The sequence below is a fragment of the Plasmodium gonderi genome (genome assembly GCF_002157705.1).
Source record: "Plasmodium gonderi DNA, contig: Chr06, whole genome shotgun sequence".
NCBI lineage: Eukaryota > Apicomplexa > Aconoidasida > Haemosporida > Plasmodiidae > Plasmodium > Plasmodium gonderi.
Genome location: NW_021628931.1, coordinates 752479 through 1040836, shown reverse-complemented (window position 1 = coordinate 1040836; position 288358 = coordinate 752479). Strand labels below are relative to the sequence as shown.

The following is a 288358-nucleotide window of genomic DNA, read 5'->3' as shown; positions in this document are numbered from 1 at the left end:
AATAAAAGTATATTTGCTTGTAATATAAATATATAAAATGGATTTACAAATGACCATTAATAAGACATGAATAGGAGGAGGGACGGTTGAGTAGATTTATTCTCATATGAGCACAATAATTTAAACACACATGTATATATTAAAAAAGTAACGGGGTATATACATTCGGCTAGAGCAAAGAAACAAGCATATAGAAAAGCCTCTACACGGATGATAGGAACTATACTCAAATAACAAACACACATTCGTGAACATATGTATATTGAAAAATATTCGTAGGAAAGATAAATTGAAAAAGTGGCAAAACCACACGAATGAGGTTAAAGAACAAAAAAAAAAAAAAAAAAAGGAATAATTAAGAAATTAAATAAGTAGAAAAATAAGAATAGAGAAATATGAAACAAAAGGAGATAAAACTCTTAGGCATATACGCACGACCAGAAAATAAAATACAAAATATGTATCAAAAATTGGCATCTAAATGTGTATGGTGTATTTTCTGGAAAGTCTTCGAAAATTAATACAGATTACACACATATATGTATGTATCCATGTGGTAAAAAGAGAAAACTTTAAATTCCCTTTCTTTTGTTAATTTTGAATATTAAGCAATAAAAATAAACCATCCTTTAATAGTTTTATCTCTATAATACTAAAAAAAAAAAAAATCCCTCTGCTATTTTACAAGATATGGAGAATATCTATTTTCGCTAATTGTAATATACACAACTAATGTCAGAAGAAGCAAAATATATATATATATATAAATATATGTACGTATGTACGTGTGTGGTGTCACCAATTCAGTCGAAATGAAAGTGGAAAATACTCATATGCAGCGCCACTGTATATGCCAAATGTGCTTTTCATTGGTGACATTTTTTCTCCTTTTTCCTCCTACAACTCACAAACAGGTACATGAACAAATATGTAAACGCATATGTGTGTATATATATTTATGCATATGTATATTCCTATACGTATACACTTTTACCGATTTATTTCTTGCACATAATTGGAGTGGTGTACACTGTTCGACTTTTTAAAGTTTACGTGAAATTCTCTCAAATCGTGCTTTTCCAATTTATGAAAAAAAAAACGAAAAAACAAAACACTTCTTCCATCATATAAAATGGCAAAGAATTCTGGAAAATAGAAGGTGTTAAAAACAAAATGGAAATGTCTTAAACATTTATATTCTGACTTGTATTATGCATGTGTAACTCGTGAATAACAGTAATTTATGTTTAATGCCTATTTATGCATATCTATGAATATTTTTCCTTACACATTCATAAATACATGTTAGAATACTTAATTAAAGTCAATCAGCGTTTACAAATAAAAAAAATTTACTCCTTTATGTTTTACTCTTCATTTTTAACAATGAAGAAATGAAGGTGTAAAAAAAAAAAAAAAAAAAAAAAAAAAAAAAATAAAAAAAAAAAAAAAAAAAAAAAAAAAAAAAAAAAAAAAAAAAAAAAAAAAAAAAAAAAAAAAAAGAAAGAAAAAAAAAAAAATTCATTACACTATACTATAATGTGAAACACTTTTCCAGATATTAATTTAAACTTTTCACATATTAAGAAAACCAAAAAAAAAAAAAAAAAAAAAAAAGAGGAAATTATTGTCAACCTTTACTACATAAACATAATTTTTTGTATGTATTAAAAATTGGGAAAATAAAATGTGATGTTTATTTTATCTGCACAAATTCACATAATAGCCTGTGACAACACTGCAATTTTTTTTTTTTTTTTCAAACATGTTCGCTCGATGCCTATGTATGCATAGATAACATAACGATTGTGTGATACCATAAAAAACAAAAATAAAATAAAATGTAACATTTAAAGAAAGTTAAAAAAATTGAATATTCAAAATAGGTAGCAAAGGAACAACATTCCTAGTCAAAAAAAAAAAAGTGCATTGCTTTAGCTTTTTTCAAAAAGAAAAAACATACTTGATATAAAAGCAAAAAGCTAAAAGAAACTTTTTGTTCACGATTTTATACATTTCTGTATATTTCTAACTGCAATGCTAAAAAAATGTAAAGAAGGAAATCAGTAATTACAAAAGAAAATACTTCAAAGAAACACGTCCTTCCTAGGTTACAAAAAGGGTTAGGAAGGAGGGAAGAGCTTTTCTAGGATGGAAGAAAGAAAACAAAAAGTCACAACAAAAGGAAATAAAAATGGTATGTATCCCAAATAGGTTTAGCATAAAATGGTCACATGTACAGACAGAAGTATATGAGATTGCAGCACGTTTTCAATTTGATTACATAATTCTTCATTGAAGTCAACTTTACCCTTTTTTTACACAAAAAAAAAAAAGACCAAAAAATGGTCTATATTTCTCGAACGGTTCTAATGCCCATAACAGATCCATTAGATGAAGAATTTACAAAAATGCAAAATTGTATGTCTAACAAAGCAGTTATTAAACCAGAGAAGCGTAAAAGTAAGGCTTTATGGAACAGCAGTATGGAGTAAATTGACGAATATAGAAAATGCCATTGTAAAATGCGAACAAATCAGTGGGAAAGCATTTTGGGAAAGCCAGGATATAATCAAAAAAGGAACTGCAATGACTTTAACCACAAATGTAAAAAGCAAAGATACAACTGCCAAAGCTGTGAACGTAGAAAATTCGTGTGGACAATCCGAACTAGTCAAGCAGATAAGAAAATTTTGCAAAAAAGATGATTTGTGTAGCATGTACAAATTCAACGAGAACTTTTTACATCTGCTGAAAATGAAACAACTTAATGAAAAAGATTTTTCCATAATAGTTCACCTGTTAAGTAAAAAAAAAGTACACAGTAACAGCTTTTGGAAACGCATAGCTAATACGGAAAATATAAATTTCATTTTCCAGATGAACTTGAAACAGATAATTCTCACCTTTTATAGTATTTCCAATTCGTACAAATACATCAATTTGACATTTTTAAACGAATATACAGATAACCTAATATTCATATTAAATTGTCAGAAATATTTTATTTCTCTTACGAGAAGAAAAAAGGGAATACAGAAAAAAACGAGTGAACACTTCGAAGGACATAATTGCCTCGCATACAATGAATCGGAGCTCTTAAATCTTAGTCAGGATAACAATTTGACATATCAAGAGTCACTATGTAATTTTCAAACTGATGATTATGCTATTAATAAGAGTAGTAATATGAGTAAGGAAAAAGAGAAAATAACATGGAAAAACCTAATTGATAAACAAAATTATAAAAATATTAGTTCTCTTTTTAGAAACAAGAAAAATCATTTGAACTTCCTAGACCTAACGTTAATATGTAATACATATTCTAAGTTAAACAATCTGGAGCACTTACAAAATGTGGAAGAATTAAAAAAAGTTATGTATAAACTTTTTCTGTATTTCCTATTCTTCTACAAAATAAATTTTGATCACTTAATTTTGTTCATGCATAGTTACACAAGGGTGAGAGGAAATATAGATAAATGTGTATTGCGAAAAGTGCAAAAAGTATTGCTGAACCCAGAAAATGGGTTATGCCAAAATTTATATAAGCTGCGAAATATACATATTCTAGACATTTGCTCCCTAAACATGCTAATGCATGTATTCCAGAGGACCAATTTTAAGGATGAAAAAATGTTCAAGGAAGTTATTCTTTCTGTGGTCTTAAATTTAAATTTGAAATATGAAAAAAGAATCAAAACAAAAGGATCAGTGTTAAGTGGAGATGATTATTGTTGGACGGACTGCTATGCTCTTTGTGATGATATAATTGGATATTCACCTGTTTATTTTCAAGAGAGTAAAAACAGTACCACGAACCAAGGGACAAATATAGGCATAACAAATAGCTCATCACATTACAGTTATCATATGGATATGGTAAAAAAAAAAAAAATTCTCATCGAACATTTTTCAAAAAAGGATAATACATACATATTGGAGAAGGAACATCTCGTTAAGTTAAAAAAAAAAGATTTTTGTTTTCTTGTGTATAACATAAATAAATTAAGAATAAAAAATTACTACAACATATATGAATATATAAAATACGAATCAGAGAATAATATAAAATTATTGAATGTGTATAATTGTTGTATCATTCTAGATTGTTTAGTAAATTTAAATTTACTTGATGAGAAATTATTTAAAAAAATACTAACCAATTTAAAAATATTATTTGATAAAAATCATTATAACGAAAAAGATGTTACGGACATTTTTGTATGTTTATGTAAATATGGTCAAACAAATTCAGCACAACATACTGAAATACATAACTTCTTAAAATCGCTATATTTAAAAATACAGACGAGATTAAAAAAATATAGTTATATAAGCTTAATTTCAATTTTTTGTTCTTCCTCTTATTTTAACATATTGCTTGATAATAATGTAGTCCAAGATATATGCATAGACATACTGAATAATTTTAATACGGTGGATATAAAATCATTACTTTCCATTTTATACTTTTTAAAAAGTAAAAATTATGAAATAAGTACTTTTTTTTTTAACACTATCATAGAGAAAGTCCTATCAAAAATAAAAGATCCGCATTTCTTTTTTTGCAGTTTTCACATTTTATCAATTTACGCATCTAAAACATTACAAAAAAAAGATCATATTTTGGACAAGTTGGTTCAAGTAATGAAGCAGAATGAACATCTGCTAGGTGTAAAGGAGAAACTGATCATATCATTACAAATATTTGTAACTCCAGAGTTAATCCTGAATGAGGCATTTTTCCAGTTTTGTCAAAAAACCTTTGAGGATATTTTGTGCAGTTCCGATAAACAGAAATATACAGTGCTAAACCATATGGATCAAATTAACACCATAACACCCAAAGTGGTGAACCACAAAAATAAGAACGACAATTTTATTCCTTTTTTCACCAATTGTAATCATAACAATTTAGATTTCAGTACAGACATAAATATTGCGGAATTGAAAATTTTTCTTTTATTGTTATTGTCAGATATGTACGAGAAAAAGCCTTTGGTTTTTAAAAAGAGGAACTTTCTGATAAAGGAGGAGAAAAAAAACAAAAACTTAAAATATCAAAACAACCAATTAAGCAAATGCAAATTGGAAATAATTTTTAGTAATATATACATCAGATTACAGAATGATTGTCTAAGTTACTTTCTAAAAACCAACATTTCATTGTTTGACCATCAAAAATATGCAAAGCAGCTGAACATAAAGAAAATTAAAAATTACACAATGAATTTAGGATCAATCATGCATTCAAACGAAGTAGAAAAAAAATTAAAAATAGACCATGCTGCAGCTCTCAAAATTTACAACAATGACATGAGCAAATATTTCCCTGAGTTTGAAGAAATACTTTTTAATGTAATCAAAATATGTTACGAAGATTTTTTTATTTACACATTTTTCGCAAAAAAAAAGGATGAATTTTTAGTTAATTATAAGAGCCAAAATATATGCCACAATTATGCTGATTCATTTCTCCTGCACAATAATGATAATTTAATTATAAAATTGAAAAAAAATATGTTTATTAATTCATTTCACATTGCTTATGTGTTTAAACCGTTTCAGTAGAAATGCAAAAATAGGCAGCACATTGGGGTTGAAAAAAAAAAAAAAAAAAAAAAAAAAAAAGGTCGATATCCTTATTTGAAGATTAATTAAGAGAATTTTCAGCATTAATTATGAGTTATTGTTTTTTATGTAAAAATTACAGTTTGAAATTTGTGCTGGGCATCATATTTATGTTGAAAGTACTTTTCTTTATTTTGTAAATACACACATTATATGGGTGATTCGATTAATTCGAAAATCAAGCTGTTTATTTTTGCATTCTCTGTTTAGTTATGAACATGCATACGTATGTTCATTAATTCATTCTTTCCATTGTTTTATTAGCACTTTGTTTGTTAATTTTTTGCCTGATTAGCTCTATGTTTGATTGATCCACTGCCTTCTTGCTGAACTTGATACATACGCAACATATCCCCACCTCACCTCAACGGTTCAGTTATTTATTCTATTTTTTAAAGAAAATTTCCTTTTATATTATATGTCTCCTCGTCATATTTGTTTCTTTACCACCTTAATTACTTTGTGTTTGCGGGAAATGAACCCAGTGTAGTTTTATCCCTTATTTTATAGAACTAAATATATGCATCCATGTGTATACACATAACTGCGTTTGCGTGTGTGGTGTATATTCTCTCATACGCAAGTGATGCCATACTTTCCTGTAAACTTTACGCAAAGTATTACATTTTTTTTTTTTTTTTCCTACCTCTTTTAAAAAAAGGGTTTATCCAAGAAAAATTCCGCAACAAATACAAATTTTCCAAAACTTTCGAAGTGGAAATAAATGGAATAAGAGATTAACAGGTGGAGTATCAGGGAATTTCTTTAACGAAATTGAATTTTGTCACAAATATAAAAATAAGGAAAAAAATAAAATGAAAAAAAGTTCCAAAGAAGCTAAAAGTGCATTCAATTTTGAATTATACAGATATGGGTTGTTATTCATTCAAATTAAAAATTCTAATTTGCGCTTAGCATTTTTATGCAACGCAATTTTTTTTTTTTCCATTTATTTTGTATTCCCTCAGAATTAAACATGTGTTTAAATGGTTTGTGGTGTAATTTCCTAATATTTAAGTCTGCTAGTGTATATATATAGATATGCCTAATAGGCAAAGCGTACACAGAACTTTTTACGTTATGTATGTATACATTTATATGTATTCATGCACACTACCAGCGAGGCTGAAGAAGTACCCTTATACCAATATGGAATTAACAAAGGTATACCCCCACGTTACAAATTCGCAACAAATGTGAGAAAATAAAAGTAAATTTATGAATTCATAAATTGTGAAATAATAAAGCGCCTTAATGTAGGTAACATTAATAAGGTCGTTGAGCCAAAAAAAAATTCTCAAAATGTATGGGATAATGTCAGTGGGTTTAGTATTTTTCGTTATTCACATAGCGTTAATATATACATATATAATATTATGCTTTTATAGATTATCATATTTAACGTATATAAATGTTGTTAACGGACGTGTACACATATTTGAGGGTGGTGCATATAATATTTTCTTTGTATCTACAAAGATGAATTAATAAAATAAAGCAAAATAATCAACAAATAATAAAAATAAGTAAGCGTAGAATTGTAGAAAGATACCAAAATAATGTGACGTTAAAAAAAAAAAAAAAAAAAAAAACTTATTTTTAGGGAATATATTAAATTTCTCAGGGAAAAGGTTAATAATGAAGGAATATTAAATATTTGAAAAATTAAAAGTACATAACTCAATTTTAAAAGGCTAAAAAAAATAAAATAAAATAAAATAAAAAAGAATAAAACAAAATAAAATAAAATAAAATAGAGTAATAAAAAAATATAGTCACAATAAAAATTAAACAATTGTAAAGGAGGGGGAAAAAATAAAGAAAATTAAAAAAAGATTGAGAGAAAAAAAAAAAATATATATATATAAATAAAAAAAAAAGTATTATGAATATATTTCCTTATGGCAAAGCAATTAAACCATGAAAGGCAAATCCACAAAAATAAAAACTAAAAAATAAGTTAACCAAAGTGTATTCAGAACTCCTTAAGTACGAATACATATAAAAATAGGGAAGAAACAACATAAGAATTATCCACATGCATCGACATATTTAAACAAATAATAACACGTATCTATATATAAACACATTTATCAATATACAATATATACAATGTCACACATACATAATTACCGGGGGAAAAATATTTGGTAAGTAAAATAAATGAACTAACATATAATATACATTTTTAAGCACAAAAAATTGTTCCACTAATTTACAACATTTCTAATAAGCAACTGAGCAATAAGAACTTTTTTTTCCTTTTTTTCTTTTTTCTTTTTACACAATATTTATAAAATGTTTAATCGTTTAATTCACTTATTTTCATCAAGCTTTTCTGTGTAGTTTTGAAGAGCACATATATATACACTACTACATATTAATTCATCTTTTATTATTTGGATTTTTTTTTTTTTTTTTAACACCACCTTCAAAAACAATGTGCATTTTTCCGACCTTGTAGAAAAAACCAGTACCAACATTGAAGTCTATAAATAAAATGTCATAATTTTTTTTGAAATAACATGAAGATAAAAGGGAAAACTTAAAGCAATGCTTTATTAAGAAATTGTGCCAAAGATATGTTTTGTTAAAATATACACTTTATTTGCTATTTTACTCTCTTGACATTTCATTAATAATTGTTCAAACATTTATACATTTCTTTCGATTTCCATCGCTCATTTTATGGATGTATAGTTGTGCTATCCCCACAAAATTACTTGTGCTTGTTCTTGTGCGTGTGTGTATGTGTAAATAAAAAATATCCTATATATGCAAACATATCAGCATACGTAAAAAGAAATTGATCAATTGAGTGTATATAGAAGTAGCACTTAATTAGTACAACTTGTGCGTGTAATAGAGTTGTACCATAGCTCACTGCCATACTCCCAACAATTTTCTTCGACACAAGCACATACATAATATATCCTGTTTTTCAAAATGAGTGGAGATATAAAAACCAACTTTGCGGCTGACTTCCTTATGGGAGGTGTTTCTGCGGCCATATCAAAAACAGTAGTTGCTCCAATAGAGAGAGTTAAAATGCTTATTCAAACACAAGATTCAATACCAGAAATAAAATCGGGTCAAGTTGAAAGATATTCAGGATTAATAAACTGCTTTAAAAGAGTATCACAAGAACAAGGAGTTATGTCATTCTGGAGAGGAAATACAGCTAACATTATTCGTTATTTCCCAACTCAAGCTTTTAATTTTGCCTTTAAAGATTATTTTAAAAATATTTTTCCCAGATATGATCAGAATACAGAGTTCACCAAGTTTTTTTGTGTTAATATTTTATCAGGTGCAACAGCAGGTGCTATATCGCTCTTAATTGTATACCCATTAGATTTCGCAAGAACAAGATTAGCATCAGATATAGGAAAAGGAAAAGACAGACAATTTACTGGATTATTTGATTGTTTAACAAAAATATATAAACAAACCGGTTTATTGTCACTGTATAGTGGTTTTGGTGTTTCTGTCACAGGTATAATTGTGTATAGAGGTTCATATTTTGGATTATATGATAGTGCCAAGGCCCTTTTATTTAATAATGATAAAAATACACATATAGTTTTGAAATGGGCTGTTGCCCAATCAGTTACTATATTAGCTGGCCTCATTTCATATCCGTTTGATACGGTTAGAAGAAGAATGATGATGATGTCAGGAAGAAAAGCAAAAGAAGAAATTCAATATAAAAACACTATTGACTGTTGGTTTAAAATATTGAAAAATGAAGGACTTGCGGGATTTTTTAAGGGAGCTTGGGCCAATGTCATTAGAGGGGCTGGAGGAGCTCTTGTCCTTGTTTTTTACGATGAATTGCAAAAGTTATTATAACAATGAATGTTTACATGCAAACTTATAACATGAAAATGACAGATATGCTAAAAGAAATAAAAACGTCTGATTCATATGCTACCTCTGTGTTCAGTTTTTTTTTTTTTTTTTTTTTCCCACGCATGAACGCATTTTTATATATAAGCATTATCGCAAATGTGAAGAGAAGGAAGACTCTTTCAGTCTCCTTTTTTGTCCAAACATATGTACATATATATTTATGTATATACACATTTTGAGGGAATTTTCCAAAATTATGGGGTGCTAATTTTCATATTGACCTAATGCTTACTTAACGTTTTACATATTCACTCCATGAACTTACAAGATATAAGTAACATGCACAAGCAAAGTTCTATTTATTTTTTTTTATTTTTATTACTTTTTTTTTTTTTTACACAGTTCCTCCATGTATCCAAATTCTATACATAATACATACTTATGTGTACTGTTTGCGTATGCACCCATATATCTCTATATATATATGGAATGTTTTTTATACTCAACACACCCCATTATGTTTTTACACATTTTGAGGATCATTTATCACAAGTTAGCAAATCTTACCTTCCTTGTGGATGAGTGCTACATATCATTCCATTTCCTTTTTTCTTCATAATTTTTTTTTAAATAATTTATAAAAAAGAGGAAAAAAAGAAAAAAAAAAAAATGCAAGGTTGCACAAAAAACTATGTAAAAAATAAAAGACTTTGTTTCGTTAAGAAAACCCCATGCACATAATATAAATTAGTGCGTAAATTATTGCTCAATTTAAAGCATAAATTGAAAAAAAAAAAAAATAAAGTAGAGAATAAATAATATCGTAAAACACACATAACTTTAAGGGAAGTTGTATTAAATGTAACGATTAGGTATTCGAACATAGCATACGCAATAGGTATTATTTATTTTTATTATTATTTTTTTTTTTATTTTCACAATATTAATGGTAGAATCACATTAAAGAAACACAAAAGGGATATGCTACATACGTGAATTAATTCAGATTTATGGTTTTTCTTAATGTAATATATTGTCCATACATTACATAACTTGCAAATCGGCTTATTTTTTTAAGATGGGTAACAACATGTTCTTGGTAAATAGGTTTAAATATATGTAGTATATAAATATAGTATTACTATCATGTCCCATTACACATTTACTCCTCTGTCTATGGATGGAAATTCCCCCAAATTATATATCCAGCACGCAGCGTCACTATATATTCATCGTTGCATTTATATATGATGAAAAGTAAGTCATTAGCTTCTGAAAAGAATTACTGTTCTTATCTTGAGAATTCATTACACTGTTTAAAATGTTTTTATTAAATTGTGTTAGCTTATTTTTTGTGGAAGACACAAATTTGTCATATAAAAAGAGACCCAAAACAGTATGCTCAATTAGACATTCCTTTTTCTTTAACAATATAGATGCACTGATGCATAGCAATTCACATATTCCTATGTGATGTCTGTATGTGAGATGATAAAGAAATGAAAGGATACACGACACATGTGTCAACTGGTGCTTCTAAATTAGGAGCACACAAAAATCAGTATACTCTTAACTTTGTACAAATTAATCACACTCTCTAAAAAAAATAAACTAAAAATAATAATAAAATAAAAAGGAAAAAGTAAGCGGTATCATGTATAGTTACACAGTCAAAGTAGATAAGTCCGCAGCCATACTAAAATATTTTTGGATAATAGATTTCGCCACATTGCACATTCCCTTGAATTCAAAATAAGTTAAATGGCTTCTTTTTAAATAAGAATAGTTTTTATTCAGTTCAAAGTAAAAATCAAAATTTTCCTTTTCAACTTCATCAGTTTTCCTTAGTATTTCATCGATTATATCATCCTCTTCATCAAAGCTTAGTTCGAATAAGAAATCGAACCGTGCCAACAGGTTTCCCTTGATATAAGTGTTGAATTCCTGAAAAGGTTTTTCGATATCACGGGTAGTGTTTTTTAACGCACAAGGAAGGTCAAGTCGGAGGGATTCCCGTGTATGTGTTTTCTTGTGTATGCTACTACGTATGTAATTAGAACCCCTCGACGCGACCATTCACACAGATACAGGGCGAAGCGTTTTGCAAAACTTTACATGTTCGTTTCTTATGTAAGACTTCACGGCATATATCCAAAAGGTTGTCGACACAGGAAAGGATACCTTCTTACATTTGTACACTCCATTCTTCATTAATTCCACTAATATGTTAATTTGACAACTGTTCAAATTGTTTATATTGATTACTAGTACATCATACTTTTGAGTATATAAAATGTCAAAAGAATCTGCTTTTACATGTAGTATTTTTATTTTGCAGAAATAACTGCAAAACTTAACTAATTCCATCATTATTACTTCATCTAGACATAAGAAGAAACAATGCGGCGCTCTTATTCCTACGTGACAGGGAAACAATCAAGGATGTGGAAAAGTGTAATCACATGTATTTGTCTATACAGATGAACATATAGCACTTGGATGCCTTAAGCCCACTCAACAACGTGTGCATCCGTTAGTTATGTACCTTTCTTATGGTAATCTTATTTTATTTCTCCATTTACTTATTTATGTTATTTTTATTATTATTATTATTATTATTTATTATTTTTTTTATTTTTTTTTGCCTTCTTATTATCTTTCCTTCATGTTCAAATGGTCAACTTACTCGTTAAGGCATGTCGCGTAACATTCCCACTGATCCACTGGTTCTCATTCAATTTGCTATATAAGTCATGAGCAAATGTATCTAACTTTGCATACTTTAACACATTACTACATATACTAATCAAAATAAGGGCTAGCTTTGTGGTTTTGCAAATTTTATTCAAACAAGAATTATTGGATGGGAGCTTTAATATACCACTTATAATTTTATTAATAGCTGATTCGTACGAAAGGAGAAGCCAAAAAAAAAAAAAAAAAAAAAAAAAGACCATGGAAAAGATTTTCTAGGAACATGCTTTGCATTTTCTTACACGTGTGCGAGTACTCAAAAAGGCTTTTAGAAACTGCTGTTCACAAAAGTTAAATTAAAATAAAAAGCACCTTCTAAATTTTCAGTTTGCAGTAAAAAATTAAACTTCTCAGTAGATAATGACATGTTTTCGTCTTCTACCAACGACAATGAACTGCATTCAAATTTTCTCGTTTTCTTAAAAAAAGGACAAAAAAAATAAAATAAAAGTGAAATAAATAATTATGAAATTGTAAAGTTGTAAAATATTCTATATTGCACAAATTCTGGAGCTGAAATGAAAAAAAAAAAAAAAATGAGTGCGTCTTTTATTTTTTTTTTTTTAGAAAAATTACATTCATCCTATAATTTAGTAGCCAAATATTTCCAACTCGCTCCCCTTTAATGCTGTTCTTATTTGGCTGCAACGAAAGAGCATAACAAAAAAAAAAAAAAAAAAAAAAATGATAAGTAGGCATTACATGCATATGCAAAAATGATAGAATATATATGTCATGTTCTTATAAACATCAATAGCCTCTCACAGAGTAGTATAATCATCTACAAATCTTATTCTTAACTTGATTAGGAATAGATACAACTATCAAATTATATTTCATCCCAATTTCAAAAGTCTCGTTCTTTTCGGTGACATCTTGGTATAAGACTTCAAACGTTGAGCATTCGTCTTGATAAAAGAGAAAAAAAAAATAATAATAAAATAAATATATAAAATAAAATAAACATGCATACATATTTTTACAATGTGCGTAGAGTGATAAGAAATGAACTTAGAAAAAAAATCAAAATGACATTTCAAAACGGCATAACCTCTACTGCTATACTCATCTATCGTCTTGCTAAAAGAAAATTTCAAAACGTAAAAATTTTTGAACTGTCTTTTATGGGCAACTTCTTCATATTCCTTTGTGAAGCACAACATGCACATTTTCTTATCTTCATTGTTTCTACGAAAAAATAAAATACCTTCTTTGTGCACACACAACTGCAACTGTTGTAATGTTTGCATACTAATGTCCACCATGATCGCTTTTCATTCTTAGCAGATCAAAATGGTTAAAAAAAAAACAACAAAAAAAGAGCTTCATTTTTCGATTTTTATATTAATCCCTCCAAACACATATATATATATATGTATATTTTTTACACTGTATTCGTTTATCTATCTCTAGTTCTCGTTTTTCCTCTCATTTTGACGTAATTTTTTTTGAAAAATCTCTTACTCATTCATATTCCCAAATTTATTTATTCTTATAATTATATTTTGGTGCGGTAAATACTTTTTGGAGCATTCACATATTCTCATATAAAGCTTTCTATATAAAAAACTCTTTTTGTCCTTGCACATTAATGTTGCATTAATTAGTTCAATCACTTGATAAAAATTACATCCTGGGTGGTTCAAATTCATTAAATTCAGAATACAATCAGTCTGTTTGTTTTTAATTATGGTAAAAGTCATCATATATTTGTATGTGTACATTCATATGCATTTATGGACATTACATAATTGTAATAAAAACTTCGTTTCTTAATTCTGTTAAACTCATTAATTACTTTTATTGGAGTATTAATAGGAATAAGTGTAACAGTGAGAAATTTACAGCTTATAATAATATTTAGGTAATCCACCATATCATCACCCAGTTGTTCTTTCTGTGAACGGATGTTTGGGCAAGGGAATGTAACATATATATTCCCATGGATGTGTAGATATATATATACATACATGCATTAATGGGGATGTCTAAAAGGGTAACGCATCCGATTACACACTGAAATAAACGAAGATAAACGCATGTTTAATTCCACACGAATACTTGCAGAATGCTCCTTGTATTAGCACCTTAAATTGTTGCTCAAATTTGGATAACAATGAGTATGAAATTTCATTAAAAAAGTTATTAAACGAGACGAAGTTTTTCGTTATATAACACCCCTCGTAATGCATGGAATCAATTCTACATTTTAAAAAAAAAAAAGAAAAAAAATGAAATTGGACAATCTAAAGGGAAAAAAAAAAAAAAAAAAAAATGTGACATTCGAATACTCTACATTGATAAGCAGCCATATTTATAATTCCTGCTTTTTTGGGATTATTTATGCATATATCACAATTTTAATATGTCCACATGGATAAATACTTCAAAGAAATAATTTTTTTTCTGAAAATTTATAAAAACATTTTTTAAAATTATTTTAAAGTAATCTCTTAATATGAGATTTTTTAACGAATCCTCGTCTGCAAAAATGTCTAATGGTTTTCCACATTTTTTATAATCAATATTTTGTACATCACAATACCTCCTTTTGGTGTTTGTAAATTTTTTTCTATATTTATTAAAAAACATTGTGTATTCTTGGTTAATATAAGATAGTTAGACAGTGTTATGTAAAAAAAAAAAAAAAAAAAAAAAAAAGGTATCATTTAATCTACTTGTAAAGATAAAAACATTGTGACGGACGGGGAAAATCTTAATACTTATCAGCACTTGTATATTTCTAAGGAACTCAGACAATACTTGTGTTCATATGAAAGAAAATAGAAAAGCCGTTTTCGTTCTTTTGTAACATATACAATTACAGTCGGTTATTTTAAAATTATCACATTGACCTTTACACCTTTAATAATGTACAGAAAAATCGTGGAAAAAAAAAAAATAAAATAAAAATACTTGCATACATTCATCCATCCTTTCATATTTATGTAGATACCCTGAGGATGCCATAAAAATACTGTACATCCATATGCATTGAGACATCTATAGCATACATGCATAGATACATATATCTATTATCATGTGTATGTACAATTTCACCTTTACACACAAATTATATGTTATGCCGATCACGAACAAATGTTTCCACAGTTTTTTAACTTCGAAAGTGCAAAAAACGAGGGGAAAACCTTAATTTATCGTAAACTCGTGAATTGTCATCTTTGAAAAGAAGAAACAGAAGAGAATAGTAGGATGAAAATAAAAAAAAAAAAAAAAAAAAAATGTTACAACTATTGATTTGGAAAACATGTATCATTTTACCCCTTCATTTTGTGAAAATTTTGACACTTTAACAAGAATTTTGTAATTGGTATAGTTTATACATGTATATATTTTAATTTTTCAGTGTGTATAAACACAACACACTATAGACTAGTTATTTTCTTCTTGAGCATACAACCATAAATAAAATGAAATATTTCCTTTCTGAATTATTAAGTAAATCCATAGTAATATTTGCGACGTTGACATGCACTTATTTAGAAATCACCTAAAATGTTTCCACACTTTGTCAACTTAAATTTAATGCGAAACGTAAAAATAAAAAGGAAAAAAAAAATTGAAAAAAGGAGAATTTTCTCTTCTTTTTTTACTACAAATTGTGGATTTAAGAATTTATCAATTTTTTTATTTCAATAGGTTACTAAGTTTTAGAGTTTAAAATGCCTTCCAATCAAATGCAACCTACATATTAAATTCATTTGGGAACGAATCGATAAAGTAATGACGTTATAAAATTACAAACGTGCGAAAGATAAAAATTGGGAAACTTCAAAATTGGCGAATCTCCAAATCTGCGAAAAAAAATCTGAATCCTTTGCTACACTCAAAAATCTGGGGAAAAAAGATGCTGACATGCGGAAAGTAGAAAAGAGCCATATTAAAGCGAAACAAACGGGAAAAAAAAAAAAAAAAAAAAGTCACATATTTTGCGAAATTCTACATTTGATAGAGGAAGCACATGACACATACATGTACTACATGGTAGTAGAAAAACAACTAGATTCCCATATATGAACGGTTATACACATCTTCAGAACACACATTTAAGAATACACATTCCCCCGTCTCAGAGAAGCACGTCAAGAAATACGTTGTTATGATATATTTAATAACACCTGAAATGAGAAGAAAAGAACAGAATGAACTTAATTCACCTTTTTTTTATCATTGAATTGATAATATTGCTAGTGGAAGGAATGATAAAATATGAAAAGGACAGTATTGATTTTAACAAAGTGTGCACTAAAAACAGGGGAAGTAGTGGTGGGGGATTACTTTTTCTTACCAGTACTTACATAAATAAACAATTAAATAGAAGAAAAAATATATTATCTCATAACGATAGATCCATTTTGAAGAATACAGAAAAAGGAGATATTAATTTATTAAGCAAAAAGAATAAAATATCATTCACAAAAAGCAAACAAATTGCCACAATCGGACCAGCAACGGAGAAATTCGAGGAACTAGAAAAACTTTATCTAAGTGGTATTGATGTTTTTAGATTAAATTTTTCTCATGGTTTGAAAAGTATTAAAAAATATATAATTAATTCGATCAGAATTTTAGAAAAGAAATATGATACATCTATTGGCATTTTAGGAGATATCCAAGGACCAAAAATACGAATAGGTGAATTTGAAAGGAATGAAAAAAATTCTATGGAAAAAAATACATTCATAGAATTGAAAGAAGGAGATTTATTTTCATTCGATTTGATGAATACTCCAGGAAATGAAAATAGGGTACAATTGAATTATCCTGACTTGTTAAAAAATGTAAAAAATGGACAAATGATATTACTAGATGATGGAAACTTAAAAATGAAAGTTATCGAAAATAATTTTGATGAATTAGTAAAAGAAAATAGTTTCATAAAAGTACAAGTAGTAACTGGTGGGAAATTATACAGCAAAAAGGGATTTTGTATTCCAAATATGATTATGCCTATTGAAGTATTAAACGAAAAAGATATTAAAGACATTTTATTTTGCATAAATGAAGGAGTAGATTTTTTAGGCTATTCTTTTGTACAAACGAAATATGATTTAATTTTTTTAAAAAGTATTATAAAAGATTATTATGACAGCGATTTTTATCGAAACAAAATAAAAAAAGATAGAATCAGTTACGACGTGAATATGTTACAAATGAAGGATTACGATGATGCCAATGATTTTTACATAAAAGAAATAGATGATTATTATCAAAATTATTATTTAAAAAATTATGAAAAATATAAAAAAATATATGACGTGTACAAAAATCAGGATTTACAAATAGATGATAACAGAATGGGTCAAGTGGACCCCCATACCACGCATCATAGCAATGGTTGCGATGTCAGTCTGACATCCCGAGTCACTTCTGACACTTCAGACATATCTGATTCCACGTGGAATAATGAAAAAATGGAAGATAATAACGTAAACACCATATTTATTGTATCAAAAATTGAAAAGCCCGCTGCTGTAAAAAATATAGAAAGCATTATTAAACTCTCAGATGGCATTATGATAGCAAGAGGGGACCTTGGAATTGAAACAAATTTGTCCAATTTGCCAATATTACAAAAAAAAATTATAAACTTATGTAGAATTAAATATAACAAACCGGTTATTGTAGCAACTCAAATGATGGAGAGTATGAGATTCTTACCCTCCCCCACAAGAGCAGAAGTAGCGGATGTCGCAACGGCTTTATATGATGGATCTGACTGTGTTATGTTATCAGCTGAAACTGCAACTGGACAGTATCCAATTCTTACTGCTTCAACACAAAATAGCATAATTAAAGATGTAGAAAATGATTATTATTATTACCATTATACACAAAAGAAAAATGACAATATAGTAAAGTATATGAATATATCAAATCAGGTAATTCCAAATGGAAATTCCCATTTTGAAAAATTAATTTACAGCATAAGAGATCTAAGCAATAACATCAACTTGAAATCGATTATTTTATTTTCAAATGAATTTCAAAAAATACAAAAACTGAGTAACTTACGAACAAAAGCACCAATTATTGTCATTACAGAAAATGTCGCTTTAGCTAGAAAGCTCCAACTTACATGGGGAATTTATCCATACCTTTCCAAATTAACTAATTTCCACAGTAATGATTTATTACCCTTAATTAATTATGGTTGTAAAATATCACAAGAAGAAGGATTTGTCAATTCTCCTGATGAATATTCCCTTGTCACCTTTACAAAAAATATTAACAACTCTGCTAATTTGCTTTATCTCTGTCAGCCATGTTTAGCTACCTAGTACAAAATCGTAAACTTATCAAAAATTGATGAACTACAAAAGGATAATTACATTTATGGCCATTCCCATTTAGGCGCACCACTTAAACACGTATCATTGTCTTTTTTGCCCTCTATTATGGAGGGGAGATAAGCAAATGTATACTAAAATGTAAAAAAAAACATATATATATATATATATATATATCCATTGCAGAGCAAAATTGGAGTACGTTCAGAAAATGTGTCAAAAGAGTGTATTTATACAGACAATAAAAAAGCATGAAAAGGAAAAATAATAAACCCTCTTATGAAATTGCATTTTTTAAAATTAAATTAAAAATGGGTTTATTCATTTCGGCTAAGTGAGGGAAAAAAAAAAAAAAAAAAAAACTAAGATATTCACAACACATTAGTAGACGAGCTGGACACAATTGATACCCACCGCACTCCGCATGTGTCGATTCAGTTGTCATTAATACACATGCAAAAATATATATTTCATAGATTCACTTAAAATTATAAAGATGATGAACCAATAATCCCAACTAAAATATGATAGAACATCCATTTGTAGGATTTAATTTGTGTATCATTAGGAAATCCCATTTCATTCCTCAGAAACGCCTCATGAAAAATAATTACATGTTGGGCGGAAATCATTCCCCAATAAAACTCCTTATAGTATCTTTATTTTTTGAAATTCGTTCTTGCAAAATAGTTTTTTTAAAATATACATTGCAGTGAACTGCGTATTGACACATGGCTGCTTCCATTTCAGTGCTGGCACATTGGACGCAAATTTTATTTAAACGCTTAACCATATTCTGGGATCTGTTTATATCTGTAAATGATTGAACTATCTGTTTTCTTATTCTCTCATTTTCTTCTTCATCCATTTTTATGTTAAAGTTTGCACTTTCCTTATACCATGATTCGTTGTGGTTCATTTTTTCTTTTACCCTCGGGGGTCTCCAGGCAACACCACTGTGAACACTAGCGCTTAAAACTTTTTTATTACCTTCCTTTGAATCATGTAGTGTTGAATCATGTTTGCCCAATGTAGACATGTCAACGATTTGCTTTTTTTCATCCCTTGACAACAAAATACCCTTTAAAGGGGTTTTCTCCAAAAGGTTTAAATTTTTTGAGAACAAATCAATTTGGGTCCTTCCCCAGTTGTGTGTCCTTCTGGTTCTGTGAAAAATTTCTTCCAAATTTGGAGAATCATAGGGAAGTAAATCTAGCATTCTTTTTAGAGGTGGTATAACTAAGTTTTGTATATAATAATCAAAGTTTATTTCCTTCAGTTTTATCTTGTTATTTTTTGTAATTTTTCCCCTGTGTACTAGTTTATTGCTGTTCTGAAAGATATCCCTCTCATTATGTATCTCTTCTATTTGTATTAGATTTTCTGCATGTCTATCCGATGATGTTCCATTGTACTCTACTCCTCCTATCTTCGTAAACGTCTCCCCCTCATGTGGAGAGTGATAAAGACTTTGAAGCACCTCTTCTGCAAGAGAATTGTAAATCCCTCGAATACATGATGGATGAGAAACAGAGTCATATATTTTATCTTCCTTCAACTTTTTAGTAATAACAAAAGGAATTTTTTCCTTGTAAGTAATGACTAAATGTGGATTTGTCTTTAAAAGCTTCTTTGCAACAATAGCTTGAGGTGGAAGTGGAACTTTTCTTTTGCTGTTTTCCAGTTCTCCTTTGTAAGTTCCCAATTTCACTTTCTTGTATAAAATAAAATTGTCATATGAAATTTCATTACCATAAATTTTGTTAAAGAAGTGACTTAGCACTTTTTTTATATTCATTGAGAGATGGGAATAAAAAATTTTCGTATTAAAAACGCAACTTGTTCGGTTTTCACATGTTGGATTGGGATCGAAAAACAAAAAAGCTTGTTTGATATTACAAAAACATTTTTCCATGTCACATTTTTTAATGTCAAACTTTCTATTTTCATTTATTTCTCCCACACACAAGCAAATTTTTACTATATTATGAGGGTTCCTGATGCAACAATCATTAGACTGGCTAACAATTTTTTCATAATCCTTTTCGATAATTTTTTCGATCTCCATTTTGAAATATGATACACCGAAACGGATAAATATATACAACAAGAATGCGTACTTTTCTTTATATAAATAGTTCAGCAATTTTAAGATGACATTATGTTTTTCACAGTTTATTATGCGCACAAGTAGATCGTACAGTTTCGTTTTATACTCCTCCGTGTCTTCCTCAAAAATATTTGTGGTTCCTAAGTTTATTACTTTGTCATCTGCAAAATTTGTCACTTTTCTGTACACATGCAAAACTGCTTCTATCATTTTTGATAACAAGCATGGGGATGTTTGATGATTATTAGATTCTTTACATGTGCAAATAAAATTCGAGAAAAAGTTGTTACACATAGAACAACAACAACAACAATAAGATAAATAACAGAAATTCCTAAAATAATAAAACATAAAATAAATCTGTATTAGTACATTTTTTACTAAATTACATTGGTCTGACCTTATGCTTTCTACCCCTTTTAGGTCTAGTGTAGGATTCTCATCACTTTCTTTTTTATAAGCAAAACCACAGTATCGTTTTTTTGTCATTAAAACAGATGGACAATATACTTTTTCAAAATTTAAATACACAGGGGATGGTAATGTACTATTTACATTACGCAAAATGTCATAAGCAATTTTAAAACTGTAATTGATATCATTCATTTCATTTAATAAAAATAAAGAATCTGTATCTCCATATAGCACTTTTATATATTGATAATTTTCTTTTATATACTCAATGATGTACAGAAGAAAGTTCTTCCCAGTATTTATGATACTCTCTGAAATGTCAACACACGGCATCCTTCCTGAAAAATTGGCCCCTATATAACCAGTAGCTACATTTAATATCATTTTTAATTTCCCCATTTTCTCAACTAACCTCATTCCTCTTCTTTCATCATAAATTTTAATACATCTCTTTAGCATTATTCTTGTTTTTAACATATCCTCGAGAAAAAGTGTACAAATTCCTTTTCTTTTTTTTTTATTCACATATACAGTATTGTTGCTTGTTATCAGGACATCATCTCTTTTTAAATTTTTAATCATTTTCATTACATTTTGTGGCTTCTTCTTTACCCCTAATCTTATGAATTCCCAATTCCGCACCTTTTCTCCATCCTCAAATTTATTCTTGTCGCTCTGGTTACTTTCCTCCTTTGTGCTAATGGCAGGGGATGAAATAATACCCCCTCGTTTTCCATCCCCATTTCGATTACCATTTCCATCCCCTTTTGATCTATTCGATTGATCATTCGGAAAAAGTTCATAATTGGGAACTTCCCATGGCATGAATTCATCAGCTCTAACGATCTTATCCTTATCCAAATTGTCTTCCAAATTATTAGACATGCCATTTGACTCGTCTGAATTACCATTTGAGTCGCTCGGACTAGTGTTAGAATTACCTGCCTTTCTGTTATAACCTATGGAAGCAAATTCGGCTTCCCTTTTAACATTCAACATGTCCAATGAATAACCAGATGAACTTCCACTACTAAATTCTCGAATTTTATTCTCTTCTAGGATATCTTCCTCATATTTACTTTCCTCAGAGGGGTGATCCCCATGTGCACTAGACCTTCCCTTGTAGGACAATGTTCCCAAACATGTCGAGTAGCAGATATTGAAAGCTATTACAATGGAAGGATATAAGGACTGAAAATCGAAAACCAGTAATGGGAAAAAGTTAATTGAGCTTTTGGGTTGTAACACTAAAGGTGTGTGTAAAATAGGTCTCTGATTCATTATTTCTTTATTGGAGGGTGAATATAGAAGGAAACCATTTTTCATACATAATTTTACAAGAAATGATTCGATAATAAATTGTGATCCTCTATTGATTAGAGACAACAAATCTACGTGAATATATTTACAGAAATCCATTTTCTTTTTTAAAAACCCAATTTTGTCATATATGAATAGTAAAAAGTGAACTTTCATTAAAAAATACTTTATAGTTATGTATCTATATGGATAAAATGAGTATTCATCAGTACTCCCACTTCCATCTTTGCAACAGTTTTGTAATTTTGTCTTCTCATAACTGTACCAGAAATATAATATGTATTTACTTATAGACGGTATATTAATATTTAAGTAATACTTACATAAATTCTCGAAAGACGTATTTGAAATATTCGATAATTTATACAAACTCTCAATTAGTATACCTTTTATATTTTTATTATATGTATTATTTAATTCTATAAATTCCTTCTGGTCATTTAGCTTACTAATATGTTGGTAAAAATTACCCATGTCCAAAGCCAGACACCTTTGATTTATGTAACTAACGTTGTATTTATCGTTTTCATAGGACACTATGCTTAAAGGAGAGTAAAAATTAATTTTGTCGATCAATTTTTTTATAACATCTCTTTCATTCTCAGCAATGTATATATTTACATTGCTGTAATTTACGTCCAAAGGGGTTCCTTTTTTTATCCATTCCACTTTTTCTTCTTCTCCTCCAGCTTCATCCTCAACTTCCGCTTCTCCTCCTTCAGCTTCATCTTCAACTTCCGTTTCTCCTCCTTCAGTATTTTTCATCCTTGCAAATTTATATTCTTTTCTGAATGTTTCTTCATCAGATGGCTCCCCGAACATGTCCCTACAAATATAATCACCATTGTTACACACCTCAACGCGTGGGCGTCGTTTCATGTTTAATTTCGTTTCTATTTTTTTGTTAAATAAATATGGAAACATGTCAGGAAATGGCTGACTAGCTATAACACCAACACAATTAGTATAGTCGTCATAATAATTCATAAGTCTTTCATCTCTAACTATATAAAAGATGGCTTTTATTTCATCTTCCTTGTAATTTGATGAATTGTAATTTTCTCTCTTCACTTCTGTAAGAATTTCAAGAAAAAATATGTTTCCGTATTTTGTGTTCATTTTTTTCCTCTCCGTTTTGTTCTTAGATGTCTCTTTCTTGCTATTTAATGTGGCATCGAGGTCCTTCCCAAATAGTCCCTTTTCACAAAAATTCTTCTCTCTATTTTTGTCTTCTCCCTCATTAGCCCCATTCTCATTTTTCCTTTTCCCTTTTTTGCTACTCAAATTGCTCAAAATTGCATAATACTCTCTTATCTTTGGAGGCTTTTTCTTATAAATATATCTGATAATGTCTTTTCTTTTGTTATTAATTTCGAATGAAGCTATGTATTTTCTCTTATTATCATCTGAATTTTTTGGGGGTGCCATTTTAGTTGTCCCATTCTTTGTGCACTTTTCTAAATTTAAGTTCAGCCGAGATTCTCTTTCCATACCTCGGTTTCCTTTCACGATAACGTCGTTACCTACATCTCTTGCTTCTTCCTTCTTCCCATTCGTTGCGCTGATAAGTCCTTCTCTAGTATTTCCACATATTTCTTTCACTTCTCCGTTTATTGCTTTCACTTCCCCGCTTACTTCTTCTACTTCATCGGATCCTCTCATAAACTTCATAAAATCAGAGAACAATTTCTTCGTTCTGTCGGTAAGCACGTCAAAAGAAGCAAAGTCTAACTCCTTTTCAAAATCGTCAAAGTTAAAAATTTCCCTTACCCAATCAGGGTTCACATGTTCACATCTTTTTTTTTCTTTCATCCATAATTTAGCAAAGGAGTCCAAATGACAGATAGGTAAATCAAAATTCAATTCTTCTTTCCATTTTCGCTTGTATTTTTCAAACTTCCAGGAATATATTTGATGATTTAATATGTCTTCATGTTTTATATCACACTCAATATCATAAGAAGTTTCTCTTTTTAAATTGGAAAAATTAACATTTGTCGTTTTGTCTGTAAAAAAATATGGGGCATCGGGATATAAATATTTGTTCCTCTTTATGGTTTCAATGCTACATTTGCTTTTTAAATTCCATTTTTCTTCTTCCATAAAACATTCAAAATTTATTTTGCTAAAAAATTCTTTTCGAAAAAGTATGTTTTTATTTATGTAAATTTCGGAACAGCCATAAATATTTTTCGAACATAAAAAGTGTAGCATATAACTGATGTGCACTTCATACAACTCCCAAATTCTATTTTTAAATAATTTCTTTTTTAGTAAACTAGCAAAATAATTAATTGTATTCGGATATAAAAAATATATTTTTAAAAACTCTTCTGGCTCTTCATTGTATCCATAAATACACTTTTTTTTTACTCGTTCGATGTTGTATATACATGCATTTTGTGCTTTGTCTTGTTTTGCTTTGCCATATTCTTCTTCTAAAAATTCGCATATTTCGAATTCTAGATTTGTGTCTACCAAGATAAAGCAGTTTTTATTATATGTACGTGTGTTAGCAGGTACACTTTCATGTGTACATTTTAATTGTGTAGATATGTATATGGCATGCACACAAAAAAGGGATATATTAGCAATCCATAACCCTTTTTAACCTTTCCAATCTTGACATTAAGAATTTTTTTTTTTTTTTTTTCAAATTTTATTACTTGATTTTTCTTCGGGTGGTATCAAAACGTAAAAAAAGGGAAAAAACTATAAAAAAAGTTACATAAAGCATATAAAATAATAATAAAAAAGATTCATTACACAGTTATACTTGAACATTAGTAGTTCCTTTTTTTTTTTTTTTTCTTTTCGTTTTCTCTCATAAAAACTCACATCATGTACGTACAAGCAGACACTTTGCCCGTAATGACTTAGACCTAATATTTGAATGATACATGCATGGGGGATTTTCTTATTATTTATTTTGCACACCTATCACGAAAGAGCAGTGGAAAAAAAAAAAAAAAAAAAAAAAAAGACGAGATAGGTGTATCTAACATGTTCAAAAAATGAAACATTAAAAATTTTATAATAAAGTTGCAACACATGTGACAAATGGGAAAATGAAACATAAAAAACTTGTTTGAGTGTTTGATGATGTATTCCTTCTGAATACATGTGTGCACATACACACACATACTCATGTGTGTTCTTTTAGTTTTTTTTTTTTTTTTTGGTGGGGTGGGTGAGCACAGGAATTCCCTCTACAATACCAATGAATCAAACAGGCGGGACGGCTTTCTATAAATATAGTAAAAGAACAAAAACTTGAAGATGAAGAAAGCTGATATTTTTTCTGCTGTATTCATTCTTTGGATTATAATTTTAAAAAGTTTTAAATGATCTGAAAGGTTTTGTTCACCATACGGTTTTTATGCTTATATGTATTACATACTCTTTTGTTCATCAAAAAATACACTATGTTAATTTTAATTCAACAATTATGGGGGAAAAAAAGAAAAAAAAAAAGTTAATTTAAACGTTTTAACATATATATTTATTTCACGATGAAAGAAAGAAAAAAATAAAAATAAAATAACTTATTTTGCAAATGGCATACGACACATGCAGAACACAAGGTTTATTCAACAGAAAAAATGTTATTACAATTAGTATATATTTTTCTCTTCTCAAATGTATGGGTCAACATATCAGACCTTTTCGAATCCAGTGCCAAAAGGTGTGCATGCATAGATGTACCATTACAGAGTGCAATTTTTCCTGCCCCACCTTAAATTTATTATCACTAATTTTTTTTTTTTTATGCCAAAATGGCACTTAAAATCAATAGTGCTGATTTTCTTTACTAAGAACCCTTAAAAATCTGGAAACGCAAAATGGTACATAAAACTTCTATTTTGTTCTTTTCTATTGTCCTCATTGTCTTTGCGCATTCACTAATTTCAAGAAATGAAAACAATTTTGATCCTTTCTTTTTTTAGCAAACAAAAAGGAAAAGTTTTGTGTTTTATGAAAATTCAATTATATGAATCTTCTTAATTTTAAAAATTTGGATTTCATATAAAAAAAAAAATTGGGATACAGTGGATACGCGTGGAACAATTTACTTGACCTACAAGCTAATATGTCTATTACGTGTTGATTTGTCTTATTGGTAAATTTACAAATGTGTTCATTCATGCATATGAACATTCGGATTTAATTTAATACCTGTGCACATAAAACTGTACTGCTAGTAAATAATCCCTTTCCCTTGTATATAAACCCCTTGTGGCATTATCATCTTTGATAAAACAAAACAAAAAAAAGGAGACATTTACAAATTATTATACGAAAACCAAAAAAATGTTGCGCTTCATGTGAAATACGTCGTAGAATTTTTCCGCCAATAAATATTTTTTTTAATATGTCATAAGTTCTAATATTGCATCAAAAAAAAAAAAATAAAATAAAATAATAAAAATCTCTTTCTTGAGATATTTTTCATTACGCCGCCGTAAAGAAACACCTTTGTCCAATTGGGGACAATAATTTACAATTTTTTGAATAGGCCAAAAAAATTAATCAAATTTTTTATATTGTGTATATTTTTTTATTTTTTGTTTTTTACATCAATAAGTAATTACTTTTTTTTATTACATTTTGTAGCATTAAAAATTCACCTTGCCGTTTCACATCTAAAGTTGTACATACACTTTACAACGTTACTTAAAAATAGGGGGAAAAAAAAAAAAAGGTAATTACATTTTTAGCAGGTCACACAAGGTATTTATACGTACATGCATAAGTGACACGCACAATAATATAGTGGCATATTCACGCTTAAAGCAAATACTATCGTTTTAAAAAAAAGTGTATTGCTGAATAGCAGTGCGGAAAAGTAACACAATTAGATGTCTATCGTATACAAGCCAATTTTAAGAAATAGAACGTGTATATAATGTTTATATTCACATAAAATTTTGTTCTTACATTTGGTTTTTACATTTACTTTTGTTTTTTTTCCCGCACTATAAAATAAAAGAATGTATGTTAAAATAAAACGGAATGTTGAACTATTACGTTCCAAAAAAAAAAGTGTCATATGGCATGTATTTCGAAAGACTTTTTTTTTTTTTTTTTTTTATTATAAAATGCATACACTATAAATTTGGTTATGATGTGTTAAAAAAAACGAAAAATATATCCGTGCCTGGAGAAAAGAAATAAAAATCCTTATAAATAAAAACATTAACTCTTATTTCTTATTATTTTAAAATAGCTATTAAAAAAAGAATTAACAGAAAAGAATCAGATAAAATGATTAAAACCAAATAAAAAGTGTTAGCAGTATTAAATAAACAAGTAAAACCAAATAAAACGCATAAATAGTGTTAAAAAAGGGAAACCATGTAAAAACAAGTAAACCCTATAAAATAAATACAGTCAAATAAAAACGAATTAAGAATAAACGAAAAACCCTTCAAAACCTTCCAAAAAAAAATACAGTTTTTTAAATGTCAAAAACCTTTCGTGGGGAAAAATGATAAATTCATATACTGATATATAATCTTTATCATTGTTCTTATTATTAATGCAATATTAAAAAAAAAAAAAGAAAAAAAAAAAGAATACCTTACGTAGAATATTTACTTTTTCGTTTTTGTAAAATTCTACGAATAAAAAATATATCATGCATTTTTTTTTTATATGAACTAAAAAAATTAGAAATATGAGTCGTCGTGCTAAGTAAAAATTTTAAGTATATAGTACCATGTTTTAGCAATTGGCACATATAATGGGCACGAATTAAATGAAATATATAAGTATATATATGCAAACTACTTTGTATATTTTTTACATACGTATAAATTATACCTTATTGTATTCGATATAAATTTTCAATTTGTAAGAGCTTGTATATGTATTTTTAAATATGCAATATACACATACAAAACCTGTATTATTATATATTATATATTTTATATACGTACAAAAATGATACGTGACGTAATGAACAATTTATATATTTTGTACGTGATACTGCCCTTACCCCACGTATATATACTTAAGTATGGATTTTGTATAGCAAAAAAAACCTCTGGGGTATTATATTAAAATAAATTTTTCTGTATAAATAATTCTGCGCAAATTTTAATTGCAAAACTTGAAAGAAAAATACAAGAACATGAAGTAGGAATATGAAAAAAAATGTACTTCATGTGGATATATGTTTAAAAAGAAAAAAACATCAATATTAAAAAAACCAAATAGAGAAATGCGTATTTATTAAATAACCCATGCATGTTAAAATAATGCATAATTGTTTAATATATATACATACATACATACATACCATTTTTATAACTATTATTTCGTAGCTACGTAAACATGACATAGCATTTTTACAACATTTGTAAAATTTCAGATGTTATAACATAATAAAAAAATATGTTATATAATTTCATACATTTTATATACGTATATATATGTATTCAAAATATGCACTATATACGTGAGCATTATTTTACAAAAAAAAAGTAAAATAAAAGTACATAATCCATTTCTGCTTACAAGGAAGAATTGCGGTGAAAAATCATTCATAAAATTGAGCCTTCACATTTTCCTGACGTATAATTGCGTTATGTTTAAATATATTTAAACTTTAAATATAAGCATTATATTTGTAAATATATATAACATGTAATACAACATAATGTACAATTAAATATGTGTACGCATCGCATACTCATTATGTACATATGTTCATATACCTACCCCCTTCCCCGTTTATTTTGTAATTAAGTTGTGTCATTTTGAAGCTGTTTATGAAATAGTGAATTTGTGTACACAATATAATTACTCTTTTTCCCCTTTTTTTTTTTTTTTTAAGCACTAGCATATACGCTAAAAAATTGGATTATATTTTAATTCAATTTCACAAGAACTTAATTGATAGTTTTTACCACAATGTAATACAACTTCATGCATTAAAGTCATATATCACAAAAAAAAACACATCATATATGTGTTCATTTATATATGAGCACAAATATGTATAACATGTATTGAATGTGTTTTAGCTTCATCTTTTCCTGTACAATTTTTTTTTTTAAATTGAAAATTAAGAGGACTGTAAAATCAAATGATTGGTACTAGTCACCTGTGAAAAAATTTAAATCTTTTCATTTTTATGCTATGTATATTGTTCCCTGTTTTTATTTCATTTCATGGAATAATTAATAGGAGAATGAAAATTATAGTGGATGCATATATGCATATATGTATGTATATATGTATACAAGCATTTATATAATAATTCATGTAAATAATACATTAACGTGAATTCTTAAAAAGGATAAATAGGAAGAAAACATCAGCATACTACACATACATATATTAAGATTTAACAATAACAAGTGAAAGAGACTAACCAAGTTTGTGATTCGCGGAGGTTATATATAACGCCCACATATCATTATACGTAGGCAATTTTTTTTTTCTTCTTTACTGTATACTGTTCATTTCCCCCCTTCTTGTTATAATTACATCCTTATTACTTTTGACCCCCCGTTCACTTAATGCTGTGAATAAAATTTATCCAATTTTACATTTACATTTTGAATGTTTGTCAAAGAGAATAGAAACATATACAAAGAATTATAATTAGAGTATCGAAGTAAAAGGGAAGTTACCAGGAAGTTTACATGTAAATGTTTAGTACACCTCGCAGAGTATATATATATATATATATATACAAGTGAATCAATTTAAAGAAAATATTGCTCTCACAGTCATATATATTATATATTCAGAGTGGGATAAATAATCGCTAATAGAAGCATATGTGTGTTTATGCATATATATATACGTAAGTACATTTCCAATCGTATGCGATTACTTTTACACACACACGTTGTTATATTTTATTTAATACTTACACAAAATATTAAAAATTGCATAGATAAAAAAAGAAGGGGAAGAAAAAAAAAAAAAAAAAATATGCAATATATTAATAAATTTAAATAATGGAAAAGTCAACTACAAACGAAACAATGGTACTAACCTTAAAAAATTTAAGCAATAGCAAATGGAGTTCACTCTCCAAAAAAAAGATAGAAGATAAATCTTGTTACTCACCAAGAACAGAAAAATTAATTGACATAATATCCCCAATATTGGATTACTATGGATATAATAAGGATGATGTATATAACTTTATAAGTTTATACAAATTTGATATCGAAAAAATTCAACTAGAATTATGTAATATCATGGAATCTAGGGAAGAAAATGAAGAAAATTTGTGGGAAACAGTTAAAAGTAAAAAAAACAAGAAACCAATCGAAAAAAATGGTAAAAAAGATAATTTACCTCAAAATAATACTGGAAGAAAAGGTAATAAACAAATTGGCAAAATTTTGCCCAAAGGTTTTAGATTTAAAGAAAAGGACTTATGGAAAAATAAAAGTAATACAGGTTCATCTTTTGCAGTTGATCAGCATAATAAGTCCTCTATTTCGAATAATAATAAAGTAATGCATTTTGTAAAAAATAGTGCAAAATATGAGGACTCGTCAACGTTACATGAAATTAATAAACACACACATGAAGAAAATGGTTTAAAAGAGAAACAACACGTGGGAAAAAATGCAAGAAAACTTTTGAACATAAAATCTTTATCATCTATAGCAGCAGCTTCCTTTGCAGAAGGAGATGGAGAAGAAGAAGAAGAAGGAGAAGGAGAAAATCACGACACTGTGAATAATGCTAAAGGTATTAAAAGTAAGAAAGGAGCTATAAAATCCGAAGGTGAAAAAAAAAAAAAGGGCATAAATGAAAACTATCATGACGAATTTTTGAATGATTCCTTAGAAGAAAGGGATGTAAATAAAAAAAAAAAAAAAGGTTTTAAAGAATCAAATGATGCGGAAAACGACGATAATTATGTAAAAAGCAGAGAGAATGACACAAAAAGAAAAGCTAACAAAAGCAGTTATAATAACCATGTTAGTAATAACAGCGGTGGTGGCATTGGTAACAATAATAATAATAACAATAATAGCCATTTTAACAATTTTGATAAAAAAAAATACACAAAATTGGAAAATGGCAAAGGAGCAGCAGAAGGGGGAGGAAACAAATCCAGTGATGAAAATAATATTAAAAAGGATTCCAAGAGTAAAGGAACACCAATAACAAATATCAATGCTACAAACAGTAGTAGTAGTTATCATGCATCCTATGTTGGCGCAAGTGGCCATGGAACAACCTCGATGTCCAACAGTGCCAATAGGTATAGTAACTTTAGCTATCATGATAAATTTTTTAATAAAAATTATAACAGGTATAATAATAAAACTGTAGATGATTCTACAACCTCTCGAAATGGTAAACAGAGATTTCCACCTTTTAATAATAAATCAACAAATGCATATAACAATTCTGGAAATAGTAGCTATTATAATTCCTATGGAAAAGGAGGTCAAAAGCAACCAAATTATTTGAGTAAAAATAACTTTAAATCTAAAAGAAATAGTAGTAAGAATAATAACACGGATTACGATCCTCATACAGGGGAAAAGTTATCGTACGATGCTAATAATAATAACCAATCCAATAATATTAACAACGATAACGAGAATAATGATAAGAAGAAAATGACGATAGAAACCAAAAAAGCGACTAACGAAAAGGCGAATGCCAACACATCATACGCATCTGTGGTTAATAGAAAAATAAAAAAGTCATTATCACCATCCATAGATGAAATGAAAAATATGGAAGTTAACCAAAACGGAATAATGAACACACAAATTGAATCGAATAATAAATTATTAATAGATGAAGAAAAAAAAGAAAAAAAAAAAAAGAAAGGCCATTTATTACCAACTAAAAATAATGATACTGAAAAGTTGTGGGTATCAGTTATAACGAAAGGTACTGCTACGAGCGCCAATAATAATAATGCACAGAATACAAATGAAAAGATAGAAAATCATTCTGGTTTAAAAAAAAATGCTCCAAAAAACTCAAAAGAATTGAAAGCAGAGTCATGTGCTCAAGGGGTTAGTAAGAAGAGTGCAGATCAGAGTAGTAAATCCGAAAAGCCAAAAAAAAAAGGTAAGGGAAAAGAAAAGGCGAAAGAAATGGAAAATATCACGGATAAGCACCACCCCATCAATCAGAATTTATCCAATGAAAAGAACATTGACATAAATAATGACAGCAACTTAAATAGCAGAAATGATATTGGCCACATAAACCATGAAAATATAAGTAGAGTTCATTTGAAAAACTTAGAAAAACAGGATGGAGAAGAAATGCACAATAATAAGGTATCTCACTTAAGTTATAACCATGCAAGTAAAAATGAAGGAATTAATGGCTTAAGAAACATTAACAAATTACTTGTTGAAATGGATTCGAAAAAGACACAATCGTTCGTAGATCATAAAAATAAAATGGAGAAGGAAACATATGTAAAGGATAGCATTGAATCGAACAAGAAAGAAACAAGTAGTGTTAAAAAAATGAGTGAATTAAAATTTGATGCGAATGAAAAGAAAAGTAAGAAAAGTATTGATCTAGAAGAAGTTTCTTATAATGATAATAATGTATCCTTAAAAGTGAGAACAAGACCAGCAGATGTACCAACATCTTACGATCAACAATCGAAAAAAGTCAAGAGTAGTAAAATGAGTAGCAACAATTATAGTAGCCTAAACTTAACATTTAGTACGGAGAGATTGGTATCAGATGACTTAGCCCTATCAGAAAGCTATGATGGAAAAGAACAAAATGTTATTCCAATATACATGCCCAATTTATCTCATATGAGTGATAACAATATGAATAAGAAAATATTCTTCGGTAATATAAATATTACTGGAAACCAAATTGAAAACATTGATACTCTTGCAGATAGAAAAATTGACCCATTTCAAAACAAAAGCACTACGAACAATAATAGTAAAAATCATAGCAGCGTTTATGAAAGTTTAGACATTTCCCTCAGTGGCAAGTACAAGGCTCATGAAAGCACGAACTACAGCAATCATAACATAGGCAACAGCAGCAGCAGTGGCAACAACAAGGAAATTAACAATAACAGCGTCAGCAACAAGGGCATCAACATGAATAACATCAATATGAATAACATTAACATGAATAACGTTAACATGAATGACGTCAACATGAATAGCCTCAACATGAACAACAACTATACCAAACAAAGCAACAGCAATCAGAATTGCATTAGCAATAATTACAGCATTCACAATAACAGTAGCAACAACAACAGCAATGGTAACGGTAACAACTACAACATTCATAATAACAGCAGCAACAATTACTACAACAGTTACAACAACAACTATAGCAACAACAAAATGTTGCATTTTGAAAGCAGAAAAAGAAATAGCTTAAGAAAAAATTACAGTATTGATTCCTCGGCCATGAGTACGAACAACGATCACCTAAGTAACATTAACTACATCCGTTCCCTCGAAATGCATCAGAAGGAAAGTGATAACAACAGAGATTATGATCATAACAATAATGATTTCAGAAGTTCAAAAGAAAGAGAATTTAGACACTTTGATTTTAAAAATAGAAATCAGAAAAGAGAAGACAACGGTGATATGCTAAATGAGAATAGGAATAAATACTTATTTTCATCTTCAAACAATAAAAATTCACACGTTAATACAAAATCACATAATTTGTATATACCCAAAATTATAACATCAGCATCATCGGCCTCATCAACAGTAGCGGCAGTTACAGGAGTCACAGCAGGCACACCAGCAGCATCGACTAATAATTATCATCATCTCATGCATAATAATAATAGCAGTAATACTGCACTTAACAAGAGTAATCAAAATGACAAACAGTTATTAACCAGTTCATCATCTGTGTTTATGAATCCATCTCCTAGAACAAGTAACGTGCAGGATAATTCCGCATCACTCTTGCTAAGTGCAAAGAATAGTAAATATATCCAGAATGCACTAAAGAATAAAAATTACGACCGTGATGATGACACTAGTTCTATACAACTAAGTCAGATTTCACAGAAATTTTTTCAAGGCCATCAAATCTCTGCGAATAATACCATTTCAGCAACTGGTGCTTGCAATCTAAATGGAAACAACTATAACGGAGGCACCAACAATGAAAACGGAAACAACGAAAACAGCAACAACGAAAACAACAACAATGGAAACAGCAACAATGGAAACAGTAACAATGGAAGCAGCAACCATGGAATCAATCGTAAGAGAAATAACAGCATTTTGGATAGTCCCATTACTAGTGCAAATATAGGGGCAACCATCAGTGCAAAAAATACAGGAACGAATACTAGTGTATCGAATAAAAACACCAACACTGATACAAGTAACATAAATTTAATGAACACAAGCATGAACAACTTGAGTAACAATAATATGTACAGTTCGTATAATTCTCCTCCAGGATTAGCTAACCAGTATAATTATTCGTTCACAAATTTGTCGTACCCATACAACAATATGCATTACAATGGATACTCGACCCAAACGTTAGCACCTCAGTATGGATTGATAAATAATAACTACAGTAAAAATAATAGTGCTCATAATAATAATTATAGCTATAATATGAATTATGATAGTTTCGATGATAATAATATATACGGACAGAATAACAATGTGAACATGAATAATTACATAAATTTTATGAATGCTAATGTAAAAAAGAGGCAATTAAATAATACAGACGATGATGATTTAAGTAATTCAGGTGATGTATGCATATCTGGATCCTTACAACAATCTACCAATTTAACACATGAAAATCAAAATAGTTCAAATAAAAATTCGATAAATATGAACAATAATAATAATAATAGTTCTTGTTTAGAAGGAACAACAAATAAAGGAATTAACAACTTATCATTAAGTAGTATAAACATGAACGGCAGCGTGAACCCAAACTTAACAATTTCGCGCACAACTAGCGCTACCAGCGAGTTAAAAAATAAACAACAGATAAGTAAAACCATTAGCGATATGCAGTTGCAAACACCACCATCTATTTCATCTATGAAGCAAAATCAAGGTATACAAAATAAAGGCATCAACCTGAATGCGACACAACAACAACATTCGACGAATCACCACAACCAAAACAAACACACAGGACAACAGCAGCATCAACAGAATTTGTTGAATAATAACAATAATTCAATAAGTCATTACACGCAGAGCCAGATTAATCCAAATAATTCACAAAATACAGCATCATCCACTTCTTCATCCATAACAGGAAAAGCAGAAACAAATAATCTTAACATTGTATCTCAGAACAATCAAAGCAGTTTTATAAGTAAACAGTTATATCACAATGGTAACTATTATAACCCAAACTCCAATAATTACAGAATCCCACCAGGATTCAATATATCCCAAGACAAGGAACAGAACAACACGTACTTGAATAATAGTGTGTCATCCACCAATGCCAACACGAGTGCAAATTCGTACAGAAACAGTTGGAATAGTATTAATGAGAAAAACTTAAATCATTACAGTTTGAACTACAATTATAATAGGAGTACCAAGAACAATTACAACTATACAAATAACTTGTAAGTACAGAGTGAGGGATTATGTCGAAAATGGATAGTTATCTTGAAAAAATATTTATATATATATATATATATATATAAAACTATTTGAAATGTGAATCAAATTAATAATTATCTTTGTTGGGCAAAGTTAAACACCCCATCCATAGAATTGAGAGATTGTAGAATGAAAGTTCTTTAAATATGTACATTTAAAAGGAAAAGTACACATTTTTTTTTTTTTTTTTTTTTTTTTTGCGCAGGAACTACAGCAGCAGCAACGGATATAACGGAACGCGAGACAGCACAAGTAACTTCTTTAATTACAATAATTACAACTACACACTTCAGACACCACCTGGGCTGCAAAACTACTATCAAAGTACTCAGTATCAGCAGCAAAATAACTACAACAATAGAAATTACAATTATTCAGGATATAACAATAATCTATCCATGTGGAGTAAGTAGAGAAAATACAATATTTGCACCCCTGTATGTCGCACAGCATTTGTGCATTTGTTCGATTATGCACCTTTACCTTTTCTCCCTTCCTTTGAGTAACCAATATTTTTATTTTATTTTATTTTTTTTGCTCTTCCTTCAGATAGAGAAGATTGATAATTAAATGTCAGAGGTTTCAACCTGCGGGAATTTTTATATCAGTTAACTGTTTATTTAACCCTTTTTTTTTTTTTTCTTTTTTTTTTCACCCCATCTATCCATTATATAATTTTATTACACAATCCTTTTTTTTACATTTCGATGAGTGAACTTAAATTTCCATGTGTTTTTTCGCATCGATTTTACCATTTAATAACGCGTACAATTTATTAAAAAGTGCGTTTTGGATTGTCCCTTAATACAAGCTATTTATACTGTTTATATAAACACACAAAAATTCATGCAACGTTTATATACATATATATGTAGTAACTGTATAGTGTAGAGAACGGATGTAAAAGTGTGCCACACACTTGTGTGTATTTACCTATACGCATTTTTAAATCACAATTTTGCATTGTCTACGAGAAAAAATAGAGGCCCCCCACCGTATTGTGTATGTGTGCATGTATGCATGTGTGTATGTGTGTATGTGTGTATGTGTGTATGGATATGTATATGTATATGTCATAGATTAAGGACATGCATAAATTAACGTTTTTGAAGTTTATCATGTTATAACACAGTCCCTCAGGCAGGGGACATAACTATATTTAGAAAGAGACTTTAAAGAATCAAAATTATTCTTTGCAGAAAGATTATATATAAAAATATTGGTGTAATAAAACTGATTCATTCATTAATTTATTCCTTTTTTTTTTTTTATTTCTTTATTCTTTGTTTTTAAATGTAACTACAAAAGGTCTGTTTTTATTGGGTATCCTATTTTTTTTTTCTTTTTTTCGTTCTCCTTTTCTCAATTTGTTCCTTTCCAATTGATTTTCCCTTTGAGGAAAAAAAAAAAAAAAAAAAAAAAAAAAAAAAAACGAGTGCATACGTAAATAGTAAGGTGTAAAATTTTTTTTTTAAAAATAAAACTAAATGAGGGAGAGAAAAAATAAAACAAAATTGCTAAAGATTTTTTTTCGAAGGAGGAAAAAAAAAAAAAAAAAGAAAGAAACAAATAAAACAAAAAACAAAAGGAAGAAGAAAAAAAGAAAGTTGACCTAAAGGAAAAACAGTTTAAAGATTTCCCATGTAAGCTTATATAAAATAAGCCAAGTGCAAAAATTAAGGCAGAAATAGAAACACATGATATATTCGTAAAATCGCAAGCAAATAGCATAATTTCCATTATGAGCAAATTTGTTTATGATAAAACTGACACGAATGTATCGAAAGAAAAGAAACAAAAACATGACACAATAAAAGATGGAGATTATTGTAAAGAAGAAGAAAAGGTATCCCCCAAGGGTAACGATTTTTATAACGTAATTTTCTTATTACTGTTATATACAATACAAGGTAATATTTGTTTAACTGTTCAGAGAAATACGATGCTTGTTGTATTGCACCAGAAAACCTATACATTCACATATATCCAGTCTTGGGATAATTGAAAAAGGAAAATGAAAAGTATATTCTATTGGTATATAGTGGATGAATTGGTGCGGACAACTTACAACTGTGAGTTATATTATCACATTGATGTTTGTATATGCAGATAAAAATACACTTATAAATATGAATAAAATTACTTGTACAAACGAACACATGTATAAGAGGAGAAAGTATATGTTTCCCTCCTTTTTCTACCACCAGCACAATTTTATCACTGCTTTATATCACTCTCGATTTAAATAATAATTGAAATGCGACCAATACGCTACTAACATAAACACACATATGTGTGTTTGAAGCAATTTGTTTAGATACAGACACGATTATATACCCATACCGATGCACATATACATACTTCACGCACACACACACACACACACACACACATACATACATACCTACTTATGAGTGTGCCCATTTTTCCCCTTTCAAGGCGTTCCTATCGGGGTCTCTTCTGTGGTACCCTTAGTTATTCAAGACAAAGTAAGCTACTCCCAGTTAAGCATTTTGTCTTTAGTTAGTATACCTTTTAGGTTAGCACAGAAAACGTAAAACATTACAAACAAGTATATGACCAAAAAAAAGAAATGCTTTTTTTTTTTTTTTTTTTTTTTTTTCCTTAAATAATTTTTCTTTTTTTTTTAATATCCTTCTCCTTAGCTTAAAATTATTATGGGCACCAATTGTCGATTCTGTATATCATAAGAAAATTGGGAGGAGGAAAAGTTGGATAATTCCACTTCAGGTATTTAAAAAAAAGAAAAGAAAAAAAAAAAAAAAAAAAAATTTTTAACCTATACAATGACGCAATATAATTTACTTTTGAAAATAACTCACCAATTTGCAGCTAATATGTAGTTTGTCAATGATATGTTATAGTAACAATGTGAGCGTGTGGTTAGGGGAAAAGAATAACAGCACAAATCTATACTTCTTAACGGGCTTCTTTTTTGTGCTTTTTTTTTTGATGGCTACCCAAGATATTGCAGTCGACGGATGGGCACTAACCATGTTATCAGAAGAAAACAAGGGGTAATCGAAAACTACAGAAAAAAAATTAGTCACTAGATATGGCAGACAAAAATATAGAGAGCGAGTATGATCATAGTCTATACGAAATAGTTACGAGATTTGTTCAATTCCCCATATTCTGTGCAAATTATGTAACGTTGCTGCATATGGTAAAAAGCTGACGTTATTAGAACCTGCATAAAGGAGTTGATCCCTTTTTCATTTTGTTCCTCTTCTTCTTGTTCTTCTTCACATCTACCCTTCTACTTCTGCAGGCTAGCCTCCACCTGCAACATCCTAGGACAGAACATCGGGTACTGCGTCTCACAGTTATCATTTTTAACACTAAACAACAAGAACATATGCTTCTACATTTTTAAGAAATATATAAAATACATGCATAGTATGTTTAAGGAATCCAGTCACTACAGAAATTTGCATGAAAACATGGACATAATATACCCATCATTTCAACCATTTGTTGATATGAATATTTTTTTGAAATTTTGGGGAACATTTATTTTGGCTCTAACAATATTAACATGCTTTAAAAAAGAAATAATGAATGATAATGGAAAAGAAAAAACAGTCGTGGTACCAAATGTTGGTAGCAAAAAGGAAGAAAGAGGATACCAAAACGAGTTTGCCAATTCAAAGGACACATATAAAAATTTGTACGAATTACTATTTTTACCTCCCATGAAAATATTCATTTTTATATTTTTATTAAATCGTTTTCCATTTGCATCCGTGGAGGTTGGAACGAATTTCAAAATGCTGAAAAAAGGAATAACAAAAGAAGAGTTTGCAATTTTTAACCCATTCTTTATTCCCATATCAATTATATCATCAGCAATTATAGGGAAAATTGCACAAAATATAAACCCTCTAAATATTTATTATTATGGATATGTATTAAGATATTTTTCAAATATTATTTTGTCTACTCTTTTACCTTTAACTGAGTATATATACTCGAACAAGTCAGAACTTCCTCAGATCTATTTTTACTCCTACTATTTATACATATTCGCTGCTCAAGTGTTTAATCATTTCTGCATCGATTTGATGACAGTATCATCGGTAAGAAATTTCTATTTCCTGTTTCTATAATTTTTTATATGTACTTTTATGTATACTTAGTTCATGATCATTCAAATAAATAAAACTATTAATCTTTAACCCTCATCATCAAAAATAATAATATGTTCAATTTTCCTTCATTATGATGGAGAGTTTCATATATTTGCAATTGTGTATTAGTGGTAAAAAATATATATACAACATGGATTATTGCATGTTTAGATATATCCATTTGTTTCTCTCCATCTATTATTGCACCTAGTACCTTTTTTTTTTTTTTTTTTTTTTTTTGTCTTCTCACTCATTCTATGTTCCACCCTACTTTACACAGATGAGCTTCCAAAACATAATTTCAGATCCCGAAATAGGTGGGACATACATGACCTTTCTAAATACCGTTAATAACATGGGATCACACGTAATACATAAATATAATAATATACACATAAAACACAGACATACGTTTTTTTAAACTTTACAATTGATAAAGCTATAAACCACTTTCGACACATCACAAGAACGAAACAAAATGATAATTTTTTCCATCCCTCCCATACATACACACACACTAATTTTTATTTTTTCTATTTTCTCATCTTCCCTCTTTTTTGTAGTGGTCAACCATATTTTTATGGCTCCTGGATTATACCGACAGAACAGTGTGCTACAGAGGTATATAGATCTTTTCATTTTTAGCATGAATATACATATAACATTTTTTAAAAAAGTCCAAATGTAAAATTACATTCCGTTAGAACACACCATACACACCCTCAAATACTTATTTAATTATAAACTCTCGGAGTATGCATGTTTAGCAAAATAAATTGGCCCTTTTTTTTTCGTTTTCAGGAAAATGTGTACATATTGATGGGTACTATACGCAAATGGTATTTTCTTTTATAATTGGGATTCTAATTAATAAGAGTATTACAAGGTGCATAACGAAACTTCAGGTAAGTTCAATAAAATAAGAAATTGGAGATAGATGAAATGCTGAGGGGAAAATGAGCACATGCAATGTTCTTTTATGAGAAAAGACTTCCCATATGTTTTTGCTTAGTCAAGAAGAAAAAAAATAGTTACCATTTACCCTATTTTGTAATTTATACTATATATATATATATATATTTCTTTTTATTCTGTCACACACCCACACATTTAGGCCTTTCCCATTGAAGAGTGGAGAACAAAAAACGGTAATACTGAAAAGAAAAAAAAGAGTTGATCAAAGGAAAAAAACAGCATAAACATAATATCCAGTTTTTGTCCCATACTAGATTTTTTTATCATATATGTTGCCTATCATTTATAATTCTGATTATATTTTTTATGTTTGAAAAAATTGACTTCTATAAAAAAGGAGGTCAAATAAGAAAGGGAAAGGTCTTTTATTCGACCTTGGGATTTTTACGGTGCAATTTTATCTGTCAAAAGCGTCAAAAAAAAAAAAAAAAAAAAAAAAGGATTAATATACATGAATGAATGTGTATATCTATGAAAACATATATAAGGATGGTACACGTGTCGTCCACCAAGCCATACAATTCCCATGGGACAATATAAGCAAGTGCATAAAGAGAAATTTAAAATTTATATTTAACCTCCACTATCATGGAAGAAATGGAAAACAATATAATAGTGAAATGATAGTTTTACCCTATAAGAAGTCACTAATATACGCAAATAATACATAAAGAGCAAATAAAAAGTCGATATATGAAAATTTTTTATGCAGCTGCATAAATTTTCATTTCAGAAATATAAATATATATATGAACATGCACGAGCTTATATAATCTCACGATTATTTATCTGTACATTTTCCCTAAACGGAATTAACTTTTTTTTTTTTTTTTTTTTTTTTTTCGAATTTGAATACCCATTCAGAATTCACACCATATGAACATAGAATTTGTTGCATAAAAAAAATTTATGCATATATTTATTAAGAGAATATTGTAGATCCTACTTTTTTTTTTAATAAATTCAACTCAGTAACGTTGGGCTTACAGATTTGACATGCCCCATTTTGTGTCCTCTATTCTGCGTATAACTTTTTTTTATTTTCCATTTTTTTTTTTTTTTTTTTTTTTTTTTTACGTTACACACTTTCCCTACCGGACCGATTTCACACTCCTACCTCCTTTTTTTTTCTTTTTTTTTTTTTATTCTCAATTCCTTCTTTTTTATTTCCATTTTGTGTGTATATAAGCTATTTTCTTGCATATGTGCAACCATCATTCTACGATAACCCTTCACTTTCTCCTTCATTTAACAACGTAAAACTACTCTTATACAAACTTTTTTTAGACATATAAACATTTAAAATAACTAAGACATAATTAAAAAAGTTAAAAAAAAAACATATTCATTTAAGATATTGTTTTTTTTTTTAAACAACGTATTTCCTTTTTATAAGGATAAGGAAAATAATAAAATAAAGCAAACTGAGAGAAACAATTTACACTCCAATTATTGTGACAAATCTCAATAATTTATCGAAGTAAAGGCAGTGCTAACATGATTCCGAAAAACAAATTGACTGATATATGCACGGCCATTACACTGGTAAAAATACATACCTATATTATTCGCACATAAAAGAATAAAGGAGAGTGTGTATATGTTTGTTAGTGTGCATGTATGTACTCATACTTATAAAAACATGACTGCACATAACAAATGCATTCGTAGAACTAGAATTCAAATAAAATGTGACGTTGTTAAATATTATGAAAAGGACCTTATAAAAAAGCACTCCATAACACTGTACCCCACGTTTTTCTTTTTTTTTTTTTTTTTTTTTTTTGCATGTTAATCTAAACATTACAGGAAAAAGCGAAAGAGAACTTATCGAAAGAGTTCAAATTGGAAAATGAAAAAAATCAAAAAAATGAGCAGAGTAAACAGTGGCTCGATGGAGAAAAGGTAGAAGATAATTCACCACGAGGTATAAACAATATAAAGACTGAAAATTAGTACTAAGGGCTTATGCGTTAAGGGGCCTATGAATTTACATATGTCTGATTTGATATGTAGACCCATAAATACATGCGTATTCATATTTAATCTTATCTTACATGTAACCAACTACTTGTTACAATGTACTTACTCTTTTTCTGTATTAGAAAAGTAAACAGATATTCAACTAAGTAAATACAAAAGTAGTTGGGAAAAAAAAAAAAACAACAACATGAAATTTTTTAGCAGATGAAAACAGCGACGAGGAGGAAATCCGAAAATGGAGGGAAAAAAGACTGACACAACTTAAAGTAAAGAATGAAAATTTTTTGACAAAAATCGGATGAAAAAAGATGAACAAAATTATTTTTTTCATAAGGTACCTATTCACCAATCCCAAACCTATGTGCCATCTTACAATTCTATTTCCCCTTCTTTTAATGTTAATAGAAGAAGCAGGAATTAAAGAAAGACGGTGTTTATATCGAAATAAGTGAGAAAGATTTTATTCCAACGGTTCTAAAAAACAGCAATGTGGTAAAATATTCATATATATACATACATATATATGTGAATGTATATACACTGATGTGCACATTTCCATGTACATGCATTTATAATTTTATTTATTTAATTTTAAAAAAACAAATATATATATATATATGTTGTAACTTTTCCTCTCCTTTTTTCCGCATAAGGTATGCCACTTTTATGATAACACATTCAAGCGATGCAACATTTTACATGCCCATTTGATTAAATTGGCTAATATACATTTGGCTACTAAATTTATTAAGTAATAAAAAGAGAAAATGCATCAATAGTCGCAATAAGAGTGACAAAATAAAAACAACAGGACCCTGATATGCCGAAAATATTGGTACTCATTGCGACGTACACACATTCCATAAACACACAACATACACACCCCATCCATTATGATACCCTTTTGCAGAGTAGAAGCTAAGAATTGCTTATTTTTTATGAACAAGTTGAATTTAAGAATTTTACCAAGCTTATGTTTATTTATCGATGGAGTCCTCATTAAAACCTGTGTTGGATTTGAAGACTTTGGAAGTGCTCAAGAAAAAAAAGGAAAAACGCATGCATAATAGTTTTTCCCTCCCTCAAATAAAATCATAAACACACACACACACACAACATCATTAAAATTAATTTTCATTACATTTAACAGATAATGACGCCTTTAAAACGAAGGACTTGGAAAAATTCTTATATAAGAAGAAGCTTATTAGCAACATGGTAATGGGATAGAATAAACCCACATACACAAAAAAAAAAAAAAAAAAAAAAAAAAAAAAAAGAATACATATATGTATATATGTAAGAATGCATTAATGTGCGTATACACACATACCATCGTAGAAGTTTTTCAAAAGCACTAATTGAAAAAGCATAAAAGAATAGTAAGCATTTTCTTATTCAAAATGTGTTATGCTCTAAAAAAAAATTTCATTTTTATTCTTTCTTCTCACTTTTAATTTTAAAAGGAATACAGTGACAGCGATGAAGAAGCTTAAAATGGTTATTTAAATTCCCATGAAAGGTTAGCCAGTGTTCCGTTTTCCGATGATATGACGTAATACTTTAATGAGATTTTTATTTAAACCTCACTCAGACGAAAAAGTATAAATAGGCACTTTTTTTTTTTTTTTTTTTTTTTTTTGTGTGTGTTTGTGTGTTGTGAAAGCACAATGACTGCGTTTTAGTGACAAATAGACAATATTTCCACCTCATTTGGTGATTTATTTTTTTTTTAATTTTTTCCTTTGTGCATTAATTTGCTTCTGTCGACTTATAGCTTTACTTTCACTTATATAAAAAAGCATGGGGTTCTTTTTTTTAATTAAGTAAAATGGGAACCGTAGGTAAAGCAGGATCTTATACACATGGAGTAATTTTTGTCTGTAATTATTCAAACTGTTCACTAAATCATTTTCATATTTTAAACCAAACTGAATTTCCTTATGATCAAATAATTCGCCACTTTTAATACTTTCATCATATAACTCTTCTGGTAGGTTTTCAATTGACTTGAAAATTTTTTCTTTCATTTTTTCTAAATGTCTTTCGTATTTTTCTTCTTCTTTCTGTAAATTTTTTTTTTTTTTTTATTTTGGGAAGTTTAATAATATAGGGAATGAAAAAAGTGATAACATTAAGTATCATGGAAAAAGGGTAGGGGACCATGGGAGGAAAAAGCTGTTGAATTATACACATTATAATTTATTCAAAAGTATAATATATGATAGATGTTTTTTTTTTTTTTTTTTTTTTTTTTTTTTGGCCTATGCCATAACCATCATATCGACATGTCTATTTTTACTCCTCATAAAGAATACAAAGCATTAGAATATTCATTGAGATCATATAATTTGTTAATATAGAATGTATAAATAAGAAAAAATTGTAAATATGATATGCATATTGGGATGGGAATAAAATATGCATTCATGAAGAGGAAATATATTTGGTTTTCATTTTTTTTTTTTTTTTTTTTTAGTACTTGCTTCAAAATTTGATACATTTCAAACTTCTTCTGATATTCAACTCGGTCTTCATAAGTGTCCGTTGAATTTTGGGGGCTAAAAATTAGTGACAGCAAATTATCTACCTTATTTTTGTCCTTAAAAAAGGAGACAGTATCAGAAATGTAAGCTGGCGGAATATATGGCAAGTACCTAGTTTCCGCCAATTTATCTTTATCTTCAGCTCTTAAGAGGTGTGGGAAAAAGTAGTAAAGAAAAAATGAATAATTGGTCCAATAAATAAGGGGAACAAAATATCCCATAACCGATATGCATATGTGTATATACATATACATATATATATATGTACATATATTGAGGGAGAGATACTTTTCTGTTATCTCGTCTCCGAACATAACTCAATTCTACACCAAGATGTGTGTCCCAGGCCCCTCTCCTTTAGAAACGACAATGCATTTCTGTTCTATTTGAAAGGACTTACGATTCCTTTTTCTTTTTCTCCTGTATGTTCTTCTTTTTTGCGGGTGCTCTCATTGGGACAAAAAGCAGAGGACAATAATTTCGGTTCAACTGAAGAATTCTCGATAACATTTTTTCCCAGCAGTTTCAATTCTTATGTTTTTTTTTTTTTTTTTTTTTTTTTCACATTTATGTAGAATATGCAGGCAGCCATGTTAACATAAAGTACTGCTGTTTACAACTGTTTTGCACAAGTGGGTGAAATTCTCCCAAAAATGAGCTGCTCATAAGAAAATTTCTCTCAAAAAAATGTTAATGTGAAGTAAGCTCCTCATCCAGGAGTTAATTAAAAAATAAAATGTATTGATACTTAATGAAGCGACAAAGATGTAAATATATAAAACAGGTGAAATAGTACTATGTGCATGTACAAATTGGGATTTAAGCAAATTGATCATTTCATCCGATTAGATGCACATAAAAAAATAGTTACAAAAAAAATGAAAAAAAAAGTAACATTTCTTTACTTTTATTTGTGATAGATAATTTCCATGTATATAATTATGTGAAATGGATCCCCCCAATTGCAAAATCATATATTTTAAACATGTTATGTCAAGTGTGTGTTACATGCACACTGGTTAGAAAGTATAAAACGTTTCGAAAAATGCACATTCAAATGAATTCACAAAAAGCATAGGGATCTTCTATTAAACTTCGGGAGAAATAGTCAAAAAAAAAAAAAAAAATGTTACAATTACTAACAGTGTACCTTTTTTTGCCACGTTATATCAGGTGGAAATGACTTGCAAAGGGAATTTATTTTTGTACTTTTTTAATCGGCACTGTCCATGCTGTATAATATCCCTTAGATATGACACATTTTAACCAAAACATAAAATAAGAAATAATATTCTCAAAATATTTATTCCCCAAAACGGGATTCAGTGCTTATGTAGCGAATAATCATCCTGCCTCATTGTAACAAACCGGAGCGATAAACAAAAAAAGTATACACTGTTGTTTTTTCTAAACTGTAGAATTTTTATCTATATTAACTAAAGAAAAATAAAAGCACAATAAAATTTTCCATTACAATTAAACGCTCGAGTACACAAATGAAATAACATGATAAGCATGACTTTACATGTCATCCAGCACAAAAAAAAGTTTAAGACTGTACCATTTCTCTACTTCTATATATAAACACGTGTTCAAACGATTCGCAATTATGCTTTTTCCCCCTTGTTTTCGACCCATTTGAGATATCCGCTAATTAAAGAAACGCTTTAGTTTTGCTATTTTTTAAGAAGTTTGCCCACTAGTGTGTTACAGTACAATGAATACAAGTGATAAGAAATACTTACCAAATTACTTGGGGTAGCGAAACTGTCTACCTGATGAAATAATAGCAACACTTAAATTAACATACCTGTGTTGTATTTTTTATATTTTTATTCCTTTTTTTAATTTTCATTGTTACTAAACTGAATTTATTTATTTTTTAAAAAAGAAACATATGAAATGTATCTCTTAATAAAATTCATTGGGATGGGGAAGAAACAAAAAAAAAAAAAAAAAAAAAAAAAAAAAGTGTTAACATTAGCATACACACGAATTAGAACATATGCTGATATTTACATAGAAGTATCCACGATTTTAATAACAAAAAAAAGAAAAAAAAAAAAGGAAAGATTAGGCATATTTAAAAATATTAACTAACACATTTAAACATGGTAGACAAAACTGATAATATGTATAACATAAACGTACTTGTTCCTATTCTCATCTTACATTTATTTCCTCATCTATTTATTAATTGACTTCACATTTTTTTTTTTTTTTTTTCTTTTCACCTGTTTCCCTTTCAAAAAAAATAAAGTGCATTAATTAATCCCGAATTCAAACCCTCAAAGAAGTCCATAGCCACATAGTCATAGTTTAATGAATTTATTATATTTCTTATTACAAGCATTGACATTATATCCATTTTGTTCAAATGTTTTTGTTTATCACTCACTGTGGAGTCACCTTCGTGTTCATTTATTTTATGCATTACGTTGTCATAGTCATCTTCATATTTTTCATCTCCCATTTCGCTATCCTCTTCCGCGTCTCCATCACCATCATTATTACCATCACCATTACTATCATTATCATCATCGCCATCATCATCGCCATCATCATCGCCATCATCATCGTCATCATCATCGTCATCATCATCATCGTCACCATCACCAGAATCACCTTCTTCCTCTAAATCACAAGTATTTTCTTTTCCATTTGTTTCTTCTGTTGTATCAACAGCCTCGTCATTTCTTCCATTTGGTACCTGATTCAAGTCATCATTTACATTTTCCTCAGGTACATCACTTTCATTCTCAGCAGCAGCAGGGGGTTCCATCTCTTCCTCATTTATAATTTGTTCACTGGATGTAGTTAACTCTTCTTGATTTGCATCTATAGAACCATCATTGGTTTGTCCTTGTTCTGGCATCGTTTGCAACTCCTCTTTCACCTCTGCATTTTCATTATTTACTGCATCTGTTTTTTCAGTTATTTCTTCAGTCACGGGTTCAGATGTTAATTCATCATGTTTGTGGTTTGCTAGCTCACCTGCATTATTCTCTGTCAATGTAACAAAATTTTGTTCATCACCAGGTGAGAGAATCTCTTCATCAGTTGAATTTTTTGTTTGTTCACTGTGGGGTAAAGAGGAATCTTCTTTCAATTCTGTGTCTTCAGAGGAGTCATCTGCTCCTTCCAATAATTGAAGTTTATATTGAAAAGAGTCATTGTTAGTTACATCCAATCCTTCTAAATCATTCATATTTATCATATCTTCATTCTCATTCTTTGACACATTTGCAGATTTTCTAAATGTTGTTTTTTCTGGAAGTTCAACCAATAATTCAGTTGGCATTGTTCCACGTTTTGGAGGTGCATAATAAGGAACCCATCCACTCATAAATTCATTTTTGTTGTTTTCCATTTTATTATCTCTACTATCACCAATTCGCAAATTTCCATTTTTGGCATCTATATATTTGCTTAATAAAAAAAAGTAAAAAAATACACCTAACAGTTTTTTCATTTTTTCTTCAAAAAAAAAAAAAAAAAAAAAAAAAAAAAAAGGGACAATGTGGTGAAGTATGCTAAAAGGGTAAATTACCGTCCAAATTGAATTAGCTATGAGAAAAATTAAAAGGCTTAAAAAAAAAAAAAAAAAAAAAACTTATAATTTTATGACGTTGAAGAGTGTTGTCTTTATTATTAATAACCTGAATTTGTTCCTTAATTCCACTCTGTTTGAGAAGAAAAGTGCAAAAGTTGGAACAGAAAAAGTTATAAAAATTTGAATAATTAGAAAATTCACAAAATTCAAAAAATTTATTTTTTTCTCCCCTTTTTTTGAAGAAACGAATGGATAAATAGCTTTTCACCTTAGAGAATTAACAAATTTGAAGACGCTTATGGTTAAATACCAAAATTGGTTGTAAAAGATGGATTAAAAAACTATGCTGGAATAGGGTATGTATAAACGTATGGACATTTACACACATGTTTTGCACCTAAACACATTTTATATGATGTTGTTCGTTCAGTGGAAATTTTGCTCTTTGAGAAATTTATTTTGTTTCCATGTTTTCTAAAAGTGTTGTTTTTGAAAGAAAAACAAAATAAAAAATAGAAAAGAGAAAATATGACGGAAAACTTGGTTAGAAATAGCAAAGATAAAACATGACAGGAACTAGGTTAAAAACAGGAAAGAAAAAACATTACTGAATCTGGGTTAGAAATAAGAAAAGGAAAAAGTGACATAAACAGGGGTTAAAAATTTGAAAATGTGGCGAAAAGGAGACTATAAAATCGAGAAAACCGAAAAAATGAAAAAAGTCTTTTTAAAGCACGAACACGAGATTTTCTACTTCAAAACGGAGCTAAAGTTTACACTTTCCTAAAAATTTCCAATGTTAACAGAAAATTTGCAGTTGGGTGATTTTTTTTTTTTTTTTTTTTTCCTCGAAGTGTTCTTAGACATTTTCCAATGTTGCAAAAAAAAGAAAAAAAAAATTACGAATGTTCTAAGTGCCCGAATCCAGTGGGAAATTCAAGAGAACCGAAGGAAACAAAAAATAAAATATAACAAAATTGAGAAAAATAAAACAAAATAGAGAAAAATAAAACAAAATTGAGAAAAATATAACAAAATAGAGGCAAATATAACAAGATTGAAAAAAATATAACAAAATTGAGAAAGATATAGCAAAATTGAGAAAAACAGAGTAAAACAAAGTAAGGCAAAATGAAATGACTTCGTGTTTGCCACAAGGTTCGAGTAAAACTAAATGAGTTGAAAAGTCTTCACCATGTTGCTTGCTCATTTGGAATCAAGTGGGTCGTAGATTTAAGGTGTCCCCAAGTGTGTGAATTAAAATTTTACCTACGAAGGAAAGTAAAATAATTTTTTTTCCCCCTCTGTTTTAATTACGCGGTTAAGTTGTTTTTTTTATTAAATCAAAATTTTATCCTTCATTTTTTATAATGTACGCTGAGAATTTGTGACCCCGACGACTTCGATCGATTTTGTTTTATCTGTTTCGTCTATTTTTTTTTCCCCCTTTGATGGTCCATTCATTGGTTCCTTCCTTTAAAATGTAAAATAATGAGATGACTTGTGTGTGTGTGTGTGATTACACACTTTTTACAGCCGATGGAAACGTTATTTTCCAATGGACCTATTAATTATTCCTTAGTGCGAAATAAAAAGCAAGCAATTGTACGAGCAAACGCACCAACCAACATGTGAACAGACGAACAAGCGAATACAAACATACGCATTTGTGCGTCTACATAATTACTAATTCACAAATTTTAAAATATTTAGCGGAAAAATGGCAAAAAAAAAAAAAAAAAAAAAAAAAAAAAAAAACATCCCATCCTGTGGGCACTTTTAATAATACACCACAAAGTGGTTAAGAAATAAAACAATTTTTTTTTTTTTTTGCTGAGAATTTTTATTAGCTAGATAAAAATATAATAATTTTTTGCTTTATTAACAACTCATTAAGTGTTCACTTGCTGAATAAATTGAAGTCTTTTTATCTTGGCACCATTTTTAGCGTTGCATAGATCATACACACGGGTTAAAAAGAAAAAAGAAAACATTAAAATAATAATAAACATCATTATAGTGCAAAAATAAAAGTAGAGAAAAAGTGAAATGTATGTAATATGCGAACAAAGCGAGTTCTACTAATATAGGACTCTGAAACTTCACTGTACAATGTATAGCATCCTTCTATTGTGAAATTCATGTTGGAAGTATTTTTTTTTTTAAAAAAAAAAAAGAAAAAAAAAAAAAAGTGTCTTCCATTTTTATGAAAATGTGAATTTTGAAAAATGTAAGGGTTCGTACTATTGCATACTATATATACTATTAAATTGTTTCATTTTCATCTTTTTCTTCAACTTCTTTACTTTCCTCAACTTCTTTACTTTCCTCAACTTCTTTACTTTCCCCAACTTCTTTACTTTCCTCAGCATCGTTACTTTCTTCAACTTCTTTACTTTCCTCAACTTCTTTACTTTCCCCAACTTCTTTGCTTTCCTCAGCATCGTTACTTTCTTCAACTTCTTTACTTTCCTCAACTTCTTTACTTTCCTCAGCTTCGTTACTTTCCTCAACATCTTTACTTTCCTCAGTTTCGTTACTTTCTTCAACTACATTGTTCTCTTCACTTTCAACGATTTCTTCATGTTCGCTGTTTCCATGGCATTCACCTTCTGTGTTCGTTTCCCTTCTTGTTAAATTTTCCGCAAAGACCTTTATCATATTCACAATTCCATTCTCTCCAGTAAAAAAGTTATAGACATTTTGCCCCACATTCATGGCATTGTTTTTAATGTTATCAACATCTATATACTCTCGAATATTTACACCACGAAGAAAATTTCCCATTAATGCATTGATGCTTACTCTACCCTCTACTTCCTCAGATTTTTGCATCTCATCTTCTTCTTCTACATGTTCCTGTCCTTGTACTACCTTTTCTTGTTCTTCCTGTTCTTGTCCTTCAGGTTCTATGTTCTCTTCATTTTTTTGCTCTACCTCGCTACTTTCTTCTTCCTTTTCTGCTGATTCGCTCAACAATTCTTTCTCTATCTCATAAGCGTTTTCATCAGCATTATTCGTGTTTTCTACTTCTCCCTTTTGTTCATTTAGGATTATATCCTCATCAGGTATATTAATTTTGTCCAATAAATCTGGATTTACTTTCAATGATTCGTGTACATTCATGTTCGTTGGTTTCTCATCGTACGACCATTTTATTTCTTCATCCCCTTCTTCATCGTTATTATTATGATTCCACATTCCTTGCATATTTTCTTTCATCTGTTCATCTTCCTCTTCCATTGATTGAATTTCATCTACTATTTCTGACAACACCGATTGCAATTCCTCATTAGTGTTTTCATTATCCATTGAAAAGGTATCCGATTGCTCAGTATCCCAAATCAAATTCATGTCTTGTTGCATCCAATTATTTTCATCCTGTACTTTGGTTTCATCGTCCGAGTACAAAGTGGTTTTTATTGTATTTTCATTTATTTCATATTCTCCTATTTGGCCTTCATTAATATCACCCGTACTAAAATGATCTCCCAAGTTACTAGAATATTCATCATTATCATTCGAACTTATATTGTGCCCTTCTGAAAATGAAGTATTGCTTGCATACCCATTTCTCAAATTAGGGGTACTGCTCGATTCAACTTCACTACATAAAAATTTATTCCCATGAGAATACAAAATATTAAGAGTTATGTAGAAGGTAACACGCGAAAAGGTTTTCATTTTTAGAGCTTAAAAAAAAAAAAAAAAAAATAATAATAATGGTGAAACACAATTCTAAAAGTTTTAGGGCGAAGGGAGTAAAAAATATATATATACATACAAATATACATAAATTAAAGCAATTTATCTATTTTAAAAAAAAAAAAAAAAATGCATCTTTTAGTACCTGTGTAGTCAACTAGAAAAAAAGATTTTTATAATTTATACCATTTTTTGCACGGCGGTGTTCTTACACGTTTTTAAAAATACACATGTATATTTTATATATATATACATATATAGTATATATATTTTTTTTTTTTTTTCGTAGCCAGAAAAAAGGTATTCTTTCGTTCGCCATCTACGCCTAACGGATCAGCATTTTTAGGTGCACAAAAATAAGGAAAAAAAAAAAAAAAAAAAGTAATACTAAAACGATGCAGGAAAAGAAAAAAAATCAATAAAATAAAATAAGTAAAAAGTATGTCAAATAAGAAATAAAAGATTATGACAATAAATTGGAGCAAAAATAAAACGATAAAAAAATAGCAATAGAATGCAGAATTAAAAAAAAGGAGTAATAATATTCGTGCTAGTAATATAATAGTAATCTAATAGTATTCATAATAGTAAGCGTAATAATAGTGATAATATCAACTGCAGTAATATAAAGCACAATAGTAAAAAGTAAAAGCCTCAAACGGATAAGTGACGCTGCAATTTTGCAATAAAAAAACCCAAAGCACAAACAAGGCAATAACTGAAAAAGAACATTAGAAAAATAAACCTATCACCTAAACCGACAATGAACTGCTACTCCATGCACATATGAAAATGTAATTCTTAAAGACAATGAAAACGATTTATTCTATTGTTAATTACTTTTCGTTTTTATGCTTGAAACATGAGAAAAGTGCCCTTAACAATTTTTCAGATGAGAAAAAACCTTCTTTTTGTGTTCGAACGGGATTGGCAATTTTATTTGTCCATTTTCCTTACCCTTTTTTTCCATCCCCTGGTTACTTTTTTCATTTTTTCAAATACAGTCATAGTGGCCAAATTAGTCACACTGGCCAAACTACATATAGGTTATAGGTGAAAATCCGAATTGCCCCTTTCGATGTTAAATCTGTGGGCAAAATATTATGCTCTTTCCACTAACTTCTACCACCCTTGAACCAACCCGTTTTCAAGTAGATATTCTACATTTTTTACCACAAACAGACACACCTATTTCAGTGTTCAAATGTACATGTACACATATGTCCCCACTTAACCACATTTAATTAATTGTGTAAACAAAACACACTGTGTTAATATATCTTCAAACGTAAGAAATCGAACTGTCGCACAGTTAAAAGTGAAAAAGAAAATTCCGAAAATACACCTTCCGTTATTTTGTACATGGTTTATTCTTTTTTTATTTTTTACCCTTTTTTTTATCACATATACATGTGTATATATATTCAAAATGGTTTTTGAAAGAAGAGTTCGTAGCACGTTGTAGAGGAATCGTGTGAAGGTAATGAACTTTTGTAATCTAATTTTTTTTTTTTTATTTCTTTTTTTTTTTTTTTTTTTTTTTACATTGTTTTGACTAAATCCGCAATTAAAATATTCCAACGAATAAGCACACAGTTATAATGATACTTATTAGAAAACCTAAAACGAATGGATACACCCTACCTTACCATTGAGTAAAATTGTAAAAAAAAAACGGCGTACTTCAAAAATAGATTTTGCGATCACAGTATGAACGTTTATGTGAATAAATCTCATACGTCAACAAAAAGAAAAATAAAATAATAAAATAAAAAAGAAAAATGACAAAATAAAATAATCAAATAAAATAACAAAAAAAAATAATAAAAAAAAATAATAAAAAAAAATAATAAAAAAAAATAATAAAAAAAAATAATAAAACAAAATAATAAAACAAAATAATAAAACAAAATAATAAAACAAAATAATAAAAAAAAATAATAAAACAAAATAATAAAATAAAAATATGTTAGAACTCCATGAAGTTTTATACCCTTATCTAAAAAGTATTCTTCTCATTAAAACATTTTCTATTATATTCGTGAACGAAGAAATTTTATTATGGTCTTTGGGCCATGTGTATGTTTGGAATGGGGAACAGAGGGGTACTTTTTAGGTTAGGGGATATGTATATTACTCGACTTTAACAGGTGAACTAATATTTTGAAGCTTTGGGCCAAAAAAAAAAAAAAAAATCAGAAATATTACGCATATTGTACATATGCGAATTATAAAATTAATCAAATTAATCAATCTATGAAAGCTAATTAAATACGAAAGTTAATCAAATTATGAAAATTAATCAAACTAAAAAAATTATCATATTATGAAAAAAATTAACCAAGTTCCGCAAAAACGGAAAAAATCACCATTAAAAAAGAGGGGTGGTTGAGCAAATTAGAGAGAGTCAAGAATGCACAAACACGACTTACATCATACACCCCCCAAGTGCAAAATATGTTCTCCTAGTGACACAAAAAAAAAAAAAAAAAAATTGGCTTCACATTTTCAAAATGCAGTATTTTAAAATGGGTTAAGAAGATTTTTTTTTTTTTTCTTGTGCACTATCAGCTTTGTGAGGACAAACTAATTGCTTTTTCACATTTCTTTTTAGTCCATCCCCCTTTTAGTGTTCATGTGTCTAAGCAGTGGGATATATATATATATATATATATTTAATATTTGTGCATGCATGCATAAATACATGTGTGAGGTGCATATGAATTGCATCTTAGCGTGTGACCTAAATTAACAATTGAAAATTTAAGCCGGAGGAATGCGCACAAGCGCAATTAATTTTTTTTTTTTTTTTTTACCGTTCAATGTATTATATTTGAAGAATTCAATTTTTATTCCTTTTGTTTAGTACAGGAATTAATACTTACATGTTAGTGAATTATCTTTTTATTTATTTATTTATTTTATTTATTATTTATTTTTTTTTTTTTTGCTATTTTGTTTTCCTTCTTAATTATGTGTGCAGGAGGGATATTTTTAGAAATTTCTGATGTTGATAAAGACAATTTATTTTAAGGGCCGCGATGTGAAAAAAAAATAGGATTGTAATCAATGAGTCATTTTGAGCAGAATTTTTTTTTTATATGTGTACATTTTTGTGTCAATATTTTTCCCATATTTGTCGAACCCCCTTAATTAATCCGTTAGCGTCAAATAGATCAAAGGGTTAACTTTTTTTTTTCCTTCTATATATATCTTTTTTCAGCAACAAGTATAAAATTTTAGGAGAAATGAGAATTCCCAAATGATCATTCTTGTAGATACATAGTCATGTCATCTGAAATATTATTAAGTATATGAACAAATTCTTCATTTTCGTCCAACGAATCTTTCATATATTGCACGAAATCTTCAATTTTTTCTTTTTTTTCGTCAACATCTGTATACTCATGTACATGCGTCATATGTATTATTTCATCATTTAATAAAGGATTCAAACCTTCTTTGGAAATATAATTTATTGCACCTCCTTCACCATTGTATGGAGTTTCCTCATCACTATCTTCATGAAGTTCTTCGTCATCGTCATCACTTTCGCTTTCACTTTCATCATCACTTTCTTCATCATCATCTTCAGATTCACTATCATATTGTTCTTCATGAACTTCTTCCGTTACGTCATGCATGGAGGTTTGGGACTGGCTATCAAGTTCTATCCTGAATCGTCTATTGTTAGTAACTGTGGTTTGTGCTTCTGCGCTAACCGGCGCAGGAGCAGCTGGTGTCGATTGTGCGGCTGAAGGAGGTGGAAATACTGCTTCTCCTCCAATGACAAAATTTACTGCTGGTTTTACTATTGTATTTAAAAATAATCGCGCAAACATGCCAGTTAAACTGGGTGTTGCGCTTTGACTTGTAGAATCATTACTTTGTCCTTGTATCGCATTATTTTGAGCTGCTTGATTTGAACTTCCTAAGCTCTGTGTGCCTGTGGAACCGAGTACCATTTCTTGATTAGACCTAGTGGAAGTACGAACATTCTTATGTTTTTCATTTCGTTTCTTTAATTTCTTCCTACTATGTTCACTACTTTTATTATTTGAGTTGCCATTCCTAAAACTGGGAGATGCCTCATGGGTCACAATGTTGCCTTGAGCAACATTTTTGTAAAAAAATAAATTTAAAAGTAAAATGGAAAAAATGGAAAAGCCAGAAATTCTCATTTTTGATGTTTACAAAAAGTTTAGATTAAATGAAATGTAATGAGCAAATGGATCAGCTTACAAGCGGATTAGTGAGCAAATTTGTGAAAGAAAAATTGAAGAGTACAAATTTTAGGTGTTAGTTTTGTCGTAGTTTTAATCATATTTTTTTTTTATCGCAATTCTTGTCACAATTTTTATCGAAATTTTTATCATACTTTTAGTTCTAATTTCTACACACACTCTTTTTTATTATCCTTAAAGGACACTGAACAAGTGTTGTTGTACTCCATTCATGCACTCAATTTCGTAATTAAAAAATTTTTTGTAAAAAACGTAAAATAACTAATTTTTTTTCCCGTTTTTTATAAAAAAAAAAGTCAAGGGAAAAATGAATGCGCAAATTTAAAATTGGATTTGTAATAGAATCATGTAACACAGGAAATGTACAAAATGTAAAATATAAAACAGTGTCATTAGACCGTAAAACGTTGTTTAAATGTGGAAAAAAACAATTTCCGTTTTCACTAATTTGTCAAAATTTTACAAGATAAGAGAAAAAAAAAAAAAAAAAAAAAAAAAAGCATAAAAAATGTAAAAAAAGGTTTATAAATTTGAATGTGTATAACTCACAGTTGCTTAATCGTCTTATCAACAACAGTTAAAAAGAAAAAAAAAAAAATTGTTTCTTTTTTTTTTTTTTTTTTTAATGCACTATTTTTATTAACATGAGGAAAAACACACCCGATTTGAAAATTACACAAATTGACAAAACTTTTAATAAATGAGAAATTTATTTTTTTTTGTGGAAAATTTTTGTACATAATATACGCACACGTTTATACGAATGTACACATATAAAGAAAGGACAACCAAAATTGCCCCGATGTGAGTTATTTTCCAACAGTATAGAAAAATTCTCTCCCCCCAAAGTGTAAGAACACGAACAATTACTTCAAATTTTCACTTTGTAACAATAAAGGATTGGAACACTAACTAGATAATGTGTAAACCATGTATATACATATATATATTATATATAGTTTTTTCTTTCTTTTTAAAGTAAAAAATTGCAGCGCTTTTTGCTTTTCTGCTTTCGCACCCAATATAACACTTTAAAGAAATAGGTAAAAAAGAAGAAGAGTTCGCGAACAATTCTAAAAATTTTATTAAATAATAAACAAAAACAAAAAATAACAATAAATAAATATTCAGAATGTGTAAATAAGGTTACAAAGCAAAACTGTAGTTTACACATATACAGACGAATATATAAATGCACAAATCCTGCTGAAATTAACAAATCTGTGTCACAGATTTTTCTGTAGAAAACAACATATTATGATAGAACCTTTATACAGAAAAACTACCAACCAAATATAATCGTGTGTAACATCTTTGCTTGATATGTAAAAGCCAAAAAAAAAAAAAATAACAAATCTCTATTTCTGCAACTTCTCAATGAATTATGCAATATTGTGTGTACTGAATAAATTGATGACCTCCTTTTTTATGATTACACTTTTGAATAAACTGTACTGATCACTTCATTGAATTAATGACGCACAATAGGTTAATATGTGTGTTATAATTAGTGAAAAAAGAATAAGGGAATGTAAATCATCCTCAATTTATTTTAATATAACAACGTTTCGACACTGATCCGTCTTATTTTTATTTATACCAATATTTCTTTTTTTTACAACTTCACTGCTTATCCTTTTCCACTTTTTTTTTTTTTTTTTTTTATACCCAATATATCACTATAATGAACTAAAATAAGGGTATTACTCCAATTTGATAAATTTGAAAGTTTTAAAAGTGTTCTCATGGGATATACCTCCATTTAATTCCTCATTCTTATTCGCATACTTTGTTTTTGTCATGTATAAAATTTTAAAAAAAGGAATATTTCGGTTTGATTATCATTGGTTAAGGTGTTGCATATATTATTAAATAAAAATAAAATAAATAATAAAAGGATTAATGTTAGAGATACTAACAATGCTAACACGAACTATGATAACCACACGAACTATTCTAATCATACAAGAAATTATAATCATACAAGAAATTATAATCATACAAGAAATTATAATCATACAAGAAATTACAATCATACGTGAAAGTACAATAATACGAGAAAGTACAATCATACGAAAAATTACAATCATATTAACAATATGGATCATGATGCCTATGGCACTCGTAAAGTTCGCTATTCAGAAACACAAAAAGGCAATTGCGATGCCTACTTGTGCATTGTGAAAAAATGCTAAAAATGCAAAATTAAAAATATCAACTCCTAGGAGAGGTGGGTGTGCTAGTATAACACTAGCGAAAAATGACATGACATTCACTAAGGTGAAATTATTAATTATTGTTTTGTCTTGCCAAGCGCACGTGTATATACACACATCACACACACTTCAACAAATGTGGGCAGATATATCTACACTTTCAACATGACGAATAATCATACTCTACTAATTGTATGCTAAACACTTGCACATTCACTTTCGAATTCCTCCATGGACTATTTCCCATGTACTCATTTTAATTATACAAATTGGGAACGCATAAACAGATCTTCGAAGAAATATTATCCTAAAACTTCTTACAATATAGTATAAAATAAAAAGGATTATATTTCTATTTTATGATATAGCGAATTCATCTGTACACACACTACAATCTGTTGCAGTTCCTTTTTTAGCCCTTTTGTGTGTAATAATTTTTCTTTTTAATATATCCTTCTAAATAACAAGTGTATTATTTATTTGAATTCACTTAAGCCATTTTGTTATGTTTATAAAATTAGTTATTCGAATTTATTTAGTATAATTTTTTTTTTTTTTTTTTTTTTTCCACTTCGTCTATAAAACGAATTGTCATTCCATTTTATTTCCCTTTCCTCTTTTCATGGATCTAATATTCATAAGTTCTGAAGGATCTCAACAACATCATTCGTGAAAAACACAACTTTATCAACAAACACAAGAAAGTCATCATATGTATTGAGTAAAAACGTTACCAAATTTTTTTGCATATTTTGTATATTTTCATTATTTTTGACGTTTTCTACGAAGCATTCAAAATCTATTTTCTTACGCCATGGCTTTAATTCATTTTTTTTTGCTTGTGTATCATTTTTATTTTCATCTTCATTTTTTCTCGATTCTTCTTTTCCATTTGGAAAGTGTTTTTCCTCCTTTAATGTTTTATTTCCCGCGTTTCCAATATCGTACCTTTCTGCATTTTCATATTTTGGAGCAGCTTCTGATCCGTGTAAAACATTTGATTTGTGTGAATTCTCATGCACGATTTGTTGTTCAGCTCCATCTATGGGTTCTACATCTTTCGAGTAATCTGACACCTCTACATCACGTGACGCATTTTTTTCTCCTGCACCTGTTAATTTGGCACTCAACTGAATTATTGCTCCATCTCGTTGAATTGTTTTCTCCTTCTCTGATACATCTGGATTAATTACTTGTGAATTCACAGTTTCTGATTTATCTGCAGAATGATTGTTCGTTTTATCCAAAGGTATCATTTTCTTTGGATGATTCAAATTGATATTTTCATCCCCCTGATTTGCATTCTGTAGATTTATTTCTCCTTCCTTATTATATGGATGATGTCCTATGGGGATATTTGTACCTTTTTCAAGTGATGTCACTACTTGTTCTACTTTTTTTACTTCTTCATTTTTCACAGTTTTATCTTTCTCTCCTTCTCCTGCATTGTTATCCTTTATGTCTATCTCATTTGGAGAATTCGTTTGGACATCATTACCCTTTTGAACTATCTTTTTTTCTTCATTGTTTCCTTTATCAATTTGGGTTATGGATTCTAATTTTGCATTTTCTTGTGATAGAGTCTCTTTATTTTCTTGACCATCACTTGCAGCATTTTGTGCTACAAGGGTCTCAATGGCAGTACTATTTTCCTTATTATTCAAATCATTGTTGCTACTTTCACCTTTGTTAACACTCTCTGTTTCGTCCATGCTCATTGAACCCTTATTCGAATCATTTTTTTGGTTAGTCAAAATTTCTGCTTGTTTATTTTCTAAATTGTCGGTATTTTCATTGTTATGTCTTAAATTTGTTTTTTTAGTTGCTACATCGGGTGTGTTTGGATTATTGTTTTCTGCTTTCGCACTTATTAGGAAGATGCACAAATTAAAAACTAGTAAATAAAAGGAAATATTCACTAGGTTCTTCATTTTTTTTTTTTTCTTATTTTGCTTATAAGGAACGAAAAATCAAAGTGCAAAAAAATGCCTAAAATGAAACATAAATTACTTAACAATTTAATGACAAAAATGAATTATAAAAAACATTAAGACAAGTATGAACATAAGATATACCAATAGAACAAAATGGCCAGCTAAGTTCTAACTAGCTGATTGCACACACATACAACAAAAAAAAAAAAAAAAAAACTAATATCAATTTTAAAAAGTTTTTTTTTTTTTCATCCCATTGAATATAATATATATTATGAAGGAGAAAAAAAAAATTTACTAAAGAATAAAAAATAAGTTTACAGAAGGTTGAAGAATGTCATACAATTTTACATTCCATTAATCATACTCAAAGTCGAAACAATCACAAAGACTAGAGGAATATCTATGAATTCCAACAGACTTATAAGCACCAATTGGGGGGCTTTTCTGGTCAAATATTTTCAAAAAAACAAAAAAAAACGTAAAGCTAACTATAACGGTAGAGATGATAACCATTACAACTATCAATATTTGTCGTTATCCAAAAGCTACCGATGTCTACTCACTGAAGTTTTCAACTCCTCAGGGGAACTAAACATTTTCCCTTTCCATGTAAACTCCACTGAATTTACAAAAAATTAGAGAAGAGAATGTTTTGTTCATTTCCTGACGTATATACACAAAGTTCTCTGTTTTATGAACATAATTGTATATGTTCAGATTTGTGAATACATCCAAAAATAAACAGCTCATCCGGCATATGCCATTTGTGCATATTTTCACATGAATAGGAAGAGGAGGGAAAGTATTTTTTTCGAATTTTTCTTAAACTAGTGAACAGATTTTGACATGATATTTTTTGTCTAAATTTTAAAACACAAAATGCTAATTATGAGACAAATTGTTGGCAGAGGGATGCGCGAATGAGGGACGATAATGAATAAAAAGAAAAAATTAAGAAGCAAAAAAAAAAAAAAAAGTGAAAAACGGAAAAATGGAAATAGGAAAAACGGAAATAAGGAAATGCAGAAAAATGGAAATAAGGAAATGCGGAAAAATGGAAATAAGGAAATACGGAAAAATGGAAAAAGCTAAAATATAATATGAGAAAAAATTATGCGCAAAATTGCCACCTTGTTTTATTTATTTTTTTCATCATACATGGTTGCTATTTTATTATTATTTTATTTTTTTTTTTCTCCGAAGAGGCTTGAGGAATTATAATTATTCCTCGCATACTGTATGTTGACAAATAACCACACCTCAACTGTGACATGCATTCTGTGGATAAAATTGTGTGCATTCGGGGGTTATGCACGCCTGGATGTACGCATATATTTACATGGACTATATATATTTGTTTTGGTTTTTTTTTTTTTTTTAATCATGTTGAAAATTGTCCTTTAATTATTTTTATAATGCATTTGACATTATGACAACCAAAATGTTGCTTGTCCCCAAGGTTGCATTGTCGACCCATTGTGCTACACTATTGTTCTGATAGTTGTAATTTAAGCGAGGTAAAAAAAAAAAAAAAAAAAAAAAAAAAAAGGTCTATCAAATATTCAAAAAAATCGTTAAAGGTGTCGTAAAAAAATATAAAAAAAAAAAAAGAAAAAAAAAAAAAAAAAAAAAAAAAAACGATCATTTGTTTTGTTCTTTAAACGTATCAATCTCGAAAGAGCAAAAATGTAATTAAAATAAAAAGATCCTCTTTTTATTTTATTTTTTCTTTCCATGTGTGCTACCATGTAATATTTCGTTCAACCAAGGAGTAACCGAAAAAAATGGAAAAGTGGGAAAGTAAAAATTGGGATATATGTAAAAATGAATGCACACACAGGTAGCACACGTGGAATAAACAATGCTTTTACCTGTTGGGACAGAAAAAGTAAAAAAAAAAAAAAAATTAGGGAAATAAATAAGTATGTGAATAACCAAGTGAAAGGGGCAAAACGTTGTGTTCTTATTTATGCCACTATAGTTTAGTCCGAGTTAAGGAAATTTAACTTTTTCAATTCGCCCACACTTCAAAATGATTTCGCAATCATGTATAATTTGTTTTCTTAAAAAGTGTCCAATGTAATGCATATGATTTTTCATCACAAGACTATTTCGTGAGAAAAAACTAAGACAACTACAAATTCCCGTGCATAACATTGCTTCATATTGCTTCATCTTGCTCTTCTTTGTTGCTTCTCCCTTTTTGAAACGACATGATGTGCATTTTTACTAATTAGAGAATTCGGGGGCTCAAAAGAGGAATGAATATACATACGAAGTCGGTAAAAAAAAAAAAAAAAAAAAAAACATGCACAGATGTAAGTGGCTAAACATATGCATAGACATATTTAGCCCCACACATGCACATGCACAATTTTGTTTCCCTTTCTTTCAAATGTCTACTGATTCATGATCAAATCAGCGGCGTCTGTCGTCAAATACACGAGGATTCCATAATAATCAGGATCATACATAAATGCATTTATCATTTTTTTCCATATTTTGGTTATTTTATTCTTAATTCTATTAATATTTTTGTAACGTTTAATGTTAAATATTGAAATTGGTGCTTCAAATAACTTGGATTTTTTCTCCCTTGTTTTTCTTTTCTTATTTTTAATTGTTTTTCGATTGCTATTTTTGCTGATTTCGTCTTCCTCTTCCACCTCAATTGGGTAAAAATACAAATTTCCATTTTCGAAATAGCCCACATTGCAATAATCATTCTCATCTGGATTACTTTTATCATAATCTAGCACATGTTCATCCCCTTCGTCGTCCTCATCTTCTTCACTTATTTCGTTTTTACTTTTTTCATTTATTAAATTGTTCAAAATATTTTCATTTGACTCCTCAAGGATATGGTCAATATTATTCCTATCTGTCTTGTCTTTTTTTTTATATTTTCCAATTAGAGGATGTAAGAAATTGTTAGCTTTTGTCGAGTATCTACAGTTATTATTTCTACCTTTCTTTGGGCATTTTCTCGTGGGTTGAGAAATCATAAGTTGGCATAAAGGTACAGGGATACTAGCACTAATTGATGACACTTTTGAAACTATCGGCATCTGATTTTTTTCTCTGTATCCACTATAAGATTGAACTAAGCAGTTGACATAAATATATGCACATAGTTTATTTCCACGCCAATCGTTGCGTGAATGGGTTTTTCTTCCAAACATATCATCTATGTTAGGTTTGTACTGTTTTGTTTTTAAATTTTTTATCTCTTTTATTTGGTCACGCTTCTTATCACCATATTTATCATAATTCTGGTTATTCCACATTTCAATCATATCCAAAAGGAATTCCTTGTGTATGTTTCCAAGATGGTCAATGGAATCTACATCTTGTTTTTCATCACCGTTTGCATCTTCGTCTCCTACATCAGCAAAAATTTCTACTGGTATACCTGTCCCTTCTCTTCGCGTCTTAGAATTTACGTTTACATCTGTGTCTAAAATGAAATTCCCTTCATCTGCAAGGAAATAATGCATTAAATTACCTCTTCTTAGACAGGATTTCTCTTTAATTGCATCATTCAAACCCTTTTTATTTTCTATGCCAAATGTTTCACTTGGGTTATAAAAGTAGAAAAGAAGAATAAATAAATAAAAGGAGGCACCTAATATTTTATGCATTTTGCCATTATATTCAAAACGATAAAGGAAAATACCAATAGAGGAACATTTATTTTTTTTTTTTTTCCCGCCTCACCCTAGTTATGTGGTATCTGCAATAAAGGTGTAATAACGAATTTTTTAATAGCAACACCTATTTACATTCACTAAAAAAAGAAAAAAAAAATGTATATCATCAACACACGCTTCTGATAAATGAACTGGTACATGAGTCATCCAACTTAAAAAAAAAAAAAAAAATACAAAAAATCTACAAAGAAATAAAAATTTAATTACCACAATGTGACACTAAACGGTGATGAATCATTTTTCATGAAAACTTTTTCCCTTTTTTCACTTTTAGATTTTCAGATCAAAACAATTGTCTTCAAGCCTAACGCAGATCTCATTATAGATCGAGTCGAATTAACATTTGAAGGTAACAAGGTAGGACTGATGATTAGTTTTTCATAAGCAAGTTCCTCACTAAGAGCAACTATTTTGCCGCATACAAAATTAACACATCATACACACGACACGTTTGTGCCATGCATACTTCACAAATACACAGTTTCCCATTTTAACCCCATAAAGACAATTTAAATCTTATCGATCACATCCATTTTTTAATTTTTGTCAATATGAGAAAAGTTTCGATTTAACAAAAGATAAGAATGAATAGATAAATGTGTAATTAATTTTAATTGGAAAAAAATGGATTCCCCAACAAGTTTTTCTTTATTCTGCATTTTTCGACACCGTAAAGGATACTTGTTGTAAAATTATGCAGTGGAATTGTTTTTTCATTTTCACATTTTCCACAGTAGACACAATTGAACAGATTGTGTGCACGCATTTTTTTTTTTTTTTTTTCTCATAAGAAGAATGATTTAACACTTGTTTTTCGATTTTTCGTTGCACGGTGTTATTTTGGATCATTAAGTCTGATGCTAAAAATATGTGTATATATAAAGAGCGAAATTTCATGCTCGTGTAGCTCATAAAATACACTAAGACAAAGAAACAAAACTCCATGTTGTATTCATGCTCGATTGAGAAAAATTAGGAAAAATTCAAACGGAACTTACATTTCTTTTTAATATAAGGGGAAAGTTTTCCTTGGCCTCCCCTTAAAGATTTTTTCCAATGCCTGAGAAAGTAACCCTTATTTCATACATCATGCAAAACTGCATGTTCGATTATTTCTAAGTGGACCCGATTCGCATATTCCACAAGACACATGCACAAATGAAATTTCGAACTTCCATGTAGCACAAATAGTCGCTCTCCTGAGGGAGTTACAAAAATGGAAATTAAAAAAAAAAGAAAAAATATATTACTTTGTTTTAAATGGTACACATTCGTTTGATTAGCTTTTTTGAGGATTTTCCTTTTTTATTTTATTTTCCCGCATTTTTCACAACTCCTTTGCGCGGCCCCTAATCCCAAAAGGTTCTTTTTTTATGTAATATTATATAAATTTTATTCACCTGTGCGAATTTTGTTTTTACTTTAAAAAAATTCATTTAAATAATTGTTCATAATTTAATAATATGAAGATATTCACTTTTTTGAACAGTGAGATAAAAAAAAATTTACCCCTTTTTTTGAAAGCATTTTTTTTTTTTTTTTCCATTAGGCATGTTTCACAGAGTGACTAATTCAAAAATCTATTATCTCAAGTACGATATATTATACATGGATTGGAAAAAAAAAAAAAAAAGAAACTAGATCTTTTAATCTAAGTTGAATTTAATTATATTAACAGATTTCGTAGATATATGTGCACATGTACACTTATATGTGTATCCATACACAGGCACTCACGCACATATATATATGCTAATATGACACTGTTTAATTATTCACCTTAGCAAAAATTGAGAAATATCATTGGCCAATTGCTTGATTGAATCATCAATTGTGCTATCACCACCTTCTAGCAAATTAAGCAATGTATGCATAAACATATCAGCTGCTTTTTTATTTTCCTTGGAACCTTTATATTTTTCAGCAACTACACCATCAACCATCGCACCGCTTGATGGAGTTTCATTTCCTTTAGGACTAATACCCTGTGTTTCCTCCATTTTTTTTATTGGTTGTAAAATTTCTTGGTCTTCCGTTTCTACTTCTATTTCCTCCTCTTCTTCCTCCTCATCTTCATCTTCCAAATCAACATCATCATTATCGTTGGTTACATGTTCAACCTCTTCCTCTGTGTCTTCCCCATCTTCCTTCGTCTCATCTTCTTCTATTTCCATTTCAATTTCCATTGCTTCTTCATCTTCTCTCCTACTGATTTCTTTATCTTTATCGTCCACTCGTATTTCTTGTAGGGTGCTAGTTTCTTCAGTAGGTTTTGCTTCTACAGAACCAGCGCCTTCAGAACCAGCGACTGTAGAACCAACGACTTCAGAATTAGCGCCTTCAGAACCAGTGTCTGTAGAACCAACGACTTCAGAATTAGCGCCTTCAGAACCAGTGTCTGTAGAACCAGTGCCTTCAGAACCAGCTCTTGTAGAACCTGTTTCTGTGCAATCTTCTCTTGTACATAGAGTATCTGCACAAGCAGCTTCTGAGCATTGAGGCTTTTGACATTCAGATTCTGGGCATTGAGGTGTTTGACATTTTGATTCTGAGCATTCATTTCCTGGGCAATTATCTATTGTACATACAGTGCCTGCACAACCAGCTTCTGGGCATTGAGTTCTTTTACATTGAGGGCATGTCGTTCCATCTGTACATATTGTTCCTGAATACTCAGTACAGCACTGTTCTTCACAATCTTCACATTCATTACATTCTTCAACACATTTTTCACATTCTTCACATTTTTTACATTCTTCACATTTTTTACAATCTTCACATTTTTCACATTCTTCACATTTTTCACATTTTTCACATTTTGTGCATTCTGTACATTCTTTTCCACATGTTACGCATTCATCTTTACACTTATCACATGCGTCATTTTCTCCTGGACACACATCGCATCCTGGACAAACATTGCATCCTGGACACACACTGCTTTCACTTTGTGCCTGTCCACTTCCTAAAGTACAATCATTTGAATTTCCTTGACAATTATCTCCTGTACATGTACTGCTACCCCCAGCGGATCCCCTTGTTTGTTGATTACCTGCCTCTTTACCATCACATTCACTTACATTAGATGGACAAGTTCCACCATTTGTTAATGAAACATCTGAATCACCTGAAACTGTGTTTACAGTGGAGGTCAGAGAAGGCTCAGTTTCGTTATTTTTTCCCGTAGTCCCTAAATCCTGATTATCAGTTCCATTGAGTGCGGCACTATCGTTGTGCTCCTGCTGCAAATTCTGAATTTCATCACCTTCAGCATTACCAGTTAATTTACTTGCATACTGAGAACCATTTCTTAAATTATTTTTTTTATCATTTGCATTGGCATATTTTGAGCAATTTAAGTATATTAAAAAGTAAAAAAAAAAGAAAAAATAAAAAGTGCTCTTCCACGTTTCCTTCATTTTTCAATTAATTCTTATATACTATATATAATGAATATAGAAAAAAAAAAAAAAAAAAATTCGTGGTACAAATATGTATATAATTCATTATACAGATATATATGAAAATCCTTTTTATCAATTATATATAACTTCTTTAATTTTACTGATTAATCGTACTTTGATACGCCATGAAAGTTGCGCAAAATGAATAGACAGTGTTCCGTGAAATTCACCAAATTAGACACCCATTAGATTAATTTTGGCATCACACCAGAAAAAAAAAAAAAAAAAAAAAAAATTAGATAGAATTTGTTAAAAAATTTTAAAATAGAATTAAAATTTAAAGTACAATTTTGTTGTCATGTCATCCTTTTAAAGGATCGCATCTGAATAAGATAGTAACAGGTGCATTTAAAATTCATATAAAAATAAGATAAGGTGTGTGCCGTTGTTAGGTAGAAAAAAGCTGTCATCTATTTAATTTTACTAAAAATATAATTTCCTTTTGGAAATGGGTTACATTGAGGTATTTTCCACTTCTGTTTGTTGATTTAGTTTTTTTTTTTTTTTTTTTTTAATTTTATTACTTTATTTTTTTTTTTCTGTTTTATCATTTTAACTTGCATTTTGCACCATATTATTGTCGTTGCTCATATTGAAGTCAGAAATTAGGAATATGATGATAGAAAAAAAATAAAAATAACAAAATAAACAAAAAAACATCACATTAACAGATTACCAGATAAGCGGAGTTGACAAATGAACAGAACCAAGAAAAACAATCGATTTGTACTTTGCACAGTTCATTGTTAAGAAGCCATTCCCTTGAAATACATAAAGCAGTTCAAAACATTTACAATCAGTTGTGAAACATTGTCCTTTTTTTATATACCCACCTTTTCAACCTTTTAAATGAATGTATTATTTAAGTGTTCCATAAGTTTCGCATATGCTGAAATATTCAAAAGATTTTATACAGTATGGTGAAAGAAGTTGTTTCGTTTTACATTTTTAGAAAACTGAAATATTGAACAAGTTAATCTTAATAATAAACTTTTTGCTACATAAAAAAGGATTGACCTAAGTTGGAAATAAGTCCAAAGGAGAACTCACTTTATAAGAAAAGGAAATTGGATAATCAGCTCTTTGAGCATTTTCTCACATTTTTTTGTTTTAAAAAAATTTGTCTACTCTTTTGCACACTTTTTAGATTTAAGAATTTTTGTCTACCTTTTTTATTCTCCTTTTCCCCTATTCCATCATCGTTTCTCCCTTTTTATTATTCTAACGAGTCAATAAAAAAAAAAAAAAATTTTTATTTTCCCCAAAGTGCATAAATTGTTAGCGAATGAGAAATAAAGCACTCATTACGGAACACTTCTAAAACAATTCGTTGCACTTTTTGACATTTTACAGAACTCTGAAAAAAATTGATATTCATCTGAAACTTCATTTTCTCTGCATACTGTATTGTTCTCATTCAAAGGTAGAAACAACTGCAAAAGTTGTGTGGCAGCCGCTGGATCAATAGATAACACAAAAGTCAACACGTATATGATATGGAGGAATGAGCTAGAACTCTTCCCATCTGTCCTAAAGTATATATCCTTTCCTATTTCCTCTAATTGCATTTTTAGTCAAGTTATATTTCTAAAAAAATTTTTTTGGCGTACTATTGCACATGTGTAGTTTTGCACATTCAAGTTTAATGGATAATTTAAAAAATTGCCAAGTTGTGGATTATTTGCCGAATTACTGATTGAAGCAAAATTACAATTCCATCATTAGAAACAGTTTCATAAAATGAGGAATTTAAGCACTCAAAAAAGTATTCATTGAATATGTACGCATGTGCATATACAGATACACACATAGGTACTTAAAAATCATTGAAAAGGCTCCTAAATTTTGCATATACTTGTATACATATGCATATGTATATTTTGCCCTTTACATGTGGTTGGCCTATTTTTAAAGTAAAATCAGTTCAAATTTTTAGAAATTCAATGAAAGGATTTAATAAAAATTATTGACAGTAAGTTGATTAAGCAAAAAAAGAAGAAAATAAGAAAATAATGTAATAATAAAACGGTAAAATGATAAAATGATATCAAATAAAACGGTCGAAGTAACAATAGCGCACCACATGCGTAAGGTACCCGTTTCTATCTGTATTCTCCTAACTTTACTAAACCTTATAACACAAGTAAGAAATGGACATTTTTTTTAAAATCTGCTATGTAATGGTTTAGTAAAGTACAGCATTTTCATATATTCTTCCAATCATACACACATGTGCTTGCATACTAGTATATAAGCACATGTACCTGTCTCTCTAACCCTAATTCATTAAAATTTTTGTAAACAAATGAGTCATATCATGCTTTAACCCATTGAAAAGATCTTCAACTTGTGGATCGCTATTAAAAGAATTTATTACATTTTTTATTAAATCATTTGCATTTTTTTTTTGTTGTTCTGCTTCCCTGTATTTGTTATTTTGAGCTGGTGGTCCGAGATTATTACCAGCTGGTGTGTCTTCTTCTGTCACCGTTGTTTCTTCTGTTGTTACATTTTTTGTAGCTTCTGCGTTCACTCCATCCAAGACGTCTACAATATCTTCTACTTCTTCCTCATCTTCCTCTAACTCTGACTCATCTTCTTCGTCTTCCAATTCTTCTTCAAATTCAATTCCTTCATCTAATTCCTGCGCATCATCCTCTTCCTGTTCTTCCGGCACATCGGCCTCTTCAATTTCCAATTCCACCTCCTCCTCACGATCGTTTTCAGTCAAATTTTCATTTACTCGTTCTAAGAATTTATTGCCATTTGTTCCATTGTCAGCAGCGGTGCCTTGTCCATTTTGTGCCGAGGTGCTCGTACTCTCTCCACTAGTACCAGATACATTACGTGGTTGAGAATCTCTAGATGCCGTAGTACTATCGCATGAGTCATCACAATCGAAAAATTCGTCAATGCAATGACAGCATGGTTCTTCATCCTCGTTGGAGTTTTCCTCCTCTACAGCTTCTTCTTGCCCCTGGGCTGGTGTAATCACATTATGGCTACTTCCTTCATCACCTGCACTATGCGAACTTAACATTTGGGTTGCAATTTCACCGACACTAGGCTGAAGGGAAGAATTCTGAGATTGTCCGCCATCATTAATACTGTCCACAGAAGGCTTACTTTCCTCGGGATTTTCTTGCCCCTTTGTTACAACTTCTAAACTTTTAGTCTCAACATTGAGAGAACTTTCCTTTTGCTGTAATTCCTGTTCACCGTTTTCATCCTCACCAATTAATGTACTCTCATACATAAAACTATTTCTTAAATGACCTTTTGGCTGATTGAAATTTGTCAATTTTGCATTGTGTAAGTTTATTAACAAATTCGCAAAGAAAAATAAAAAAGTGGTACTGAAAATTGTCTTCATTTTGAAATTATATTTATTCTTATCTTAAGAAAAAAAAAAAAAAAAAAAATTAATTTATAAATCAGGCGTCATAAACATGAGTTGACTTATTTTAGCATTATTCCAATTAAGGAAAAAAAATATAAACATATTTAAAACTTCAGGAAAGTACATCTAAGCTTAATTATTCCTTCTTTTTCTATGTGTGACAAAAAGGGGGGAATTTATATATATAAAAGTGTAAAAAAAAAAAAAAAAAAAAAATTTTAACATATGACGTCTTAATCTGCGAAAGTGAATTAACTTGGAAGCTTGTTTATTTTCCCACACAGGTAAATAATTATAAAGTGTGAAAATGGGTACCCAAATGTCTACATTAGTTGCCACCCGTTACATCTAATTATGGTAGCGGAACGGTGAAAGCAACGGAGTGCTATAAAAGTAAATGCACCAAATTTTAGAAACGAAGTAGGAAATATCCGAAAACGAAGCAAAAATGTTTTTAAAAAGAGGGGAAAAAAGTACATATATATTATGTGTGTGCGCATTTAATTAAATCTGTTATGGATGTACCCCCCTTTTGACAAAAGTAAAAACGTAGACTTACATTTTTAGAATATTATTTGTGATATAACTTACATTTTATTCTGTTTTTACCACGTCTTTTTTTTTTTTTTTTCATCTTCGAGGTGAAGAATAAAATTAAAATGGTCTAACGCGGTGTCATTTTTTTGCATGTTGCACACATCTCAACTGGTGCATGAATCGCTTAAATTGCTGAATTTAAGTAAAATTGACATCCATTTTTTATTATTCACTTTGTAAAAAAAAAAAAAAAAAAAAAAAAAAAATTAAAATTTACACACTGATGCGCATGTGTAAAAAAAAAAAAAAAAAAAAAAAGACCGTAATTATATAGGTAAAAGTAAGAAATTCCTCTTTTTTTAAGAATCCCATTGATATTTCCATTTTTTCCTTTCAGTATCTTTAAAGAATTAATATACGATGAAAAGATAAATACAATAATTAATGGATAATTACTAAAAGTGCATACTTACTACATGCTTGCAACACATGTCCCCCTCTTTCCACTTAATTGCAATTATATAAATATGTAACAATTTTGATGTCTTACTAGGTACAAAAATTCATTTTCACTAACTAGGAAAAAAAGTACACTTTTTTTTTTCACCTTTTAAACAGCTAGAAAAGGGGATATTATTTTATGAGCATGAAGTATTTTCAAAAAAGCAATAATAGGAGGTCATTTCATGAACACGCAATATTATCATTTCTCCAATTGGACATTTACACATGTCAAAGAAAAACATTTAAAGTAAATTTTTTATCATTTTAATTTTAATTGAAAAAATGGACTTAATAATATAACACTTTTCAGTCAATTCATGGCATAAAGAAACCCTTTAAGCAATGCCAGTAAAACATGGTTATAAAAAGGGGTAAAGCACAATTTGTGTGTCCTACAAATTTTACGCATCTTTCACCCCACTTTACTATATCGAGGCTTTTTAAAATGGTTAAATGGTAAAATGCTTAACTGAACAAATATTTACTTAACATATGCCCAGTTAAAACTCCTTTTTTATTAATTATCGATTTTACAAGTTTTGTAAGAAAGGAGTGAACAGTGAGGTGTTTACCATATCTCATGTTCTACGTCCTATTTTCCATTTGTCTAATATGATAGTGACAAAAAAAAAAAGAAATAATTGTTCTATTTTAAAAAAAAATGTATATTAATTATTATCACACCTAGAGGTGCAAAATAAATGTCACCTGCTTTACTTAGCTCAAAGTGTTTAAAAAATATTGAGCCACGTTTTTTGCTAAAACTTTAAGTGACTCTTCCACCTCGTTATTTTCATTGAGAAGAGTTAATAAGTCATCCACAATATTTGCAGTTTCTTTTTTAATATCAGTTTTTCCATTGTTGTCTCCTCCAAGTGCCTTGTATGCTTCTGTATCATTGGAAGGAACCGTTGCAACAGGTGCTTCTTCACCTTCTTTTTCATCTCCTGCAGGTTTTGCTTCTTCTTTTTGTTCTCCTTCATCAGTGTTTTCTTCCTCATCTCCATCCTCTTCATCATTTTTATCATCATCCTCCTCCAAATCTACTTCAACATTTTCTGTTTCGTTCCCCTCTTCCTCTTGTTCATCTTGTTCATCCTCTATATCATTATCTACGTCTTCATCTGTTTCTTCCAAAACTGTTTCTTCCTTATTAGTTACCTCGTTTAGTCCACTAAATATTTCTTTTATCTCTTTTACGTTTTCTTCCTCTTGGGGGGAAGTGACGCTTTGTGCTGTTTGACTCACTTCACCTTGTGGGGATTCAACTGGTGAGGCTGGACTCCCCGGTGCTGAGGGTGTTGGAGTTGGAGTTTCTGAAGTTGGGGTTTGTGATACAGAGCTCTCTTCTGTATTCCCATTGGAATTTTCACGTGTGCCACATGGGGGTTCAGCACAACACGTGGTATCTGGACATTCTTGAGTACAGCTTTCTTCAGTGCAACATTCATCTGGACATGGGCTACAGCAATGGCAGTCTTCTTCAGTGCAACATCCATCTGGACATTGGCTGCAGCAATGACAGTCTTCTTGGCATCCTTCATCACTTGTAAGCGGGCAAGAGGAAGAACATTCATCACATTCTTGAGTACAAGAGGGACAACATTCGCAACATTCTTGATTACAAGAGGGACAACTTTCACTATCACAAGGTGGATTGCATGTTTGCGTACAGCATTGCTGTTGCTCTTGCTGTTGTTCTTGTTCTTGTCCTTCTACAGTATGTTCACTACTAGTAACTTCGTTATGAGTGTCCTTCCCTCCTGTCGAAGTGATTCCACTAACGGCTTCACTCACTTTATCTTCGTCTCCCTTAGATTCCTGAGTTTGCTGTCCTCCAATTGTCGCTTTATCATCAAGTATTTCGGCATATCCCTTAAACGTTTCTGTCGAAATTTCCTTTTCATTATCTTGTTGTCCCGTATTATTGTCACCAGAAGCATCTTTATATTTTTCCCAGCATTCAAACTTGTTTACCAAAAATAAATAAAAAATTATGTACAGAATGTTTTTCATTTTTAATTTTATTTAGGACAGGGAGTTTAAATAATTTTGAAAAATCTGAAAAATTTGCAAAAAATTTAGACCAGTTTTAATTAAGCAAAATTTTTGGACTATTCAAAAGTGATAAGTCATAGAGAGGCTATTTCTACATTTATTGATTTGCCCATGTCGTTTAGCAAAACATTTTATGTAGAAAAAATAAAGTAATAAATAAATAAAATAAATAATAAAATATATGATAAAATAAATTTTTAAATAAATGAACTATCAAACGGACTCAATGAGTAGGTCATTCTGGCCTGCTTGCTTCACATAATTTTAGCAAATTTTGTGGAAATTATGGAAAAAAATGATTTTTTAATTTAAACAATTGTCCCAATAGACAGCCGTTAGGTAAAGTTCTGCAACACATGCAGAGGTTTGAGCGGGTCCGAAAAAAGATGCGAAAACTTGCCCGTAAATGTGTGCACGGATAAAAGAATTTCTCTAAAAATAGCAAAAACGTGACGACACCACTGTAATATCCTATGTCTGACTTGAGGAAAATTCGAAAAATTAAAGAGTGAAAAAAAAGAAAAAGAAAGATAATTTCATAAAAAAATTAAAATATGTTTGAGAGCGCGTGAGGAGTAAAGATGCTGAAAAAAGAAATTAATTTAACGACGAAATCATTACCCTTTACTAACTTCTCTTTTTTTTTAAAATAGTGCAATTTAAATCGCTGCTTATGTCTCCAACAGGAAACTATAAAATTATCACGGTTGTTGTTTTTCTTACAATTTTTAACAAAGATAATTAAAAGGATTAAATTATATTTTGCAAAAATAAGCGTCTTTGTTGTGTGCGTTTTTTTTTTTTTTTTTTTTTTTTTTGTCAGTTGGGGTAAAGCAAAAACAACTTGTTGAAAAAATTTTAAAATAATTACAACTTTTTAAACAACTATTTTAACATGCACACAACCGATCTCCATATTTTAATTTTCCTAAAATGAACCCAATTTCCAACGGACATTTTTAAGAATATTGAAGTGTTTCAAGGGTTCACTAATTTCGACTTTTTTATGGACAATTTCTTGAAAAAAAAAAAAAAATAATAATAAATATAGTTTCTCACTTTTTACATCAAACGCAAAATTTATTCCCCATTTGCATGATATAAGAAATTTCTAAAAAGAGAGAGAAACTTATGCAGGAGGCCAAATGTGCACGAATGTGTTTAAGCAACATTTTTATGTAATAGCGGGAAATTCATTTTTCTGATCATGACAATTTTATAAAGTAAAAGGAGAAGTTTTTTTTTTTTTTTTTTTTTTGCTAAACAATTTTTACCTATTTTAAATAATCTTCAGAGATAAATTTCCCTCATGGGGTAGTGGTAACTTTATAATCCTTTCTCTCAAAATCCTTACACTGATATGTAATAAAATGGTATAGTTGTATAAACATATTGCATGTAATTGTATGCACATATATGCGATATTTTCCTCACATTGAACAGTTTGTCAATATGAAAGATAAAAATGAGACATTTTTTTTTTTTACATTGGACAAGGTAATCAATTTAGTTGATCTTTTTTTTTTTTTTACGTACTTTTGAATACAATTACAGAGGTAGAGAATTTTTTTTGTTCACTATTCCAGTGGTTATATTTTAAAATCAGGTTTTAGGAATGTGTAGAAATTTTGAGGACACTATTATGAACAGAATTTTTTTTACAATACACCCTCTTTGTGTGCAGTTGGGAAAGTATAAAACCTTCACAACATTCACAATAATCACTTTTTTGAATTATTTAGCTTAAATTGGAGTAGTACTCAAAAAAGAAATATTTACACTTTCACTGCATTATTGCAAATGTTGTGCATAAACTTAAAATATAAGTTAAAATGCTTTTCCATAAGCTACTGCATATCATGTAAAGTTTTATTAAAAAATGTATAATCATAAAGAGGTGGAAAAAAAAAAAGAAGTTTCACGCATAATGTCCATTTTTACTACTTAAATCATTTGAAAAAAATTTAATCAAGTCTTTTGCATAATTTTTTACCGCGTCATGAGAACCCTTTTCATCTAGTAACTTAATCATACTTTCAACTAAAAAATCTGCTGTTTTTTGAATATCTTTTTCATCTGTATAATCTTCCATAAGTAAATCTTCAGCCTTGGAATCAATTGTTGGAATTGTATACCACCCTTCTGATCTCTCTTCGTCTTCTTTGGTTTCTTCAATATCGTCTTCAATGCTTACTTTTTTTTCTCCGAAGGAGGTATTTCCTTCTCTTTCTTTTATTATATCGCAAAAGGTATTACCATCATCATGATAATTTTCTTTTTCGTTTTCATATTTAAATTTCTTAGACTGATTTATTTCCATGGAAAAAATATCATTTCGTTCGTCTGGGTCGTCCCTACTGCTTTGTCTATCATTTACTCTTTTTATCCTATGCACTTGGGTATTTTCTTTTGCCTCTTCGTTTATTTCATTTTTACTCTTGCCGTTCGATTGTATTGGACTTATGTGCTCTTCATCGGTTGACATTGAATTGCTCGATTTGTCATAATTTACTTCGTCCTCTATCAATTCATCATCCACCACTTCATCATCTAACAAGTCATCATTTTCCGCTTCATCATCTTCCACTTCATCATCTGCCTCTTCATCATCTACCATTTCATCTTCTACCATTTCATCATCTACCACTTCATCATCTACCACTTCATCATCTACCACTTCATCATCTACCACTTCATCATCTACCACTTCATCATCTACCACTTCATCATTGTCTGCATCGATATCACCACTTGGGTCTCGCACATCCCTAGAAAACTTAACATCATTCGTAGTTCGGTTCTTATCCTGTAGATCTTTTTCCCTTCGTCCTATGTCATCCATATATCTGGAATCCTCTTCATCCACCTGTTGTTGCGTAACGTCAGTACTATTACTCAAATTAACAGGATCCATCTTCACAATATTTTCTCGTAATGAAGCATTCATATTATCCTTTAAGGAACCTTTTTCTTCCTCATTAATATCAAGGTTGCATATTTTTTGACCATTGTTACCTTTGTTACAATTTGGTAAATCATTCTTATTTAAACCATTCTTCTCATTGGAAATTGTGTAATTTGTAACATTGCCACTTATCATGTTGTATCCATGGGCAAGTATGAGCAAAACAAATAAGAACGAAATGTACAACTTGTTTTTCATTTTTTTTCTTTTTTTCTTTTGTTTCTTTTATTAGATTATAAAATGAAGGAACAGAAATGATGCAGAAAATGATCATAGAAAAAAAAAAAATAATAATAAGAAACTGATTGGATAAGGTTTAATCTGTAGTCGTAACAATTACGACGCTTTTTTTTTTTTTTTTTTTTATATCTTATGTAGTGAAAAAAAAAAAAGCAAAACTTTTCGTATCCTTTAAAATGAATTTCTCAATTGATTGGTTGTACATGTGTCCTTTTGTACGGCACTTGAATAACAAAAAAAAAAAAAAAAAAAAAATTACACCTCAATTGTAATGTTAAAAAATATGTGAAGGTTGATAAGTGGTTGTATTTCACAAACTTGACTATATATTCTCATGACATACTAATATGTTTTTTTATAAAATATACACATAAGAAAAAAAAAAAAAAAAAAACTAATTTACAACATAAAAGTTTTCATAATATGTAATTCCAAGTAGTATCATTTTTGTTTGTTTTCATTTCTTCATGCGTTATCAATATTAGCACCTCCAGTTGATTCCACTCACACATTTCGTCCTTTTTTTTTTTTTTTTTTAAACTGTATAGATAATGTAGAAGTGTGATAAGGCCAAAACATATGTAAAAATGAAGACAATTTCTTGTTCATAAAAAAGGAATTTTTTAAACTAGATCTTATCAACATCGTGACAACACATTGGTAAGCATTCATCTATGCGCTCTAAATTTGTAGGAGTATAGGATAATTCGAAAGAGAGAAATGCATAAATAACAAAACTGTACTTAAAAATATATGTATATATTTTCTTTTCTTTTTCGTCTTTTGCAAAGTTGACAGAAAATAATACCGAATAAATTGCCTTTAAGGTAGAAACAACAATCAATAAAGAACAAAAAAAACAAAAAAATGGTAGAGAAAAAAACAATAAAATGGTAATGCCAGTTGGATAAGAACTAACTTTTAACAAGTTCATCACCTTCCAGATAAATACATTTTCTAATCTTGCCACTTTTATGAAATAAAACCAAGTCGATCAGAGAAAGCAAAAAATGTAGTACACTCTCCTTCCTACCCAATGCATAACATTCACTCTGTGGTCGTTCATGTGTTTATATAATGGACAAGGAAAAATTCCATCAAATAGTAGAATTACTCATGAAAGGAGATAAACATGTAACCCATCTGATATAACTACTAAAAATGTACACGTGTGGGATAAGACTTTTCTTTTTTTTTTTTTTTCACAAAGTCTAATTCGTTCGTACACTTTTTTATCGCCCCAATTTTGTCTTAATGTTTTCCCATCCACCCTCGAGCTTCTTTTTTAATATTGTTACGTTTGGCATAATATGTAACACATGACCTGAGAAAAAATGCATTTGCTCAAAACTGATGATACATTTGCATCTCCTCCGGGATATGGTATACTCAACAATATTGGGGATGAATTCATTTGAATACTCAGTACAAAAAATCTAGGCAATAAAACTGTTGCTGATTTGTTCTTTCTTATTTTAGAGTCTCAATTTTTTGCACCGTTATTTTTTTTTTTATTATTATTTTTTTTTTTTTAAACCAATTTCTTTTTTCATTCGAATTATATAATTCTTCGAATCAAATGATGAACCCATTTTTCAAAATATAATTTTGAGGAAAATGCTTGTTCGCTATGTATAAGTAAGAATATGCAAATATGTACATGCATGCAAATATATTGTATATACGATTATAGCTCTTTTTTTTTTTTTTTTTTTTTTTTTTATTCCTCTATTTGGGAAGGCATGCCTTAAAACAACTACAAACATTGCAACATTTTTTATTTCTGGTAATCATAAAAATGTAAAAAAATTGAGGAAAAACAATATATTATAAATTAAGGAGATCCCATACAAATGTATATATTTGTACGTATGTATATATAGATTTTTTTTTTTTTTTTTTTTTTCCTGTGAACCTTGCAAAGCAACCACATTAGGTGACATATTCCAAAAGGATAGTTTCGTATAAAGAGGAAAATAATTAGGATCCCTAATCTCCACCCCTAAAAAAAAAAAAAAAAATTATTATTCTTTTTCCAAAACTTTCCATAAGTATACACACCCTTGTGAAAATGGCAACTCAAAAGTTATAACTTTGAATATTATGCATTGTCACTTTTTTTTAATTCCATCTTTTCACAAATTTCAAAATTGGATATAGCTGCATATTGGACATTTACCTGTGTTCAATTGTAGTAGGCCTTTTACATGGCAATACCAGAGAAATCCCCCTTCTCTATCCATTCCAACTCCTAGCATTAGATACATATAAAAAAAAAAATTTACATATTGGTATAGCTGCCTTTGAGCATAGATAGAAAATAGGAGTTTATTTATACAGTCTCCCAATCAGATATATGATTGAAGCGAAAATAGAACCCACGATCTATGGAAGAAACCATGGCATCGATTATCTATTTAGAAAAGACCTTCACAATAATGACGGAATTGAAGGCAAAATAAAAACCATTTATGAAGATTTCCATGTGCACGAAATAACGAAAGATAATGAAATATTGAGGTTGGAACAATTAATACATAAAAAAAAAATTAATGAAATTATTGAGCAGAATGAAAAGAATGAAAAAGATAAATTGCTCCTAAGTATTACTAATAAAGAACTACATCTTCATGTACTAGCCAAATATGTAAACGAATATAATATAAGAACATTTAAACAATTTATGAGCATTCTGTATGACATTTATCAATTAAAAGAGAATGATCAAACAGATGAGATGCAGATAGGGAAAACAGTTGAACGGTTGAAAAACGTTTCCGTTCCTTATTGCCTTTTTATAAATTTGGACGATCTACCAATTCAGGATAAGTCCCATTTTGATGAAAATGGAGATGCTATCTGTAATGAAGAATCTATGGGTAGCGATTCCCATTGTGGAGAATCTGCTTTTAGTGAACCTAACTCCCCAGAGGATCCAAAAGACAGAAATAAAAACGCTCGAAAAAACATTCACAAGATAATACATCAGTATTACCCGTTTCTCCTGACAGAGACAATAAATGTTCCGAAAAATCAAAGTGTGTTATCGCATGGAAATATACTACAAAACAATTCTTCCAATAATTATAATTGTGAAAACATAGTAGAAGAAAACAAAACAGATGACAAAATAAGTGTTCTACAAATATACCCATCTTTTAATTGTTTAAAATCTATTTTACCACGTGGAATATTTAACAAATTAAAAGGAAAGACCAAAAAATCTCGGTTCAGTGAAAACGACCTATTAGAAAATATTATCTGTCAAAAATTGGACAAAATCGATAAGAAAAAAGAAATTACAATGTTTCCTAAACGGTTGAAGCTGTCTGATGGTGAAGAAGTCGTTGCTCCTGACATTTTTGATGCAAAAGAAGACGACCTATTCGAAAATAAAAAAAGAAAGTTTGAAAGCGAGACATTGTCAAAGATTTGTTGTGAAAAATCACTAAAAATGTTTAACATTCATGGAGAGAATAAAAGAGCACGAACAGAAGTAAGAGAAATATCTAATGATAAAAATATTTATGAAGTGCACTCATACATCAATATAAATAGTAAGTTGGAGGAGGAAAAAAATCCAAAAGAAACCATACAAAGGACATGTAATGAAAAAAATGCTTCAAGCAGCATATGTGTTGCCAAAACAGATGGTAGAAATAATAATGATCAGGAAGGTATCGGCTGTCACAAAGGTGGTCTAAACGAATTACCCAATAAAGTACAAATTCATAGCAGAGTAGAAGGCATTTTCTTGGATAAACTAAATAATTTTCGAAAGAATAAAAAAGAACAAAAAAAAGAAAAAAAATACCTCCATTTCAATCTTTACAAAGAAAATAAAGATATATACGAAATATTAAGTAAAATAAAATTTAATTTAAAAAAAAAAAACGCAGACATATCTTACTGTGGAATTAAAGACAAAAGAGGAATAACAGTACAGAAATTCTGTATTCATAAGATAAAGAAATATGACTTGTTTAGGATAATAAAAAATGACAGTGATACAGGTGGCTCGAGCTGGTGTAATAATGTATATATATCAAATTTATGCTATGAAAAAAATAAATTGTCATTAGGAGATTTAAAGGGAAACTTTTTTAAAATTCTAATTAGGGGCGTAGATAACAGTGCAGAAAAAAAATTTCAAGTATTATCAGATAGTTTTAGCAAATTAGGGTTTGTAAATTATTACGGATATCAACGATTTGGCAGTAAAAATATAAAAAATTACGATATTGGTATTTGTATATTAAAAAAGAATTACAAAGAAGCCCTTTTTTATGTCATCGAAAATTCAGGACTGGATAGAAACAAGAAGGATCGACTTATTGCATACTTGAACGAAATAGATGAAAAAAAAGATGCAATAAATGGGAATGAAGATGACGAAAATCATCTTCTGAATTCTTTTGATGATGAGACAGGAACACAGAATAAAGGGATAGACAAGAAAAATGATCAACAATTATCAGAAAAAATATATACATCCAATAAAAATGGAAACCAAGTCGAAAGCAATAATAACATCCCACTACACCTACCATACGAAGCAGTGAATACATTTTCTAAGAAAAATAATAAAAAAAAAAAAAAATTTATGCACTGCAGTAATAAAAAAGTAGTACACAACGTTCTTCCAAGTGAAATAAACGAAATTATAAACTCCATTTCAAATCAATCACATGTAGAAAAAACAATATTGTGTTCTTTAAAAAACGATAAAAGTTTTAAAAATGCATTTATGAATATACCAAAAAATATTTTTTCTCTTTTTATACATTCAACCCAAAGTTTAATTTTTAACATCCTTACGAGTATTCGAATGAAGAAATACGGATTGAATGTAGTAGTAGGAGATTTAATCGAATCGAATTGCAATAATGAAATTACCCTTACTAATGAAAGTTCGAATGATGAACATCAATCCGATCTATCATCAGGTAATGAAAATTTATGGGAAAAAAATATAATTAAGGTGACTAATGAAAATATATCTTTATATAATATTTATGACGTCGTTTTGCCACTACCAGGTGATAAAAATTTTATTTTTCCTCCAAACCTAATGGATGAATATAAAAACGTGCTCAATAGCATGCAGTTAACATTAGATGACTTTAAATCTGAAAAAAATTTCTTCAATGCTTCCGGGGGATATCGAAAGATTGTGGTTAAACCATATGATTTCAAGTCCTTTTTTATAAAAAGCGATGATGTGTATGTAAACAGGATTCCACTAATTAGGAGTGATTTGTGCAGACTCATGGACGGAGAGAAAGGTGCGACAGAATGTGATCCGCAAAACGGGGAAGAGAAAATAGGTGATGAGAAAGTGGATGATAAAAAAATGGATGGTGAGAAAATAAACGAGACTGAGGAAATGAAGGAACACATAATTTTCGTGCCAAATGATGACTACCATGAGTATTTAATTAAGGAAATCCCCAAGTATCAAACGAAAGCATCCATTTTTTTGATTTGCTCTTTGCCGAAATCGTCCTATATCACAGTGGCACTTATGGAGGTCCTGAAAAGTTAGATGGTACCGCTGTTGATTGTCTAATTTTTAGAAATCGATTCGAATGACACTATTCTGTGAGAATGGTCCTAGGAAATCGCCTTGTTTCCCCCAATTTTTCCACTCCCCAATTTCCTCTGTTTTCCCAAAATTCCGAATTTTCTTCTTTATGCTGGATAGTAGCACCCGTGCAAAATACACAACACACCTTACTATATCATATTTGAATCCCATTTTGACGTGGCAACGATGTCAGAAAATTTCAAATGGGGATTATTCCCCAATGCACATATGTGTGCAGCTACTGCAAAAAAGCAATATTAGCCATTTACAAATTAAAAGTTTCTTTATTTTGAATAACGTTTGAATATCGCGAAAGAGAGATAGAAAGACAAACTGGAGGGATAATACAACAAGTTTGTGGTTTACTTTTTTTTAATTGAGTTTTTTTCTTTTTCTTTCTTTTTTTTTTTTTTTTTACTTCTCCAAATACTTAAAAGATTATATGACAAAGAATCAAATAAATTTTGAAAAAAAAAAAAAAAAAAAAAAAAAAAAAAGAGAAAAATCATACATATGTATGACACAAACATATATGGGATTTTTCACATGTAATAATATCCATGCGCATTGTTTCATGCATTAGAGCATAACATTTTGCAACATGGCGAATGGGACCTGCTTTCGAATTTTAAAGTTTACACATAATGCAAGAGACTAACTGCAATTGACGAATAAACGAAGGGAATAATTAAAAGGATATTGTAAACACAATGGGTATATGTAAATATTATATACATATATATATATATATATATATTTGTAAGTGCATTCTCAGGAAACATACTCAAAACTCCATTGAGCAGGGGCAGGCAAATGTATATTGTGCAACTTCGCCCTGCAAACAATGGGTCAAATGGGAATGTTATTCATTTCAGTTCGCCATATGGAGATGTGCATAACATCCCAGTGTGTCAAACTGACTTCTACTCATCCAAGTGGGCCAAACTAACTTTTGTTATTCACCCCTGTGGGATGCTTAGTCCCCAACCCCTTATGCATGGAGCTGGTTACCCAGAAGAAATCCGCAAAAATGCAACCAGTGGATCAAAAAAATTTGATGGGCCCAGATTTCTCTACAGTATGGTATAAGGGCTTATCAGATGCAGCAAAAACCAAGGGTACACTTTTCTCAAAAAAGCATATTCCATTAATGAGGGAAAGTTCCAATGAATTAATCTCCTTCTTGGTCAAATTATCTCGTTGCTTAACAAGTGTTTTGTAATTTTTTGCCTTTATCAAAGTACCCATTTGCAAATCCATTTCATCGTTAAGGATGAATGTTTCCCTATTGACATGAGGGATAATAGCATTAACTGTGATATTATTAATTATAATTGGTTTAATGTTCAAAATTGCAATTGTTAACATATTGACATAGCCTGGTTTAAAGGGGAGATAAATAACAGCGAGATGTTTCTCATGATCATCTAGTTCTATTTCACAGATGGTGGCTCTTTTTTTACTTTCTTCATTTTTTATAATACTTGTAATTTTACAAACACGCATAACTACTCTTTGTATTTTTGATTTAACACTTTCCACTTGAAATTTCTTAAACAAAATTTTATCATTATAAATTTGAACCCCTTCTTGGAGATTATTTAACCATGGATCCAGTTCAACAATAGATTTTTTTGGAGTATTTAATTTTTCAAATATTTGGTTAGCAATGTCTGGTGTTATAACATCGATATAATGCGCAATAATATAAATAACCTCCATCATAATTCTTATAATATGTAACTTTTTATTATTATATTCATTTTTATATTTCCATGGCGCTAATTCTGTGAGGAATTTATTTAAATCTTTGCAAACATTCACAGTTTTTTCACAACATAGTTGTACACAATATGTTCTCATATGAAATTCTATCCTGTTAATAAAGTGTAAAAGACTAAATGGTAAATCTAAAGTATATTCTTCAAACATGGGTGGTATTTTTGAATTATTGGCTAATTGACATAGAGATAAAGTCCTTTGCACTAAATTTCCAATAGTATCTGCCAAATCTGAATTACACATATCAACGAGATTGTCAATGTCAAATCTCATATCAAATCCCCTTTTCGTTTCTTTAATTATATGAAAACGGAAAGCATCAGATCCATAGCAATCTATTATTTCGAATGGATTTATCACATTACCCAATGATTTCGACATTTTTTTTCCATCTCCAGCTAATACAAAACCATGACAAAACACACTTTTTGGCAATTCTAAATTTGCTGACATGAGAATAGTTGGTAATATAACAGTATGAAACCAAACTATATCTTTCCCAATTAGATGTAAATCAGCTGGCCAATATTTAGCTTTATCCTTAACAATTAAACAATTTGAATAATAATTTAACAATGCATCCATCCATACATACATAACATGTTTGTTATCACTTGGAACTGGAACTCCCCAAGTAAATTTCGTTCTACTACATGACAAATCAGCTAATGGTTCCTTCAATCTTTGTAAAATTTCATTTCTTTTCTGTTCTGGTTGTATAAAATCTGGATTCTTATGTATATATTCAATTAGTCTATCCTGATATTTTGACATTTTAAAAAAATAAGAAGGCTCTTTCATTTTTTCTAGTTTTGTTTTACTTAAAGGATCCATATAATTCGTTAATTTCGCTTCATTCTCTGGGATATAGGTCTCTTCACGAACATTATACCATCCTTCATATTCCCCCAAGTATATATCCCCATTTTTTTCACAAGTAGTCCAAATATCTTGTGTTATTTTTTTATGATCATCGTTCGTTGTCCTTACGTAATAATCTTCATTTATATTTAATAGTTTGTTTAATTCTTTAAATTTTAACACATTTTTATCACATAGTTCCTTCGGACTCATGTTATTTCTAGCTGCTTGGTTAGCTATCTTCAATCCATGCTCATCTGCACCTGTTGTGAAAAAAGTATCCCTACCTATATTCTTATGATACCTTGCAATTGCATCTGCTATTACTACTTCATATGCATGACCAATGTGTGGTTCTCCATTTACATAATTAATTGCAGTGGTAATGTAAAACTTTTCATTCTTTAAATGTATATTGATATTCTTTTCGTATATTTTTGAAATATATAAATTGTATATATGCTTATATCTATAAATGTTTTCGACATTTTTTATTACTTTTTGTACGTAATCCAATTTATTTATTTTTTCAATATATTCATTTATATAGACCCAGCTTTCTCTACATACTTCAATGTTGCAATGGATTAGAGATGTGTAAACAAATATGTCTGCTAATGTCATCTGATCCTTATCATCTTCCGATGGATCCTTAGCATTTCCTAAATTTTCTCCATTTGCAACATTTTCCTTACTGCATATAAATTTTTTACTCCTATGATCCTTTAGGTAATTATCCAATTCATCGAGACTACCAATTATACGTTTCTTATTCAGTGCTTCGACATTCCTTTCAAGAATCTCACTCCATTCTATCCATGTCATATACAACCTAAGTTTATCATCCATGCATTTCTTACTTCCCTCATTTCTCAATCGATGCAAAAAAAAACAAATAGCCTTCGTTGAACTTATGTAATTATTTCCAAACACCAACAATGGTTTCTTACTCACAAAAAAGGCCTTCTCCACGTCGAAATTTCTCGTAAACAAAAAGTCATCACATAGCTCTACTTGGATACTGTATATATATGCTGCCAGCATGCATTTTACAGTGTTAGGAAAATACTTGTGTGGGTATAATTTCATATTTTGTTTGTCGACTGTTCTAAGCTGGTTAGGCAATTCACGATTGGGGTGGGGTGGCAAGAGGAGGAATAGTTTAATGATGATTCAATGTTATGCTTGTGATTCTTCTTGGAAGTTATTTTTTCTACTGATATTTTTCGTCCGCTTTTCGATTTTTTTCTCTTCTTTGGGCGCGGACGATGCGAAATTTTTCTTACTTCTGCACGTTCACGTGTTCATATATATGTAAATATGTATATATATATATATATATTCCTGTAAAACTTTTTTTTTTTTTTTGTTTTTTTTTCCAAAATTTATCAATTTTGCTGTATTATTGGCTTCAGAAAAAGGAACGTTTTTACACGATAAGAGTAAAAAGGAAAAGGAATTTTTTCTAACATTGCAAACATTGGGGCGTAAGGGAGAGTTATATGTAGTTTGTTAATTAGGTTGGTGGTAATGCAGTATTGATATGTTTGATAGCACAAACGGACGAAAAGCGAAAGCAGGGTAAAGGACGAAGAGAATTGTAAATAATAATTTTATGTGAATTGATTCATAAGTTTTTAGTAATTTAATGCCTAAGGTGACGTTGCGTTGATACAAAAAGTTGGGGTTAAAATTTGGTGTTACTTTTTGGTGTTCAAATAATACTTTAAAATTAGAACGTTTTTGCAGGAAAAAAAAAAAATAATAAAAAAGAGAAAAAAAAAAAAAAAGCATGATGCATGCAGTTATAGGTAGTATTTTTTTTTTTTTTTTTTTTTTTTTTTTTTTTGAACTAAATGGAAAGAACGAAAAAGGTGCTTAAAGTGCTTGTAATGATGAATAATGGAAATAAATACTTGGCGGAAATATTTGCAAAAAAATGAATAAAAAAAATTAATTTTAAGCTCTAAGCGATTAATAAAATACTTTTACTCGCATAAATAAATAATGGGTATGCACTTTTTTTTTTTTTTTTTTTATTTGAAAATACACTTAATTCAAAAGGACCCAGGGGGTTGATGGTAAAAGGTGCCGGGAAAATGTTTTAGGTTTGAGTATGATTTTGCTTTTGCGTACACTCAAGCGTGTGTTATTCTTTTTTTGCATACAATTACTCATGCACTTGTTCAGATATATATATGTATAAATTGTTCATGTGGTTTATTTTATAGCACATTTTCTGAGTTCACCGCATAAAAAAGGTAATAACCTGGTGTGCAAATATATATGTATGCATCCACTTCTGTAAAACTCAATGCCATATACACGACAAATACACAAATAACTTACATATTTTTATGTGATATTCATGTGTATATATATATATATTTTTTTTTTGTTAGTATTTTTGGGTTGTGTTGAAGTAGAAAGAGGTTGTGTAGTGCAGGATGGTGCTTTTTTTTATACTGCAAAATGGAAATTTACTTTTCTTTTTTCTGGCATTCATTGAAAAAAAAATGCTTTACCTCAACAATTTTGACTCGTGCTTTTAAATGAAGAAATGTGAAATAGTATCTTAGGGGAGGGAGAGGGGGATGATGCAAGATAATCTTTGGAACAGTGCGCCCATTTTGACCAAAATTTCAATGATTGAAAAAATAAATAGGAGACATTATCAATATTCTTTTTCTTACACGAATTTTTTTACCTGTATGCAAAAACTTTCCTTGTGTGGGCTTACAATAAAATCTACACATTTTCGTTTTGGTTATTCTTTTAAAACACACTGGCTTTGCGCCAGACGGGAGTAACAGAATAAAAAATTCAAATTAAAAAAAAAAAAAAGGAAACAGTGAAAAAGCTATTAAAAAAAAAAAACAAATAGAAGTTACAAACTATTGTTATTTTATTCTATTCATTTATTTATTCTATTTTTTTTTTTTTTTTTCTTCTTCCCCTTTTTTTCTCCCATTTGCAAAAACGAAATGAATAAACTAGTTCACTACACATGAATTAATCAGTTGACACATTTCGTTTTTCCACAATACTTTGAAAAAGGGAACTAAATCAAGACGTATATATATATTTATTAAAAATTCAGAAAAAGCAGTAGCAAATAAAAAATAAAAAAAATATATATATGCGCCTTTTATTACTCCTCGTGAAAGTATATATCAATGTATTCCAGTGCCTACAAAATGGAAATGAAATATTTTATCTCTTCTCAGGTGTGCAAACCAAATGTGTGTGTGTATACTTAGCTCTGCCCAACGTGCACATAATGACACTCATTACATGTACACACGTATGAGAACAACATTCTTACCATGGTTGCATCTTTATCATTCTTCATACTTTTTAGTACACCTTTAAACGGTTGTGAAAAGGGACTACAATGACTTTAAAGTGAGAATAAAAAAAAAAAAAAAAAAAAAAATTAAGACAAAGAAAAACAACATGTGTCATCTTCCCCTTCTCAAACATATTTACGAAAGTGAAATGAATTTTTTTTTTTTTTTTTTTTTTTTTTCTTTGACGCACCACTCGGGAATTTGGTTATATAAACAGGATAATTTTAAAATGTTCAACCATGTGTCACAATCCTGAACATCCACTAAAGTATGGTTACTTTTTCTGCAAAATAAATTACACATAAGATACATATATATATATATGTGTTATCCTACGAGTTATGATAAAATGGAGTAATAAGCTGCTTATGATTTTAATTTTTCATTTTTTGAAATACACTTTACTTGATAATTTCTTTTACATCAAAGTTCATGTGTGCCCATGCAAAGAGACTCAAACTCTTTGAGGATAGCTTTATCGATGTCCTATTTTTAATTAATTCATTTATTAGTCGTATCTATGGAAATGTAAAAGAGGAAGAGGGATAAGGTAAAATTAAAAAGGGTCCCTACTAAGGCACACAACAAATATTGCCTATACCATGATATATAATTTAGACCTATTTTCCCCACTACCATTTGTAATTATAAAATAGACGCATATGCGTGTGAATATATATGTATATTTCATATAGTTATTATTCGAAAAAGATATTACTATTATTTTTTCTATGTTTCCTTCATAATACTTCAGTAACTGTAAATCCTGTGTTGATGAGAAATAAAAAAAAAAAAAATAAATAAATTCCATTTAGCCATTAGCAATAATGGAATTAAGAGTCCGTACATCATTCATGCTATAGAACTTGTTTTGTACCTCAGATTTTTCTTCTTTCGATTTATGGTAAAAATACAAGTTATTCTCTGCGAGATGAAGGAAAGCGAGTTCATGTATATATGTCTATGCATGCGTCTTGTCTTATAGACCTGTATTATTTATTGAGGGTATGTAATATCGATAAGGAGTCTGCTGTGTGTTTCTCCTACCTAATACCAAATTGTGAATTTCGTTCGTTAAGTAGATAGACATATCATAAGAATCATCGTATATCTGAGAATAATAAATGGGAAGAAAAAAAAAAAAAAAACAACCACACTCATAAGTATTTGTGTATGTATGTTCGCAAAGATGTCATCTGATTCTGCTTCTGGTGATGTTGCTAATACTTCTGATGATGATATTACTAATGATTCTGCTTTCGATTTATGTGAAAGCATATGTTTTATTTTTCCCTAACTATCATGGCTTCCTGAACAGAATCTCGTTCCAACATAAGCATGGATTTTATGGTCACCGTGTAAAAGGAGCTTTCCAATTTTATTTGGCTAAGTAGAAGGGATAAAAAAGAAAAAAAAAATAAAATAAAAAAATAGGAAAATAAAAATAATGAATAAACAAATGAACAATGTGTAAGCAAGCTATGAACAACCAGGAAGTGAAAAGAACGTCCTCGAATATATATTGAGGCACACTTCCTATGAACATATTGTTATTAGGAGAATTCCTCCATATGTTATAACTTATTCTGTCTAATAAAGGAAAATATTTCTCGAACATCATAATACTTTTGTTTTAAAAAAAATTCTTCCATGCATAATACAATGTATTTATTCGAGGGGGGGCATAATAACCATCCATTAAAATATTTTAGTAGCTTCGAAAGGGGAGAGGAAGGGGTAAACATGTATATACGCACGTATGTATATATTCAAATGTATGCTTATGCGAAGCATCTAACTGTCAAAGAGATGGATATATATACATAATACAATGCAACTTAAAGGTGTGCATATGTTCATATACTTATAGAACCATCTTGGTTATGCTTTTTTTTTTTTTTTTTTTTTTTTTTTCCCCATTTCTTTCTTTTTTTAACAATTCGGTTACCTCTTTGGCCTCACTTAGTTGCTTAGTTCTAAGAATGAAAATAAAAAACAAATTAACATCTTGTTGAGTATTTAGGTTTCGTCCAAAATTGTAATACAGGTTTAGTAGATGCAAAGATAACTTGTAGTCTTCTTCCGTTTTGGACCTGAAAAGTTTATGAAACAGTTATAGCTTTATTGTCTTTGCCACTTCTTTGGGGCATGGTTTTTTGATTGGTTCCACGTCTTTCCACTCAAATGTGATTATAGTTCCCTTTCTCGTTGGATCTTATTTCATTATTATGTGTGTAAATATATATATATGTATATATGTTTCCCATTTGAAATGTCAAAATTTTGCTCACAGTTTCAAAACGTCGAAAAAGTCATCCATTCGCAATTTATGCAACTGATTCTTCTTTGCATAGTTTTCAAGTACATCAATTTTAGACTTGATCATTGCAGTGTTAAAGCTGGAAGAAACAAACGGGGAAAGAGCACAACTTGCCATGTTATAAGACAAAGGAATGATATTGTTGTAATGTACATATACATACATATATATACATGTACACCTGTGTGTGCAACGTCCAGCCTAGGTGCACTAAAACAAATTTTTATGTTTTCGAAAAATGGAGAATTACAAAACAGTTCTACAATTTTTTCTAAATTATAGGGTATTACTATCTCGCTTTGAACGAATAAGAAATGGGTCTCAATTTGATTCCTTTCATTTTATCATTTTTTTTTTGTACTCGATGAGAATTATGAAATATATATAAATACGTCTAGGGTGCTGGCGTGTTTAACAACTGGAAGAAAACAAGGGTAAACTTTCCAGCGGTATGAAAGAGCACAAAAATGTGGAGAAGTAAAAAGAAAATAAATACACAATGAAGTGTTATTACATATTTGCTAAAACGGAATTATTTACAAATATGGAGGATATCAGTGTATGCAGTACGCACACTCGTCTTATTTATTTAAAAAAGTGTGGATCGTTGAACTGCCTAAAAATTATTAGAGAGCAATATGTTAATTACACATATTCCCTAATTTCATTTAAAGGTTTCTAAATTCTAAAATGGAAACATCATTTTAAAAAGTAGAAAAGCAAAAACAAGTGAAATTTTCTATAATGAGCACGCCATAGCTGCATACTAAAACAATGGAGTCAGCGAAAACGACTACAACAACAATAACAACAACAACAACAAAAAAAAGTGGAAACAAAAAAGGGAAAACAAAAAGGAGAAAACAAAAAAGGGAAAACAAAAAAGAGAAAACAAAAAGGGGAAAACAAAAAGGGGAAAACAAAAAAGAGAAAACAAAAAAGATAAAACAAAAATGTTTAAAGGTGTAAAAATAAAAGTATACATCGTACTACATTTCGTTGGTTCATGTATGCCGAAATGTATATCCAGCATTATGTATGTCCATAGGTGTAGTACATTTGAATAGTGAAAAAAAAAAAAAAAAAAGGAAGAAAAAGAGATTGAAAACTTCTGTCAATATAAAAAAGTGAAGCAAAAAAAAAAAAAAAAAAAAAAAAAAAAAAAAAAAAAGCTTGCAAAAGGGATACAAAATTATCCACATCCAATGAAAAGTAAATTAGGATGTGAAACAGGTCAAAAGTAGGCATGCATATATATGCGTGATAAAGATCAAAAATTGGGTTAATAAAGAAAAATTCAAATTTGACTAAATGTGATGCTGCAATTACATGCACATGTACATATATGCACCTATGTGTACGTAGGGATAAATATGTTTACGCCTTGTAACGCATATATATATATATATATATATATATTGGGTAGTGATTACACCTCCATCACTTGGGCCTAACAACAGTCGAACAAATTTCGGTAAAAATTGTAATTTTTCCTTACAATATTCAGAATTAGCATTTAACCTATTCACAATATTTGTTAAAATACTTTTATACGTGCTCATAAAACCAACAGTTGTAATCTGGAGAAAAATTATTTTATGTTATTCACGAGCCAATCCAAAGCATCAGTAATTCCAATATTTTTAGTAGCACTGGTGCTAAAAATGGCCCACTGTCTGTCTCGTATTGACGTTAAGCTTAAATCTTTGGATATTTGAGATATGGAAAGACAATTCTGAATATCCTGTTTATTGGCAAAAACTACAAGCAGCACTCCTTCCAAGTCTGGCTCCTTGAGGATCATATTAATTTCATATTTCGTACTTATCAATCTTTCACTATCTGAACTATCAATAACATAAATAATGGCATTTGTGTTTTTATAGTAACATCTCCAATAGGGCCTAATGGATGATTGACCCCCTAAATCCCATACCTGTAATTTTAAGTTCCTGTAATTTACAGTTTCCACATTAAATCCAATTGTGGGAATAGTTTGAACAATCTCCCCCAATTGTAATCTGTTCAGTATGGTTGTTTTTCCAGCATTATCCAGCCCTAAAATTAGTATCCTTATTTCTCTATTTGAAAATAAACGGGAGAATATGGAAGAAAAAAGTATGCCCATTTTGGGTTTATTATGTATATCCTCTGCGTCTCTTTATAAAGATATTTACTATTTTTCGTTCATATGCATTCACACACATATGTACATATATGCATATGTCCATACACACGCAAACGTACATAATCTTCCTTTTTGTTTCTATGTCATTATAATGTTTTGTAATGCTTTGTAATGTTTCGTAATGCTTTGTAATGTTTCGTAATGCTTTGTAATGTTTCGTAATGCTTTGTAATGTTTCGTAATGCTTTGTAATGTTTCGTAATGCTTTGTAATGTTTCGTAATACTTTGTAATGTTTCGTAATACTTTGTAATGTTTCGTAATACTTTGTAATGCTTTGTAATGCTTTGTAATGCTTTGTAATGCTTTGTAATGCTTTGTAATGATTTGTAATGCTTTGTAATGATTTGTAATGCTTTAAAATTTTTTTTTTTTTTTCTCAAAAAATAAAACTCATTTTATGCGTACAGCATATTTGTTCCTTCACTGGGATAAAATTGCAGTAGTCCCTGTAAATGTGCGTCTTACCAACGTTTGTGCATCCTTTGTTCACTTAACCGATTGTTTATGTGATGGTTATTTGCAACAGGGCTTACGTATATACTGTGGGTGTGTTATTGCTATATTGTTATTTCTCTCTGGGTACATCCAGTACTATATTATTTCTCCAGGCCCTAAGTACTGCAATGTCTAGACTAGCAATAAGCAAAATTATTTTCTGTATGCTTTTCCGTTCTGCCGTTTCCTGTTTTTGTGTATGTTTCCCCCTTTTTTTCCAGGTCTCAAAATGTTATCTTTTCACAATTTTGTAAAATATATAATTTTACATCCTAAACAATGTATCGTAATGTATAAAATGAAGCATATATTACGAGCTTTATCTTGATTTTTTATTCTTTATTTTATTTTTTCTCCGGTTAACATTTAAACGTGCATACATCTTAGCATTATTCGCTAAATGTTTGTCAAGTTTTACTTTATTATACATTTTTTTTTTTTTTTTTTTTTTTTTCACTTTTAATTTCAGGTTTTCACCTTTTCACATTTTCAGGAATTATTTTATTTTGCTTTTTTCCCACCTATTTTGCGCACCATAAAATGTATACGATTTATAAAATTTTTTCTTCTGTTCTTATAAACACGTAAAGGGCTTAGAAAAAGGGTACTGAAAAAGTGAAGAACAAGAAATGAAAAAATCAAATTATGGCTAAATAATGTGCTTCGTTTTTCTTGTTCTGATATCCGAACTCATTGTACGCACTTTCCCATTTCCCATCCTATTTTCCTTTCCGAATATGTGTGTATGATAATAAAAGAGTAACATGAATATACTAACTACAAAGGATAAAATAAGTTTGCACCCGCATCAAATTTTAAATGCTGCAAATTATTTCTTTAAACAATTTTATGTAACTTATTTAAATAGGGATATTCTTTTTATCAACTCCTTCTCCGTCAAAAATAAATTCAACTGCTTTGAAAAGTCTCACCATGAGAAGAAATACTTGAATTATCGTATCATAATAAATTTGATAAATTTTTTAATAAAAACAAATCCCCGAAATGTGAGTGCTACCAGAAATCATGTGAAATGTACCTCATATGTGGAGGGAAATATTCCTACTTACATTACCACTAATCATATAAGCAGGAAAAATTCAACAATGGAAAGAAAAGAAAGTGTAGAAAAAAAATCGAACAAAGAAAAAAATGAAAAAGTGGTAGATGGTGAGAAGACAAAGTTAGACCAAGATCATGACCAAGTTACACAAGATTATAATATAGGTGATACGTCAACAGATATACAATGTTATTTTCCCGAAAAGGAACCCGCTTTTCATTTATGGCATAAACAAAAGAATATACATCACTATAATATAGATCCATCTGCAAGAACAAAAAAAATACAAATATATTACAACTGTGAAATGATCGATATGGAAAGAAAAATATATAAAATTAAAAAAGTTTTACGAAATGGTAACCCAGTGGATATTCTTCTAATTTGTAGCAATGATAATAGAGCTAAGAAAAGGGCCAAAAGAGAAAAGAAAAAAAATATAATAAATAAACAGGATTATGAAAGTACAAGTGAAGACGAACATATTACGAAATTCCCTGTTAAAAATAAATCTGCACATTTTGCAGAATTGAAGAAATTAAATGAATCTAAATATTCAACCCACATAAACGTCAAAATAAATTTCCTCCTAAATCACTTGGAAAAAATTTCAACCGTAGATGAAATATTTAGACATGTCAAAAATGGAAAATACGTCATCCTAATGAAGGTCTATCCAAGATGAATCAGTTTTTGTGATGCCAAATATATTACCGCATATCCAGAAGATATTAACGAGTTATCACAATATATATGTTTTTATATATACACGGGGCTTGATCGATCGCTCTTTTTTTTTTTTTTTCTTTTTAAAAATAGCTTAATTCCCTCTAATAAATTAGTTCTTAATAATTTTTTGACGAAAAATTTCGTAATGAACAGAGTCTGCATTTTTGTCGAATGAAAAAGTAAAAGTTAAGGGAACAAAACTGAGAAAAACTAGACAAAACTGAACAAAACAAACGATTAAATGGTTGGAACCTGGCTAGACAATAATAACCTCACCAATATATGCGGAAAAACTAAAATTTCCCACAAAATGAAAACTAAAAATTAGGGACTAAAGAAATTCACAAATAAAGCCGCATAGTTCATATACGCACATTTTCCTAAATGTGTGAAGGGAAAATAATAAAATACACACCTTGCATAAGCGCTCGTACACATGTACAAATTAGGGTTGATGTGCCTCTACATTTTGTTCGATTTCGTTTTTCTTCATAACAAATCAGGACGATGAATTGATTTTCCCCCCGCTTGCTTAATAAGAAGCACGTAATTCTACGTTGTGCATGGGGAAAAGTATTCGATGTATCTAAGCCAAAATAATTAACAACTGTTGATATAATTGAAAAAACAATGAAAATATCTTCTTTTGAGAGTGTATTTATATCCCATCGAATAGCAAAATTAGAACATATTTATGTATTATGGAAAGTTACATCGTTCCATGTAGGCTTCAAATTAACCACTTTAATCATTTAAGTCATGAAGATCAAAAGATTTATTCAGCTCATCACTATCAATTGGATTTAATGTAATAAAATATTCCTTATCAACTGTTTTCGCTCCGTTCTGTGCATAAATCTCGTTTCGTTTTCCCCAAATCTGCAAATAAAGTTAATCAGAATGTGTATAATTAAATATATGTATTTATGGGAGATATTAAAAAGGAGAGAAAAATTTACACAGAAAATGTCATTTAGGGCTAAAAATCAACTAATTTAAGCGTACATATATATATATATTTTTACATTTATTGAGTTCAGAAAATGTCCTTTTTTTCTAAGTTGAGAAAATACACATTTGTCCCATGTTGTCCTAACAACTTTAATCTTGTCAATTGATAAATTTACAAAGGGTTTTAAAAAGTACAGCAAAAATAGATTCATTGGGCACATACTAAGAAAGGAGGGAAGGGGAGACAAAGAAAGAATATGTTTTTTTTTTTTTTTTTTTGTATGTGAAATGTAGACCTTCTAAAAAGTGTGGAAAAGTGTATGTGAGGTTAATTTCTTTGGAACATATTTAGTCATCTACGGGTAGCATATATGTATCGTTATACGTCACTATATCCGCACTTGAACTACTTTACCCGCATGATAACATGAATTAGGTACACAATTTGAAATCCTTTTTTTTTTTATTTTTTATTTAATTTTGCTTACTTAATAATCCCATCGCACATCTTAATAAAAATCTGTCTGCTGTAAAAATGACAACTCCTGAGATGGGAAAAAAAAAAAGGATAAAGTATAAATGGATTTATATATTTTTAAAAAAAATTCAGCATAATTTTGTGCGTCAGCTTTGACTTACGAGAGGGTGTATACAGGGATGAAAAATATATATACATATATATATATATGTATATATGTTATTCGCATCCCCTCCCAATCTTCACACTAACGTGAACAAATAAACACATATGTGAATGTATGATGTATTTCTATTTTCATTGTTCCTTACTTGGCAAAAGTGATCAATACTGTTTTAATTATGGATATTTCATCCCCACTTGTGAAGTATCGACTCCTTAATTTGTAGTTCTCTCCGTTTATGAGTATGCTGTCTGAGTGTTAGTAAAAATAGAGGAAGAATTGGGTGAGGCGAAACTTTATGGGAAAACAGTTATTGGATAGTCAAATAAATATTTATATGTTAAAAAATGTACACATTTTTCTCTTTCAAAATTTTTCTTTTTTTTTTTTTTTTTTTGAAACGTACCTTTCTTATATTCTTCTATGGGTAATATTTCTCCACCCCCTTTGAAAAAGTTACTGTAAAAAAAAAAAAAAAAAAAAAAGTCCAGAGATGTTACATATAATTGTTTCTAAATTAATCCTAATTATGGCAAATCAGATTTTGTGAGGGAGTGTGAAATTCGCTGTGCGACTCAACTTGGGAAAAATAAGGATACAACTTTTTATGGTTCATTAACTGGCGACTTATTTTTCCGCCTCTCTTTTTTTGCAGCTCCTTTTTTCGCCTTGTTTTTCCTCGTACTATATTTGAGGGCAACCCTTTTCGAGGAAGAGATAAAAATAGCTAGCTGTGTAAACACGAATGCTAGAGACATCATCCTTGCACAATCTGCAAATGTGAGCATGGAAATGAAAATGGACATGAACAAGTAGGAGAAAATGATGAATCGATAGTCTTTAGACAAACATTTACACTAAATCATGACAATACACGGCTCTGCTTCAGACAAAGCACAACCCTTACCTGAGAAACAGAGGAAACAGAACCTTGCGAACAACTGGTGTATTGTCTGTGCTTGAGAGAAGTCTAAAGACGATCTTGGATACCCTTTTTCGAAGAGAATAGTTTAAAGTTTTAAAGTCCAGAACGTCTGACAAATATGATATCAGTATTCTTTGTACTGGAGAGGGGAAAAATAAAATGATTTTATCATAATTCTTCAGAATTGCTTTTTTAACCAACACATTTGAATCTTTTAAAAAATATGAAATAAAAAAATGAAAAAAAAATAATGGAGAATCTTCTCTATAATATTTTTTAAATTTGTCAATACATCTGATATACACAATTTCATATTTTTGAAGAAATTTCTTATAAAAAAAAAAATTTTCATTTTCTTCATTTATAAAAAAATCATTTTCGAGAAGGTTTGCGTTAATTTCGTTTTGCATTCTTTTCATTATTTCTGCACGATCCATTTTTACTTCATCTTGGCACAGTCGTTCTTCCAATTGTTCGTCTGATCTCTGGTTTGATGTTTTGTCTATATGTGGATCCAATTCTTCATTCAATTCATAAACGCCTGAACCACATTCCTTTTGCTTCTCCTCATCATGATCTGAATAATGACCCTTCATTTGTTCCTCTTTGGTTAGCTTGTTCGGTGAGGAGAAAGTATTATTCTTATTTATATCACATCCTGCAGAACTTTTTCCTACTGCATCTATTATATTACCATTATTTATCTCATCCTTTTTTTCCTTGCTGTGATTCCTTACCATGTGCTTGCTTTGTATACGTTTCATATCACAATGATCGTAAGAGTCTATGTGTGAATTTTGTGTAACCTCAAATAATTCTGTCCTATGTGTGTCATTCCTATGAACACGTTTTGATTTTTCTATATTCACAAAGTGGGAAGTCGATAAATGATTAGGTTTATTTTCTTCCAATTTATTTTTTTCATTTCTCTTAAATTTTGTCATAATAAGGTCTCTATCCTCATTTAACTCCTCTAAATTAATTTTTAAAAATTGGGGTGATCCCAAAAAATTCCGCAAAATTGCATAAAATAATGATGCTATAGTTTTCCTTATAACATAATATGGATAGGTACATATAAAAAAAAAAACGTGAGAAAAAAATCGAAAAAAATATTTTTTTAGCACTAAAATGAGGGTAGGCAAATGGAGGGCCGTGATATACACTGCATTTATGTTATGTGAAACAATAATGTTATTCGGCGTATCAAATAAAAACCTCTTCTTGATTGTCTCAATATTAACTGCCTCAATGTTATATATATCATCTTCTTTTTGATTACAATGAATGTTAATTGGACTCTTTTCCTTATTTTGTCCATTTTGACAAAATTTGTCGACATTTTTATTACTACAACCATTTGTTGTAATTTTAATTCCACTACCCTTATATTTATTCCCTTTTTTCATAAACACTTCTCCATATATCATACTCCCTTTGATAAGCTCTACGTCACTGTAATGCCATCCTTTAATTTGATTTATATTTATAGTATTGTCATGATTATATATGTTATCTATAAAGGTGATGTCATTTTCGGTTATCTGAACAAATTTATAATTCTTATTATGACCTTTGTGTAGAGATTCGTACCACATTACTTCTTCTCCATTTTTGTCTTCTACCATGGGATCATTATTTACCTTACAATTCATACCCTTTATTAGATTTTTTTCCTTTTGAACCCTATCCTGATGATTGCATCTGTGTTCATCGAGTTTTTCATTTTTGGTTGTTTCTTCACCAGAAGCTTCATCCCCTTCTGTGGTTGATTCTCCATCGTGTACTTGGAAAAATTGTCGCACGCTCAAAGAAAAATGATTATTACTAATGATGAGGTCGTTAATCAAACTATTGTTCACAAAAATGGATATAGATCCAGAGGAGATGAATGAAGATGTGGGTTGTGATGTCGGAATTGACGAATGAAGTGAAATGCCATCTGATGATTCTAACAGGGCTGAGGAAGCGACGCAGGAAGAGGAGGGGGAAAACAACCATCCAATGTCCTGCAGCATCGAGGGCTGCTCCTGTAACGATGAATGTTCACATTGAAGCATGGTATCATCATTTCCCCCATTTTTCACTTCTTCCATTTTGTGAATCCCGTTAACACGTGCATCATTTTCTTCACACTCTTCTTTCATATAATCACCTTCCCTTTTGTAATTTTTACATTCATTGACTTGCACTGATTTAAGAGTCGGTTGATATGCAAGCCGTCTTATATTTACAGAATCCTCCAGTTCAAATGTTTTCTCGTCCTGCAATTCTAGCTTCATTTTATGCTTGTCTGTACATCCATCTGTTATGCTCATATCAATGTTGTATGTCAATCCGTTTTTTTCATCCTTTACTAAAAATCTTGTCAGAGCATTTTTTTTCTCTTTCTCTTGGCTTGATTGTTCGTGTAAAACTTTGCATATATCATCACTTGCTTTTTCTTCTTTGGAAGAAAGGAAGTCTTTTTTCACATCCACTTCTTGATTATTCAAGATATCTGCTTTTTCCTGCAATTTTCTATTTCCTTCGTGTGCACTTTGTTCCTCCTGATTATTTTGACATTTCTGATTACTCTGATTAATGTCGATTACTACTACTCCTTCCATTGATATATTATTCATTGAGGGAAATTCATGTGGTTTTTCAGAGATTTCTTTGACGCTTGTATTCATACATTGTCTGTTTGTAAAATGGCATGATGGCATGAGGTTCATCTCATTTGTGTTGTCTATTGTATGTGCTTCTCCTACTGGTTGCTTTTGGCCAATTGTGTGAAGTGAATCCCGAGGGGAGGCATCCATTCGGGGGTTATTCAACAAAAAGTAGTTGCTCTGACGCTTGGCAGTGTCGTTCAGATAGTTCAACGTAAAAAGGTGAGAAGAAAAAATGTTGTTAAAAAAAAATATCATTTTATGAATGTAGAATGGATGAATTATGTCGATGTCCTCAAAAAGACAAACAAAAAAAAATAGGTTTATCAAGGCATAGTAAAATATGTACAAATTTGAATTTTTTAAAAAAGAGTTAAAAAGAGGGACGAAAAAATGCAAAAATAAATTTTTAGAATAAAGACTAGATATATGTACACAATTGTACATGCTAATAATTTTAATGATGTCATTAGAATCATTACATAATAATTTGAAAATAAAAAATATCGTTGGCAAATCTTCTTCATTAGCAATTTTACATATACTGTAAAAATAAGAAGAGACGAATATTTTGCTTTCTTCATCTTTGTTTCTAACAAAAGATTCAATACATGGGAGTAAATATCTGAATGCTATATCTCTTTCGAATATGTACGATATTTTAATTAATAAAATAAACCCCAAGTTCTTAAATTTATCGCTCGATATTAGTGAAAGAATAAATGGAAAAATTACCTTTTTTCTGTATTTCATTTTGATATGCGTAGCTAGGATTAGCAGAGCCTTAATTGCATTTGCAAGCATTTCTCCACTTTCACTTGAGCTCCCAACACTTTCACTATTATCACCTAATCCATTTCTGATGAATTTCTCGATGATTGGAAAGAGAAGATTAATAATATCTGAACAGCCTTCAAGACCGCTATTGTTCTGCAAAAGATAAGCACACAAATCTCCCATTTGGTTACACAGTTCATTTTTTATTTCTTCCTTATCATTGCTTAATTTTACAATTAGTGGATAAATAACCTTTTTGAAATTGTCACAATCTATGTTATTTAACGAATTTATTAAATTCTTTACAAATATTATCTTTCGGCATTTTTTTTGGCTGTTTCCGTATAATACAGCTCTTTCGAGCGCACTTAAATTTTCATCAACTTCATCATGAATATTTTCTAGGTTCAAATTAAACACAATGGATGTTAGGCCTGTAAAAGGGGATACAATGTTGCATGTGTGTGTTTGCACGCCTACGTGTTTGCCAATTTGTTTGTTTGTATTTGTGTATGTGCGTGTGTATGTGTGTATGTGCGTGTGTATGTGTGTATGTGCGTGTGTATGTGTGTATGTGCGTGTGTATGTGCTTGTGTATATGTGCATGTATGTACTTATGTATGTTGCACTTGAAAGAAAGCCTCTGTTTGCTAGTGCAACTTCGTAATAGAATTTGTATATATGTTCACATTTTTATTTCCCCCCCCCCCCTTATTTTTCCACCCTGAAATGCCTACCTGTTAGCTTTGAGAAAAATCCATTTTTCTGATTTACCATTTTAGCGTTATTACTGTACGCCTTTGAAGGGGAAAAATGATAGAAAACTACGCAGGGAGATAACTAAGACTTGTATTTATTATCATGGTTTTTAATGATTTTGCCAGGAGAAATGCATTAACATTTAAATCATGATGATAAATGTCACGAACGGTTGACACTCATATCCTCTTCTAAACTATGGGCTCCCCCTTCAATTGTTAAATTGTGCAAATGTGTCTATCAAAGAAATGTGAATATGTATGCATGTGTGTATTCATATGTGTACCTATGAATGTACGTATGTATGTTTCTATGTTTGTATGTATGAATGTGCATTTTTATTTTTTTTATATTATCAATTATTCACTCTCGTGCGGTCTTCACAACGGTGAATCTGTGTCTGTGTCGTAATTTTCGTTGTACCTACACATTTACTTTGCTTATGCTTAACCCCTTTTTGAAGTTCTATTTCTTTTTCTGTCATTCGCACTAGTGAGAAAAAAATAAAATATAATAATAATAAATAAATAAAATAAAGAGTGTTAAAATGGCTCTATTCTAATTGATACTTAACTGAAGAATAAAATTCATACACTTTTCCGCGTCCCTTTATGATTGTACTTATTTTATTGGCAAAATAAGTAGTAGCTCTTTTTTTTTTTTTTTTTTTTTTTTTTTTTTTGCAATTCGGTCAGTTAATTTGTGTGTATACAAACAAATGCATGGTCCTGCCAATACAAAGTGCGATAACTATTTTTGTATAACAAAACTGTGGATGGGTGTGATGAAACAAAAAAATTACATAAAAAAAAAAAAAAAAATAATAAATAAATAATCATTTATATGTGCGTGTTTTACGTATACATGGAATAACAAGAAACTTTCAGAACAGTGGTGCAGAGGCAGTTATATTCTTGCATAGGTTATACACTAACCTTTATTTCTTCTTATGTAAGGTCTCATATATAAACAAGCATGTGCCGCATTTGTATAAATCTAAGCTCTTACGCTTGTCCGCTGTCAAGGATCGTCATGCTTTGTCAACTTTTGAGGAGATTTTTTATGAGAATACTTAATGTTCTATACTCACCATGATTCTTTTTATTTATTTATTTTTTTTTTTTATTTCTCTTTTCTTAATATGCCATAAATCATAATATAGATTAAATTGTGCATTTTTGTAATTTCGTAAATTTTTTTTTTTTTTTTTTCTTAATTTTGGATTTAATGCCTTTCAATTTAAAGAGAATTCACTAGGGTTTGATCATGGTGCAAAAAGGGGGAAAATTCACATGTGCAATAAAAAAAAATAAAGTAAATAAATTAAACATGCTAATTAAGAACTAATGCATTTTATTACATTGTGCATGTGTAGTTAACCATGTTTAACTGCTTCAAGTAGATTGCACCTCTTCAAAGGTTGAAATATATGTTCACTTTGGCCTAAGTTAGGATAGATTATCTATTCTATATAATAAATTATGCACTAATGAGAGGATATGGGAATGTGTATATGATGTATCTCATCTTTTTTATGGAATATCTAAGTTATAAGGAGTGCATACTTTCTCATAATGAGCACTCAACTACAAAAAATTTGCAAGGTCTGTTAGATGTACAGTGTTAAAAATTTACATGTGGTGGAGAATATATGGTTGCACATATTTGTAATTTCTCTTTATTTTACGTATTATTTATTTATATTTTTTACTATATATATATTTTTTTTTTCAATTGTTTGTTATGGATGTTTTGTGAGAAGAATTGTTTATCCTTATATGTAGCTTCAGGTTGACAAATGTCTTTAATGACATTTTTTAATTTTGTTCTCCTTTTACATGTACAAGAAACAACAGTTCTGTTCCTCGTAAAGTGGGGAGACTCCATCTCCAAATATATGCACTGAACAAATACATATAAAGAATTTATTATTGTTTCTTTTTATTTTACATCATTTTTTTTTTTTTTTTATTGACAACCATGAACCGTTTTATTTTCAACTTGTACAGATACACAAAAACGATTTCAGTAAGACTAATGCCACCTGAAGGAAAAAAGTACCTATTTTTATTTCTGTGAATGTGAAAATATTGTAAGCACTGTATTGTGAACTTTCCTTACACTCTTCAATGCTTTCTATAAATTTCATGAGAAAATCGAAGTAATTGAAGCATTTTTTCTCGTATGAAAATGGGACCATATTGCTAGAGATAAAAAAAAAAAAAAAAAAAAAAAAAACACATCCCCTGTTTAGTGATCATACTATGTGTTATGTACTTTTATTTAGGTAGTAGCCAAGTTCAATCACTGTGTATGTGTGAAGAGAACTAACGTTAATTTTATAGATAATGATTTATTTTCGTGGTTTATTTGATTATTTGTTCAGCCGTTTTTTTTTTTTTTTTTTTAACTTAATTTTTTTTTTTTTCTTGTTTTATATTATTTTTTTATTCTACCACACTCCCCCTTTTTTTTTTTTTTTTTTTTTTTTTTTTCAGTCACTTTTCCAACTTTCCAAGTAATCATTTTCACCCCAATAAACTAGTCCCAAATATGGAAAAAAAAAAAAAAAAAAAATAAATAAATAAAATAAAAAATGAAATACTGTTAACTATGACGTGATTTTGAAAACCCTACTATGAAAAAGCAATTTTGTATTTTTAATTAAAAAATTTCGCCCAACCATGTGTAATTCATATTGTAGCTGTTTTTACCACAAGTCATAAATCTGAAAACGTTTGTATCACACTGCTGAATGATTGGGTTTGTTCATCCCATAGATTTGCCTTTTACCTTTTTTTTTTTTTTTTTTTTCCTCAACTCATTTGAGTTGATCATCTCACCTTTCACATGTGTGAAGCTTTTACACGTATCATATTTTTCACAAAATTTCATAGCAATACAATATTTGGTACAACTGAACAATGAAAAAAAAGGCACATATTTTGAATCATAATGTAACCCCAATGAAACATGGGTATACATTTCCATGTGTAGAAATCTGATAGAAGGAGAATAGTGCACCACACACCTAACAAGTTTGCACATGCACAGTGGCACAGCCATCCATTCACACACACACACACACATACACAGATGACCTTCTCACCATTGGGCTTATGTATATATTTTTATTCTTTTTTTTAAATACCGTACCCATTACCAGAAATAAGAAATACACAGAAAAATGCTCAGAAAAATTCCTAAACATTACTTGCCATTTATGTATTCGAATTGCTTCAATTTTTCAAATGTGAAAAAAAAAGCATACGACATTGTTGATCATCACTATGACGCGGTAATAGTTGGTGCAGGTGGAGCAGGATTACGGTCTGCTTTAGAATTGTCTAAGAATAATTACAAGGTAGCATGCATAAGCAAATTATTTCCAACAAGGTCCCATACTGTAGCAGCACAAGGTGGCATAAATGCTGCCTTAGGGAATATGACGGAAGATGATTGGAGATGGCATGCATATGATACTATTAAAGGTTCTGATTGGTTAGGGGATCAAAATGCTATTCAGTACATGTGTAGAGAAGCTCCTGCATCTGTTTTAGAATTAGAAGAATTTGGATTACCATTTTCAAGAACAAAACATGGGAAAATTTATCAAAGAGCATTTGGAGGACAAAGTTTAAAATTTGGAAAAGGAGGACAAGCATATAGATGTGCAGCGGCTGCAGACAGAACAGGGCATGCAATGTTGCATACCTTGTATGGTCAATCATTAGCATACAATTGTGTTTTTTTTGTTGAATATTTTGTATTAGATTTGTTAATGGCTAGTCCACATCATTGTATTGGTGTCATTTGTATAAATATAGCTGATGGGAAAATTCATAGATTTTTCTCACCCCATACTGTAATTGCTACTGGTGGTTATGGTAGAGCATATTTATCCTGTACCTCAGCACATGCATGTACAGGAGATGGAAATGCAATTGTTGCAAGGAGTAAACTTCCCTTACAAGACTTAGAATTTGTGCAATTTCATCCTACTGGTATATATCCTGCAGGATGTCTAATTACTGAAGGTTGTAGAGGAGAAGGAGGTATATTAAGAAACAGAGAAGGAGAAGCATTTATGATGAGATATGCACCAAAAGCAAAAGATTTGGCAAGTCGGGATGTAGTCAGCCGAGCTATGACTATAGAAATAAATGAAGGCAGAGGATGTGGTCCAAATGCAGATCATATTTACCTAGACTTAACACATCTACCATATGAAACATTAAAAGAAAGATTACCAGGTATAATGGAAACGGCCAAAATATTTGCTGGAGTCAATGTCACCAATCAATATATTCCGGTTCTCCCAACTGTGCATTATAACATGGGAGGTATACCAACAAATTACAAAACTCAAGTACTAACACAAAAGGTCAATTTATCAAAAGGTATAAATATTTCAAAAGATGACATTATTGTTCAAGGTCTGTATGCAGCAGGAGAAGCAGCTTCTGCATCTGTTCATGGTGCGAATCGGTTGGGAGCAAATTCACTTCTAGATATTGTCGTCTTTGGAAAAAGAGCAGCTTTAACCATCATGGAAATTGACAAACCTAATATTCCATCCATAAACACACATGCAGATATAGGGGATGAAACTTTACAACGATTAGATAAAATAAGGTTTAATAAAGGAAACATTTCAACTGCACAAATACGTAAAAAAATGCAAGTTTGCATGCAAAGGCACGCAGCTGTTTTTAGAATCGGACCTCTTTTAGAAGAAGGATACAAACAAATACTTCATATATGTTCACAGTTTAACGATGTGTATGTTAATGATAAAACATTAACATGGAACACAGACTTGTTGGAAACATTGGAATTGGAAAATTTATTAACATTAGCCTCTCAAACTATATTAGCTGCCATAGAGCGAAAAGAGTCAAGGGGTGCACATGCAAGGGATGATTTTCCTGAACGAGATGACAAAAATTTTTTAAAACATTCTTTAACATGGATGACTGAGAGGGATGTTGAAAAATCTAAATTTTTTACAACTTACAGGGATGTTTTTATGAACCCCTTGGATGAAGAAATGGAGCACATTCCCCCTGTAAAGAGAGTTTACTGAAATGTCTTTTTGACTGCAACGTTTTTTGCACTTCAATTTATACTCACACATATAAATATTATAATTTGTATACCTATATGGGATGGTGTGTATATTTTCTAGACATCATTTCTTATTTTACTCAAAAATTTATATCTGGAAAATAATACACTTTTCCCCATAGGTCAACTTCAAAACATTATTTATTTTGTCCACGTCAACCACCCCATCATTTTATTTGTAATTACTGTAAAATACTTGTAATGATTTTTCAAATGTTTTAACTCATAAATTTTGCTTTGTTTACATATTTGGCAATGTAAAAACCACTTCCCAGCTTTTATTTTATTTTTTTTTTCATACACTAGTATGCATTCATGCACACCTCATAATACGTGTATATAGCTAGGTAAAAGGGAAAAAATAGAACATACGAATTAATCACTGGGACATAATGGATTAACGATTTGTTCCAATTTCTTAACTCATCGATTTACTTTATTTTTAAACGAACACAACGAATTATAAAACTGAAATGGAAAAAGTTTAATTGTTCTACAGATTCAGATTATACATTTTTTTTTTTTTTTTTTCATTTTACCACTGGCCGACAGAGACAAACTTATTTAATTATTAGAATCAAGTTTTCATTATGTATCTTAACTGTAAATTGTGTAAATTCCAGGGGAAAATTATATACATATAACAAAGAACACAGTCACATGCACATACGGTTATAATGTTAAAGGGCGTATACAATACAGTGGAATATTTATGAAAACTGGAATGAAGTAGTAGTCCCAGATAGGCCTTCATGCGTTTCATATGCATGACAATAAAAAAAATAATAAAAAGAGGAAATTATGAACCATTTGTCCAATTTTCCTACTTTTAAGGGGGGGAGGGGGGGAAGGAAAAAAAAAAAAAAACCTAATTATTCGCGCCTTTCACAGAGTACACTTCATCAACGCATAGACATGGCTACTGCTTTTTCCCTTGGATATTCATCTTTCCCCGTGATGATATTATATTACTGCTTGCATATTTTCTTGAACCCTACAGAAATCAACTGATCTAAAGAGACATACCCAAAGTTCATCCAGTTCCCACGAGAATAGGTTAACAATGCCCCTGAAGTTGAAATAACCCAGATATGTCCATTATTATCAAAATCTAAGGAACAAAGTTTTAAATCATCTTTTACAATTTTTTCATTCCAACAATTGTCTTTTTCACACCATATTGCTAGATTCCTCTTTGTATTGATTGCCCATAAATCCCCTGTCCTATCAAAGGCTAAACTTATTAATTTATGAAACCCGGTGTATTTTATTTTATTCCATTTTGTTCTATTCCACTTGAGCAATTCTCCTTTACGATTAACACACCATAATACATTTTTTTTATCAAAACTTATATCCATAATTTCCTCATTAGCTAAATTTCCAAAGTTTTTAAATTTATTTTTCATTCTTTTAAGTATTTCATATGAATGGTTAATGCACCATATATGCCCCTCATTGTCATATCTAGCTTTAATTACAAATTGAAAATAATTTTCTACTTTTTTCCATTCATATCCATTCCATATTTTTAGTACACTGTTTTTATCAACAACTATCATATGTTGAAAAATCCTTAACCCTTTGCTTAAGTTTAATGAATCATTTTTTAAATCGATTGAAAGGTTGCAAGGCAAGGTTTCTCTGTTGCTTTTATATGTTACTAGCTTTTTATGAAATTGATTTTTTTGCACATTTTTATTATTATGAGGTGAAGACAAATATATTTTTTTTTCATCTCTAAACAGTTTCCCCTTCTTCATGTTATCCTTACCTGCCTTGTAGTCATTGTTCTTCTTTGTGAAATTTCTCAGTTTATCGTTTTTTATTTCTTCATCAGTTTTGTTACTTTTCTTCTCTCCCTTTTGTTCTATTACTTTTTCTATATTCTTATGAGCTTCTCCTTTATTAAACTTCTCGTCATCATTCCGCTGGAATTCTGTAGATCCCCAAATTTTACTTTTATTTTTAATATTTTCCGATAATGTACAATTTCCAAATGTACTACTTATCATAGAATCATTTTTTTTCATCTGACTTGGCACGGTCATATTTTCTTTCTTTCGTGTCATCACATAGTTGTTACTTTTACTTATCATATGGTGCATATTTTTGTATTCTTCTCCCTTGTTTAATATATCTATATTATTGCTGGTTTCTCTTTGAATACGAATAGGTACTGGATTATTTTCTACTTGAGGAAAATGAATTCTGTTTTTATCCATTTTTAATGGAGGTGCTTCCCTAGCAAATTCAATCGCGCGTATGTCAAATGCTTTTGTCCTAGTGCTATTGCTGGAACTGTAGTTAGTCGGTACTCGAATAGAATTTTCATAATTTCTTACAATTTTCTTTACTTCTTCCTGCTTTGCATGCATCGAGTTAATCTCCGTCTGTTTTTGATCTCTCTGTTTGGTTAAGTTAAACACACTTATCGTTTTCTGCCTTTCATCTGTTCTCCACGGTATATTCTGCGAAGTGTTATATTTCAGAGGAGTCCTTTCAGGATCATTTCCATTTAGGTAATATTGCACATGGTTTTTCAAGTGTTCGCCTGATTTTAAATTACTTTGACTGTAAATTGGACTTACATTCATATTCCTCGATGTGTATCTATTGTAATTTATGGGTGGAAGGTTCACTTGTTTACTGTTTACGTTAATCACCATGGGACTAGCGTATTCATGATTTGTCCTGTGGTTCCTATACATTATTGTGGCTATTGTTGCTTTGGTGTTGTTCCTGCTTTGCTGCTATTTTGTCTCTTTTCCTTGTTGCTACTATTTCTTTTTCTTCTTTTTTTTGGAGGAAGGAAAAAATGAATCAGTTCAATTTGTTTCCTGTTTGTGAAAGAATTGTGGTTGTCACCTCGACCGGATGTTTCGCCCTTGTATCGCAGTAAATTGTTTGATAATATATTCACATACACACGATTAAGAATTCTACTCCTACAAAATGATATATATATATTTTCCCACCTTATTGCTGCCAAATTGGTCAAACTTTTACAAAGTGATAAAATGAAGAAACTTGCACACTCGAAGGATACAGCAAGAGAATTATGTCTATGTAAAGCTTATTATTATTATTATTATTATTATTATTGTTGTTGTTGTTGTTGTTGTTTTTTTTTTTTTTTTTTTTTTTGATAAAACTATATTTTTAATTATTCAAAAATAGACAAAAACTCGTTGTTGATAAAAAAAAAAAAATAAAATAAAATAATTCTTATACAATCTTTGTAATGATACATATTTTCAATCGCATGCAGTTACATAAGTATATATACGGCCCAATGTCCTATTATATTTATCCAGCTGCAAAGTAGCTAGCTTTTTTTTTTTTTTTTTTTTTTTTTTTTTTTTTTTTTTTTTTTGCCAATTTTAAACGAATGAATAGCCACAATATAGTAAGCACAGATTTTTTCTCTAACTCATGTAGGTAACACTAACCGTGTTCTTCAAACAGTATGAGTGTATTTGTTTCCATACTATAGAGAATGCAATTATGCCACTTTATTATGCGTTCTTCTTTAAATTGATAATTTCACAACTTGTATGAAAAAATCAGTTATAAACTGTCTATACATTTTAAAACAAACAAGTCATTCTGCATACACACACACCCCCAAAAAAAAAAAAAAAAAAATTAAAATTATTCATATTGTTCACATTTTTTTAAAACAAGCTACTTTGTACACAAAATAAATTACGAGTTGTTTATATTTTTCGAAATGTGTACACCTCATGTTGCCAAATAGAAAATGCGACACTTTTAATCAATTCGTTAGGTATCCTAAAGTTTTCCTTCACTCTCCTTTCTGCATAAAGAAATAATTCCAACACATGTACATTTTTAAAGCAACAAATGAATTCCTTAATAAGACAAGGCACAATTTATGTTTTAAAAAATGTTTAAAAAAATACACTGTCTTGATTACAAATAAGTCACAAAAAGGACTCGATTGTATCGATGTAAAAAACATTTGTGTGCGTTTTTGCTTTACAAAAAGTGCAAAGGTAAATTCGAATTTTGATCTATTCACAAAAAAAAAAAAAATTTTTAAAGGTCGAATAAAATACATATATGTACTTCTCCATGTATATAAAAATGTGTTGATATTAATGGATCAGGATGTTTTGGACTTTTGTGAACTCTATTTCTACTTCTTTGTGATCTTCTTTGTAATGTCTAAAAGGTTTTCTCACTTAGGTGAAGTCCACACCCTTGACAAAGTTAAGATAGTTGGGTCTTCTTGGTAAACATCCTTATATGTCATTGGCTTCGGGTTACTAACATCTATAATACTTACAACACGGTTAAAAAAATGGACCTTCCCTGGTTTAGTAGCAACTAGTGTAAAATCTCTTCCTTGCTTGACCCCATAACCAGGTTTAAAGGTTCTTCCTCTTTGCCTAACTATAATGTTACCAGCATGAGCAAAATTATTTCCTAATACTTTTACCCCTAAATTTTTGGGGTTACTATCTCTTCCATTTTTTGTACTCCCCACTCCTTTTTTTTTCGCCCATAATTTATTGAAATATCTGAAATTTAGTATACGCACTTTTTTTTCATAATTCCTAATAAAGCATTCTTTGAGGTAATTTTTATTCATAATAATATTATTCCTAAAACTACTACATGTTATCACATTATTGTTTCCTTTTCTCGATAAATTTATATCATTCATACACATATAACTTTTCTGTGCTATTCTAATCATGTTCTTGCTTCTTCGGTGTCTTAAATATATTCCTGAATTATTTGCAACGTTTGGGATTTTTTTACCACATATAACACATTTGATTAGGGAAAAAAAAATGAAGAAAACAATAATTCTCATTTATGAAAAAAGTTGTATAAAAATTTGGCGGGGAGGCATGATTTTCTATTTTATAAGCCAATTTGTATAATCAAAAAAAAAAAAAATAAAATAATAAATGTGTGTGATACTGATGCACGTTTGCCTCAAAAAATTATGAACAAGCAAAGGTGCAAATGGGTATACGTAAAATTATATATACTTATGCTGATGCCTGTGGATACATGGAAAGCATGTTTGCTTTTCCATTCAAGAAAAAAAAAAAAAAAATAGCCACTGTGGTGTGCTAAAAACGTGAACTATATATATGTACGCACATATATACATATATATACTTATGCAAAAAAAAAAAAAAAATACTTTATGCTGTACAGAGATAAAATCTGACATATCACACTGAAGCAAATGTCAAGAGCACATTCAATATTTATAAAACATGCTTTAATCTAAAACATAAAATTTCATGTAGCATGGTCCTAAAAAAAAAAAAATAATAAAATAATAACATTACGTATGTAGACTGTGCACAACTAAGAATATACATGTGCATATGTGTACTTCTGTTTACCCTACCACACTTGTGTGCACATACAGGCGTATATATATTACACAAGAAAAGATGAAGCTTTTATTCTTTTGTTTTTTCGTTTTCTACATTTTGTCTGTCGCAAAATCGGATGATGAATTGCACATAGATCTGGATGAATACGAAATAAAAAACAAATTCAGCATTCGTATCTTGAAAGGGTCTAAATTGAGGTGTGGTTTAGAAATTCGGGATACAGCCGAAATAGAAATGAGAACATTCTGTAAGCACCCTCGTTGATCATCGGATTTGTTAACTTCTTCATTCGATTATTCCTATACTCCCTTTTTTTTTTCCTTTTTTTTTTTTTTTTTTTTTTTTATCTTATTACTGTGATGGAAACGGTTATACCTAGCCCCAGGGGTTAATATAATGCCTCACATACTATCGGTAGTACATATAAAAGTGCACACTTTAACCATTTGCATGTGCAGTATAAACACGCAAAAACGTTCACTTTTGTGTCGTTGCTAAAACCTGCTCATGCAACTATTTCACTTGTTTCAACTTTCGCAGGATTATCAATTTGGTTATGCCCAGCAGACATTTATAGTAAGTTAATATGAATGTATTTATGCAAAAGTTTAAATCCTATATTTCTTCTACTGAATTGGATGCTTACTTGAGTGTCTTTATATTTATCGATGCACATCATTTAATAATATTTCGCTCCTTCATTCATCCGTCTGTTCACTCATCCGTTTGTTCATTCGCCCGTCTGTTCATTCGCCCTTCCGTTCGTTCGTTCTTTTGTGAGTTTGTTTTTTATTTTATTTTTTTCAATATTTATGTTCATTTGTCGAATCATACAAAACAACTCTTGAAAGGTCGGCGAGCACAACATTTCTCCCTTAAATGAGGGTTTACGCGGAATGTGCGTTGGAGAGTTACGGTATAGCAAGATTACACCTTTTCCTTAAAAAGAAGTCAGTGCGTACATTACAATTTAGTTTCATATAGAGAATATACATACGCTCTTACATCGTGCATATACCCTTTTCTACTACTGTAGACGAGTTGGTATCCCTGTAGGTGGCATTGGAAAGATGTATTATGAAATCACCCTGAAGGACTACACAAAAGGTGTCGAAAAAAAAGACGAACTGTAGGTTATCTAGAGATACATTCTTCTTTGCAAAGAAGGGGTAATGTCTAGTACTCATAAGGCACACAAATGTTCTCATGTGCCTGCAATACATGATTTAGGGCTCCATGGGTGGGAAATCCCCTATATTCTCTATTTGTGAGTAAGTTAAGCTTTTATATATATTTACGTGTATGTATATTTATGTGAGTTCACTTATATTTATTTTTTCTCATTCATGTTTATCCATCTTCATGCATATGTTTATGTGCTGGATCCACACACGCTGCTAAACGTATATGAACTTGTTTTTTTCATGCGCATGCTTTAAAACCCATAAAAAATTATAAAAAAAAAAAAAAAAAAATTATATATGCAAGTACGATTAAGTATAAGAAATATTGCAACATAATCAAAAAATTGTAACCGAGGAGAAACGAAAATTGGTGGGACAAATAAAAAAATCCATCTTAACTAAAAGGCACGAAAAAGAGAACCGGCAAAATCACAAAATATGGGCTCATAAAAATAAAACCCATAGGAAAGGTGTAAAAAAAAAAAAAAAAAAAAAAAAAAAGGAGCTCTTGTGCAAATTAGAATAGTATGAAAACCTAAAACATTGGGCAAACCTGAAAAAAGGGCGAAATAGTTTGCAATCCACTTGCAAATTGTTCGCACAATTTTGCAAGCTTGAAAGGTAGCATAAAACGAAAGGAATAGTAAAATAAGAAATATAAAAAAAAAAAAAAATAAAATAAATAAATAACAATAACAGAATTAGGAGTTATTATAAATAGGGGAGTTACTACCCCCTTTATGTAAAGCAAAACGAAGGCTTAATAATTGGAAATAATTTAAGAAAAAAAAAAAAAAAAAAAAAAAAAAGCAGAAATCAACAATAATGTATCTCCAAACCCAGATAAACCAACTTTCCAAATTGTATAAATTTTGAAACTGGCGTATCGTGAAAAGGGATTGGTTAAGAAGGATGCAAGTTTATGCTTACGTGGTTACTCGTCTGCTGGACATTTAATCAATTCTTCAGTGGGTCTCTTTATGTACTAACTTCTTCGCGTATTTACTATTTTATCTTAAGGGTTCCTTCAAACTTCCATACCACTGCATGGTCCTAAGTATGAAGCTCAAACTTCTTCAGGTTCACATGCCACTATCTTTGTCAACTCCAACGTGTGCAGGTTTCATTTTACGGCACCTGTGCGACGTACACAACCACATCTTATGGCATAGAGAGTAGGGACTGTCTCAAATGCAGGAGAAGTAAGGTCCTCCTACAAACGGGAAAAATTGTTCATCCCCCCCCCCCCCCCTTCCTCCCCCCAAAACACGACTTGTAGTACCTGTACCCAGACGAGACAAAATGACTCTGAATATTCAAGAACAACAAAAAAACAGCGCTATCAATATGTTAAATTTGAACGAGTACAATGATAATCTGAACAGCAGTGGCAATATCTTGTACTATTCTCATGACAAAATATGGAAAATACTAATATATGATACGGAAGGTCAGAATATATTGGCTCCATTACTTAAGGTTGGAAATTTAAGGCATCATGGAGTTACATTAAATTTGAATTTACATAGGCAGAGAAGTACCATTCCAGAAGTGAATGCAGTATACCTAATTGATAATAATAAAGAAAATATTGATAAAGTTGTAAAAGATATGGCAAGCAACATGTATGGAAGTTATTATATCAATTTTTTATCGTATGTGTGCGAAGAAAATTTAACATATTTTGCAAATGAATGTGTAAAAAATAATATAGCTTCTTATGTTTCTAAAATTACGGATAGATATATAAAATTTGTTAGTTTATCAAGTAATACGTTTTCTTTAAACATTCCCAACTGCTTTAGTATTTTACATGCAACTAGCGATAAAATAATCCAAGATGCTATGGACAGAATAACCGAAGGTCTTATTTCATTTTTAGTTACCTTAGGGATTATTCCTATCATTAGAGTTTCTTCAAATTCTTCTAATCCATCAAAAACTATTGCTGAAAAGTTACATAAAAAAATTTACGAACTAATAAATTTAAGGTCTACTAATAACTATGTTTTTAATTCCAAAACGGTGCAGAGACCCGTGTTAATTTTGGCAGACAGGGAAGTTGATTTGAGTGTCATGGTGCAGCATGCATGGACCTATCAGGCCCTAATCCATGACGTCTTCGATATAAAGCTTAACAAGATAAATATGCATCAGACTGTAGAAAGTAGCTTAAATAGTTCAAGTAAAGTAAATGGAACACAACATTCGAATGTCAAATACTACGATATTGATAATAACGATTCGTTCTTCTTAACCAATTGCAATAAGCCATTCCCTGAAGTTGCAAATAACATCAGTGAGTGCCTAAATGAGTACAACGAGAAGATGAAAAATTTGAATAAAAACGAGAAAGGTGCGAATGGTGTTATAGGGGGAAATAATAATCCCAGTGGAGATAACATCACTGGAGGACTTATGTCAGCCATGAACATATTACCCGAAATGACAGAACATAAGAGACTTTTGGATATGCACACAAACATACTGACAGAACTGATAAAAGAAATAAAGGAGAGAGAATTAGATAAGTTTTACGAAAACGAATTCGATTTTGAAAGTTGTAATGAAAAAATATGTATACAACATATGAAGAATATTCTGAGCTCATCAAAAGGAAATCTCATGGATAAATATAGAGCATTTTTATGTTTATATTTAGCCAAAAAAAATATGAACAAACAAACAATGGATACATTTATGCAGGAGTTAAAAAATATGAACATAGATATATCATCTCTTTATTTTATAAATCAGCTAGAAAAATTCAAAACAATGAACATACATATCCATGTGAATAATCCATTAACGCCTTCGAACAGCGCTACGACAACAACATTTAAAGACCAATTAAATACATACAGCAACATTTTTATCGATAAGGGTATAAATATATTACAGGGTGCTAAAAATTTATTGCCTAAAAGAAGAGAGATTAAAATAACCAAGCTTGTTGAAACATTGATCGAAAACAAACCTTCCTCTTTGAATGACCAGTTTGTATATATTGACCCCAAATTTCCACCCAGCGATAATAACAGTATCAATAGTAATAACCATACTAATAACTTTACAGAAAAAAGTTACATTAGGCAGGAGCATGTAAAAGATTATATCATTTTTGTCATAGGAGGTGGGAACTATATTGAAGTTTCTGCTTTGAAAGATTTGGAGGAAAGAATGAACAAAAAAATTATATATGGCACTACTGACTTTGTTCGTCCAGAGAATTTTGTTCAGGAACTCAACGATATAGGTCGTTCCTTCTCGACGTGAAGTTCTATTGTGAATTGGGATATTCTATACACATGTGAGGTCGCTTCAAACCTCGCATAATATATCTGACTATTATCTTTTTTGTTATGATTATTGCCTCCCATTGAACAATTTTTTTTTTTTTTTTTTTTCTTTTTTTTGGGTCTACTTAGGGATGTAGGATAATAGTGATGATTATGGTTTACACTCCCATAAACAAGTGCTTTTTATTCACACCATAAAAATGATTGTCCACATCGAAAGAATATGCTAATCATGGTAACGTTTAGTTTGACATGTCATCATTTGATACTTTGAGGCCTATCGCGAAATGTTACCCCTTTCATTTCTCTTATCATATGCTAGTCAAAAAGGATCAAAACAAAATAAATCAAAATATGGTCCATCTTGTCTTAATAATCGTACATATAGGATAGCATACCTTAGTCTATTTTCTAAAATGAAGACAAAATGGATTATCAATTTATTACCAATTGTTTCTTCCTTGTTTGGATATTCGTCCATTTTTATCAGTCAAAAAAAAAAAAAAAAAAAAAAAAAAAAAAAAAAAAAAAAGGGAAACATACCAACTGGTTGGAATCGATAGAAGTGGGAAATATACAGTAGAAAGGATAACCATGGAATTAAGCACTTAACATATCTTCATATCCAATCCAGTTGGTAATTATAAAAACAGAATAGAATAATTAAAAGAAGACACCCTTGTGAAAAACACGCTGGTGTTAATTTCTCCTCCAAATCGAAGGTTCATCATAATATTTTGTGATTCACACATGCTGGTTCACACTTTGTATTTTTATTTTAGTTTTTTTTTGTTATACATTTTTACAATGGGTATAAAGAAAATGTAGTTTAATATATAATATTTTTACCTTTGTTCGGGCTATTATCTGTTCATTTTTCTTCTTCTTCTTCGTCTTTTTTTTTTTTTTTTTTTTTTTATGGGGTGGGGATTCTATTAACTTTGTGTGTATCCACTATTAATACCAATGGGGAAAAAAAAAAAAAATTAACCAGGATTGCCTATTAAAACTTCAAGAACAGAAACCTTTAAAAGAACAGTGCTAAATGTTTTCTTTTTCTTTTTTTTGAAATCGTAATAACGTGAGTTGCAAAAATTATATGAAAGAAATGCTTACCCTTTGAAATGGGGATAATTATATACATGAAAGCCCAATTAAAATGTGTGAATGAATAGGAAAAAGCATTATTTTAATTTCACTGCACTACACTTAATTTTTTACATTTTATTTCACTTATTTTATTTTATCACTTACCTATTTTATCATTTATCTAATTTATCACTTACCTGTTTTATAACTTATCTATTTTTTCACTTACCTATTTTATCATTTATCTAATTTATCACTTACCTGTTTTATAACTTATCTATTTTTTCACTTACCTATTTTATCACTTATCTATTTTATTATTTACTTTTTTTACATACCAAATATGCCAACGTTTTAATTCTCACACATCGATACCATTGAAAAGGAGGAGTATGGATCAGTGAACTGATTACAGACAAAGCACGAATGATATTTGTGATGGTTTAGTCTTATATATATTACATGTATGATAGCTCTGATCCATTTTCGTGTAAGCGAGCATTTTTTAGTGCATCCCTGTCCAAATTGTTTATTGCGCCAATGTTACAGATTGGGTGAATCACATGATTCTTGCGTGGTTACATTGATAACTCGCATTCCACTTTTGTCAAATTAAATAATTTTTATTTTCAAGCTGCGAGAAATGCTCTGTGCTATGAGCTCTTTTTTTATTTGTCAAAAAAAAAAAAAAAAAAAAAAAGACTTGTGCAAATGTTCGCGTAAACATATGTACATAAATACATATAAATTTCGCACAAAAATATACGAATTGGGACATATAATATCACCTCGTAATTAATGTATATGATTGTGCTACTAAATGTAGCTTAATGAGTCCACGATATTTTTTTTTTTTTTTTATGTAGCATTTTTACTTCAAATTATGTGTGTCTGCCCATTGCATGTTCATCACATAGAGCTTATCAGTGCACCTGCTTAAATTTTATTTTATTTTCTTCTTTTTTGAATAATGCATTGTCTACTGTGGTTAATCCTTCTCGAAAGTTCTAATTATTTTTTTCAAAGTCGAATGTGGACATCGCATATTTCCTTGTATATATGTGTCATACAAATACCATATCTCTCACGAAGAGCTTATATAAATCCACCATCAGCAATTTTACACATGAATATTTCGTAAAAGATTACTTTTCATTTGTATTACTCTGTGGATTTTTTTTTTTTTTTTTTTTTTGGAAAAAATATTTAATAAAATAGCTCATTGGGAGGGGCACGCCTACTTTAGGGCTTTTTTTTTTTTTTTTTTTTTTTCTTCCTTAACCATTACTATATACATACGACGATTACATATGTGCACATATTAATACATACATTGAAACGAATATATACATATGTGTATACATATCGTGTGTACACACGTGCATACACTTTCATATGCACACACTGTATGTCCAAATTGCATTTCCATATCGACAATTTGAAGCTGTAATATTACCCCATGCTCTCATTAACCCTCACTCAAGACTTTAATACTTATGTAAACTCAGAGTTCTTAGTTTAAAATAATTTTTGTAAAAAAAGCTGTATTTTTATTTATTTGTGAAGTACATTTAAATAATATATGTTTCTTTATATTTACTGCTTTGCTTTTATTTTGCTCAATTTTTTTTTTCTTTTTTTTTTTTTGAGGGGGCATGCATAAAATGTATGCGTTAAGTACACATGTAGTTTGCATATCTATGCATTACGCATGTATATAATATTACATGCATGAAAAACATTATGTGCATTTATATCGTATATGAATATACTATCTCATGCAAATGTGATCAGTTGGAAAGTTTGCCAAGTTGTCCTTATAACAATGTTTAACTAATTTGGCACAACTTCATATCCCCCTTTTGCTCAATTTAAGAGGAGAAAAAGTACGCCTATAGAAGTTGTTCAGATGGCATAAGAAATGTATATATTTGCTTAGCCTGTTATTTATTTATTCATTTATTTTTACTTTATTTATTTTTACCTTACTTATTTTTACCTTATTTATTTTATTTATTTTTATTTTAGTTTATTTTTTTTGTTCTTCTATGCCTCTCCACATAACGTCGCATACACAACTTTACCAGATTTTACAAAGGAAAAAGGTGGTACATCGAAAAGGTCCAATTGGAACACTGTCAGTACAACATATATAAGAGACCTTGAGATCAGTTTCTCAAAACTTCAGAACAATTAAACATGAGAAAAGAAGCCCATATGAAGCTATGCTAATATACCCTAATGCATGCAAACCCATTTTCTTTTCAACCTATATATAAAGCCTTTATTAAAAGACAATACTTGAAACATAGCCCCATCCGTCCATATCGGTTTCTACTCCCTCTTCAGTTATCAAGCATACCTATGGAAATAGTCACATATGTTTGTTTCCACATTAGTTGAATGAAAACATTGAATAAATAATTTTATTTAGTTAGTTATTTCTTATTTCTTTTTTTTTCCTTTTTTTTTTTTTGTGCACAAGCGCAACCAGTGTCATGACACCTGAGTTTCTCAATTAAGCTTTTTCACGCCTGTAGCAAATTTTCTCTAAAAGAGTACAACAATAATAAAAAAAGAACAATCAGTCAGGTCAAGTGGAAAAGGGAGGTATATAGGGGAGAGCCATAAAAGGCTCATAAAGGAACCAATAAAAGAGGCACATAAATAGAACCAAAAAGAAAAAAAAAAAAAAAGGAACATTTGAAGAACTAATATATGTACATAAAAAGAACCAAAAAAAAAAAAAAAAAAAAAAAAAAAAAAAAAAAAAAAAAAAAAAAAAAAAAAAAAAAAAAAAAAAAAAAAAAAAAGAAAAAAAAAAAAAAAAAAAAAAAAAAAAAAAAAAGGTACATTTGAAGAACTAATATATGTACATAAAAAGAACCAAAAAAAAAAAAAAAAAAAAAGCTACACAAAAAAGGTAACACAAAAAAGGTAACACAAAAAAGGTGACACAAAAAAGGTGACACAAAAAAGGTAACACAAAAAAGGTGGCACAAAAAAGGTGACACAAAAAAGGTGAGAAATAGGAAAGTAATTTAATATTGTCAATATTATTTCACTGTAGTTAATCATAAAAAAGTGGTACATGTGATTTTTTAACACGCAGCATGCACACATATATGTATACACGCGCTGTAATACATATGTATATAAATCAATACACGCATGCTTATGCACCATTCCCACATAATCACAAAATGATAGTGTAGCAGCATCATTTAAATTCCTACATAATATTGCCTACTCACTCCCAACATAATATCTCCTTAATGACGCTTTTTTTCACACCTTTTTGTAGTCCTCTGATAATTTTGACTTTTCCCCTTTTGAAGATTTCAAATCAGATAAATATAGGTTAATAACTGAGAGGAAAAAAGGAAAAAAAAAAAAAAAAAAAAGGAATATTTCCATTATCATTGATAAAGGGTGTAATTTCATTATTTCAACCCAAGGAAACACAAAAAACACTGATAGGAAAAATAGAAACATCTAATTAATAGCATTTTTTAAACATTAAATATTTATGCAGAATAGCATAAATAGGAAGACCTACCTAGTTACAAGTGCTTACTCTACATATCTTAAGTCCACATTGTGGCAAGGATAAAGACATCAGAAGGGAAAAGGAACAATTGAAAAGGGAAACTTGGAAAAAAAAAAAATAAAATAAAAATAACATACAAAAGTACACAATGAATCAACAAGCATCTCTGACAAGAAAGCAATGTGATTTCACCAAGCTGTAAGTTGCAAAAAGGATAATATAGTGCCTACATATGTGTGTGAAAATTTGTATATACATATGTTTATATTTAGGTGTGCATTGCTATAACGATTCATCTGATGTTCTTCTTTTTGTTTTCTTTTTCATCCTAGTATTATGGCTGGGTACGACTTGGAGCTGAACAATGGAAGTACACAGGACTTCGATGTGATGTTCCATGGGCCGAATGGAAGTAAGGAATGATAATATGAAATTGTTCGCAACGCTGCATCGCATATATGCATTCTTTTGTGTATGTATACACACATACATATCTGTGTGTAAGTTCATGTCGAACCAACCTAGTCAACATATGGCAGAATCTATATTCGTTTTTATTAGCATATTATATGAAAAATATCGATATCATTTTTTTCCAAATTAGCTGCCTACGAAGGAGGGATATGGAAAGTACATGTGACATTACCCGATGATTATCCGTTTGCCTCCCCCTCGATTGGGTTTATCAACAAACTCCTACATCCAAATGTGGACGAAGCTTCAGGATCCGTGTGCCTTGATGTGATTAACCAAACATGGACTCCATTATACAGTAAAAAAAAAAAAAAAAAAAAGAAAGGAATGAATGAATAAATGAAGAAAGGAAATAAAACACATAGACGAGACGAAATTGGCGTGTGCATACGTTAGCATACTTACAACACCCCATTCATCAAATTATTTGTGCTTGATAGGACTAAGAACTTATACATGAATCCACCATCATCACTACCACTACTATTATTATCATTACCTCTGCACGTGCCCCCAGGTCTTGTGAACGTTTTCGAAGTTTTCCTACCACAGCTGCTGACATATCCAAATCCGTCCGACCCCCTGAATAGTGACGCAGCATCTCTGCTTATGAAAGACAAAAACATATACGAAGAGAAAGTGAAAGGTATGTCATTATGCATATTTTAAGGTTTACTTTGTTTCATACTATATGTTAAAAGTGCCCAGTTTGTCCAAATGACAATGATTTGACACACCCCTTTATTTAAATAAAAAGAAATAGAATTATATTTAATCGCAAAAATCCACCAGCAGTTGGAAACGAGAAGACAATTTTTTTTTTTGCGAATTCAAAAAATTTGCATTTGAGAGTAGTAGTTATTTGAGAGGATCCAATTTAGGTGTGGCAATTTATAACTCTCCACATGAACCTTCCACTTTTTTTTCATTTCAAAGAATATGTCAAGTTGTACGCAAGCAAAGATCTATGGGAAAGACAAAAGAAAGAAAAAAATTCGTCTAATATGAATGGAAATGTATCACCGATCAGTGAACTTTCATATGTCGACCAAGAAGATCAAGACATTGACTTGGATAACTTATGATGGAGCATGTATATATATATATATTTGCTCTTATTACTTTATAACTTTTTTATTTCAATTTCTGCATTTCTTTTTTTTTCTTCCTTTTTTTTCTTCCTTTTTTTTTCTTCCTTTTTTTTTCTTCCTTTTTTTTCTTCCTTTTTTTTCTTCCTTTTTTTTTTTTTTTTTTTTTTTTTGTGTGTGTATACTTTATTTGTAAAATATAAACCTTTCAAAGAAAGAGGGGAAGGCAGGAACATCTGATACAACTGTGTGCATATTGTACATACTATGTGTAGATGCATATATGTAGGTATACTCATATGCACAGATACTATACTTCGTTTGCTTTACATGTGTGCATGCACAGCCATCATCACTATCCACCACCTGTCATATGTCTATATACATATGTACAACCCCCCACACACTCACATTCACCCATGTTTATCCCATTTTGATGAATGCAGAAAGAAATGTGGAATTATATAAGGAGGAAATTTTTTATACATTTATAATCAATTATAAATAGCATTAAATTTATTTTTATTAACCCCAATGCATTTCCCCCCAATCCCCCTATACTATACACCTACTCTTTCTCCACTCCCCTACCCCAATAATCCCCTTTGATCTAGCTGCCAATTTTATAAATCCTGAATGCGTTCATAATTCACAAGTATGAAAATTTTTTTATTTGTAAACTCCTGTTTATGAGAACATAAAGGGTGCGTGTGTCTTTGGATTGGGGATGGTGAGGATAATATTACAATGAAAAAAGAAAAAAAAAATTATTTTCCCTTTTTTTTTTTTTTTTTTTTTTTTTTTTTTTAAATAATATATTCCATTGTTAAGATATTTAGACTTTATATATAAATAATGCACTGTACAATAAATTTAACTTTAGTAGCCTTTGCATAATTTTTTATTTACACATTGATGCAATATATTTGTGATTACATAGAAATGCTCGTGTATGTTGACAGGTACACATTTAAGCATACACGTACGTTTTAATCCTATGTATATACAGCATGAACTTTTCCGTGAATTAAAAAATTTTTTTTTTCAAACTTTTTCTATTGATACTGTTTTGCTAATGGTAAACTTAGAAAATTAACAATAGTGCTTCCCTTTTTATATTTCTTGTTGTTGCAAACATATGAATGCAGGAGCGAATAGATATACACATGTGGGGTTACGTGTGTAAAATGTCTATGTGATAGAATTTTTTTAGTGCATTTTTTTTTTTTTTTTTCAAAAAAATGACAAATCATTACACTGCTTTTTTATTTTTTATGAAATATTTGTAAAATAGTTACAGGATATTGTTGAGGAGAGTAAGACGAAGAAGAGGAGAAAAAGCAAAACAAAAAGACTTTAGCATTCTATAATGGCAGTTATCCGTGCACATACACACCTCCTTTACTCTTTTCGTTGCTAAAATATGAAAAAAAAAAAAAAAAAAAATACCTGTATATATATATACAATAAGAAGACATTTTTATGAAGAAAATTTCTCATTCACAAGCATGGCAAGAGAACATATACTTCTGTTTTGTATAGATTAATGTTCATATTTCTGTTTTCACATAATTTGCAAATCGAAACATGATTACGCGTTTAGGAAATTCCACCAGTTCAAGGGTAAAAAACTACATTATCTGAGCTCTCTCCTCCATCCCTCCCCCCAAATATTGAACATACCTCCTTGTTCTCATAGAGGTCCGTTGTAAGAATCCCTTCTATTCTTATTATTTCCTTTTTTTGACCTTAACGTGAGAAAAGACCTTTTCAAATGATCATTCATTTTAGTACTTTTTTTTTCCTCTTGCTTACTTCTGACAAAACCTATTTGCAAATTATCTTTATCAAAAATGGTATAATAAGATTTGATAAATATTTGTCCTAATGTCCATCCATCAATATGACTTTCGTCATTTTGTTCATCTGATTGAATGCCTATGATACATTCTCTTGTCCAGTTTTTTTCGTCTACATATTCAATAACGTAATCATTTGGTGATAATACCAATTCTATTATGGCCAAACCTTTTACTCTTTCCATTTCTTTCGATTTTATTTGAAATATTATATGAGGGAGTTTATCTTTGTCTTCACATGAATTTATCACCAAATCGCTTAAATAATTTTGCATAGTTTTTTTCGGGGCATATATTAGAAATGTCCCTGTATCAACAATGGACTTTTTCCCTCCATCATGAAAACCTTCGTACTTTACTACGATATCTTTTTCATAGTCTCTCTCTGTACTAGGGTATGGCATATGTTCTTTCCTGATTCCAATAATGTCAACTAGAAGTGATAAGGAAAAGGATCGTAATAAACCAATCATCGTTATAAAGCAGTTATAAATAAATGTGAATCTATATATCCATATGCCCATGTATAGATATTCATGTCTATCCCTTTTACGTATGGACACTTGTTATGGGACTGAGAAAAAAATTCATTCAAGAGTTTTTCCATCATGCTTTTGCTTATTCTCACTTGTCCAAAAACCCATCTCGGTTGAAACGGGGCTCCATCTAAATCGGTCAAAAAAAATGAGAAAAACAAATTAAAAAAAAAAAAAAAAAAAAAAAAAAAAGCAAAAAAACAAGTACCTCAAGTGCTGAATGCGCTCCTACACAACAATTTCCAAACTAGAAAAGAGGAAATAATTTAAATAGACATCCATTACATGATTTCTTCATCCAGTGATCTCTTTAGCCGGTTATCCACACCTCCAAAGGTGACAAATCCCCCTGAAAAAAAGTGGGTATCAATTGATAAGAAGTTATTCCACACACCAATAATAATAGACGTGACATGAAGGGGCCACGTGATTTAACTCCATAAAGAATGGGGAATCACATCCACTTATCGAGTTAATTAATAGCTCAACAACACAAATATGCACACAATGGTTCAGGAAATAAGATAGTAGATCATACCTTGATCGGATAGGTAATAACCAAACTGATTTTTATAACCCATATGTGTTAAAATATTTTCATCTTTCAAATGGTCCAAACTGGAAATGTGTTAAGTAGATGGCTTTTCATTTATATATTCACATAATCAGTTATTCGTAAGATATCATACATTCGCTCTTTTTCTCGTGCAATGAACTCTACGCCATCCATACTCGTAATCCTCACTCCCTAAATTTAAAAAAAAATATAACTAACAATGTCTTCATTCCACGCTGTCTCGAATCCGCATTCTCAAATCCAAGACCTAAAATGCCATCCTGATTGGCACAATCAAGTGAGAAAACAAGAAATAGTAAAAGAAACAATTAAATAAGTGCAACGTGGCGATGATAAATGTGCAAATTTTCTAGGATTGCCTATGTATGTACGTATGCATGTATGAAAAAGTTGGTTTCCCTTTTCCATGTAATGTTACCCACTTAAATTCTTGTAAAACGGGTATTTCTATATTTGTCTGTGAAATTCATGGATGCAAAAAAGTTTTTCTATAGCAAATTTATTTTTTTCTTCATAATATATGATCATTGTTCAAGTGCTTAGTAGATAATTATGATGAATAGATAACGTAGAAGCAACATTTTTTTTTTTTTTTCCCCCCCACATACAGCGAAGGCAATATTTGTATTTGGAACAATCAGGTTCCTTCCTAGATTTACTGTGTCATAACCTAAATAGTTGGGATAGCAGAATAAGGCATAAAAAAAAAAAAAAAAATGCATATATATATATATATATATATATATATATACATTTTATGTCGTAATAATGGATAGAACATTACGAAATTAGAATCAACAGAACATCGTTATGAGAGTAACATTATTTTCTTACCATCAAATGCGGTAATTTTCCCACTCAGATAATTAACCTCCAGCAATGTTGGAAGACCCTTTTTGTTGAATTTATTTTTAAAAGATTTGGTTCGTTTGTATTTATTGTGAGAAGTAGTAAAATTAGTACCTTTACAATTTTCGAACGGGATCCAAAATTCTGTAGAACCTGTATCAAATAAGACATTTATTACATTTTCGGAATCTTCTCCCACTTTTATTTGACCATAGTATGTTGATATTTTTTTAGACAAAATCTCTTGTTTGTTCAATTTGATTAAAATTGGGTTTCTCTGTTGAACGGGGTGCACGGCCTGTGTATTATGTGTTTGTATGTGATAGTGTTAGTGTGTGATAGTGTTAGTGTGTGATAGTGTTAGTGTGTGATAGTGTTAGTGTGTGATAGTGTTAGTGTGTGATAGTGTTAGTGTGTGTGAGTATTAATATATGAGTGTTAATGTGTGAGTGCGTTAGTGTGTGGGATAGTGTTGGTGGAGCGACGTAGTAATACATGAGAAGATCACAAGGAGAGGTAATATATTTATTTGCATAATGTAGAGAGGAATTCTACACCTTGTCTACTACTTGTGACGAGACGTAGAATCCAATACCATCTCCATTTTTTAATAGAGGCAATGAACATGTGCTTAACCACGTGTACAAAAGGCACAAGAGGCTAATTAATGCAACAAAATTTGTCATTTTATGAAGTAGATTACAAATTCGAGAGAATAAAATATATATATATATATATATATATATATACACATATGTGTAATACCCACACAGCGAACAAGCGAAATGGGCTAAAGATGTGTCAGTATACAGGACAAATACAAAAATGACAATTTCAAATATTTCGCATTTATACACCAATAAAAAAAAATAAAAAAATGAAAAAACGTTTATTACATTTTATGCATCATTTGAAACTATTTTTTGCATACCCTTTTGACTATCGATGGTACCTCACACGTTTATCAAGCATTTTCCACCACCTCTTGCCACGACTGTATTTCAATTTTGCACATTTTATTTGCGTTGAATAATTTTTAATGTCTTTACACTTCAAAAAATGTGCATTTTTTCCCTGAACATTAAATGTAAAAAATAGGGAACACACAAAATTACCGTGAAGATCAACGTAAAATTAAGTTTGCATAAATAAACTCGAAAAAAAACTTTATGAAATTACTTTTTATCATATATGTAGTTGATATGCAAGTCTGGGTTTTTTTTTATTTCTCATATAAGACAAATAATTATACTTTCAAAATTAAGTGTTGTAACCAACTGAACAGGAAAAAAGGAGTCCTCATTTAGATGGGTAGATATATAAATGCTGGGTTGGGGAGTAGCGAAATGAAAAATGGAAAAAATGCTTAAGAAAAAAAATTAACTCATCATCTATTTCCCCCTTCTATCTCAATCAGCTATTTGCAGACTCTACAACGTTATCCTTTTGCATATAATATTCATGTTTTATAAAAAAGGAGAGAAAAAAAAAACTTGTTAAAAAAAAATATCGTTAAAAAAAAAAAAAAATACTGTTAAAAGGAATGTCGTAAAAAGTATAATAAAATAAAATAGTAATGAAAATGGATAAAAATTGATTATTATACTTAAGTAAAATGAGAAACATATATAAGCATAGTGATATGAAAACAATTAGACTGTTTTATGCTCATATATCTTCATATCTACATATGTAACATGTATGTGTTGAATTAAATAAAAAAAAAAAAAACATTGGGAATATATGTTTACACAAACATATTTTATTAAAATTTTTCATAACATAGTACATTAATGAAACATTTTAATTTACTTTGATTTTGAGAACTACACAAATGAGTTAAAGAATTGGATTTTTTCTTTTTTTTTTCTTTTTTTATTCGTGAAGTAAAAACTTGAAAAATTTACAAATTCTCAAATAAATGTAGAAAACTTATTAAAAGTAAAGAAACGTGCACATGGCCTCCAAGCAAGGCGAAGTCATAAAGACATGAAAAAAAGAACGAATATTGTAGGATATGCTATTGTATAGCTATAGAATACACAATGTGTATGGCGTTATAACAAGTGACATAATAACCGAATGAATTGGTTATGAGCGGAGTAGGGACGCACAATAGATGATAAATATGTTTCGAACGAAAATATGAATTGACACTGTTCATTTTGCATCGTTTGTACGAAAAAGTGCTGAGATTTTTTTTTTTTTTTTTATTTATTTTGTTACTATTTTGTTACTATTTTGTTACTATTCGGTTATTATTTTTTTATTGTTTTTTTATTATTTTATTAATATTTTATATTTTTTTTATTTTTTTATTAATATTTTACTTTTTTTTTATTTTATTTTTTTATGTCTCCCACTTCTCTTCATTAAACGTCCACACGACAATATCTCCTTGTAAAGGTAGATCCTTTCAACAAATACGTACATACACGTATATCATACAAAAATCTCATGCGTTTGTTTCATCTACCTGCTGATCAGTGTTCTCTTCACCTAATGATTCTTCCTTAACCTTTTGTTCATGTTCCTCAATCCACTTAATATTTTCTTCTTCAACTTTTTGCAAACGTTCATTTATTGTCTTTGCTTTTGAAATAAAGTTATTATACCCTGTCACTATTAGTTGATTGTTGAAATAAGCTTCAATGTTCTTTCCCGTAATAGCAACAAGTGTTCCTGCTGTATTGTACAAACTACAATTATTAAAAATTAATTGCACATCTTTAACAAATTCAGTTGGACACATATATTGACCTTTCTTTAATTTCGCTTTTACACAACTAAAGGACATTGGGCTCTTAATAACATCATAATAATCTGGACAATTCTGTTTTTTTGCATCTACTAATTTTTCAAATATATGTCCTCCTTCGTATTTACTTAAGCTTTGAATTACTTGGTTAGCCACTGTATACCACTGCTTATTGAAAGGATCATTTGCATGATTTACTTCTTGGTTAGCTATGCTTGTCACATTTTTTGGCCATAAAGCGATATCCGGGAACTTTCTCTCAAACTCTTTTAGTTTTATTAATGGTGCATCTACCCACAAGTCTGGATCTTCTTCTTCCAGTGGCTTATATTGTAGTTTGTATTTCTTCCTCTGAGCATTCACTGATTGGAGAAAAGGAGAAGAAGTAACAGAAATTAAAAAAAAAAAATTGTTTTAAATGGATGGGGGTATCATCTCTGCGAGAGACAACAACTTAGAAAAAGGTTAAGAACAAAATAAAAGATGGCAATTTTATCACTCAGAATGAAAGGATTATTCTCCTAATGCACGTGCCCAAATTTCAATTAAATCTTTGTATGTTGTAATATATATGCATATGAATAAATATATATATGTACAGAGTTTGCGTTCATTTTTTTTTTTTTTTTTTGTTATGCATATTTTACTATTATTATTAGGATCCCCTTGATCATTCAGAGTTTCGTTACTTTCGCTTTTCACCTTCCCACCTTGAGTTCCTGCAGGGTTTTCTTTGAACAGAAAATGAAGATAGAAATGAAAAGTACCATATTTTTGAAATATATGAAAGGAAGTAGGGGTCAGTGCAGATGACGAAGTAGAAGAAACGGACATGGGCGAAAAAAAAAAAAAAAAAATTGTAATAAGTGGACATCTTAATTCGCAATCATGTCATGCATGACGCGTTATCCCCCTTTAATACAAATGAACTATTCGATCAATTTTTCTAAAAAGTCATGGCATAATAAGTACAAAATCAAAAGACAAAAAAGAAAACAAGAACATAAAAATAATTTCACTTGCAACTGTCTCCATTTTAGGACTTACTGGATGATCCCGCATTTTTGAGTAAGTTGATAATATTGTTGTGTCCATTTCCTTTGGCAAATGTTAAGGCTGTTCGTCTTTGCGCGTCCTTAATAGAAGGATTAACCCCGTTTTCTAACAAACATTTGACAGTGTCAAATCTACCATCCCTACATGCATAAAAGAGGCAGGTTTGTTTATTTAAATCTAACAAATTTGGGTTTGCACCTTTTTTTATTAAGGCCTCAACACATTCCGTTTTCCCTTCTCTTGAAGCATAAAATAAACATGTTTGTCCAAAATTATCTGCATCATTTGGGTTACAACCCTTATCAATTAAATATGTACATAAGCTTGTATGTCCTTCTCTAGCAGCATAAAATAAACATGTTTGTTTCATTAAATCTTTGGTGACTGGATTACAAATTGCAAATCTTTCAATAAGTAATTTACATATTTCTACTGATTCATTATCATTTTTCCTTGCTGTTACATAAAACAAAGGAGTTGATTGTGTCTGTTTATCAATGATTTCAATTTTATTATTGTGTTCTCCATTAGCATTAACTTCATATTCTTTGTAGTTCGTTTCAAGAAACTTCAGAACATTTTCAAAGTTATCTTCTCTTATGGATTTTATTAGGGGTAGTGTATTAAAATCCTCCAGTACCATTTGTGATTATTCTGGAATTGGAGTGTAATCGGTTTGATCGATTAGATCAGAATGGTCTGAGATGACTATGTCGGATATAACGATGAAATTACCCGAGCATATTCTTCTCCCGTTTCTTTAAATACCTCGTGGCATATAATTGAAATATGGGGGAATGGGTGTTTACTTTGTTACCCTGTTACTCTATTTAGTTACTTTGTTACTTTATTTTATCACCCTATTTTTTTACTTTATTTTATTTTTTTTTTTTTTTGAACCCATATGTGATGCATTTATATATGCCAATACATACACATATAAGAATCCGCTAGTCTCATTCCATCAATGTACTCACATGCTTTGCCATCACCCATAGTATGGAAATTTATTCCTGCAAACGGGTTTTCACAAGCACCCAGCTAGTTATTTCCGAATCACTTTTCCCTTCTTTTTCTTTTTTTCTTTTTTTTTTTTCCTTCTTCTTCTTTTTCTTCTACCCTTTTTGTCTGTGTTACATGTGAAGAAACTTCGTAAGAATAACTAAGCACTGTAATTGGTATAACACTTTACGTTTTTCTTTTATTCTCTAATTCTCAAATTGTAAAATGTTCTCCGTCTATAGTTATCTGATATTACCCACGGCGGTGTCCTTTTGAGTTAGCTAATTGCTTTTATACAGGGGATATGATTTCTACCCTCTTACGTTTCTCTCTGTAATTTCCTTTGATTACATAAAATTTGCATGGAAAAGAGTGCCGGGACTTTTTCCACTTCTAGCCAAATAAAAGGAATAATAGATTGTACAGGTGGGGGATTTTATCGATTCGTGGTGTTGAGCTCGGTAAATGTGAATGGAACATAAAAAATGAAAATGGAAAAAAAAAAAAACAAGCTTCGTTAGAAGGGCGCAGAGAAAATAACAGGCGTAAAAAACAGCAGGAATTAAAAAACAACAGGCATAAAAAACAACAGGAATAAAAAAAAACAGGCATAAAAAAAAACAAGCATAAAAAACAGCAAGCATAAAAAAAAACAAGCATAAAAAACAACAAGCATAAAAAACAACAAGTATAAAAAACAAACAGAAGGCGGAAGAAAATGTAAAATCAATAGGTTCCTCTTCCTCGCATTTATATGTTTAATATTTTAAAAAATTGAAAAGGATTATTTTTATTTTTTTATTTTTTTTTTTTTTTAACGTAAAATTTGGATATTAAGTGAAAGCTAAAAAATTAAAAAAAAAAACAAAATAAAAATGAAAAGAGAAAAAAAACTCGCCTCAGTTTTCAATGGGATTAAAAAGGGAATAAATAAAAATAATTCATACGGCATGATAAATTGTAAATATATATAATTCTTTATCCACTGTGCTACTCGTACATGAAAGGTTAAATGAGAAGCACTTACTTAATAAGTAGGAGGAACCAAAGTAAACAATTGTGTAGTGCGAACACAATTTTTGGCTCACATCCTCCATCGTTATGATATGTCCGTTTCTATTCATGAATAATTATTTTTGTAATTATGTTGCTCTGAAAAAGCATTCCCATATGTTACAATTCCCCTGCTCTATTTCTCCATTTTTTAAGGAAATTGCTTTTTATTTTGTTTTATTCTATTTTTTTTTTTTTTTTTTTTTTTTGGGGGAGGTTTGTAAATATACATAGGCATATAAAGTATGTGTATATATATATATATATATATATATATATAATATGAAACATGAATAGGTTACATGCCGTCACTTCCATTTTGCGGAGTTACGCCTCTTTTCCACTTCCTCTCAAGAAGGAAAAAAGAGGAGAACATTCTCAGTATGTAATAAGGCGAAAGAAAAAGAGGCATATTTTATCTTTGTATTATTTATTTACCCTGATGAATTTATAGCATGGACTGTATTTAATACTGAATATAATACATTTATAAATGCTATACCAAAAGTTTAAAACGTGAAACAAATATACTTGTCACAGTATAGTAAACCTTGTTTCATAAGATAAAGGAAAATTTCTTCCATCCAAATCCGACCTTTTTTCATTACAACGAAAATAAACTTTCCGTCCCTCAATTTTATGGAAGTAATAAGGGAGAGAATAAAACTTATATTAAAAAAATATTTTAATAAAGGCTATTTTTTTTTTATTTTTTTTTTTTTAGTTTTACCACATTACTACATACACACACATAAATCTCCATTTTGAGAATTAATCATTGTTGTTTTGTATACCTTAGAATAACCGTCCAAATATTTCCCTGTTATCCATAATAACTTTGAGTATCTGATAAGGGAAGAGCCATATAATTTCCTGGACTGAGGAGAAGGGTTTTTCTCTGTCTCTCTCTCTCTATATATATATATATATATATGTATATATATTTTTCAATGAAGCAGAAACAAAAGGACTAAATAATATGAGAGAGTGAATATATCATCGCAGCATGTGCTATTCTTAAATTTGACATATTTCTAGTATTCCGTTTTTATATGATTTCTTCTTCATTAAGCTCAGAAATATCGAAGTAGCGACGTGTCAAAGTAGCTAAGACGTGCCTCCAAATTGGAGACGAAAATCTTCGGCCAGCAACACAAAAGAAGACGCATATGCGCAGTATCCTAAAGGCAACACTAGTGGGGAAACAAATAAACTCGTTTTGGCCACGTTATAAAAACTGTGGGTGTATTTTTAGCAACTGTGAGATGCCAGTACTATTATAACCCTAATGCAATATGAGAATTCAAATAAAAGGAGGTATATGGAAGAACTGCGAAGATGAAGTTCTGAAGGCTGCCGTGATGAAATACGGCCTGAACAACTGGTCAAGAGTTGCGTCCTTGCTAGTGAGAAAGTCAGCGAAACAATGCAAGGCAAGGTGGTATGAATGGCTAGACCCATCAGTGAAAAAAACAGAATGGAGTAAAGAAGAAGAAGAGAAACTTTTACATTTAGCGAAGTTGTTCCCAACCCAATGGAGAACTATTGCACCCGTAGTTGGAAGAACGGCACAGCAATGCTTGGATCATTATGAATATTTACTTGATGAAGCAGAAGGAAAAGTATATGATAAAAACAAAAATCCAAGATATTTGAGACCAGGAGAAATTGATCCAGCTCCAGAAACAAAACCTGCGAAAGCAGATCCTGTAGATATGGATGAAGATGAAAAGGAAATGTTAGCAGAAGCAAAAGCTAGACTTGCAAATACAAAAGGGAAAAAGGCTAAAAGAAAAGCAAGAGAAAAACAATTAGAACAAGCTAGACGATTAGCCCTATTACAAAAAAAAAGAGAATTAAAAGCTGCTGGCATTACCACCAACAAAATGAAATATAAAAAGAATGATAAAAATCGAATTGATCATGTTAAGGAAATTTTATTTGAAAGAAAACCAGCCAAAGGATTTTTCGATGTCAGTGAAGAACAAACAATTTCTCATTTTGATGAAAAAAAAAGTAACCAATTTAAGAGTATCAAATCGATGGATGTAGAAAGTATAAAGGAGACAGAAATAGGTGGTCCTTATGATGATCTTCAAGATTCTGAAGATGGTTCTCGAAAAAAAATTCATTTTAAAGGGAAACGAAATAATGAAGAAAAAAATCTCCTATTGGCTATTGAAAATTATGACAAACAGTTTAATGAATTAAGTCATTTGAGAAAAAGGGTTCGATTGAATTTACCGGAACCAATTTTAAATGAAAATGAATTGGAAGAAATTATCCAAATAAATAAAGAAGCTAATTCATTCAATCAAATTATTAAAGAGCAAAATGAAAAAAATAACAGCAATGCAGTAGTAATTAATAATATACTACCAAGTGTAACAAGTTCCCCATTTATTTTGAATGATAAAGATAAATATTCATCTATTGCAACAAATTTTTATAATAAATCGATTGCATTTTCAAGCAAGCTAGATTTAAGTATACAGCAAGCTGCACAAAATATAATTTCGAGAAATATGAACGAACCCATTATTGGAATGAATGAACCCGTTCAATTGAATAATTATCAGCAGGGAAATCACCACAAGGATGATAACAATGAAATGAATAAAAATCATATGAATGACTATTCTCCAATTTTGCACGATGAACCCATAACTATTGCCCAAAATGTCAAAGAAGTAAAAGAAGAAATAGAAAATTATAAAAAAATGACGGATGAACAGCAAACTACCAGTAGAGAAAAAAATTCCATAAAAAATAAAATCATAAGTGATATTAAAAGTTATCAAAAAAATGTCAGTCTTTATGCACATTCAGTTTTATCTTATAAAAATGGAAGAAATGAAAATTCAATAATTGGTAATGACACATTAGTTAGCGAATTTTATGATGAAGATTATGAAGAAAAAATAGATAGAGCTAAATTACTTATAAAATCTTCCCTTGCACATTTACCAAAAGAAACTAATGTAATTGAATTGCAAATTCCTGATGATTTAAATAATGAAGATAATGAGGAAACACAAATTAATTCTGAATATGATCAGATAGAAAAAGACATACAAGATATTGAAAGAGATAAAAAAATGCAAGAATATAAAAAAGAAAAAGAAAAATTCAATAATCAAAATAAAATTATTAGGTGGAATTTACCTAGACCATATTTTCTTCAAAAAATGAATATCACACATCCATTTCCTCGAACAGACATGTCTGATACGGGGAATTCTGAACAAGTAGAAAACCTTGTACATAATGAAATGATACTTTTAATAAAAAATGATATGTTTAATTACCCCATGAAAAGTAGCACACCCATTCAGAATAAGATTACACTTGATGATGTTGGTAAGACATACATGAAGATGGCTCTTGATTCTGTGCAAGCCGAATTGCAGAAAACCACACACAACGGGTCTAACAGCGCGTCACAGGACGCAACATCCATTATCAATGGTGAACAAATAATGAAATTGGATTCGAATATGTATTTAAGTGAATCCACAAAAAATGGTGAAATGGAAAACGTTGGCGAAGCGACAACCCACTTGGATGAAATGAATAAAGATATTCGTAAAGACAATCAACAGAAGGAACATGGCTCGACAATCCACCCAAATGGAGAGAACCCATCGAAAGAATTGAACCCACAATGCTATGGAACGGAACAGGACCTAGAAATGTGGAATAAAATAAATAACCAAATCCTTTTTTGTCCCATTAAGAATGTGTACATGTTCGTTGAAAATATGAATGAACGAGACATAAAAGAAAATTACAAATACAGGTGTCAGAAGTTGGATAGTTTAATTCAAAAAAATATGAACCTTTATAAAAAAATAGAAAACAAATATGATATATACACAAAGGGTTATCAGTTAAAAATTAAGGGGTACAAAAAAACTTTTGATTCCCAATTTAATTTGTATATTAATTACATGAGTGAAAAGGACGCACTAAACGCTTTGCACGAGCGGGAGAAAAAATATGCCCTTGAACGGATTCAAGAGGAACGCGAAGAAAACAAAAAAGAAATAGAATACCACAAGTCCCTCCAACAACTCTACGTTGAATTACTTGAAAATAACAATCTCTTGAAGCAGGGAGATAAACGAATGTGCTTGAAGCACGCAGGTGAAGGAGAAGCAGAGGTGGGTGGTTAGCTGCTTCCAAAAGCATGAAAAAAATTCTGCTGGATGAACAGATAAGTTCGTGAACAGATGTATATCAGGCAACCTCACTTCGCCACATCCCTGTTTCTATTTTTTTTGTACATTTTGATCTTTTTTTTTTTTTTTTTTTAATACATTCCATGAGCAGATCACCCAGACTGGTAGTGCATAGATGAGAACCTATGGCAATATATATATATATATATATATATATATATATATATATATATATATATATATATATATATTTGTAATTATATACCTAATCAAATTGGCATGCTGTCAATTTTGTTCTACATAATGTTAATAACGTTCTGTTCCTATATGGGAACTTCACTGCTCATCGATCTGTTTGTTAATCCGGATTAGTCCTCATATTTTATGAGCCACCACGCTTCCCCTCCGGGTGCATGAACCCACAGACACAATTCTTAACACCGCATTGTGGACACTTTGGCTTTTTCAAAATCTGAGAATATTCAGGTCCCTCTTCAGACGAATAGTCAATTATGGCATTCGGTTGAGTACATTTGTAAGCATTCATGAAGTAGTCATCTCCTGTTTTATTTTTTTCTCTATTTCTTAAAATTTCCACGATGTTTTCATCTTCATATTCGTTGTACTTGTTTACTGGATTTTTGGATTCGTTCCTTTCACAAGCATCTATAATAAACTTTGAATACATGCCAATTTGTCTTTTTTTATCATATGCATTTAATGTGAGAGAACTAAGAGTAGGATTCATTTTTGCCTTTTTGTTGTTCAAGTCTTTTCTTATTACTACATTTCCTGCTTCTGTTATTTTGATTTCCTGAGGTAAATTATCCAAGTTGTAAATATGTTGTGCATTCATGTAAAAGGAATTATTTTCTTGTTTTCTTTTTACACCTTTGTATAGATATTCAAGCACGCCTCCCTTTTTCCGTGCCTTGTTAACATCCCCATTGTGATTAGCACTGTGAATATGATCACTATGAAAATCGCTATCGTCATCAAAATATATGAAGCAATTTCCATCTGTTGTCCCTAGAAAAAGATGATTTATTTGATTATTAAAATGCGTACATATAATACCTGACTGTTCATAACACTTTTCGTACACCAAGTTAAAATTATCCATATATGTATCATAAATTTTTAGCATTCCTTTTATATTTTTTTCTGTTTTTTTAGTATTAGCTACTTCATTAAGGAATTGATTCATGTCTTCATCGCCCTTGTAGACCTTGACAAAATTATTAGCACCCATGTTGGTACTCTTCATTTGTAATTTCATCATTTTATATTTTTCGACATCGGATAGAATGTTCCCTACACTTCTTACTGTACGCTCATTTTCCGCTATATGTTGATCTACTGTTTTTTTTCTTTCTTGTGTTCCTGCTATTAGGTACCTTTCATCATTCCCACAAAATGATATATTGCTGTTTCTAAAAATTGTGGGAATGCTGTCAATGGTTTTAATGCACCTTTGTAAATATCTCCTATCCCAATATTTAATAGTATTGTCTAAACTTCTAGTAAAAAAAAAATGGTCCCTTTTTTTTGAAGTAACTATGTCGACTACAGAATTGGTATGTGAAACGCTTTTACTAATGCTGTACTTTGATTTATAGCTATACATATAATCATTGGATATTTTATTTCTCACTTCAATATGGCCATTTTCACAACCTAAAATAATAGAATTTCCATCTCTAACAAATTGACAACACAGTATATTGTTGTTCATAATATTTTTTTCATTAACTACTTTTAAACATTGATGATGAACTAATTCATTGTCGATACCATAGCAAACATTTTTTTGTAAATTCCAAATCCTAACAGTGCTATCTAAACTTCCACTTATAAAAATATTTTCATTGCATGGATGGAATTGGCAGCAATTCACGTTCCTCGTGTGTCCCCTTGTTTTATTAACATCTGTGATGTACATATCTCCTCTAATTGTGTTTTTAACTAGCTTACATGTACGATCATATACGTAGCACTTATTTCCATTGGCAACCAAAATGAGATTATTTGTCGCATCTAATGATTGAATAATAGATCCTTCTGCTAACGTTATCAATTTTGTATATCCTTTTTCCTCTCTATTCATACACTGAAATTCGTATATTCGTATGCAGTTGTCGTTCCCTGTTACTATTAAACTACTACCCTTCCGTACTGACTTTAACCCGCTGATATTTTTCTTATGTACATGAAGAATTTCTTCTTTCATTTTTCCAAATTTGAATTCTTCCATTTTGGATTCAACATTAGTGTAGTAAGAATCTGCGGACTCGTTGTATTGAACACCTTCTACTTTCGACTCTCCTTTGTTCTCTCCATCATCCGATAAAAATTCATTGGAATCATTTGTTTCGGAAAATTCGTCTGGATATTCATCATCCCCAACGACGTTATCGTCATGGTCTTCTTGGTTATCATTTTTAGCTTCTTTCTTAGCCTCGTTTTTAGCCTCATTTTTAGCCTCGTTTTTAGCCCCGTTTTTCCTTTCTTTGTCTTTTTCTTTCATGCTTTTCCGTTTGATGTGTGAAAGTTTGGACATCCCCTTCGAAAAGAGCACGAGTGTCACTCCTTCTTTCTGATTTTCCCCTCGTTCCTAACGACCCTTCAGCTTCTCACGCTACTTTTGTTTGACTCGTGAACTGCCGAAAAGGAACGCCCTTTATAGGGTTCTCTTCGTGTTTGAAATAACAATTCGAAATAACAGCGATTCATATTTTAACTCTTTCGTGAGTTGTTTATTTTTTTATTACTTTTATTTTTATTTTGTTTTCATTTTGTATATATTTTATTTTTATTTTGCCTTTATTTTGCCTTTATTTTGCTTTTATTTTGCTTTTATTTTGCTTTTATTTTATTTTTATTTTTATTTTATTTTATTTTATCTTTTTTGCATCCTTTCATTGGGTTTGAAAATGGTTCACCAGGAGAGTGCAATCGGCATGTGAATAGTTTTCCTCTGGGTAATTCGAGCACCCTTCCAATTTTATCATTTTGTCATTTTGTCATTTTGCCATTATGCTAATTTACCACTCGTTATTTCCACTTTTTTTTTTTTTTTTTTTAGCTTAACCAGAAATTCTCCTTCTGTGGAAAAAGCCTGGAGCTGTTATCGTCGCTTGCCCCTTTTTTTATCTAAACTTGGCTACGCGCACAAGCACTTTTTTTTTTTCCCCACATTTTTCACAATTTCATTTTTACTTCCATTTCGGAGTCTCGATACTTCCGCTGTTGCGTTCGAACAGGAAAGTGAATAAAAGGTCAATCCTCTTATGGGCTGGATAAAATTATTACAAGTGTCCTTCAGTATGCATACATATGTATATATGTACATATATACATGTTACGCACCACTGTGTACTTGTGTGCCAGTGTTAACCTGAATTGCAATAAAAATTGTATAATTCCACTTTTCGTTGAACAGAAATTAATTTGCAATTAATGCTTAATGCTGATCCCGTTCTTTTTAAGCCATGAGGAATGAACAGGTTTTTAAAGAAATGTCTTTTTTTTTTTTTTTTTATTTCCGATTGCACATACTGACACAGGCATAATGTTACTCATTAATATGGCACTTTCTACAGCAATAAGGTGTACAACTGAACAAAAAAAATGTTTGTATATTGATGCTCCTTTCATAATATAAACTGAAACATTGACTATTAAAAGAAAGGTACATACAAATGGATTGAAATAAAAAAAAAAAAAAAAAAAAATTTCATCATTTCAAAGAATTGAAGGAATTCTCATTGTATAACCAACCCTATCTATAACTTTGCACGGGGTGAGATCAAGCAAAAGTATGCTTTTGTTAACGTTCAGTAATGTTGTGGATTTAAAAATTGAATATAATACGATTCCACTTTCATATCTGATCGAGGGAAAACATTAACAAAATGCTAAACTCAGTTATCTGTATGCATAAAACGTATAAAGAATCAATGAATGATTAATAAAACCAATAAACAATTTGTTAAAGAACAGTTCGTTCGCGAGTACTTAATAAAAGGGACAATAAAACAAGGCGACAACATACACATGAGCACTGTCAAAAAAAAAAAAAAAAAGAAATTTCACGTGTTTGGAGGTAGGTGGTATATAATGGTATTAAGTATCTTAAAACAATATAACATAAAGAGCCATAATCGTCAATGAATAAATTTTCAAAAATTGAAAACACCGTTACAGACATCAGTTGACACATGGTTTCATACATTTGTGTTCTACGTGAGACGTGTCCGGTTATACATTTCCACTTCCACCCATTTAGTCTTTCATTCTATCCAATTTTTCCATGTGTTTCGAAAAGGAATTATGTGCACCTGCACCTGAACCTGCATCTGAACCTGCATCTGAACCTGCATCTGAACCTGCACCTCTATACATATATACACACATGCACACACGCCGCATTTCGCATGCTCAAGGGCAGACCCCGCAAAATCTCTGCAGCACAAGACTCACCACATTGTCGTTATTGGATGGGCCTATATACTTAGCACATCCCTTAACATTATCAGAAGCATTAACTGGAGCAACTGAAGTGGGAACCCCTTGGAGCATTTCCATGTCATTTTCCCCATCCCCTATAACTACGGCGTTATTTAAACTAATGTTGTAACTTTGGCAAATTTTTTTTACGCCTTCAAATTTATTGGTGCTCTGATGAAACATTTCAATGTAACTCATAAAAGTATTGGCTACATTAATTTTATGTGCAAAGAGGTCTTTGCAGGACTGAAAAATGGAGCTAATATTTTGTTCATTTAAACACAATAGAACTTTATAAACTTTTAATGTTTTAAATACATGTTCATTTATAATTTCTGGTGCTATAGTTTCTATATTCATATAATTTCTAATTTCATCATTTATCGTAAAACAAAAAGTTTTATCCAAAGTATACCAAATACAATATTGATCAAATTGATTTTGTTTTGTAAAGTTATATATATCCATTTTTAAATCATCATTTATCACATGGTCAATTATTCGTTCTCCATTTTCATCATATGTGATGCATCCATTTAAGTATATTCCTGGTAGCAATTTTAAGTTATGTTTTTTTAATTCTTCTCCTATCACTCCTTCCACTGAAAAAATTGGTCTTCCCGTTGCAAGAACAATTTTAATTCCTTTTTCTTTTGCTTTTATTAAACTTTGCAAATTTAGTGATGATAATTTATGTTCGCTATTTAATAGTGTTCCATCTATATCTGTAAAAACTATTTTTATTTCATCCTTAATATTTTCTCGGTTCACACTTTTTCCTGATTTATCTATTATGTCCAGCATTTTCAAACTTATCTTAGCTCTTGAAATATGTGCCTTTAGACGTAATGCAGTCGACACATCCGATGCGGTGGAAGCAATCAATGTAATCAAAGCAATTGTTAAAATATGCGAACGAGGGAACGGGTATTAGGTGGGGATATACCCCAAAGAGAAAAAACATGTATATGAATGTATTGGGGGTATTTCCAGAACAATCCTCTTGTGGCAAACTTTATATATATGCGTGGGAATAATCATGTTCACACATGTCAAAAGTGTATTTGTACAGTACATGTATATTAAATATGTGCACTTGGATAGGTTTCAAATATGAGATACAAAAAGGTTTCAAACTATGTTTCTATCTTCCAAAATTTAATGAAAAAAAAAAAAAAAAAAAAAAAAAAAAAAAACTGATCCGTACGCACATGTAGAGTGTAGTAAGCACATATCAGTTTATGTGCCCTGTATTACATATCAAAATTCTTTATTATTGTTATGTCCTTTACCCTTCCAAAAAGTTCCAAACCTTTTTGAAAACGAAAACATTATTTTTTTTTTTTCAGCTCTTTTTTCTTTCAAATGATTAGCCAAATTTTTTTTTTTTTTTTTTTTTTATGTGGCAATTTTGTAGAGGGGGCTATCATATGAAATGCATCTTTGAAAGTGTTTCTTAAAAGACATTATTGCAATTTTCGCTTTGTGCGTTATGTGAATGTGGACGACTCAACATGCTTATTAGCAAATTCAACAAATGTATGGGGATTTTTTTTTTTTTTTTTTTTTTTTTTTTTCTTTTTCTTATATTTGCACATGGTGCATTTGCTTTTTATTTAACATACATGGTCGTCAGTATATGTGAATGTAATATTAATGCTGTATATATAATACATGCCTGGGACACTTAAAAGTGCCCTTTTGTATTTTTTTGTGCTATGTTGTTAGAGATTTGACATTTGTCTCCATAAATGACGCAGTTAATTTTGTTACTCTTTGTGAATTTGGAAGAACAGTCTATTGGTTTCTGTGCAGCGCATTTCTTATTTCGACGAGTTTACGGCTTCTTAATTTTTTCGCCATTTTGCAGTATCCTTTTTTAACTATTTCCTTTTTTGTAGTGTTTCATTTTATCTGCTTTAATTTTCCTTTTTTGTAGTGTTTCATTTTATCTGCTTTAATTTTCCTTTTTTTTAGTGTTTCATTTTATCTGCTTGAGTTTTCCTTTTTTTTTTTTTTTTTTTTTTTTTTCCCCTTCCCTCCCGTTTCCTTCGATTTCATTTTACCTTTTCGTCCCTCACCGTTCTAGTCTCGTCGTTTCACTTGCACCCATTTCTCTTCACCTCTTTACACGTGCTCAACACACAAACATGGTAAAAAACAAGGACTATAAAAAAAGTGACTTAGTTCGAATTCTGTCATCAAATGTCAGCAAGGAGAGAAACAAAGCCGTAAAGCTTCTAAAAAAGTTTGAGCCCCTGCCAAGGAAACATTTAGATAGCAAATTTGATTCCAGAAGTGCAGTTGTTCATAAGTATAGTTCTTTGAAGGCCTTCATGTAAGATCGAGAAACTCAAAGTGCAAATATACCTTTTATTGTCACGTCTTCATTATTTACACGTATCATCCTTTCGATTTCTCCCCCCTCCCCCATTACCCCACATTGTAGGTGCTGGAGATGCGATAAGGTCAAACAAACAAATGTCAAAGTTCACTGGGATACATCAGAAGGTATAAATAAAAACGGGGGAAATAAAGTTCTACGAAAATGATATACATAAGAGTGTATACTTATGTGTATTCCTACTTGATAAATATTTACATATGCATCCTCTAGGAATATATCATCCACTTACGTTCACGAATCAAATTTGCAGGATTGAAGGTTATATGCACATCGTGTCATGGAAACTTGCTTGCAATGAAAGAGGTTGAGAGAGTAAGAAAAGAAAACAACACCAATAAGGAAATTGTAAAAAATTTAAGCAAAATGTAAATAACGGGATATTTTCTTTACTCATTTGTTTTCCATTGTAATGTAATATCTCAAACAGCTAAACACTGTTTTTCTGGAGGCCAAAAAATGAATATATTTACTATGCTATGATTCCATGCACATGTAATGAAAACGTGCAAAAAAATATCTTTAAATATTTTTGAAGTAGAGTAAGAAAACAAAAAAAAATGTTAGTAGTAGGAAAATTTGTTGTACATGCTAATTTGTTAAGAATTGTAACTTTTTTTCTTTTCCTTATTAGAAACACGTATGTTTAAGTGTTGATATTTGTTTCGATTCCCCTTTTTCTCATTTACTTATTCATTTATTCATTCATTTATTTATTCATTTATATATTCATTTATGTATTTACTTTTTTTTTTTTTGGTAAACTTAATAATATTAACACGCTGATATCATATTTTTCTTCTAAAATTGTTTTAATATAATTCAAACTGACAAAAAAACATATAAAGTTTTTCGAACTTTATTATTTCTAGGTGTAAATGCACATTCTTCCAATATTATATAGGATTTAAATTTCTATGAACATGTAGAAGAGGGGAAATTATCATTTCCCATGTGAAATATGATAATTATGATTTATAAAAAATTTAACAAGGTTGAGATATCGTTCATGTAAGGAGAAAACTCATTTATTCTTAAAGAATATGTTTTTTCAAAGCTGTTCAGAAGTTTGTCTTTTTTTTTCTTTTTTTTTTTTCCCCCATCCATCGTTTATCCATTGGATAAAAGATTATAGAAGCATTGTAGCATTACTACCTCTTATTAAAATTTCCATTTTGCTCAGACTCGAAAAAAAAAAAATATATAATAAAATAAATGGTCAAAAACACCAAATTAGAAAAAGGCAAAATTACTGTATTACATTTTTAAGACTTAGCAACTTTTGCTTCTCTTTAGTATATTTAGCGTCAAGTTTTTCTCTGTACCTCTCGTTTCACACATTCAGGATTTAATGTGATTTATATTATGTATCAGAATAGGGGAAAAAAAAAAAAAAAATGTTATGCTCAGAGTTTTTTTATTTTTTTATTTTATTTTATTTTTTTTCTTTATGTAACCTATTTCGGTTAGTTAAAAATCGTGCTATTAAATTTAAAGATGATGATGTAGCTAAAGGGACTATATCCTAAAGTTATAACAAAAAAGTTTGTTGAAGGAAAATAAAAATGAAAACGGTGGAAAAAAAAAAATAAAAAAAATAAATACCCATGCACAATATCATATGTAAGGATAATGCAAAACGGACGAAAAGTTGTTTGTAAATACGTAGACGCATGCATAATCATGTATGCACGTGTCTATGCTTGTATTTAAATGTACCTCTACGGGCTTATTTCTGAATCCTCGTAGACGGCCAAACAATTATGTTCGCTCACATATCTGCATTCTGATATAAGTATGCATAAGGTTAAGACACTCAACAAAAATAAATGATCCTGTGCTAAGAGGCTATCATTAATTACTCTTAATTGAATATATATTAAAAGAAAGGAAACTTATTTTTTCTTTCTTTTTTTTTTTTTTTTTTTTTTTTTTTTTTTTTGGGGGGGTGTGTATGAGATGGGATTATGCATAAAATATTAAAGAGAAATAGGAAAAAAAAAAAAAAAAAAAAAAAAAAAAACCTATATAACATGAACACATAAAAACATGAATACAATAATATTCTCTAGTCTGCACCCATTTAACACGATGTAAGTTTAGTAAACCACAGGTACATGTATGTAAATTAATTAGGTGTAAACTTAAAAGGTTTGTTCTTTCATTTCAAAATAAATAATGTTTTATCACCAAATGAGTAAGAAACACCTATTTATCATCCCCTCTTTTTGCATTTAAAAAAATGTTTTTTTAATGTTTAATGGAGGTCACTCCTGCAGTTTGTGAGTCACAAAAATGGGACAAGGAATACCTGAATGGCTATGCGAATAGTTTTACGCGAAACCAAATAGACGAAGTATTCACCATTGAGCTCGATACAGGTATATTATCTGGTCAACTTTATAACATACCATATACCTGGATTCTTTGGTAGACGTTATACGATCGCGCATATGTCTTTTCTCTATTTATGATAATAAATAAATGGTTAAGTAGATCCTCAGTAGAACCTGGACACACATCAAAGCTCAAAAACAAGTATATATACTTAAGCGTTTTTAACTTGGGATGTGTGCATTCTGAATTCCTTGTATATACAAATCTTTTTATTAGGCAACTCGCTTTCTAAACCTAATAGTTGGGTTATTTGAACGTCCCTTTTTATCATTTGAATTGGACGAATCCGTAAATAATCTAAGTCCAAATCCTTTACTTCCGTTCAAAAAAGAGCCGAAAATTCTTGGTTCATTGGATTTTTTAGGAGTACCAGAATGTTTCGATGAACTTTGGCTTTTTGATGAATTTGGGTTTCTTGATGGATTTGAACTTTTTGATGAACTTGGATTTCTTGATGGATTTGGATTTCTTGATGAATTTGAATTTCTTGATAGATTTGAATTTCCTGATGAACTTATATTTTTAGATGACGAAGGGGTGTCATTCTTAAGTGGTAGATCCTTAGAAATCACTTTGGCCATATCATCGATTCCATCTTTTGGTAATTTTTCTTGGGAGTTACGTGATTCTATTACATCTGAATCGTTAATTTGGGATGGTTTATCGTTGTCTGAAACTTTAGAATCTGTACTGTCACTGTCATTGTCTCCTTTGTGCACTTTGCTGATACCGTCACTAATACCACTTGGGCCTGGTATGGCATCATTACTTCCACTGCTTTCAGTAGTATTGAATGAGGAAACGGATTCAATCGTTTCATTTCTTGATTCGTCATTCATTGTGTTATCAAGAGCTTCACCTTCGATTTTTGTAGAGGAATTAGCATTATCAAGGTTTTCTTCAAATTTGGAATCCGAGAAATGATCAGTTTTTGAAGTCGTCACATTGCTTTCCTTATCTTCTACGTTAACAGTTGTTGAAAGATCTTCAGCAACATATTGTTCAGCATTTACTTCTGTGTTACCCATTTCCCCACTGGATTTTTCGATTTCACTGGATTTGACGTTCAATGATTCGTCTACGGCTTGTTCCACGTTCGCAGTTTCGGTTATCGAGGGTTCAGAATTCGATGATTCAGCTGAAAAAGTTTCAACATCTGCAATTTCCGTTGTTGCTTGTTCAGAATTCAATGATTCATCTGAGGATGCTTCAACATCTGCAATTTCCGTTGTTGCTTGTTCAGAATTCAATGATTCATCTGAGGATGCTTCAACATCTGCAATTTCCGTTGTTGCTTGTTCAGAATTCAATGATTCATCTGAGGATGCTTCAACATCTGCAATTTCCGTTGTTGCTTGTTCAGAATTCAATGATTCATCTGAGGATGTTTCAACATCTGCAGTTTCGATTGTTATTGGTTCAGAATTCAATGATTCGGCTGCGAATGTTTCAAGGTCTGTGGTTTCAGTTGTTATTGGTTCAGAATTCAGTGACTCATCTGAGAATGTTTCAACGTCTGTAGTTTCGGCTGCTACGTGTTCAGAATTCAATGATTCAGTTTCGGATGTCCCAAAGTTCATACTTTCAGCTGTTGTGGATTCCATGCTACCTGTTTTGCTTATAGCTGGTTCTGCGTCCACAGTTTCGGTTAATGCTGGATCGATACTCTCCGTTTCGGTTGCAGCGGGTTCCGTATTCAATGATTCAACTGATGTTCGTTCAAGGTTCACGTTTCCTTCTACACTTTCTTCACATTTTACAGTTTCGCTTAAGGTGGGTTCAATGTTTACCGATTCGGTTAATGTGGGTTCCACATTTAACGTATCATTTATGGAGGGTTCAGTGTTTAATGATTCAACTGAGGATATTTCAACATTCATAGGTTCGCTTACGATTGTCTCAAGGTTTACCTTTTCGTTTGTGGCAGATTCCATATTTGCAAATTCGGTCTTGATAGGTTCCATATTAACACCTTCATTTATCACAGGTTCACTGTTCATAAGATCAGTTAGGTTAGTCCCTCCATTAAACAATTCTGCACCCTTGGCATCGATTTTAAAACCTTTCACGAGTTGATCATCCGCTTCATTATTCCCCTTTACCTCAACATTTTCCGATTTAGACTTGGTTAACAGAAAATCAGGTTTATCTATTTTTTTATCGGGCTGTTCAGATTCAATTTTTTGTAACCCTTCTGCGTAATTTTTTTTTTTCTTTTTAAAATACATACCAATCCCTACCCCTGTTGCTATAACTGCAGCTAATCCTAAAATCGAACCTATGGAATACATAATAATTTTTTTTCTCTTGTTTTTCTTCCTTTCCAGTTCACGTTCTATCGATTTTAAACAATGCAATGCCCCCCTAGTGGCATGTTGATTGTTTGATAAACATGGTGTGAAAAAATACGATAACAGAATAAAATGAAATAAAAAAAAAACTTTAGATATTCTCATTAGAAATAAGAAACTGGAGAAATTTAAGCTTGTATATAATCTTCTGAATTATGGGAGATATATGTATCTAATAATGTGTTTAGATTCCGCATACATATGCTAGTTTATAAGTGTGCGTGCGATTAGTAGTTTGTTTGTTTGATTATGAAAAGGTTTTTGTCACTTTTTGCTTGTAAATTTATTCGTACGAAAGAAATCCTAGGGAGAATTACACCTAGCGATCAAAACTTAGAATTAGGGAATTTTTTTTTTTTTTTTTCTCGACTCTCTCGATTAAAGCAATATTTTACCGTTCTTTTATTTTGCTATTTGTTATTTTGCTATTTATCATTAGTCATTTGTTATTTTCTATTTGTTATTTGCTATTTTCTATTTGTTATTTGTTTTTTTTTATTTGCTATTTGTTATTTGTAATTTAGTAATTTACTATTTGCTGTTTTCTAATTTTTTTTTTTTTTTTTTTTTATTATTTTACTTTTTTCCTGTTTTGCTATTTAGTTATTTCTTTATTTTTCCGATTCTCTTCTTTACTATTTTCTGTTTTATTTTTTTTTTTTTTTTTAATTTTTTTGCTTTATTATTTTGCTTTTTTTCTATTTTACTATTATGTTACTTTGCTATTTCGCTATTTTTCTGTTTCCCTGTTTGTTATTTTATTTATTATTCTTACTGTTATCGCTTTTGTCCAATTTCCTGCGCACAAGTGTGTGTGTTCCTTATTATCTTTTAAGTTGCACATACAACGTTAGAAAACTTTAAACATGCCTTTGCATTAATAAAACCTAGGGGAAACATAATATAAAAAAAAAGAAATAGAAAATACACAAGTAGGGGGCGTCCTGTTTTTTTTTTTTATTTTTTATTTTATTTTTTTTTTTTCTTTAAAAAAATAAATAATTCGATTTTGAATTCTAGTGTGTGCTAGATTGTGCATGAATTTTTTTTTTTTTTTTTTCATTAGGTGTCGAAATGTTAATTTAATGAGTAAATTTTTTTGCCTATTTATGAGTTTTATATTACTTAATTTTTTTTATGCTAATTTATGGGAACATGCACATGAAAATACACATGCAAACACACATGCACATACAGACGAACACATACATGTAATTCCGTTTATCATATTTTTATGAATAAACTCATTGCGAAATTTTTTTGTATTTTCATTTTTGTTCATAAGTGAATTACGATTTTGATACTTATCCCCACATTCTAAGAATGTTATAACCCTGCCCTTGTACTAGCTACAATTACAAATATATCCCTGCGTAAGGATAATCAAATGTGACTTTATGAGTGTGTATTAAATATCTTTTCATTACACAGTTGAGTATATGACCTAAGCACATGTCAGTTGAGGAGGCTAAAGTACCTAACGGGGTTAATGTACTTCACCCTTGAATAAAATAAGTTTCGGAGCTCAGCTCAGAGAGGTTTGCCTGGAGGGTTTCACATGTACCCCTAAATCAAATGAATGCACATTTATTTCAATGCATACATGCTAATGAAAATGTATACTTATGGGTGTATACATTTAAGCATCCCCTTGATCTGTAACACGCGTTGTACACATAAGTCCACAAGAAAGAACACCAATTGAGGGAAAAGAGAAAAAAAAAAAAAAAAAAAAAAAATGAAATCAAGCTTCTTAACACAGTTGTCATCTCCCGTCTTTGTTGAATTTACCTTATCGCACATAGCAAATGTTTTTAATTTTATTCCTTAACGACATGGTTTTTTGGAGGTGAGCTAACCATTTCCATATGTGTGCGTGTTCTTATAATCTACGGCATGTGTAAAAAAAAAAAAAAAAAAAAACCTCATTACCATTTTATTATTACCCTCATTCTCGTGGTATCTTCACTAAAAAATAAGTTTATTTAAAAAAGCATGAAACAAATGTTATTTTCTCATGCATATAAGAACTTGAACATGGTAGTTTTTTTTTAGCTTTTATATCGTCTAATATAAAGAAGAATGTGGCAATATCTCTTGTTCGTAAGAATTTCCATTGCAAATCATTTAGGTAATTTATTTTTATCTATTTATTACTTTTTTTTTTTTTTTTTTATTATTTACTACTTATTTATTTATCTATTAGTTAATTAATTATTATTTTTTTATAATTTATTTACTATTTATTTTTTTATTATTTATCTGCTATTTATTTTATTTTTTTTATCATTTATTTCTCCAGTCATCATGTTATGCCTACTACATTTCTCAGCTAAGAAATGATCCACGACATCTTACTACATATGAAAAAGCTGTTCTTAAAAATGTCATTCGATTTGTAAACTATAAAATGTCAAAATGACTTATCAAGTATCCCTGTTCTCTATCAAACGACAATGCAAACGTCCGATCTGTTGAGTTTATTTTCAAAATTAAATACAGCATATATTTTTGCAGTATTAATTTGTGCAATTCAATTAGTTCTGTAAGTTTGTTTTATTTGTGTGACACAATAGCAAAATTCTCACCATAAAATGAAGTTATAGCATATGCACAAAAAAAAAAAAAAAAAAAATGAGGAACAGATTTTCTATGAGGAATATGAAATGAAACCCTTACATGCTTACATTTGTGCATGTCCTACGCATCCACTCATATGCCAATAGATTGTAGCACAACGGAACTGGTTTATGGAATATTTTGGAGAGTCATTTACCTCATTTTCCAAATGTAGAAAATTGTTACTTATTTTGTAGCATATGGGATATTTTGAATATTTTATCTTTTTCATTAATATTTTCAAAATTGTGCATGTACATTTTTCGAATTTATCATCACATAATCATTAACCTACAATAGAAGAAATATTACACACTCCGTTGTTCCCCTTCTCTCATTTTTATGGGTGTACATGATAGGACTTAGTGAGATTCTATCTCCTGCTTAGTAGAAAAAACGTAGAGAGATTGTGAAGACAAAGGGATTACAAAATATCACTATATGTACAACATGTTACGCTTGTGAATGAATGTACATATATAATCGAATCATAAAGGTATGATCAAATGTGAATGATGCAAAATGGAATTTACATGAATACTATTTTTTTTTTTTTTCCAGTAGCCCGTTCTGATATTTATTAAAATGAATCTTAGATATAGTCCTGTTTCGTGAACAGCTCGTAACAAACGCAGTCTTTGTCGTATTTTGAAACGGCATAAATATAGGAAAAAAAGAAATATATACATATGATTCGAATTCGGATTATGCTATCTTAATGAGACATATTTTAGAGGGTGAGATGGGGATTATATTACGTCAGTTATGGATAAATAAATATTTACTTAAGTATTTGGCGTTATTCCATTTGAAACAAACAAACTAAAAAATTGATCTCAGCGATGCGTATTTATTCCTTTGTTAACCTTCGTGATATGTACATACGTCATACGCAAAAAGTGTAAAACAACATAACTTCACACTTTAGCTATTATATTCATACATATATATATATATATATATACACGTTTGTATATATGCGCCCCTGAATGCTTAACTATAATTTATGTATTCTTAAATAACAAAAGTGGGAAGGTGAAGAAAATAAAAAAAATTGTTCTATCAACACTCTGTGCTGTTATTTTTAGCACTTTTTTTATATCCACCTTTGTAGAGATATGTCAATATCGAGGAAAAAGGTAGAAATAATAGTTCTGTTAATCTTTACACCAGCGTGAGTTCATTGAAATTTCATATTGCTTATTCACTTTGGGGCATTCATATATTAACAGTTTATCCATTGTCAGGTGTCTCAAGCGTTATAAAAAAAAAAAAAAAAAAAAAAAAAAAAACCACGTACAGTACCATTTGCGATACATGCAAGACTTTTCTCATGATATATGTACCCCTGCATATATTTTTACATATGTACATGTTTAGGCAAGCATATTCATTTCTCGGGAGCTTATTCAAGCAACTCTAGATAAGAAGTTTCAATATTTTTTCTTTCATCTTTTTTTTTTTTTTTTTTTTTTCTTTTTCTTGTAACTTCAATAAAAGGGAAGATAAAATGTATGCATAAATTGAATAAGTGTGGGGGAAAAGATGATAATGTGTCAAATAAATTCCTTAGACGATAAAACATAAAAGTATAGCAAAGTGGAAACAATAATGGGGAAGAAAAAAAAAAAAAAAAAGAAAAAAAAGAAAGAGAAATAAAAAGAAAAAGGGAGAAGAAGAGGAAGAAAAAGAAAAAGAAGAAGAAAAAAAAAAAAAAAAAGAAGAAAAAGAAGAAAAAAAGAAGAAAAAGAAGAAAAAGAAGAAAAAGAAGAAAAAAATGTTTAACCGTTGCTTCCTAAATTGCTTTGTTTTCATTAGTCTTAGCTAGCTTGTTATAGCTGCAAAAAAAAAAAAAAAAAAAATGGCTATTTTGCACTGTCAATGATTGTATTATGTATATATATATTTTTAGCATTTTTCGAACAGTCTCCCCTTTTTTTAATCTTTCTTTGTAGCTGGCGTAATATGGTGCATGTGACGGATGCATGTAGAAGGTCACACTATGTATATGTACATACATATATATATATAATATATGTATACACATATACACACGACAATAATACTCGTGTGCGCGCCACTCATGTTATTCCCCTTATCGCTATTGAATCGGCATACATAAAATATAAAAGGTCTATTTAAAACGCTCTGCGTCATCCCTCATTTCTTACTACCATGGGGGGAGGTAATGTCTCCCCCCCTATTCTCTTACATCAATATACATATCATATAATATATATGTCATAACTGCAAACCCCCATATACCCAAATTGCAATTTGCGTAATTTCAAGTTTAGTACATAAATAAAATAGTTCTTCAATGGGTACATTGGGCCATGTACCGATTCAACACCCTTGGAATTATGAGAGTGCATATAAAGCAAACATCAATTTATCACTATGTAGAAAAAATTAAGTTCACAAAATTTAAGCTGCATAAACCCTTTATTTAATTAACTCAAAAAGTTTCTCTATGATAGCGCGGAAAAGAAATGACTAAATTCATTTTACACTGTTATTTTGCAAATATATTATACGGATATGTAAAAATATATAGTACGGCACTACATATGCAAGAGGATGTTATAAATATATATATATATATGTATACATGCTATACATATGTGGAATATATAATACATTATATTTATTTATATATGCGACATGTATGGGAGTCGGGTGGATTAAAAAAAAAAAAAAAAAAAAAATTAAACAAGGTAAAAAATACGTTACTGTAATCTGTAATAATAATAAAATGAGGCAAAATTAAAAGTATAATTAAAACTTTAACGGCAAAAGTTAAAAAAGAAACAATTAAAATTTGAATCGGTTCAACCAACTTCGAGTTAACTTCATCCAATTTAAATATATTAAGCCTTTAGAGTAAATTAAAATCGCATCACAAACAAAGAAAAAAAATTAATATAAACGAAACCCAAAGCAATAAAAAAAACGTTCAATCGAAACAAACCAATCATATGAAAAAAAAAAGTCATCAAACGAAAAAAACCATTAAACGAAAATAACACTATCAAACGAAAAAAAAACTATCAAACGAAAAAAAAACTGTCAAACGAAAAAAAAACTATCAAACGAAAAAAAACTACCAAACGGAAAAAACTATAAAACGAAAAAAAACTAACGAATGAGAAAAACCAACAATCCAATCTTATAAAACAAAGGATTTCCACGTTTAAACGAAAACCCACAAAATCCAGTTTTACTCAAAATATTAATATCATCAAAAATTATTTTAAAAAATTCCTAGTAGGCAAAAATATATTTATGCTATTATATCAAGTTTTGAACATTTGTTGTTCCCGTTATGTTATTCTCATTTACTACATTTTATAACATATTTAAATAATGTCAATCGTGTTATAGGAATTTATAAAAATTTAAGTATACATGCATGTATGAATTGTGTGATTTGTACATTTATGTTACGATACCCACGATTGTGCATGTTTTGTATATATAACGCAATTACTTGCATATTCGCATATACCCCCACGTGTATACCTTTGTAAATCTACATTAACTTATGCTCAATTAAAATAAGCTCAGATTTTTCTCAGAAGCGCAACATATGTAAGAACAAAATTAAAAAAAAAAAAAGAAAAAAAAAGCAGTTCATTGCATGGCCTGAGTGATATAAATAACCATATATATTTGCAGAACTGACGTTGTCATTTACAAACCTGCGTAAACTCGCATGAACATATGTGTGTACATATATAATAATACTTGTGGAGAAAATAAATTCTGCCATTGACCAAAAAAGGCGCGAAGTATATAATCCAAGTTGAATTATGCATATATAAGCCAAAAAAAAAAAAAAAAAAAAAAAAAACAACGGTAAAAGAACGAAGCAGAGATCATTTTTTTCATGTATTTCACAATTTATACCACAATATATACGCACCATTTTATAAAAATTTTCACTCCATTTTGCTACGATTCTTGAAACGATCACGTGCTCTTGAATAGTAAAATAATTTTTGTATACCAAATGCTAGCATAAGAAAAGACCTTCTGTGAAGCCAATACATTGTAATAGATAAACTGCATATACATACAGTACGTAAACCTAAATAAGCTTTTATTAGGAACAGTTTGTTGTTAGCAACTCAATTAAACCCAAGACATTTATTTACGTGCACATATGCACATATAAAGGGGAAAAAAAAATAAAAGAAGAACCCACCACCACCACCACCACACCTCCCCCACAAACATATATCTCTTATTCAATAAGAGTATTCAGTTATGAATATAAATACATATATGTGTACCACTCGGCATATGTATATATAAATATATAATATTACCGAATGAATATATACCCCTCTAGGAATATTTTTCCCTCTTATGAATATATATATATATATATAAAATTATTTTACTATGATTTTCAATAAATCAATTTTTCGAAGAAGCCAACAGAAAAGAAAAGTCAGGTTGATCATTTTTGCCTGTGCCAATGTTAATGAGGGAATACCCTAGCATTTATTTAATACGCATGTCATTAGAGATAAGGGGAGAAGCTTTCTTTCTTTTTCTTTTTCTTTTTTTTTATTCGCTCAAAGTTGCATAAAAACATAATTAATTACGTATAAAAACGATTAGAGGCCAAAACACATATTCAAATATTATATAGGAGACTTATAAAAGGAAAAATTAAATTACCACGTTGCGTATACGCACATGTAAATACATATATACATACTTATAATATTTCCCTATACAAAAGTCATATCCAAGGGTATCCACAGTGTGAATATACACAATTTTCATTATATCAATAAGCTTAATATATTAGAACCTCTAAAAGCACAAGTAAAGCATAGTAGGAAAATTCAGCTTTAAAGATTCCCCCCCCCCCCCCCCCCATATATACCCAGGATCCTTATAAACCCTCCTTCCCTCTCCCTCCTTCTTATTAATTTAATTGTACTATAGCAAACTGTAATGTTTGGCCAATTTGGGTAGCAGAGGAGAGTACTTGAGGAAGGTGCAGTAGGAGAATAGGAGTAAGCTAACGCAAAGAGGCGGAGGCGGATCAACCTAAGTGAGTCATGGGCTAATATAAAAGGAGTTAAGATTTAATACTTTTCATGAATTCAAAGAGTTTTAAAAATTGGAAAAAGGCGCAAATACGTAATAAAATAGTGGAAAAGGAGTGTATATATATACATGTTTATATATATATATATATATATATTTGTGTGTGACCCTATGAGAACACTGGGACCAGAATAATTAAACCTTTAGTCCCTCCCCCCACACGCCCACGTGATGTCCATAAAACAGGAAACAACATGTTTCATTATATATGTTAATTAAAATACTAGTTAAATAGCACAAGAAATTGAAAAGTAACCCCCTACACACCATAGCATATTATATGTAAAATCCCACAGTTTCCATATATATATAAATGCCCCAACACCTGCCGTTTATGTATGGGTACACGATTAAGAAGATTAACATGTGAAACTCCAAAAGCGTATATACATATATGTATATATTTAGACACTCACACGTATATACATTTTACTCACATGTTGAGCGTAAATAACTAACAAGACCAAGAGATCATTGCCTTCATTGAAACCCCTCACTTTACGGACCTTTAGAAGAAAAACCAAAAAATTTGCAGCTATATAAATGATGTATTAAAAATAGTGTGAACCATTTGAAGACGCAAGTTTTTTTTTTTTTTTTTTTTTTGGACTTGATTTTTTCAGTTATTATACGAGTTTTTCTTATTTTATTTTCAATTTATTTGTATAATCGTTATACTTCAAAATTTCCACAGTGGAGAAACTGTTCATTTTTCAAATTTACGTATTCCCATACATTTCAAGAATAGCTTTTAAAAAAAAAAAGTAAGATTTAACAAGATAATAAAGGGAGAAAATTTATGCCCAAATCTGCAATTTTCGAACACATATATATACATATTACATGTGTTTGTACGGTCTATCTGGCATATATTTATACAATTCAAAAAGGACACAAATAAATATAAGACACGAAGAAAGCGTTTCCAACTTTAGTAGTGTATTTAAATAACGTTATAAAAACCAGAAAAACCAGAACAAAGAGAAAAAAAAAAAAAAAAAATATAGGATTATCCAAAACATCCTGTATTACCTATACTAGAAATCACGTGTAAGAGGTTAAAATATACTAGTTGCCAGCTGTAGTGATATATTTTTTTTATATCAATCCAATTGGAGAAGAGCCACGCATTTATAGACCTAATACATACATACGTTGTACCACCACCATTATCCATATCCAATCTGAGTAAGAAAAATGAACACGTTCGAGGGAATCGAAAAAAGAGTTGTCATTAAACTCAAGAAACAATGCTTCGAGGAAAGAGGTATTAAGTCCCTGTTGGATATTTCAAGAGAACAATGGGAAAACAAATTGAATCTAATTGGATGTAGCATTGTTTCAGAGATAGAAGAAGATCGACAAGCCCCAGCAGAAGAAATGTGCCGAGTTTACCTGTTGTCAGAAAGTTCCCTTTTCATTTACACAGATATGGTATTTATAAAAACATGTGGAAAAACGAAGGTTTTATTTTTTATTCCATTTCTAGTGGATTTGTTGTTATTTAAAATGAAGAATGAATATGCTTTGAAAACAGATGTGGTTTACGACGAATCATTTCTTGAAAAAAATGACCTAACAGATATTATCAGTTTTATAAAGAACAACTTTGAGTATGCATTCTTTACACACATGAATTATCAGAATAAGTCTAAGGATGGCTACTATGAGCAGGAATATCCACATAAGTCAATTGAAGATGAAAAAACATTTTTCCAATTCTTTTTCAAGAACTTCCAATTTGCAAATACGCCTCTGCCTTTCGGGAGAAATCATTACATTTTCTTTTCACAAATTTCTGAGGTAACAAATGAAGCAGCAAATGATGCGACAAATGAAATGATGAACCATTCGATGAGGCGCATGACTAGTGCTTATAAATTTTGCTCCGAAATGCATATATTTGGAATTAAGAAGTATAATGAAAGTTCCAAATTTCATGAACTATATTTGAATGAGGATTCTCTAGGAATATTTCAGAAACAAGTGATGGAACCTCTAAAGGCATACGAAGAAAATGAAAGAACAGATATATGTAGCAGTGAAAATTCTTATGACTGTGCAGAATACTCTTCTAAAAGTACAACGAATACAAATAATTTATACAAAGAAACGACGATTCCATTTCGAGGTACAGAAGATATGGCATACTATACACATGCAAAAAAAGAAGTGTTTACCAACATGCATTTGAAAATTACCGATATTAATGACAAAAATTTGGATGAAACCAATAGCGAAGATACATTATCGTATAAGAATGAGGAATTTCCCACAAGTCCAAGCAGCATTAATAACAGAGAAAATAACAACATCATCACAAGTAGTTCTAATGGTTGTGATAGTAGTAGTTACATGAATGGAGAGGAAAAAACACTTCTACTTCCTTCCATTTTGAATGAAAACGGATATGCAACTAGGCAAACGTTTGATGAAAATTCAAGCACAAATACACAATGCACAATTCAACCCTTAGATTTTAGAACAAAAATAGATATCAAAATTGAACAGAAAAAAGAAAACAACAACGCATATTTTGAAGAATTTTATTTTCGTAATGAATCTATTAGTAAAGAAAAAGAAACTGGAAGTGGAATAATAACAACATCATTACAATGCAGTTCGATCGATGATAATGTAACGAATTTGTCAAATGAGTACACAAATTTAAACAATTTTAACATGTTGGATAATTGCCTTAGATTGAAAGAAGGAACAGAATTATTATCGATATCATCATCCTTATCTTTAATGCCAACAGGAAATACTAACCAAATGAATCAGATAGAAAAAAGTAGTTCCAATGTTTGCGTGAAAAAAATTGACACGAATTTGTATGAATGCATGAGTGCACATAATAATAAGGAAAAGTTTTTGTACAACGAATTTTATTTTACCCCATGTGGATATTCATGCAATGTTTCTTATAAGAATAATTACTTTTGTGTACACTATTCACCGGAAGATTTGGTGTCCTATACCTCGATAGAAGTTTCAAGTGATATAAGAACTGAGAATTTTGTAAAATTTATGAGTAACCAGTTGAATTTTTACAGAGGAAAGTTGTTTTATATTATAAATTATCATTGCGACACATCCATATATGGTGATGAAATTGGAACATCTAACACAAATGTAATGAGCTCTTTGCATGGCAAACTTTGCAACAACCTAGTCCTGAACAATGAGCAATACTATGCAATTGTGTGTATGAAAGAACTTACCATTGGGTTTATCAAGATCCAGTATTTTGTATACGAGTTGAAAAATATGAACGATGGCAAGAGTGTTAATATATTTCTGCCAATTGCTGAGAAAAAGAATATAAACAATTACGTCTCATTAACATCTTTACAAAAGAACGAACTAAATGACATGTACACATACAGCTACCTCTTCTGCAAACAAAATGGAGTAATGGTGGTAGATATGATGACCGAATCGGAAAGTAGTTGTAACAATATGCATCCAATTAATGATTACAAAATTGGTAGTGACGAAGGTTCTAGTAGAAAGGTAACCGAGGATTCGTTAAGTATAAGTAGTAGGACTCCAGATTGTGACATCGAATTGAAAGGAATGGAAATTAATATAGAAGCACAGGATGAAGTAGTGAGACACAGCTCAAATAATAAAGATGAACGAAAGCATATATTAACAGGTAACGTAGAAGAACCAGATAAAAATGAGGAATGTCCAGAAAAAAAACTCAAAGAAGAAATGATGAATTATTACCGAAAGAACAAAATTGAAATGTACACACTTAGCAAAATTTTGAATGAAGATATTGAAACATCTGTTGTTTGTATAAATTTACAAAAAATTCTAGCGCAATATATAAGATTCAAAAAGAACCTACCAAGTGTCACACCATTTTACTCTGTAAAAAGCAATAATGATGAAGTTGTGATTAAATTTTTATATGGACTAAACTGCAATTTTGATTGTGCTTCTGTTGGAGAAGTAAAGAAGTTAATAACAGTGCTACCAAATATTTCAAGAAAAAGAATTATATATGCCAATACGATAAAAAGTGTAAATTCTCTAATATATGCAAAAAATGAGAATATAAATTTATGTACATTTGACAATATCGAAGAGTTAAAAAAAATATACAAATATCATCCCAAATGTTCACTTCTCCTACGTATTAATGTCGATTTTAAAAATTATAAGTCTTACATGTCATCGAAATATGGGGCTAATGAATATGAATGGAAAAATATCCTCACCTTTGGAAAAAAACATAATTTAAATATCATTGGAGTATCTTTCCATGTAGGTAGTAATACGAAAAATTTATTCGACTACTGTCAAGCTATTAAATTATCAAGAGATGTATGGAATATAAGTAAACAATTGGGATATGAATTCGAAATTTTAAATTTAGGAGGAGGATATCCTGAAGAATTAGAATATGATAGTGCTAAAAAACATGAAAAGAAAAATTACTGTACTTTAAATGAAGAGGAATTAAAAAAGGATATAAAAAGTTTCTTAAATGAAAAATCTGTTATGAAAACTAAATATAACTTTTACAACTTTGAAAAAATTGCACTAGCCATTAATATGTCAATTGAACATTATTTTAAGGATATTAAATCCAAGTTAAAAATTATTTGTGAACCAGGAAGATACATGGTTGCAGCTTCATGTACCTTAGCTGTTAAGGTTATTGGAAAAAGACACCCAACATTTAAAGCCATTAAACTTAGTGATATGAAGGGTATGGATCCGTTTGATTTTGCAAAAAAAAAAAGTGATCATACAAATCAGGTTAATATAGGACAAGGTGGTGATGGTGGTGTTGGGGGCGATGGTGCACAGTTGGATAGCGGTGAATGTGGAAAAGAAGATTGCAACGATGATGTGACAGGATCAAGTATCTACACATTGGATAGAGCTACAGACGGGATCGAAAGCACGATGCATGATTGTGACATGATAGGGACATACGAAGGAGAAGCAAATAAAAAGGAGGATGATATGGAAAATTCAGACGCACTTCTACTATTGAGCCACACGAATCTAAACAACAATGTAATTTGTAACAATCATTCCAAGTTAGGGAACATAACAAACATTAAAAGAAAAGTGGTAAACATCAATGACAATCGATATAACTACTACTCATACTACGTAAGTGATAGTATATATGGATGTTTCAGTGGAATCATATTTGATGAGTACAATAGATCTCCTGTCTATGTACTTAGAAACCCAAGCAATAGTGCTGCTGATAACGGGAGTGCAATTGATAATGTGAGTGCAATTGATAAGATGAATGCAATTGATAAGATGAATGCAATTGATAAGATGAATGCAATTGATAAGATGAGTGCAATTGATAAGATGAATGCAATTGATAAGATGAGTGCAATTGATAAGATGAGTGCAATTGATAAGATGAGTGCAATTGATAAGATGAGTTCAATTGATAAGATGAATGCTTTTGATAACATTAGTTCAAGTGATCGCACGAGTGGTAATGATAACTTCAGCGTGAATGATAATTTATTGAACTCTCCTCTATATTTGGCGAACATTTTTGGTCAATCCTGTGATGGTCTCGATATGATTACATCCATTACTTATCTTCCCGAATGCTACATAAATGATTGGATTATTTATGAATATGCGGGGGCATACACTTTTGTTAGTTCTTCAAACTTCAATGGATTTCAAAAGTGCCAGAAGTTGTATATTTTTCCGAAGAAGTCATTTCCCTTTCACAAGTAAGGTTCCGCGAAGAACTAGTAGAAAGTATATCATCGTGCGTGGTCATATATATACATATATGTATGTGTGTGTAGGGGATACTTTTCGCAAGAATCATTGCAAAATTGGGGGTGGGACTAGATGACTTTAGAACCCGTGGCGTGTAATGAGGTAAAAGAAAGTGTTAGTTGCGCACGAATCGTGGAACGGAGCAAAGGAAGGGAAATGAAAAAATGTTAGAAACAAAATTAAAAAAATAAAAATAATAAAACAAAAAAAAATAGTATAACGAAAAAGGCATAAAAATAGTATAACGAAAAAGGCATAAAAATAGTATAACGAAAAAGGCATAAAAATAGTATAACGAAAAAGGCATAAAAATAGTATAAGTAAAAAGGCGTAAAAAGGGTATAATTAAAAAGGCGTAAAAATATAACAAATGAAGAGACCTCAAAATAGAACAAATTCAAAGATCACAATAATGCATAACAACAAGTACATAAAATTAGAATAAGCCTCAAATTAACCCTAAAAAATTAAAAAAAAGGAAGAAGAAGCAAATGCAAATTTTTATTTACAATTTAGTCTTTTCTATATTATGATGCGTCCACATTCGCATTACATATTTAATTGTTTTAATTTTTAAATTACCTAAATTTTACTATGTATATATATATATATATATATATATATTTACGGAAGGAAAGTAAGGAACGACAGCTTGTGTTTATTGAAGTCAAGTATTCATATGAAAATATGTACGTATGTGTAGGCGTATAAACACATATACAGAAATTCTCTACACGTTATTATAAATTTCGGCTTTTTTTTTTTTTTTTTTTTTATTCACCCGCTTGTGTATGTTTAAAAGAAACATATGACAGTTTGGATAGAACAATAAAAAAAAGAAGTAATCAAGTAAAACCACACGTATCTGTACAGTGCAAAAAAAAAAAAAAAAAAAAAAAAAACAGCTTTAAGCAGATTCAGCTAAGTTACATTGAAGAAATATGACACAGAAAAATTCACTAAAAAAAGACACATATGGGGCTTATCTACATATGTTTCCATTCATGCTTGCATATGTGCATGACAGCTTATCTACCCATGAGTTTATATGTACTACATAACTTTGTATTTAGAAAAAAACTCATTTTTGTTTTGTTACGTTTCTCATTAGATAATTGCTTTTTCCACCTTACGTCTACCTATATACGTCTCTTTAATTAACAAAATGAATAATAATGCAAAAAAAAAAAAAAAAAAAAAAAACCTAATCAGTAGCTTTAAAAAAAAAATAATAATAAAACAATTATACGAAATAGAAATTGAAAAAAGTTCTGTGTTATTGTTTGGCGTGGGTAGTGAAGTAATACTCAAAATGATGAAAAACAGGACAGGGGAAAAATAGCAATAATAAAAATGATAATATTGATAAACAAAAAAGAGTAGGAAGTGGGGGAAGATATATTTACCTATCCCTTCATCCTATAAATCCACGTACATGTGTATGTTGCACAAAAGTGGTGTAGTAGTGGTGGTGTGATGGTGATACACACTGCCCCCCCCCCCCTTACCCTGTATAATTGAAACACTACAGGTAATGTGACTTAATCGGTTTTATATTCCATCCGGGACAGCTTTATTTTTGGTTCGCTTCGGTCTTTGGCGCAGTTTGAAGTTACAATACCTTCCATTCGAGTGTGTAGGAGACTTTTTATTTTCAGTATTTTTCTCCAAGCTCAAATTAATAGATCTCTGTTTTTTCGACATATGTTTTGGATGATGGTCATAATTGTAATCATCAAATGGTATATTATGTCGCATTGTATTATCATTACTTTTTTGCATCAAGTTCTTGTGTAGGTATTTTTCTTCCTCATCTTGTGTTTTTTTAAGTATGTCATCCTCTATGTTTGTAGATATGTTCTGCTCTTCTGAATCATGTAAGGGATGGTAATCATTTGTTATAGCCATATTTGTAGATACCTCTAGGCCCTTTCTAACTTCAGCTTTCATTGTATTGTGCATTCCAGAACGTGCTTCGATTGGATCCTGAGTGTAGATATACTTCCTACCCTTTTGATAAGAAACAGGTTTGTTCATTTTATCTCTGTTTACAGCTAACCCCCCACGGCTGATTACAAACCTGTGTATGGCTTTTTCAATGAAGTCATAATTCTGAACATTCTTTTGTTTCATAAGTTGGTATAATTTAATTAGCTGATAAGCTAGGGGTCTTTTAGAAGATCTCGAGGGATATTCATACACATGTGAAGCACACCATTTGCTTAGTGCTAAGAGAAAATTGTTGGTTATGTAATTTTTGGATACTAAAAAATTTAAACAAATAAATGGATCATCCAACTGGTTTATGTCTTTTTCTCCTTTGAAATTATTTAGACGATTTAAAAATTCTTTAATCAAATCCTGTTCATATAATTCCCAACTATATTTAAGGAACTTTATTTTTTTAATAATATCAAATATCTCCTGAACTGTTAATAATTTTAGTTCCTTCTGTTGTTTTTCATCAAGTACGTAATAAATTACGTCATCATGAATTTCTAAACGTCGTAAGCAACCAACAATGCTACATACGTTTACATAATCAAAGAGATTTACATTTTTTGAAATGGATTTACATAATGTTTTAATCAAATCTTTATTCACTATGTTTAAATCAGCAAAACATGATAACAAATCAACATATTCTTCTGGATATAATTTAGACGAGTATTTAATAATAGCATGAAAAACCTGAACAAATAAAACACGAGGAAATATATTAGCTTTACAATATAAATTTATTAACATAATAAAATGTCTTGGTTCCAAATGATTTATTTGTTTTAAAAATACATCTGAAAATGTTTTATACAAATTATTATCTATAATATTCATTTTTTCAAAAGAGGACAGAAGTAATAATGCATCAAAATATTTAAAGTCTTCACATTTTTCAATAGCATTTCTTGATATTTCACTCCATATTACAACATCTTGTGTTCTTTTGGCGCAACAATTTTCAGACAATACTCTTAATTCTTGACTTTTCAAATCCTTTATATGCTCATACTTATTTTCGTTTATAACTTTCCCTACATATTCACTGTTTTTACTACTTGATCCGAACCATTTCCGCTCTTCAGTTGATATTCCAAACCCTTTGTGTGTGCCACTCCTTCCTTTTATTTTTAACCTAGCAACCGACCTTGCCCATTTTATCATTCTTTCGTCTTCTCAAGCTTGCAGTGTTCAAATTAGCACGTTTGTAATTAGCGTGTATAATATGGCTTCGCTATTGAGGCAAGGGGAGTGATAGAGTCAAGAGGAGTGATAAAAGCAAGAGAAGTGATAAAAGCAAGAGGAGTGATAAAAGCAAGAGGAGCAAAAAAGAACATAAAACTGAAATGGAGTGAAACTGAACATATTTTCCTCATCACCATTTTTCTCATAATCTGCAAATGAGCCTTATACGGAATCATTTTCTGTTGCACGCCAGTAGGAATTTTTTTTTTTTTTTTTTTTTTTTTTTTGCACTGAGATGCAAATGATGCAAGCACGTGTAAATAAATTGCTGACTAAAAATAATCCAATCAAACGAACTTATCACACACAGCGCTGTTCTTGCCATTTCACTCATGTAATGTTATCTTGTAAGATCACCACTGAGTGCATCCCTCCTGGTGGCAATGGAGTAATAATTTTTTTTTTTTTTTACTATGCATTTTTTCTGTGCATTTCTGCCACGCCTTTTCCATGTAGGAACCAAATGATCCTATTGCCGAATGGGTTCATTTAGGAAACCGCGGCGAAAATGAATTAAGTTAAAAAAATAAAATAAAACAAAATAGTAGCAATAATAATAGCAATAATAGTAGCAATAATAATAGCAACAATAGTAGCAATAATAATAGCAACAATAATAGCAGTAATAATAACAATAATAATAATAGCAATAATAAATGTCAAAACTGGAAAGCGCGCATAGTGCTCACGTTGTGGTGTAACCACTTATGTTGCACAACTACAGAGCAACACTTAAATCCTTCTCGAGGCACTCACCATGGAGACTTCATCACATGAAAGTCTTCAAGACAAACTGCGTCAGGAACGAACAAATGATCAATCAATTCTCAGCCAGTGCAATTTTGAGATAATTGAAAAGTATGCAAGTTCGTCGAGCGACAATGATGGGGAAGGAGAAGAGGAGGAAAATGTAGCCTGTCGAGGAGACGATAAGAATTGGCCAAGGGAACAGAGAAACTGTAGAAACAACCAAACTAGCCAAAGTGTGATGGAGAATCCACTGATGTGCATTGGTCAAACAAACGACAACCTGAAGGTAAGCTTTCCACCAGCCCTACACAGAAGCAAGCTGAATTTGCAAAAAGACGAGATAGGGGAAAAACTGGACCTGAGGAAAATTTATGAAGAGAGTTGTGGTGATATGAAGAAAAAAAAAGACCTAGAAGAAAATCATCATGAGAATACAAAAAGGGAAGATAAAAATACTGAATTGGTCGAAATGCGAGAATTGAATAAGTGCAAAAATTCTCAAAATGATAAAATTGAAGAGAATTATCACCACAAGAAGGATGGGATGCAAAAGTACAACGTGATATTTGAACTGAACAAAAATGAAGTAGCAAAGCTACAGTGGACAAATCCAGTATATGATGAAGAAATTCGAGAAATAAAAAATTTGCACAAAATAAAATTGCATGAAGTACGATTCGATTTTGAAGGCAAATTAAGAATACAAGTAAATGAAAATGAACTTAATAAAATAACAAATAAACAAATCTATAATTATTTTGATGGATTATATCATCACAATGATGAACCATTAAATAGTGGGTACACATTTACAGAACTCGTGCATTTATGTCAAAGCTTGTATAACAATCAAGTATGTATATCTCTTAAAATTATGAAAAATGTATTCACAAAAGCATATTTAAAAGTTTCTCATCTGAATGAAGAATTTAAATCTACTCTTAATCTCGATACTGTTAACTTTTTGAGGAAAGACAAATATTCATTTGGATTTACATACAAAAGGTTTTTCAATTACCTAAACAATGACTTAAACATATTCAACAAGTTAATATTTATATTAAACCATAATAGAAATAAAAATATCGAAATTAGTTGTCTGAATTGTTTGGCTAGCTACACATTCCCGAACAATGTATGTACATTAAAAGAGGAAGTCATTTTTGATTATTCTTCGAAGCAAAATTCTCCAGTGCTCAAATATTTTTACGACTATGAACTGTTTTCCTACTTGGACTTTTTTAGTGATAGCATTTTTCTTTTCGAGGGATATAACGTTTATTTTTACACTACTAGGAAGAGGGAAGGAGTGGAGAGAGGAGAAAATGGAGAGGAAAATGGAGAGGAAAATAGAGAAAAAAATGGAGAAGAAAATGGAGAAGAAAATAGAGAAAAAAATGGAGAAAAAAATGGAGAAAAAAGTGGAGAAAAAAATGGAGAAAAAAATGGAGAAAAAAATGGAGAAAAAAATGGAGAGAAAAATGGAGGAGAAAATAACACCCCAAATGGAGACACACAAAGGGGGGAGGAGACAGAATACCCGAGGGACAACTGCACTGAAACGAATAGCACAGAATGGTCGGATGTCACGAAAAAACTGGGAAAAAAATGCAAAAAATATATATTAAAAGAAACATGGATAACTGGAGAGATAATTTCAGATTTAGAAACTCTGAACAACTGTATTGATGATATGCTAGAAATGCATAACATAAATTTTAAAATGATTTATTTGAATAATTTTGAAGGAACCAAGCATATGGATATACTCACTAATATCAGCACCATTATGGTCAATAACTTTGGCTCAGTTGAAGTGGAAAATAGTTGTATATGTCTTTTAATAGGATTACTAATCAGAAATAGAGAAGCCGTGAATATATTAAAATGTGAAAGCTTGTTAAAAAGTTTAGAAAATATTTATGTGTCTAAGATAGTAGGTAGCGAACTGAACGAGGTTAGAAAAAAAAAAGAAACGTACGAAAAGTATAAAAAGGAAGAAAATAGCCACATCGAAATAAAATTCATTCACAATTTAATAATGTTAATAAAGTATACCCTTATTTACAATTATGACAAAAATTTTTTACAAAAATTTGACATTTTGTCATTTTTGTTATTCTATAGAACTCTTCCATTTAACAAAAAGAATGGAGACAAAAGAATTTCCTTTTTCCTTGCTAGCGAAATTTTGAAAATATTCAGACTTCTACTCTATTGCAACTTGTATATAGAGCCCGTTGATTATTTTCATCAGCTGATTAACGATATTCATAAAATAAATACTACTGACGACCATGTAGTGTATAAAAAGTTTCTCTCACAAGCTTATTTGTATCTGACCACTTACAACATCGTAGGATCGAATACCGACTTATCAGGATTTTTGTATACAAATAAAATCATGAACACTCTGAAAATTCAAATGAGTACTGTTTTTAACGTTAATGTAGATACTTACAAATTAGATGAACCAATATCAGGTGTGTTAATCAAAAGGGATGAAAAAAAAACCAAAAAATGGAATTTTAATCATTTATGCAATCTGGAATTAATTTACCAATGTGGGATATACTTTTTCTCTGTCTTCTGGTTTATAAGGAAAAATCGTGTGCCCAAAGAAAAGTATATTAGTTATGACAATACACAGTTACTCTTAAAAATGTTGAAACTTATAACCCCCTTTGTAATCGAGCAGTTAAACTATTTATTAGAAGCTTATGCAGAGATGGAGAATCAAGAGGATACGTGTGATATGAATATAATTAAAAAGATAATTCATCAGATGAATAGTTCTCCTATTCCCTTCAACTACATTATTTACAAAAATGAAATCGATTTGCATTTCTTCTTTGTTATTTATCTCCAAATTATTAATATTATTTTGCTTATCGTCTTAGAGCTACATTTTTTTTTTTTTTCATCCGATAAACATAACGATATAGTAGTAAATTCACTTAAACACATTTCGGAAGATATTACACAATTTGAACAAGAAACGCTAATACATTTTAAAAAAAATATTTTTCATGTGGAAAATGTGTTAGATTCGTATAACATCTTCTTACCCCTTTCATACCTTTTTTACAACATTCATACACTTTCAAATGTTCGTTATAGTATATCCACTCTCACCAATCAATCGGACAATGAAAATGTGGACAGGCTGCTCTATTCAATCAGCTTATGTTCATCTGTATCATTAACTTACATCTGTTTGAAGAAAATTTTTGTCAATCCGGTTGTTGGTACCATGTGTGGGGTTGAAGAAAAGGAGCCAAAAGCTCTTTTATCGGAGAATTTTGAACAGTTTGGAAACATTTCAAGTAGAGAAAAAGATAATTATACACATGAAAAAGAGAGAAAAGAATTAGATACTTACCTCGTAAAAATGAATAAACATGATGAGAAAATAAGTAAAGAAACATCTCCAAATAGTTATGACCACATTAACATTCCGAAACACATCATACTATTTCTAAGGAAGTACATGCAGGGAAAATCCATGCTATACCATAGCAAGAAAAATATCCTTTTTCTACTTCTTAAGAATGTGTTCAAGGAATGCAATCATCCAATGGATGATAAAATAGGAGAAAAAAGAGATAGAGGAAGAAATAACTTGGAAGAAGCTAACAATCAAAGTTCTCACAGTGAAGCTGTCAATGTTGGTTTGACTGATGAGGAAGAGACATATATTTCCCATGTACTAAAATTTTTATTGAATAGACACATTATCTATTTTGTCAGAAAACACATAACAGTATCAACATTTCTTAAATTTTTCATTCAACTTTTTATCATAAATGAGTGCAAATCCATTGGGGATTCCCTGAGTGAGAAGAAAGATATTTATACAGATCTGCTACTCATAGTACAAGAGTACATATTTAAACCAATATCATGTTCGGCTAATAATGGGGAAATAGAAAACTCCTCATCTGCAGAAGAAATCCCATGTGTGCATCATATTTATAACATTATAAGCGATTTTCAAAGGGACGAAATTGGAGATGATAAGGAAAGAGAAAAGAAAGAGAATGGTGATAGTAGGATTGGTGTTGACAGATACAACTACCTACTCAGCCAACATGTTACACGCATTTTGGAAAAAAATAAAAGAAACATAAAATCGTGTATTGAACAAAAAAAAATACAAATTAATTCCAAATTATCCGTTATGATTTTTGAAAAAATTATTGAATCATTTAAAATGGCATATTTTTTTAATCCTCTAATATTATCAATTTTATTTTTTTTTTCATCTATATCATTTCCAGTGGAGTGTCGAAATGTATTCTACAGTGATAGAGATTTATTAAAGATTTTATCAAAAAATGTATTTATTTGTTTCTCTCCTGACAGTAAGAATTATGTTGTTTTCACGACATCTACTTATTATGGAAAGGCAGAAAACAATTACCTAATTGACTTGACTGCACTTTTCCCCTCCATTTTTTCCTTCATATTGGACAAATCAGGTGCACTGTGTTTTCCCCACAACATGCACGATTATTTCAGGGGCCTTCAATCGGAATACCCTTACCCGAGTTTGTTGCACTTTCTCTTTTATGCCAAAGGCCGTTTTGACTTGATGTCAGCAAAGTGACAAACTGATCCAACAGGGAGGAAGGCCTCTACCACGTGCATATCTATGTTTTCTTTGCGTGTGTTTATGTTTTCTTTGCATGTGTCTATGTTTTCTTTGCGTGTGTCTATGTTTTCTGCGTATGTATCTATGTTTTCTATGCATGCTTGCATGCTATCAATATCTCAGCATGTCTAATATTGTATATCTGAGAAAATCGCATTTTTTTTTTTTATATTTTTATAGCGACATGTATACTCTTTGTATATATATACACCAAATGTGACCGACACAGTGGATAACTCGTTTTCATTAATACGTCCCACCCCCCAATGTATCTGGTGTATTGCAAAATAGTAACGAATCTGTTGTGAAAGTTTTTTTAATTTCTTTCAAAAAAAAAAAAAAAAAAATAAAATAACATGAAATTTTGTTCTTCCTCATTCTATGCTATATGTATACATATATACATATAATATATATACACATTCTTATGTGTTATATGCACTGCTCTATGTAAAGTAATATATAACCAAATGATTGGTCAACTACTTCTCAAACAATTTATTTTGCACGTTGTCAAAATTTAACGATACCCAAATTTTTTCCTATTCTTGACTCACTGTCCTCTCCTACTAAATCCCACCCAAAAAAAAAAAAAAAAAAAAAAAAAAAAAAAAAAAAAAAAAAAAAAATAGCTATGCTCCTTTTTACACATGTGTTCACACCCGTCACACAGGATATTTTTTATATCTCTTACTCGTAATCTCTCATACAAGAGCACAATAGCGTGATTGCTAAATTATCGATATTACAGTGAACATAATATAATCTTCTTAAAAAAAATAAACTAAATAATGAAATGAATACGCATTCACTGATGAATATGCGGTGATGTATTGAAAAGAAAAAGTATTATGCCAAAATTTTAGGAAAGCTTGTAGAGCATACGGGAAAAAAAAAGAAAAAAAAAAAATAAAGGCATTATTTTTACACATACAGAATTGTAATTTTTTTTTTTTTTCATTTTTCCAAATACTTATTGGAAAGGGAATGTTAGAAGAGCATAAAAATAAAACAAGTATTCGAAGAATGAGTAATGGTTATTGATCTGTTGAAATATCAAGTTTGTAGTGTTAGGGAATGGAAAATTGGACCTAAACGAAAACGCAAAATGTACAATTTGTATTCACAAATATTGCCTTTATTTTTTCCTTCCAACTTTTATCATCAATTTTGACTCTAATTTTTTATGCTAATTTTTTTTGATGCCAACCTTGCCGTTAATATTTCCCTTAACGAGAGTGTAAAACACAAGCGAGGGACCTTCCATTCTTCTCCCACAGCAAAGGCAGACGGTGCAACATCGAAAGAAGTGAGTATATATAATACATAAACGCACGCAGAAATATACAAGAAAAAAAACTGAAAAAATTTGTAGTTACAGTTTAGCCATGACCACGTACAATGTCCTAGGGGAAATAACCACGTTTGATGAAAAGGAGACCATAATTTCGCATCAGTATGCAAGAATTAGGAAGATAGAGAATGTCGACAAATGCAAGAACCTGAAGGTGAGTTCCTACAGCAACACACAAGTTGGAACACCCGCATGCGCTCGTATATGGATGCTACATACGCGGGTACATAAAGACATGCACGCTCTTGACAATTTATGATCCTATCATTCCGGTTATATTATTTTATTTTATTTTTTTTTTTTTCTAATGTTATCTACCTTACAGATCCTTCAGCTCATATCCAACTGCATCGAAAAAATTGAAAATTTGGAAAACAATTTGGAATTGGAAAACCTAGAATTATATGAAAATTCTATTAAAAAAATAGAGAATATATGCATGCTTACAAATTTAAAGTAATGTTTATTTTATTTTTTCCAAATTGTTAATTTCGTTACTATAACGAGGTCATGTCCCTTATGTATTACAATTACATTTCCTCCTATCTATTCTTGTGTCGAGAAGTGCACACACACACAATTACAAACATATATGTGATCCCCCGGCACAACTCGCAGAATACTAGACCTTTCCTTCAACAAAATTAGGATCATTGAAAATATAGACACACTAATAAACCTAGAGGAGCTATATCTATCGAGCAACAAAATTGCAAAAGTAACAAGACCTGCAAGAACATTGCTTCGTGGCTATATGCAACGCAGAGAGATTTAGGGAAAATATACATATGTATATTCATATATATGTATGTGCTTGTATGCGTATATACTTGTATATGCCTTCTTGAAAAACGCACAAAGTGCTCATTCCTCCCACCCCTTTTTGATGCCAATTTTTCAGATCGAAAATCTGCAAAACTGTAAAAAGTTGAGATTACTAGAATTGGGGTACAATAAAATTAGAAAGATTGAAAACTTGGAAAATTTAACAAACTTAGAAGAATTATGGCTCGGAAAGAACAAGATAGAAGAACTAAATATACCCTTTTTCCCTAAATTAAAAAAATTAAGTTTGCAGCATAATCGTTTAACAAATTGGTCTGTTGATTCCATCCAAAATATACCCCAAGTTACAGAATTGTATGTGAGTTATAATAAATTAAGTTTCATTATAGACAACATAAAAGAATTAAAACATCTAAAGGTTTTTGATTTATCATATAACGAAATTGAAAATATATTAATATGTTCAGAATTAAAATCAGTAGAAGAATTGTGGTTAAATAACAACAATATTCATAACATTGAAATGATTAAAAATTTAAGAGAAAATGAAAATTTAAAAACTTTATATTTGGAAAAAAATGAAATCCAGGAAACATTGAAGGATAACTATAGGTCTCAGATAATTTCGATTCTTCCCCAACTAAAGCAGTTGGATGCATTACCTATTAGCCCTATAAAAGTTTCTCAGAGTCAAACCAGTAGTCGTCCAAAAGAATAACTAAACATATTTGTTGAACAAAACATTATTCTATGATATATGTTTATATTATATAATGATTATTTATACCTCTAAAAAACATTGAATGAATAAATCCACTAGATATTGTAAAAAATTGTATTATGCACATTGCATTAGACAAAACGTAAAATGAGTAATATGCACAAATTTTGTTTATTTAAAGAGCGCTTAAACTAATGTATGACGAGTAATCATTTCTTTATTTTAGTAAACAATACAAGATAAGCCAACCTTTCAGCTGTCTGAAAGTGGGTATATATGCTATAAAATTCTTATATGTGCATATGCTGAGGTATTAGATGAGCTCCTCACACATTTTTCTAATGATAGGAAAAAAACATTACGCGTGAATGTTTAACCTTTCATAATGACAAAAAATTTTTTTATTTTATTTCACAAGTTTAGTAAAAATTTTCTTCAATTCTATACGCAGGTTAGGCATTTTTTGATAAAAAAAAAAAAAAAAAAAAGCATTCTTCATAATACATATATTTAGACAAATGTTATATCGTTTGCTTTCGTCTTATCCGTTTCCTTTTCTAACATTTTTTGTGTTTATATCACCCATTTTCAAAGTTTAAACGATTTACATATATTTGTTACCTTTCTTACATATCTTTTTTTCCGCTTCTTGTTTTTTTTTTCCCCCAATTTACTAACTTATGGATTTTCAACTATACAATGATGAAAATGACTAAAAGAGATAAAAACAGAAAAAATAAATAAAATATGATAAAATAAAAAAAAAAAAAAAAAAAAAAAAACTCCAGTAAGTACATACTTAAGAAAATTGTCCTTACTTGTGGAAAAGTAATAAATAAATGGATGCAAGCAGATTTAAAAAAATTAAAATAACATATAATTTGTCCCAACATTTAAAGTACACAGTATCCAGTCTCTTCCCCTACCTCTCCCTTCTCTAATCCGTGTTTTTCCAACTCACAACGCTCAATGCACATAATTCTCCAAAAAATATCAAATGAGTAAAATTAATAAACTTAATGTTCACCACATGTGTTAAAACAATAAAAGAATTTTTTTTTTTTTTTTTTTTTTTTTTTACATTTCCGCAAATTGAAATTAAATTGGTAGTATACTTTTTTTTTCCAAAAATGTCGAAATTGAAAATGTTCTTTTCATTTTCTTCTTCTTTTTCTCAATGATACATAGAAGAAGAGAATTCTTTTTTTGAAAAAAATTAACCTAATGATATGAAGAGAAAAAGGGTTACTACCATTATCCGTGCATACTTTTAAGGTGAGTAAGAAGATGCATAGTTAAATACAAAATAAACAAACTCAATGGGAGTACTTCTCCATGTATACGTGTCCTTACATATAGAGAACTCCCACCACCACCACCACCCACGCAACCTATACTCTACATATTTCTCTAGATTTCTTCGTTTGAAGATACTTAATCCAACTTTTACAACGAGGAGAATGAAGATGAAGAAAAAATGTTTATATAATAAGAACAAGGTTAGGTTAGATAACAAATTTGCGAACGAACATTACAATACAATTCCGTGCATTGAAATTGAAATTGAGAAATTGCTAAAAAGCTGTCATGTTAGCAAGTACGATTATAAAATTACACATTTTCTGATTGATATAATACAAAATGAAACACTCAGAATTTTAAAGAATGCTAAGTATGTTAAACAAAATGACAATAGTAGAAGGGCACTAAATGAAACTGAGTTGAAAAAAAGAGAAAATAAAAAAACTCATGTTTTAAATTGTAATCTCCAAAAAAAAATCACTAAAAGTTCTCATGATACAAAAGACGATGACAAAAATAGGAAGTTGGAAGTAGATATGAAAAAGATTGATCATACGAATGTACACCAAGAAATTTCAAAAGATCTACAAGGGGTTCATTTACTAACTGATGTGGCTCGACATAAGGTGGAAGGAGTGGATGCGATGGAGGGGCAAAAGGAGAACGAAAAGGAAGAGCGTAACGCAGATGAAGCTGAAGTAAATTCGAATGAAGCTGAAGTAAAGGCTTATGTAGCTGAAACAGAGGGAAAAGAGAAGAAGAATCATGGGGAACATAACGGAAACACGAAGATATTCGAAACGCATGAACAAAGTCAGGAGGAATGCAAGCACTCCGAATTACCAGAAGTGATAGAAAGTAACATGAAACAGGAAGAAGCGAGTAATCCAAAGGACAAAGCAAATTTAGAAATAATCGAAGAACAAAAAAAAGACAAAGGGAATGATAAAATTAAGCAAGGAACGAACACTGATCATAACCCTGCAGAAACAAAAAATGAAGATCAACAGAAAAAAGTATATGAAGAGGCAATTCAAAACGATCAAAGTAGCTACAGCATATTCACAAAGTTCTCGAGTTACTTTACAAAAAAAAATAAGGAAAATGAGGAGAAAAAAGAAAATTCAAAAATTGTAGAAGAAAACTTGACCAATGTATTGGGTAATAATGAAAACGAATGTAACGATTTACTTGAAAATTTAAGCAAATTAAACAAAGTAGAGAATAAGTTAATTGCAGAAAGTACAGATCAAGCAATTACCGAAGGAAAAAATTTACCAAACGAAATTGGTACTAATGAAAAATTTACAAATGATGAACCAAATGTAGATGTTCATGTTCTTCCCAATAATGATGAAATTTTTGTGAAGGACAATACGGATAATAAGACAAAGGATGATGTGGTACATGGAATAATTAGCAATGATGAGAATTTGAATAACAAGAATGATGGAGAAGCCGTCTCTAATAGTTTCAAAATTGATGAAACAGAGAATGTGGGAAGTAATTCTGGTATTAGCTCGTCAAAAGAAAAGGACTCTGCCGAGGGTTTACAGGGTAGTAACGATGAAAAAGGCAATAAAAAGGATAAGACGGGAGATGATCATGACAAAACGGATTATCATGACAAAACGGATTATCATGACAAAATGGATGATCATGACAAAACGGATTATCATGATAAAACGGATGATCATGACAAAACGGATTATCATGATAAAACGGATGATCATGACAAAATGGATGATCATGACAAAACGGATTATCATGATAAAACCGATTATCATGACAAAACGGATGGCCATGACAAAACGGATGGCCATGACAAAACGGATAGCCATGACAAAACGGATTATCACGACAAAACGGATGGCCATGACAAAACGGATGGCCATGACAAAACGGATTATCATGACAAAACGGATTATCACGACAAAACGGATGGCCATGACAAAACGGACTATCATGACAAAGCGGACTATCATGACAAAATGGATGATCATGACAAAACGGATTATCATGATAAAACGGATGATCGTGACAAAACGGATTATCATGACAAAACGGATGACCATGACAAAAGAAATAACAGTGACACAACTAATGATAGGAAACAGAAAAATAAGCATAACATAAGGGATGATAAGAACAAGACAAGCAACAATAACAAAAGGGAGAATCCACAGGAGCAGGAAGAAATGTTCGTAATAGACGAAGAAAGCATCAATATAGCCATAAAGGAATACATCCTGAAATATATTTACAAAAAAAAAAATGAGGATTTTTCACAAAGCAGATTATCAGTTCAACAGAGAAAAATGAGCTCAAATATGGATTATAAGAATATTAAATACCCAGTCGGGTTTCCACCGTACCTACCAGAAGACTGTTCTATTAGCACAGTTCTCCCATCATGGGACATAAAATATCATTTTAGTTCTTCAAAGAGGCCAAGTTATGAATGATTTCCTTTTTTCCATTTTTTTATTTTTTGTATTTTCACTTTTTCATTTTTAGTTTTTTTTACGTTTTCATTTTTTTTTTTTTTTTTTTTTTTGTAAATTCTTAATATACGGGAACAAAGCACACTGTGCAAATTTTTAAGTAACTGATGAAGCTGCATGAAAGATGGTAAAATTAATTTAAAAATGGAGAACGGAAAAAATGATTAACAAAATGGATACGATTAAAACACAAACATATGTGGTTACAGTTAAAATTCTCATTTGGAGATAGTACCTTCCAAATGTGTACATATTTTTCCTTATTTGAACGATATGTAGCCTTTCTTCACGCAATTTTTTTTAATATGCGTAAATAAAATGGAGGATATCCCCAAAAGAAAAAAAAAAAAAAAAAAAAAAAAAATCCTAAATATGTAACTATTTTATAGTGATAAACAGAATACGTAATGTGTAATCACGAGGGTGCCGCTAATTTCGTTCCTCATGTATGTGTAGAGGAAGTTCTTCGTTTTTCATTATGAAGGGCGTTTTTTTGTTGATCCATTATTTTTTTTTCTTGGTTCCTCTACTCAAATACAGACAGAGGTAAAGACAAAAACAAGGACAGTGTGCTATGCATTTTCAGTTTTGTGTGTACATTTGTCATCACTTCATGTTTGTGAAAATGAGGAGAAGCTTCCACACACACACAAAAAAAAAAAAAAAAAAAAAAAAAAAAAAAAAAAAAAAAACATCAATAAGGACAACATAATCATGAGCATAATAAAAAGTATTGATAATACCTCTCCTTAAAATAATATCAAAAACGAATAGTATTAACCATCTGCATAATTCCAAGTACAAGCTCGAGGCCAATTATGACAATGATGATACGCTCCAACCTAGAGGAATGCTTTTGATTTACATAATCCAAAAAAGAATTGAGGTAATCCAGGGTCCAACTTAATCTGTGATTGAGTAAATCAACCCTCTGCTTTATATCAAATATGTGAAGAATATTTAAAAATAATTTTTTCTGATATTCCAATTCCCATAATGTTTCAGGAACATCTAAAATGTCTTGATCGATATTTAATTCATATCGTAAATTATGGAGAGTAATTTTGGACGTAAATAACTGTTTTGATAAAAAATCTAAATTACTTGATTTTATTTTTTTTTTTAAATTTTCAATGTGATCATTTTCAAAAAATAATTTTTTTTCAATTTTTTTTTCTAAATTGTTTAATCTCACAGCACTTAACAAACCAAATGAAATAGATATTTTATCAGTTGTTCTATAATTGCTTAATGTTAAATAGATGATAGAATTATTAACATAAGTTTTATTATTTACATTTTCTACTTGTAATTCTTCAAAATCATAATTTTCTATTTTGCTTTCATTAATATTTATGTAATTTTTACAAAAACAAAAAAATTTCTTTATGTTTTTCTTATTCATGTTCCATATAACAATACATCCATTTTTAAAAAACACAGCTGAACTATTTTGTTGATTAAAATATGCACAACTTTCTACATACAGATATGGTTCTTTATACAGCACTTCTGATCCTACTTTTTCGTATGCACTTTTCAGAATTGGCAGATTTATTGAACTGTTTAAATAGTATGCTATTACATATGGTTCTGCATTATCACAATTCTCGTCTATAAACGGTTTTACTGTACCTAATAATCTGTCCCTTTTTATGATTTTCTTTTGTGTATATATTTTGCTAAACAACTTTTCTTTACTAGAGTGGCTGAACATGAACTGTTGCCACATAAAACAATAACGTTTGAGTGGATTCCTTCCCCAATGTAATATGCTCCTATGACTAGCCATTTCATTCACGCTTGAGTAATCGTTTCCCAGTTACAGTATCACAGTTCTTTCATTTGTTCACTTCTCTGTCGAAAAGTTGTCTGGCTTGGGTATTAAATATTATTGTGTCGGGATATATGAAAAGAAAGAAAAAAAAAAAAAAAAAAAAAAAAAACGAAAGTTGCATCCGTAGTAGCAATGTTACAACGCATTTATAGATATGTCATAGACAAGGCAAAACTGCCTTGCATGGAAATTCTACCACATTCTCTCAATTGTGAGTCCAAAAACATGAAACCATTTTCCCTGGGATACAGCAGCTGTAATTGTCGTAGCAGAAAATGTAGCGAACTCGTTAGACGTATACACACAAAATAAAAATGTATGCGATTGAAAATGTCTTAAGTGTAGTCTACTAACTGAATTTACGTTCAAATTCAAGCATAAAAAATTGAGGGAGAATGGGGGAAAAAATTGGTTAAAAGGTACATCCTATAATCCCCTCTTTTTTTTTTTCTTTTTTATTTCGTTCAACATGTCATGCTAGGTTTGTCATATAAGGGGGTTCCCCTAAGTGGTACACCCTATCAAATATATCAAACTATGTACTCGTGACATTCTCTTTTTTTTTTTTTTTTTTTTTCCCCCTTCTGTGTTGTATTGCTAATTGACATATTGCTATTTACTTTTTCATTATCCTTCCTTTCCTTACTTTTTACCTATTTGCCAATCTTGAGCGGAAATACACAATTGGGGCCATAACGGAAATGGTGAGATTTCTTCCCCCAAAGGCATATTCCACCCTAATCGTTTATATATGTATATATTTGTTAGGAAAAGAGCGTTTATATAAGAAACATATATAATTACAAAAACATGTACAACTGCAAGGACATGTATTATTGAGCTTATCCCTTAAGTATCATGTGTGATTTTCTTTTTTCTTCTTTTTTTCCTCAAATGTAATGAAATAAGTTGCACTTCATAATGAGTGAAATGCAGGAAATAAGTTATATATCAATGTTTTTGTGTAAAAAAAAAAAAAAAAAATGGTTTGGGGTGTTGAAGTAAGGACGCGAACAAATTACAAATCCCTAGGGGTTAGAAAAAACTGCCCAAATGGTGGTGTAGTAAAAATAGCGAGAAGAGAATGGGGAAAACAGTCAACACAACAAAAAAATGCTGCAGCGAATTATTGCAGAATAAGAAAAACAATAAAAATAAAAAAAAAAAGGAGAAAATAGAAATCCTAGCTGTGTGAACGCTAAAACAAGAAAAGCCCCTAATGCAATTTGTCAACCCAAGGGTGAAACAAATGCACAGCAGCAAGATATTAAATCAACAGCAGAATAATTTCATTTTGTGTCATATCATGTAATAGTGTATATTTATATATATATGTGTCATATTTTGTGTATATATATATATATATATATATATCTTTTTTATCACCTTTTTTTATTTTTTTTTCATTTTTTTCATTTTTTTCATTTTTTTCATATCTTTCATTTCTTCATTTTTTTCATTTCTTCATTTCTTACATTTCTTTCACTTCTTTCATTTCTTACGTTTCTTTCATTTCTTTCTTTTCTTTCTTTTCTTTCATTTTTATTTTTTTTCTTTTTTTTGGGGAACAAATTTGCTACAATTATGATGAACACATAAGCCGTACCCTCCTGTAAAAAGGAAAAGTAAAAAAATATATTTTATTCTTACATTATTATTTTCCAGTTTAAAAAAAAAAAAAAAAAAATTGATGCCTTATGTATATAACGAATATGCAAAATTTTAACCCGTATATTTGGTAAATAAAACCTTTCCCCCCCCCCCCTCCTCATTATCTTCTCCATGTCATTCCGCACACCAATTAACATTGCTCATGAATAAATAAACATTTCTCATTTTCGAGATCTAGTACTTTTTTCCTGGAGTTATACATATATATATACATACACATTTATGTGTCTTCGTGTTATGTAATCTTAATGCATAACTGCCTTTCCGCTTTATTTTTAGCTTATCCCTTTTGGTTAGCAAGAGTCATACATATTTCTGGGGTTGTAGAGTACAATGTGCTTGACTACTTATTAGTAGAGAAAATATAAACTACAGAAAGGAAATCAAGTTGAGCTGAATTGGAAGTGTGAGAAGAGCGGGAACGGATAGGTAACGAATCAATAGCCAAGTCTAAGAAGTAAGCTAGCAGAGGGAAGGAAAATTCACAGAAAGTTGCAGTGGTATATCAAAAGACTTATCTTCCCCTACTCCTCCTCTACACAGACACAGACAAATTGTCCTATTGACACACAGATACACAGAGACAAAACTCGCATTTCTTAGGAGTTTACATGAATCTTAGAAAAAAAAAAATATAAAAAAAATGGATATATCGGGTCCAGAAGTTTGGTATAATAATTTACCAAATGTAACGAAATATATGATAACTTTAATTTTTTTAGTAACGTTATTGATAACATGTAATTTATTGAATGTTGTATACCTTCTTTTAGATTGGAATTTGATATATAATAATTATCAAATATGGAGGATTTTTTTTAACTTTTTGTTTGTCGGAAAATTTTCTCTTTCATGGGTATTTTTTATGTCTTTATTTGCTCAATTTTCGTCATCCCTTGAGAAAAACGCTGTATTTTCAACCCCCGGATCGTATTTATATTTCATTACAATTCAGTGCACCTTTTTATCCTTAGTAAGCATTTTGTTTTATTGGCCAAGAGGTAATATAACACCCCAAGTGGGAGAAGCTCGAAGATATATACATGTATATACGTGCACCTACAAGTACCCCTATAAGTACACGTATATGCATATGCTTATATAAAACTGTGCTTGCAAATAATTTACGTATAACGCACGAAGTTTATATTCTTCTATTTCGCTTCTTCCTTATGAACGAGTTTTCTCATTTTGGCATTTTGCAGTAGTGAGAAAATTTGCTAAAACGTGAAGAGTAAACCACCATTTAAATTTCCCCCTCCCCCCATTTTATAGGATACCCTTTTTTGGGAAACTCTCTTTTATTCTCAATAATTTACTACTGGTCTAGAAGAGAACCATGGAGCCAAGTTTCCATATACTTCTTCACAGTGAAAGGATATCAACTACCCTTTGCCTTAATTTTTCTCCATTTAATAATGGGGCAATCATTATGGGTTGACATCATGGGTTTGATGTCTGGTCATATCTACTACTTTTTTAGAGAACTTCTTCCCAGAGAAGGTACTTAATAAATGTGTATAAATCGTGCATGCATGCATTCAAACGTATGTACACATATTATACATACACTGGTGCCATATTTTATCTCTCACGAAATGACTCTTATTTCTTTCCCAATCCTGTAAAGGTGGTCCCAATTTGCTTGAAAAAACTCCGAAGATTTTTGATACGTTCATGATGAAGTTGAGGGAATTTCGATTAAATCAAGGAATAAGAGGAAACTTTGCAAGATACGGATACAGAACTGTAAGTGATTCAAGGACACCCAATACTACTGGTGCAACTAGAAGAGTATTCATTGGTAGGGGAATTAGATTGGGCGATAGTTAACAATGGTATTCACAAAGTAGGTTACAAAGTTATAGGGAAGAAGCACACATATGTTATACTCTCTTTTGAGAATATTTATCGGTTTGTGGATCTTTACTCTTTGGGGGATATATATTCTCTTTCTCCCCACCCCCATATTATCTTTTTTTTTTTTTTTTTTTATATTTCCATTTTCGCAATACTTATCCCTCCCTTGGTTAATCCATAACGAAAGTCAAAATGTAGCATGCATTATATGCCAACAAGGTGAGCTATGCATACAGACCAAAAAGTATGCTCATATATGTGTTGTGTATATATATATATATATATATATATACATCACCTTTTTTTCATCTAACCCCCACCCCATATGACCTTTATTTATTTTTTTTTTTTTAAAGTGTTTTCTGTGCCATTTAAAATGATCATACCATTTTGTAAAAGAGTTTTATTAATACAATTGTAATTTTAGTTCTGATCACTTTTTTTTTTTTGGTGGGACTACTCTATATTATACACATTTTATACACATACGTTTTATGTTCTACATACGTATATAAATTCACTGCTGTATTATATGTGTATGCTTATATGCACATGCACAAATGTGTACATATGTGTACGGGCATAGATATACTTGCCCCTAACGAATATATCGCACCTATGACATTTTTAATGTTATCCTCATTATCTTTATCTGTGAATTTTCACCTAGAAGTTTTACATATATTTTTCACTTTTTATTTTTCTCTATAATTTATAATAGGAGTTTATTGTCTCTTAAAGTACATTTCTTATCCTTTTTTACTTTACGTTATTTTATTTTGCTTATTTTTTTAATCATTTGTTTTAATGAAATCTTTTAAAACCACAGATTTATGTTCAATTTTTTTTTTTTTTTTTTTTTTTTTTTCTTTAAATAGCATTCACTAAAATAAAATAACATTTAATTTATTACTTCAAAAACTTGAAGTTTTGTATGGGCTTAAAAATATACATACCGTATTTACACGCACGGAACGGAGGTGTATTTGGTTTAGTATGTTTTATTTATTTATTTTTTTTTTTTTCCCCTTTTTTTTTCTCTTTTTCGGGGGGGAGTACTTCCTCAAGGTGGACATTTTTGTGTGTAATTTTTTCCTTCTTGATTTTCAGTACATGCAAGTTATTTTGAGAGTCTTGCATAAGGAGATCATTTTAAATGTTTAAGTAAATGAGGGAAATAAAGAGTTATTCTTTTTTCGCTACAATATTCACTTAATTAGATCAATGTATAATGTACTCATCTTGGGTATAATTTTTTCACCCAATAATATTTGGAATTTAATGATAGAGTGATAGAAATAACGTGTAAAAACATTAATAAATATTTTTTAAAATATATCATAAAAAGGGGAAATTATAAGAACAGTAACTTGAGAGAGAGTATTGAAACTGGTTGCATAAACATTTTATAGGGGATACTTGTTTTATATAATACTATTTATTTTTGCATCTTCCTGATTTATTTCACCACTGAATGTACGAATAGGATTCTTCAACTTCTCCAACTCCAAGTAACAAGTTTCTGATGGGGTGTGTACTTATAGGTAGCAGGTGGAAAGAAGTTGTATTTCACATTTACACAAAAAATATTTCGTGTTTATATGGAGCTAACCAAGTGTATCAGTGATAGCAGTGATAGTATTGCCACATGCGTAACACATTAAACTCCCCATGATTGCCATACAAGGGGGGTAGAAAAAAGACAATTTACATAGTACTCCTATCGATACCTGCTTCTCCCTAGCCCAACAAATGAGAATCATAATATAGGCTACAGTTAACGAAAAAAAAAACAATATACAAGCGCGTATAGATGGCGAGCTCATTAAATGGGGAGCAATTAAGTGCAACTACTAAAATTGCGGAAAGTGGGAATATTGGGGAGAGTGTGCAAATTGCGGAAAACATGGTTTATAAGAAGGAAAGGAAATGCTGCATTTGCATGGTGAGCGATTTTTTCTACCCAAATTTAGGCGGAATAGAAACACACATCTTTGAACTGTCTAAACAGTTAATAAAGAAAGGTTACACTTACATGGAGAATTTTGGAAAATGAGAAATCCACCATGTTATTTACGTCTATGTTAACTTCGCTATGCATTACAAATGTCATTGCACCTTGATAATATATTATATTCCCATATGATATATTCATTTAAAGACACACGTAGTCATAGGTTTGTTCATAATTTTATTCTGCTCTACATTCTGCATTTTCTTTTTCTACAATTTATTCTACTTTTTTTTTTTTTTTTTTTTCTCTTTTTCTGAAGGATTCAAAGTAATCGTAGTTACCCACTGCTACAACAATAGACATGGGGTACGATGGATGGGAAATGGCATAAAGGTTTACTACTTACCCTTTGAAACTTGTATGGATGTAGTAACTTTCCCCAATATTGTTGGAACCCTCCCCTTGTGTAGAAATATTTTGTATAGAGAAAAAGTCGACATAGTCCATGGCCACCAGGTTCGTAAAGTCCTCTCATATGGCACATGAAGTGCTTACGTCTCCAAACAGTTACGATCACTTATGCGACATTTGGCAATATTGGGTGCATTGACAGCATGTGCCACATAACACATGAAGAGCCAAATTTTATTATTATTCTTATTTCACATACACGCACATGCATAGAAGCAGACGCGGACACACAGACATAAACACAATCCCTCCATCACAACCACATCATCACAATTACGCCATCACAATTACGCCATCACAATTACGCCATCACAATTACGCCATCACAATTACGCCATCACAATTATGCCATCACAATTACGCCATCACAATTACGCCATCACAATTACGCCATCACAATTATGCCATCACAATTATGCCATCACAATTGTTCCATCACAATCCCTCCATCACAATTGTTCCATCACAATCCCTCCATCACAATTGTTCCATCACAATCCCTCCATCACAATCCCCCCATCACAATCCCCCCATCACAATCCCCCCATCACAATCCCCCCATCACGACCCCTCCATCACCACAATTCCTAATTACCGCTTCCCAGGCGACATCAACCCTAGCGCACCAGTTTATCTTGCACGCAAAATCTCTTGGCATAAAAACGGTATACACAGACCACTCACTATACAGTTTTTCTGACAAGGGATGTATTCATGTGAACAAACTCCTGAAGTATTGCATAAATGATGTTGATCATTCGATATGTGTATCTCACACGAATAGGGAGAATTTAGTTCTACGAACGGAGATAAATCCATACAAAACTTCTGTAATAGGAAATGCGCTGGATACAACAAAATTTATTCCTTGCATAAACAGGCGTCCTAAATTTCCAAGAATAAACATAATAGTTATTAGCAGATTGACATATAGAAAAGGAATCGATTTAATTGTCAAACTTATTCCATTAGTATGTCAAAAATATCCTTTTATAAAATTTATAATTGGTGGTGATGGTCCCAAGAGAATTCTTCTTGAAGAAATGAGGGAAAAATATCATTTGCATAATTCAGTTATATTATTGGGAAAGGTTAAACAAGAAAATGTAAAAAATATTTTGCAAACAGGACATATATTCTTAAATGCTTCTTTAACTGAAGCCTTTTGTATAGCCATCATTGAGGCAGCCAGCTGTGGACTTCTTGTCATATCTACTGATGTTGGAGGAATTTCAGAAGTTTTACCACATGATATGATGATTTTATCCAAACCAAATCATAATGACCTCTGTTTAGCAGTTGATAATGCTTTGGAAAGGATAAAGAATATAGATACGGAGTCCTTTCACGAACGGGTACCCTCGTTCTTACGTATGTAGTACGTGTGTGTTTTTTTCTATTTCTTTCATTTTTGTATGCTCACCCCAAACAACCCTGAACATCTTACGCATCTATTTATCTGTTATATCATTTGTCCATACATGTTACGTGTTCATTTCATACAATTATATATGTCTACATGTGCATTAAATATGCTTGGATGTGTACACAAAAAAAAAAAAAAAAAAAAAAAAAAATCCCCCCATGCTGCATTTTCTCCCATTTTTCAGCTAACCAAAATGTACTCATGGGAAAAAGTAGCTGATAAGACAGTACGATCACATACATATATATACGAAAAACGTGCGAAAATGGATAAGCATATATTCCATTTCATATCTATCCATTTTTTCAAAATAATTACAAACAAATTATAATCACTGTATTATCTCAAAAAAAAAAAAAAAAAAAAAAAAATTCAAGTACACATATCCATGCGTTTTGAATTTTCATTCTTAGGTGAAAGTATACATGGAAGTTCTATCCTACGCAACCCCAAATATTTTGTGTAGGATAAGGAAGATTTATGACATAAACACAGTTTTTAGTAAGCATCTGTGAGATAAAAAAAAAAAAAAAAAGGAATGAATTTTATTTAGGCTGTGAATTGTGAAAACAGGAGAATATAACACCTTTAAAAGGAACTTTTCTCCCCCCCTATAGAAGAAATCATCTTCTGATACACAAAACATTTTTCTTTTTTTCTCTTTTCCTCCTTTTTTCTGCTTTTTTTATTTTTCCTCCCCCCTTCATTATAAAGGCAAGGTTTACATTTTCATAATAATGTTGAGCTATATATACTGTCGATTCCTGGAATGGCTTCATCCTAGGTAAGCAGCAAGGTGGGGGGGTCACGTGTGTGGCACAAATGAGTGCACATATATATATATATATATATATATATATATACATGCATGTATGTATAATTATATCCATATTTATGCTTACATACATATACACATGTGCGTAGAGACAATGGGCTACAAACATAAGCGATACGCCCTGCACGCACACACCAAAAAGATCAAGGTGCGCAAGAGGAACTTCATAATATATATATTGTTACTTTCTTCATTTTCATCTCAGAGAGGACATAGAAGAAGCAATCAGCTTTCCTCACTTTATCGAAGATGCTTAAGGTGTTAGAATATGGCCAAGTTGTGATAGTTAAAAAACAAAATTTGTAAAGATGTTTTGTCCATTCAAAGAATTCTCTTGTTTTTTAACTGGTTTGAAGATTTATATGAATATTTTTCCACATTTCCTAATTTTATCATATGGAAACAATATAGAATTATATTTCCCCTACGAAGTGTAAAAAAGAGACAGCGACAGGGACGGAAAAAGAAAAAAAAAAAAAAAAAAACTACGCCTGCGATTCCAGTAAATTGTACTCATGTTGTATTATCTTATAGTTTAATATATAGTTAAAATTATACTGGGCTTTATATTTTAAAGGGAATTGTTTGTACTTAAATTCTATGTAATTCAGCAACAAGACTTCATAAAACTGGTTAGACAATTCAAGGTATTTATTTTCATAGTTATAATGAATTATGTGTACATCTATGAGACCTAGGAGGATGGGATTATTTAGATTAATAATATTTTTACAAAATACTTTCTTCTTTTTTATAAAATATTTAATCACTTCAAAAATGGTGAAATAAAATTGGATATAAGTTAATCCCTTTTTTGGTATTTCATTTTCTATATATTTTTTACTACCCTGTGACGAAGCATAATCTTCCCCTTTTCCTTTTTCACCATCCTTCTTTATAGAATTGGCATTCTTTTTCATTTGCTCAATATTTGGTAAGCTGAAGAAATTTCGTATTTTCCTTTCAAAGTCCAGGATAAATGTATGTAAAACATGTTCATGTATATTTTTTAAAAATAACTTTTGCTTCTCAAATTTTCGATGCTGTATAATTTCGTCTATGGTATTATTACTGGTGTTAGCTTCGTTTTCTTCATCCATGTCGTAAGTAATGTTTCGTTTTTTCTCATTTTCAATTTCTTTCCACATTTTAATTTCATTAAATTGGTTATTCAGATCGTATAGCCCTTTGCAAACCGTTTTTATTAAATGTGCATTTCCTCCTATGATGTTGTATATGCACTTAGCTACCTTTTCATCTTTTGCAAAATTTGGAATTATTAAACACCTGACCATGTCATATGACAAATCATTTATTTCGATCAAATTTTGCCTTATAAGATCATAATTTTGTAAATCTTTTTCTACGAACGCATTGTACAAATTATGCGGCAAATTATTATGCGGAAAATTCTTATGCGAGAAATTCTTATGCGGGAAATTATTATTCGAGAAATTATTATGCGGGAAATTATTATCCGGAAATTCGTTTACACGTATCCCTTCATTGTGAAGGTTTCCATTTTCGTGTTGGTTTTTTCCCGTCAGTGGCAGTGGTGTTTTTCCTGGAACTTTATTGTTAACCCCATTTTGACTGTACATGTTTTTTTCACCTGACCTGTTCATATGATTTGAATCATTTTCATTTCTACGGTGTTCATAAGGAGGAAAATTTTCTTTTAACATTTTTTTGCAAACATTAGAAGAACAGTTGTCATTCCTCGGAGGGGGGTTGTTCTTCTCCTTGTCATTTAGATCAATATTTACCATATCATGTGAATATTCATTTAGAGACAGATTTGTGGTGTACTTACTAATATAATGCAAAACCACATTGTTGTAAATATATATAGACTTCATCATTTCAATATTTTTAATCGAGTGGGTAATAATCGGTATATTGTGCTTGGCTACATTTTGTTCACACCATTTGGTGAAAAAATAAAAATTGCGTGCTGGGTGTGGACTCAAAAGGAAGGAATGGAAATTATAAAAAATAAAACAGAAATTATATTTATATGTGCGTTGCAAAAAGGTAATTAAAGAAAGGAAATAATGATAAATGTATAAGCCATTCGAAAAATCCGTAAGTATGCCTTTTGAGTTTTTCATATAATATTCATATTCTTCACATTCTGCTAAAATTTTTAAAAAATATAAAAAAGCACTAAATTCATTTAAATGTTTTGAAAAGCATTTTACGTTTAATTTAAGTAAAAGAATATTTAAAAAAGCAGCAAAATTTTCATAATGATATTTTTTTGTCTCTAATAATTTTATTTCCATTTCTATATTTTTCCTGTCTTCATCATTTAAATAATCATACATTTGTGGGTTATTTAATATGTGTTTAAAAACGAATGGAAATTTGGAAAAAATAGAGTTTTCCGTATTTTCTCCCTCCCTCAATATGAATTGCTCATAAATATCTTTTAAATTAATTTTTTTATTTTCAATATCGTCGTTTATTTCTTTCAGTAACTTAAATTTAAGGAACTCCTCCAATGCGTGTAATTTCATAGGGAATGGGATTATCATTCCATCTTCGCTTGTATCCTTAAAGTCGTACTCGAAAAAAACATTTTTTCTTCCTTCTTGCAATTTGCTTGAATTAGGAAAACCATGCTGATTATTCGCTCCTCCTAAATGCTTCTTTTTTAAAAATATATCTTTCGATTTCTGAATAAAAAATCTTTTCCCCACTCCTTGTGCTCCTAAGACGAAGTAGCAACAACAGTTACGATCAATTGCTCTTCCACACTTTGCACTTGTATCATTTGCCTTTTCAAAAATGTTAACAATTCTTGTTATATAATCATTCCTAATGAGTGTTTTCCACGTTTCATTAAAACTTTTATTCTCCTTCTCAGTGTACTTATTTTCCACATTTGTGCTATATTCAAAATAAAAATGGCATTGTCCATTCCTTCTTTTGTTAGGTAATATTATGTTCCTCAGAATTAGCAGTTTCACATTTTTATTACAAAGCATCGTGTCTCTCTCTTGTGTCTTTGTTTCTCTTATTCCTGCCTCATCACATACTGTATGCGTATATCTCTGTGCATAAGTATGTGATATTCACATGCACGGTTTATATCATCCTCATGACTGTGTGGGGTTAAGCTTACATTTTTTCTTTTTATTATCATAGGTACAGGAAAACTTTGCAAAAAAAAAGATGGGGGTAGCAAATTTTTTCTTTATTCAATTACAGGCCGTAATGTGAACAAAAAAAAGGGGAGAAACAAAAAAAAAAAAAAAATACCATGTAAATCGTCTCGAAATTAAGAAACGTATATTTTTTAAACAAATTCCACTAATTGGTTTATATCGAAAATACTTTTTAACTTTTCGTGAAACAGTTTTTGCTCAAAGGAGTAAGGAAATAAAATGTAGTCCTCCCAAGAGAGGCTGGAAAAAAAAAAAAAAAAAAAAAAACATCAAACGAATTTCTTAAAATTGCGCAAAAAAAAAAAATTTGACAAATTTGGTGAACGAATTACCGGATGACAAATCACTTAACCCCGTCCGTTCATCCGTTTTCAACAGCTTGCCTGGTGCAAGTACAAATTTACAGTTGCGAAAAAGATGTAGGCATTTTTTTTTTTCTTTCCTGCTTCTTAGAAACATCTTTGTAAACATTCTGTAACAGCAACTAACAAAGTGGTTATGTATAACCAAAAAAGTTCTTAAATATTAAAATTTTTTTTTTTTTTTTTTTTTTTCTTTTTACAACATAATTTTTACCATTTTGAGGGAACTACAAACTGTTTTGCAGCAACCCATTTGTGTAAGTTCAGTGTGCTGAACATCTTGAACATTTCAAAAAAAAAAATAAAATAAAATAAAAAAATTTACACAAAATGGTGCGGTGTATACTTGCTAAGTCCCGTTTATTTTTAATAAACATTATGAATGTTTACCAAAAAAAAAAATGAGATGAGATATATTTTTAAGAACAAAAATGGAAAATAATATATGTCCTGTTTCTATATTTATGTATCCCTCAATTTTAACATCCCTTTTGCCAATCACACACCTTTATACAACGTGCAAGTACTCTGTTGCCATGAACCATTTTTTACCCATCAATTGATACACACACATACACAAAAAAAAAAAAAAAAAAAGGGGTTAAAGGGAAAAGAAATATTCAAAATTTTAGCAAACAATTTCCCTCATATACCCCGACCAAATGAACGATTTTATACACGAAGATATCGAATTAAAACGCAGGGCATGGGTCATGCACTTTTCTCAAAGACGAACCAATAACAAATTTAAGTTCACGAAAAATGGAAATAAAAAATATGTGACAACATGGGTTAAGGTGTGAGAACAAAAAATCTCAACTGTCCTATATCTCTCCATTGTGCATTTTCATCATATATATCTGACTCTTGCATGACTCTATACATGAATTTATAAGCCTACTTATGCCCTCGACGAAAACTACTACACCTAGGAAAAAGATGAAAACGGTTTATTCGAAAGATGGGTGAAGCAAACACAGCTAAATGAGGTATATGCCTTTTTCTTTTTTTTTTCTTTTTTTTTTTTTTTTTTTCCTATCCCCCTTTATCATCAAAAGTGTGAATACTTCAACTATCGAAATGAGCATTCTCTGGTATTCTCCCTCCATATATCCATTTTTTAGAAGTATATACCAATCAATGACCATGAAGAGGGTAGCGAGAAAGCCGAATTTTCAAGGTAATTTTTTTTTTTTTTCTTTTTTTTTTAGCAGTTTCTTCAATGCTTCATTTTACATGCAAAGTGAACATTCTTCTAATGAAAAAATTTAATAGTCACAGTTTTCATTATTGAAATGGGTACGAGTCGAAAAATATTAATAAAATAAATAAAATAATTAACAAGAATGCACTGGTCGATATATGCATATGCAAACGATATACGCCATGTCTCGCGTGTGCAAATAATAGTAGTGTTTGGTATTACCACCACACATTTTATAAGTGTATTAACTTCCATTTAGCAATGTAGAACTAAACAGAAGTCCCACTAAAAATCTAACAAGGAGAAGTTACCGAATAAATTTACAAAACATCCTTGATAAAGAGTTTTCGAAAAAGTGTTATGTTGATCCCCCCAGCGACTTGTACTTAAAAAAAAAAATAAAATAAAAAACAAGAAATGTTTGAATAAATGCAAGAACTATTTTTAACCGTTAACATATGTGAACTCTTTGATTAACGCAGCTCCATGGATGAGAAAGAAGAGGAAGAAAAAGAAAACTATGATCGAAACGAGAACCCATGTGAGGATACACAGAAGCACAAAAACGAACAAACTGGTAAGTGACGACAAGAATAGACCATTTTTATACGCATTTGTAGAAATTCTAACAGCCATTTTACTATTATGCTTTTACGTCTACTAAAGTGCAATTTTTTTTTTTTTTTTTTTTTTAAAAGTAACAAATATCAACCACACTCCTCATAATCAACTAAATGTGAGGGATTTAAATTAAAACATAATTAAAAGCTTCTTGAACATTCTATTATATAATAAGCTACATTCAAATTGTAAACAAATTTGTGACTTTGCATGAACGTATAGTAAAAAAAAAAAAAAAAAAGATTAGTAATGTAGAAAAAAAAATAGTGTTATTTAATTCAGTGAGATGATAAAAGAACAAATCAGAACAAAAGTAATATAATGCAAAATGAGGAATTTTCTCAAAATGAAGACACTATTTTTTTAACTATCGTTCTTTATATACTCCAATAAAATATGCCTGACATATATATGTAAAAGTTGAAATTAGAAGGGACGTCAGGTACACTCTCTCTTCTTGAGTCACAAATTATTACGTTTAAAATTTGGAAAATGCGTGTAACTTTTAACAAAATGTAGATTGCTTGGTAAAAGGTGTTAGCGTGAATTTTTCTTTTTTTTCCAGAAGCATTTATCCAAATTAAAGCCTGTTTCGGACTCATTCCCATTTTTGATAATTTCAGAAATGGTAAAAATTTTCTGACCTTGTGAAGAAATATTCCATAGGAAAAATAATTTCATAGGCCCCACACACACCACCCCTAAATGCGTATATTTCAAAAATAAAAATACAAAGCTGGTTTGAGTGATATTCTCCATTTAGTTATCATCTCCCTTTTCTCTTCAATTCATTTGAAGAGTATTAAACAATATGTACTTAATTTTTATATACGGTTGTGTAGTTTTCAATGAAAATTTGTTTTGGAACAAAATGGGAACAAGTTGCGGGGTTAGTAGTGTTGTTAATTTGTTTGTACATTAGGAAGAAATTCTTATAAAAAAAAAAAAAAAAAAAAAAAAAAAAGGGCAAAAAAAATAAACATAAGCGCAAAATGAGCTCAAACATACAAGCTGATTTATATATACGGGTGTAATGTATAGCATATATAATATATATTTATATGCACAAATGGTCTTTTTTTGTATATTGTCTTTTTCTTAAAAAGGGAATATATTTTCATATACTAATGAAATGGCAAATAGTACATGTGCTTGATATACATGTTACGTATTATGTGGAATACATAAGCGGTGAAAGAGGGGAGTTATAAATGTCGAATATGTATATGTACGAATATACATTTTGTTGTATAGACACACATTTACATTATTATATATCTGGTGGGAAATGAAAAAAAAAAAAAAAAAAGAAGTGATAAACATGTAAGTATAATGTTATACATTCTAAGGAGTGGCGGTTAAAAAGAGGGGGAAAAAAAAAAAAAAAAAAGGGCACAATAAAATTCACTAGTAGTGGTGATGCTGTTGCGCGTGCGTGGGAAGAACATAATAAAATGAAAAATTAAATAAATTGTGCTAGAATAAATTTTCCTAAAATAAATCATATTCAAATAAATTACACTAACATAAATTTTGCTAACATAAATTATATTAAATAAATTTTATTATATAAATTGTATTAAATAAACTGTATTAAATAAGGTGTATTAAATAAACTGTATTAAATAAATTAAACGACTAATTCAGACACACACGTGCAACACATTATCGTTGTTCAAATGAATTGGGACGAAATTTATATCTTTTCAAAAAAAAAAAAAAAAAAAAAAAAAATACATTAATTACATGATATTTTTACTATTTAATAGCTTTTTCCACAGCAAATTTACAAATTCATCGGACTGCAATGTTTCTTTGATGACATTATGTATGATATTCCTGTTCAGTAGTATATTTCTATTTTTATAACCCTCCAAGCTATTGTAGTTGTCTAACACATTGTCTTCACATTTAAGGAGTTGTTTCTCATTGGGCATGTAACCTGTATTATTATTCTTGCCTGAAATTTCACCATGATCAAATGGATCATTATTACTGTGAATGCCTAGGTGATTATTCGCAACAAACCTGTCAATCTGATTTCCAACTTTTGTTCTCCTCTCTCCGCTTCCATTTCCGTTCTGCATCTTAAATAATAAGTCATATGAATCTGTGTTGTATTCATTCACAACATCATGGCCCAAGTGGTGATTTCTGCCTGTAACTGGGTGTACATTATTCGTTTTATCCGATTTTAATTTAATAATATCAAGAAACACATTGGTCATATTTTTCTCTTCGTCCATTTGGCCAGTATTCATTATTCTTTTGTTATGTACACTTTCAACTGAATTGTTCTGATATCCCTGTTTTTCGAGATATGATTGATCCAAGATGTGGTTACTACTTAAAACTTCGTCACTGCAGTCAAATTTGCTCTTGTTATATCTAACGGTTTTTCCGTTTCCCCCGTTTATTATCTCTTCCCCGAGTGGTGATAACATATCCATATCGTTCGTCTCGATTCCGCTTGTCTGGATTCCTCTTGTCTGGATTCCGTTCTTCTGGATTCCCTTCGTCTGGATGCCATTTGCATGCATCCTATTCAATGGTATACCGTTCATAAGAATTCCATTCGATGGAATCTCATTCAATTGTATCTCATTCAATTGTATCTCATTCATTTGCACCTCATTCATTGGTAACTCATTCATTGGTATCTCATTCATTTGCATCTCATTCATTTGCATCTCATTCATCGACATCCGATTCATTGGCATTCCATTCATTGGCATTACCCTCATATGCATTTCTCTAAGTTGCGCTTCCCTCAGTTGCATTCCCCTTTTCTGCATGTTCGTTTTGGTAATGTCATTGTTCGTATCGTAAACATTTGTTGCATGCGTATTATTTAAAACAACCGGAGTAACAGAACCTCCTGCCACCTGCACATTTCCTGTACTTTCACCATTCAAGTTTTCATTCATAATGACATTCGTTATATTGCTATTTCCATTTGCATTTCCGTTTTTTTTTTTTTTTTTCTTTTTTTTATCCTCCCCTTCGTCTTTTTTAAAATCACTATTCTTGCTTAATCCTAAAAGGTTCATAATGGCTTCACCTCCCGAAATTCCGCTATTTTTCTTATTAGAATACAAATTCCCTTTTGTCTCCTTAATGAGATTATTATTAATGCCTCTTGAAGAATCTTCTCCTTTTCTATTCTCATAAAAATCATAATCTTCTAATTTTTTCAAATTTGCATTTCCCTTTTCAGGCCCCATTTCGACTTCCATTCCAACTCCTTGTCCTATTACCCTTTCGGATCCCTTTTCTACTTCGTTTTCGGTTCCATTTTCATTTTCTTTTTCATTTTCTTCCATAGGTAATCCTTTAATAAGATTGAGTAATTTTCTTCCAACTTTATCTTTAAAATCTACGTTATTTTGCTGAATATCCCCTTTTACATTAAAATCACATGTGTTATGTCCTTCTATTAAATGCCCATTCATTTTTGTTCTATGTCCAATGGATGTAATTCCGTTTGCTTCTCCATTTTCATTTACGTTATAAAAATTCTTCAAATAATTTTCGTACGAACTTTGGGTTCCTCCGTTCAATATGTTTCCAGATGCACCAATTACTGGATAGTTCATCTTTGCATATATGAAATCTTGCTTATTCGTCCCTTTTAACTCAAAACTCTTTCCATTATCGTTATCCCTGACATTGTCATACATTGTGTAGGGGTTGGTTTTCTTTGCATTTGTCTTTCTCGCCTCGTGCACGCTGTTATGATTGCTATTGTGATTGATTGTGCTACTGCTACTGTGATTGATGGTGCGGCTGCTGCTGTGATTGGTAATATGTGCACTGATGAGACTCCCATCGTTGCTGCCCATGTTTAACGTCCCTCCTGGGAGGTTCACTCCTGCATGATTCGGAACACTCTTGGGAAGTTCCTGGCCACACCCATTTGGAGCATTTTTCAAAGGGGCCTCATTCGATTTGTCTACTAATATTTTTCCTTCTGCAGCTGTTACAACGGATTCATTAACGCCATTTTCATTTTTGGACAATATATAGTTAATGCTTTTACTATGAACATAAGAAACATTTCCATTATTCTCAATGGAGTTATGATCGGGATTTCCTAAATTTCCTGCGCCACTTGCAGGGGTAGTAGAAGTCGCCATGTCTACTAATTCTCTCAACATGTTGTATATTTTTTCTTTCTCCTCAGTACTGTAAAACCATAAACTGTATGTACTTTTCGAATTATTTTCTTCATTATACACTCTATAAAATATATAATTCTGATCCGTAGACAATTTTATACGTCCATGAATATCTTGTACTAAATGATTTTCATTTTTTTTATTCGTTATTATTAATCGGTATGTTGGTTTAATAGATCTCCTAACAATGTACAAGAATCCTTCGATATCTGCTCGAATCCATTTCACTTCATCTTCCTTCATTTTGTACACAGTCACAAATGAAGATTTCATAATTATTTCTGTAATATATATATCTATGCTTTTTAGCATTTTAAAGCAAATTTTTTCTCTTAATATACTGACCTCTTCATTTCCACTTTCATCTTTGTTTCCTCCTTTCCTTCCTTCATTCTGTTTTCTAATTCCATTTGTGCCGTTCATATTTGTGCCACTCACATTTGTGCCACTCACATTTGTCCCGCTCATACTTTTTCTGCTCATGTTTGTCCCATTCAAATTTGTATTCCCCTCTTTGATTTTATTTCCAGCTGTTTCTTGAATTGCCTTATTATCAGGCGTAACAGAGTTGTTACCACAAATTTGATTGTTTCTACCTTCATTGTGTGTAGTATTTTCACCAACACTCCCTGCATTCTTAGCCGTACTTTTTATTTTCTCCCTGTATTCTCCAACTTTCTTTGATCCGTATGAGTTATAATCATACTGATATGCATTCTTTCCATATTTCATTACCTGGGAATGATGATTATTTCCTCCTGTTATACCTCCATTCTGAATGTTGCTGATTTGGCTACTATTAGGTCCTTTTCCGCTGGTATTAGCATCTGACCTATTTTTTTTCGTATCCCCAGTTATAGCATTCCCTTGTACTTTTCCACTATTTTTAGATTCAATAAAATTGTACGAACCATTCATATCATAACGGTTCACACGATTTTTCATCTTTCCGTAGCTAGTGGTGGCAGCAATATTCTTCTTTTTCATTTTTACGAAAAATGTTGATTGCACACACACAGCGGCGCAAAAAAAAAAAAAAAAAAAAAGAATAAAGAAAATAGTAAAATAGTAAAATAAAAGAAGTGCGCACAGCTACGCACAAATAGGGAGTATATACAAGAATGCACACATATGGTTTCTATATGTATGTGCATATATGCAAGTCTATATATTTATACACAGGGGGTAGCATACACATGTGTACAAATATTCGATCGGGGATGGGGGAGCGTAAGACGTTATAGTTTTAGATACATAACGTTCAAATTAAAAAGAGGGGGGAAAAAAAAAAAAAAAAAATAATAATAAAAACAAATAAAAAAGTAAAATAGTAAAATAGTAAAATAGTGTGTATATATAATACAAGAATATATGTATATACACATATTTTCTCTTCCCTAAATATATGGATTTGTGGGGTTCACCATATATATATATTGTACATAAACATATGCCCAGGGATATGCATAACCTTTTTGGTATACGCACATTCATGTGACTATAAACTACTACCTACAAGTGCTTGCTGGTACACTCTTTAATTAATTAACTCAAAGGGGGGCAATTCAAAAATTGGTTCCCCCACCAAAAAAAAAAAAAAAAAAAAGGTAAAATAAAGGGGCAAACTAATAAGGTATAAATACGTAGCAACACGGCAAAGTTAGCAGCGCGGCAAAATGGAAGTGGTACAGATAAATAGGCATTTAAATTAAATAATGCATTAAATTTAAAAAAAAAATAGAAATAAAAGAGAACTCCGTCGCGCATACATATATATTTACATATGTATTTACATATGTATTTACATATATATATATATATATATATATATGCATATATATATGTACATAAATATTTCTATAAAAATACGTACGTAATATATATGCCCGTATTGCATATACGATAAATGCATATCCATACATTCATAAGTGCGTATGCTGACACGAACAAACACGTGATCATTCGTACATGAATGCATGCGATCGTATGCCTATGCATACAAGCTTATTATAATAAACATATACATGCTAAAAAGGAAGGGTCGAAGGTGGGAGGGAAAGGGAGCTTGAATTAATTAACTAGGCTCGAACTTGGTCAAAAAAAATGACAAAAAAAAGCAAATAAAATAAAATGAGGAGGAAAATGCTAATGAAAAAGATAAAGAAAAGTGGGCGAAAAAAAAAAAAAAAAAAAAGATTAACGAAAAAGGGTAAAGATAAGAGGAAAGATATTCGAATAAATATAATAATTGAGAGTCTACATAAATTAATCAATTGGAAAAAAAAAAAAAAAAAGAAAACAAAATGTAAAAAAGTAAAATTAAAAAAAAAAAAAAATATATATATATATATATATATATACATAAAACAGGGATTCACAAAAATTGCATTTACTTTTTTTATTATTTTATTTTTTTTTTTTTTCCCCTCCCCCTCCTTTTATTATAAAAATTCCACATGTTCCTATGATACTTATACAAATAAACTTTGTTTAATTAACTTAAATGTTTATCCATTAATAATCATTTAAAGAGTGTTATACAAATTTACAAATGGAAAAAAAATATAAGCTGGCAAAAAAAAAGAAAAAGAAAATATATATAGGATGCAATGGGAAAACATAATTATAACGATTCAACAGAGGGAGGAGGTAAAGAGTGGGTAAATTTTTCATTTGGGAAAAGGGAAAAAACTTTAAGGGCACACAAAAATCGCAAAAATTGCAAAAATTGCAAAATTGCAAAAATCACAAAAACGAAATATTAGAAGGTTATAGAAATCAAAAGTAAAAAAAACGTAAAAAAAAAAAAAAAAAAAAAAAAAAAAAAAAGCGAGAAAATAAAATCTTGTGAAATATAAAAGTGCGCTTAAATTTTTAAGCACAAAATTGAACATAAATTTAAATGGAAAGCTAAATTGTTAAAATGAATGCGACCAAATAAAATTGCGAAAATATAAAAAATGCAATAGTGTAAAAATGCTTTATATTTTTCTGCATAGGGTAAACACAATAATATATCCCTCCAATAGTATTTGTAAACATTTATATTTTGTATACACACATTTTTTCTTTTTCCGTATGCACAAGAAGTCACACTTGAAAAAAGGTATAGAAAACTACACCTGTTTATAAGCAAAACATGTTAACGCAAAAATAAAATATATAACTAATCCACCCAAGCTATGTACCTGTGGGGAAGGAAACAAAATCATATGGAAGAATAACTAGTTTTTGCCTCTTCAAGTTGGTGTACTCTTATTTTTTCCCCCTTCTGTAAATTATTTCTGTTTTCTTTTTTCCTATTCAAGATGTGCAAATCCCGTTGAGCTACAACTTTAAAAATTATTTAAAAAAAAAAAAAAAAAAAAAAAGAATAAAAAATAGGGATAGCAACAAATGTTCTTTATATAGAAGAAATGTACAATTACATCAAATTCGGTTAATAACATATCAGTGTTAGCAAAACGACACAAAATTAGAGAATGACTAAGGGTAAAGGTGAATCCTTCTTTGTTGTGAAACCCTTTGTTTTAATCGCGCAAGTTCTGTATTTATGAATTGGCAAAGTTCATGTATTATTACATATATATAAATGTATCTATACTTATTTATGTATAAAAAAGCAACCGCTTAAACCTATTCTGTTTATATTAATTTCGGCTCAAGTACCGCTTCCCCCTAAAAACCCATTCTGGAATATTCTCTTTATATGTCCTCACATGATATGTTACTGCACTAGAGTCAATATAAAATAAAGAGTGCTACGCATAAATACTATACGAATTTACATTATAATATTGTATTGTTCATTTTTTGTGTGTTTCCATACATAGGCAGTTTTAAAAAAAAATAACTAACTCTTCTTATACGTAACGTTTGGTTACGCATAAAATGTGTATAGGTCTCAAGGCAAGACATGGGCAAGTGGAAGAATTGATGGCGTATATTTTTTGTACTATTCCCCTATGAGTGGCTAGGTGTTATATACATATATATGCATATACATATGTGTATATTTTTTAATATTTCTGCTGTATGATGGGGGACGGACGTGAGGGTTTCTTCATGCCTCCTCGGATTAATCGTTCCATGTTCGTATCTACATATATACACATACACACGTTCACACACGCATACATTGGATAAAGGCGCACATTTTTTGTCAATCGAAAAATCCTATTTCAAAGTTCTAAGACATCTCGGTTTGTTCTCCATATTGTATTCTTTTGCAAAAAAAAAAAAAAAAAAATAAATAATAATATTAAAGCTTTTGAAATGAAAAAATTCTTACATGCCAATACATAAAAAAAAAAAAAAAAAAAATAAATAAAATAATTCACATTTTACATGTAAGGAGGAAAAAGGCTTCTCATCTTTATCGTTCATACAATTAGGGTGAATACGAGTCATCCCACAATACATTGTAAGTCCGCTGTTGTGTTTTGCTCCATTTTGTTGTGTTCTGATGTGCCTTGTTTTAGTATGAAAGTTCCTCGATTAGCACAATGCTGCACTTGTTGTATGGGGAGACATACGACTAAGTAAGCAGAAATTAGTGGATTCATCATTATCTCTCATGTAACGCAATTTGTTTTACTAAGTAGGGACCCAACTTATTACCCATACTTGGGTATTTTTTTTCACTTTTTTTTTTTTTTTTTTATGTACTGGCATGTAAGATTTTTTTCACCACATAAGATTGCAGTTTATTTTATTATCATATATATATATATATATATATATATATATTTTCTTTTCTGTGGAATTTTTCGAGAAAGGCCAACACAAATGAAATTCCGTTTTACGCTGATTCGCAAGAAAAATATATAAATGAAAAGATGCTTTACAATACTGAAAAGGGTAATAATACCGTTTCTGATTCTGACAGGGATATTTAACAGTTTATTTCTTACCATATGGAGCATGAGTATAGGAAGGAAAGCTACGAGAAAAGGATATACATACGTCACTCTCCATAGTTGTCAAAATGGTACTAGGAGTTGCGTGACAGATAAATCAAAAAAAGAAGCATTGCAATTTTACAAAAATGTTACAACAAGACATAAAAAAAGAAAAGATTCCTTTCAGAATATTTATTACAATAATAAATACAATTACAAAAATAGGGAGGTTGGAAAATTTTTCTTCATATTCAAATGTGTAGAACAGAAGGGTACAATGACTCAAAGTGAAGATGTGTTGCATACAGTTCTGGTGGATGCTAATAAAAGAAAGATTAGGAATGACGTTGCCACAAGTCGTATCGGACGAAGGATATACACATCTCGTTGTGTTGAAACGTTCTCATTGAACCCACAAAATGAAAATAATAATTTAAATCATGAGAATCCTTCGGATGAAAACAAATCAGTCATCTCCAATGAAATAAGGGAATGTACTAAATCAGCTGATCAACAGAGAAATGAAGAATATACCAGGGAATTCTTGACAGATACAAAATATTACAAAAGGAGTAAATATTCCAAAGCTGGGTATATAAAAAGACGAACAAGCGAAAATTTATTGAACACATGGGGGAAAAACGATAATTTTCTGCAGAAAAATGTTTCAGAGGATCAGCACTCCACTATCCAGTACATAGAATCAGAAAATGATATTTTAACAGATATTACAAAAAAAAGTGTAGAAAATGAAAGTAAGAACCTTCCAAATTTGTTCATTAAAAATTACTATGCTGATAGAACCCGATCGAACAACCTCGATTTAGTGTTAGAAAAGGATAAATTTGGCACCAGTACAAGGTTAAGTAAGAAAAACAATTGCGAATCAGATGTAAGTGTTTCTAGGGAGGAAGGAAGGGAAAACCAAGAAAATTCAAGTGCTGTAGCATATAATAATAAAATATCGTTTATGAATGAATTTACTGTAATAGGTGAAATTGTAGGTGTACATGGATTACATGGATGGTTAAAAGTAATAAGTTTCACAACATTTAATGATATTCGATTTAAAAATAACGCATATCGATATTTATTTATGAACACATATCCATATCCTTTACCAATTAAAATAGTAGATGTGAAAGAATCACTAAAAGTAGGTTTTCTTTATTTAAAAATTGAAGGAATTAATTCCAGAACAGATGCATTGAAATTAAAATCATGTCTAATTTGTGATGATAAAAAAAAATTTCCAGGAATAACGGAAAATCAGTACATATCAACTGATTTATTAAACTTTCATATTTACATTTTTAACGATTTGAGTAATACTTCTATTGGGAAAGTACATACCTTTGTATCCAAACACGATTATATATGTAAGAAATCAGTTCAAAACATTGCTGATGATTTGATTCAAATTGAGATAAATAAAAACATTTCTCTTCAAAAAGTCTTCCGTATCATATCTGCTTCCCAAATGAATGCCATGTGCAACCCAGGTGAGGAGACATCTCCCTCCCAACAATTCAACCCAATAAGGGTCCTCATCAACCGAAAAAATTTTTCCTTTCACGGAGGGGATAGCAATGAGAGGGGCACCGAGATGGGCAAATTGGAACATGATGAGGAACGTGTGAAAGGTGACAAAAACTACTACGATTCAATTGACAATTTTGAGGGTTGTTCATACAAAAAAATATACAAGTGTGACTTTTGCGACGACGTGTATGCTAACGTTCAGGAGGCAAGTGAACACGAAAATTCCCATTTCCGTACGGATGATGAGTTACTTTTTAACGCATCACAGGAGAGTCTCCACAAAAAGAAACTGTATGAAGTGGATAAAAATACAGCATCCAAGTTGAAGCAAATAGATTAGTAAGATTAAAAAACATTCGTATTTATGATTTATATTTTTGTATGTTAAAGTATAAGTCCAATTATAGTGGACAATAGACCGTTATGCAACCGTCATTCCACATTTTGTTTTATTTATAATATATGTGTAATGTTCTTTTCTTTTTTCTTTTTTTTTTTCAATTTTTCATGCTTTGCACCCTTGTTTTATAGATCTGTTTTTCCCCATTTATTTATGAGCGTCTGTATTTATTTTTACATATCTGCATTTATCCCTTTTTGGCATCATATATCCCTTTTTGGCATCATATATCCCTTTTTGGCATCATTTACCCCCATTTGGCCTCATTTACCCCAAATTGGCCGGATTTATCTCTGTTTTGCCTCATTTATCCTTACTTTCCCTCCCCCCCAAATCAGCTTCTTCATCCCAATTGTTAAGGAAAAAACCATAAGATCTGTTAATTATGAACTTAAGCAAATATACCTAGACATATCAACCGTTTTTTTATTGGATGACCAAAAAAAGACCAAGGATGAAAGTACAGAATAAGACGGAAATTGTGTGTTCCTTTTTCGCGAAGATGAATTTTAACACCGTACTACAAACCTACGTGCTTATCTATCCATGTAGAAAAAAAAAAAAAAAAAAATAAAAATTGGCACTCACGCCTCCTTGGTTATTATATGCAAAAGTCTCTTTTTTTTTTTTTTTTTCATTTTTTCATATTTTTATGGCATGAACACTATTCCAATACGTGAGCAGCTCTAGGCAATTATTTTATTGCGTTGTGTTATATATATATATATATATATATATATATATATATATATATCTATTTTTTTCACGTGGTTTGATTTCTACATAACATTATATCATTACATTACATTTCATTTTACTTATTTTTTATATTTTTTTTACAATATTTTACTTTTTCCCCGTTCCGAAGTATCCTAGTGCTTGTGCCACTTGTCTTAGTCCCAAAACTTCCATTTTTCGCGATCACTCTTTTCCTATGCACATGTGTTTACGTTCATCTATTTTTTTTTGTGTGTCTCTTCTTATACATACTTCTGGAATATTGTGTCTACGCATTCTTCTTTATCTACGCCTATACATTCTTCTATATATACGTCTACGCATGCTTCTATATATACATCTGTACATTCCAACGAGGGTGACAACATTTCCCTTGGCTGAGCATAACACAAAAATCACACATACAGTAACATGAAGGGATACTACTTGACGTATGTCTCAATTTTGATTTTCTTTTTTTTTACAAAGCCGATATGCAATGGTTTGTGAGATGGAAAAAAAAAATATACCCAAATGTTTAATCGCTTTTTTTTTTTTTTTTCTTTCTTTTCTTTCCCTATTTTTCTAAAAAGCGTTAATTAAAAATGATACTGCTCCTATTTTTGAGTACACAACGGAGTGGCTTATCTTAGAATACTTGAAGAAAGAACAAATGAATTTAACATAGAATTGATTAGTTGCTTTACATCACAAAATAAAACTGTGCACTATTTATCTTCACAACTTTTTTATATTGTGTACTTCATCATTATTAATTTGTTCTATTTTGTTTTATTTTGTTCTGTTTTGTTCTATTTTGTTCTATTTTGTTCTATTTTGCTCTATTTTGTTCTATTTTGCTCTATTTTGTTCTATTTTTTTTAACTCTCTGCAGAGAATCTCCTTTCCATGGAGAGGATCAAACAGAGCATGCGGAAAAATAATGTGTTGGATGAATTGAAAGGATTTTCGAACTTGGCATTATTTTATTTGTACAACGCCTTAAGGTGCACATTAACACAAGAAATTTTTGAGGCATATGAAGATGAAACATATAAGAAAGCGATATTTCTCGTGAAGCATAATTTTATACAACTGATGCGTAGAAAAAATGATAGGAATTTGTGGTTGTTCTTTGAGCTCAAACTTTCCGAATCGTTATTATTTTCAGTAATATTTTTTCCACACACATGAGAACACACATTTTGTCTTTTGTTACATCTATCCACAATTAATTGAGTTTCTCATTCGTACATTAGACACAAGTGTTTGTATCCATGTTTAACACTCTATTAGCATAGGAAGGGAGATGATGGTTTTTCCATTTGGATATCGCTATTAATTCATATCCATTTTCCCATCACCTATTATCATCCTTTTATCCCAATAGATTGGTGAAATAGAGGCAAATATGAGGAATAATGGAATGGGGTTTCAAGAAATGTACAACGAGCTCATACTATCTGATCCTTCCTTCAGCCGTGTATCAAACCTAGAGATGAACATATGCTCCAGTCATATTTTTTTTGTTGAGAAGACTAGTTTACATTTGACCCTTGTCCCTTTTTTATTGGAAGAAACGGGTATTCTGCCACGGAGTGAACCGTAGCTCTTCTTTTTTTTTTTTTTTTTTTTTTTTTTTTAGCAAGGGATTCATACACTTGTTCATATTTTGTCGACTCAGTAGATCTACAACGAACTTAGATGAGCATACCACAGATGCAGGCGATTATTCATTTTTTTGCTACTCTCATTTGTTACTCCCACTTGCTACTCCCATTTGTTACTCCCATTTTGTTTTTTTTGTGTGTGAGGGGTGTAGTATCTCAGCTTTACTCCACATTTACACCTGCTGAGAGGCACGATTTTCCCCTTTCCTAATTCTTCTCTGCTCGTTCACAGACATAACAGCGAAATTATACACAGAGGAAGTAAAGGAGTCGCTACGGAAGACATTAAATTTGTTTAACTTTTACATGCTGCAAATAAATGAGCATAACGTAAAAATTTCGAATATGTATAAAAAGGAGATAAATATTTTCCTCAAAGTGAAAGACCAATTTGATTCGATTTCTATAAATGAAGATAATATTCTTGAATTGTACGATGAAATTCATTTAAAAAATAAGTATGGAAAGATGTTGCTTTCTAATTTTTTTATTTTTTTAAAAAAATTTTTATTTTACCAAGTTATCAACCAATTTGATTATTTTCATTATATAGAAATAATGCCTGTGTATATAAGAACAAAAAATGGCACCATGAAATCCAGAAATTATAATATGGAGAATATATTTTATTCTTTGGTTGAAAATGAATATAAGAATGACTTACAAATTAATGAAGGAATAATACTTATACGAATCTTAAAACAGTACAATATAGATAGTTATAGAAAACGGGTTTACTATTATGATTCGAATTTTATATATAATGCCATTATGCACGAAGTACATTTGTCTTATTCTTCCTCTTCTACATTTTCTAGTGTAAAATTTGAGCCCCTACACTCACAAAATGCCGATGTGTCCAAACAGTTTCTATCTTCAGATCAAGATATAACATTAAGTCTTATTCTACTTGTCAAGAATGACACAAACGTAAAAGAATTTCTTGAACAGATTTACTATTTCGTTTTTCCAGAGGAAATCTTTTTGGTTAGTCGGGAGTTAGATAAACACAGAATTAAAATTATGGGTTCTTGCATCTACACCAAAGAATCTCAGCCTCCAATTTTTCAGGGATTCTTTTCGAGGGGACTTAGCACATACATATTGTTCAAAATTCTGTCATTTTTAAAACCACACAAGAAGCTCCTTTATCTATCGATAGAAAAGGCACAGGACAGTAAAAACCAAATAAGTTCTGAGAAAATAGCCGAGCGCATTTTGAACGTGACTCAGCAGCTTTACGAGGTTGTGCTCCTCTTTGAGCGAGACGTAAGCAAAAAGAGGGGGAAAAATAAAAGAAGCATATGTGAAAGGGAAAATATGAAAGGGAAAATATGAAAGAGTGTGTGCAAAAGAGTGTACGCAAAAGGGTGCATGTAAAAATAAGTAAATAAACAAGCGAGCAATTCCGAGAGCAAAAATAAATGAGAAAAAAAGGAAAAATCTGGGACGCTGTGCTACATGAGCGTATTGAGACCCAGAAGAATCTGCTCATTATAACACTTCTGCCTTAGCGGAAGTTTTTCTTCTTATATTCGACAATATGACGATGGGCTTTGCGAAAGGGCATACGGATCAATGCCCCTTCAAATATGTCACACACGTTGCATCTTTTTATTTTATTTTATTTATTATTATTTTTTTTTTTTATTACAGCCAATTTTACTTCATTTTTTGGCCTTTTTTTTTCTTTTGTCCCCTTCTCCCCCCCCCCTTTAGGCAATTATAAAATTTGGGAAATTTGAGCATAGCGACGAATGTGATATGTGCTTGTTGGGGTACCGAGGATTGTACACTTTATACATGTGTATATTTATCCCAATTTTGATAAGCATATTTATTTGCTATTACTTGCATAAAAAGAAAATTGGCTTGAAACATAGCGTGCCTAAAAAGAAAATTTCTCTTTTCCCTGGCAAGATGAAATCAATTGAGCCAAATATAGTTACTCTTGACTTGTAAATTTTTTTTTTTTCTTCTTAAAGGCATCAAGGTGCGTGAGTATCTGTTAGTTCGCATTCCTGCATGTTTGCCAGATTGTTTGTGCGTGCATGTCACTGTGTGTGTGAAAAAGGTGTTCATACACTTTGCACATTTCATTTTACTTCACCTTTATCGAGTATATTTTTTTCATCTTCTGTGTCTTTGGCACCTAAGACTTAGTCAGCCATGTGAAGGGAGACAATTGTCCCCCTTAATACACATGCTACGTAATGTTTTTATTTATTTTTATTCGTTGCAATTTGTCAAAAGTGGCCTTTTTCAGAATTTTCTATCAAATTTTCAAGCACCAAGGATATGTGGGAAGACAGTGTTCGATATGGCAAAAATGCACAAAATAAAAGTTTCTCTCTCGATAGAACTATACTATTAAGATAAGTTCCAAGTGTTTTGATATAAGGGAATATTGCTCGGGTATAAACATTGGATCCTTTTTTTTTTTTTTTTTTTTTTTTTTATGTTCCCCTTCAATACGTGCTTGTACAACAAAAAATGAGCAAAATTAATTTCTCATTCAAGCCAAATATATACGACAAATCTCGGTTAAGGAAATGGAATAACATGAATGGCACGGAGAGTGATGACTGCGACGACGATGAGGAAACTGATATCGAGTCCAATGTGGTGAACAGTATGTGTATTAAAATAAGGAGAGAGTGCAAAATGTGTACTTCTAAATTTCATGAACAGCTATGTTATAAACTTATTCCAAAGGAGATATAGACGTACACGTATGGAGCTACTCTATCATACTCCTTTTCTTCCACACCACGTGATATACGCGTCAGAAGTGATCCAGCATAAAAAAAAAAAAAAAAAAAAAAAAAAAAAAAAAAAAAAAAAAAAACTCCCATTGCATTTTCACGTTCGATTTTGGGTCATTCACAGTTTATTTAGAGCTATTCAAGTTTTATGTTCCTTTTTATCCCGTTTTATAATCCCCCTTTCATGTTTCTTCTCCCTCTGTACAACCACGATGGTAAATTCCAGAAGACGGAAGTTTTTACAAAAAGATATACGCCCTTATAGGGTCCAAATCAAAGTACATCAATTTAGTGTTAAAGTGCAAGCGTGACAAGGGCAACGAGAGTATCACTGCCCCTAAGAAAAAGTATCTTGGGATTAATCGCAAGTTTCAAGATGATGAGAAGGAGGAACAGGAAAACGCTTTAAAGACCATTAGAGAGATTATTAAGAAGAAATTTCCTAAGCGCATTGATGAGAAAATAGATTTGTACTTAAAGGAAGTTATAAGTAATATGATCATACTTGACAGCATCACATGAAAACAATAAAACGTATCTCTCTACCCGTTCACCTGCATATCCTTTGCATCCGTTTTCATGTAGAATTCCTGCATATATATGATGTATGGCATGATATAAAAGCTGGATTGTGTAACCCTCATTAACACCTCTGAAAAATCCCTTTTCGCTATTCTAACTTTCAGACAATCCGCCTCAGGAAAATTGTGCACTGCACAAGAATCTCTTCCAGAGAAATGAAAAGAACATGTTCGTAAAACACAACATAATAAGTTATCTTCTCAATTTTGTAGATATTAAATCTTTAATGAAACTTAAGGAGTGTTCAAAAATTGACAACGAAGTAGTAAGCTTATATTTGCGAAAGATTTTGCATACATTATCTTTTAAGGATGATGAAATAAAGGCTAATATTCACTACTGGAGAAATGTTGTGAATTACTTTTTTTGCAAAACTGGTACACTTAAACCCATTGATAGAATGGGTTATGAAAAAGTTTTCAATGCATTTGAAAAAAATAAAAGTTTTTGTGTAATTACAAATGATTCTATGGATTCAAATGTACACATCAGTTTAGATTATTTTAATGAAAATTTTATAACTTCGTGCACGCATCAAAATCCTTTACCACATACATGTGATCTTTCAAAAGAAATAAAAGCAAAGGATAGATATTTGAAAACTGAACATATTTCTGTTATCGATTTTGTTGAAGAATATTATAAAAGACTATCAGTTAATGATGATGAGTTAATGTGGCATATATGCTATTTTAGAAAATCTCGTGAATTCCTAACCCTACTCTTGTTGGAGTATCTTAAATGCATGTTACATATTCTTCATAAATATTCTGGAAAATGCACTTTTAAAAAAACGGAATATTTGGTTAACTGTGGACATCATATTACTCATCGTATTTGGATTCAGATGTTTTATGAGTATGGATATGAATCTGCAGAGAATCAGAAAAAGACGAAGGAAGAAAAAAATGCTGTATTTACTATGAAATATAACAGCAATAAGCAGAAGAATAATGATCTTAGTTTGGAGGATAATACCAACAATAAGACACTCTACTTAACCATTGCTGATCATTTCAAATGGGATGCCTAAAACTGTATTCCCAATTAGTTTTATGTTTCGCATGCCTTACCAAATCAATATATAATGAAAGGGGAATATATTCTCTATCTGCACATTTATATATATATATATATATTTTTTTTTTTTTTTTGGTATTATTCCACTTTTTAAAAACAAATTCTCAATTTTGCTAAATAATAAATAAAGGGGGTAAAAATATACCTTCAAATGTTACAACTTTTGAATATATAAAAAAAAAAAGCAAAACGATTTTATTTTCTATTTTCAAATTAAGAAAAAGTTTATTTTTAAAGGACAGAGAGATGCTGTGTGTGGTGGATGCACGTAAAGGACAAAACAAAAATTAACTTGGGTAATGCATAAGAAAATTAAATAAATCATCTCACGGGGGTTCTGAAATGAGAAACTGCTTGTGCCCATCATCACCCCTTTTTGCATCATATGCATCCATTCATGTATTTGTTTATACGAATATAGTTAAGGTATCCCCATAGAGATGGGAAATTGGAGGAAGAGGAGGAAGAATAAAATAAATAGTGATTTTTTAATTCACTTAGTTATTGTATAATGATAAAAAAAAAAAAAAAAAAAAAAAAAGCGTTAAGAAAAGTATAAATGCTTACAATTAAAAAAAAAAAAAATTGGGAAGCAAATTTATATGTCAATAAAAAAAAAAAAGAGCAATCCCCCTACAATTTATCAAATAATGGAAACTGAGTGTTTTTATTTTATTTTTTTACTTTTTCAGTATTATATAAAATGAGAATTTTCAAAAAATTAAAATTATGCCTCCATTATTTTGAAATAATAATAAGACCAACAAAATGTGTTCAATGTTTGGCAAATGTACTATAATTTGTGTACACCCTTTTCTGTTGTCATCCCATCATCTTCTACTCCTGATCTACTTAATTTCTTTTTCTTCTTTTCTACTATAAAAAAGTGAAAGGATAAAAAAAATTGTATAAACAACAAGCATGGACAAAATATATATAGCACACAAATTCATTCTGATTTGTAAAACATAGTTAATATATATATATAGAACCGATTTGTGAACGCGCCACATAAAACAGCACTTGGAATATGACTGTGTTCGCATGGAACATGAAAATATTGTTACTTTTCTTTCGTTCGTTCATCTTTTTTGGAACATGGCCTACAGTCTCCTTGGGGGTATGAATATAAGAGATTGGTGTGTGCTTTCACGTGAAGAGTTGTAATTGTTCTAATTCAATCACTTTGGCATTCCACCATTATGCAATTTTCTCTTATCTCACAACGAATTTACTTACCCTCGTTTTCCGACGAATCTGAGTCTGACTCCGAGCTCTCCCCAAATTTCTTGGGCTTGTGGTATATGCAACACACTACATTACAAAGATGAAATGGGACGAATAATGAGGTGATGTTTCTCATAAGAAATTTGCTGGTAAAATTGGAGTTTTTGTATACAAGGTCATGTTGTTATGCAATTTGGTCTTGTCTTTTTTTTCAAAATTTCTTTTTGGATTTTTTCCTCTTTTTTTTTTTTTTGTCTCTCTTTTGTCGTCTCTCCTTTGTTTTTTTTTTTTTTTTTTTTTTTTTTTTTTTTTTTTTTTTTTTTTTTTTTTTTTTTTTTTTTTTTTTTTTTTTTTTTTTTTTTTTTTTTTTTTTTTTTTTTTTTTTTCCTTCCTTATTTTTGCCTAATTTTTGCTTGATTTTTTCTTATTTTTTGTTGCCTCATTTTTCCATATTTTTCTCTATCTCGCACTCTCCCTCTTTAATCCTTACCCTTGGACGATTTCTTCTGTGCGTTCTCATTGTCAACTGTGCTTTCATCCCACCTAACCATTTTCTGCGGCGTGAGTTTTAAAATTCGCACAATTGTGCTTTGGTTTCCATTTTGTTCGTTCCTCCTGTTTGTTTCTTGAACATATGTGGTGGTGGTTGTGCTTGAGGATGAGTGCATGTGCGACATTATCAAAATTTATATATGTACCTAAATGCATATGTGCGCGATCTGTGTATTCACAGGAATGTACATACACATAAGCATAAGTATATATATATATACATATATGTAAATATATATACGCACACAATATGCTTGAGTAGACAATTATTGATATATATTATCAAAATGGATTCTAAAAAGAAAAGGTTAAAATTGTATTCAAAAAAATGTAAACATAAACTGATAGAGAATATTTCCAAAAGGAATTTTAATCGTCTTATTGAAAAAAACTTCCTCCTCTGCTTGAAAGCCAAGGGAAAAATAAGTAGACCCAAAAAAAAAAAAAAAATTCAGTCTAGCAAAAAAAGCTGGTACTCTTCAAAAGTTATATCCCAGTTGCTAAATTATACTACACATAATTTTTCATATTAACAAATAGAAAACATACATAATGATTGATGCATATATGTATATAATATTGCTTATACATATGTTTTTACGGCATGCCAATTTTTCTTTCTTCCAATTTACATGGAAAGTTAAAAAAAAAAAAAAAAAAAAAAAATTGAGAATTAATATCCTCTTATTACAATTTTGTAAAACCGGGATATAAATATATTTTATTCCTTGACAGTTTGTTCGAAATCATCACATTAGGGAAACGGAAATTTGATTTTAACTCAAGCTGTTTTTGTTCCCATTAAAAGACGAAAGAAAAAAAAGGCAATACTGCAAAAAAGCAAAAAAACAAAAAAACAAAAAGGCAAAAAAACAAAAAGGCAAAAAAACAAAACAACAAAAAAACAAAAAAACAAAACAACAAAAAGGCAAAAAAACAAAAAAACAAAAAGGCAAAAAAAAAAAAAAACAAAAAAGCTTATCCATTAATTTGTATATATGCGAACATTTCTTCTAATAAAGTCTTCCTGCAATTTTCCCCAAAATCGACGAATCTGCTAACAAAAATAAACTTTTATTTTTTTGCCTTTTCACCAAAGTATCAATTAGCCATTTTTCACCTTTATTGCATATATAAAAAAAAAAAAAAAAAAAAAAAAAAAAACCTACAGCTATACACACCCTATTGGTTATTTTTCTCTTAGGAGTATTACATTTACATACTTACATATATAAGGTTGTATGTAAACATATATATATACATACCTCCTATGATAGTACAACTACAATGCAGAGAAATTGTGTTTGTAAGAAAGAAACTTGCTGAACGATTCTTAAATTAACTTTCAGTTTTTGTATAAATTCACAATTAACAAAAGGTTGGAAAAATATACTAAAAGTTGGCTGAATTCTCCATGAATGGGTAAAACAGAATGAGCTCATCAAAGTTATGTGATATGTCATAATGTAGTATACCAACGTAAGCGCACATAAAGTGAACTTGTGGGCGCTTTGGTCAAACAAGCACAATAAAGGTGTTAGCACATGTGCTACTTCAGTGAAAAATATTTATATATGTACATCATTACATTTACTAACCTAAATCTGCAAAACATGCGCAGGGGAGGGGTGCGATATGACGCATATATGCTTACATGTGCAGAGTGTGTATATAATATAACAAAAAAAAGTAAAATAAAATAACATAATATAATACAAAAAACGTAATAAAATAAATAGAGAGGTGTGAAAAAAAAAAAAAAAAAAAAAAATGTATACAGAACAATGGCATGGTTAATAAGATATTACGAAGGTTTTTGAAACTAGGAATACTAATCAAAATAAATAAATAAAAAAAAAGTGTTAAAACATGTTATTATATCTTTTGTTTAATGGAAATATAAATTTATTACAGCAAATGAAATGTTTATATGTTGGAACACAATTAAACTTCTAGCTTTTTATACATGCATTCACTTATACTTTCAGCTATATATATATATATATATATCTAATGATTTGTATGTGTGTGTTTTTTTTTCTTCCTTTTTAAGGTGAGTTGGATGGGGGGCTCTTTTTTCAAGGATTTAATACCACCATCCAAACTTGTAAACGCATATAGCCTGACTTGTTCATAAAAAAAAATATACTTATCAAATGGGGTAGCAAAATTGGGGGAAATGTTTCTTTTTTCAACTAAAAAACTGAAAAAATAGTGCCACAAATGAATCCATATCATATTACTTGCTGTTTCGCAATTTTTTAATGTGATTGATTTGTTCGTAGTGATAACAAATATGTTTTCATGCTATAACTGAGATAATGGTATACTCCCTTCATCTCAATTTCCTGGCATAGCATACACACAATATATATTCGTCTATGAGTGCGTGCAAAAAAAAAAAAAAAAAAAAAAAAAAAGAGTATATGCGCTTACACAGGCAAGAGCCCATCTCATTAATCATAATGTTCAAAATTATCCTCTTCATTGTCTGAATCATCCTGGTTGTCCAACAAATTTTCCTTGCTTTTTGATATTTGAATTAGACCCTTCTTCTTTCGTTTCTTCTTCCTTATGTCATAACTGTCATCCTCAAAATTATTCACAACATCACCTTCATATTCTTCATGTTCTTGGTTATTTTCACATAACTTCCTCTTTTTCTTAACACTTTCGTTAGTAACAAATATTAAATAGTTAACAGCATCATACATTTGCCATATATTTTCTAAAACCTTATTTTCTTTATTTATCCTCCTTAACATTATTGGGTTTTCTGCTGATACAGTTCCAACAGATATTAAATTATATATATCATAGTAATTATATGGGCCATATATATTATTGTTAGCGTCATTATTCCACTTTAACTGCCATAATATTTCTACATTCTCCTCTTTGTACTGTTCTAGATTTTTGCACAAACTTTCAAATTCATTCTTTGTTAAAAAATATACGTTCTTAAATTCATTTGACAATTTTTGCGTTAATTCTATTATGTTGTTAAATCTCCGTTCCATTGTTTTGTAATCAAGAATTATTTTTTGGTAAATTTCTTCTAATTGATGCAATTCATATGGTCGTTCATATTCAATAAATCCATTTTCCGTACTTTCAGCACTCCCTCCTCTGTCACCTCCTTCATTATTGTTTTCTCCCTCATGTGCATCGACATCTTTCTCTACCATTGATTTTCCTTCCAGTGGAGATTTCCCCTGTTCGTGCGTAGTGATTTTTTCATTTAGCAATATCTCGCTCTTATCTGTCTGCTTCTCCACTTTCATGTTTTTCTCAGCACATTGGAGTTCTTCATCTTTTAACAATTGGCATTTGGTAAGTTCATTTTTTTCCGCTTCATTTTTTACTTCTTCATTCTTTACTTCTTCATTTTTTTCCGCTTCATTTTTTACTTCTTCATTTTTTTCCGCTTCATTTTTTACTTCTTCATTTTTTACTTCTTCATTTTTTACTTCTTCATTCTTTACTTCTTCATTTTTTTCCGCTTCATTTTTTACTTCTTCATTTTTTGCTTCTTCATTTTTTACTTCTTCATTTTTTACTTCTTCATTTTTTGCTTCTTCATTTATTGTCTCTTCATTTATTGTCTTTTTATTTCTTCCTATTTCACATATTGACGGGTTGGCCTTTTTCTGTTTCTTTGGAGAACATTCTGGTCTCTTCAAATTCACCTCCAAGTGGTTTCCCTTATTATTGCATGCAGTGCATACAGAATTGTTCTCGTTTTTTTTTCTATCATTTTGACAATTATGCGAATGGGCATGCTTGCAACATGTGTGCATATTCACACAATTCGGAGATGGCTTAATCATACGAGGCATATAAAATGCGTTAAATGTGTCTAACTTGAGTTTGCATTCATTTAAGTAAGTCTTACACAATTTTAAATCTTTCTTGTATCTGATCATGGCTTTTATGGGAGTTTCTTTATCAGAGAGTAGACAAGACAAGCAGTATAATGCATCATAAATATTAATACTGAATGCATTGTTATTCTCATTATCATTATTCTTGTGAAGAATTTTGGACACAGTTTCATTGTGTATCTTTGCTTTTATTTTTTTATTTGCAAAAGTGGTAAATGGATCTTCTTCATCAACTGATTTTAACCAAGCCTCCTCAGTATCATCATGACCCATATCATTATACACATAATTTCCATTTTTATCAATGTACCCTTCTTTCAGTTCATTTTTCATATTAAATGGTTCAATATTGTAACCAAAGTAATCTTCACTGTAATTTATTGTTTTTTCCTCAGCGTTTAAAATAGCTGCATGTACATCATTTACTTCGAATGAAGAGTCTTCATTAAAGGAATGACTAAATCGTTGCCCTTGTCCTGTGGAGTGTTCACACTTTTTGTTTCGATATGAACAAGCACCATTTTTTGATTCCCTGTATGTTTGACCAAGGGAGTAATCAACTCCCTCATCCACCTGCAGCTGTTCCTCCTCTTCTGCATTATTCATTGGAACATAAGTTCTTCTAACCACATTACCAATTCCCATGGATACGCTATCTTTTAACATGCTTTTATGTTTCGCATCCTTCTTTGGAATTGCATCTGTCGAATCGTTTATTTTAAAAATATCAATGCAATTATAATTGAACTCTTTGTCATCCCCTTCATTTACAAAAGAATGATCATTTTTAAATCCCTTATCACCAAACTCGTTATTATACATGTCATTATAAAAACATTCAAAATAGTTAAAGTTATTTATGGAAAAATTAAAATAACTATTTTCATTTTCGTCTTTTTCATAATATATAGTTTCATTCTTGTCAGAAAATTGAACTGTTTTTTTTTTTCTTTTTTTTTTTTCAAAATTGGTTTCATTTTTTGTTATTTTATTTTCTAATTTTACCAGTTCGATTTGTATGTTTTCTTCGTTCAACATTTTCAGGAATTTGGAAGTCCGTCCCGTGCCCCCGGTGAATGAACGTGTAATGTATGATATGTTGTGTGATCCTTTTTGCGTTCTAATTTCGAATGTGATTTTTCTAAAAATTCACAACTGCTTGTGTGTTTTGCTTAAAATATGTGTCTGCAGTGCATACAGTGTATTTATAATACACTTCCCCAAACAATGTTTAAGAACATGAAAATAAAATTGTATACCAACACGTGTAAGTTTGTAACTAACTCTATGATTTTGGGGGTGGTAATGCAAATAGACGATCATAAGAACGCTTTAATTGTGAAATGGAAAATACCTTATGTACCCACTTGTGCGAAAAAAGAAAAAAAAAAAAAAAAAAAGAAAAAAAAGTAACACAAGTAACAAAAGTAATGATATAAACCGTAAGGAGGTAAAAAAAAAAAAAAAAAAAAAAAAAAAAAGAGGTACTTGTAAAATATTGTATACCTATGAAATATAAAATGGCAAAGTTAACAAAGGGAGAGAAGAGCCACTACTGTGCTTAGCATATGGTGCTAATAGCCAGAATGAAAATTATATTCCTCATCATCTCCCGCCACCCCCCGACGTGAGAAGCTAATGATGCGAGATGCTAATAATGTGATAAACAAATAATGTGATAAGTTAATGATGTGAGAAGATAATGATATGTGATGATAATGAGATAACAATGTGAGAACATAATATTTTGCTGTGGGGTGTGTGAAACAGCATGTAAGTTTTTGCAGTAGCTATTTCACAATTATAACTGTTCGCTTGCCTTTTGTAAAAGGGATAATTATAAAGGGGAGAAAAAAGAAAATATGGGAAAACTCTAAGGCGAACGAGAAAAAGGCACGAAAAATGTTACAAGAAAGGAAAGTTCAAAAAAAATTACAAAAAGGGGTCGTATAAAAAGGAATATATATGTATATATAATAATGTATAAAAAGCTGTACGAAAAAAAGCACAAACGCAGATAAAAATATGTACAACAAAAGGATAAAAAAAAAAAAAAAAAAAAAAAAAAAAAAAAAAAAAAAAAAAAAAAAAAAAAAAAAAAATTTAATCAGAAAAAAAATTGAAAAAAAGAAAAAAAAAAAAAAAAAAAAAAAAAAAAAAAATGATCGAACAAAGCATGCCAATAAATAGCATTTGAACCACAAAAAATATATGGGGATATATAAAACGCATACAAGATAAGTTGTCGCATTATCACAAATTAACAAAATATAATCATTATCGAACAACATCGTCCTTATAAATTAGAAGGAGAAAACATGGACCATGTATTATGGGTTAAATGCATGTTACATGAAATATATACGTGTACTATATGTATGAATATTTATGTACATTTACGGAGATATATACATATTTACGGAGATATATGCAGATTTATGCAGATTTATGTATATTTGTTATACACTTCTGCATATTTATGATACTTCTGTATATTTATGCATACTTATGGATACTTCTGCATATATATGTATATGCCACTTACAGGGAATACAAAATGTAAATCCCTGGAGAAAATGGGATTTTCCTACGTTATACCTTAAATAATTAGAGGACGAGGATTTATATACATATTGCAATCATACGGTGCCACCAACCCTAAATAAAAGTTCATTAATTCAGGAGAGATTTCTTAAAAAGTTTACTTACAAAAAAAAAAAAAAAAAAAAATTAAATTAAATTAAATTGAATAAAACAAAGCAAAACAAAGCAAAACAAAACAAAACAAAATAATAAGTAAAAAATAAATAAACTTCAATGTTTCCAACTCTTTTAACAAATTGTTCTTTTTTTTTTTTTATATCTCATTTATTTATTTATTAATTTATTTTCTTTTTAAAAGTTTCTTTTCTTAAATAATTGTTTGGGCGTTCTCATATATATGTATGTTTATTGAAAGAAAGGCATATGATTCACTCTATCACAAATGTCGTATTAACATATTGGTTACCCAATCAGGCTCATTTCTAATTGTTCACTGTTAACTCATAAAGTCTTATGCCATAAGCATAAACCCAGGGAAAATTTTTCCTGTTTCTCTTACCATTCAAATTATATGCTGTCTTCAGCTGGTTCAAATTAAAATAAAACAAAGAAAAAAAAAAAAAAAAAAAAAAAAAAAAAAAAAAAAAAAAAAAAAAGAAAAACAGAACCAATCACATGAACAGAATCAACCAAATCAACAAATAGATGCAATTGCATGATTAGTAAATGGAAAATTAAAATTCCTACGTGGGAAACGCGTAGGCACAGATTATGCATATACGTGATGTATATTTTGAATAAAATATTTCAACGTATGAGTTATCGGAAAAAAAAAAAAAAAAAAAAAACTCATTCAAACAAAAGATTGTCATTTTAACAAAACAAAACATGGCCCTAAAATGTGGCGCCATACAAGAAGGAGAGATGTTCACGAGGTTTGGGCCACTATAGGATAATTAATTGCTAGTGAATTAAAAAAAAAAAAAAAAAACAGAAAAATCATATGCAACGGGGGTCCAAAGATATATGAATACCAAAGTGGTGAACAAAAAAAAGGAAAGGGAAAAAAAAAAAAAATGTAATGCATCTGGTAGAAGGACTTTTTAGGTACCTATCTACAAAACACCACAAGGTGGGGGTCTACATATATATATATATATATATATATATATATATATATATATATATGTATATATGGGCATGCTGATCCCGTCCGTTTCCATTTGATCAACTTTAAACTTAGGCATATAATGAACACTCATTTGTTTTTATCTTAGAAAGCTTTTGTAAACAACCACCCATAACCAAAAAATGATTTGCGTTCATACATAACCTCGACAATTAATCATGATGCACATAATAAAAAAAAAAAAAAAAAAACACATTGCAACATGAAAAAGACCAAAGAACTAAAAATTAGGTAAATTTAAGTAACCATTGTGGTATGATCTGATTATACTTTTTCAAATGATCAATTAGTTTGTCAATAATTTTTTTATTTGAACTGTTAAAATAATTAATAGCTAATCCCATTTTCCCTATTCTACCTGTCCTTCCTATTCTGTGCATGTATTGATCAAATTCTGCGGGGAGATCATAATTGATTACTAATTCAAGATCTGGGAAATCTAGTCCTCTTGCCGCTATAGATGTAGCTATTAAGATTTGAAACTCCTTATTTCGGAACTGTTCGAACACTGCTTGTCTTCGTGCCTAACATGGGAAATGTGATGTATATACATGGGACATAAACTATATATCTCACAGTGCAGTGGTGCCTATATATATATATATATATATATATCGTTCGTGCATATGTTCTATACACCTAACTATGTAAATGTGAAACCGACTGTATAAAGAAATTATTTGCGTAACGATGTGCGTAACTAGTTGTGTTGGGATGGATGTTCATTTCAATTCTCCTCCTTTCCACCTCCCTAGCGACATCACTACTTAACCAGCAGTAAACGCGATGGCAGCAGCAGAAGAGACAACCCTTTATTTCTACTAATGCACATAAAGGAAAAACAAAAAAAAACGAGAAAAAAAAAAAAGACGTATATTACCTGATTCATTTTCCCATGCAAATAATTCACGTCATACCCCTTGGACTTCAAAGCGATAAAAATGTTATTAATTGATGTTCTCAATTCGACAAATATGATGGCCTGCCCTTGTAAAGTTTTCACATCTCGGAGCAATTCATTCAGTTTCGACTTCTCTGGGATATATTTGACAATCTGTTCAAATGGGAGGGGTGTAAATGTGGAAGATATGTACATGCATACATATGGGCACATGTGCGGTTCAAAACAAAAATGTATATATATATATATATATATATATATATATATATATATATGTATGTATCACAACACAGACATCGTGCTTTGGGATGAAAACTATACCTGCTTAATAGAATTTTGCACCTCCTTCTTCTGCATTATATTCAAAAACACATAAGGTGTGTCCACAAACTTTTCAAGTTCTTCTCGTAAACTATCGGACAAGGTTGCTGTAAATAATATAGTTTGCCTTGCATCATTTGGACAAAGATCCTTTTGAAAAATAATTTCGTCCATCTGTTCTTTCAAACCAAGTGATATCATTTCATCAGCCTCATCAAAAATTAAACATTTAATAAAGGAAAGACTTACTTTGCAACTGTTCATTAAATCCAGTAACCTTCCTGGGGTTGACACGATTATGTCTGCTTGCCGTTCGTTTATTCGGACAATCTATGAGTCAACATGAAAGGATTGTGATCGCCATAGGAAATAATCTCATATAGATTGGTTCGTTTGAAGAAAAATGTCACAAATGGGCACGGGCATGTAAAGGGAATGCAGAGCACGAAAAACATGGGAAAAGGGTGGGAAAAAAAAAAAAAAAATTAAAGTAAAAAAGTGGGATAAATGCAACGGATAAATGGGAAAGATAAATAGGGATGATAGTAAAATAAGGTAAAAATAATATACATACGATAGAAAGAAAATGTGATAAAATGAAATATACCTGATCCTTCATCGTTTCTCCACCATAGAATGCCATACAAACGAGATCCATGTTTTTCGTCAAGCTATTAATCTGGAAAGTAGAGCGAAGTGAATATTTTCATATGATCATTATCATGTTCTCCGAAATTAATTTTATCCTTCCTTCTTAGATGTCCAAATATGTATGTATATTATTCACAGTTATCAACCCTGAGAGGGTATTACCATGAAAAATGCATGCACATAACACTGAGAAATTAAAAAAAAAAAAAAAAAAATTACTTCGTTTTGAATTTGAATCACTAATTCTCGTGTAGGACAGAGGACTAATCCTAAGGGAGAAATACAAGCATAAGCTCCTGGAAAATGTGGTCTCAATGTATCATTATCTTTCTTCAAGTTTGAAATTACTGGACATAAAAATGAAAATGTTTTGCCACTTCCTGTTTGTGATGAAGCAATCAAATTCATTTTGTTTTTTATTATTGGAATTGAATATTTCTGAACAATTGTCATTTGATTGTATCCTTTCTCAAAAACATTTTTGTATAAAATGTCATCACAGATGGTGCTACAAAGGATAGAATAGGGAAGAGAGAGGAATTATGGATGCACTATTTATGTAGCAACAAGCGTGAGTATCCATACGTGCAAAATGTGCATGCATAAGAATATGAATCTGCAGATGTCACACAAAGATGCATATATTTATACATAAACATACACACCACGGTATGAACTCCTTTGACATTCCACTTCCAAATATGCAGATTCGAGGGTAATAACCGAAATGATTTTTTTCTCATTGTTTACCTAAGATCATCCATGCTGCTTAAAGGTGGAGGAACTTGTATTGCTTCGTTACCATAACTTTTGCATTTAATAATATAACATTCATCGTCAAATATATTGCTCTTTTGTTTTCTCTCTTGGTTGTATAAACTGTTTTCGTTCGATTCTTTTGGCTTTCCACTAGTGTAATTGTTGAAATACCCCTTATCAGTTTTATTTGGCCTCTCAGGGTAATATTGATTAGACTGGTTAAGGTCATAATGGTTAGGTCTCCCTTGATAATGCTCATTTGGTTTGTCAGAATCATGATTGTAGGATCTGATATGATCATACTGATTTGGCTTGTCTGAACCATAATGGCCAGATCTACCATGATCATACTGATTTGGCTTGTCTGAACCATAATGGCTAGATCTACCATGATCATACTGATTTGGCTTGTCTGAACCATAATGGCTAGATCTACCATGATCATACTGATTTGGCTTGTCTGAACCATAATGGCTAGATCTACCATGATCATACTGATTTGGCTTATCTGAACCATAATGGCTAGATCTACCATGATCATACTGATTTGGCTTGTCAGAACCATAATGGCTAGATCCACCATGATCATAATGACTTGTTCGGCCTCTTGCAAAATAAGTTGGTCTACCCCTTTGCAAATTAATTGATCTACCTCCTCTTTCAAAATGGCTTGGCCTCTCTCTGTCCATATGATTCCATTGGGGGTAATTGTAAGTAGAACCCCTCGAAATATAGTTCCGATTGTGATCCACCTGTGTACCGTTGTCCCATTTGCTATGAAATGGCTTTTTCCTAAGAACATGGTGCTTTTCTTCTTCTTCTTCTTCTTCTTCTTCTTCTTCCTCTTCTTCATTTCTTTTCTTACTACCAAGTTTATTATCTACGAATTTTTTGAAAGACGCTTTATATAAACCAGAAGTTTCACTGTTATATGGTGGGTCATCTTTTTCTTGTATTTTTTCTTTGTAATTATTTTTATAAAAGTTTTTTTTTTTTTTTTTGCTCCAATTCTCTTTTTTATTTTCATAAAACATTTGCATGTAGTTATTGTTCATATGTCCCTCTCTAATTTTATACGTTTCTCCATATGTGTTAATATTATCTGCATAATATTTTGTTTTTAAATTGAGCTCTGCCTGTGTGATTTTCAGTTCATCATTATATGTATTTTTATAAAGATCCACGCTGTTTTCATTCTTCTCATGAATAAACTCACTCTTCTTTTGATGATCAAAATTTTCTATGCTCGATGTGTGTACTACTTCATAATCCCCATTAAGACAATTCATTATATTCATGTAATTCATATAACTGTTTTGACTTCCTAATACATTTTCGTTTGGTGCATCTTGTATATTCGTTTCATTTATATTCTTATTTTGAATATCTCCTGAAGTCGAAATAATTTCTGTTTGATTAATTTCGATATTCTTTCCCCAAGTTATCGTCGAAAAATCTGGGTTCTTCGTATAATTCCAATAAATTTCCTCCTCATTACCCTTTGGGTAAAAGTTATTGAAAATGTATTCACCTTCCCTCTGCTCATGGTTCAAGACAGCATTAGAATTATTGAGGGAGTCATCTTTTTCCTTGCAATCAATATTCATTAAATATTTTTGTATGACATCGTTCAGGCTTGAGCTATCCTGTTCGTTCCAATTTCCAACGTTTTTATCGTCATCATTTTTTTCTCCAAGGCCAACTACATACTGTCCTTGCATGTTTGATTCACCCACGCCTTCATTTGGATCATCTGTGTTTTTTTTCCCCCCTTCGGTGTTCTCATTCTGGCTAGTATTATGAATGCATTTCTGGTCGGTTTCATTCGTTTCGCTAAAATTTTTTTCGCTCATTTTGGTACTACTCATTAGGTGAGAAGTTGAGAAAGAAATGTAGGGCAAAGCGGAAAAGGGGGAAAAAATTCAACAAAGCAAAAGGTGGAGAAAAAGAAAGGTAAAAAGGGGAAAACAAAAAAATTACATATCTTTCTCTTTAGCTAATTTTATAGCTATATTTATATATATGCATCATCTACTCATCATTCTCCTTTACAATAATGTAATTCCGTTTTCCCATAGAATTAACCCTTACTCATTCCCCGCTAAAATGAACTCAAGTTGTGGTCGTACATATATATATATATATATATATATATATATATATATATATATATATATATATTTATTTATTTATTTATTTAAATATATTTATTTATATATACATAAGCATATATGAAATTCCCTTTCTTCCCCTTTTCTATGCACGACAAATTTTGTCCCCATTAAAAATTGCTACTAAAATTTTATTTATAACTTTCCATTTCTTAGCATTTCAAATGTATCTGTTCATGATAGTATAACACAAAATGTGTGATTAACATAAATAGATTTTTTATGTGTTGCGAACACTGACATATTTGTGAATCAAGCAAAAAGGGATAATTTTTTTTTTTTTTTTTTTTTTTTTTTTTTCCCTCTAAACGCCGCGCGTACAAAAATGGCCATACGTATGCAACTAATTTTTGTTTATGAAAGCAGCTTTCCATCGCAAACTGTTTGCAGCATTGTACATAAAATTTTACATTTTTGCAAAAGTATATTTCATTGGAATATCATTATGCTGAAAATGAAATAGATAGATGATTAAGAGAGAGAGAGAGAAAGAATGGAAATGGATTGCAATAAATAAAGGAGATGTTTTTTTTCTGCCCACTCTGGCGTGATTGTACTTTTTTTGTGTGCAAACGTACTATTTTATATGTTTCTTCTATGATTCAACAGTTCCTCTCCCTATCGCACAGACCTGAACCAGTGTGTTGTGTGACCTAACTATGTAATAGTGAAAACATTTAACGAGACACATTACTACCGATTAAAGGGACAAAAAATGAGAGTACAATGCTTTTAAAAGTATTGATTTTTCCCTGTATGCAATAGTACTAAGAGATAAACTTGTGTAATCTAAGGGATATTTAGACACACACACATAATATATATAAACCAAAACGTAAGACACTATGTGTACAATGAAGATTCAACCTGTTGTTTTTCCAGCGTTTTTAACATGTTTAATATTTTTAATACTTTATTGCTCTTTTATTTTATTCTATTTTGTGTACAATTTGCGATGTGGTAAAGGATGTATGGAGAAAAACACCATGTGGCAATAACTATATGGATATTACAAAAAAGTGTGAAAAAAAAAAAAAAATGTTAAAATGTTTTATTTCATCTATCTTGAGGATGGGGAAGGGGACTCTATATATATGCATGTGTCATTGCCACGTTCATTTAGGAATTGCTGTATTTCACACATTTGAATTTAGTCAACTGTGTTGGGAGAAATAGATTACAAGTGTAATGGCATAACTGATATGCAATCTTTGAGTACTAGGATGGGGGATGCACTTGCATACAAAAAAAGAAGTACCGTGTCAAGTTAACGAAAAATAGGACTTCACAAACGAGTTTTAAAAAAAAGTCCTGCAAAAAGGTCTTGCTAAAAAGTCCTGCAAAAAGGTCTTGCTAAAAAGTCCTGCAAAAAGGTCTTGCAAAAAAGTCCTGCAAAAAAGTCCTGCAAAAAAGTCTTGCAAACAAATTTGCAAGGTGAACTATTTTTCCGTTTTTTACAAACCTTGTCATCCTTTTTTACACACACAAAATGAAAGAAACTTGGGATGATATTGAAAAGTTTTGGAAGATAAGTTGTAAATTATGTAGCAAAAAAAAAAAAAAAATAATAAATTGTCTTATACTAAATAAACATGTAAAACAAAATCATTTTTGCCACGTACGTAGTGATAAACAAACGTGTCATTTATTGGACTCCTAACTATTTCATATATGTAAACTACGTCAGAAAAGTGATAATTTTGACGTATCAATCGTTTCTACTTGATTGCACAAAAAAAAAAAAAAAAAAAAAAAAATTCACATATATATGTGTATGTGTGTGCATGTATATATATACACATATACACTAAATGGAAATAATTTTCACCGGGTTCTTCTGCTCCTTGTTCATAGGAATTGTCGTTTTGGTTTTGGGACTTTTTATGAATTTTCTATATTTGTGTTTTTCCTTTATGAGAAATTCCTCATTTAACACCTTTGAACATTCGATTTTATTCCTTAATTTTTGCCTATTCAAATTGAAAGAAAAAGCTATATGTTCGTAAAAGTGGAAATCATTCCTATTCAGATTATTTTTAAAAATATTCATCTGTTTGTTGTTAAATAAAAACGAAATTATATATTTAATTTTATCTTCATTCAGTAAAAAATCAGCATTTAGAAACTGAAACAGACCTTTCCATTGAATGTCTTTTGAAAACATGTTAATGAATTTTTTATTTTGATATTTCTTCTTCAAGAAAAATTCTCTTGAATTAATTCCTCCATTTGTGAGTACATCTCCATTCATCACATGCATTACTGTCGAACTAATTCCATGTCCATTTGGATAATTCCTCTCTGGAATATTCCTAATACTGCAGTTAGTCATGTGAGTAATCTCATGGTTTTGTCTATTTATGAGAGAAGTGGAAACAGTTCTAACTCCTGCAATCGTTTGGGAACTTCTACAAGCGGTGGTAACATTATTAGACACATAAGTTCTTTCTTTTTCATCAAAAGATGATAATACTCCTTCCCATGGATTTTCTTTTTTATTTTTCTTCTTGTTCTTCTGGTTGGTGGAATCAAGACTCATGTACTTACTTCCGATACGTGCACATAACATGTTGCTATCCACAGTTATTCCATACTCTTCATCAATTATAATGTTGAAAATGTCGAAATTTTTTTTCCTTGAATTGAAAAAATTTTTCTCCCCACTATTACTGCAGTGTATAGGGAATTTGTTGTCTTCATCCAGTTTGATTACATAACTTGCATCATGTGCTTTATCATAAAAATCTTGTTGCAAATCTGGTTGCAGTTCGAGGCTATCTGAGCCTTTGTCAAAATATAAAGAAGGTGCATTAAGTTCTTCATTGCTGCTTATAGTTTTATTTATCGATAAGCTTTGTGCATAATCGGAGTTTAAGTAACCATAACCTTTGTCCTGGTCCCTCTGACAGTTCTCCTCCCTCTGATCGTGCTTCTTCTTGCTTCCTAATCCCACTAATCCTTCTGCATAAAATACCTCGGTGTCATGAGCGTACGCACTTTTACAAAAGGAATGTGCATTATAAGAAATTTTTTCACTGTAAAGATTTATAAAATCGTCAAATTTTTTTTTTCTTGTATTTTTAAAATTGTTTTCTACTTCATAATTTGATATGTATCCCTTTCTGCCTGACGTGTTCAGATATTTCCGCGACTTATACAGTGCATTATCATCACTCTGAACTGCATTCTGATTACCTCCTTCATTTGGTGCGATATTTTTGTGCATCTCCTTTTTGTAATATCCATGCACATTGATCTTGTTGTTGTGATTTTTACATCCATCAGAACTGTATTGTCCATTGTTGTAAATATATCGAGGCATGCAAAAATGGAATTCCTTATCATTCGGTTCATGCTGCTCCTGTTCGTTCTCTTCCTCCTCCAATATTTTTGGGCAGTGCAAGTATTGATAAAAGGCCTTATTGTAGTAAATACGAACGATTTCATTCCCCTCAATGCATGGAGGAGTAGCGGTGGTTGTAGCAATGGCAGTTGCAGTGGAGGAGTTTGCAGATAGGCGCTCACTCAACAACTCGTCAAGATTCTTTCCAATGTATTTATACTTGAAAAAATTTAATTTTCTTTTTTCATTTTTCTGGGCTTTTTTTTTACCAAAATTTTTTTTTTCATTTAATAAATCTATAGTACTATCACTTTCCATGTTATCATTCCTTTGTTTTTTTGAAAAAAAATAAAGAAATCTTTCATTAATATTCGGCATGCTCCTACTCCTTATTCTTTTCCGTTTAATAACATTATGTATGTTCTGCAGTATATCAAATGAGGAAGGCTCATTTTCATCATCACTTAAGGAAAATACACTAATTCTACTTTTCGAGTTTAAATAATCATCTAAGAGAAAATCATCCTCTGTTGAGCTGTTGTGTGTGTGCTCCTTCTCATCTTCCCATCTTCCAACTTTATTTTTCTCCTTACTACTGTGGTCTGATAAATCATCATCATTGTCTTCAGTCAATTCATTCTCTGTCGTTTCATAAAACGTTTTTGTTGACTCGTTGTCGTCTTTGTTGTTTAACTGCACGGAGATTAATTCAAAGAGGAAGGTGAGAAGTGGGTAAATGTCCGAGAGAGTAAGATAGAGGGGGTGGAAAGAAAAATGATGAAAACAAAAAAAAAAAAAAAAATGTGTGTGTTTTGTGTAAACGACTGTAAAGGGGTTTTACTATATCATGAAGTTTACTCCACACTGGAGTGATCTTAACTTCATCACAAATTTTTCCTTTCCCGTTCGTTTATATTCATATGTTTTATCATATTATGTCTTATTTTTTTTTCTTATTTTTATTTATTTTTTCTTATTTTTTCTTATTTTCTCTTATTTTTATTTATTTTTTCTTATTTTTTCTTATTTTCTCTTATTTTTATTTATTTTTTCTTATTTTCTCTTATTTTTATTTATTTTTTCTTATTTTTTCTTATTTTCTCTTATTTTCTCTTATTTTCTCTTATTTTTAATTATTTTTTCTTATTTTCTCCTATTTCCTCCCATTTTGTCTTAATTTTAATTACTATTTCACGTAATTCCACGATCGTCTTGAGTTCATTTTCTAGATCCATACTTTTAAATCTTACACTATTGTAATGCTCCTACAGATTATTATCAATATCAAAAGGAAGAAAAATGTTAATGTGAAAATTCTACGACTTTTGAATAGATACTCAAAGGGTTTTCTCGATGGTAGGAAATCAACAATTTTTCTTATATCTATATGCATATACGAATGTATATATTCTTGAGTCCACACTCAGGTCTTACACTTGACGCATAATGCAACTGTATGCACTTTTTATCATCACTGTGATTTTTGATTTCTAATATACATCCGTTTTCTTGGTAGATTAGGATATTCACCTACATATATGCATTCATGAAGGTTGTCACAAAATGAAGAGCTTTCATTGCATGTGTGTACATGTTCATTTGTGTATTTATGTATTTGTGTATTTATGTATTTGTGTACGTGTGCTATATTCAAGGGGGAAAAAAAGGAACACATGGTGTGAGAAGAAGTAACAAATAAATAAGTTAAAAAAAAAAAAAAACAAACATGAAAGTATTAAGAGTTGTAGGCTATTTAATTGGCAGTTAGAATTTGTGCTTCCGTTTTGCATATGCTGTCCACGTGAATGTGTGTGGATGTAGATGCACAAGTGTCTTCGTTGTTATTTTATTTTATTTTATTTTTTTTTTTTCTTTTTTTTCCTCCTCAATCTTTACAGTGAACAATTCTCCCACAGCTTGAAGCTCCAGCTGACCCCCCCAGGTTCCGTCCAAACTTATTCTGCGAGGAGGGGAAAAAATGCAAAAAAGTATGTATATATGTATATGTACATATATATATATATATATATATATATATAGAGAGAGAGAGAGAGAGAGAGAGAGAACTACATTCGTACGTGTGCGTGCATGTGGCAATTCAAATAGCGCTTAAAGTGTATCATTCTTCTCGTGAACTAGTAAAGGAGAAGGAGAGAATATCTACACAATATTTACACAGCACAATGGATTGCTTAGTGCCACTAATGTCTCTCCAAATGGCATACCTTTGAATGTATGATTTGTAACTCTCATCGTGTTCAATGAAATGCTTATATTTTTCTTCGTTCCTCTGCAAGTAGCTAACCTGTAAAATAATCAGGGATACAAAAAAAAAAAAGAAAAAAAGAAAAAAAAAATTATGTTACAAAAGGCAGAACAATATCTTATCATATCTTCTCTGATCATATCTTATATTATGACATATTATCATGCCTTATCTGATTTTTACAAATTCTTCGTTATGCTCCTTTCCTTTCTTTTTCTCTTTTTATCATTAAATTGTGTCTTTCCGCCTGACCCTTAGCCGAACGAATCAGCGGATTGTAATTAATTAAAATTGGAAAAATTATTTATAGACTCACCACTAGTTTTCTTATCTCCTTATAATTATCTTCATTGTTGTATAGTTGATCCGCTACTGCCCTAAATAGGCAATTCCCATCAGTTCTTATGCTTCTGATATAAAAATATTTTTTGAAATTATTATCATGATGGTCGTTTGTCTACATTATTTAAAAAAAAAATAAAAAAAAAAAAAAAAATCAATCGTTTTTATGAAATGGGTTAGACATAATGCATGGCTTGAACTAGATAATTTTACAAAGTGTAAAATAAATAAATAAAAAATATTGTCAATTGTCTTGTTCACTGTTTCCTTTTTGGCTAGCTAACCAATGAGTAATTTATCCCATGGTTGATAATTTCGTTTTCTTTCTTGTTCTATGAGAAAAAAAAAAAAAAAAAAAAAAAAAAGGAATCATTCATTTGGAAATACAATGATGTAAAAACTTAATCGTATAGACATGTCTTCTTTTATATATATGCACATTCAACTATTCCCTTTTTATAAGAACTTATAAGTGGTCACATAACTTTTTTTTTTTTTTTTTTTTTTCCTGATTACGTATGACTTCTTTTCCTTGGTTTCATTCCCCTGTTGCATGGTTCTACTATTTTGATTATTCATGTTTTCACCAATTTATGAAAAATAAGCATTTAAATGAACAAGGTTACGAAAAAAGTGATAATACTGAAGATATTCAAAATGTATTTATATTTTTTGCCTTGTCATGAATGTTTAGCATTATTAAAAAATCCGTATGTTATAGGGACATAGTCAGCAATAAAATCAGAACATGCAAATGCGAGTTTTCAAAACCTCTTAACCTTATGAGTGTGATGTTTAGTGGAATTTAAATGTAAAAGTAGCAATGGAATAAAAATGTAAAAGTAGCTATGGAATAAAAATGTATTATTTAAAAAATTCTGCATACATAGCACTGTATATATCACGATTTCTTTTTCTTATTCTTTGAATGTAAAAAGCGAATACACATGTCTATCCATAAAATTGTGCAATTATGTTTAAACCTGTGCATATATATTTTGATGTAACACACATAGTATATATATACATATACATGCCATAGATAAATTCACACACATGTGTTTTTACACGCATAGACATGTACATATATATGTATACATTTGTGAGGTCTCAAAAAAACGACATTACATACCCATTGACAACTGTTGAATAAAGCGGAATATTCTGCATTGAAAAAATTGGTAAATGTTTAATACGAAATTTTTTTTACAATGTGTTAATAAAGCATTTTTTACTATTCTATAAAACGAAATAAATAAAAAAAAAATTAAAAATGAAAATAATTCTATAATATTTCATTCAAATTCAAAGAAGGCGAAAATGGAAAAAAAAAAATATTATATATATATATATATATATATATATATATATATATCTTTATTATAATTTTTTTTTTTTTCTTTTTCAACTGAACAAATACGGTATCGATATTATTTATTGACCATTTAAATTATTTAAAAAGAAAAAAAAAAAAAAAAAAAAAAGTTATTGGAATGAATAATATATTGATAATATAGAACGAAAGCGTAGCAAATTAAATGCATGCACACATTTGTATACGTATACTTTTGCTAACATGTATGCGTGTTCATTATATCAAAAAAATGTATTGTAATTTGTAATGTTGTGTGTGTTGCACATGTCAGCGGGTGAATGTAACGACGTGTATTTCTCCCCCATCTGCATATCTCTTCGGACATTTTTGAAATTCAAAATTCAATGTCAAATATGGACAGAGCATTTGCTGTCCTCTTAAAAAATAGGAGAGTTTTAAGTTCCGCTTTTGGGTTCCTTTACAATTATGTTTTGGATTACACTATGTTATTTCACTCTTTTGCTTCGCCATTTTTTATTTCATTTTTTTTTGCTTCGACATTTTTTATTTCACTTTTTTGCTTCACTCTTTTGTTTCACTCATTTGTTTCACTCTTTTGTTTCACTCATTTGTTTCACTCTTTTGTTTCACTCATTTGTTTCACTCTTTTGTTTCACGCATTTGTTTCACTCTTTTGTTTCACGCATTTGTTTCACTCTTTTGTTTCACTCATTTTTATTTTTTTGCGTATCCCCTCAAAACAACATTCCTTGAGGACAATTTTGCTACCTCGATTTTCCAAATCATTTCATGTTCAAAAATATTTATTGCCTACACATGCATGCACCTGATTTACTGCACCACCTTTCAGTAACAAAAAATGAAATGTACATATATATATATATATATATATATATATATATATATATATATATACACACCAGTTTGTGAATGGGTATAAATTATTCTCTAAATACCCCCTTACGCCATCTTTAATCAAATTCATAATTCGATCAACTATTTTACATGTGCAAAAAGCTTGTCGTGAACACTTGATGTTAATTGAAATGGTGCACGAACAGCAAAAAAGAGCAGTTCCAAGATAACATTATTAAAAAGAGTTTGTCACGTTGGTAATACCGTAGTATGAGACTCAAAAATTAAAAAAGGTGTATTGAAGAAATGGAAAAGTGCCAGAATTGGAAAATATAAAAAATTTATGAGTAATAAAATGGGAATGTATCATAAATTTCGTATTATATTAAAAACTTTCACCATAGCCACATGGAGAAAGTTATTAAAGGATGCCGCTTTTGAGGGACTACAAAAAAAAAAAAAAAAAAAAAAAAAAAAAAAAAAAAAAAAAAAAAAAAAAAAAAAAAAAAAAAAAAAATTATGCGCCATATGCGTACTTACACATTCGTATGAGTTATCTATATGAGTAGGCATTATATTGTGCATTCATTTGTGTTAACGTTTTTTTTTTTTTCTTTTTTTTTTTTTTTTTTTTTTTTCCTCCTCTTTGTCTTCCCTATTTTTATTTAAAAAAATCAAAGCTCCAGAAATTTTTAGGTGAATCATTAATTTTGCTATGATACCTATGGCGAGAATAGGACTGAATAAATTTTTTTTTTTTGTTTTCTTTTCTCTTGTCTTCCTCCTTTTCCTCGTACATTTCATCTTCAATTTCGTAAAACTGCTCCTCTTGTATTTCTCCTGCCTTAGCTGAATTGTCATTTTTTTCTTCCACACTTGTTTCAAATTTTGTTATAAAATTGTCAATACCCATTTCCGAGTATTTATTACTACTATGGTCGACTTGAATTTTCTGATCACTGTTCTTCAAATTGACAGAACTATTGAGAAACTTCAACTTGGAAATTGACTTATCAGTATGGGGATGAATGCTATTTATGTTTTGTCCATTTGCATATTCATTGATGGGACTAATGGTTGTACTCTCTTCAAGTTTCATACCTCGATGATCATTTTTAATTAAAATTTCCTTTCGATATTTTTTATGTACATCGGTATTGGATGTACTTAATTCTCCATTTTCTTTTAAACATCCATCATGTGCACCAATTTTATATCTCCTCTGCTGTATGCACTCAGCAGTCTTTTCATGCCTCTCACCCATTTCATAGTCATCATAACACAGTTCCTTATAAAACGATTTGCAATCATTGCATTCGAAACCCTTGAGATGCTTTCTCCTTTCCCCTCTGATGACTTCAAAAAACAATGGTTTCTTATTCTTTTTAACATTCGATATGTCTTGCTTGTTTGACATGACCTCCAGTTTATTGTGATTGTTCAGGTGCAACTCCTTCGATTCTGTAGATTCCTTTAATTCTCTCAGCTCCGTTAATTCTCTCAGCTCCGTTAATTCTCTCAGCTCCGTTAATTCTCTTAGCTCCTTTAACTCTTTCAGCTCCTTTAACTCTTTCGACTCCCTAACCCCATTTGATCCCCTTACCCCCCTTAACTCCCCTACCCCTTTTGATTCCTTAATTTCCCTGCTTTTCTTCTGTTCATTTAACTCTGATGCAATTAGAAAATTCATAGGATGATTTTCTGAGTCTAATGAATCTGCCTTCGACTTGATGCTCTTCTTCGAGCGCTCATCAAAATCTCTCTTCACAATCTTGCAAGTTGTATCCTCGAATTTTGTTTTATCTTTTAAAGCACGTAGATAATATTTATTATACTTTGCTAAGATGTTGTTATTTATATCAGTCCCTTTGTATGTTTGAATTTCTTTTTTTTCTCTCTTTCTACTTGGCTCTTTATCTACCTGATCCTTAGGACCATTATCCTTTTGAATGTCATTCCTCTCTTCATAGGTATTATCCCTAGTACTAGGAGCTTCTGACATGTACTTTCTTGATTTGTCAATATGTGTGCTTTGAAAAATATCTCTTCTTTCATCATTTCTACAATGAGTGTCATCCATTTCGTTCGTGTGGATTCTATTTGAAAACAGTCGTTTAACAGTATACCTACTGATAATGTTTTGATATGCATCTTTTTCGCTCTTATTAGTTTCTCCCGCAGGATTGTTCATTTTATGCGATTTTTGTGATGCATCAGATTTGCGTGACCTGTCCGATTTGCGTGACCTGTCCGATTTGCGTGACCTGTCCGATTTGTGTGACCCATCCGATTTTTGTGACCCATCCGATTTTTGTGATGCATCCGATTTTTGTGATGCATCAGATTTGTGTGACCTGCCTGATTTGCATGACCTGTCCGATTTGCGTGACCTGTCCGATTTGCATGTCCTGTCCAACATGTTGATCTTTTCTGATAGATCAGATTTTCCAAATTGCGTGAGTTCCTTTGATTCGTCTTCAGCAGTTAGTTGTCTTCTCTGACCACACCTAAAGGGACCTTCTCGCCTCCGATGTTTGTCGGGCTTTCGATTTACAGCTTTATATACTGTATTGGAAAGATCATTTCGTGAAGTACTACCTACGGTGATATTCTTTTTGTATGACAAGTTCGAATGATAATTATTTACATTGTTATCATTTTGATGGTTTATTTTATTATAGGCACCGTGCATTTGTCGTTCACATGAGGTGAGAGTGTTGGTGGTGACATCACTTATTTCATAATCATCAATCTGTTTTTTTATTTTTTGAAATAAAATTTTTTTATTATCATCTGTGAAACTTTTTAAGTAAACCCCCAATGTATTATCATTATACAAACTTTCTTCCTTTTGCCTGTGTTCATATTTTCCACGCTTCAAATCAGGTCCACTTTTATCAATTTCTAAAATTGAATCATTACTTTTTACTTCCTCTATAAGTACTGATATTTTTCTTATAAATTTAATTTTAAATTCTGATATTAAATCGTCAAATATTTTCCCCAGTATTCTCTCAAGACCGAAGCATTTTTCTTTTTCATTCAGTGAATCTTGACATATTTTTTTATATGTGGCCATGTTGTCTCGATTTGTTTGCAATTTGCACACGGGGAGAAATTAAAAATAAAACAGAAAAAAAAAAAAAAAAAAAAAAAAGGAAGGAAAGAAAGAAAGAAAAATACATCCCCTTAACTGCTTTCCCTTGGAAATTTTAAAATAAAAAAAATAAAAAATAAAAAAATAAAATAGAATAACTGAGAAACCGCTCAGAATTGAGGGGGGAAATTCAGAAAAAGCAAAGAAATGATTGAATACATTTTACGAATTTTTACATGAATGAATCAAAGATGGGATGTTATGTATACACGACAGAATTGAAATGGACAAGTCAGAAGATATGTGAACAATGTCACAAAACAAGGAACGAACATGATAAAAAAAAAAAAAAAAAAAGTATTAATCACATGATTAAATATATGCACTTAATGTAACGCACACCGAGTATTTAAAATGGAAGAAGGGAATATTTATTCTGGTTATTCTCAAAAGTGATGAGATTTTTTCGTTAAAGTCTAATCCCAATAGTTTTTATCTCATTTTTTTTTTTTTTCTTTTGTTCTTCGTTACTTTCTCATTTTATTATATTTTTTTTCCTTTATTGATCCTAGGGGTATGCTCAAATTTGGAAGTTCTTAAAAAAAATTCAAGTGGTAGAAAAAAAAAGGGCAAAAAGGGCAAAAAGTGCAAAAAGGACAAAAAGGACAAAAAGAACAAAGTGCAAAAGGCAGAAGAAGGGCAAAACCCTAAACCCGTAAAAGACTAAAACAAAAAAGGGACAAATTAGGAGAATGGGCCAAAACGTAGTTTGGGCAAGTTAAAAAAAAAAAAAAAATACACAAAAAATACACAAAAAATGCACAAAAAAATACACAAAAAATACACAAAAAAATACACAAAAAATACACAAAAAATACACAAAAAATACACAAAAAATATACAAAAAAATACAGAAAACTTTGCTATAGATCAACTAGGCAATTTGTCAACTACATGAAATTGGCCAACTTGCATTTCTGTGTCAGTTGCGCAGGAACAAAGGTGAAAAAGAAAAAAAAAAAAAAAAAAAAGAGTTATTTAAAAAGTACCCCCCATAAAAAAAGGGAAAAGCTATAAAGAAAAATTAAAATTTAAAAACAAAAATGAATAAATAAACAATTCGCAAAGATACATAAATTAAACAAATAAATGATCACACATAATATACATACATGTGGACATCCATATGTATATGAAGCAATGCCTACCACTCATTGATAAATATTTATATTTACACGCATTCACTTTTATCTCGTTACAGTAAAAAAAAAAGAATGGGTGTAGTGAATGGTGTGTTTGCTTCGGAAAGCATACATTTAAATCATTTTCTCTCTTTTCCTTGTCTAGCATTTTATTTTATTTTATTCTATTTTATTCTATTCTATTCTATTTATTTTATTTTATTTTTTGTCCATGGAAGCATGTTTTGTAGAAACGGTACATTTCATCAATTTTTTATACTCCCTTCTTGTGATTGTCAAAAACGTATATCATGGCTACATTCAAATGGTTGGTAGAGGGTGGAGCGGAATTATATTTATGCCAATTCCTCAATGGGAGAAAAAGAGAAGCATAATTTTGAATACAGTTTAATCATTGACATTTTTTTCTGCAATTTGTTTCTTACCCCTCTTTTTTTGTGAAAAAAAAAAAAAATATAACTATTCATTTTTAAGCCTATTTTTAAAGAAACCCTTCGATTTTAAGTGGGTTTCCTTGACAAGGGAAATACACTCGTTTGGATCGCTTCACGCGGTAGCAGCAATCTTTGCAACATCCTCAGAACCCAAGTTCACGCGAATCCTAGTGCATGTGCCAATTGAGAATTGTTCACATATCTGGGTCGTTCCACGGGGAAGACATGGCTAGCTGAAAACTGGTCACCTTGGTGAGTGTACCCAAATTCCATATGCCCTCCAAAATGTTACCATCGACAAAGGTCAATGTACCTTTTCCCTCTTTACGATTAAATGCAAAATTCCCAGAATAAACAGTTCCATCTTCTTTACAAGTAAAAGTACCAAACCCATGTCTTTGGTCGTCAACCCATTCTCCTTCATATTTATTTCCATTAGAGTAGAGAAGAACACCAAATCCGTTAGCTTTGTCATTTTTCCATTCCCCTTTAAATTTATCCCCTGAAGCATAAATTAATTCACCTTGACCTGACTTTTTTGCAAATTTCCATTCGCCTATATATTTATCTCCCTTACTGTATGTTAGTGTACCTTTCCCATGTACTTTATCGTCCTTCCAATATCCTTCATACATTTCCCCATTTACATATGTTAAAATTCCATAACCATTTTTCATATCATTAAACCAATCTCCATCATACTTATTACCATTTAAAAATTTATAAATTCCTTTTCCCTCCATTTTTCCATCAATCCAATCTCCTTCATAAACTCCTCCATCAGCAAAAAAATAAGTACCTTTTCCTTGCATTTTTCCCTCAAACCAATCGCCTTCATATGTTTCTGCAATTTTATTTTCATTACCCTTATATTTTACACATCCTTTCCCATGTCTTTTATCATTTTTCCATTCACCTATATATACATCTCCATCTTCATAAGTATATGTACCTCTTCCATGCATTTTCCCATCTAACCACTCTCCTTCGTACACATCCCCGTTATTATAATTTAAAATACCGAATCCATTTATCTTTCCATTTTCCCATTCTCCTTCATATATATTTCCACTAACAAATTTCGCTATTCCTTTTCCATGAATATTGTCATCAACCCAATCCCCTTCATATGTTGCACCATCTGCATATGTAAATTTACCTTTTCCTTCTCTTTTCCCGTATACAAAATCTCCTTCGTACTTTTCATTTTTAGAGTATATTAAAATCCCATGACCATGAAACAGCCCATCCTTGATATTTCCATTGTAACAATGGGTTACTTCCGTCAAGGTACTCGTCGTCATAGTGTGTAGATGAAAGAAAGCATGTACAAATGTGTATACACTTCGTCTACTCGTAGTGTTCTATCAGTGTTGTATCTCTCACGTGTTTGCTTCTCCTGAGTATGTGGACATGTAATTTATCCGCACTAGTAATATGTACACTTTTTTTTTTTTTTTTTTTGGGTATCAAATGTGTTGCGCAAAGACGTACTTGACGCTCATTAAACAAACAACGAAAATAGGGGGAAAAAAAAAAAAAAAAAAAAAATTACGACATTAACTATATGTAGCAACTGCGTACAATTTTTTTTTTTTTTTTTTTTTTTTTTTTATTATTTCTTTTTTTATGACCCTTCAAACAACACCGCTTTGCTGTGCATAAATATATTTTTTTTAAAATAGTTGCACAGGAGGGAAGGAGGGGGAAAAAAGAAAAAAAAAAAAAAAAAAACCAATTGTGTTAAATATATTAAGCAATTAAAATTCCCCAACATTGTTAACTGTTTCAGATATTTCCTTGGTGTTAATAGAACAGACTTGGGTAAAATACACTAACATGTTTTATCGCCTTACATTTCGAACCATAAATTATACACCCACACTAGTATAGGGTACTGAACAGAGAACACATGGAAATGGGCGTGCAGTTGCGGCGACTACTGCAGCGACAGCTGCTGTGACAACATTGAATTTTATTTCCATCAGTGGTGTACACTTTTAGCAATTCTGTAATTGCATATAAACACCACACGCTATATATATTAGATGAGTAGAAATTGTTTTTTAACATAATGATGGTTTGTCTTTTTTAACCTTTTTTTACCTTTTTTTTTTTTTTTTTTCCATCGTCACTTTCACATGTTATACCTGCTTTTCGACGTGGAAACCTAATACATCCATAATATGGCGGGAAAAAAAAAATATCAGTTATATATTTTTTAACAAATTTGCATAACCATGTCGTATATTTCAGAATTAAAACCAGTTTAGCGGTTCATAATATATATGTATATGTATATACATGCACATGTGCAGGTGAAAATTTTTATTCACCACGTAACGCTTCATTACGGCCAAATTGAATTTAACCCTTGGTCAACAAATATACCAACATGGTGACATCAAATCCATAATGAATCCAATCTATGAAATGTTTTCCCTTTATGCGTATTTTTCCACTGTGCATGAAAGTGTACAATAATAACACAAGCATTTGGGGTAATCAGCTAAGTGTTCCATCGGCGGAGGAAATAATAAAATATACAAACATGTGTGTGAAAAAAAAAAAAAAAAAAAAAAAAAAAAAAAATTAAAATAAAATAAAATAAAGCTATAACCCAATTTTGTATAACGCCGCTTGTACGTTTAAGTGTGAACACTAATCTTATGGGTGTAAACAACGGGTTCGTTTCTACTTTTACGAAATTAAGAAAAACTGTATTGTGATATAAAACAAGAGCTTGGGAGGATATTCAAATGTCCTTCGCTTTATCAGAATTTTTTTTTTTAAATTAATGAAAGTGTAAAACACATTCCTTTTTGTTAATAATGGAGAATTTAGGTGTTTACAAATAATGTAAATAATTATAATGCCATTTCTCTATATGAACTTTTTACAAGTTGACTAATCTGTGCGTTCCTACGATTTGCATTTTTCAAATGGTTTCTAAGGAATTGTATAAAAAAATAAAATGAAAAAAATCGACTGAGAAAATAAAAAAAGTGAAATAATGTGAAACTGAACGGGTACCAAATTGTTGTAGTGCTTTTTTTTTTTTTTTTTTAAGGCTTTCTTTTCTTCGTCCATTTTCATGTTCTTTAACGACATTCTCGATGATTCGATAATTCATATGGTATAACTATGCGCAAGCAAATATGTGTTCATGTTCAAAAATATAAGAAGCATATTCCCTTTTTTTTTTTTTTTTTTTCCTATTTTGCCATTTTGTTTTTCTCAAAAAGAAGCTGAGGTATTTTTTCCAATATACATATATCGCTGAATGTGTTCAAAACCAGGTATGAAATTGTTTTCATTGTAAATTATTTTTATTTCTAATGGTATTCCACATATACATGAAAAAAAAAAAAAAAAAAAAAAAGTGAAAAAAACGTTTTGTTTAATTATCCCTTTTTATTATTACTAACAAAACAGTCGGGTTCCCAAAAGTATGTAAGCAATGTCTGCTTATTAATAATGAAGGCGGAAAAGAGAGGGGAAACACTTATAGTAAATGAAAGTATCCTTTGTATCAAACGGTATTTTGATTTACACGATTCAACCGTTATTTCGATTAATGAGCTGATAAAAATTATCATTCAAAAAAAGTACGTTTCATTCGGTTTGAGACATGAACATGTGTGTTAAAGATGGAGGAGGGGACACAGTAAATTTACTCATCACAACACAATTTCTGCATTTTTTTAAATATTCTCTTTTTTTTTCAATATTTTCAACATTTTAAATTTATTTATTATTTATTTATTTTTTTTTTTTATATATATATGCTGCAACACACACATTGAACCATAATTGTGCCTTTTCATCCCTTTTTATAGTGAAAGCCCAATAACAGGGTTTGACGAAACGGAAGAATTTGAAGATCTTGTGAAAAATGAACTAACTTATGCATTTATAAAAGAGTTCGAGGCAGTGAAATTAACATTGATAGAATTGAAAGCATGCATAAATGAAATGAAAAGGTTGAACGGAATTATTGATGAAGCACAATATGATAAGGCTATTTCTTCCTCAGGGCGATGTTCCAACATACTGCTCTCACTGAGGAATTTTTTTAAAAGCACCTTAACACATTTCAGGCGGGATTATATGCTGAAAAAAAAATTACATGAAGCCCTTATTCATGTGGATAGTTCATGCGAAAATGAAATTAATAGATTACAGTTGATGTGGAAGGAAACCCCATTTTTATTTACAATATTGCATAAGCACAAAGTTAACAAATTAATTATGGAGTGCAAGCAATTTTTGCAAAAACCATAGCACTAGTAATATTTTCGAACATACCCTGTTATGCAAAACCTAACCCAATTATGAGAGTTTGATGGACATGCTATACAATATACTAACCTACTTGGGAAATATTTGTGACTATTCTTTCTGGTAGTGAGGATGAATTTCGGCACGTTGTTCCCTTTTTTTTTTGTGTTGTAAAATGTGAGGTCTTTTATCTTAAAAATGCCGTGGCATTAGAAGAGGATATATGGGCTTTTTTTTCTTTTTTTTTTTTTTTGTAAAGCGTGAATTCTGCTATACAATTCTGGGAGTGACGGACTAATTTGAGATTCCCAGAAATAAAAAAGAAGTGCAAATGTATGTGTGTATCTATGTGCATTTGTATGTATCTATGTGCATATGTATGTATCTATGTGCATATGTATGTATCTATGTGCATATGTATGTATCTATGTGCGTATGAATGTGTGTATATATGTACGTATGCATGTGTATATCTATGTACGTATGCATGTGTGTATCTATGTGCGTATGCATGTGTATACATGTGCATAGACATTATTGAAAACTTAACAAACTGCTGGAGGAACTACTTTTTTTTAAGAGCATCATGCTCGTGAGTTCGAAAAAATCAAACAGTGCAATATACATTTTTGTGAATTATGCACTTCCAACAAATTTTATAATGTATAAAAAGTGTCCTCACTTTAAGGGAAAACAAAAAAAAAAAAAAAAAAAAAAAAAAACCCACAAGAACAATATCCACTAGTTGCTCTTCCAAATTTGATGTACGTACTAAAGAAAACGTCATTTATATTTAATTGATTTGTGTAGTTCAAATCATTCTGAGCTTTTTACTATTTATTTTATTTTTTACATTATCAAATAAAACCACGTCAAGATACCTCAAACAGGGCAAACAATTTTAGGTGGAAAATAAAAAAAAAAAATTATGTCACTAAAAAGTAAGAAAATAAAATGAAATAAAAAAAAGTCACACACAAGATATAAATTAAGAGATATATGTGCATGTATATTTTATTTTATTTTTTTTTTTTATTACAAAATATAAAACTTTTCACTAGCACATTTTTTTTCATTATTTTAACCTTGTTCTAATTTTTGTTCCACTGACGTTGGTTTACCTGCTCGTATTATCTTTTATCCACTTGTTTGTTTGTGTTATTATTTTCTTATTTGTTAATTTGTTTATTTGTTTACGTGCTATTTGTTTATTTGTTTATTTGTTTACGTGCTATTTGTTTATTTGTTTACGTGCTATTAGCTTATTTGTTTACGTGCTATTTGCTCACTTGTTTACTTGCTAATTTGTTCGCTTTCCCACATTCACGAGTCCGGAACAACCCCTGCTTAATCTCTTGACACCCCGTGCAATATGAATACGTACTACAGCTTATTCGCTTTTTTCCTTGTCCAGATTGCACTAAAGTTTAGTAACGCAAAAGTAACAGTAGACACATTATGCAAAAATGGGATCTTGGCACAAATGAGTAATCATTTTAAATGTATATGTAATGAAGGATTTTTACATCATTCTGAAAATGAATGTGAAGTAAAAAATGAATGTAAGGAAGACACTGTAGGAAAAGCATGCGGAGATTTTAGTCGATGTGTTAAAAATGAAAAAAAAGAGGGTGTAGAAAAAGAGGATGAATACAAATGCATTTGCAATGAAGGATATACTTTGACTGAAAATGTTTGCGTACTTACTGAATGTATAGCAAAAAATTGTGGTGAAAATGGTGAATGTATCGTTGAACAAATTCAGGAGGACAAAAATGCAGCTTGCTCATGTCCTATTGGAAAAATTAGAAATCCAGAAGATGAAAACAAATGTACAAAAGAAGGTGAAACTAAATGTGACTTAAAATGCACAAAAGAGAATGAAATTTGCAAAAATGTTGATGGAGTTTACAAGTGCCAATGTATGGAAGGATTTAATTTTAACAAAGATCAAGACACATGTGTTGCCTTTTCAGTATTTAACATTTTAAACCTCTCACTCGTCGCTGTCATAGTTATAGCACTTGCTTATATGATATAAATTTAAAAATTGCGTACTAAAAGAGAGCAATTTTTTTTTTTTTTTTTGGAGTTTAAATACTTTGAATTTTATTACTGGAGTATACCAAACTAAAAAGTTGACCTAGCTATACAAGGTGACAAAAAGGTGATGCATACATATATATATATATATATATATATGCACACCCATTCGCTAATTCGTTAATATCTCAATGTGTATTCCACATTTTTATGCAAGCATTCAAGTGCATACATATGTGTGTATAAATTTCTTAATGCATACAAATTAGTTTTTCTATTCCATAAATAATGTGAAATTTTGCCTAATCAGAAAAAACTGTAAAAAAAATGCCTTACTAAAAAGGAGCAGTTTCATATTTTTTACTTAAAATATGTAAATTAAAAATAAAAAATATATCTTTCTGAGAAAAACACACGGTTGAACAAAACATGTCATAAATGACAATATCTACAATGTTGAATATAGACTGTTATAATATGGTGTAAAGAGGTCCAATATTTTATTTTCGGGCGTTCATCGTTCACTCGTATACAATTGTGCTCTTTCCATGTTCAATTTTATTATTTTGCATTTAGCTAAATCCGTTGAACTGTTTTTCCGTTGAGTTATTTAACCATGTAAGACAGAATGCCTACTCGGCTAGATTCACCTTGGGACGTGCACATCTGTGTGCATATAAATAAACGTATATATATATATATATATATATATGTACGTTTTTCCTCGTTTAACATGTAAGTAATTAAATACAGTGATAGGCGAATTCCACAAAGAAGTGGACACCTTGAAATTGAGCATTCGGTGCGACACGTCCTGATAATTTCAACAGGCAGATATAAATTTCCATTTTTAATGTGTTTGTAAAAGGGTTTCAAATGGAAAACATTGATAAGATATGATATCCTAGGTGTGCACTAAAAAATAAATAAAGGGATTTCTTATTGCAATGAAAATATGCTCTGCCTTTTCGTATATTCCTGGCTATGAAATTTTATACATGTGCAACTAAAGTAGGTAATGCTTGAATAGTTCAAGTTAAAGCTATTCTTAGGTAAGGGAACAAATTGGGAAAATACACATTTTTAGCTCAACATTCATGCTTGTTGGAGATGGTCCTATGCACTGAACGGAAAGTAGCAAATGAATATTCCATTTTTTTGTCAAAGGATGCATATTCAGAATTTACGATACCATAAGACCTTCGTAAATAGATTATTAATGAAATTTACTAAATAGCTATAAAGATACAACTGTGGTGAGCATGTTTTAGACAGAGAATGGTTGCTACAACGATGTAGATTTCGTTATTTTACTTATGGTGAGCATAATTTTCTTTTTCTTTTTCTTTTTTTTTTTTTTTCCTGAGGTGACCACAATCTCTGTCATTCAGCTGAGCTATAATAAAAAGAAATAAATAATTAGGGAACTAGCCAAAATGTTTCAAGCATTGCAATTTTTTTTTTTTTTTAAATTATGAACAGCCATGTAGATACAACAACAAAAGGGACAGAAAAAAAAAAAAAAAAATGAATTAATAAATTAATAAATTAACAAGTTATACATAACTGAATTAAATTTAGTTTAACCAAACTAAATTTAACAAAATTAAGCTAAATTGAGTTGAAAAATAAAACAAACAATTGACCTAGTAACTGAAGAAACAAAATAATAAAATATAATATAAAAAAATATAATATGATATAAAAAAAATATAATATGATATAAAAAAATATAATAGAATATAAAAAAATATAATAAAATAAAATTAAGCAATTTCCATTACATTTTTTACATTTTTCTTTTTTTACCTGAAAAACGTTAGAGTCTACAAATTTGATAACACAAAAATACTATAAAATTTTGTATAAAAAAACATTTATTCGATATATTTTTTTTTTCCCTCACCCTTTTTACCTTATTTTTTACTCAAAATGAATACTTATTACAGCTTGTTTGTTTTTTTTGTCGGTCTTCTTGCGATTAAATACGCACACGCAAAAGTCACTGCAGACACAGTATGTAAAAATGGATACTTAATCCAAATGAGTAATCATTTTGAATGCAAATGCAATGTTGGATTTGTTCTGTTAAATGAGAATACTTGCGAACAAAAGTTGGCATGTTCAAATGTTCAAAATTTAAATAAAAGTTGTGATGATTATGCTATATGCTCCAACGCGTCATTGAGGGCAGATGAAAAAGCAGCAATTTGCACCTGCATAAAAAACTATGTCTTCACGAACCAGAAGTGTATTTCAAATGTATGTAATAAAATTGTGTGTGATAAAGGAAAGTGTGTAATAGATCCTGCCAACGTGAATAATAGCATATGTTCTTGTGATATTGGAACTGTATTGGATGAATCGAAAAAATGTGGAAAACCAGGAAAAACAGAATGCACATTAAAGTGTAAGTCAGGTGAGGTGTGCGAATTGATTGGAACTTTTTACAAATGTGTTGTCAAGGGAAGCGGTGGAGGAGGAAATGGAGGAGAAGGCAGTGGAGGTGAAAGTAGTGGAGGAGAAGGTAATCCAGAACAATCAGGAGCTGTCCACAGTATAATGAACAGATATGCACAAATCAGTATCTTAATTGTATTCGCATTCTTTATGATGACAATGGTGTAGTGGGTTCTATGAAGACACTGTGAAGAATCATTACAAGTAAATATAAAGGAAAGAAAGTAAGCTTAAGTCTAAACTTTTTTAAGCTAATATATTATATAAGTTCTTCCATTTTGTCTTTTTTTTTTTTTTTTTTTGTTTTTTTAAACTACCCTACATCGTCTGCATATTATATGATACACTAGCTTTTGTTGTAATAAAGATTACACCTTTGTTTCCTTCCAATATTTTTTTTTTTTTTTTGTGTGACTCTGCATATGGGCTATTTTTTTTTGTTTTGTTTTTTTGTTCTTTTGCTTTGTTCTTTTGCTTTGTTCTTTTTTTTTTTTTTTTTTTTTTTTTTTTTTTTTTTTTTTTTTTTTTTTTTTTTTTTTTTTTTTTTTTTTTTTTTTTTTTTTTTTTTTTTTTTTTTTTTTTTTTTTTTTTTTTTTTTTTTTTTTTTTTTTTTTTTTTTTTTTTTTTTTTTTTTTTTCCTATTATTACCCTCTAAGAACGGCAACCAACTAGCATATAGTTGAAATTAAGCGTTTTCAAAGAACGAACGTGATTTGAAAAAAAAAAAAAAAAGTTTTTTATTAGTTCGTAAGTCATCACACTGGAGATGTGGATGCGGACTTTATGAATATTTTCACGTGTTGCACAACTGGGGTGAGTGTGTTCCCCTTATTGCGAATATGCATACATGTGTAGCTTGCTTGTTGGTTGGTAAATCAAGAGAGGTCGTAAATGCTTATGCAAACAAATGAAAAAGAAAGCAAATAAATAAGCAAGCAAATGAATAAGCAAACGAATGAATAATCAAACAAATGAATAATCAAACAAATGAATAATCAAACAAATGAATAATCAAACAAATGAATAATCAAACAAATGAATGAAAAGGCAAGAAAATAAATAAAATATCTATTTGACATATCTTTGCACTCACGTATACATATAACCTTACCCCTGGTCACACAAAGATGCCCTCGAAAAGTTAGTATGTGTGTGTGTGTGGTGGTGGTACAGGGGAAGTAAACCATTAACCCCTTCTCAGTCGTCACAAACACAGGGTTCCTACAAACATACGTGGATGTGCTAGATATGTTAAATGTGCCTGATGTGTGGCCTGCTAGGTCACATTTTTGAGCCGCTTCGCCAACATAACATAGTCAATTTTGTCCTTATCCCTGAAATTTAGAGAATTCAAAAATAATTTCATGTCGTCATCCATAAGTCTTTCATCGGTGTTTTTAATAATAAATCTCAGTTTTTCCTCATCAATGTAACCACTTTTTTCATTATCGAAAAATTCAAAGGACTTAATTAATTCGTCCAAAGAAATAGGTTCCGTATAAGTATTAATAAATATTTTCATAAACGTTTCAAAATCTATGTGTTTTTTTTTTTTTTTCATCAATTCATTATTATTGCTTTTTTTTTTTTTTTCATCATCATTAAAATTGTTCAACTTTGCGATTAAATTTTTTATTCGATCATGGTTTGGTGCCACTTTCATGGCATTTTTCTGGCAGCTTTTTTGTTTCGCCAAATTGGAGGCTGGTAGGGAGGCACCTCCGCCTGACTTTCCACCGTTTGTTATTCCATTATCTGACTTTCCAATTTCTGACTTTCCATCATCTTCTGCTGTGTCCTTGTCTCCATTATCATCCTCGAAATGTTTGTCCACTATCTCGTCCATCTCTTTCTCTGTCTTTGTCTGTCCAAGCAATTGCATTAGTATCTTAAATTCTTCAGTGTCAATTTTGTTATCTTTGTTCTTATCAACAAGATTAAAATTTTTCTTCATCAATTGCAGTTTGTTCTGTGATATATTTCCTTGCATTTTCTTGTTCTTCCTTTTTTTTTTTTTGGGGGATGGGGGTGGGGGGGTTGGTTAAAAATTTTCAAATGACGGTTTTGAGTACTTTAAATTTTGTGCCAGCTTTGCACTGTTTTGGGGATAACGACCAAGAGGGAAAAATATGCACACAAAAATGTGAATAATGGTATCTCCTGTAAACGTACGTGTTGATTTGTTTACTGCGTATGCGGATGGATGGGAACTGATGCATGCTTTATGTATTCCTATTTTTTAATGAGCGACATGCCGACTTGGGACGGTTGAATAATTTCATTTTTCACTTGGGATAATTTTTCTCCTTACTTCGAATTCTCCAAAACGGCAGACGTGCGAGTGGAAATATTGAAACAGAACAAGAAAGCGCACAAAAATGGTGACATAAAAAATCATGGCGCGCTGCATTTTTTTGTATTGCAAAAAAAAAAAAAAAATCAGCGAATTCAGCAAAATCGGCAAAACAGGAAAAACCAACAAAATCAGTCAAATCTGCAAAACCAACAAAATGAAATAAAATAAAATAATCCACTTCAAGGCACGCTAAATGTTACACTTGTTGCGAAATTCCAAATTGCTCCGCGTGCCCCTCGGACATTTTACCCTCTTTTGGTCAAAATTGGGTGGGGCCATAACACAAAACTTTTTTGTGATTTGAGAAATCCTTTTTGCGTGCCTACCTTATAGCTGACCGCTCAATATACTCTCTTCTGTGTTATTTTCTCCAAGTTCAAAATGGTATGCATTTCGTAAGACATGACAGGTGATGGGGACACTATTCATCGTTTTGCCGTATTACCACTTTTTCATCCACCCCCCTCCTCCCTGCCATTCCCACTTAGGTGTCCAAAAACTTTAGAGAAAAATCCGCTTCCACCGGGAGTGCGGATCTCTTCGCACGCTTCTCATTTATCTGACACAACAAATCATCGGATGGATTTAAATATAGTTCTAATTTATTTGCACATTTGTTGATGATGAATTTTTTACCAGAAATTTCCATCTCAGGATAATTTGCCCAAAATGCAAAGTGATGCAAAATAATGCCACATGAAACGGAGACATTAAGAGAACTAGTTCCATTTCCATATTGAGGTATGTAAATTGTTTTATCACAATAATTGAGTATTTCATCATGAATTCCTGTTCCCTCATTCCCAAATAAAAAAGCTGTATCTTTATGTTCAAATGGATAAGTTGTTACTGGTACAGAATTATTTGTTATTTCACATCCATACAATAATATATCATTTTCTTGAAGGTAATTCTTTAACTCTTTCATAGTGCTGAAATATTCTATACATATATATTCACATGTTCCCATGTTTCCAAAAAAATTGACTTCTTTTTTTTTTCTGCTTACTACAAATATTTTTCTCACATTGAATGCAACACAGTTTCTTATGATACTTCCAATATTCTTTTTCTTCCCTATGTTGTAAATCACAACATACATTTTGGGACATACTTCCGAAACAACATTTGCAGTAGTAACCTTCTTCTCCTTATTCAGAAGAAGAGTGGCCATTTTTCTCAACTCATAATATGAAGAAAAAACACTTTTTTTTTTTTTTTTTTTTTTTTTTAATACCACTAGAAAATGGTTAAGAAAGCTGACGAAAAATTAAATCGTTAGGACTGATTAACCATGTTTCTTCTGATACATTAGTTATAAAAGTGCTTATCTGATATATATGCCATCTATCTCTCTTTTTAACGATGGCTATCATCCGTGGTGGACTTGAAAAAAATTCTCCTCTGTATCAACCGTAACACAGTCCTTCCTCCTCAACGACTCCTTCATATATTTATTAAACATATATAAAAGGAGGAGAAGTATGACAACAATGAATAGTAAAGCATAACTCGAACAGTTACTCATTTTGGATAAAGTTCATCTGTAGATGTTTTTTAGAAAGAGAAGAAATACAATAAAATGAAATGAAAATAAATTGAAAATTATATAATTGTTGGTTGTGATTATGTAGGACGAATAAAAAAAAAAAAAAAAAAAAAAAAAAAAAAAAAAAAAAAAAAAAAAAAAAAAAAAAAAAAAAAAAAAAAAAAAAAAAAAAAAAAAAAAAAAAAAAAAAAAGAAAAAAAAAAAAGAAAAAAAAAAAGAAAAGCATTTCTTTCTCTTAGTATTTTATTTTTCAGTAAAGCACCAAAAAATTGGGCATAATTTTATTTTTATGCTAACAGATAGATGATGGTAGATTCAATTTTTACCGAACAAATTTTTTCCCCGTCGTTTCTTTTTTAAAGGGAAAAAACAACTCCGCATATATCATTTATTATGCACCATGGTATTTTTTCTTAATTCCTTCCATATATATTATATATATACATACATGCAAGCATACATACATACATACACAAAGAAGGGACAAATTATTTTTCTTGTTTTAAATAAAACCCACGCTGCATTTATTTTTATGGTACTTGTATTTATTTTATTTTTTTAAAAGATGACCTGAGCACGTGATATTTTCTGTTCAAGTTGATAAACTCTCCTTCGGGAAAAATCCATGTTTTTAGCTAGCCCCCCTCTTCTCCCTCTATGGACACATTTCTTTCCCTCTGCATGAAAACCCCGAACCCTTAGGCACATTATTAAGGCACATAATTTTTTTGGAGACTGAATTTATTTATTTTTCTCCCCCCATAATTCAGCATCTGTTTCTCTAATAATTGGGTCGAGAAGTGGCCATAGAAAGAAAGTTATGATAAATGATGCCCAATTTGGAAAGTCCTGTGCACATACAGTAAGCACGGTCATATGATTCCAAAAAGGTTTGTGGTATAAAATCTATACACAGTAAAGTGGAAGGAGATATGGAAGGAAAAGAAAAAAGAGTTAAGTACATTCTTGGGCTAGAGGGTAGTGCAAACAAACTAGGAATTAGCATAATAAATGATAAAATGGAAATTCTTGTAAACATGAGAAGAACATATGTTTCTGAAATTGGGTGCGGGTTCATCCCGAGACAAATTAATGCACATCATAAATATTACATCATCGAAATGATTAAAGAATGTCTAAATAAATTAAAAATAAAAATAACAGATATACATCTAATATGCTATACAAAAGGACCAGGGATAGGATCTGCTTTGTATATTGCTTACAATATCAGTAAATTTTTTTCTTTGCTTTTTAATATACCTGTAGTTGGAGTCAACCACTGTATTGCACACATAGAAATGGGTATTTTTATAACCAATTTGTATAACCCCATTATTTTATATGTTAGTGGTAGTAACACGCAAATAATTTATTTTAATAATCATAAGAAGAAATATGAAATAATTGGAGAGACCTTAGACATAGCCATAGGAAATGTGATCGACAGATCAGCCCGGATTCTCAGAATTTCCAATTCACCGTCTCCTGGATATAATGTGGAAATGTGGGCTAGAAAAAAGCATCTCCTAAATGTTCTAGAAAAAAAAAATAATAAAAAAAATAAGCAAAATAAGCAAAATGAGCAAAATGAGCAAAATAAGCAAAATGAGCAAAATAAGCAAAATGAGCAAAATGAGCAAAATAAGCAAAATGAGCAAAATAAGCAAAATGAGCAAAATAAGCAAAATGAGCAAAATAAGCAAAATGAGCAAAATGAGCAAAATGAGCAGAATGAGCAGAATGAGCAAAATAAGCAAAATAAGCAAAATGAGCAAAATAACGCAAATGTGCATCCAAGCGCACAGGAGGAGGGATCTCGAAGTGACAGCCACAGTGACGCTACCAATGCTCTAAGAATGGTTCGAAGTGAGATCGATAGTAGCACATTTCGAAACGAAGATAATCAAGGAGGCCAAGTGTATGCTACCCCAACTATTCCTTCTAAACCACAAAGAGGAGAAAAGAGATACCAACATGATTATACAGAACTACTTTTTTTTCCATATACAATAAAGGGAATGGACATTTCCTTCAGTGGATATGACTACTACGTGAGTAAATATTTTTCCAAGTATGTAACCAAACGGAGGAACAAAGGAAAAGACTTAGATAATAGCATGTCTGTATGCAGCATCCAGAGGGAGAAAAACTCCCCCCATGACAAAGTTCCTTCCACAAACCATATAAAAGTTCTTAAAAGAAAAAAAAGAACTATGGATTCATCCGCATCATTATCTTCTTCGGAAGGAGTGCACCAAAAGAACGGCCATGAAGAGAACGACCAAGAAGAAGAAGAGAGAGAACGGAAAGAACAGCTGAAGAGGAAAGGGAAAACTGACGCAGATGTGATAGAGGGAAAAGAAAATTCGGGTGCAGCCATGCGTATGAACAAAGTTGTGGAAGAAGAAGGAGATAGAGAAACAAACATTATGTCAGGAAGTTCACAGAAATTTGTTGGGATGAACTTGAGCATACATCCTGGTGTCCAAGGGAGTTCTTATTATGAAGAGAACATCATTTACAACAATCAAGGGAAAAAGAATTATGGTGAAGATAACCAATACATGGATGATGATTGTGCTATCGAGACGGATAGCGATTTTTATGACAGCACATCGGACGAGGAAGGGGCAGCGAAAGTCTTCAAACAAAATAAGAACGCAAAGGATGCTGTGAGTGTCCAAAATGAAAATGTAAATGATATCACAAATTCCCCCAACACATCGGATGATAACAGTACCATCCTAACCGACGAAGAGAAAAGAAAAATACAAATCTGCTACAGCCTGCAACACCATATATTCAGCATGCTGATAGAAATAACCGAGCGAGCCATTTCGTTCACTAATAGTAAGGAAGTCATAATAGTAGGGGGAGTAGGGTGTAATGTGTTTCTTCAAAATATGATGAAAAAAATGGCAAAGCAGAAAAATATAAAAATTGGATTTATGGATCACAGCTACTGTGTAGATAACGGCGCTATGATTGCCTACACAGGTTACCTCGAGTTTTTAAATTCAGAAAATAAAAATGCTTACAATTTTGACAATATAAGTATTCATCAGAGGTATCGAACAGATGACGTGCTCGTGACATGGAGATAGTACTACTCCATAGAAAATCCAACTGCCAATGTGTACACCATCAGTCCCATTACTCACCTACTTCCTGACAATATGTGTAAATATGTATAATACATGGTGAAGCATTGAATTTATATAATCATATTTAATATGCAGCACATTAAATGTGTCACGTTTTTTTTTTTTTTTTTTTCTTCACACCAAAATGTTTTGATTAGCTAAGTTGTTAACATACACACAATGTTATTCGTTTGCTGATATGTAAAAAATTTTGAAAAAAAAAAAAAAAAAAAAAAAATAGAGACCATACTTTTGCATTGTAAAGGTTATAAATAAAAAAAAAAAAAAAAAAAAAATGTATACATATATATATATATATATATATATATATTTACATGCGCGCGTGTGAAAAATAAAAAGCAATGATAAAATGATGCGGAAAAAAATGCATTCGGTCAGTGGGATGGGGAAAGAGGAAATGTATCACTTTTGCTTCCCCCCCCCCTTTTGTGTGTGTGTTTGTGCACTATTTTGTGGAAATATCGATGAGTAGATAAAATTTACAAATTTGGAGTCCCTTCAAGGTGCTAAAACCTGTCTAGTTGGGTGATGAATTTTTTTTTTTTTTTTTTTTTTCACAAGCATGCAAATTTAACAGTTTTAGTTATGATATTCCCCTTCGAGTCATAACCAATCCGCACTAGGATATGAGAAGTTCGACCGAGAGTCCTTCCATATAGGTCAAGAGATTCTTTGAATGTGTTATCCATTTGTCTATGCTTTCTTTCATGAGGAATATTTTTTGGTTATTAAGAACTCTGGGTTTGACCCAGGTAATTTTGACTGACTTTTGAATTTCATCAATTTGGCATGTAAGTATATTTTTACTCTTGGCTGTAATTAGCATTTTTTCAACCTCATTAATATCTACCTTACAATGTTCTGAGATTTCGATAAAAGAAATATCCGATCTTTGTTTTTTTTTTTTAAAAGCTAAATCCATTAGAGCGAGGAGGGTTATTTTTCTTATCATATTTCTATCATAATTCTTAAGAAGTGAATTTTTTATATTGGTTTCATAAGTTTGCATGGCCTGATTAAATGATTCAATATTTGCTTCATTGTATATATAAATTAGTTGGTATAACCAATTGGTCTGTTCATTATTTTTTATACATATATTTATAATGGGTAATTGAATTATCTCTCCAATGTTATACACATCTTCGCTTATTATAGAATGCATACATATATATTTACCAATTTCGATTTTCTCTGAGTCATCTAAATCATTCAGTGGTGTATATGCCAAGTACAATAACGAATACTTAACAAAGAGATCTGATTTACTTAATACTTTATAATAATTCATTATTGCAAAATTGTAAAATTTATGAGCCACTATATTGAGTCCTATAACTCCTTGTAACATGTTCTTAGTACTTTCTATTTCATTTTCACAACTTTTAAAATCACCCAATTCTATGTATTTTAGAATTAGTATACATCTATATATTATTATTGCATCCTTATCATTTTCTAAATTTTTTTCAGATTCTTTCACGTAAGATATTGTCCAATTTGCATCAAACTCAACTGTTACAATGTATAACAATTCTGCATATATGGTCTTCTTCAATTTGCTCATTAGTGGTGATAAATACGTGTGAAATAGTCTAAACTTGTCCTTTAATTGTACATTGTTATTCTTAACAATCTTTTGCATTTCTAATGTTAATTCATGATAAAACTTCTTTTCTTTGCAATTTTTTATTTCATTAAAGTCTATGAATTCATACTTTCCCTGTAACTCAGCTAGCAATGTGTGCTCATTTTCGCACACTGCACTTATCATTTCATCCACAACATTCACCATTGGCCGGGAAATGTCACAGAGGGTGGAAAATACAAAAACGAAAAAAAAAAAATAAAATAAAATAATCCCTCTGATGGATGCTTTTACAAGGACATATGGCAGAATATTAGTTCAAAATGAAAATCTGCTTACGCATACACACGAAAGAGGTAAAACAATAATGTGTTTAACCATACACAATGGGAAAGTGTTGGGGTAACAGAAATGTATATACTACATAAAAAGCACACAATGAGAATGCAGAACCTCAAATGGAACTGCACGTAAATTTTCTCTAACTGTAAATCCACACAGTTATCCCGGTGAAAAACGCCAATGGGGTTGGGGTAATCATCAGAACGATTTGAAATGTGCGAATATGTGGGTGTAATTGTGCGCCAAACAAATGGAGATAAAAAAGGTGCTTGCTTATGCAGAAAACTTTTAAGATAAAAAAAAAAAAATAAAAATAAAAAATTCGAAATGTGATTTCTTCGCACAAAGTGGGATGGGATAACCCCAGCGAAATGTGATTTCTTCACACAAAGTGTGATGTGATAACCCCAACGAAATGTGATTTTTTTCTGTTTCTCCGTTTTTTTTTTTCTGTTTTTCTGTTTTTTTTTTCTGTTTTTCTGTTTTTCCCTTTTTTTCCCTTTTATTTTATTTTTTGCTTAATTAAAAGCACCTTCTGAACACTACCCCCCCATTTTTAGGGTTTTAAGAAATAAACTTTTTTTTTTTTTTTTTTGCATTTCCAAATTGCTTGCGTAAGCCAAGCAGTGCAATTAAAACAGCATGTCGGCGCGATCTTAAAAGTTCTGCTTTCATTTTTACATGGTTAGTTAGAAATAGGGAGAAAATTTCTCTCGCACCAATCAGAAACACACCTTGGGGCTTTTTTTCATTGTATCAGATTAAAGAAGAAAATATAAAGGGGCTTAGTTATTTTACATACAAATATGTATCACTCTACGCATAACATTTGTGAGGATTTATCGGGATTGATAGAACGTGGAAGGGAAAACCATATTGTCTCTTTCACATTTTAATATATAAGCACATGTCTCTCCATCCCTTGCTCCAAAAAAAAAAAAAAAAAAAAAATTTGTGTAGGGGGGAGGGAGGAAATATTTGTGTTGTATGCACGATCTATCAACATCATTTCAAAGACTTACGTTTTTTGGAAAGAATAAAATAATGGAAACATAAAATAATATCAGACTGTGTTGTGAACATGTCAGAAATTTTTTGATTGCGCAAGGCTTACTCCCTATGTTATATCTTATATTTGACTTGTTTCTTCAGGAGGGCATTTTATTTATTTATTTTATATATATATATATATATTTTTATTTTTTTATTTTTTTATTTTTTTTGCCATATTCGCAAACATGTGAAAAACAACACGGCTACACTTACAAACCCATTTTACTTTTCCAATTAAAAAATTGATCTAAGTATAATCATGTCTGTCTTCACAACTTCAACACGTTTTACTTTACATAATATGAAAAGAATAAGAAAAATGAAAAAAAAAAAAAATATATATATATCAAATCTGTCTAGCCCAATTTGATAAATCAATTGTTATGAGTGTTTCCCATTATATATGTGTACAAAAATGTTGAACAAAGGATTGAGAGGAAAAAAGAAAAAATACACTTTTTAACAATTTAGGATTGACAGAAAAACAATCCTAATGTTACAGAAATGAATACCAGATTGAGAACAACAACAAAACTTGTCTTAACGCATTTCCATGCCCTCATTATTTCCATCTGTACAAATAACCGCTCGTGTGCAACATACCATCGTGTAATCAGTGAAAAAAAGAATATAATAAAAATAAAATAAAAAAAACACACTACGGAAAATTTCCTAACAAAAAATAATATCATAAATTAAGTCAACATTATGAATTTATAATTGATATGAACAAATTTGCAGTGAAAACCAATTTGCACACACATCCAAAAAAAAAAAAAAAAAAAAAAAAAAAGAAAAATGAGAAAAATGTAAAGAGCGCCAGACAAGTCAATTCATCAATTGTGGGTCATCGTTTATTCCTTAATATAAATTTGAATTTTTTATTTAAATCTTTTCAAAACTTAAAAGTAAAAAATATTAAGATTCCCATTCTTTGTACGCTATACTAAAAGGTCTTTTATTTATTTTTTCTACAAGTGGAATGGAAAAGACAACTACATTACCAAATGGTATTGACACCCCCACAAGTGAAGGAAAACCTTGCAATAGGAGCAAAAAGCAGATTGAATCTTTACTTTATTCCTTAAAAAAGAACATAAAAAGTATGTTATGTGCAGCATGCAATTTAAAAAAAAAAAAGAAAAGAAAAGAATTTTCATTTGATCTCTTTGCATTTAGTTCACCATTATTTTTCTACTAATATTGATGTGTAATAACTGAGTATTGTTATATTTATCGTAAGAGACCTTGTAGTATAACATTTTATTTTATGTTATATTATATATTTATTTTTTTATTTTTATTTTTTTTGCTTACCTGCTACTCTTTCCCACTTGTCTACCATGTGGGCATAAGGTGCTTATCCATTTATTTAAACATTTATCTACAACATGGATTGAACAAATTTTGTGAAGTGTAAATTCGAACCGTTCTTATGCAAGGCTATGTATGGCATGACTTGTAATCACTCAAAAGCGTGATAAGAAAGCAACACTGAAATGGTTAGAAGTTAGAAGTTATAAGGCGTGGAATAAGACATATACATATACCTATATATATGTATATATATATATATATATGTACGTACGTGTTTGTGTGTATTTTCCTTTTTGGCTTAGAATAAGTCGGGCCCCCTTTTCACACAGTGCCGGACGAAAACAACTTTTGCAATAACATCCTTTGTTCCATTTGTAGACAATTATGAATTAACGAACCGTGTATACTACTTTTTTCCAACTGATGATATACTAGATCAGACTCTTTACAATTTGTGTAAGTTCATACCAAGGGGCATGGATATACTGGATACTGATAAACCGATTAAGGGGACATATGATCCAGATTTATTTTCAGAATTCATTGATTCTGACACCGATACCTGGGATAATAAAAATTTGTTGGGCGATGATATAAAAATAATTGAACCCATTCCTAAGAAAAATGAATTCCCAACTTCAACTACCAACTTGAGAACTAACAAGATGATAAATCAATCATGTGTTGAATGGAAAGGATTTGTAAACGAAGCGAATGGATATGCAGCAGTTAAAATACTTAACCCTTTTGTTTCTCAAGAATATAGCACATATACAAATAGGCTCGTATATTTCTTATTTCAGAAAACAAATTGTCTATGTATAGAAGATTTTCTGAGAATTCACAAATTTGTTGGCAAAGTGACTCCTCTATACATGAAATGCAAAAATAAGTTATGCGTTAAGTTATCTCATATCGATGTGACAAATGATCTATATCTTTAATATCTTTACACTGGGGTTGGAAGTAATTCGAACACAAGAATTAGCCATTAAGTGTAATTTTATATTATACTTCCCACTGTGTGGTATATATATATATATGCACGGGACACCATATTGCATATAACAATGCTTTGTATTTTTGATATATTTTCTGTAAAGGTGAATATACCAAGACATGTATCATTTATTATTTTTTTATTTTTTTTTTTTCCTATCAAAAATTTACAAGTATGGAATATGTAATCAAATGTACATTGATTTAAGCATTGGTTTTTACATATTCGTATTTATACATTGATTTATTGTACTTTCACACACAGCAGTTGTATTTTCTATGCTTTTTTTTTTTTTTTAGGAGCTATAAAAATAAAAAAAATCGTATACAAAAAAAAAAAAAAAAAAAAAGGAATGGACACATTTTAAGTTGATTCCCATGAATATTATTAAAAAAGTTATATATAGCAATACTTAAAAAAAGTAAAAAAAAAAATTAAAACACACACAAGCCACAGCTGATATAGATTTTCCCCTAAATTTATTGTTCCGTTTTGGCTATAAAATATGACTGTTCAGGCTAATTCCAAATAGTTTGTGCAGTTTGTGCTTAATTGTCGAATTCGGCCACATGATTAAAGCCTAGTTTAAAGTTAAATATACATGTGCACATGACAGGTAAGGATTATTTTCAACATATTTCTGTGCAAAAAAAAAAAAAAAAAAAAAAAAAAAAAAAAAAAAAAACAGCTCGATGGCATGTTTTGCTTAAACATTCTTATTTATGCTGAAAATATGTAACCCGTTTTTTTCCATTCTGTTCTTACATTGTTGCATTTTAAACTGTTTCAAATGGTGTGTCAAATTTTGTGTGTCAATGTTTTTTCCTGTGACACTTTTCCCACCTATCTTTTTTATTTTTATTTTTTTTTTTTTATGGAGAAATACGTTTTAAAAGGGACAACTCGAGAAAGAAAATTGCAAAGGAGAGGAATTTCCAAATTTTTGAAATAAAACGGATAATTTGTCTGTTGAAGTACATTCCCCTTTTATGGTTAAACCATTGGTGTAACTTTTATTTTGCCGTACGGGGTAAAGGGGCTACCATTATTACGCGTACATACATACATGCGTACATAATATATACGTGTAATGTATGTCATACTTTTTTCCCTGCTTCAACATTTGGCCACCTCCTCTACTCCACCACTTGATCTGAAGCAGTTGTTTGAAGCTGCAAGGTTCAATAGTACCTTATGGGATACATGTAAGTACGAATCATACATTCCGGGCGGACAGACCCCCTTTTATATGCAACCCAAATGCAAGAGCGATTTCTTACCCTATATGTATACATTGATTTATATACTTATATAAATACATGCGTATAGCATTATATATACATATACTTATACATTTGACTATATATCAATACATATAATTATATATATATATATATATGTGATACATATGGAGCAAGCACGAGAATAATGAATATCCTTTTTATTCTTAAGTTGGATTAAATTCGTTCATAAATTATTCGCAGTGGCAGCAACATTTCCACAAAAAAAGGTTAAAAAAATATTTTTATGATATGCTTTCTTTTATATACTTTTATAAATTTATTATTATGCACGTGCGCACAGGTACGTAATTAGCGACATGTCCAATGTTAAAATTTAAATTTTATTTGTAAATTTTTTTATACATGGTTTATTAAAAACGGAGGAAAAAAAAAATAATCCATTTTTTATATTTACTTCGTTTCATTTTTGCCTTCAATTTGCTTTCAATTTTCTTTCATTTGCGTCATTTTTCCTTCATTTTGCTTCGCTTGTTTTTTTTTCAATTTGCAAAAACGTGTTTTTAAAAAATATAATTTTGTGTTTTCAGTTGCGCGCAATTAAATTCATATAAATACGCATTGATAAAATTATAATATATATGTAGTGTACATGTACATATATATACAATCACGCATTTTTGCATTTATTTATGAATTTATTTATTTTCATTTAATTAATACAACGCGGTTTTTACTTGTTTTGATTCATTTTTCACGTTGTTATAAAATGTTTAATCATTATTTCAAAATTGTTCAAGTAAATTTGTTGTTGGATGTTTTAAATTTTCATTATTTTATTATATTTTTTTTTTTTTTACTTTTGTTTTTTCTCATATTAAAACTTGTAAAAATAAAATGAAGAAAAATAAAATACATAGGGACTCGAAAATAAAAGAAACTATATATATATATATATATATTTGATCGTCTCTACTCTCCATTTTTTATTATATGAATTCTAATACATAACCCATTTGCTACATTATTATCTCACCATTTCTTTATCTAAATATTTATTTCTATAAACATCCTTTTATATATTAATTTTTTTTCTTTTTTTTGTTTCCTAAATAACAACAGTGCTTGTTCTTCTTCTCAATAAGAAAAGACCTCCAACACGTATTCTATGTATACATGTAAATATTTTGTACTGGTGTACGCATTCGAGCATAATTATGTATGTTTTTACATGTACATGTTAGACCAAGCTCATTACCCACCCTGTTCTCATTTATTTACAAACTTGTTTCTTTTCGAAACTTTGAAGTTATAGAAGAAAGAAAAAATTCACAACATATCACTACCATAAATCCAGTAACACAAAAATTATTTAACTCTCCCGTCGAGAGAATCCAATTTATACTCGAAATTGTAATGTAAGGAGGAAAAGAAAAAAAAAAAAAAAAAAACATTTTCGACATATGTTTAAGCCAATCCTTTTACCATTTTATATCAGATATTGTAAATTGTATTCCATAATTTTATAATAATGCAGATGTAACATTTTTTTTTTTATAGCATACTTTTACGCGCATATATAATTAATTAATATGAAACATGTGCCAATTAATTAAAGCGCCGTTATGTCCTTTTTGTGCTTACTATTTTATGCATTCATGAGGTTAACTGTGTAAAGCGCTTAATGTTCATTTTTATTTCTATTTTCACGTCTATTTATATTTCTACGCCCATTTCTGTTTCTATTTCTACGTCTATTTCTGTTTCTATTTCTACGCCCATTTCTGTTTCTATTTTCACGTCTATTTATATTTCTACGCCCATTTCTGTTTCTATTTTCACGTCTATTTATATTTCTACGCCCATTTCTGTTTCTATTTCTACGTCTATTTCTGTTTCTATTTCTACTTCTATTTCTATTCCTTTTTTTTTTTTTTTTTTTTTTTTTTCCTATATACATATCAGAAGAATTATTTTTTTAAAAGTGCATTACGTAATTCTCTGTTACACACGTTTTATCTCCATCCATAAATTGTGACAATTATTTGTTATTATTCTCCTATCTCTATAAGTGTATATATATGAATACATATTTTTATGCGCGAAAAGAGTAGAGACTATATGCCATCTTTTACCCATTCCCATCGTTGACCCAAGAATAATAATAAGGTATTAATAAAAAAAAAAAAAAAAGAAAAAAAAAAAAAGACCATCATGTTGTTTGGTGCAGTGTCAATGAGAGTCACCAATTATATTTGATGGTGTCATAGTAAATTTATCAAGTTTTTAATTGCATTAAAAAGTTCCATTACATTAGTTAATTTCTTTTTTTATTATATCACACCCCAATCATCTTCAAAATTTGGGTATTCGTATAAGCGCAATATTGTATAAGCCGAGTATTATATAAGCTGTGTATTATATATATATATATACATATGCATATATGACAAGTTCCTCTTTCAAAGAAAAATTGATTTCAGTTTATTCCTACCCCAAGCAAAGGGTTAAAAATCAAACCAAATCACCCACAGTAAACAAGCTTTTTTCTCAACCCAATAGAATTCTCCCACACACCCTCCCATAACCCCTTTGTATGTGGATATATATGTATATGGTCAAATTGGAAGTGGAAATAATTTGGTTTGTCAATCGAATAAATTGGCTCTAGAATAATAGTACAACTAGATAAAAAAAAAAAGGGTATAACGAAAAGGGTAACGAAAGAGAATCAAAAGGGTAACGAAAGAGAACAAATAGAACAAAGAATCCTATTTTTCTTTTTTTTTCTATCGTACAAATTGTTAAAATATAAAAGAGCATATTTGTAACGAAGAATATCTCTGTTTTAAATCAGCTTACACTGTTACAAAATTTATTTGGTCGATTTAAAGAAAACCCATATAAATATATATATACAAATTGAAAACGCAATTTTTGTCCCTTTCGGCGTTGAATATTTTTCTGGGGTGAATAAGCGACATTATCTTAGAAGTTTACAAAATTAGGTATAACTTTGCATTAGCATATTAATATTTATAAATATGGGGAAAATAAGTTTTAAAAAAAAATAAAAATAAAAAATAAGAAAAACAAAAGAAAAATTAATTGTTTATTATTGGGGAGGAGGTACTGAATATTGTGTAGTAATATATAATACGTAGTGGGTTTTTTTATTTTATTTTTTTTTTATTTGATCCCACAAGTAAATTTTTGTTTATACATTTATAATAGGATTAGTTTTCCAAATTTGTTTTGAAAAAAAATTAAGTGGAAAAAAAGAAAAAAAAAAAAAAAAAAAAAAAAAGTTTTTGCTGAGAAAGAAATAATTTAATTATTCAAAAAAGTTAACGTTAGATCGAAATTTTTATTTCTTTTTAATAGTTTTTTGTAAATTTTGTCAGCCTACCATTTATCATATTTTTTAATATTGGGGAATATATAATAACCCCATGAATACATATGACTATGATCAAATGTGTAAACATGTGAATGCATTTCTTATGTATTTTTTTTTTTTTGTTATGTCGTTTCTGCACGTATCTGTCTAGCACATTTGTGAGAAGGCATTTACACTTGTGTGCATTTGCAATGTTTACAGAAATGTGAGAAATACAGCATGTAAATGCATAAGTATATGTACATGTATATTCATATATATATTTGTATATCCCCCCAACATTTGTATATGTGAATATACAGGTGGGATCACATACTGTCCTATACGAAGCAAGCCCAACTTTGTGCCCTCTGTCCAAATCATCGGATAGACAATATCTATATCACCAGTTGCTAGCGTATCATAAGTACTAGTGGCAGTTGAGCTAAAAGAAAATTATAATTTTTGTCTAAAATTTCCGAAAAGTCTGAAGGATTTCACCAGAATCATAGGACTTGTATATATATATGCACGCATGCTGCATTGGAAAAAATATCAATTATAATTTATAAAACATTAAATGAGACTCATGGTACGGCACTTAACTATGAAGGGGCGAAATAAAATAAATACATAAATGAATAGATAAATATATGTACATATATGTGCCAATATTGAACACGAAGATATAGAGAGCCCACATATCTTTATTCATATTATACTTTACAGTTAATGTGAAAATAACACAATTAAGGAATATCAATTAAAACAGTTCAAACAAAAAAAAAAAAAAAAAAAAAAAAAAAAATTTGGATCATTCGCACATAGAAAAGTGATTACAACAGAGGAGGACAGGATATTTCTGTGTTGTTCTGTGTGTGTGTACGTGTTCGTTATTGCACTTGTTCTACACATATATATATATATATATATATATATATATATATGCACAAGGGTTGTGTTGACTTTTAGCAATTTGTGGGGTTAGGTGTTATATCAACTGAATTTGTCAAAACGAGAACAAGAATATCTACTAGCTATATAAGGGTTACAAGAGACATTAAACCTTTATATAAACGAATTGTGCATCTGTCAAGTAAGCCATTTTTATTTTTATTTTTTTTTTTTTTCATCTGCATAATTGTTTTTGTTTTGTATTTAAACGATAAGGAAGAGAGGGATATTAATTCTTTATCCTGTTATATGAGGGGGTGGAGGGGGTTAGGTAGCTATTAGAAATCAATTTGTTACAACACAATCATTTGGTATTAGTTAAATAATATATAATAAGGTATACAAACAGTTGACTTTTGTGGCGTGTCTTGTCATTTGATCCTACTTTGTTATATTTTATAATAAAAAAAAAAAAAAAAAAAAAAGCATATAGGATTCTCTTAATTTGTGGAATTGATCACCACTTGATTACAGATGTATTAACTTTGCATTATCCTAAAATAAAATTCTGTTCTCTTCCGCATCATTTCTTAACATAAGTGTATAATATGTGCATATACCAATACTTTTGCTAAAAGATTGTTTCATATACAGAAGCTATACATACAGAGGCCACATCCCCACTGACAACCCTGCACATTCACAGAACACTTCGATTCCCCATTAGACGTATGAAAACGGACTATGGAAATCAGTGAAAGCAATGACACAAATTATTGCAAAGGTGCCTTATCAAACAGTAACAACATTCACATTATCTATGAAGATATAAATCAAAATACAAATGAAAAGTTAAAAATTCATGATTGGAAAAATGACAGACACATAGGTAGGAAAAGATCAAAAAAAGGGTATCAATCAAATTTGGTATATTATAATCAAAAAAAGGAAAAAGAATTTGAATATGAGAAAAAGCAATTTCTAACCCCAGAAAAAAGTAATTATAATTATTCTGTAATCAGTTTAAGCAAAAAGAATAATTTAACACAACAGAGTAGCAAAGTCCATACAGATAAGGTAAAAAGGGATAACATCTATATTAGTTCAGTATCAGGGAAGAATAAAGTACAAGGCAATAATAAATTTATTCATTATGTGAGGACTGACAATGGGAATGGAAAAAACCTAAACAAAACCAACGGTAGTAGTAATTATGTCAGCGGTAGTAGTAATTATGTCAGCGGTAGTAGTAATTATGTCAACGGTAGTAGTAATCATGTCAACGGTAGTAGTAATCATGCCAACGGTAGTAGTAATCATGCCAACGGTAGTAGTAATCATGCCAACGGTAGTAGTAATCATGCCAACGGTAGTAGTAATTATGTCAACGGTAGTAGTAATTATGCCAATTCTTATATTGGTGATTATAAGAACGATTGTGGGTATGGCTACAACAACAATTATGACAAAAAAGAGAACGGTAACTCTTCAAAACATTGTCATAAAGGAAAAATTTACAGTAAAGAAGATAAATGTACTCTTCAGTACAGTAATAAGAACATTCAAAATGGGGAAGGGTTTAGGTTGACCAAAGAACTCCTCGATGTTCTAAATAAAAGGAATGAAATTTTGAATGATCATGATGATGATGAAAATGAGGAAGATGCAGATAACGAGAATCAAAATTTTCTCATTTATGTAAAAAAAAAAATTGAGGAAAAGAGATACAAAATAGGGGAGAAAAGTAAAGGTGTAGGAGGTGGTGGAGAAAGAATACGAGGTAGAGAGAATGGAAAAATAAGTGATAATACTGATTTAGACGATCCGTTTTTAGACCATATTACTGATCTTCTGAGTTCCCATTTGCATGACCATTCAGATTGGGGGGAAAAAAAAAGTAAAATAAAATTCCACAATAGTCATAAGGACATACCGAGTAAAGGAAACGATGACAAAGAGAAAAAACACAGAGGGAGTTATGTCAGAAAAATTGAACTCAGCAACATCATGGGTGAAGATAAAAATGATCTTGAAGACACATACAGTAGCCGAATTGATATTCGCAATAGTTGTTATAATAGCAACTGCAATGATGATACTAGAGGAACTTGTAATGGGAATCGTGAATTGTCATACCAGTTAGAAACACACAAAACGATTAATGATAGTAATTCCATATTTAGTGATGAATCGACTAAAGTGTATGTAAACAAAAAAAACAATGTTTATTTTAACATGTGTGAAAATCCGTGTGACATGTGGTATGGATTGAGAAAGTGGAATGGCCAGCGAATTTTTATCACAAGTTTAAATGGAAACAGGAAGAAGAACGTCAACAATAGTCGAAGCAGCAGCAGAGGCAGGGGCAGGGACAGCGGCAATAACAGCAGCAACAACAATAACGACAATAACAAGAATAATAACAGCAGCAATAACAACAATAACAGCAGCAGCAACAACAACAGTAACAACAGCAGCAACAAGAACAGTAACAACAGCAGCAACAAGAACAGTAACAACAGCAGCAACAAGAACAGTAACAACAAGTGTTTAGGATCCAAGTGTAGAAGTGGAGGCGTTGAGCTTGGAAAACCAAGGATCTCCAACGAGAGGCTAGTAAGTGGTAGAGGCATCACTGTCAAGTGCATAAATAACCCAAAGGGAAGCAACTACTTAAGAAGCGACAGAATAGAAAGTGTCTCGAGCAAGAAGCATAAAAGGAAGGGCAATAATATCAGCAGCACGCATATCAAGACGAAAGCAAAAAACATTGAACGATATTACATCAGCAAAAAGAAAGAAAACAATGGTATTGTTACAAAAATGAGAGATGATAAACCATGCGGTAGGAAGAGTCTCAAATACGCTGACAAGTATGTTAAGTGCAATGATGAATTGGTTTCGAAATATTACCCGAAGAGATTAAACAGGCATGGTAGGAATAATGGACCTGTCTGCGATTCAGAAAGTGTGTTAGATAGCGAACAATCGGACAACACTATTGCTACTATGCATATTGATGGCAATTGGAAATACAATGAAAATAAGAAAAGGTATAGAAATAACAACCCCTACAAATTTACCTCATACAATAATGGTGATAAAAAAATTGCGCATAGTAAAAATGTACCAAATAATATTATGCAGTTGGAAAAAATAGCGAACAATTTCATCATATCTGACAATGATCATCAGCTAGCTAAAAAGTCATCCAAAAAAAAAAAAAAAAAAAAAAAAAATATTATGACATGGTCAGGCAAAAATGAGAACTATAGAAATACACACAAAGTACATTTTTTCCCCATAAAAAATGACAATAATAAAAAGAAAAAAAGTAACTATTACGATAGAAAAACAATCAAAACTAATGTTAGAAATGTCTTTGACGACCTCGGCGATGCTAATAAGGCACCATTCTCTACTAAACGTGATGGCATTCACAAGAATGAAAATGTAAATGAAAATGTAAACGAAAATGTAAACGAAAATGTAAACGAAAATGTAAACGAAAATGTAAACGAAAATGTAAACGAAAATGTAAACGAAAGTGTAAACGAAAATGTAAATGAAAATGTCGAATGTAAAGCAAGTTCTAGTGGTAGCACATCCCAGAACAACAATATACACGTGTGCGAACGGTCGAACAGTGGTGATAACTTGAAAAGTCATTATGCTACATTGCATGATGAAAAAGGAGGAGAAGCAAATTCGAATTTAGAAGCAGATGCAAATGTTGAAGCAAACGCAAATGTAGAAGCTGACGGTCGTAGGAACAACAATTCACATATTACCCCACCATGCACAGCTGTGCAAGAAGAAAGTAAGGAAAAGAACACAGAAAATAATTGCATCCATTGCCTTGTATCACCCTTTAAGCATAGTAAATCCGAATGTCCCCATGCTGTGAAACCGAATGCCAAAGGAAAAGTAGCTCATAGGATTTACCAGCATCGCAAAAGTGGATTAAAGAAAAGGAATATTTATAAGTTGGAAAAGTTAAAGACATATAACAACAGCCACAGTTACAGTATTATCAATGACTTTTACAACCCTTTAAGGATTAATAAAGAATATGAAAGGAAGTATACTTCTTCCGTATTCTCTGTTCATGGTGCTAGTATAGTAGAACGAAAAACTTGTAATGACATAAGTGAGTGTTGTACCATAAGAAAAGAGACAGATTGTGTTATTGATTATAATTTTTATCATCCACATAGTAGCAAAAATGGAATATCAAGTAATAATCATAAGTTATCTGATTTTGTTAAAGAAGAAAATATGATGAGTGCAAACGGAAGAGACAAATTAAATTCGACAAATTTTTCGTACATAAGTGAGAACAATAGGAAATATAAAAATTCTTATTATAATAATTCCAAGTTTGACATGTCATACGATATTGAAGAAGAAACAAAAAAGAGGAAGAAAAAAAAATGGAATATTAATAACATCGGTAGTAGTAGTAGTATTACTTGTGGCAATAATTACAGGAAAAAGTTTAGTAATCATTTGAATAGTAATAATGCATTTTTTGGTAAAAAAACTGTTTATAAGAACCCAAGAGAGAGGGTGCAACATATACTGGCTACCACAAGGGGCTTAGACTCGTAATCGGACAGCTCAAACCCGTGCACGCGCAAGCAACAACAGGAGCAGGAGCAGGAGCAGGAGCAGGAGCAGAAGCAGAAGAGGCAGAAGAGGCAGAAGAAGAAGCTGAAGAAGAAGTATAAACGCACTAAATACTCCATATGGTAGGTGCAGTAAATTTTGTTTGCACCTACTTCTGAAGAGTGAAGAAAAGGATAGGGAAAATTATCAGGATCGGGGAGAGTGAGCTAATCGTTATATGTATATAAAGGAAGGGATCATTTCTCCCCCCCCCCCTTTTTCTCCCCCTTTTTTTCTCCGTTTTTTGTGCAAATGGGTCTATAAAAGTCATTCAATTTGAGAAAATTTGATACAATAACGTCACGTGGTTCGCCCTTCAAACCGCTCGTGTATAACATATATGTATGCAACGTTCATATGTGTCTGTGCGATCCTGTCTTTAACCAAATCTTTGAAATCTTCTTGCCCGATCAGGAGAACAGATGCGTTATATATTTGGCTGCATGCACTTCTCAAAAATGGGAATTACATTTCTCTCCCTTCTCCCCACCAGGGGTGGGGTGGGGGTGGTGGCGCATCATCAATCCGGTCCAGTACAAGCCATTTGCAGTTCATTTTGCGCATTTCCTTTGCACATTTATTTTGCGCATTTATTTTGCACATTTATTTTGCGCATTTATTTTGCGCATTTATTTTGCACATTTATTTTGCGCATTTATTTTGCGCATTTATTTTTCACATTCATTTTTCACATTCATTTTTCACATTCATTTTTCACATTCATTTTTCACATTCATTTTTCACATTCATTTTTTTGTGCTCATTTTTTGTGTTCATTTTTTGTTGTATCATTTTTTTTATATCCCAGGCGCACGTGTCCTCTTCCCCCTCCTTACCAGACACATGCGCGTGCGCATGCATTGACTTGCGAATGTTTAACTGCCCACATGCACACGCATGCAATGCGTGTAAAATATTTGTCACTTAAAAAAAGACAACCACAGAAGTAGGAACACTCTCTCCTCAAGTTTTTTTTCAAAACAACTCAAATTTTGGTGGTTACAAAAAATATGTTTACACACCTTGTGTCCACAAGAAAAAGTATTCGAAAAAAATGTTGGAAAAAAAAAAAAAAAAAAAAAAAAAAAGGACAACTAAATGACAACTAAATTAAGTAAAACATAATATATGTATCACAACATGCTTTTGAAATTTAGAAGGTTGTCACTTTTTTTTTTTTCTCAACATTTTTTTTTATCAAAAAAATATCTGGGAAATTTTCGTTTTCAAAAATTGTGTAAAACGGGGGTAAATTTTTTTTTTTTTTTTTTTTTTTTATCTTTTCCAATCTGTTTTTCTCCCTTTCTTTTGTCTGCCACATTTTTGTTAATCTATTATTTTTTTTTTTTTTTTTTTTTCACTACATAGTAAACTTGCCATCTGTGCAAAATATATGTAATGCCACACACCATTTGCATGGAAATGACCAAAAAATGTGGACGCAAAGAATGGAAATTTAAAATGTGTCTGTCAACTTGTGCAAATAGTTAATGCACCACCGTTTGCTGTGTTAAGCGTTTTTTTTATACGTCAACTTCTGCTTCCACTTCTGCTTCAACTTCTGCTTCCACTTCTGCTTCCACGTCTGCTTCCACTTCTGCTTCCATTTCTGCTTCAACTTCTGCTTCCATTTCTGCTTCAACTTCTGCTTCCATTTCTGCTTCAACTTCTGCTTCCATTTCTGCTTCAACTTCTGCTTCCATTTCTGCTTCCATTTCCTTTTTTTTTTTTTTTTGCTAATATTGTTATTTAGTTTATTTAATCCGTTTTTATGTCCAGAATTTTTTTTTTTTTTTTTTTTTTTTTAAACACAGTTGGTAATAGAACAGTTAGACCAACGGCAATTTGCGTAATCGTGGTGATACATTTTGTAGGTGGGGAGTATTTGTCTAGACAATTGTGTAAATGTTTTATCGAAGGGAAGAAAGTGTAAAATTTCTTGTATTATAATCTGCTTAAGATTTACGGGAAATTTTCATCTATCACATGCAAGCTCTCATAGTAAGGTTGACTCCGAATTCCAAATCAAGGTAAGGCCACTTCCAAATCAAGGTGAGGCCACTTCCAAATCAAGGTGAGGCCACTTCCAAATCAAGGTGGCACTAGTTAGCAAAATGGGAAGGGCACACAAGGGAAAAAAAGGGACACCGGCACTATCGAAAAATGTGCTGAGAGCTCTAAATATAATTATGGCAGTAGGTTTTATCAGTGCAGTTCCACAGATTTTAACAACAGTAATGACAACATGGAGAGAAGCAGAACCGATAGAATACAAATACATGTTCAGGGGAAGTGAACATTCTCTATTCGTTGATTATACATACTACGGATTGTATAAAGTGATTTATGATGATAAACATGTTGAAACGTGGACACAAAGAGTACAAAATATGAGAAGTAAAGGTAGTGAAGGTATCCAAGTGGGAAGAAATAGTGAATCAGCTGGAAGTTTATCTTTATGGACTTCAGCATGTCAAGAAGCATGTAGAGATGCAATTATAAGACGTATGGAAGCATATGAAAGAGTTTCATTTATTTCTTTAATACTTTTGTGTGCGATTGTTTTATCATGTACTCTTATAATATTATGTATTGGTTGGAATATTCTTTTTTCAAAAAGTATACTCATTTCAATGGCATCGTTTATGCTTTCTTTTATTATAAATGGAGGAATAGGTACATACTGGTATTATGAAACTGATTTATCATGGAACATGGTTACCAAAGCTCAGCAATATCCATTCCCTAAATGTTCCTATTGTTTTTACATTTTTATGATTACTACTGGTGTTTATGCCCTATGTTTTCTTTCCTTATTAATATTAGACCTCTCTAGTAAAAATAGTCAAAAGAAATCACATCTAGAACATATAAATATGCATAATAAAAATGCAATGAATGCTAATAATTTCTATCAACCACTCTTTGATAGTCCAAGTAATATGATGGTTCCTAGAAGTGCAAGTTACAGTAACATTATGCCTTTTGGAAAACCCACAGGAATGATGGGTCCAAGTGGAAATAATTTCCCCAACTTTATGGAATTCAATAAAATGAATATGAATTCGATGGGAGTAATGAATCCTGGTGGCTATTCTCCTTTTGCAAATGTGCCACCTGGTGTGGGTTCAACGATGCAGAATACTCTCTCCCCTAGAATGGGTTCTAATATGCCTCCTGGAATGGGTTCTAATATGACTCCTGGAATGGGTTCTAATATGCCTCCTGGAATGGGTTCTAATATGCCTCCTGGAATGGGTTCTAATATGCCTCCTGGAATGGGTTCTAGTATGCCGCCAAATATGAGTCCAAACTATTTTCCACAAATGACAAGACAATACTCCTACTCAGGACCACAATCCTTTCAACAAAACTTCCCAAACTTCAATTCATTTCAAGATAAAAAAATGCCTGATATGTCTAGCATGTATTTCCCGCGACAACCTTCAGCAATGGATTTCGACAATATGAACAATCCCTTCAGCGCCAAGAAGCCATTTAAATTTTGAACACATTATTAATACATCTTCCCTGAATTCCGATCGATGGTAGAAAATGCATATGCATTTGTTAAAACAGGACTTTGCATGTGACATGTTCAACTGTTCACGAATAATTAGAATTCATTGGGCAGGGATATAGGTACAGATGTAGGAACTTAGATAAGTGCATATATACTCTTGGAGGGGCGAGAGGAGGGGTGATTTTCCTTTTTGTGTGCAGAGTTTTGGGGTATCCTTACCATTTTTAGGGATGAAGACAAATCTGATAATCATCTGGAGTTTATAAAGAGGAATTTTTACGCTTAATTTTTTTTTTTTTTTTTTTAATGCCAAATCATAATAGGCACGAATTACCATTTAAAAAAATACAGACAAAGTCAATTTTTCTTTTGATAAACTATGGTTTTGAGAGTAAATTATGAATAGCAAAAATATCCATAATAATGTTTATCTTTTTATTATCCATGTCAAATTGATTTTCCTCTTTAGTGAATTATAGTCTTTTTTTTTTTTTTTTTTTTTTTCAAAACAGTATATGCTGATTTACCACTTTGATGCGTCACTTGGGATATAAATACTGATTCCCATGGCGTGGTATTTTTTATTTTGTTCAATTTGTTTATCAATTCCTGTGATTATCATATTAATAGGATTATTATACCCTCTAATTTGTTTTTTTTTTTTTTTTTTTTTTTTTTTTTTTTTTTTTTTTTTTTTTTTTTTTTTTTTTTTTTTTTTTTTTTTTTTTTTTTTTTTTTTTTTTTTTTTTTTTTTTTTTTTTTTTTTTTTTTCCCTTTTTCTTTTTTTTATTTTTAAAATATGTGTCATGTCAATGCTCTATATTCGTATGAACAGAAAATGTTTGTTAATATATTTTTTCAACTGTGTAAATACTCACAATAAATGTATATTCATATGTGGGTATGCAAATATACATTAACTTGTTTTTTTCCCTTTTCCAAAAACATGATTAAAAAATGTAAAAGGTGGATATATTAAAAAAAAATCGCATGTGAAAATGGTGAAAAATGGCATTCCATCAGGTCCAGCAGAGAAAGAGTGGAAAAAGCTTCTCCTTTGTGTTGTGTGTGTCTCTGCTGAGTGATACAACTTTTTTTTTTTTTTTTTTTTTTTTTTTCACTTATGTAACACGGGTGTCACATCACATTTACTTATGCAAAGCAGGGTGAAGTTAATGGAGTGGATAAATATGTTTTATTATTTCATGATGGAAATTTTTTCACTTGATGTTGTGCAAATAAAATATATGTGTAAGCACTTTTGTATGTACGAATTCATATGCATTTTTTTTTTTTTCTTTTTTTTTTTTTTTTATCTACATTTATTTCTGCACAGAAAAGGAACGACAAAATTAGTCTTGCCAAGCCAAGTCCAACCAGCGCCCCTTACATGTCCTCCGTGGGTATGAATAAATAAATATGGGCTCCCAAAGAAAAGTGTAAACATACAAATGGGAAAACATACAAATGGGAAAACATACAAATGACCAAACATACAAATGACCAAACATACAAATGACCAAACATACAAATGACAAAACATTCGCAGTGTCCCTGCAAAAAAATGGCCAATTCGGCTAGGCCAAGTTCTTGCTCCACGTAGTGTGACGTATAGGGGAAAAAAATATATATATAAATAAAAAAAAAAAAGGAATACATAAAAATAACTTAAAACGGTGAGGGAAAAAAAGCCACGAAGCAAAAGCAGAAGAGAAAGAAAAAGGAAAGGGAAAAGATTGCTTAGCGCAAAAGGCACATATCACGTGCTAAGAAAAAAAAAAAAAAAAAAAAAAAAAAAGCCAGCATTAAATTTTACCACTCCCCAAATACACAATTCTCAAATAAAAAAAAGAAAACACCAAAGAGAGGAAACTATTTATGGAGAGCCTGAAAAAGATAAATTTAATACAAAAAGTGAACGCTGAACTGTACAATAGCTTAGGGGTAGAGGATGACAACTTGTCAGAATTTTTAATTTACTTATGCAAAAAATCCAAGTCGCTTGAACAATTTTGCAAAGATGTATTTGAAAATGGAGGAGAAATCGAACATTCCGTTTTGAAATATCTGTATGAAATTATTAAATCCTCCCTTAATGATTCTGATGACAAGACGGTGAATTCAAAGGGACGACATACCCAAGATGGTGATCACGATAATGATGATGGTAAGGACGATGGATTGAAGAATGAGTTAAAAATGGAAATTAAACAGATAGAGAAGAAAAATGAAAAAATGAAGAAATATCATTGCCTTACTATAAAAAACGACGATAACTTAGCGAAATCTTTTCATGAAGAATATGAAAACAAAAATGAAAAACACTGCATTGAAGAAACAACGGTTAGGCATAAACGCAGCAGTACTGAAAGGAGAAACAATGAACATGAAATAACTCATAGCAATCGAGATAGGAATTATAGGGATGATAAAAAAAGGAAACATGGTAGAGAGACGAAAATGTATGAAGACGAAAGGGACAGAGATTCACTAAGGGTTAATAATATTTTTAATGGAAGTGTGAGTAAAATCATGGATTTTGGAATTTTCGTTTCTTTTAGAACCAGGAAAGATGGATATAAAGAAGGATTAGTACATTGTACAGACATATTACCAAATCGAAAGAGATTGATGAATATAAATGAAAAGTTCCATAAAGGAATGAAAGTGAAAGTGAAGATAAAAGCTATATTCGGAGAAAAAATAAGTTTAAATATGTCAGAAGTAGACCAAAAAACTGGGAAAAATTTAGTTAGTGACAACGAAGACGATGATGTAGTAGGAGATGGAAAGAAAGGAAAAAATCAAAACTTCATTTCAATATTTGACGATTTACAAGATGATTACAAAGAAATAAAAAAACATAAATCAGATGTTTTTAATGATGATCCAAAGGAAACATTAAAATACGAAAGTGTAATTAAAATGCAAAGTGATTACTCCAAATGGGAAATTCAGCAGCTAATGAAAAGTGGAATTATATATGATGAGAATTTAAAAAAAGAATATAAAAATTTAAGAATTGATGAAAAAATTGAAGATGAAGAAGAAATAATAGAAATTGAAGTTAATGAAAGAGAACCAGCATTTTTAAAGGGACAAACAACTAAAGCAGGGGCTAAATTATCACCTATTCAAGTTATTATAAACGCAGAAGGATCTCTAGCAAGAGCTATAACAACTACGTCTGCTCTAGCAAAAGAAAGAAAAGAACAAAAACAAAATGAACAAAATGCTATTTATGATAGTATTCCAAAGGATATTAGTAGACCATGGGAAGATCCAAAACCAGATTTGGGAGAAAGAACAATAGCTGAAGCTTTAAAAAATATCGGAAAAAATTTTGATCTACCTGAATGGAGAAAAAATTATATGAACAATAACATATCCGTTGGTGTTAAAAATCCAATGCCTGTTAATGAACAAAGAGTAAAATTACCCATATATAATTTAAAAAAAGATTTAATGAAAGCTATTCAAAAAAATAATGTACTTATTGTAATTGGAGAAACTGGTAGTGGGAAAACCACTCAAATACCACAGTATTTGCATGAAGCCAATTATACTGATAAAGGAATTGTTGGATGTACACAGCCAAGAAGAGTTGCAGCCATGTCCATTGCAAAAAGGGTTAGTGAAGAATTTGGTTGTATCTTAGGTCAGGAAGTTGGTTACTCTATTCGTTTTGATGATTGTACATCAAATGATACCGTCATCAAATATCTCACGGATGGTATGCTTTTGAGGGAAACACTCAGTGATACAATGCTTTCCAAATATTCCTTCATTATAGTAAGTGCAGGAAAAAAAAAAAAAAAAAACAAGATGAAAAAATGTATGTCCTGTGTGTGTATGCAAACATATAAGTTGTTGTAAATTTACCTGAACAGTGCATACATATTATATGACATGTTCAGGTAAAAATGTGCATATTTTTTTTTTTTTTTTTTTCCATTTCCCCTTTTTAGCTAGATGAAGCCCACGAACGGACCATCTCAACAGACATATTGTTCTGCCTTTTGAAGGTATGCCTTTTTTTTTTTTTTTTTTCCTTTTTTTCGTGTGAAAGAGTGACATATAATGGGCGAGTTCACACATCTCATCACTAAAGGCACAATTCTCATAACAGTGAACAAAAATTTATAAAATGAATAAATAAGACAAAAATAAATAACTAACTAAATAAAAATAATAACAACGTGATTGTACACCGTTGTAGCCTGCCAATGACAACATTTCGCATAAAATAAAAAAATGTTGACAGGTATAAGGCATATAAAAAAAAAAAAAAAAGGAACTCCCCGTCCTGAAGAATATTTTAAAGATAAAATTTAAATTATTCATCTAAAGTATACGGGGAAACAATTTGTAGAGGACCCTTGTTTGCAGTTTGCTACTACCTTTTTTTTTTTTTTTTTTTTTTTTTTGACTTTTCCAAGAGTCGACTTTTCAGAGAAAAATTGCATCGCATAGTTTTTGTGTTTCACGTCGCGTGGCAGTAGAGGGTGTGCACTATTTCATGAGATTACAAGTATCGATAGGAATATTTTTCTTATTCTGTACCTCGCACATCTGGTTTGCACATGTATCACATATATTTTTTTATATCTTTCCTCTGTTCAATTCTGTAGGACGTGGTGAAAAAACGATCTGACTTTAAATTGATCGTAACATCTGCCACACTGGATGCGGAGAAATTTTCAAACTACTTTTTTAATTCCCCCATTTTTACCATCCCCGGGAAGATATTTCCAGTAGAGGTATATAAACCAAAGATGAATTTTTTTTTTTTTTTTTTTTTTTCTTTGTTTTCCCCTTGCATACGTACAAGACGAAACAGGGATGAGAACAAGAATTAAGACATCACACTCAATTTTCAATTCCTAATTTTCATTTCCTAATTTTCAATTCCCAATTTTCATTTCCTAATTCGTAATTGTAATTCCTATTTTTGCAAGTGTTAACTGTATTTTTTGTACGAAAGAAATGTGGAAATGTGCACTTTTTAATATATTTTTCCATTCTGCACCGCTCACCAGATCCTGCATTCGAAGGAACCCGAAAGCGATTATTTGGAAGCTTGTTTAATAACGGTCTTGAACATCCACCTGAACGAGCACCCAGGAGATATCTTAGTGTTCCTAACTGGTCAGGAGGAAATCAATACAGCATGTGAAATATTGCATGAACGTATGAAAAAATTGGAAAGCATGTCTCCTCCACCCTTGATAATTCTTCCCATATATTCCTCCCTGCCATCCGAAATGCAAAGTGTTATATTTGACCCTGCACCACAAGGATGTAGAAAATGTGTGTTGGCAACAAATATAGCAGAAGCTAGTTTAACTATAGATGGTATTTTTTTTGTTATTGATCCAGGGTTTTGTAAAATAAGAAAATATGATTCCAAGAGAGATATGGATTCCTTAGTTGTAGCACCCATCTCAAAAGCAAATGCAAAACAGAGAGCAGGTCGTGCAGGTAGAACAGGACCAGGGAAATGTTATAGATTGTACACAGAAGAAGCATATAAAAATGAAATGGCTGAAACGAGTATTCCAGAAATACAAAGAATAAATTTGGGAAGTACAGTTCTTTTATTAAAAGCTTTAGGAGTTAATGATTTCCTACATTTTGATTTTATGGATTCTCCATCTGTTGAGACTCTTATACATTCGTTAGAAAATTTATACTACTTAGGAGCGTTAGATGACAATGGATATTTAACAAAACTAGGGAAGAAAATGTCCAATTTTCCAATGGAACCAAATTTATCAAAAATTTTATTAACATCCATAAATTTTAATTGTGCAGATGATGTAATAACTATAGTTAGCATGCTTAGTGTTCAGAATATATTTTATAGACCACAAAATAAAGCACTTTTAGCTGATAAAAAGAAAAATAAATTTGTAATGCCTCAAGGGGATTTAATAACATATTTAAATATATATAATAAATGGAAGGAAAATAATTACTCAAATTATTGGTGTCATGAAAATTTTATGCATTCAAGAGCTTTAAAAAGATCACAAGATGTACGTAAACAGTTACTTTCCATATTCGAAAAATATAATTATCAAGTGAAAAAAAATACTAGTAGAAATGAATCCACAAAATATGTAAGCATATGTAAAAGTATCTGCTCAGGTTATTTCAATCATGTTTGTAAAAGAGATAGTCAGCAAGGATACACTACACTTCTCACGAATCAACAAGTCTTTATTCACCCCTCGTCAACACTTTTTAATAAAAATCCACTTTTTATCGTTTATCATGAGTTAGTTCTTACAAATAAGGAATATATACGAGACTGTACTATCATTCAACCTCAGTGGTTGATTCAGTTAGCCCCTAATTTGTTTATTCCAGCTGATGAAAAAAAAATTTCCAAAATTAAATTGCGTGAGAAAATAGAACCTCTTCACAATTATTACGAGGAACCCAATGCATGGAGACTCTCCAGGAGGAAGGGCTAGCTTTTTTTGCTGCAATAAAAAAACCCTTCGAAATGTTATAATATTTAATGATTTACACATATGTAATAGAACATCTCACAGGGAGAGAAAGCACACCATAATGGTGAAAAAGACCAATGTGTTAATCCAGATATTTATCCTTACACTTTTGTTTCTTTTTTTTTTTTTTCTTTTTTTTTTTTTTTTTTTTTTTTTTTTTTTTTTTTTTTTTTTTTTTTTTTTTTTTTTTTTTTTTTTTTTTTTTCTCTTTCTTTTTCTGTTTTTTCTTTTTTTTACCCAACCTCAATATGCTGTTCCCTTTTCCCAGAAATATTTTAAGGGAAAAAATGTGTATATTTTTAAATTTATTCGTTTTAATTTGTTTTTTTTTTTATTTTTTAAATGTGGATTTCTTTTAACTTTTTAGTGGCATAGAAAAATTGTTTATAGTGTTATTTTTTTTTTTTTTTTTTTTTTTTTTTTTTTTTTTTTTTTTTTTTTTTTTTTTTTTTTTTTTTTTCTTTTTTTTTTTTTTGGTTTTTTCGTTCTTTCGTCAGTTCATTCGTCCGTTACTTCGTTCATTCATTTATTCTTTCCTTCTTTTGATCATATGTAAAAATGTACACACGCAATTTGAAGCTGTGAAAAAACCTGGATACTTTGTCCTTTCGAAACGTTCAAAACTGTACTCAAAAATAATTAATTCTGAATACACAAAAGGTGTAAATGCAAATTGAGAAATATGTACGCACCTGTTCAGCTTGTTTTTGCCACACTGTGTTATTTCATTGGCAGACAAATGGAACATGTGCAAAAAGGTAAAAAGAGTAACAAAATAAATGGCGAAAGAAAATGAGTAAACAAAATAAATCGACGAATGGAAAAATTACGAAAAAAAAAAACAAAAAGCTTCTTCATTTTTATTTGTAACTACTTCAATAGTTAGACCTCAAGTCTCGTATGGCCTCTGGCAAATCTCCTACTACTTGCAACGCATAGAACCCAGGAATATATTTACTTAAATCATTGTACTGTGCCATCCAAGACTTACTTGGGGTGGTGATAGCCATAAATCCGTTAAAATTTTCCGTTGTGCAATCATGAATCTTATGTCTGTCTCCTGCCATTTGGAGGAACTTACAATTGCTGCATCCGTTCTGGTAAAACTACGGTTATGGGGTTATGGGGTTATGGGGATGAAAATGTTTGCAGACAAGCTAGGTGGGGAACACACATGCATCGTGAAAAAAATTAAGAGATATAACACTATTCGTTTGTACAATAACAAGAACAAAATCATTGTTCATATGTTAGAAGAGCATACGGGATTATTCATAATCACATGCGAGGAATAATCATATTCACACGAGGGGATTGAACTTACCTCCATTTCTGTTTTCAGTAAGCGACAAGATAAACATGCACGTAATTTTACAGTCTTATCCTCGAGATGTGTATTTTTAACTTTTTTCGATGAATCTTGGCTGTTAAGGAGGAATGGGAAGAGATAAGGTTTTTTTTTTTTTTTTTTATTTTTCATTTTATTTTATTTTATTTTTTTTTTCATAGGCGTAGCATACTTATCAAAATGTGTCAGGAATTGAAATGAAAAAAATAATATAAGTAATAAAGATGTTGATACACGTGTTCATTTGCACGCAAAAAAATAAATGCACAGATGTGGCCACATTTAGCTAGATGAGTGGGGTGGTGGCACACAGCCTACTCTATTATTCATAGGTTACTGAATGATTTTATTGCATCTTTTACTGCATCTTTTATTGCATCTTTTCATTTTTTTCCACATTTTACTTGTGTTCTAAGAATGGTTCATCGATTTTATCCTTATCCAGCTTTTTCCTTCCTGTAACGAAAAATGGAAAATATATAAATTTCCAGATTAAGACTCATTCGTTCAGGTTCACTTATATCATTATTAACATTTCTTAAAAAAAAGGCGATAGTAACTCCCTCTCGCTAATTTTTTATTTCATATTTTACGTATTCTTTATGGAAGTGTACCTCTGGGAGTTGACAGATTCATTTTTATGTTCCTACTTTTTGTGTCCTTACTGAAGGGAAGCGGCAAAGGGGAGGAAACGGGAAAAAAAGGAGAAAAAAAGAGGAGAAAATAGAAAAAGAGGAAAAAGTGGGAAAAAAAAAATTCACTACCAAAAGTCCCCATAAAAACTATTTCCTCTCTTTTGAAAGAGTTTCATAAAAGAGCTAACTTATGGAAAACATTTTCTTCTTTATTTTTTTCTTCAGCTTGTTCAGTTTTATCCTTTAAGGTAGGTTTTTATAAAAGAGAATAATTTATTTAATTACAGGTAAAGGGAACATGGCATTTCAAATTCTCTGTTATGTAAAACTGCCACGGTAAAAAAGTGCAATAAATATATGCACATAATATCATATGTTTACATATATTTTTTTTTTTTTTTATTTCTTTTTTTGACAAAAAGTTGAAGGAATCAGTTTTTTTCCTTTTTGAAATGTAGTAGTAGATCCATTGTGATGCCTTGGGTTAGAAAAAAGTTTACTAAACTTTTGGATAAATTCATTTTTTCCAGCCCATCTATGAAAAAAAAAAAAAAAAAAAAAAAAAAAATATATATTTTATGGCATACACAATACTGTATGGAGATGATATAAGAAAGTGGCAAAAATATAACTACGCAAGCAAAACATAATCAAAAAGTACAAGTGCACAAAAATAAACTCTTCTTATTTTTGCTAACACAAATTTTTTATATGTTTAAAATTTTTAAAGTTATTATCCCGTACCAAGGAAATGTTTTATTCACTAATCTTCAATAGTTTATGTAGGAAGCTTAAAATGTAACTTCATACCAATAAGCAGAAGAGGATGTACAGGGAGGGGGAGGAGGAGGAGAAAAAAAAAAAAAAAAAAAAAAAAAGAAACAGGAACAGGAACAGGAACAGGAACAGGAACAGGAACAGGAATGGAGATTCATTCTTTTATTATGGGGCGCATAACAAATGATACATAATTGAGGCAGACATCACATTTGGAATTTTTTTTTTTTTTTCTGATGGGAAGGGTCTTACCTCGCGAATCTTAACTTCTTTTAGGTAGACACTTTCACTTTCGAATTATTTTCTCCTTTTTAATTTTTCACAACGAATTTTGTACAGGTTCATAATAAAATTGTGTGCGTATATATATGTAGATTCCTAGAGATATACCTTCTCCTTTAATTGAATTCCACTACCACCAGAAGTTTTATTTGCAAAATTGGTGTAATAGTGATAATACCATGAGAGGAAGAAGATGCGACGTAAGAAAAGGAGGTGGTGGTGGGTTCACAGAAAAGATTTTTATATATTTCCTTCTCAAATTGTGTAAACATAAAAACTGTACACAATCTACATCTAATTTCACAATGGTGTTGCACATCCCGATTTGTTGTCATGTTCATGTGATCGGGCAATATACAATGAATATTGCAAAGAGGTGCAATTCTAAAGTATGAACACAAGCGAGAAAAATTACCATACTGTACACACGCGCGCGAGTGCGTATATATATATATATCTACATATGTATATGCACAAGTGAGATGAAGAATACATAATGTACCTGTCCAAAAGCTTTTAAGCCATGGGTAGTAACCTCAACCAATGAATAGAAAAAATAGAGAAAACTCGGTGCACATATATAACTCCCGAACAGTAGTTTAACCCAAAGGGAAAATTGAAAACGAGACAGAACTATTAAAAGAAAACGAGGAGAGAGGGAAAAGCAAAGGTAAAGAAAAAAAAAAAGAAGGAAAAATTAAACTTTATCTGATCAAATGGACATCTTTTAACTCCTTTTTCATACGATTAAAAATTATTCCAAGTTAAAAAAAAAAAAAAAAAAAAAAAAAAAAAATCAACCTAAGCGAATACTAACTTTTGCGTGGTTGTAAAAAAAAAATAGAAGCATCAATTTTTTGGCCTCTTATTAGTGCCATGTTCATTCTCAATTTCAATCTTAAAATCAGAATTGTACTGCATCATCATTCTGAGGAAATGCATTTCTCTGGATACAACTGTCTTATTGTAGTATAATTTTCCAAATAACAATTTCTTACTAGTACATCCTTGTAATGATTTTTTAATTTCAGAGAGGAATTTTCCAATGGATTGTACTGCATTTGGTTCATTAATTTGGGTGGCATCCTTATTATGATAACCATTTTCCACCTCATCATCTGAAATGTAATCGCACTTTTCTGTGTAATTTAAAAGGGCGGCCACGTTTGGAGGTTTTAGAATTTTAAAAAAAGAACAAAAACTGTTAACTGCAATGATAAATTTAAGGTAATATTCCTGCAGCATTTCTGTACACAGGGATTGTGATAATGGCGTGGTTTCTGAATTTGGTGCACTACGTCTGTGAGCTGTTGTACCTTTGAAATTGTCTTCTTTTTCGAGATTGTCTTCTTTTTCGAGATTGTTTTCTTTTTCGAGATTGTTTTCTTTTTCGGGATTGCCATTTTTTTCTAAATTGTGGTCTCTTCCCCAATTGGGGTCCTTCTTTTCTCCGCGCGCATCAAACTCTCCCATACATTTATCGTCTATCTTAATGTTCAAAAAAAGAATGAAAAAACTATAGAGATCAATTGTCTTGTTGCATCGTTCATATATTCTGTACACATTCACTAAATCTTCTAACGTTGAAATATTGTCATAATAAGGATTTAGGTATATTTTCCCTTGCCCTACTATGTTAGTATTAATATCTGTGTTTGATAAATTTTCCGGAAAAGAACAACATGTGCACATTAAGCTTCCAGTTTTGTATGGATTCGTGTAACATAATGTTTGTAAAAGTTCTGTTTTTATATCTCTTGTCATAATATCTGTAAACTCCTTATCAGGTTTATGTATAATTATTTCGTGAGCCAAAGGGTGATAATATAAAGGGGGTAAAAGAAGAAGGTATAAATAATCGTTTATAAACATGTTGAATGCGTCTGCAATTTCTTCTATGTTTATTCTTCTCTCAGTCTCATTATTATTCATGTATTTCAAACTTTTATTTTGTATCGTTAGATATCTTTTGTAAGCTTTTTTTTTTTTTTTATCTTCTTCTTCTTCTTCTTCTTCTTCTTCATTTTTGTCTTTTTTGTTTTGTCCCCTCGCCTCCTCGATTTTCTCCCTACTCGCATGATGTGCATCACCCAGTTCTTCTTCTGCACTGGGGAAGTTTACACTGATGGTGCATTCACGGGTGCTACTATCCTCTCCCCTTTTGCTTCTGTCATGATGCTCCTCGTAAGGTCTGTCCAAATGGTTTTTTCCTCCTTTACTTACGTTACTCTTCATTTGACACGCATGAGAATACATCATCGAGGGCATAGTATCTTTCTGACTCAAGTATTTTCTTAACATTTCTATCAGATCGTCTAGTTTGAATAACATGGAATGATAAACAGAGAAAGAAAAACTGTATGAATAACTTTTGGCAAAATCATCGTTTACAAAAATGTGTTTTTCCTTTTCTTTATCTTTTTCTTTCAGTAAATATAAATAATCCTCCAGATTGTATACAATAGCATAAACTTTGTTGTAGTATTTTTTAAATTCTTTTAGAATACCTAATAATATTTCTTGATTTTTAAAAAAGTATGGTGTAATAATATCAATTAAACAGGTAATACATTTTTTTACATCATTTTCTACAACTTTGTAAGTTTCTTCTATGTATAGTATACTCTTATTTTCATTCCATTTTATTTTTTCAAAATTCATAAATAATTTTCTGAAATAATCGGCCCTCTTCAATGAATTTGTGTTATATTCAGATTTGCATTTAATTATTATATTAATTAGATTAATTGCAATTCCAAATGCATATTTTCTTTCTATCAGTTGTAGAACAGCTCTTGGTAAAGAAACTTCACACAGGTATTTATTTATTTCTTTTACGTTATTTATATCGTACAAATTGGTTGTGTTCTTTTCATCTCTATTATTCAACAAGTTATGGATTTCCTTCTTCAAATTATTTTTTGATTTATCATCTTCATATGAATATACCAAATCTTTAAAGGGGTGATCGAACCACCAGTTTATTGTCTTCGCCTTGAATTCCCAAGCATAACGGTTTCTATCAAATGATGTTTTTTCATTAATGTTTGAATTTCCGTGGATTCCAGACCTGTTACTATCCATGCAGATTGCAGACCCATTTATATCTTCGTTTTCCCACTTTGTTTTTTCATTTTCTTCACATTTGCTGCTTATCACATCAGTATTATGATTACTTGAGAAGTTGTGCAATGGTTGTTCATACACATTTTGCGTATTTCCATTCCCTTCCAATAAGAAGCCACTGTTGGTGACACCATCAATGCGTACAGTTTTTCTCTTCACATTTGAGTTAGAAGAATTTCTATGGTTTTTCCTCTTGAGAGTAAATTGCTCCATCTCATTATCTGAATTTGTTGGTGTGTGCACTATGGAATTTTTCCCGTGAAGCAAAAAATAATTTTGTGAAAGAATAGAAGAATATTTTTTCTTTAAAATAGATAAATGGGAGAAGTAAATATTAGCTGAATAGCACAGATATATAATCTTTCTATGCAAAGATCTAATATCATATTTTAAATAGTGATTGAATGACTTTTGATTTGATCGCACAAAAGTGTAAGGAGAATATTCAGGTTCAGGTGTGCTTCTACCATCCTTGCTAAAATCATAGCCGTAATCAGCACAACTGGAGTGATATGCATAATGAGAGGTCCCTTCCCCTCCCTGCTGAATATGCATATCGAAGTAATAACTTATGGGTAGAGACAAAAATGATAACAAGTTATTATCATAATACTCCTTTGTCAAAATGTAGAGAATGTGAATTAAATGACTAATAGATTGATTGTTTTTATGTAATAACAATTTTATGGCATGCATAGTTCTGAAATTGAGAATAAAGGGTAAAACATTTTCAAATAATAAATCATTACAAATATTTTCACAAATTAGCTTATTATTCAATATGTCAATAGTTTTAATTCTTAATTTACTTTGTGTATCAGGGGTTGTTATTCTATTAAAAAAGAAAGATGGTGTAGATACACCTAGTATAACACTAAGGCACATTTTATTGTCTATCCTTAAATTTATTAACACATTTAAAATTCCATTCAGTATATTTATATTGAAATATTCACAATCGTGTATAAGAATTATTACTCTCACTTTTTTTCTACCATCTTCAAAATAATCATATTGTTTATTATATAATTCCATTTCTCCATAAGATTCCAATAAATTGCAATTTCCTTCTTTCATTGCATTATATATCTCTGACATATCCATTGATCGTGTATCCCTTTTTTTATATGTTTTGTTCCCATCTCTTTTCTTATTTATTTCACTCATCTGTATATACAATTCGATAAGTTTATCTATATTCACCATATTCTTGTTTGCTTTATAATAATTATTCTGCATCTCTCCGTTTGGAATGAATGGACAAGATGATGTATCTCTTCTCTTTTCATCTCTCACACTTGTATTAGAATCCACGCATCCCATTCTTCTTGGACTCACTCGTATATCATTCATATAATTTTCCCCAAATTTTTCTCTCTTCCTTTTATATTTTGCTACAAAAAGCCTCATTTTGTATTCCTTATATAACTGATTGTATATGTTATATATCGCTGAATTTACATTATTTGATGTGCTGGAATTTAGAGAACACACATACACGTCATTTTCGTCACTTTCGCCACTTTCGCCACTTTCGCCACTTTCGTCATTTTTGTCACTTTCATCACTTTCGTCATTTTTGTCACTTTTATCACTTTCGTCATTTTTGTCACATTCGTCATTTTTGTCAT

At 30.3% G+C, this 288358-nt stretch overlaps 69 protein-coding genes across 69 annotated transcripts in view; 32 read left to right on the top strand and 37 right to left on the bottom strand.

Moving 5' to 3' along the window:
* Positions 1 to 2394: 2394 nt before the first annotated feature.
* On the top strand, positions 2395 to 5574 carry PGO_062120 (hypothetical protein, conserved; the record flags this gene model as incomplete). The annotated part of the gene is made up of 1 exon (XM_028686855.1): positions 2395 to 5574. The coding sequence occupies one exon, from the start codon at positions 2395 to 2397 to the stop codon at positions 5572 to 5574; it is 3180 nt and encodes a 1059-aa protein (XP_028542656.1).
* A 3006-nt stretch (positions 5575 to 8580) lies between these two features.
* On the top strand, positions 8581 to 9486 carry PGO_062110 (ADP/ATP transporter on adenylate translocase; the record flags this gene model as incomplete). The annotated part of the gene is made up of 1 exon (XM_028686854.1): positions 8581 to 9486. One exon carries the CDS (start codon positions 8581 to 8583, stop codon positions 9484 to 9486), a length of 906 nt encoding a protein of 301 aa, XP_028542655.1.
* Positions 9487 to 10707: 1221 nt separating this feature from the next.
* PGO_062100 (hypothetical protein, conserved) lies at positions 10708 to 14832 on the bottom strand (the record flags this gene model as incomplete). The annotated part of the gene is made up of 12 exons (XM_028686853.1): positions 10708 to 10963; positions 11153 to 11430; positions 11602 to 11903; positions 12173 to 12388; positions 12553 to 12658; positions 12817 to 12882; positions 13042 to 13148; positions 13292 to 13428; positions 13705 to 13913; positions 14039 to 14137; positions 14328 to 14442; positions 14597 to 14832. 12 exons carry the CDS (start codon positions 14830 to 14832, stop codon positions 10708 to 10710), a joined length of 2127 nt encoding a protein of 708 aa, XP_028542654.1.
* A 1571-nt stretch (positions 14833 to 16403) lies between these two features.
* PGO_062090 (pyruvate kinase) lies at positions 16404 to 18542 on the top strand (the record flags this gene model as incomplete). The annotated part of the gene is made up of 1 exon (XM_028686852.1): positions 16404 to 18542. One exon carries the CDS (start codon positions 16404 to 16406, stop codon positions 18540 to 18542), a length of 2139 nt encoding a protein of 712 aa, XP_028542653.1.
* A 637-nt stretch (positions 18543 to 19179) lies between these two features.
* On the bottom strand, positions 19180 to 25709 carry PGO_062080 (DNA polymerase zeta catalytic subunit; the record flags this gene model as incomplete). The annotated part of the gene is made up of 4 exons (XM_028686851.1): positions 19180 to 24869; positions 25062 to 25107; positions 25234 to 25332; positions 25614 to 25709. 4 exons carry the CDS (start codon positions 25707 to 25709, stop codon positions 19180 to 19182), a joined length of 5931 nt encoding a protein of 1976 aa, XP_028542652.1.
* A 4659-nt stretch (positions 25710 to 30368) lies between these two features.
* Positions 30369 to 36574, top strand: PGO_062070 (hypothetical protein, conserved; the record flags this gene model as incomplete). Its single annotated transcript, XM_028686850.1, has 3 exons — positions 30369 to 35974; positions 36217 to 36416; positions 36561 to 36574. 3 exons carry the CDS (start codon positions 30369 to 30371, stop codon positions 36572 to 36574), a joined length of 5820 nt encoding a protein of 1939 aa, XP_028542651.1.
* Positions 36575 to 37752: 1178 nt separating this feature from the next.
* PGO_062060 (acetyl-CoA transporter) lies at positions 37753 to 41339 on the top strand (the record flags this gene model as incomplete). The annotated part of the gene is made up of 9 exons (XM_028686849.1): positions 37753 to 37921; positions 38451 to 38550; positions 38678 to 38762; positions 38865 to 39049; positions 39304 to 40111; positions 40443 to 40529; positions 40726 to 40783; positions 40964 to 41067; positions 41277 to 41339. The coding sequence occupies 9 exons, from the start codon at positions 37753 to 37755 to the stop codon at positions 41337 to 41339; spliced, it is 1659 nt and encodes a 552-aa protein (XP_028542650.1).
* A 1295-nt stretch (positions 41340 to 42634) lies between these two features.
* Positions 42635 to 44616, top strand: PGO_062050 (phosducin-like protein; the record flags this gene model as incomplete). The annotated part of the gene is made up of 8 exons (XM_028686848.1): positions 42635 to 42682; positions 42947 to 43064; positions 43322 to 43386; positions 43526 to 43612; positions 43774 to 43871; positions 44031 to 44152; positions 44271 to 44338; positions 44587 to 44616. 8 exons carry the CDS (start codon positions 42635 to 42637, stop codon positions 44614 to 44616), a joined length of 636 nt encoding a protein of 211 aa, XP_028542649.1.
* A 225-nt stretch (positions 44617 to 44841) lies between these two features.
* Positions 44842 to 46176, bottom strand: PGO_062040 (hypothetical protein, conserved; the record flags this gene model as incomplete). Its single annotated transcript, XM_028686847.1, has 3 exons — positions 44842 to 45186; positions 45603 to 45810; positions 46067 to 46176. 3 exons carry the CDS (start codon positions 46174 to 46176, stop codon positions 44842 to 44844), a joined length of 663 nt encoding a protein of 220 aa, XP_028542648.1.
* A 1735-nt stretch (positions 46177 to 47911) lies between these two features.
* Positions 47912 to 49138, bottom strand: PGO_062030 (hypothetical protein; the record flags this gene model as incomplete). Its single annotated transcript, XM_028686846.1, has 1 exon — positions 47912 to 49138. The coding sequence occupies one exon, from the start codon at positions 49136 to 49138 to the stop codon at positions 47912 to 47914; it is 1227 nt and encodes a 408-aa protein (XP_028542647.1).
* Positions 49139 to 51484: 2346 nt separating this feature from the next.
* PGO_062020 (hypothetical protein, conserved) lies at positions 51485 to 52903 on the bottom strand (the record flags this gene model as incomplete). Its single annotated transcript, XM_028686845.1, has 1 exon — positions 51485 to 52903. The coding sequence occupies one exon, from the start codon at positions 52901 to 52903 to the stop codon at positions 51485 to 51487; it is 1419 nt and encodes a 472-aa protein (XP_028542646.1).
* A 3287-nt stretch (positions 52904 to 56190) lies between these two features.
* PGO_062010 (hypothetical protein) lies at positions 56191 to 57105 on the bottom strand (the record flags this gene model as incomplete). Its single annotated transcript, XM_028686844.1, has 1 exon — positions 56191 to 57105. The coding sequence occupies one exon, from the start codon at positions 57103 to 57105 to the stop codon at positions 56191 to 56193; it is 915 nt and encodes a 304-aa protein (XP_028542645.1).
* A 2914-nt stretch (positions 57106 to 60019) lies between these two features.
* Positions 60020 to 61315, bottom strand: PGO_062000 (hypothetical protein, conserved; the record flags this gene model as incomplete). Its single annotated transcript, XM_028686843.1, has 1 exon — positions 60020 to 61315. One exon carries the CDS (start codon positions 61313 to 61315, stop codon positions 60020 to 60022), a length of 1296 nt encoding a protein of 431 aa, XP_028542644.1.
* Positions 61316 to 63720: 2405 nt separating this feature from the next.
* On the bottom strand, positions 63721 to 64962 carry PGO_061990 (hypothetical protein, conserved; the record flags this gene model as incomplete). Its single annotated transcript, XM_028686842.1, has 1 exon — positions 63721 to 64962. One exon carries the CDS (start codon positions 64960 to 64962, stop codon positions 63721 to 63723), a length of 1242 nt encoding a protein of 413 aa, XP_028542643.1.
* A 1844-nt stretch (positions 64963 to 66806) lies between these two features.
* PGO_061980 (hypothetical protein) lies at positions 66807 to 68450 on the bottom strand (the record flags this gene model as incomplete). Its single annotated transcript, XM_028686841.1, has 1 exon — positions 66807 to 68450. The coding sequence occupies one exon, from the start codon at positions 68448 to 68450 to the stop codon at positions 66807 to 66809; it is 1644 nt and encodes a 547-aa protein (XP_028542642.1).
* Positions 68451 to 73653: 5203 nt separating this feature from the next.
* Positions 73654 to 74952, bottom strand: PGO_061970 (hypothetical protein; the record flags this gene model as incomplete). Its single annotated transcript, XM_028686840.1, has 1 exon — positions 73654 to 74952. The coding sequence occupies one exon, from the start codon at positions 74950 to 74952 to the stop codon at positions 73654 to 73656; it is 1299 nt and encodes a 432-aa protein (XP_028542641.1).
* A 1960-nt stretch (positions 74953 to 76912) lies between these two features.
* Positions 76913 to 78157, bottom strand: PGO_061960 (hypothetical protein; the record flags this gene model as incomplete). The annotated part of the gene is made up of 1 exon (XM_028686839.1): positions 76913 to 78157. One exon carries the CDS (start codon positions 78155 to 78157, stop codon positions 76913 to 76915), a length of 1245 nt encoding a protein of 414 aa, XP_028542640.1.
* A 2398-nt stretch (positions 78158 to 80555) lies between these two features.
* On the top strand, positions 80556 to 83744 carry PGO_061950 (hypothetical protein, conserved; the record flags this gene model as incomplete). The annotated part of the gene is made up of 1 exon (XM_028686838.1): positions 80556 to 83744. One exon carries the CDS (start codon positions 80556 to 80558, stop codon positions 83742 to 83744), a length of 3189 nt encoding a protein of 1062 aa, XP_028542639.1.
* A 1086-nt stretch (positions 83745 to 84830) lies between these two features.
* On the bottom strand, positions 84831 to 87518 carry PGO_061940 (methionine--tRNA ligase; the record flags this gene model as incomplete). Its single annotated transcript, XM_028686837.1, has 1 exon — positions 84831 to 87518. One exon carries the CDS (start codon positions 87516 to 87518, stop codon positions 84831 to 84833), a length of 2688 nt encoding a protein of 895 aa, XP_028542638.1.
* A 2062-nt stretch (positions 87519 to 89580) lies between these two features.
* On the bottom strand, positions 89581 to 92439 carry PGO_061930 (hypothetical protein, conserved; the record flags this gene model as incomplete). The annotated part of the gene is made up of 12 exons (XM_028686836.1): positions 89581 to 89619; positions 89755 to 89827; positions 89970 to 90062; positions 90185 to 90297; positions 90498 to 90545; positions 90657 to 90703; positions 90827 to 90890; positions 91078 to 91165; positions 91361 to 91494; positions 91728 to 91872; positions 92071 to 92178; positions 92390 to 92439. 12 exons carry the CDS (start codon positions 92437 to 92439, stop codon positions 89581 to 89583), a joined length of 1002 nt encoding a protein of 333 aa, XP_028542637.1.
* A 1251-nt stretch (positions 92440 to 93690) lies between these two features.
* On the bottom strand, positions 93691 to 94227 carry PGO_061920 (ADP-ribosylation factor-like protein; the record flags this gene model as incomplete). The annotated part of the gene is made up of 1 exon (XM_028686835.1): positions 93691 to 94227. The coding sequence occupies one exon, from the start codon at positions 94225 to 94227 to the stop codon at positions 93691 to 93693; it is 537 nt and encodes a 178-aa protein (XP_028542636.1).
* Positions 94228 to 95548: 1321 nt separating this feature from the next.
* PGO_061910 (hypothetical protein, conserved) lies at positions 95549 to 96532 on the top strand (the record flags this gene model as incomplete). The annotated part of the gene is made up of 1 exon (XM_028686834.1): positions 95549 to 96532. The coding sequence occupies one exon, from the start codon at positions 95549 to 95551 to the stop codon at positions 96530 to 96532; it is 984 nt and encodes a 327-aa protein (XP_028542635.1).
* A 788-nt stretch (positions 96533 to 97320) lies between these two features.
* Positions 97321 to 103301, bottom strand: PGO_061900 (hypothetical protein, conserved; the record flags this gene model as incomplete). Its single annotated transcript, XM_028686833.1, has 8 exons — positions 97321 to 97455; positions 97602 to 97749; positions 98016 to 98072; positions 98317 to 98419; positions 98575 to 98627; positions 98854 to 98940; positions 99076 to 102958; positions 103262 to 103301. The coding sequence occupies 8 exons, from the start codon at positions 103299 to 103301 to the stop codon at positions 97321 to 97323; spliced, it is 4506 nt and encodes a 1501-aa protein (XP_028542634.1).
* Positions 103302 to 106470: 3169 nt separating this feature from the next.
* PGO_061890 (flavoprotein subunit of succinate dehydrogenase) lies at positions 106471 to 108369 on the top strand (the record flags this gene model as incomplete). Its single annotated transcript, XM_028686832.1, has 1 exon — positions 106471 to 108369. One exon carries the CDS (start codon positions 106471 to 106473, stop codon positions 108367 to 108369), a length of 1899 nt encoding a protein of 632 aa, XP_028542633.1.
* Positions 108370 to 109378: 1009 nt separating this feature from the next.
* PGO_061880 (thioredoxin-like associated protein 2) lies at positions 109379 to 111121 on the bottom strand (the record flags this gene model as incomplete). Its single annotated transcript, XM_028686831.1, has 1 exon — positions 109379 to 111121. The coding sequence occupies one exon, from the start codon at positions 111119 to 111121 to the stop codon at positions 109379 to 109381; it is 1743 nt and encodes a 580-aa protein (XP_028542632.1).
* A 1493-nt stretch (positions 111122 to 112614) lies between these two features.
* PGO_061870 (50S ribosomal protein L27) lies at positions 112615 to 113256 on the bottom strand (the record flags this gene model as incomplete). The annotated part of the gene is made up of 1 exon (XM_028686830.1): positions 112615 to 113256. One exon carries the CDS (start codon positions 113254 to 113256, stop codon positions 112615 to 112617), a length of 642 nt encoding a protein of 213 aa, XP_028542631.1.
* Positions 113257 to 113854: 598 nt separating this feature from the next.
* On the top strand, positions 113855 to 114930 carry PGO_061860 (hypothetical protein; the record flags this gene model as incomplete). Its single annotated transcript, XM_028686829.1, has 5 exons — positions 113855 to 114044; positions 114177 to 114211; positions 114338 to 114373; positions 114649 to 114713; positions 114834 to 114930. 5 exons carry the CDS (start codon positions 113855 to 113857, stop codon positions 114928 to 114930), a joined length of 423 nt encoding a protein of 140 aa, XP_028542630.1.
* A 1353-nt stretch (positions 114931 to 116283) lies between these two features.
* Positions 116284 to 118257, top strand: PGO_061850 (vesicle transport-related protein; the record flags this gene model as incomplete). The annotated part of the gene is made up of 1 exon (XM_028686828.1): positions 116284 to 118257. The coding sequence occupies one exon, from the start codon at positions 116284 to 116286 to the stop codon at positions 118255 to 118257; it is 1974 nt and encodes a 657-aa protein (XP_028542629.1).
* A 4810-nt stretch (positions 118258 to 123067) lies between these two features.
* PGO_061840 (ubiquitin-conjugating enzyme) lies at positions 123068 to 124478 on the top strand (the record flags this gene model as incomplete). Its single annotated transcript, XM_028686827.1, has 5 exons — positions 123068 to 123117; positions 123252 to 123331; positions 123524 to 123691; positions 123911 to 124039; positions 124330 to 124478. The coding sequence occupies 5 exons, from the start codon at positions 123068 to 123070 to the stop codon at positions 124476 to 124478; spliced, it is 576 nt and encodes a 191-aa protein (XP_028542628.1).
* A 1696-nt stretch (positions 124479 to 126174) lies between these two features.
* On the bottom strand, positions 126175 to 128988 carry PGO_061830 (aspartyl protease; the record flags this gene model as incomplete). The annotated part of the gene is made up of 9 exons (XM_028686826.1): positions 126175 to 126773; positions 126969 to 127006; positions 127162 to 127225; positions 127415 to 127494; positions 127652 to 127713; positions 127872 to 127910; positions 128062 to 128123; positions 128288 to 128600; positions 128884 to 128988. The coding sequence occupies 9 exons, from the start codon at positions 128986 to 128988 to the stop codon at positions 126175 to 126177; spliced, it is 1362 nt and encodes a 453-aa protein (XP_028542627.1).
* A 1769-nt stretch (positions 128989 to 130757) lies between these two features.
* Positions 130758 to 132759, bottom strand: PGO_061820 (hypothetical protein, conserved; the record flags this gene model as incomplete). Its single annotated transcript, XM_028686825.1, has 3 exons — positions 130758 to 131422; positions 131708 to 131779; positions 132108 to 132759. The coding sequence occupies 3 exons, from the start codon at positions 132757 to 132759 to the stop codon at positions 130758 to 130760; spliced, it is 1389 nt and encodes a 462-aa protein (XP_028542626.1).
* A 2707-nt stretch (positions 132760 to 135466) lies between these two features.
* PGO_061810 (DNA binding protein Myb2) lies at positions 135467 to 138346 on the top strand (the record flags this gene model as incomplete). Its single annotated transcript, XM_028686824.1, has 1 exon — positions 135467 to 138346. The coding sequence occupies one exon, from the start codon at positions 135467 to 135469 to the stop codon at positions 138344 to 138346; it is 2880 nt and encodes a 959-aa protein (XP_028542625.1).
* Positions 138347 to 138734: 388 nt separating this feature from the next.
* Positions 138735 to 140879, bottom strand: PGO_061800 (WD domain, G-beta repeat domain containing protein; the record flags this gene model as incomplete). The annotated part of the gene is made up of 1 exon (XM_028686823.1): positions 138735 to 140879. The coding sequence occupies one exon, from the start codon at positions 140877 to 140879 to the stop codon at positions 138735 to 138737; it is 2145 nt and encodes a 714-aa protein (XP_028542624.1).
* A 1913-nt stretch (positions 140880 to 142792) lies between these two features.
* On the bottom strand, positions 142793 to 143665 carry PGO_061790 (haloacid dehalogenase-like hydrolase; the record flags this gene model as incomplete). The annotated part of the gene is made up of 1 exon (XM_028686822.1): positions 142793 to 143665. One exon carries the CDS (start codon positions 143663 to 143665, stop codon positions 142793 to 142795), a length of 873 nt encoding a protein of 290 aa, XP_028542623.1.
* A 1346-nt stretch (positions 143666 to 145011) lies between these two features.
* PGO_061780 (hypothetical protein, conserved) lies at positions 145012 to 145637 on the top strand (the record flags this gene model as incomplete). The annotated part of the gene is made up of 3 exons (XM_028686821.1): positions 145012 to 145199; positions 145311 to 145372; positions 145519 to 145637. The coding sequence occupies 3 exons, from the start codon at positions 145012 to 145014 to the stop codon at positions 145635 to 145637; spliced, it is 369 nt and encodes a 122-aa protein (XP_028542622.1).
* Positions 145638 to 147874: 2237 nt separating this feature from the next.
* Positions 147875 to 150118, bottom strand: PGO_061770 (early transcribed membrane protein; the record flags this gene model as incomplete). The annotated part of the gene is made up of 1 exon (XM_028686820.1): positions 147875 to 150118. The coding sequence occupies one exon, from the start codon at positions 150116 to 150118 to the stop codon at positions 147875 to 147877; it is 2244 nt and encodes a 747-aa protein (XP_028542621.1).
* Positions 150119 to 158956: 8838 nt separating this feature from the next.
* Positions 158957 to 163498, top strand: PGO_061760 (S-adenosylmethionine decarboxylase-ornithine decarboxylase; the record flags this gene model as incomplete). The annotated part of the gene is made up of 1 exon (XM_028686819.1): positions 158957 to 163498. The coding sequence occupies one exon, from the start codon at positions 158957 to 158959 to the stop codon at positions 163496 to 163498; it is 4542 nt and encodes a 1513-aa protein (XP_028542620.1).
* A 1599-nt stretch (positions 163499 to 165097) lies between these two features.
* PGO_061750 (hypothetical protein, conserved) lies at positions 165098 to 166708 on the bottom strand (the record flags this gene model as incomplete). Its single annotated transcript, XM_028686818.1, has 1 exon — positions 165098 to 166708. The coding sequence occupies one exon, from the start codon at positions 166706 to 166708 to the stop codon at positions 165098 to 165100; it is 1611 nt and encodes a 536-aa protein (XP_028542619.1).
* An 838-nt stretch (positions 166709 to 167546) lies between these two features.
* PGO_061740 (hypothetical protein, conserved) lies at positions 167547 to 172484 on the top strand (the record flags this gene model as incomplete). The annotated part of the gene is made up of 2 exons (XM_028686817.1): positions 167547 to 172089; positions 172423 to 172484. The coding sequence occupies 2 exons, from the start codon at positions 167547 to 167549 to the stop codon at positions 172482 to 172484; spliced, it is 4605 nt and encodes a 1534-aa protein (XP_028542618.1).
* A 1097-nt stretch (positions 172485 to 173581) lies between these two features.
* PGO_061730 (protein phosphatases PP1 regulatory subunit sds22) lies at positions 173582 to 175051 on the top strand (the record flags this gene model as incomplete). Its single annotated transcript, XM_028686816.1, has 4 exons — positions 173582 to 173701; positions 173873 to 174003; positions 174166 to 174265; positions 174449 to 175051. The coding sequence occupies 4 exons, from the start codon at positions 173582 to 173584 to the stop codon at positions 175049 to 175051; spliced, it is 954 nt and encodes a 317-aa protein (XP_028542617.1).
* Positions 175052 to 176514: 1463 nt separating this feature from the next.
* On the top strand, positions 176515 to 178821 carry PGO_061720 (hypothetical protein, conserved; the record flags this gene model as incomplete). The annotated part of the gene is made up of 1 exon (XM_028686815.1): positions 176515 to 178821. One exon carries the CDS (start codon positions 176515 to 176517, stop codon positions 178819 to 178821), a length of 2307 nt encoding a protein of 768 aa, XP_028542616.1.
* Positions 178822 to 179620: 799 nt separating this feature from the next.
* PGO_061710 (hypothetical protein, conserved) lies at positions 179621 to 180652 on the bottom strand (the record flags this gene model as incomplete). Its single annotated transcript, XM_028686814.1, has 1 exon — positions 179621 to 180652. One exon carries the CDS (start codon positions 180650 to 180652, stop codon positions 179621 to 179623), a length of 1032 nt encoding a protein of 343 aa, XP_028542615.1.
* Positions 180653 to 183011: 2359 nt separating this feature from the next.
* Positions 183012 to 184201, top strand: PGO_061700 (hypothetical protein, conserved; the record flags this gene model as incomplete). The annotated part of the gene is made up of 3 exons (XM_028686813.1): positions 183012 to 183369; positions 183644 to 183871; positions 183999 to 184201. 3 exons carry the CDS (start codon positions 183012 to 183014, stop codon positions 184199 to 184201), a joined length of 789 nt encoding a protein of 262 aa, XP_028542614.1.
* Positions 184202 to 186041: 1840 nt separating this feature from the next.
* On the top strand, positions 186042 to 189171 carry PGO_061690 (phosphatidylinositol N-acetylglucosaminyltransferase subunit A; the record flags this gene model as incomplete). The annotated part of the gene is made up of 7 exons (XM_028686812.1): positions 186042 to 186252; positions 186502 to 186698; positions 187259 to 188008; positions 188264 to 188305; positions 188493 to 188580; positions 188794 to 188863; positions 189120 to 189171. The coding sequence occupies 7 exons, from the start codon at positions 186042 to 186044 to the stop codon at positions 189169 to 189171; spliced, it is 1410 nt and encodes a 469-aa protein (XP_028542613.1).
* A 228-nt stretch (positions 189172 to 189399) lies between these two features.
* PGO_061680 (hypothetical protein, conserved) lies at positions 189400 to 191904 on the bottom strand (the record flags this gene model as incomplete). The annotated part of the gene is made up of 1 exon (XM_028686811.1): positions 189400 to 191904. One exon carries the CDS (start codon positions 191902 to 191904, stop codon positions 189400 to 189402), a length of 2505 nt encoding a protein of 834 aa, XP_028542612.1.
* Positions 191905 to 193108: 1204 nt separating this feature from the next.
* PGO_061670 (hypothetical protein) lies at positions 193109 to 194235 on the top strand (the record flags this gene model as incomplete). The annotated part of the gene is made up of 5 exons (XM_028686810.1): positions 193109 to 193243; positions 193379 to 193435; positions 193571 to 193626; positions 193910 to 194032; positions 194133 to 194235. 5 exons carry the CDS (start codon positions 193109 to 193111, stop codon positions 194233 to 194235), a joined length of 474 nt encoding a protein of 157 aa, XP_028542611.1.
* Positions 194236 to 196013: 1778 nt separating this feature from the next.
* PGO_061660 (asparagine-rich antigen) lies at positions 196014 to 199436 on the bottom strand (the record flags this gene model as incomplete). Its single annotated transcript, XM_028686809.1, has 1 exon — positions 196014 to 199436. One exon carries the CDS (start codon positions 199434 to 199436, stop codon positions 196014 to 196016), a length of 3423 nt encoding a protein of 1140 aa, XP_028542610.1.
* Positions 199437 to 203279: 3843 nt separating this feature from the next.
* Positions 203280 to 205763, top strand: PGO_061650 (ribosome maturation factor RimM; the record flags this gene model as incomplete). Its single annotated transcript, XM_028686808.1, has 2 exons — positions 203280 to 205231; positions 205631 to 205763. 2 exons carry the CDS (start codon positions 203280 to 203282, stop codon positions 205761 to 205763), a joined length of 2085 nt encoding a protein of 694 aa, XP_028542609.1.
* A 678-nt stretch (positions 205764 to 206441) lies between these two features.
* Positions 206442 to 209641, top strand: PGO_061640 (hypothetical protein, conserved; the record flags this gene model as incomplete). The annotated part of the gene is made up of 5 exons (XM_028686807.1): positions 206442 to 206511; positions 206905 to 207179; positions 207400 to 207592; positions 207912 to 208948; positions 209399 to 209641. The coding sequence occupies 5 exons, from the start codon at positions 206442 to 206444 to the stop codon at positions 209639 to 209641; spliced, it is 1818 nt and encodes a 605-aa protein (XP_028542608.1).
* A 531-nt stretch (positions 209642 to 210172) lies between these two features.
* PGO_061630 (hypothetical protein, conserved) lies at positions 210173 to 212059 on the top strand (the record flags this gene model as incomplete). The annotated part of the gene is made up of 3 exons (XM_028686806.1): positions 210173 to 210311; positions 210671 to 210934; positions 211131 to 212059. 3 exons carry the CDS (start codon positions 210173 to 210175, stop codon positions 212057 to 212059), a joined length of 1332 nt encoding a protein of 443 aa, XP_028542607.1.
* Positions 212060 to 212954: 895 nt separating this feature from the next.
* PGO_061620 (protein phosphatase inhibitor 3) lies at positions 212955 to 214010 on the bottom strand (the record flags this gene model as incomplete). Its single annotated transcript, XM_028686805.1, has 4 exons — positions 212955 to 212979; positions 213174 to 213219; positions 213346 to 213420; positions 213824 to 214010. The coding sequence occupies 4 exons, from the start codon at positions 214008 to 214010 to the stop codon at positions 212955 to 212957; spliced, it is 333 nt and encodes a 110-aa protein (XP_028542606.1).
* A 2331-nt stretch (positions 214011 to 216341) lies between these two features.
* PGO_061610 (hypothetical protein, conserved) lies at positions 216342 to 218807 on the bottom strand (the record flags this gene model as incomplete). The annotated part of the gene is made up of 1 exon (XM_028686804.1): positions 216342 to 218807. The coding sequence occupies one exon, from the start codon at positions 218805 to 218807 to the stop codon at positions 216342 to 216344; it is 2466 nt and encodes an 821-aa protein (XP_028542605.1).
* A 2922-nt stretch (positions 218808 to 221729) lies between these two features.
* On the bottom strand, positions 221730 to 224936 carry PGO_061600 (RNA helicase; the record flags this gene model as incomplete). The annotated part of the gene is made up of 6 exons (XM_028686803.1): positions 221730 to 222026; positions 222383 to 222556; positions 222725 to 223054; positions 223332 to 223403; positions 223595 to 223883; positions 224161 to 224936. 6 exons carry the CDS (start codon positions 224934 to 224936, stop codon positions 221730 to 221732), a joined length of 1938 nt encoding a protein of 645 aa, XP_028542604.1.
* Positions 224937 to 228112: 3176 nt separating this feature from the next.
* PGO_061590 (hypothetical protein, conserved) lies at positions 228113 to 232835 on the bottom strand (the record flags this gene model as incomplete). Its single annotated transcript, XM_028686802.1, has 8 exons — positions 228113 to 230341; positions 230836 to 230913; positions 231083 to 231178; positions 231545 to 231608; positions 231874 to 231953; positions 232231 to 232371; positions 232541 to 232588; positions 232773 to 232835. The coding sequence occupies 8 exons, from the start codon at positions 232833 to 232835 to the stop codon at positions 228113 to 228115; spliced, it is 2799 nt and encodes a 932-aa protein (XP_028542603.1).
* Positions 232836 to 235108: 2273 nt separating this feature from the next.
* PGO_061580 (hypothetical protein, conserved) lies at positions 235109 to 237526 on the bottom strand (the record flags this gene model as incomplete). Its single annotated transcript, XM_028686801.1, has 1 exon — positions 235109 to 237526. The coding sequence occupies one exon, from the start codon at positions 237524 to 237526 to the stop codon at positions 235109 to 235111; it is 2418 nt and encodes an 805-aa protein (XP_028542602.1).
* A 1848-nt stretch (positions 237527 to 239374) lies between these two features.
* Positions 239375 to 240484, bottom strand: PGO_061570 (MORN repeat-containing protein 1; the record flags this gene model as incomplete). The annotated part of the gene is made up of 1 exon (XM_028686800.1): positions 239375 to 240484. One exon carries the CDS (start codon positions 240482 to 240484, stop codon positions 239375 to 239377), a length of 1110 nt encoding a protein of 369 aa, XP_028542601.1.
* A 2173-nt stretch (positions 240485 to 242657) lies between these two features.
* PGO_061560 (hypothetical protein, conserved) lies at positions 242658 to 243464 on the top strand (the record flags this gene model as incomplete). The annotated part of the gene is made up of 2 exons (XM_028686799.1): positions 242658 to 242788; positions 243020 to 243464. The coding sequence occupies 2 exons, from the start codon at positions 242658 to 242660 to the stop codon at positions 243462 to 243464; spliced, it is 576 nt and encodes a 191-aa protein (XP_028542600.1).
* A 1369-nt stretch (positions 243465 to 244833) lies between these two features.
* PGO_061550 (ookinete surface protein Pvs25) lies at positions 244834 to 245502 on the top strand (the record flags this gene model as incomplete). Its single annotated transcript, XM_028686798.1, has 1 exon — positions 244834 to 245502. One exon carries the CDS (start codon positions 244834 to 244836, stop codon positions 245500 to 245502), a length of 669 nt encoding a protein of 222 aa, XP_028542599.1.
* Positions 245503 to 247436: 1934 nt separating this feature from the next.
* PGO_061540 (sexual stage surface protein Pvs28) lies at positions 247437 to 248132 on the top strand (the record flags this gene model as incomplete). Its single annotated transcript, XM_028686797.1, has 1 exon — positions 247437 to 248132. One exon carries the CDS (start codon positions 247437 to 247439, stop codon positions 248130 to 248132), a length of 696 nt encoding a protein of 231 aa, XP_028542598.1.
* A 1108-nt stretch (positions 248133 to 249240) lies between these two features.
* On the bottom strand, positions 249241 to 249954 carry PGO_061530 (calmodulin; the record flags this gene model as incomplete). Its single annotated transcript, XM_028686796.1, has 1 exon — positions 249241 to 249954. One exon carries the CDS (start codon positions 249952 to 249954, stop codon positions 249241 to 249243), a length of 714 nt encoding a protein of 237 aa, XP_028542597.1.
* An 850-nt stretch (positions 249955 to 250804) lies between these two features.
* Positions 250805 to 251494, bottom strand: PGO_061520 (RNA methyltransferase; the record flags this gene model as incomplete). The annotated part of the gene is made up of 1 exon (XM_028686795.1): positions 250805 to 251494. The coding sequence occupies one exon, from the start codon at positions 251492 to 251494 to the stop codon at positions 250805 to 250807; it is 690 nt and encodes a 229-aa protein (XP_028542596.1).
* A 1307-nt stretch (positions 251495 to 252801) lies between these two features.
* PGO_061510 (tRNA N6-adenosine threonylcarbamoyltransferase) lies at positions 252802 to 254976 on the top strand (the record flags this gene model as incomplete). The annotated part of the gene is made up of 1 exon (XM_028686794.1): positions 252802 to 254976. One exon carries the CDS (start codon positions 252802 to 252804, stop codon positions 254974 to 254976), a length of 2175 nt encoding a protein of 724 aa, XP_028542595.1.
* Positions 254977 to 255655: 679 nt separating this feature from the next.
* On the bottom strand, positions 255656 to 256831 carry PGO_061500 (26S proteasome regulatory subunit RPN9; the record flags this gene model as incomplete). Its single annotated transcript, XM_028686793.1, has 1 exon — positions 255656 to 256831. One exon carries the CDS (start codon positions 256829 to 256831, stop codon positions 255656 to 255658), a length of 1176 nt encoding a protein of 391 aa, XP_028542594.1.
* A 2170-nt stretch (positions 256832 to 259001) lies between these two features.
* PGO_061490 (hypothetical protein, conserved) lies at positions 259002 to 260280 on the top strand (the record flags this gene model as incomplete). The annotated part of the gene is made up of 2 exons (XM_028686792.1): positions 259002 to 259122; positions 259715 to 260280. The coding sequence occupies 2 exons, from the start codon at positions 259002 to 259004 to the stop codon at positions 260278 to 260280; spliced, it is 687 nt and encodes a 228-aa protein (XP_028542593.1).
* Positions 260281 to 266594: 6314 nt separating this feature from the next.
* Positions 266595 to 270461, top strand: PGO_061480 (hypothetical protein, conserved; the record flags this gene model as incomplete). Its single annotated transcript, XM_028686791.1, has 1 exon — positions 266595 to 270461. One exon carries the CDS (start codon positions 266595 to 266597, stop codon positions 270459 to 270461), a length of 3867 nt encoding a protein of 1288 aa, XP_028542592.1.
* A 2171-nt stretch (positions 270462 to 272632) lies between these two features.
* Positions 272633 to 274027, top strand: PGO_061470 (hypothetical protein, conserved; the record flags this gene model as incomplete). Its single annotated transcript, XM_028686790.1, has 1 exon — positions 272633 to 274027. One exon carries the CDS (start codon positions 272633 to 272635, stop codon positions 274025 to 274027), a length of 1395 nt encoding a protein of 464 aa, XP_028542591.1.
* Positions 274028 to 275919: 1892 nt separating this feature from the next.
* On the top strand, positions 275920 to 280520 carry PGO_061460 (RNA helicase; the record flags this gene model as incomplete). The annotated part of the gene is made up of 4 exons (XM_028686789.1): positions 275920 to 277833; positions 278010 to 278066; positions 278673 to 278801; positions 279081 to 280520. The coding sequence occupies 4 exons, from the start codon at positions 275920 to 275922 to the stop codon at positions 280518 to 280520; spliced, it is 3540 nt and encodes a 1179-aa protein (XP_028542590.1).
* Positions 280521 to 281434: 914 nt separating this feature from the next.
* Positions 281435 to 282543, bottom strand: PGO_061450 (transcription elongation factor SPT4; the record flags this gene model as incomplete). The annotated part of the gene is made up of 4 exons (XM_028686788.1): positions 281435 to 281665; positions 281884 to 281983; positions 282312 to 282363; positions 282522 to 282543. The coding sequence occupies 4 exons, from the start codon at positions 282541 to 282543 to the stop codon at positions 281435 to 281437; spliced, it is 405 nt and encodes a 134-aa protein (XP_028542589.1).
* Positions 282544 to 284450: 1907 nt separating this feature from the next.
* PGO_061440 (hypothetical protein, conserved) overlaps positions 284451 to 288358 on the bottom strand; it is a gene marked incomplete at both ends in the record, with an annotated part of 4764 nt that continues 856 nt past the window's right edge. The window contains one exon of the mRNA XM_028686787.1: positions 284451 to 288358. This exon is cut by the window's right edge and continues 856 nt beyond it. Coding sequence (XP_028542588.1) covers positions 284451 to 288358 — 3908 coding nt within the window.